This window comes from Neovison vison, chromosome X, assembly GCF_020171115.1.
Source record: "Neovison vison isolate M4711 chromosome X, ASM_NN_V1, whole genome shotgun sequence".
NCBI classification, from domain to species: Eukaryota; Metazoa; Chordata; class Mammalia; order Carnivora; family Mustelidae; genus Neogale; species Neogale vison.
Window position 1 is genome coordinate 651,425 of NC_058105.1, and position 285,476 is coordinate 936,900.

The 285,476-nt window shown below is 45.9% G+C and overlaps 7 protein-coding genes, 3 non-coding genes and 1 pseudogene across 12 annotated transcripts; 5 read left to right on the forward strand and 6 right to left on the reverse strand.

Moving 5' to 3' along the window:
• Positions 1–2,950: 2,950 nt before the first annotated feature.
• On the reverse strand, positions 2,951–17,959 carry FUNDC2 (FUN14 domain containing 2). Its single transcript, XM_044235155.1, has 5 exons — positions 17,812–17,959; positions 13,997–14,147; positions 7,530–7,605; positions 5,828–5,959; positions 2,951–3,126 (listed from the first exon to the last, which is right to left on the reverse strand). The coding sequence occupies exons 1-5, from the start codon at positions 17,942–17,944 to the stop codon at positions 3,049–3,051; spliced, it is 570 nt and encodes a 189-aa protein (XP_044091090.1). The 5' UTR covers positions 17,945–17,959; the 3' UTR covers positions 2,951–3,048.
• A 2,247-nt stretch (positions 17,960–20,206) lies between these two features.
• Positions 20,207–134,944, forward strand: F8 (coagulation factor VIII). 3 transcript variants are annotated; one of them, XM_044235010.1, is made up of 26 exons: positions 20,207–20,542; positions 36,029–36,150; positions 40,026–40,148; positions 41,949–42,161; positions 48,818–48,886; positions 50,863–50,967; positions 53,110–53,331; positions 55,651–55,909; positions 56,199–56,370; positions 62,250–62,343; positions 71,717–71,931; positions 74,061–74,211; positions 85,494–85,703; positions 91,217–94,280; positions 101,006–101,159; positions 103,191–103,403; positions 103,668–103,896; positions 104,063–104,245; positions 105,635–105,751; positions 106,252–106,323; positions 108,676–108,761; positions 111,113–111,268; positions 127,074–127,218; positions 127,557–127,705; positions 128,581–128,757; positions 134,727–134,944. In XM_044235010.1, the coding sequence occupies exons 1-26, from the start codon at positions 20,397–20,399 to the stop codon at positions 134,880–134,882; spliced, it is 7,002 nt and encodes a 2,333-aa protein (XP_044090945.1). In that variant the 5' UTR covers positions 20,207–20,396; the 3' UTR covers positions 134,883–134,944. The 3 variants fall into 3 exon arrangements, with proteins under 3 accessions (XP_044090945.1, XP_044090946.1, XP_044090947.1); XM_044235011.1 differs by having other exon boundaries at positions 104,066–104,245; XM_044235012.1 differs by lacking the exons at positions 20,207–20,542; positions 36,029–36,150; positions 40,026–40,148; ... (17 more) ...; positions 108,676–108,761; positions 111,113–111,268 and adding an exon at positions 120,891–121,192.
• Positions 122,300–122,641, reverse strand: LOC122896921 (histone H2A-Bbd type 2/3-like). The gene has a single exon (XM_044235013.1). The coding sequence runs from the start codon at positions 122,639–122,641 to the stop codon at positions 122,300–122,302; it is 342 nt and encodes a 113-aa protein (XP_044090948.1).
• Positions 134,945–143,698: 8,754 nt separating the features above from the next.
• On the forward strand, positions 143,699–149,634 carry SMIM9 (small integral membrane protein 9). Its single transcript, XM_044235524.1, has 3 exons — positions 143,699–143,952; positions 145,049–145,178; positions 149,607–149,634. The coding sequence occupies exons 1-3, from the start codon at positions 143,811–143,813 to the stop codon at positions 149,632–149,634; spliced, it is 300 nt and encodes a 99-aa protein (XP_044091459.1). The 5' UTR covers positions 143,699–143,810.
• A 6,417-nt stretch (positions 149,635–156,051) lies between these two features.
• MPP1 (MAGUK p55 scaffold protein 1) lies at positions 156,052–178,158 on the forward strand. Its single transcript, XM_044234649.1, has 12 exons — positions 156,052–156,240; positions 166,185–166,328; positions 166,561–166,639; positions 167,223–167,308; positions 169,132–169,200; positions 170,723–170,919; positions 172,241–172,347; positions 173,122–173,202; positions 173,997–174,077; positions 175,795–175,997; positions 176,182–176,256; positions 177,547–178,158. The coding sequence occupies exons 1-12, from the start codon at positions 156,139–156,141 to the stop codon at positions 177,721–177,723; spliced, it is 1,401 nt and encodes a 466-aa protein (XP_044090584.1). The 5' UTR covers positions 156,052–156,138; the 3' UTR covers positions 177,724–178,158.
• Positions 178,159–179,014: 856 nt separating this feature from the next.
• DKC1 (dyskerin pseudouridine synthase 1) lies at positions 179,015–191,086 on the reverse strand. Its single transcript, XM_044234847.1, has 15 exons — positions 190,975–191,086; positions 190,135–190,202; positions 189,392–189,478; positions 188,048–188,139; positions 187,548–187,732; positions 186,859–186,923; positions 186,379–186,505; positions 186,028–186,158; positions 185,489–185,632; positions 183,727–183,847; positions 182,120–182,238; positions 181,368–181,471; positions 180,772–180,880; positions 180,082–180,201; positions 179,015–179,773 (listed from the first exon to the last, which is right to left on the reverse strand). The coding sequence occupies exons 1-15, from the start codon at positions 190,988–190,990 to the stop codon at positions 179,708–179,710; spliced, it is 1,554 nt and encodes a 517-aa protein (XP_044090782.1). The 5' UTR covers positions 190,991–191,086; the 3' UTR covers positions 179,015–179,707.
• On the reverse strand, positions 180,953–181,081 carry LOC122897861. The gene has a single exon (XR_006382690.1). It is a non-coding gene; the product is annotated as a small nucleolar RNA SNORA56 (small nucleolar RNA).
• Positions 185,796–185,932, reverse strand: LOC122897859. The gene has a single exon (XR_006382688.1). It is a non-coding gene; the product is annotated as a small nucleolar RNA SNORA36 family (small nucleolar RNA).
• A 41,416-nt stretch (positions 191,087–232,502) lies between the features above and the next one.
• On the forward strand, positions 232,503–277,667 carry GAB3 (GRB2 associated binding protein 3). The gene is made up of 12 exons (XM_044235754.1): positions 232,503–232,577; positions 236,182–236,236; positions 237,702–237,808; positions 241,956–242,259; positions 244,313–244,529; positions 244,903–245,378; positions 259,244–259,299; positions 259,639–259,858; positions 262,290–262,371; positions 263,470–263,572; positions 273,559–273,672; positions 274,584–277,667. Exons 1-12 carry the CDS (start codon positions 232,503–232,505, stop codon positions 274,698–274,700), a joined length of 1,926 nt encoding a protein of 641 aa, XP_044091689.1. The 3' UTR covers positions 274,701–277,667.
• On the forward strand, positions 250,432–250,534 carry LOC122897843. Its single transcript, XR_006382675.1, has one exon. It is a non-coding gene; the product is annotated as a U6 spliceosomal RNA (small nuclear RNA).
• LOC122897095 lies at positions 252,464–253,572 on the reverse strand (annotated as a pseudogene).
• Positions 277,668–285,476: the final 7,809 nt, after the last annotated feature.

Consider the following 285,476-nt stretch of genomic DNA (forward strand, 5'->3'; position numbering starts at 1 on the left):
GAGCCACCCTTTGATGAACTGTTGCTGCCGTGATGGGACTGCGCAGGCCTGAGGCACGTTCACAGCAGTTTGTCCTATCTGCGCCAAACTGCAGGTAGGGAGGCCCCGAGTATGGTGTTACCACGTCGCTGCCAGCAGGGGGCACCAAACTCCCAAACACGCTGGCTTCCTCTGTCATTCGCAGAAAATCGAGTTTCTTCAGAGAAGCCCAGCACATTATTGGACTCTGGGTTCTGGAGAAAAGTATGTGTCTCACTAATAAAAAAAATGATATCATCATGTGTGCGACTGCCTGGTCCCGGTATCTCGGTTTTGTGCGATGGCTTGGCTGCTAGTTGTTCTTTGGGGACAGATCTTACCTTCCCCGTCATCACCTCAAAGCTCTGGCAACAGGGCCTCCCTTCGGAAGCTCCCTAAACGCCTGCTGAAATCCAACACATACGCCAGAGCACCCCGCACTGGCACAAGCGGTGGCCCTACTTGGTGGACAGAACTCAGGGCCATTCTCATCGCGGCAGCAGGAGGCCCACCTGCAACCCTGACCTTCACTTCAGGGTCCCAGGACGCTCGGAAGAAACTTCCAAAGGAACTTACAGGTTTTACTTTGGTGTTCTCTATTACAAGCTGATGAAAGGTTAGAATGACCTACTGTCCTCACCAATAGTCACAGGAAAATACAGATGGACATAAGGCAACGCCCATCCCACTAGAGAGGCCGTCAGTGGCCACTCTTCCTATCATGCAACCCAAAGGAGCAGGCACAGGAGTTAGGGTTTACCGTCACCATTCTATTGGTCTGGGTGATGACGTGGGTCAAGTCATCGAAGAGCTACAGCCTTGACTGCCGTAGAGGACCTAACCCAGGGACCCTGCATCAGAAGCAGAGTGTAGAAAACTAAGGAGCAAACGACTCAGTGTCTTCAGTAACTATACTGCAGGCCAAAAAAAAAAAGAAGAAAAAGAACATAAAGATTAAAAGAGACGTAAGAGATCATCTGAATGCAATGTGGGTAACCGTACATGAATTTTGATTCAAATAACCAAATGCAAAACTCTAAGAGACAGGACATTTTGAAAACTGGCCAGATATTTGATGATATTAAGGAATTATTATTACGTTTTTGGTATGAGAGTAGAATACTATATTTATGATTTTAGAAACAGTTCTTACCTTTTAGAGATACACACTAAAATATAATGTTTTATAATTGTTTCCAAAACAACTGATAAAGCAATTTGACGATCATTGCAGGTGGGTGATCAATATATGAGGGTCACTGTACTTTTTCTCTTAAATATGTTTGGAAGCTTCCATAATAAAAAGTGAAAACCTTTTTTTAAGTTCTTACACAAAAATATGCAATACAGAGGCTCATACCATTATGATTGGGGGACGGTTCATACATATTGTAAGCAAAATAGCTTCTGTTGCCTTAAAATGAGGAGAGAAAAATGCAGATGGATGAATTCTAAAAAGTTCCACGCATCCACTGGTAGCTACAATTTCCAAATTCAATCCATTTTTCCCAAGATAAGTTAAAAGGCAAACATATTAAAAGAAGGCCTTAAAAAAACATACATTTTGCAGAGATCACCTACAAGTGTAAGAATTAATTGTTCTCCTCATTCTCAGAACTCACAGTCTCAAATAATTCTTTGGATCAGTCCCTTTTCTGGATACATTTATAATCATGAGGTCATTATTCAGCTACTCAATCAACCCTGGATCCCTAGTAAGTGCTCGGTTCCATGGGCTGTAGTGGTGAAGACACAGCCGTCCCCTCCACAAGTGGACATTCCAGCTGAGGTTGCAGACAAACTGTGCTAAGATTCTACACACATCTATGTGTGTCTATAAACTTTTACTTTAAAGAATAATTCTAAGAGTTGGGGCCATTGTGAGACAGCAGGACGTGTGATGATGGAAGTAATTTACTTCACACACGCCATTGCTACTGTTCTCCATTCTGAACGCCTGCTGAAATGTGAGGTATTTCATACCAATTAGATAAAGAAACAGAATTGGCACAAATGAGCTATGGCTACCCCTAATGTTTTAACAAGAGGTAAATAATACTTCACCTTTCAAAGCTTAAAACCTTTTCTGTGAAGTAAAAATCCAAGAGCTTCTTCCCTTTCCTAACTATAGTCACTTATTTTACCATGAAAAAACCGTTTGGAAATGGCTGTGAGTGCTTTATGGTGGAAAACATCCCCGGATAGTATCTTAATGTCCCTAAATGATTCACTAAATTTGACCATCAGATGATGTATCTGTTAGTTGGTTTTCCACTGAACACAATACCTTTAGCTCAGAATATATATATATATATATATCAGAATATATATATATAATATATATATATATCTCTGAATATATATATATAATATATATATATATCTCTCTCCAAATATGGAATGAACTTGTGCTATATATATAGATATCTAATATATATAGATATCTATATATATAGCACAAGTTCATTCCATATTTGGATTTTTCAATTATAGTGCTTATACTGCCATTTTTGTCAGGATAATTATAGCAGGTATATAAATAGCTCTCTTTCTGTAATCTAAAACCAACTAAAAAGAAAGTAGACACCAGATACCAAGTCTTTCATGCTTAAAGGCAAATGTATTCAGTTCCTTTCAATGCAGCACATAAGGTATCTCTATGCTTGTGATTTCTTTTCCAAATCACGTTTGGGACAATCTTTGAGGATCCACCCAACCTCCAAGGTGAGCTGTCTCATATACCATGGTCTGTTAAGTATCTTACATGGGCTAAGGGGAAGGAACATTTCTGCTGACCTACAGATTAGTCAAGTGGGGAGAAGAGCTAATGTCTATGGTCTCTTCCGCTGCCATCAAGTTCATAATAGGGCTGTATCAACTTGCACCGACAGATGCCTACAGAAGCCATTCGGATACGCCACAGCAGGGAGGAAGTCACGGAAGAAGTAGGACAAACTTGATGTCCTATGATGGAGTGAAGAGGCTGCTGGCTGGAAAAAAACAGGAGTAACAGAAGTGAAGTTGTCGTCCTTAGGATGCCATGCCAAGCAGAAAGCCTCCAAAAAATCCCCCAGTCACTAGAACGTTCTTCTTCACAAATGACACTACCTAGGAACAGAAGATAGCAAAAGTGGGTTATTTTGCTAGGGATATTCTTAGGAATCAGATCTCTACTACCTGTGCGATCTTAACAATGTCAACCCCTTCACCACTGGGTCTCTAGGTCAAGAGGGCAGCAGGGAACTCGGAGCGGGGGACAAACCATGAGAGGCAAACTGAGGGTTTTGGGGAGGAGGGGGGTTGGGGGCACGGGGGAGCCTGGTGGTGGGTGTTACAGAGGACACCGATTGCATGGAGCACTGGGTGTGGTGCATAAACAATGAATTCTGGAACACTGAAAAAATTAAATTACATTTTACAAAATGGTAGGAGGGATGTTAATGTGAAATGATACCATTCAAGAGATGTTTCTGAAATGGGACTTTGATCGGATGACTGGCCGTGTGAGGGATGAGGAGGAGAAGCCAAAGGCAACTCCTCGGAATCTGTCTTCAGTTATGTCTGTTCGAGAGCTAAGAAATCTGCCCGAGAGTTCACTGAGGAACAGGGAAGGACAGAGTTCATCATGGGGGAAATTATGGGGAAAGAAGAAAAGCTGTATTTAATAAACTGGTTACAGAGGCAATTCACAGGTGTCAATAACGTTACTTTCCATTCAAGCCTGCTCATTCTGAAGTCTCTCCTCCAGATTTTTCTATCCGTCCATCCTGTCCATCCCTCAGTCCGTGTGTCCATCTACCCCACCCATCCCCCTCTGAGGCCTCCTCCTGAGTAGAAGCTATGTATTTGCATTCTCACACCTCACCACTCGGGATGACTAAAACAAGGATATCTTAAATTCACAGAACTTCCACCTCTTCCTGTCCATTCACCTGTACCTGAGAACACGTACTCAGCACCCTGTGGCTCCATGCTCTATCAATTTTCATTTCAGAGAGAACTTTGGTTAAGTGGGCCAGACTCCCTCTTTTTCCCAAGTACAACCACCTGAGACACTGTTCACTGGGACAACATACCCGGTACCCTGGCCTCATCATTTCTTGAACTCAAGTGCAGTGACTTCATGTCCCAACCATTTAAGCCACTCATACCCCGACCTGCTCCACTCAACTTCCCAGTCCCCCTGCGACTCCTGAGCATCCTCACTCCCACTACACCTATGACTTCCTATGTCCCTTTCACTGGCTCTCTGACTTGACTTGACTGGACCCCACATTTCCCTACCTGAGGTACTGTCTTTTGCCATCTACCATTCTTAGGGGGAATGAAAAAAAATCACACAAATTCCTAAAATGATTGTTTTTCATTCATTATCTTTACTGTCTTACTTCCTACTCATTCCTCAACTTGCTACAGTTTGGCCAGAACTGTTGTCACTGAAGTCACTGAAGTCACTGATGACTTGACTGCTGAACACTGAATTTATGACCCTCATTCCCTGGCTTCCCAAGTAACAACATGGGCTATAAGGGGGGGAAACCAGCCACTATCCCTGGAGCCTGTGACAGTACCAGGCCACAAATAGGAATACAAATATTTGTGGAATGAACTAATTCCAAACCTTCTGGATAGTTTATAACAAGTTCCCTCTGTGGCTCAACACTTTATTACATTACTTCCCATGTCACTGAAGAAGTTTTCAACAATCACGTATTACTTTTGTTATTATGTGAATAGTCACGTTCTGGCAAAATGAAAAAACTGTCACTTTTATAACCCTGAGCTTGAGGCAGGGGAAGAGAAGTGGGAAGGAGTATCTGCACTCCTGGGCGCCCACAGATGCCCTAACCCACCACCACACAGCGACTGCCATTCCGTACCTGGCAAGGTGGACCAGTATTTACCACTCACCGACCTGTTTTCCAACTTCTAGAAACTTGCTGACATTTCTGGTCTTCTGGTATTTTTCTCCTGTTCTCTTGGTCTTTGTGGGTTTAACCTGTTTTATTTTGTTGCCATCACTCGGCAACATTTCAAGGCCTGTTTCAATTTCCGCCTAAATCCCTCTTCTGCACTTATTCCATCTCTTTTCTGTGAACCCAGAACCTTCCTGACACCTTGACCCAGGTTTATCTCTCCCCACTTCAGAACACTTATTTCTTCGGCACATTTAACATATTTCCAAAGGTAATAAAGTAGCAAAATTCTTTTCAAAAGGAAGGACTTCTCCTGTCCCTCCCACGTGCCCGCCAGTATAACCTCACCTGGTTTCATGTGTTGGAGCAGAGGCGAGTGAACGACATCGCCTCTGCACCAAATGCTGCCCATTTTTATTTTATTTATTTATTTTATAAATTAATTTATTTATTTTCAGAAAAACAGTATTCATCATTTTTTAAATGAAGCTTCACTGCAACACCGGAGCTCAGGAGTTGTGTCAGAGACCGCAGGGTCTACAAAGCTGGAAATATTTATCACCCAGCCCTTCACAAAGAACAGGCTGCCGACCTCTGAAGGTCGAAGCTCCTGCTGGTTACGTGAGCACGTCCAGGGCACACATTTCAGAGGAGCGCGCGCACGGAGACAAAGTGTGATGCAAAACCGTCTGCATCCCACTTGCTGCAAAACGAATTCAAGGCACGACCAAACCACACACATAAATGGTCATTTCGCATTCGCACTCCCTGACAGAAGTCACCGGCACGTGAATTACCAGCTCTAAGCACGCGCCAAGGGTTGGAGTGTGAGCGCTGAGCTCTGCCCCGCTGTCCACATCCCTCACGCTGCAGGCGAACGAAGCAGGCCTCACCTCCTCCGCTTTGCTTCTGACCTCCGTGGACAGCTGGTTGCTCTTACGGATCTTCAGCTGCTCCTTGGCTTTCTTCATGTCCTTCTCTACTCGCTGCCAGTCAACCTTGATGTACCCAGTATGGTTCGCAAGCTTTCGTTTCGATAATGACGGCAAAGAACAAGAAACACAGGCTTGTTATTTCTGTTCATTACGATGGAGTCACTGAAGTACGTTACCAAAAACCCTTCTGACTCTACGTTTCTTGAGACGTTTCTGCGTCTAATTCATGAATTAATGCATGACAATGACATTCACTCCACATCTACTCGGTATCCACCCACCATGCAAGGCCCTAACCCTAACCCTGTGCCTGATCCACATCAACAGGCCGACCTCCAACTGCTCCTTTTACCCTTATTGATACTCTTCTCCCTCTCTACAAACTTGTAAGTTAGCTTAAAAATATAAAATGGTAAGAAGAAAATCAGAATTGAAAGTCAAGATGTAAGGTGAAGAAACCTTACAGACCTCAGCCAACATAATCGCTATCAGCTCAGAAAGAAATCGAGTGTGTGGCCCCACAGAGGTCCCTCCAGAGCAACTTCATGTCAGTGGTACTGAGGGAACCACATCTAAATACTGCACAGAATCCGCCTGCTTCCCTGAGTGAAGACAGCAGGCACAAACACTAAAGCTCAGAGAAAACACCTTCACTGAGAATGTGTGAATAGGATAGAAGTGACTGCAACGTTACAGCCCGTCAACCTTCCATCCGGGCCACTTCTCTCCACCAAAGTTTTGGGAAGTCATAGCTATCTGAACTCTCTAGTCTCCTCTGGCATTGTTGCTCTTCCTCTCCACGATCAAGATCCATGCGGGATGTCAGGGACATGGGGTCATTCTGGGCCACTTCAGCAGGGGCTCCAAAGGCATGTTCCATAGGGTCCTCCAAGGTCTAGTGGGGCTAAAAATGGAGGAAAAGGACCAAGACGGAGGCCGTGAACTGACAGCTCAGGGACAGAGGGACCTGGACAGAATTGCTAGACAGGTGGCAGCTGCCAACAAGAAGCATTAGAACAGGGGCGCCTGGGTGGCTCAGTGGGGTAAGCCGCTGCCTTCAGCTCAGGTCATGATCTCAGGGTCCTGGGATCGAGCCCCGCATCGGGCTCTCTGCTCGGCAGGGAGCCTGCTTCCACCTCTCTCTCTGCCTCTCTGCCTACTTGTGATCTCTGCCTGTCAAATAAATAAACAAAATCTTTAAAAAAAAAAATAAAAAAAATAAAACTCCTTAGGTAATTCCAACATGGAGTCAAGTTTGCAAACCAATACCTCGTAGTTCTGAAATAAACTCTGGCTCATCTGACTGCTCTGGAATCAGTGTTCCCTGTGTAAAATAAACCCTACCACAGGGCCCTGCATAATACTTCATATTTCTGAAATCACATTTATTTAATATTTCAAGTGGTCTTAAAAACCCTACAAGGGAGCTATGATATGGAATATATCCTATGTCCCCATGTCACAGATTCCGAAACAAAGTGTGACTACTAACTGGTGAAATTTGATTCAAATGGTCACTAGCATTTCAAATAGTATGCTGAAAATAAGTGCAAGGGCTATTCTAGAATAATATACCCAAGACTATGTGACAGCTCCTCATACCGCATTCCTCATGGGCAAGGGGGATTTCCAAACATCTGGGGACATTTCACATACAGACCTGAAGGAGAAAAAATCCACCTCCTACGGCTGTAGCAGCCAACTTTCCAACCTTCTGGAATATGAAACCCGTGCACCTACAAAAACCAAAGCAACGTCAGACAAGTGGACATGCACGTCTAACAATGTTCAGATCTTACTTACCTTGGGATGATCCAGCTCCTTCCCACTCTTACGCTGTATCAGCAGAGAGCAGAGGCTCTGAGCTCACCAAGACCCTGATTCAAATCCTACCTACCTACCACTTACTAATTTTGTGGTCTTGAGCAAGTCTAAACATTTATGTATTTATTTATCTGAGAGAGAGCACTGGCAGGTGGAGGGGCAGATGGAGAAGCAGACTCCCTGCCCAGCAGGGATCCTGGGCCTCCGGGATCATGACCTGAGCTGAAGGCAGACAGTGAATCAACTCAGCCACCCAGGCGCCCCTGGGTTGCACTTTAAAAGATGGCTCTGGCTACACTGTGGAGAAGGAATTCTAGGGTGAAACCATGAAGGCAAATATCGTCCCAGGAAATTAACAAACCTGAGGGGACCCCCAAGCTCTGCATATGAGTCAGTGACTTTGGCGAGACTGCAGTATAAAAGAGCCGTATACAAAACCCAACTGCGTTTCTATATACAAGCAATGAACAGTCAGAAGTTGAAATTTTAAAATACCATTTATAATAATATCAAAAAATAAGATGTGCAAGACCTACAAAGCATTGCTAAGAGAAACTGAAAGAAACCTAAACACGGGGGTGCCTGGGTGGCTCAGTGGGTTAAGCTGCTGCCTTCGGCTCGGGTCATGATCTCGGGGTCCTGGGATCGAGCCCCGCATGGGGCTCTCTGCTCAGTGTGGAGCCTGCTTCCTCCTCCCTCTCTGCCTGCCTCTCTGCCTGCTTGTGATCTCTCTCTCTCTCTCTGTCAAATAAATTAAAAAAAAAAAAGAAAAGAAACCTAAACACGATTTATGGATCAATGCAATCCCAGTCAAAATCTCATCAGATTTTTCGCAGAAACTGGAAGCAAGCTTATTCTAAAATTCATATGAAAATGCTGTGTACCCAGAAGTGTCCTATCAACTTAAAAAAAGTACAAAGTTGTAAGATTTACCTGATTTCATGACTTATAAAGTTACAGTGATAAAAACAGTGTGATAAAAGTTAAAGTTACTAGCACAAAGATTGACAAAACCCCTTAACAAAGAGTCCAGGGGGCGCCACGGTGTCTCAGTGAGTTAAGCATCTGACTCTTGATCTCAGCTCAGGTCTTGATCTCATGGTTGTGGGTTTAAGCCCCACAACTGGGCTCCATACTTCAAAACTAAAACTGAAACTAAAAATACTTTAAAAACAACAACAACAGCAACAACAACAACAAAGAGTTCAGAAACAGAGGCACCTGGCTGGCTCAGTCAGAACTCATGAGTTCGGGCCCCACATCGGGGATAGAGATTACCTAAAAACAAAATCTTAAAAAAAAGAGTTCAGAAACAGACATCTAGTCAATTGATCTTTTTTTCTATTAAGTGTGCTTTTTTTTTTTAGTCAATTGATTTTTGACAAAAGTACAAAAGCAATTCAGTATAGAGAAGTATAGTCTTTTCATCAAAACAATTAGGTACCATATGCAAATAAAGAACTTAGAATCCTACCTTGCAACATATTCAAAAAGTAAAACAAAATCAATCATGGGCCTAATGAAAAATCTAAACCTATTTATTGTCTAGAAGAACATACAGAAGAAAATCTTAGTGATCCTAGATTAGGAAAATATTCTCAGACATGACGTCAAAAGCTAGAGCTACAGGGGCGCCTGGGGGGCTCAGTGGGTTGAGCCGCTGCCTTTGGCTCAGGTCCTGATCTCAAAGTCCTGGGATCGAGCCCCGCATGGGGATCTCCGCTCTGTGGGGAGCCTGCTTCCCCCTCCCTCTCTGCCTGCCTCTCTGCCCACTTGTGATGTCTCTTTCTCTGTCAAATAAATTTTTAAAAAAAAGCTAGAGCTACAAAAAAAAAAAAAAAGTTGATAAATCACATTTCAAAGTTCAGAACTTCCATTCTTTACTGTTAGGAGAATAAAAAGCTAAAAAGTAGAAGAATATATTTGCAAATCACATATCTGATATAAAAGCTGTATCTGGAATATGTAAAGAACACTTGTAACTCTGTAATGAGAAAACCAACATCCCAATAAAAATATGGAGAAAAGATCTGAACAGATACCTCATTGAAGATAGATGGATGGCAAAAACAAGGCCATGAAAAGATGCTAATATCATTAATCATTAGGGAAATACAACTTAAACCTACAGTGAGATACCACTTGATGGTTGTAATCAAAAAGGCATAATGCCCAAGAGCTAGTGAAGACATGGAAAGACCGGAACTGTCCTACGTTGCTGGCAGAGGTATAAGACAGTACGGGCATTTCACAAAAGTGTATGCCAGGTTCTTAAGAAGTTAAGGCATTCCACTTACAACCCCCAGCCATGCTATTCCTAGGTACTGACCCAAAAGAAAGAAAAGCGTATGTTCATGCAGACTCGCACACAAATGTTCATAGCAGTTTTGGCCCCGAAGTGGAAACAAACCAATATCCACCAAAGGTAAAGGATAAACAAAATGGTTCTTCCTCACAACAGACTACTACTTACCAAGGAAAAGAACTGAACTACTGATTTAAAAGAAACAGCACAGATGAACCTCAAAATTAGTACGCTAACCAGAAGAAAGCAGCCAGACAAAAAAAGAACACATACTGTGTAATTCCATTTATATATAATTCTTAGAAGATGCAAAGTAATCTACAGTGATAGAATGCAGATCAGAGGTTAGTGGGGGCATGAAAGGGATTAGGCAGAGGTACAAAGAAACTTCTAGAGTGATGGATGTGATCATTACCTTGACTGTGGCTATGATTTATGTGTATGTATAAATCATATAAATCCATCAAACTGTATACTTTATAAGATGTTATTTATTTATTTGACAGAGAGAGAGAGAGAGAGAGTACAAGCAGGGGGAGAGGCAGAGAGGGAGGGAGAAGGGAGCCAGATTGGGGGCTCGATCCCAGAACCCTGGGATCATGACCTGAGCCAAAGGCAGACACGTCCCCAGCTGAACCACGCAGGCGCCCCTCAAACTGTAAACTTGTTTAAATTGTACTTTTAAACAGTTAAAGAAAGTTAGTTAAAAAGTAAGTTAAATTGTACTTTTAAACAATTGTATACTTGTTTATACTTCTGACTTGGCAATTTATTTACTAAACTGTTTAAAAAAATAAAGAATAGCCAAAAAGTTCCTGGGAAACAAAATGGCAGTTACACACTGAGAGAGTGCGGCAGAGTAATGGGGGAAGGATAACTGACTTGGGACAACTGGGTATTCCACATGAAAAAAAAGAAAGAGGAATCTACCACAAACCAAACACAAAAAACAATTCCAGGTGGATTTAAAAATGTAAATGTGAAAGGTAAAGAAATAAAGTTCTAGCATATGGGGTAGGCAAAGATTACTTCAACAGGACACAAAAATTACTAACCATTAAGGTAAAGATCAGTAAAACTGACCATATTAAAAATACGATGAGTGCATCAAAAGATACCAAAAGGCAAATGAAAAGACAATCACAGAATGCAGAATGAGTAAAAATACCTGTAAAACATACAACCAACAAAGGACACCTATTCAGAATATATAAAGAACTGTTGTAACTCTGGAAGAAAAAGAATGACAACTTAACAGAAAAATTACAAAAGATTAAAAATGAGACTTTATCAAAGAAGAGATCCAAAATGGTCAAGAACAATACACAGAGGTTAGTCAATGTCGCCACTACTTAGCAAAGTATAAATGAAAAACATGTGAGATACAACTATCAGACCAGTAAAAATTTAAGTCTGGCAAAATCAAGTGCTCACACGAATGGAGAGCATCAGTAACACTCAATCCTTGTTGCTGGGAGGGTAAACGGTTAATACTACTTTTGGAAAGTAGTTTGACTTATCCAGCAAAGCCAGATACTTATGTCCCATAACCTAGCAATTCAACTCCTGGGTACAGACCATACAAAAATGTGCATATATACACACCAGGAAATTAACTGTACAGAGTTCCTATCAGCATTGTTTAAATTAGCCAAAAACTGGGGGCACCTGGGTGGCTCAGTCATTAAGCCTCTACCCTCAGCTCAGGTCATGATCTCAGGGTCCTGGGATGGAGCCCCGCGTCGGGCTCCCTGCTCAGCGGGGAGTCTGCCTCTCCCTCTCCCTCTGCCTATGCCCCTGCTGTGCTCTCTAACTCACTGTCAGATAAATAAATAAAATCTATTAAAAAATTAGCCAAAAATGGAATCAACTCAAGTGTCAGTCATCACCTGGATAAAAACAGTACGGTATAACATGCAGTGAAATTCTATATACAAATGAAAACAAAGAAACTACAACTACACACAAAACAAACTGAGCAAAATTGCATTTACTTCAAGTTCAAAAGCAGGTTAACTATACTTTATTAGTTACTGATAGAATTGGTGTTACAACTACGAAGAAAAAACTACATAATTATCAGTACAGCATTTATCTCTAGAGTTTTTGGAGTGCCAGTTACATTTTTTTACCTGTGTGGTGGTTACATAGGTGTCTGCTCTATATGTCTTCATTAAAGTGTACACATACTATTAAAGGTACTATTCTGTACTTACATGATCTTGTACAATATTCTGTACTTACATTATCTTGTACAATATCTTGTACAATCTTGTACAATAACGTTTTCAAATGTAAAAAGTAGAGATGAGATTGATGCATTATATATGCCTTGAATTTGTTACAAATGAAGCCATAAGCTGTGTCACAACTGAGGAAGTTATTGGCTGGCTCCTAATTATACCGCTTTCTATCCATATGGCCCTGGGCCTTTTAAGCCTTAGTTCCTACAAAATGAGCAGAATTACAATACCAATGTCAGAGTTGGTGTGAGAAGGAAATGAAGTATCTATATAAATACTAAAATATTTGTGTATGTTTGTGTTCTCTACTTCTTGGTGTAGAGAAAAGTGAATTTTTGTATACTGTTAGTGGAACTGTAAATTGGTACAGCCATTGTGAAAAACAATATGGACGATTCTCAAAAAATCAAAAATAGGGCGCCCGTGTGGCTCAGTCAGTGAAGCATCTGCCATTGGCTCTGGTCGCGATCCCGGGGTCCTGGGATCCAACTGTACATCGGGCTCCCTGTTCAGCTCCCTCTCCCTCTGCCATTCCCCTGCTTGTGCTCTCTCTCTCTCTGACAAATTAATAAAATCTTTTAAAAAACTAAAAATAGAACTATCACAGGATCCAGCAATTCCACTTCGGGAAATTTATCTAAAGGAAATAACTCTAACCCGACTCAAAAAGCTATCTGCCACCCCCCGTTCACGGCAGCACTGTTTACAATAGCCAAGTCATGGAAACAACCTGAGATACATCAGTGGGTGAACGGATAAACGTGATATACACACATGCCCCACATACACCACGGCGTATTATGCCGCCATCCAAAAACGAAATCCTACCATTTGTGAGAACACGGACTGACCCTGAGGACGTTATGCTGAGTGAGAAGTCAGACAATGGCAGACAAATACTGTATGACCCCTGTTATATATGCAATTTCAAACAAACACACACAAAACTCATAGGAAAAGTGATCAAATCTGTGGTTACCAGAGGCAGGGGGCTGGGGGAGGGGGAATGAGATGAAGGTGGTCAAAAGTTACCAACTCCCACTTAGAAGGAAGTATTAGGGAGGTAATGTACAACGTGAGGACTACAGCTACCACTGCTGTATGGTGTACAAGAAACAGTTAAGAGAGTAGATTCTGAGGGCGCCTGGGTGGCTCAGTGGGTTAAGCCGCTGCCTTCGGCTCAGGCCATGATCTCAGGGTCCTGGGATCGAGCCCCGCATCGGGCTCTCTGCTCAGCGGGGAGTCTGCTTCCCTCTCTCTCTCTCTCTGCCTGCCTCTCTGCCTACTTGTGATTTCTCTCTGTCAAATGAATAAATAAAATCTTTAAAAAAAAAAGAGAGTAGATTCTGAGAGCTTTCGTCTCAGGAAGAAAATTTTTTCTTCTCTTTTTATTCTATGTGTATGAGATGATGAATGTTCACTAACCCCGTTGTGGTAATCATTTCACAGTAGATGTAAACCAAACCTTAAACTTAAATAAAGTGATGTTTGATGTTATTTCCCAATAAAACTGGAAGAAAAATGAGGACAGACAATGCAGTACCAATTTCAGATTTGTTGTGAGAAGGAAATGAAATATTTAAGTACTCAAAACAGTGCCTGGCGTGTATTAACTATTATGTTTACATGAATGCTACACACTAAGTGATCAATGTCACAAAAGTCAATGCGCTTTCATTAGTTAAGGAGAAGGTTCGTGTAACTGCAAAGCTAAATCATGCAAAAAAGACACTGGACATCGTTCTCATCACTTACCATCCCGTAACGCCTCCAATTAGCAGCTGGGTTGCCACGCTGTACTTTTCAGCCGAGGGCCCCGACTCCTGCCCAAACAGCTTGCGCCACCATGGCTGCTTTTTAGCAAATTCTGCAAGGTCCAGTGACTCAAAATTTCCCTCAAAGTTTCCTACAAGAATTAAGATACTGAATAAGAAAATATTTACTTTTACAATAAATCACAATTCTCAACTAGATTTAAGAGATTTTTAAGGAAGTGGGTATTGTAGTAAAAACCTGCAAATATTCTATTTTACATGGCAAATTAACTCTGAAATTGTAGCTAGTGTCTTGAAAATCAGACTAAAATCAACAAATAATGATCTGTCTTAGAGGAAAAAATGACTAGACAATTTAGAATTAGTAGCCTGGTTTTTCCTCTCAAATTTAAAAACAACCAATGGCTGTACAAAACCTGATAGTAATTATAATTATCCTAAATAGTAATAATAATTATCCTAAATAAAATGGATTTTCCTCACTTGCCTCTCCTTTTCAAGAATACACTATTTATTTAGCCCACAAATTCACAAATTTTTACCACTATATGGATCTCCATTGATAATAAAAATAAAAGGTAATGTTCAATTGAGCTGTTACTATTCACCAAGCAATGTGCTAAACAATAAACACATATACCTAATTAAATCCACAGAACACAGTAGGTACAAAACAAGTTAGTATTTATTACCCTGCTTTAAAATTAAGAAACAGAAGCTCAGAGGTTAAGTGATTTGCCCAAGAAAGGAAAAAGTGAACAAAACGTCTAATTCCGTTTTCTGTGGTTATATAATGCAGGGATAAATTTAATGAACGAGACACAAGACCTCTAGAGACACTATAAAGAACAAGACACTGCAGAGAGCAAGTGAAGATGAAGGAAACTGACGCAATACTTTGTTTTGCAAAAGGCCAGACTGTTAAGATGCTCCCTCTCTCCAGACTCCATGCCAACCCAGTCGAAGAGTACATTTTTACCTAGAAGAGGACAAGCTGGTTCTAAAATCTACATGGAGATGAAAGCACTCACCTGGAGTAGTGTTCCAGGTCCTGTGCCAAATTACCCCAAAACTTCATGGAGCTAAACAATAATGTATTATGCTCTTAGATTCTGCGGGTCAGGATTCAGACAGGATAGGGCATTACAGTCCACTCCTATTCTGTGATGTCTGAGGAGTCAGCTGGAAGACTTACAGTCAGAAGGTCTGGAATCATCTCTCACACTCACACACACAGGCTGCCTCTCTATGTGGGTTCATCTGGACGTCCTTACAGCATGGTGCCTGGGCTCAAGGGTACACTCCAAGGGAGGCAGTGAGAGAGCAGGGAGGCAGCTTGAAGGCTAAGCAGAAGCTGTTAACTATTTAAGACCTGGCTCCGGAAGCCATGCAGTGTTACTTCCACCACTTTCTGTAGAAACAGTCACAAACCCACACAGATTCAAGAGGGAATATGTAGATCCCATCACTGAGTGGGAGAAGCGTCAAAGTCACACTAAGATCAGGTGGAATGAAAGATACTGTTGGAATCATTTAGGAAAATACAACGTGCCACAAGTGGTCAAAACTGATTTTGGGGGGAAAGAACAGTTTGGGGCACCTGGGTGGCCCATTCAGTTAAGCCTCTCCTCTTGGTTTCAGCTCAAGTCAAGAGAGGAGCCAGCTTGGGATTCTCTCCCCATCTACCCCTCTCCCCTGCTCTTTCCCCCCTCCCCACCTGCTCACGTGCTCTCTCTCTCAAATAAGTCAATCTTTGACAACAAAAAAAGAACAACCTTCAAGGAATTTCAAGACTTCTTACAAAGCTACAGTGGAATACAGCTACCTAAGGTCAAGACTTACAAAGCTATCATATTGACAGTGTGGAACCAACACACAAATATGAATGGAAGAGAAAACAGAGTCCACAAGCAGATGTACACATACCCATTCGATTTTCAAGAACATGTCACCAAGGCAATTTAACAGGGAAAGAGTGTTTTAACAAATTGTGTTAGAAGTACTGGGTATCTGTACTAAAAAAAAAATGGAATCACTACCTTACATCATATACAAAATATAGTTCAACACGGATCATAGATCCCAATTTAAAAGAACCAAAATATGGATGTTTGAGGAGCTAGGTATTACATGGGTTTACAAACAGTTACACAAAAATTATTTTTCTAATGTAACAACATTAGACACCAGTACAAAAGAACAGTAAAACATTACTATGTTGAAGAAACTCTCTCCCTGTGTTAAACAATATCACTGAAAACAAGAATGAAAAAAAAAGGGGGGCACCTGGGTGGCTCAGTGGGTTAAGCCTCTGCCTTTGGCTCGGGTCATGATCTCACTGTCCTGGGATCGAGCCCCGTGTCTGGCTCCTGAGCGGAGAGCCTGCTTCCTCCCCTCTCTCTGTCTGCCTCTCTGCCTACTGGTGATCTCTGTCTGTCAAATAAATAAAATCTTAAAAAAAAAACAAGGCCCACCAAGAATGAGTTTTGAGAGTTTTTTTTTTTTCAAGATTTCTTTTAGAGATGGTGAGGGGCAGAGGGAGGGGGAGAGAATCTCAGGCAAACTCCCTGCTGAGCACAGAGCCCCATGGGGGGCTCGATTTCACCACCCTGAAATCTCGACCTGAGCTGAAACCAAGAGTCTGACTCAACCTACAGCGTCATCTGGGTGCCCCTGAGTTTTCTTTTAATATAATTTTGGAGGCTCCAGTGAAAAGGGGGATCAAATCAGAGACGTTTAGTTCCTGCAGCTTCACTCAGTTATTCAACGAACACTCTTAACCAGTATGTAGACAAAAGTCATTTAGCCTTGTTTATGGGTCACGGAAAAGAATTACATTGTGCATTTCAACCCCTTGGTCACATAAATGCGGTAGGGTTTTGGTTAATGTTTAACAACCGGCTGGGTGTGATCTCTAGGGTGTATCAATTTCCACGAGATACTCACTCTCCGTGAGTGTGACATCATGGAACTGTGACATAACTGAACGCAGGGTTGGAAAGATATGTGCACAGTAGCATCTCATACTGTCATTTCCATCACACAGCATAGATGTAAATAACATCAAGAGTGTAGTTAAGTGCATAGCATAGCAGATAATTAAAAAGCTATGAATTCTGCGTATCTTCACTGCCTTTGTTTTCAATATAATTTATGTAATTTTAGGTTTATATAGTTGGGTTTTCGAAGATGGCCGTGTTTCGCAATGGGATCTTGTGATCCAGTACCGAAATGAATATGACGTGAAGCAAGGTAATTAATTAGTAGGGAAAGAGGCGTGAGTTAAAGCCGTGCTCCTCCGTGTATTTTATTATAGAGAATCTTCTTTGAGTACACGGACTAAATTAAAAAAAAAAAAACGATTTCCAAGTACAACCCCACGGGCACTACTCTTTCCAAACCATCAACAGCGCAAGAGGAGGCTCCTTTGCACACAGAAAGAGGTCTGCCAAGTGTCTGAACGGGCCGGCAAAGGGACAAGTCCGTCGCCGCAGGCTGAAAGTGCCGGGGCGCGTCCGAGAACGGGGACAGAACGTCTCCGGGGCGGCGCCGGACGGCTGACTGAGCCCAACTCGACCACACCCCGGGGCACTTCGGTCCCAGCCTGGCGCCTGACCTTGGCCGGACCCTGGGAGCAGCCGGGTCAGGGGCGAGCCCGGGACGCCCTCGCGGTCCGCGCGCTGCCAGAACTCCCGGGGGAGCTCCGCCGGGACCCGCGAGCGCGCAGCCCTTCCCCTTCCGGAGCCGAGAAAGGCGGCTCCCCGCGGCGCCGGCGCGACGCGCGCCCGCCCCTACCTTGACTGGCCGCGGCCATTTCGGCGAGCTCGTCTCGCGAGGACACCCGCAGGGTTTCGGCGCGGCAGGGCGCGGAGTGGCGCGCCGTCATCGCCGCAAGCTGACTTCCGGCACGTGGGGCAGATGTTTCCATTCCCACGGCGGCGGCGGAAGAGGGCGGGCCGGGCGCCCGACGGGCACTTCCCACCCCCGGGCACGGCGGCGTCACAAGGCTCCGCGGCCCCGCCCAGCAGCTGCGCCGAGACGCGCGTGCGCGAGAGCCGGCCCTGAGCGAGGCGCTTGCCGGGCTGCTGCCTGAGACCGGGCCGTCGCCTCGGCGTCCCCAGCAAAGCCTATTTCACCCGTAATTTTCTTAAAAGTAAAGCTGACTAGTGTCGACGTTGAGCACGTATTTGTCAGTGCTTGTATGTGCCCGACTTTGTTCCAGTAGACAAAGACGCTTAAAAAACCGTGGCAATGAGACGCCTGCGGTGCCTGCGAAGCCGTCGTCTCGCTCTCGCGCCGTCCCAATGAATGGCAAGTTCACAATTCCAAAAACTTTGGTCTTAATTTTGAACGCCTCTCTCAATGCCCCATAGATACTGTTTCACAGGGAATCCAGCAGTTTCTCACCCTCCAGTGCTATCGTCTTAGCCCAACGTACAGTTATTTCTTGCCCGAAGTGAATAGGTCGCCCTGCTCCTAACCTTGTCTGCCTCAAGTCTGTTCTCTCCCCGCCAGAAAGACCAGTCTAAAAGCTAACTCTGATCACAGCCCTCCTCTACTCAGAAGCCTACCAGGTCTCCCTGTTGCCCTTAGTAGAGAAGCCAAACTCCTTTCGATGAACTGTAACCTCCTCACTGAGATTTCCCACGACCATCCTCGTTAAAATTGTAACCTTGTACATCCTTCCTTACCCTGCTAGCTTTCCTTTTGTTCACAGCACTTATTTAAACTCACAACATACTGTATGACGGACTTACGTTCGGTAAGTATTAATTATATCAGCTGCTTATATATTTCAATGCTGTGTACCTCGCACTTAGAAGTATAGCGTAGGAGTCTGGACCATTGAGTATGGAGTTGGATTACAGGGGTTGGAACGCTACTGATTGCAAACCTTGTAATCTTGGCCAAGTTGCTGAACCTCTCTGTGCTTCACTTTCATCACTTTACAAATAAAGACAAGAATAGCAGCTGAACTAAAGTACCTTACACCAGTTCCTAATCAGTACATGCCAGCTATCATCTCTGTATCCAGGTACCTGCCGGAGAGAAGGCTTCTGCAAATGTTTACCAAAGGGATTTCTTCCTGCTTGTTTCCAAGCTGTACAACCCCTCACCAGCTGCTCTCAGTCACATTCATACTGTACAAAACTGTACTCTCGGGGATAACATTTCTTATAGCAACACTGATCAAGTTTCTTTTTTTTTTCTCCTATACTTTGAGGCCCTCACTCCCCCTGATAAACATTAATCTGGGTAGGGGCTCTGCTTGAGCTCAGGAGGGTTACGTATTGAATTAAGGAGATAGAGCCTGTACCTGGAACAAATGCAAAGGACCTTAAGCGTCACACAACAGCAATGCTATATAAAAAAATACATGACTACTGCATAGTTATGAGTGCTACATAGACAAATGAAGCCAGGATGGACATCAGTAGTGTCAGTGGGGGTACAGAACTTGCAGTGTAAATGCGGTAGTCCACATTTAAGCTCCTTGAGAAGGCAAGACCTGAGCCAAGACTCGAAGGAGATGTGGAAGTGGAAATGTGTGGCGATCTAGGGGAAAGATGTTTCGAGTACAAGGGATAGCAAGGGCTAAGGTCCAGGTGCAAGAGTGTGCTTGGTACTTTAAGGAAGAGCAAGAAGGCCAGGAGCCATAGTGACATGAGACCACAGAGGCCTGGAGGAAAGGGACATGCAGATCATGGGAAATGCTCCACACCATGGGAAATCCAGCATGGTAAAGACTTAGGATTTTACTCTGAGTGAAGTCCAAACCAGTGGAGGGTTCTGAGTGAAGGAGTGGCACGATCTGCTTTATAGTTTTAAAGTCACTCAATGGTAGCTGTGTGAGGGGCAAAGGTAGACACAGGGAGACTATTAAAATACTAGTTACTCTCGTTTGTGCAAGCGGATTCCAGAATTTCCAACAACATCCAGAGCTGCCGTTCCTGCTGCTTCTACTAAGGAAGAGGTTGGAATAGGCTAGGAATATGATACACGTCAAAGCTCCTCTTCACCCTGACCTCTCCGTCTCACTCTTCCTTTCCTTAAAGGTTCTGATTAAAGCAGCATTCTCAGGACCGAGTACTCTCAAAAGTGAATGGGTTAAGATTCAGCTCCGCCCCTCTTTTCCTATTCAGTTCTTCCTGTGGCTGCTTCCCGCTGCTAAAAAGGAAACAATCTTATCTGTTACTGCTTACTGCTATGCTGCTGTACCATCCAGCACGTAAAGTTCCCTAAAATTCCCAGCAAAAATTTGGGGACTTTTCATCAAATCGTAGAAAATTTACCTTTTTTCTCCTGGGACCTGAAAATATTTTACAGAAGAATTCGTCTTTTGTTTCTCCCCAGTTAAACATTTTCTAGCAGTGCAAGCCATGCAAATAGAACTCTCCACCTGCTTCTTTCTGTGCCTTTTGCCGCTCAGCTTTAGTGCCACCAGAAGATACTACCTGGGTGCGGTGGAACTGTCCTGGGACTATATGCAAAGTGAGCCGCTCAGCGCCCTGCACGTGCACGCAAGGTAAAGGCACGTTCCGTACGGTCCTGTTGGCATTGTGAGCACGTGACTGCTTGGAGGCAGGTGCAGGCTTCCGGCTAGGTGGGTTGTGGTGGTGCTTAGCACTGGGAAAGCACTGGGAAAGGTAAGGTGCGCGTGCTTATGGCCAATCCGGTTCACAGATCGCAACCATTTGTTGATGCTATTATGTTTTGTCCATTGCTTCTCTCAGTCAAGGACCCTGAGAGAAAACAAAACTTTCCTCCACCTACCTCCATGCTTCCCTAAAGAGAGGCAGAACAATGAGATCCCATCAGTATTATGTACAACTTTAGTGTGTAGTTCTCCTGTATGCATGTGGTGTGGTTTGGGTACCTCTGCCCAGTTTCAGTTTAAGACATACAAATGGCCAAACCGTGGAAAGAGCCAAGATGCCCTTCAACGGATGAATGGATAAGGAAGATGTGGTCCATATACACTATGGAGTATGATGCCTCCATCAGAAAGGACGAATACCCAACTTTTGTAGCAACATGGACGGGACTGGAAGAGATGATGCTGAGTGAAATAAGTCAAGCAGAGAGAGTCAATTATCATATGGTTTCACTCATTTGTGGAGCATAACCAATAGCATGGAGGACAATGGGCGTTAGGGAGGAGAAGGGAATTTGGGTAAATTGGAAGGGGAGGTGAACCGTGAGAGACTATGGACTCTGAAAAACAATCTGAGGGGTTTGAAGTGGCGGGGGGTGGGAGGTTGGGGTACCAGGTGGTGGGTATTATAGAGGGCACGGCTTGCATGGAGCACTGGGTGTGGTGAAAAAATAATGAATACTGTTTTTCTGAAAATAAATAAATTGGGAAAAAAAAAAGAATAGTATTAGCCCTGAGTTCAGAAGCTTTTCATCTTTTTGGGTTCCAGTGCATTTGGGGACACTAGTATTAAGTGATGTTTTCAATATTATCTACGATCATCAATTTATTTGGATTTTTCTGCCTCTTCTTCAGTCAAATTTGGTTATATATTTTTCTCTGCAAAGCAATCTAGATTTTTCTGGATTTAAGAATCCATTGGTATCTGGGGATGCCTGGGTGGCTCAGTGGGTTAAGCCACTGCCTTCGGCTCAGGTCATGATCCCAGGGTCATGGGATCGCATCCCGCATCCCCCATCGGGCTCCTTGCTCGGCAGGGAGCCTGCTTCTCTCGCTGCCTCTGCTTGCCTCTCTGCCTGCTTGTGTGTACTCGCTTGTTCTCTCTCTCTCTCTCTCTCTGGCAAATAAATAAAATCTTTAAAAAAAAAAAGAATCCATTGGTATCAAGTCATATACTAATCTTTTGATGTTGTTCAGCTATTCTGTGTCTGTAGTGATATTTCCTTTTTCGTTCTTATATTGTGTATGTCCTCTTTCACTCTCTTACAATAATGTTTCTAGGAAGTTTCTCAATTTTGTTAATCTTGTCAGGAAACGTCTTTTGTTTCTATCAATTTCTGCTTTTTCTTTCATTAATTCATTCCTTCTTCCTGATTTCCTTTGGTTCATTTTGCTGATCTAATTTTGCTTATTGAATTGAATGCTGAAATCATTTATTTTAAATTTTGTTTTGTTTTCTTTACATGTATATTATACAGATCTATCCCCAGTACATATATGATGGCAATATTAGTATTAAATACGATCATGTCATACATTACAGTCTTTTTTTGTTCTTTCTGTTTGGCTCCCCATCTGCCTTCGACATTAGCCCCCTTCTTGCTTATCCCGAAACAAATAACCCTAGTATAGTTATATATCCTGATGCACACACACACATATATATGCACATAAAGGTTTTCTTGGTCATTGCTTGTTTTACAAAAATGGGATATTACACACACGTTTCTCTCTCATTAGCACCTAGCGGGATTTTGTCTAAGTCAGTTAGCATAGCTTCAGTTCACTTTTATTTTTATTTTAGAGAGGGACAGGAGGGGAGGGGAGAGGAGGGAGAAGCTCTCAAGCAGGTGCCATGCCTGGTGTCCACTCTGAGATGGCCTAAGCCTAAATCAAGGGTTGATCACTCAACTGAGCCACTGAGCTAGGCGCCCCAATTCATTGATTTTAATGGCTACATAAGATTCTGTATCAGTTCCACTTTTTGGTCATTGTATGCTGTATCATTACGTACGGGGGCTTTATTCTTATGGGACAGATTCTCAAGAGGGATGTCACTGGAATGAAGGGAATATTTTCTATTTGGTTTTAATTGCCAGAAGGGCAAGAGCGCTTCTAACATTTCTACTATCAATGTATGCGAGTGCCCTTCTTCCTGCTCCCATGTCAATAACTTTTATCTTGTTCTAATTTTTGCCAGCTTAGTTATAGAGTATCATCATAATAATATGATAATTGATAATGCATTTAATTGCATTCCTTTTATTTCTTAGGTGGAACATCTTTTCAAATGCCTATTGGCTATTGCATTTATATTTTGAGATTTGACTATTCATAGGTTTTGCCCATTTTTCATTGCGCTCTTTCATTTTTTTATTACAAAACCCTTTTATTATCACAAATGTTAACTATTTGTTATACTGCATTAACATACTAATGTATAGTGTGATTCCCCCCAAGATCTATTGTCTACTGACTTTAGTAACTTTTACTAAAGTTTTAAAAAATTTTTATAGTCAAATGTATCTATCTTTTCTTTCATATCTTCAGAGTGGCCAGTGTTGGCTAAAAATGTTTTCCGCATATCAGTGTTGTATGTGTATTTCCCAGATTTTCTTGCAAGATTTTTATTGTTTTTGCTTCTTTCATTTGTCATCAATTCATCTGATAATTATTTTTGTATATGGTATAGAAATGGGATCTGGGTCGTTTTATTTCTGTCTAGATCAGTAGCCTATGGCAATGGTACCATTTATGAAATAATACATCTTTTACCACTGATTTGAATAAACCCATTCATCATATAAAATTTTCATGCGTACTACTATGTATTTCTGGATGCATTATGCTTCTTCATTGAACTGCTTTTGTCTTGTTGTGTCAATACCATACTGATTTGATTACAATGGGTCTATTTTATCTTCTGTTATCTGGTAAGTGAAATCAGTCCTCACTGCTCTTTTTTTTTTTTTAAACTTTCTTAGCATTTCTTTTTTTTCCCCTAAGATTTTTATTTGTTCATTTGAGAGAGAGCATGTGCACAAAAGCTGGGGGGTGGAGGGAAGGCTGAAGGAGGGGGGAGAAGCAGACTCCCTGTTGAGCAGAGATCCCAATGTGGGGCTCGACCCCAGGACCCTGGGAACATGACCTGAACCAAAGGCAGAGGCTTAACCTACTGAGCCACCCAGGCGCCCCTAAGTTTTACTTTTAATGTGTTGATTGACAGATGGATTATGTTTATAGATTTCCTGACACTGAATACCCTTACATTCTTGGACTACAATCTGTACTATAATTTGGTTATTGCTGGGTTCTATGTACTAATATTTCTTTGAATGCTGTATGCCTTCATATCACCCTTTGGCAGCTCAGCTGGTAGAGCAGAGGACAGTCGAGGTATAAACACTGTGTGCCTTTGTTATGTGAGATTGGTCTATAGCTCTACTTTTTTTTTTCCAATTTATTTATTTTCAGAAAAACAGTATTCATTATTTTCCACCACACCCAGTGCTCCATGCAAGCTGTGCCCTCTATAATACCCACCACCTGGTACCCCAACCTCCCACCCCCCCCGCCACTTCAAACCCCTCAGACTGTTTTTCAGAGTCCATAGTCTCTCATGGTTCATCTCCCCTTCCAATTTACCCAAAAGCACATACCCTCCCCAATGTCCATAACCTTCCCCCCTTCTCCCAACCCCCCTCCCCCCAGCAACCCACAGTTTGTTTTGTGAGATTAAGAGTCACTTATGGTTTGTCTCCCTCCCTATCCCATCTTGTTTCATGGATTCTTCTCCTACCCACTTAAGCCCCCAATATAGCTCTACTTTTTACTATTACTAGATTTTGGTATTAAAGTTTTACTGCTTGTATCAAATGAATCATTGAGTGCTCCATCTTTTTCTTTTATAGCTCAAATGACATTAGAATTGCCTATTGTTTAAAAGATAAAGCTCATTTATGAGTTTGTTTGCTCCAGGTGACATTTGCAATATTTTTAATCATCTCTTCAGGCTCTTCTGTGAAAATTACTCAAATCAAGTTTCAACTTTTTTTGAAGTCAGTTTTAATACTTTTATATCTGTGCAGATAATCACTTTATTTTTTCAATTCTGTTGCCACATTATCTAAGATTTGTGCCCTTTCTTTTTCTTAAATTCCTGTGTATTTGGTATTTATCTTTTATCCACAAACAGGTTTGCAAGGGATTTGTCTATTTTATAGTTGGTGATGCTCTTTTCAAACAATGGGCTTCTAAGTTTCTTTGTTTTGCCCAGTTTTTTTTTTAAGGTTTATTTATTTATTTGAGAGCACAAGCAGGAGGGGCAGAAGGAGAGGGAGAGAGAATCTGCAGCAGACTCAGTGCTGATCGCTGAGCCCAACGTGGGACTTGATCTCATGACCCTGAGCTCATGACCCAAGCTGAAACCAAGAGTTGGACACTCAAACAACTGCCACACTGTGCCACCCACCCCAGTTATTTTGTAATGTTTATTTTTAGGTTTTATCTTTGTCAACGATCTCTTAGTTTCTTTTGGCTTACTGTGCTGCATTTTTTTCTTTTTTAAAAGATTTTATTTATTTATTTGATAAAGAGAGATCACAAGTAGGCAGAGAGGCAGGCAGAGAGAAAGAGAGGAGGAAACAGGCTCCCCACAGAGCGGAGAGCCCAATGCGGGGCTCGATCCCAGGACCCTGGGATCATGACCTGAGCCAAAGGCAGAGGCTTAACCCACTGAGCCACCCAGGCGCCCCATTTTTTTCTAATACCTTAGGAAAAGTGATGTAATTTTTCCTTTGGCCTTTGTTTTTAATAGTGAAGGCATTTAAAGTTGTATGTTTTTCTCCGAGAACAATGTTTGCATGTCACACAGGTTATGATATGAAGTTTTCATTATTTACAGTAGTTTATAATATTGTCTTGGGTTTCATTTAGAAACATAATTTTTTTCTTTATTTTTCTGAAGTTTTTATTTAAATCCCAGTTACTAACAGTTCAGTTAGGGTTACTTCGTTTTAGGTGTACAGTACAGTGATGCAACACTTCATTCAACACCTGGTGCTCGGCCTTAATCTCCAAGTGCTCTCCTCAACCCTAACCCATGTTCCTCTCCTCTGGTAAACATCAGTTTGTTCTCTTAAGAGTCTATTTTGTGGTTTATCTCTCTTCTTCTTTGCTTGTTTTGTTTCTTAAATTACACATATGAGTGAAGTCATATGGTACTTCTCTTTCTCTGACTGACTTAACTTAGCATCATACTCTCTGGCTCCGTTCATGCCATTGCAAATGGCAAGAGTTCATTCTTTTTGATGGCTCAGTAATGTATATATATGTACACCCCACATCTTATCAGTCAGTGACTCTTGGGCTGGTTCCATAATCTGGCTACTGTAGATAATGCTGCTATAAACATTGGGGTGCGTGTATCCCTCTGAATTAGTCTTTTTGTATTTGGGTAAATAACTAGTAGTGTGGTTGCTAGGTTGTACATTGGTTCTGTGTTTAACTTTTTGAGGACCCTCCGTACTGTTTTCTAGAGTGGCTGCACCAGTTTGCATTCCCACCAACAGGGTAATAGATTGAATTTGCAAGTTTTGCTTCCTTTTCCGTTTTTTTCCACCTGTGTCTTGTGTTGTTGAGTTTAGCTATGCTGACTAGTGTGAGATGGGATCTCATTGTTTTGATCTGCATCTTCCTGATGATCAGTGATGTTGAGCATCTTTTCATGTGTCTGTTGGACAACTGGATGTCCTCTTTGGAGAAATGTCTGCTCATGTCTTCTGCCCATTTTTTAATTGAATGATTCATTCTTTGGGTGTTGAGTTTTATAAGTTCTAACTTTTACTAACCTTTTATCAGCTATGTTATTTGCAATTATTTTCTATTTTGTAGGTTGCCTTTTAGTAGTGTTCCATGATTCATTGTTTGCTTATAATACCCATTGCTCATTGCAATACGTGCCTTCAATAGCCATCACCAGGCTATCCCATCCACCCACCCCTCTCCCCTCTGAAACCCTCAGATTGTTTCCTGGAGTACGGAGTCCATAGTCTCTTACAATCATCTCCCCCTCTGATTTCCCCCGCTTCAGTTTTCCCTTCCTTCCCCTAATGTCCTCCATGCTATAGACATTTTTAACAATGTTTGTTCTTCCAATCCATGAGCATAGAGTTTTGTTTTTGGTTGTTTTTTGTTGTGGTTGTTGTTGTTTTTTTACATCTCTTTGTGTCCTCTTCAGTTTCTTTCATCTGTATTTTATAGTTTTCACAGTACAGGTCTTTCAACTTCTTTGGTTAGGTTTATTCCTAGGTATCTTGTTATTTTTATCTTATTATTATCTTCTTTTCATCTTATTATCTTATTATTTTTGGTACTTATTATTTTGATTGTAAATAAAATTGATTCCTTAATTTCTCTTTCTGCTGTTTTATTATCGTTGTATAGAAGTGTAGCAGATTCCTGCATGTTTTATATCCTGCGACTTTACTGAATTTGTGTGTCAGTTCTAGTAGGTTTTTTGGTGGACTCTTTCAGGCTTTCTACATACAGTAGCATGTCATCTACAAATAGTTGAAGTTTGATTTCTTCCTTGTGGATTTGGATGCTTTTTATTTCTTTGTGTTGTCAAATTGCTGTGTGTAGGACCTCCAGTACTATGTTGAACAAAAGTGGTGAGACTGGACATCCCTGTTATGCTCCCTGAACTTAGGAGAAAAACTCTCAGTTTTTCCCCATTGAGGATGTTGTTAGCTGTGGGTTTTTCATAGGTGGACTTTATTATGTTGAGGTATGTTCCCTCTAAACCTACTTTGTTGAGGGTTTTTATCATGAATAGATGTTGTACTTTTTCAGATGCTTTTTTTGCATCTACTGAAATGATCATATGGTTCTTGTCCTTTCTTGTATTAATGTGTATCACATTGATTGATTGAATATTGAACCACCCTTGCAACCCAGGAATAAATCCACTCAGTCATGGTGAATGATTATTTTAATGTACTGTTGGATTTGGTTGGCTGGTATTTTACTGAGAATTTTTACATCATTGTTCATTGGGGTTGTTGGCCTGTTGTTCTCTTTTTTAGCGGGGTCTTCATCTCATTTGGGAACAGGGTAATAGATTGAATTTGCAAGTTTTGCTTCCTTTTCCGTTTTTTGGAATAGTTTGAGAAGAATAGGTATTAACTCTTCTTTAAATGTTTGGTACAATTCTCCTGGGAAGCCATCTGGTCCTGGAGTTTTGTTTGTTGGGAGATTTTTTTATTACTGATTCAATATCTTTACTGGTTATGAATCTGTTCAAGTTTTCTATTTTTTCCTGTTTTAGTTTTTGTAGTTTATGTGTTTCTAGTCTGTATCCATATCTTCTAGGTTGTCCAATTTGTTGGCGTGTAGTTTTCAATAACATTCACTTACAATTGTTTGTATTTCTGTGGTGTTGGTTGTGATTTCTCCCCTCTCATTTGTGATTTTATGTATTTGGATCTTTTTTCTTTTTAATAAGTGTGGCTAGAGCTTTATCAATTTCATTAATTTTTCCAAAGAACCAGCTTTACATTTAGGAGCATGAATTTTAATAGCATTTTTGTTTGTCAGTTATTTCTTAGTATTTGGTTCAACTTTGAGTATTATAATAGTTTTTTCTCGCTGTGTAACACATTACCTCAAACTTTACAGCTTTCAACAACACCCAGATATTTATTACGATTTTAGTGGCTCAGAAGCCAGGCGGGCTGGCCTGAGCACCCTACTCAGGGTCATACAAGACCAAAATCAAATTGTTGACAAGGCTGCCATTGTTACTGGAATTCATCTCCTTCTCTGAAGTTCCACGTAGGGCCCTTCATCCTCAGACTAGTCTCTCTCAAGCTTTAAATCATTCTGACTTCAACTTCTACCTCATCTCTCTGAACTTTTCTGCCTTCCTGTTGCACTTTTAAGAACTTTTAAGATTACTTTGGGTCTACCCAGATATATCAGGATAATCTCTCCTTCTCCAGACCAGCTAATTAGCAACTTTAATTCCACCCACAAAGTTTCTTTAGCTGTGTAAGATAACGTATTCATGAGCATAACACCAAAGGGGAGAGGCAAAGAGAAGCAAAATTTTTCCTACCACAGGTATAATTTACATACAGTGAAACACACAGATTTTTAAGATGCAGTTTGGTAAGTTTCGACAATGGGTACAAGTTACATCACCACCACTTTAATCAATACACAGAACATTTATATCAGTCCTTCTGCAACTTTCCAGTGAGCCTCCCTATCCTGACCTGGCCCTTGGCAACAGGCTGCTTTCTGGATTCATTTTTGACTGTTTAAGATTTATATATCATTAGAATCATACAGTATGCACTCTTCAGTGTCTGGCTTTTTATGTTTACCATCAGGATTTAGAAATTCATCCAGATTGTAGCACAAAGTAGTTTTATTCCTTGTGTTGCTGATTGCTGCTTCATTATGGGAATATATCACAATAGGTGTGTCCATTCACTGCCACATGACATTTGGATTGTTTCCAGTTTGGGGGCTAATAGAAAAACACCTGCTGTGAGCAGTCCTGTACAAGCTTTTGTGTGGACATCTGTTTTCATTTATCTCAATCAGATGTCTAAGAATGAAATTGCTGGATGATACGGGAAATGCATGTTTAACTATAAGAACCGCCAACTCCCAATATAACCATGTTATATTCCCACCAACTGCACATGACAGTGCCAGTTGCAACACATCCTGGACAATGCTTGATGTTGCCAGTATTTAAGTTAGTTATTTTAATGACTCTGTGGTGGTATCTCACTGTGGGTTTAATTTGCATTTCTCTGATGACTAAAGATTCTGAGCACCTTTACATGTGTAACTGGCTGTTCCTGTATGTCCTTTTTTTTAAAGATTTTATTTATTTATTTGACAGAGAGAGATCACAAGCAGGTAGAGAGGCAGGCAGAGAGAGAGGAAGAAGCAGGTTCCCCGCTGAGCAGAGAGCCTGATGCGGGACTCGATCCCAGGACCCTGAGATCATGACCTGAGCTGAAGGCAGTGGCTTACCCCACTGAGCCACCCAGGTGCCCCCCTGTATGTCCTTTGATGAACTGTCTGTTCAGAGTTTGGCCCATTTTGAAATTGCATTGTTGGGCTTGTTATTTTTGAGAATTTTGTATATATTCTGGATGTGTTTTCAGATGTACTCATTTTAAATATTCTATCCTAGCACCGAGTTTTTCATTTTGATGAAGTCCAGTTTATCTATTTTTTCCCCTTTGGTTCCTTGTGCTTTTGATGTCTTGTCTAAGGAACTGTTGCCAAATCCAGGGTCACACAGAATTATGCCTATATTTGCACCCACAAGTTTTATAGTATTAGCTCTTATATTTAGGCCTTGGACATGCTGAATTAATTTTTATTAGTATGAGGAATGGATTCAAGTTCCTTCTATAGTCTATATACCCTGCAGTTGTTAATGACCCTAAAGTAGAGGCCCAGATGGTCAGTAGCCTGATCTCTAACTGAACAATCAGCCACTTATCCATTAACATAGGTCTTGTTAAAAATTATTAAAATAATTGTACTTACTACATTGTATTTTGTACTGTAGCTTCCATCTAGCATACAGTCTGTGCTATAGTGAATTCAATGGAGAAAATGATTTATTTGTTATCTGGCTTTCTGTTGTTGTGTGAGCGGTCACATGTATTTTTACCGGGAAGAAGTTGATAGAATTTTTATTTTGATGATACCATTTTATAGCCTGGATTATTTTGATACTGATTAACGGGATAAGCTGACTCTGGACACATCCTGACAACCTCTGCCAAGTTTTGAAATAAACATCTGGGGAAATTCAGTTTTATATTATCTGTTCCTGCAGCTGCTCAACTTCTTCTAAGCAAAGGTCAGGGATTATAATAGGTTTTCCGATTCTTTTTAGGTAAAATGTGAAAGAACAGTTCATGTGAAGGACATTGTTGCTAAATAGATTGGCAAGATTTAAATTTCAAATCCCAAGGGAAATGCATAAACAAAAATCCCACCGAAGTTAGGAAGGAGTAAAACCCATGAACCCTGGAACATTTTGTCATTTACCATGCAGATTACTGTGAAACTGACTCAGGCACATACATCACGTGTTTCTGCACCAGTGGAAACTCTTCACTCTAACAGAAAAGGTCCTAAATATGCACATCTCAGAACTGAATCAGAGACCCAGGTGGTGCTGATGCTCTTAGGAATGGCCCCTTGAATAGCGCCTAGTCTTTCTGTTTCTCTGTCCCGCAAGCTTATTTCTTTTGCCTCTGATTTGCCTCTTTCCTTAGAGGGAGAAAAGAAGTGTTTCTGTGTGCTCTGGATCCTGTTCCCTCTAGTAAACATTCTGTGTGTCTTACATTTTCAGTTTAGTCAGAAATATTAAAGTGGAAGTACAGTACTATTGGACATCAAAATACCTGTCTCTTGACATGGGTCTCAGTTTTGTTAGAAAGTGGTGGAAGCTTTGGAAAAACTGGGTGGAGTAGACTCTGCAGAACCAAGGAGACAAAATGGGAAAAGGGGTGAGTTGATGAGTGTGGAGGGGCATAGTTCTCAAAGTGGCTGGGAGATGGGACAAGTGGACTGAACAGAGGGGTTCAATTGATGATATGGGCACCAGATATTGTTCAGTGACTACAAGCCATGTAGGTTTATGCCAAGGCTAGTGCCATGGGAAGTTTTAGAGATGGATGAAATTAGAGCACATTTAAATATGAATTAATATGGGGTTGGGCTCCCTGGAACTGGACCATGAGGGTTAGATGGCCCTGCGGGGAGTTTGTTGAGAGCGCTCAGAGGACCCGCACCCGGGAAGGGGAGGACAGGGAAGAAGCGGGGGTGGGCCCAGGGAGAAGCTGGGCTGTGGTGCAGGCTGACCCCGTAGGGAGCTCTGGAGAAGGAGTGACCTTCTGAGTCGTCCCAAGTCGGGCTGGCTGTGGTGGGCCTTGTCCGTCTCCATCCTGATCCGTCTTGAAGCACCACTTACCTCACATTTTGCCAACACTGGGGTGGCCCATACAGAGGCTGGCTGATGTTAATTGCCAGTCATCTTGTCCAAGGTCGATGCTCTCTGGTGGCATTAATGTACAACGTGAAGATTCATACCTCTACTTCAGATTACACCCAGGGTCGCGTAGGGGAGCCCTGATGACCAGCCGCTAGTGGAGGAAAAAACCTGAGCTTTATTTACAGATGGGTCAGCTTGATACACAGGTGCAAGGGTGCTTTTGGTGGCTGGAGGGTCACCCTGTGTCTCTCCAAAGAGGTCTCCGGGCTCCTAGCTGCGCTTCCACTGGGAAGCACCTGGCATGTCCTAAGTTCCCGGGAGTCCCCTGCGGTGTCGTGATGACGTCGTCCGCTGACCTCAGGCGGCGGCTTTGTCACAGACTCACAGCTGCCGCAGAATGTCCAAATACAATGCAGATAAAAAACATTCTTTCCAGCAAACATTGTTCAAATAATGAGAACATCTGTGCTTCCTTGAGTGATTTTGTAGCTTTTAAAGCACACAAATGAAAAAAAAAAAAAAAAGAAAGAAAAGGATGTCTGCTTTTTTTCTCTTTGTGCGTGTGTGCAGGCACGCAGGAAGTTTATTGGTACTTATCGAGGCTCGCTAATATCTGAATTGTTTCCTTGGGCTGTTGTGACGTATCGGGGGCTCAGTGCTGATCTCTGTGGCTGTCAAGGTGGACACTCCAGCAGCAGTCGCTGGAGCAGCTTTGGTGAGTCTGTGATGTCACGTCCACGAGCAGGCTCCACCGTGGCTCCTCCATTCTGGCAGGGTTGGAGTTGCAGTGACTGAGGCTTGGTGCCTTTTTTTTTTCCACCACAAAAAAAGGTCCACTTTTTCATTCTTTGCTGCTCTTCCTTTCTTTATGTAGATCCAAGTTCTTAATTTTAATTTCCCTCTCTCTGTGTAGTTTGTTGTAATATTTCTTGTAAGGCAGCTCTACTGGCAGAAAATTCCCTCCATTTTTGTCTGTGTGGGAGTTGTTATTTCTCCATCACTGTTGAAAGATAATTTTGCAGGGTAGAGAATTCAAGGTTGGTTGTTGTTTTTCTTCCTCACAACACTTTAGATATGCAACACCCTACTCTCTTCTTGCTTGCATGGTTTCTGAGGAGAAGTTGCATGTAATTCTTTTCTTTGTTCCTCTTTGGGTAAGGTGTTTACCCTGTGGTTTCTTTCAAGATGTTTTATTTACCTATGATTTTCTGAAGTTTGGATATGATTTGCCTAGAAATAAATAGTTTTGGGTTAGGGTTAGGTATTTGTCCTGCATGGTGTCCTCTGAGCTTCCTAGATCTGTGTGTCAGTGAATGACATTAATTTGGGGAAATTCTCATCATTGCTTCAAATACTACTTCTGTTCCTTCCTTTCTTTCTTTTTCTTCTGCTATTCTATTATATGTATTACAACTTTTGTAGTTGTCCCACAGTGTTTGGATATTCTAATCTGGTTTTCATCGCTCTGTTTTTTTCTCTTCGCTTTTAAGTTTAAAAGCTCCTGTGGTCATAGTTTCAAGCTCAGAGATTCCTTCCTTAGCCATATCCAGGCTACTCATGAGTCTGTCAAAGGGACTCTTGGGGTTCCTGGGTGGCTTAGTTGGTTGAGCATCTGATTCTTGATTTCAGCTCAAGTCATGATCTCAGGGTCGTGAGACTGACATTGGTCTTCATGCTCAGCAGAAAGTCTGCTTGAAGATTCTCTCCCTCTACCCCTTTCCCCATTTATTTAAAAAAAAAACAAGTTTGTTATTTATATAATAAATAAAATCTTTTTTAATTTTTATTTTTTTATTGAAATCTCTTTTAAAATACTAAGAGATTAATATCCAAAATACACATTTCCCCCACTATCTGAAAGTTTGCTTTACAATGCTTTGCTTTTACAAACTACGTACTTTAGTATCTGTTTTCACTAACTAAAAAAAAAAATCTGAAGAGGATTGTGCCTTTTACAGAATGGAAGTTGCTTCTTAGTTTTCTGCAATTTCAGTTTACAAAAGGTTTCATAGGCATGTTCTACTTTTGAATAGCAGGGGAAACCTATATATGGAGAACTCCTTAAAAGTCCATAAGGAAGGGGTGCCTGGCTGGCTCAATCAGTGGAGCATGGGACTCTTGGTCTCAGGGCTGTGAGTTCAAGCCCCATGTTGGGAGTAGAGATCACTTAAAAAACAAAATCTTAAAAAGAAAAAGTAAGCAAACAACCTAATTCAGAAATGGACAAAACGGACTTGAATAGACATTTCTCCAAAGAATGTATACAAATGGCCAATAAGCACATGAAAAGATGCTCAAACTCACCTAGGGAAATACAAATTAAAACCACAAAGAGATAGAATCTCTCACCCATTAGAATGGCTATTATACAAAGAAAACCAGAAAATAAGTGTTGGTGAGGATGTAGACGCATTGCCCCTGTGAAAAAGAGGATAGTGACTCTTAAAAACTTTTTGAAAATTACCATATAACCCATTAATTCCATTTCTGGGTATTTACTCAAAATAATTGAAAGCAGGATCTTGAAGAGATACGTGTCTAACCATGTTCACAGCAGCATTATTCTCAATAGCTAAAACACAGAAGCAACCCAAGTGTCTGTCTATGGACGAACGGATAAACAACATGTGCTCTATTCATCCAATGCAATGTTATTCAGCCTTAGAAAGGAAGAGAATTTTGACACCTGCTACAACATGGATCAATCTTAAGGACATTAAACCCGTCACAAAAAGACAAATACCTTATAATCCCACTTATATGAGGTCCCTAGAATGGTCAAAATCATGGCAATAGAAAACAGAATGGTGGTTTCAGAGGCTGAGGGGAGCGGGGAAGGACAAGTTGTTGTTTAATGGGTATTGAGTTTCAGTTTTGCAAGGTAAGAGTTAGTACTTAGTACCACTGAGCTCTACACTTCAACATGTTGGAGAGTGAATTTTATGTTTTATGTGTTTTACACACTAATTAGAGCCCCTCTGACACCTTCACCCCGAGCTGAGCTCTGAAGTGAGCGCACTAGGCTTCAGGGGAGTGACAGATGAAAACTGCCCTCGTTGGAATTACAACCGCGTCTACAAATGTTGAGAGGAAATGTTCTCTTCCATGAAATGAAAACCTAATTGTTTCTGACATTAGTCAGACTGAAAAAGCATTGGTTCGCAGACCCAAAATTTATGCCGAGGACCAGGAAATGGGTTTGACACCAAGTAGTAAGGGTGGGGGTCCCTGTCTGGCCATTCATCCAGGTTCCTGGAACCTTGTCCTTATCCAGAAACTGGAAGGGGCTGGCTGGGTGGTGCCTGAGCTTGCTGTCCACTGTCAGATTCTAGACCCTGACACTTGGCAGTAACCAGGCAGAGAATGTACAGGGTTACTGGCTCAGCAGTTCAGACCACCTGGGGCACTGAACTGCATCCGTGTGTCTTTTTATAACGAGGCCCTCTACTCTCTTCTTACCTGTTTCTATCCTATTTACCAAAACAAACGTTGCCATACAAACCACGATGTAAGGAGAACCCACCCACTAGGTGGTTTCCCCCATCCTGCTCTGAAGGACCAGCCGCTCTTTCCTTCCTGGTGTTACTTCAAAGCAAGGGTTGGATTTTAAATGGAGAATGACAGGGGGATCAGTTGAACTTGCATGCATGATTCGTGACTTATTTTATCATATGGCACTTAATGTATCAGTGTTTTCATCTTAGCACAGTCTGTGGTAGGTCTTAGCATGACCTAAACCAACCTACACCAGTTTCACTGTAGGGTTAATTTGCATTTCTCTGACGACTAAAGATTCTGAGCATCTTTGCATGTGTAACTGGCTGTTCCTGTATTTCCTTTGATGAACTGTCTGTTCAGAGTTTGCCCATTTTGAAATTGCACTGTTTGTCTTGTTATTTTTGAGAATTCAGTATATATTCTGGATGTGTTTTCAGATGTACTCATTTTAAATATTCTGTCCTAGCACAGAGTTTTTCATTTTGAAGGTGAGTCTAGTGTCCTCCTGTTCTGTCATCTCAGGGGTAAAGGAAAATTGAATGCAAAGTCTCACAGCTAGTGACGGGTATACTCAGGATTCAAACCTGGGCCAGCAGCAGGGACATTGACAGGATGAGAAGCCATGTTCTTAAGTATAATGACCACTTGTCGGGTAGAGAAAGGGGAAAATGTTGGGAACCCGTCTATAGTAGGGATTTATAGAGTTTCCAGTTTGCCTTGTTAACAGTAGAGGAAGGTGGGATGGAAGCTTTACTTCCAGCTGCTGAAAAGTGGGTTCAAAGAAGGTCCACCAAAATGAATGACTTTTCCTTTTCTTCACACAGGTTTTCTCCTAGGATGCCGAATTCTTTGCCATTCAACACGTCAGTCATGTACAAAAAGACTGTGTTTGTAGAGTTTACAGATGACCTTTTCAACATTGCCAAACCCAGGCCACCGTGGATGGGTAATATAAACAATATTGACTGTTTATTATGGAACTGAGTATCTGATGCTCTAGCAAGGATCCCCCAGGCCTCCCTTACTACCACCTGTTGGTAGTCTCAGTCTCTTTGCCGGGCTTTCCTCCTCTGCTTGTTCTCTGGACGTTGGAGTGCTCTGGGTCTTGGACCTGGGTTTGTTCTGTCTTCTCTTGACCTTCGATCACTAGCTGATCTCACCCAGTCTCACAATTTTAAGACCTCTCTATGCCAGTCACTCCCAGGTTTAGATCTTCAGTGCAGACTTGATACGTCCTCTCAGATGTCAAATAAGCATATGACAGGATATCAGAATGAGACATCTCCTACCTGAGAATTATTTTGGAGAATTATAGGTGACAAATATCCCCAAATTCTAAAGAGAGACTGGGAGCAGCTAGCTGGCTCAGTTGGTAAAGCATGTGACTCTTGATCCTGGGGTTGTGAGTTCAAGGCCTATGTTTGGTGTAGAGATTATTTTAAAATATTATAAAAGGTTAGTTTTACCCACTTTGAAATTTTGGAGTAAGAAAAAGGAAGTAAATTTTATTGAGGTGGAAACAAACCATGAGAGACTTTTAACAATAGAGAACAGGCTAGGTTGGTGGTGGGAATTAAAAAGGACACATGTGGGGCGCCGGGGTGGCGCAGTGGGTTAAGCCGCTGCCTTCGACTCGGGTCATGATCTCAGGGTCCTGGGATCGAGCCCCACATCGGGCTCTGCTCAGCGGGGAGCCTGCTTCCTCCTCTCTCTCTGCCTGCCTCTCGGTCTACTTGTGGTCTCTTAAATAAATAAATAAAATCTTAGGAAAAAAAAAAGAAGAACACATGTTATGATGAGCACTGGATATTGTATAGAAGTGACGAATCACTGAATGCTACTCCTGAAACTAGTATATGTATGTATGTACGTGTGTGTGTATATATATACATACATACATACATACATATATATACATACACACACGTACATACATACATATACTGGTATGTGTATATATATATACATATACTGTGTGTGTGTATATATATATATATATACATACACACATATTTTTATAAATGTACATATGTGTGTATATATATGTATTTAGAGAGAGAGAAGGAGGAAGTAGAGCAGAGAGACTCCCAGGCTCCACACCCAAAACAGAGCCTGATGCAGGGCTTAATCTCAAGACCCTGAGACCGTGGCGTAAACAGACCTCAAGAGTCATACGCTTAACCAAGCAACCCACCCAGGTGCCCCTACTCCGGAAACAAATATTCTACTGTATGTTAACTAACTAGAATCTGAATTAAAATTTGTTCAGGTGGTGGCCCAAAATTGGTCCTGCAACCCTCAGCCCATCTTGTACCTCAAGCCTAAGTAAAAGGTGGCTAGGCACTTATGAAGTAATTTAGATTTGAGGATTTCTTTGTTAACCATATTTGGTGATTTGTATGTTTGCCTCCCCATAGTGGGAGGGAGTTTTCAGTCTCATGCCAAGCTGTAGTGAGGGAAGCTTTAGGAGAACCTTGTAGAAGTTTTGACATAAGACCTGTGGAGCTCATAAGACTCTGACTACTTTCTGCTTTTTATCTGAAAAAACATTCAAGGTCAGAGAATTGGAGGAACTTCCCCTGATGGCATAATAAGGATAGTAGGTTATAGAAGTGTGAGATGAGGAAGTTATAGAACAAGATTTGTCTCAAGAAGACCCTGTCTAATGGGGCGCCTGGGTGGCTCAGTGGGTTAAAGCCTCTGCCTTCCACTCAGGTCATGGTCTCAGGGTGCTGGCATCAAGCCCCGCATGAGGCTCTCTGCTCAGCAGGGAGCCTGCTCCCCACCCCCCCCGCCACTCTGCCTGCCTCTCTGCCTACTTGTGATCTTTGTCTGTATAATAATAAATGAAATTTTAAAAAAGAAAAAGAAGAAGATCCTGTCTGAGAGGTCTTCCTGCCAGGGCTAGGTGACCCCAATAGAAAACGTCTCTGATTGTATTGCCAGAAGCAGAAAGTGGTAAGAGAGAGACAAGGGACAGCTGGAGAAGGGAAGGTTGGGAAGGGTTGGGAAGGGGAGAGTCTCCAAAGAACTCATACAAGTTCCCTAAGAAAGAAAGAGACAGAATTTTGGCACATCCCACAACCAGGCACTAACAAAGCCACATTATCACTCTTCTTTCCAAGAAACATCTTGTCATCGTGCCTCTTTCTGTGATCCTTTTCTCACTAGCTCCAAGCTTCAAAGGCCAGGAGGCAGTAAGGTGAGTGGGGGAGGTGGACTAGGACAAGAAGATGAGAAAGCTGGAGGAGGGAGTGACCCTTAAATTTCAGGACACACCAAACGTTTGATATTAAGTTAGACTAGTACCACTGGACTGATATGATACAGCTAATATGTGGTGGTTACTGGAAAAAATTTGGGATTGTTCAAAGTGCAAGCGGGGAAACTCCACTTAACACAGGGTTTTTTTTTTTAGGATTTTATTTATTGGGGCACCTGGGTGGCTCAGTGGGTTAAAGCATCTGCCTTCAGCTCAGGTCATGATCCCAGGGTCCTGGGATTAGGCCCCACATTTGGGCTCTGTGCTCCGTGGGGAGCCTGCTTCCTCCTCCTCTCTCTCTCTCTGGCTGCCTCTCTGCCTGCTTGTGATCTCTGTCTGTCAAATAAATAAATAAAATCTTTAAATATCCATATATAAAGATTTTATTTAAATTAAAATATTTTATTTGACACGAAGAGAGAGAGTACAAACAGGGGGCAGTGCAGAGGGAGAGGGAGAAGCAGACTCCCCGCTGAGTGGAGAGCCCAATGCAGGCTTCGATCCCAGGACCCTGAGATCATCACCTGAGCCAGAGGCAGACATTTAACTGACTGAGCCACCCAGGTGCCCCTCCACATAACACAGTTAGAATCTATGAAAAATAAATCTCTTTCATATTTTTGTCCCTTTGAATCTACTTCATTCAATAAATTATTTGTAGGCATCTTATACTTAACATGTCTGTAAGCCAGAAGTTTTAATTTTCTTACTTTTCTGAATCGTGGCCTGAGTACCACCCAGTTGCACAAACCCAAACTGCAGGAATTCTTCCTGGCTGCTCTCTAACTCCCAGTCCATCAGCAAGTCTTGTTGACTCTTCATCTAAAATGAGTCCCAAGTCTGCTTTCTTCTTGTAAGTTCCAAATGCAAGCAAACTCCTGTGGCTTACAAAGTCCTACATGTTATGTTCCCTGCCTGCCTTTATAACCTTATTTTCTGCTATTCCCCTGCTCATTCACATGTTACTCAACTATGTCAAGATTATTCCTGTCTCAGTACTTTTCCATTTATTTTATCTGCTTTGGATGTTATTCTACTAGGTATTTATAAATCTTGCTTCTTTTCAATTAGTCCGATCACTGCTCAAACGCCACCTCCTCAAAGATGCCCTTCCTGACCACTATGTTTAAAGGATTCTGTCTCCTGCTTCATAACTTTCTAGCACACCACCATCTTTTACAGCGTTTACAACAATCAGAATATTTCTTGTTTATTTCTTTATGTGCTTCATTACATTCTCTAGAATGTAATTTCCATGATCTGTCTTGTTCACTACTGCATCTCCAGTGCCTAGGGCAATTCCTAGAATATAGTAGGAACTCAACTATGAGTTGAATGAATGAATGCATTGAGTGAATTACCAGAAATCTATCCTCACAACAACCATGACACTGAGGTGGTGATAGCAGTTTATGCATTTATTCGGTCCATTACTGCTTTTTATCAGTAATCACAGGTGCATGTTTTTCCACTGTGACTTTGGCCATCACTTTCATAATAGCAGGTTTTCTGGAGTACCACTCTCAAAGTAACCTTTAGGGGGCATCTCATCCTCACAGGTCTGCTGGGTCCTACCATCCGGGCTGAGGTTTATGACACAGTGGTCGTCATACTTAAGAACATGGCTTCTCATCCTGTCAGTCTTCATGCTGTTGGTGTATCCTATTGGAAAGCTTCTGAAGGTGAGTCAAATGCCCTCCTATTCTCCTATATCTCAGGGATAAAGGTCTTACAGCTAGTGAATGGTGCACTCACTAAGTTCATAATACATCACCTCAGTGCTACCTGGCCATCCTCACCCCAAGACAGCTTTACACATTGTTGGCCTCTTATCAGACCTCCCACACCTCTTTCCAGATACTACCATTAGGAAAAAGGATATTCATTTCTTAATGAAATGCTTCAAACAAAGAAAGGTACAGAAAATAATATAGCACACAAACACGTAACCATCACCTCATTTTGCCAAATCTTGTTTTTTTCTTTAAAGATTTGTTTATTTATTAGAGAGAGAGCACAGAGCCCATTGTAGGACTCAATCCCATGGTCCTGAGATCATGACCTGAGCCAAAACCAAGAGTTGGACACTTAACCAACTGCACCACCCAGGTGCCCATCACTTTGCCAAATCTTAAAATTTTGCCATCTTTGCTTTAAGAAATTAAACATTATATAGTTGAATCCCGTTATGTAACCCTTCAGGCTCCCTTCCTCTCTATCCAAATGTATCTGCTCTCTAGAATTTACTATCAGCCCATGATCACACAGGCACCTTAACCACATACTCCATCCCCAGGGGCCAACTCAGGTTTTTAAAAATGTCTTCAACTCTCTGGCAAGTGCAGCTGTTGGTCTGATGTTGCTTCTAGATGAAGCCAGTAGTGTCTTGGGCACACTAAAGAGGGTATCCCTATACGCCGGAGAGGCTCACTTTAGAGTGGGGACTACCAACCTGTACTTTGGAGGTGGCCTTTGGCTGCTGAAAGTCTGTAATAAAAGTAAAGGCAGAATAGGGGCAGTGCAGGGGTCTCTTGTACTGCTCTGTTGGTGAGGTCCTGCTCTCAGATGTATAGATGTGATGGGATAACATAAGGTATAAACAAAGAGCCCTCTCAGTGCTTTGGGCTGCTCTGCAACTCCAGAGACCATTATGAACCCAGGAAGTTATGGTGAAGTTGCTAGAAGTGTTTCAGTAGAAGCATAAGGCATTATGTCAGTTTCTTTAAATATTCTCTACTTCTGTCCACTGAAATGACCTAGAAGCAAAGACACTTCATTAACGGTGAACCCAGATAGTGCTCAATTTAGAATCGAGGTATCAAACTAATCCATGGGTTAATTTTAACATTACTAAGCATGAGACAGCCAGAAAATATCTGCCCCTGATGTGATCTCCTCCTCCAGAGAAGAGCCAAGTTAAAAACATTTCTAAAAATGGCCACTTGGGTCACTCAGTTGGTTAAGTGTCAGACTCTACATTTTGGCTCAGGTCATGATCTCAAGATCGTGAGACGGAGCCCCATGTCAGCCTCTGTGTGGGGTGTGGAGTCTGCTTAAGATTCTCTTTTTCCTAGTCCCTCTGCCCTCATTCCCCTTCCCCTCTCTAAAAAATACTTTTGAAAATCTCTGTATCTCATCTTTCTGTAACCTTCACCAGTGCTCATTAAAGAGTTGGGGACAAAGTACATAACCAATGTATGTCTGTTGAGTTGAATTGATATGAACTAGGTAAAAAGATGCAATGATAGAAGTAGTATTATTGGTTAGAACCTGGAGGTCACAGCAAGAAGCACCCAACCCCTCACGTTTGCATTAGTGGTCTACAACTTCTGCGGGATATATGAGGCTGCTTGATGGTCTTCCAAATTAAGTTGCAGAAAGTCTCTTTCTTGTGTAGGATCTACTGGTAACAATAAACTTGCTATATTTCCTTGAGTGAACAATGCATATGGAAAGGACAGTGTTATCTCTTCTTGCTTTAGGTGCTGGATATGAGGATCAGACCAGCCAAAAGGAGAAGGAAGATGATAAAGTCATTCCTGGTGAAAGCCATACCTATGTCTGGCAAGTCCTTAAAGAGAACGCGCCAATGGCCTCTGATCCGCCATGTCTCACCTACTCATATTTTTCTCATGTGGACCTGGTGAAAGACCTGAATTCAGGCCTCATTGGAGCCCTGCTGGTTTGCAAAGAAGGTAAGTGTGAGAGAGGGTAGGACTCAGACGAAATAAGCAGGGAAGGGTCAATTATTAAAGCATCTGTGTTTTCATCTAAAAGAGGTTTCTTTTCCTTAGCAACATGCCCATGGAAAGAAAATATTACATTCTATGGACTGTCTCAGTAGTTCCATTTGTATATTTTGTGTTAAGTTCCCTGAAAGCTTTCTGGAGATAAACACATCCATCTGTGTCATTTGTATCCCCAAAGCATTTAAAACTTGTAAAAAAGCAGGGCGCCTGGGTGGCTCAGTCAGTTAAGTCCAACTGTTGATTTCAGCTCAGGTCTGAATCTCAGAGTTGTGAATTCAAGCCCCACACCGAGCTCTGCACTGGGCTCTGTGCTGGGTGTGGAGCCTACTTAAAAAAAAAAAAAATCGGAGAAGAGTAAACATTTGTAACTTGTTGTTCTAAAAATCATCTTTTTTTAAAAAAAAGATTTTATTTATTTATTTGACAGAGAGAGATCACAAGTAGGCAGAGAGGCAGGCAGAGAGACAGAGGAGGAATCAGGCTCCCCGCTGAGCAGAGAGCCTGATTCGGGGCTCGATCTCAGGACCCTGGGATCATGACCTGAGCCAAAGGCAGCGGCTTAACCCACTGAGCCACCCAGGCGCCCCTGTTCTAAAAATCATCTTAAATTTAATTAACCCTCGAGCACCTGGGTGGCTCAGTCAGTTAAGCGTCTGCCTTCAACTCAGGTCATGATCCTGGGGTCCTAGGATGGAGCCCCACATTGGGCTCCCTGCTCAGTGTGGAGACTGCTTCTCCCTCTGCCTCTGCCTCTCCTTATGCTCAGGCTGTCTCTCTCTCTATCAAATAAATAAAATCTTTTTTATAAGGTTTTATTTATTTATTTGACAGACAGAGATCACAAGTAGGCAGAGAGGCAGGCAGAGAGAGAGAGGGAGAGAGAGAGGGAAGCAGACTCCCTTGCCGAGCAGAGAGCCTGATTCGGGGCTCGATCTCAGGACCCTGGGATCATGACCTGAGCCGAAGGCAGAGGCTTTAACCCACTGAGCCACCCAGGTGCCCCTAAATAAAATCTTTAAAAATTTTTTTCATTAAACTTGTTTTTATTTTATAGTTTAAGAGTATACACTAATTTAGGAAAGTAAACATTGCAGAATTTTCTTTAATTCTAAGTTTTTAACAGTGAAATCAGTTTCATGGGACTTTTGTTTCTCCTTTAACTATCAGTGCATGTCATCGCAATTTAATGGCTAAAAATTACAATCATCATTTATCATTTCTCATGGTTTTTGTGGGTCTCTCATGGAATTTGGGAGTATGTTTATTTGGTGGTCTATCTCAGGATTTTTTTTAATGCTCTAGCCAGTTATTTATTTATTTGTTTGTGTATTTATTTATTGAAGAGAGAGAACAGGCATACGCACGCATGTGGAGGGAGGGGCAGAGGGAGAAGGGGAGAATCTTCAAGCAGACTCCATGCTGAGCACAGAGCCCAGCTCAGTGCTTGATCCCAGGACCCAAGAGTTGGACACTTCAGCAACTGAGTCCCCCACGTGCCCCAAAATGCCCTAGCCCTTTAGACTCTTCCCAAGACTTTCTAGTCCCTGCCTTGAAGACTTGGCTTTGGAAGAGGAAGAGAAGAGCAGGATGAGGCACCAGAACCCTGGCCAGACTGGAGACTCTGCATGAGCTGCTCTACCTCTCAGAATGGCAGCCGGGTGTGCAGTGCTCTTGTCTGAGGATTTCTGATGAGGCTGTAGTCAGATAGAGCTGGAGCCAAGGTCATCCTGAATGAACCTTTATTCACATGTCTGGCACCTAGGCTTGGAAAACTCAAATAGTTGGAGTTTTCCACAGGGTCTTTTCAGCATGGGAGCTAGAGGGTACCCAGAAATCTTTTTCCTTTTAAATGGACTTTGGTTTAGAGTAGTTTTTAGAATAGTAGTTTTTAGAGTAGTTTCAGGTTTGCAGGAAAACTGGGCAGAAAGTAGAGAATTCTCAAATACCACCCACAGCCTTCCCCACTGTCAGCATCCTGCGCCAGAGCGCTGCTATAACTGGTGAGCCCACAGAGACGTAGTGTTACCGCCCGAAGTCCTACTGTGCACAAGGGTTCACTCTTGTTGGTTTACAGGCTACAGGTTTGGACAAATGTAGAATGACACATATCTACCATTGTAGTATCATACAGAATAGTTTCCCTATTCTAAAAATCCTCTGTGTCTCACCTCTTCATTCTTTCCTGCCCCACTCCCTAGCAACCACTGAGTTTTTAAATTATCTTATCAATAGTTTTGCCTCTTCCAGAGTGTCAGATAGTTGAAATTATACAGTACATAGCCTTTTCATAGTGATTTCTTCCACTTAGTAATGCATTTAGGCTTTCTCCATGTCTCTTCATGGCCTGATAGTGTTTTTCTTTTTAGCACTGAGTAATGTTCTGTTGTCTGAATGGACCACAGTTTATCCATGCACAGTGAAGGACATCTCAGTTGCTTCCAAGTTTTAAACAGTTATGAATAAATCTTCTGTAAATATCCATGTGCAGGTTTGTATGCACACATAGTTCTCAGGCTCTTTGGGTAAATGCCAAGGAACACAACTGCTGGATCGTATGGCAAGAGTATGCTTTCTTTTGCAAGAAACCGCCAACCTCTTTTCCAAGGTAGCTCTATCATTTCCCATGAATGAGACTTCCTGCTGTTCCTCACCCTCACCAGCTTTTGGTATTGCCAGTGATTTGGAATTTGGCCATTCTCATAGGTATGTAGTGGTATCAAATTGCCTTAATTTGCATTTCCATGGTAATATGTGATGTGTGAAGCATGTTTTTATTTAAAAGATTTTATTTGTTTTTTTGAGAGAGAGAGAGCACAAACAGGGGGAGGGGCAGAGGGAGAGGGAGAAGCCGGCTCCCTGCTAAGCAGAGAGCCCAGCGTGGGGCTCGATCCCAGGACCCGGGGATCATGACCTGAGCCGAAGGCAGAGGCTTCACTGACTGAGCCTCCCAGACGCCCCAAGCATCCAACTCTTGATCTCAGCTTGGGTCTTGATCTCAGGGTCATGAGGTCAAGCCCCATGTTGGGCTCCACACTGGACGTGGGGTGAGTGAGTGAGTAAATAAATAAATAATCAAAACATGTTTACATATAAAATATAAACAAATAAATTTAAAATCAAAAGAATTAATTGGCAGAAAATTGACTTAAAAATTCAACAGAGAGGCACCTGGCTGGCTCAGGCAGTGGAGCATGCAACTCTTGGTCTTGGGGTTCTAAGTTTGAGCCCCACATTGGCTATAAAGGTTACTTAAAAATCAAATCCTTATTAAAAAAATAAAATAAATAAAATCAATTTTTTAAAAAGTAAAATCTTTGAAAAAGTCAACAGATACTCTAGTCTGGATAAGATGAAAGAAACATAATGCCTTTATCTCCCATTGAGCAACTATAGGACCTTGACAAAATGCATAGCCCAGCCATTTGAGAATCCTAAAAATCAAATAGAACAAACAGGTCAGGAAAGGCATCAGAATTTAAAATACCACCAAACTGGCAGGGAATTTCTGTTTTTATTGCCCTTCAGTATTCCCCAAATGGGCAAAGGATGTAAATAGATATTTCGGGTGGGGGGGAAAGATATAGAAATGATGAACAACTATATCAAAAGGTGCTCAGCATCACTCAGCATCAGGGAAATACAAGTCAAAACCACAAAGAGAAACCACCTCACACCTGTCAGAATGGCCAAAAGTAACAACACAGGAAACAACAGGTGTTGGTGAGGATGTGGAGAAAGGGGGACCTTCTTGCACTGTTCTTGGGAATGCAGACTGGTGCAGCCACTCTGGAAAACAGGGTGGAAGGTCCTCAAGAAGTTAAAACATAGAACTACCCTGAGACCCAGCAATTGCACTACTGGGTATTTACCCAAAGGATACAAAAATACAGATTCAAAGACATACATGGATCCCAGTGTTTATAGCAGCGCTATCTACTATAATAAAATTATGGGAAGGGGCCATCCATCCATTGACTGATGAATGTATAAAAAAGTTGTGATGTGGGGTGTGTGTGTGTGTGTGTGTGTGTGTAGGAATATTATTATATGATGGAATATTACTCAGCCATAAAAAAGAATGAACTCTTGCTATTTTCAATGACAGTGATGGTACTAGAGGGTATAATGCTAAGTGAAATAAGTCAGAGAAAGACAAATACCATATGATTTCACTCATGAAACTTAAGAAACAAAAAAAAATGAGCAAATGAGCAAAAAAAAAAAAAGAAAGAAAGAAAGAAAGAAACAGAGAGGTAAACGAAGAAACAGACTCTTAACTATAGAGAACTCAGTGATGGTTACCAGAGGGGAGGTTCGGTGGGAGAATGTTACATAGGTGGTGGGGATGAAGGAGGACACTTGTGGTGAGCACTGGGTGCAGTATGGAACTGCTGAATCGCTCTGCTGTACACCTGAAACTAATATTACACTAGATGTTAACTAACTGGAATGGAAATAAAAAAATTTTAAATGTGTATTTTACATACTGTCAATGAATAACTGGAAACCAGAATGTAAGAACGAATGTTTACAATAGCTCCAAAAATTGAAAGTTTAGGTATCTAACAAAACATGTACATTGTCTGTTTGTGTGCTGTAAGATTCAACATAGTAAAGATCTCAGTTCTCCCCAGTCTGTAGATTTTCAGGAAGCTTTTTCTGTGGTCACAAACAAGCTGATTCTGAAATTTATATGAGAAGGCAAAAGTACTAGATTTGCTAAAATGATTTTGCAAAAGAATAAATTTGGAATAATAATCTTACTCAATTTTACAATTTACTACAAAGCTGCAGTAATCATAGCATGTGTTAACAGAATAGACCTATAGATCAGTGAAATAGAATAAAAGTCCAGAAATAGATCCCCACAAATAAGCCCAATTGATCTGGTGCAAAAATAACTCAAAGGAGGCATCTTGTCAACAAATAGTGCAATGATCGTAGACCTTATAGTTATACAAAGAGTAACTCAAAATTAGTTATAGCTCTAAATGTGATATATACATTTACAGGTTAAAATGTGGGAATCTACACCATCTCTGGGTAGATAGTTTCTGAATTAAGTTAAATTGTAGGGTACCCAGCTGACGTCACAGAATTGCTTGGTGGTAGGGAAAAACCCATATACACTGGAATTGGTGTCACAATTACGGGCCATTTCTTATAAAGGTAAATATACACTTAATTTCCATTCCTGAGTATTTGCCCTAGACAAATGAAAACTTAATATTCACATAAAAGTCTGTATGTACATTAATGTTCACAGCAGCTTTATTTGTAATGGCTGAGAATTGGAAACAAGCTAAATGTTTTCCAACAAGTGAATGTTGAAACTGTGGTATATCCATACCATGAAGTACTCCTCATCAATAAAACAGAGTGAAATACTGATACAGACAACAAAATGGATGAATCTCTAAGGCACTATACTAAGTAAACAAGCCAGTCTCAAAAGGGTATATATTGAATGGTTCCATTTATATGACAATCTCAAAAATACAAATATATTGCAATGGGAAACAGATCCGTGGTTGCCACGGGTTACGGTTAGGGATGTTGGAACTGTCCTGTGTCCTGATGGTTGGTGGTTTCGTGTTAAGACCCATAGGATTGGGATGCCTGGGTGGCTCAGTGGGTTCAGACTCTGCCTTCGGCTCAGGTCCTGATCTCAGGGTCCTGGGGTCAAGCCCCACATCAGGATCTCTGCTCAGCAGGGAGCCTGCTTCCCTTCCTCTCTCTTTGCCTGCTTCTCTGCCTACTTGTGATCTCTGTCAAATAAATAAATAAAATCTTTTTTTTAAAAAAAAAAGACCCATAGGCTCACACGCCAAAAGTAAAAGTCAGTTTCACTATTTGGTGATTTTAAAAATAAAAAGAATCCAAATGTTTTCAGACAGCTTTTCCTGTAATTTAAATTTGTATAGGTGAGTTACTTTCTTCAGCCAATCAAAGATTTACTTTCAAGTGTCAAGAGTACAAGAAAAAAGGAGAACATAAACAAAAATCTTCCTGCTTAAAGTAAGCCTGCAAAGAAAATTTCCCAATCAAATGAAGACAACCAACAACTTCAATAATTAAAGCATGTTGGTATACATGGTGTTCACTTAAAGTGTGATTATAGGTGTTTAATATTGATTATTGTTATTTTGGTCATAATACTTTGCAAAAGTAAAAAAAGTTAAAAGCATAATAGAAATTTTCTATATTTAATTGCCTATATACATACTTTCCTTGAACAGTATTTACAGTTTTTGTAATCTTTCTCTTTTATATTTGTTCTGAACACATGCATATATATATATGACATATGATTATATGAGCTTGTATTTTGCATGTTTCTTTAATTTCATTTTCTGAGTGATTCATTTTTCTTATATTTTATATAAGTACCGGTCTGCAACAAATCTGAAGTGAAAAGAAGTCATTTACCCCCAATAGTTTTAGAAGAACTGGTATAGGACACCTGACACCAAAGAAGCAAGTTAACAGGGTTAAGGTTAACTCAAGAGACAAAGCAGTACGTAAAGTGATGTCTTCTCCTAGTGTCGATTTCCCATGAGAGGGTTCTCAAAAGAAGGTGAATGTTCTCACTTCTTTTTCAGGGAGTCTGGCCAGAGAAAGGACACAGGACTTGCCTGAATTTGTACTGCTTTTTGCTGTGTTTGATGAAGGTTAGTGACCAGCAGTCTGAACTTGGGGCTCCTGAAAAAGTAGGATATGTTAATTATGTTAATTTAATCTGGTGTTTGAGAATAAGGGCTGCTGTTATCCAGAGGAAGTGATTATAAAGAAAGATCATAAACTACTGTTCAGGAATAAAGGAGATGGGGATGAAACTGAGTTTCAAGAAAAAGTACAGCCTGAGTTCCATTGGGAGCTATCCGGTAAGAAGATGGAGGAGCTGAATAACAGGCTGGGCTCATGCCCTTCATTATATTTATCTGTCTGCCTGTTGATGGACGCTCGGGCTGCATCTGTGTCTTGGCTTTTGTAGGTAATGCTGCAGTAAACACAAAGTGCTGATATCCCGTCAAATTAGTGGGTTTATATTTGGGGGCTAAATACCTGGAAGCAGAATTACTGGATTACAGTAATTTTCAGCTCCTTGAGGAGCCTCCACTCTGTTTTCCAGAGTGGCTGCACCAGCTTGCATTCCCGCCAACAGTGCAGGAGGGTTCCCCTTTCTATGCATACTCGCCAACACCTGTCATTTCCTGACTGGTTAGTTTTAGCCTTTCTGGCAGGTATGAGGTGGGATCTTACTGGAACTGGCTCATCTTGAAATGGAAAGTTTGGGAGCACCTGAGGGGTGCAGCTGGTCGAGCATCCACTCTTGGCTTTGTCGTGATCTCAGGGTCTCGGGATCGAGCCCCGTGTCAGGCTCCGTGCTCAGCAGGGAGTCTGCTTGAGGATTCTTTCTCTCCCTCTGTCTCTGCCCCTCCCCCCTCTAAAATTTTAAATAAGTCTTTTAAAAAGTACTGAAATTGTATCTTCTTTAGACCGCAATTTCCCATTTCCTCCACCCCTCTGCTCCTGGCAGGCAGCATTGCACTGTGTCACTTAAACCTCACATTGAAAACTGTAATAATAGTCCTTTCTTCGTAGCACAGTGGTGGGGATTAATTGATTTAAGTTAAGTAACTTAGAATATGATGTGGTGCAGAGCTTCTGCCACCTACTCCTGTCCCATCTTTTCCTCCCACATTGCCTCTTTGGAAGAGGCGTCTTCCCTCTCCTGATGAGTCCCCCTGTCTTTTTGTGTCCTGATGACCTGTCCCGCCTCCCTGTGCTGCTCTCCCTGCCTCACCTGGGGCACAGTTTGCGTCACACTGAAATATGCTGTGCGCTGCTTGTCCATGCTGTTACCTCTGCCTAGAAAGTGAAGTGTTCCCTTCTCTTTCCAGTCTGGGTTAGAAGCCTCTTTATATGTTCCCATAGCACCTGGAGTTTCCTCCTTATCACACAAAACCATCACTGCCTGCTTGTTTGATTTTTTATCCCTTTCTCTTCAAGTAAAGTGAAGTCCCTTCCCCTTTCTGTGTCTGTATTAGCCCGTTCTAATCTCTGTTACATGATTCTTCACTCTGTTATAATTGTCAGTTTCTCTATCAAGCTAAATTGTAAGCAGAGAAGACATAGTCTCTGTCCTCGGTGCCTAGCACTCAGTAGTGCTCAGTAAATGTGTCTAGCTGGGTGCTTCAGAAACCTTCAGGGAGGAGGTTGGAAAGCTTTCATGTTCTTGAGTTTTCATTACTACAACCTGAGTGAAGCAATTAGGACAGGGACTGAGAGCCCTTTTCTAAGATGATTTTCATTTGACTCCGTGAATGAATAGAATGAAGTCCTCATGGCACCAACTAACCAATATTCTCATTATTGTTTGCCACCATCCCTTCCCATCTACTGTCGTGGACAAATATAGGGAGAGATAATCAGTTTGAGCAAGAAATGTCTGCCTTTTGGTAATTGTCTTCTGCCTTTCTCTTACTGACTTGGAGCGCAAGTCATCAATGCTAACCCTAGCCCTACTGTGCTAACAAAAATGCTTAAGCTGTGAGCAGTCTTTGCCCCATGGGAGGGAAGCAGAGAGGGAGGGTGACTCATTGACTCACTTAACTGGCCCTGTCTTTGCCTCCTCTCTCATCAGGGAAAAGCTGGCACTCAGAAACAAATGAGTCTTCGGATCTGGCATCTGCTCAGGCCCGGCGTGAAATGCATACAGTCAATGGCTACATAAACAGGTCTCTGCCAGGTACGTACTCACCTGCTCCAGAATCTGCAGGGTCAGGGCGTCTGGGTGACACTGTCGGTGAAGCATGTGACTCTTGGTTTCAGCTCAGGTCATGATCTCAGGGTCATGGGATGGAGCCCTGCGTTGTGCGCCACCCTCAAGAGTGAGTCTACTTGAAGTCCTTTCCCACCCCCCACCCTTTCCTCCACACATGCTCTCTTGCCCTCTCTCTGAAATAAATAAAATCTTTTAAAAAAATCTGCATTTACGACAACAACTTTCTTCTTTGCGTCTCTTCAGACAACTCTGTGTCCCAGAGGAAAGCCCGCTGAATTCGGGCGTCTGGTGGGGTCTTAAACTGAAGTGGCAGATTTCTCTTCTAGTCACCTAAACACAAAGGTCTGCCCATGTACATAGAGCTCACAGATTTCTCTTACTTAAATATATGTGGACAGGCAAGGCTGTACAAATACTTAGGGGAAACCTGAAAAATAACAGGGATATGCAAAGATAAACAAAAAATAATAATAATCCCAGAAGAAAACAAGAAATACTTATAAGAGAACTTGTCGAAAGGTCTACTTAGTATTTTCATCAAGATTCAAGAAGATACTACATCAATCAAGTAATAATTTGATTCTGTAAAAAAGAATCAAATCAACAGTGTGCTCACAAAAGTTAGGAATATGATTGTCAAGATACAAACTCAAGGGATACCTGGGTGGCTCAGTGGGTTTAAGCCTCTGCCTTCAGCTCAGGTCATGATCTCAGGGTCCTGAGATTGAGCCCTGGGTCAGGCTCTGTGCTCAGCAGGGAGCCTGCTCCCCCCCCCCGCCTGCCTCTCTGCCTACTTGTGATCTCTGTCTGTCAAATAAATAAATAAAATATTTTTAAAAAGATACAAACTCAATAGAAGGTAGTTAGAATAGAGAAAATCTCCCAGAAAGTAAAATAAGATTTCCAATATGCTTTTTTTAAGATTTCATTTATTTATTTGACAGAGAGAGGGAGATCACTAGGCAGAGAGGCAGAGAGAGAGGGAGAAGTAGGCTCCCTGCTGAGCAGAGAGCCCGATGCGGGGCTTGATCCCAGGACCCCAAGATCATGACCTGAGCTGAAGGCAGAGGCTTAACCCACGAGCCACCCAGGCACCCTTGGAATACACTTTAAAACAGATTTTAAAAACCAAAGAAATGAGAGAAGTGTTAAGGATGAAAATATTTGAGTCTTCATATTCAAATTTCCCAGCAGGATAAATAAAAAAAGATCCCCACACAGAATTATGATTGTGGAATTTCAGAGAACAAAGAGAAGATGTTAAAGCTTCCATTGGAAGAAACAGGTCCCATACAAAGGCATGAGAATTCAAATGGCTATACCATTCAGGGATTTCTAGGCCTTACTAGAGAGTTTGGACTTGAGACAGACAACAGATAATGGTAGCTAGTTTGAATTAAGATGGTGCGGGTAGAAATGATGGTGAAAAATATGTATATTTGAAAGCATCAGGAGCCAAAATATGAGACAGCTGTGCCCTAATATTTAACAGGGTGAGATCTAAACATATAGCTGCTTGGGTTCCAATTTAAGAAAGTTAACTAACCTCTCCAGGCATCAGTTTCCTCTCCTGATAACAATAGTTTCTACATTCATGTGGTTATTGGAAATGAATGAGTTAGAAAGTTAAAACTTATAAAATCATTTGAACAGTGCTTGATCTAAAGCAAGTGCTCAGTAAATATTAGTATTAATTATATTGCTGTAATTAGTATCAGACTGGACTTAAGAAGTGAGAATGGTGAGAAGAATAACTCTCACTTGCATAATTTTGATATTGTTCAAAGAGAAAATATTTATTAATGAGAATAAGCCTTGGGCTGAGTCCTAGTTGATCCATTACTTGATGAAAGGTCAGGAAAGGAGGCAAAAGAAGGAGCTATCCAAACAATAGGGGGAAAAACCCAGAGAGGTGTTCGCACAGAGGCCAAGGGCAAAAGACCTTGGCAAGAGCTTTAGTTGGGCAGCACCCTAGCATCCTTGGAAAGTTGGGTTCCAGTCAGTAATAAAATTTGAAGGTCAATTTGTCCATCCTATCCTAGAGACGTGTTTTCCATTTCAAGTTCTCTACTTCTTGACCATAACTGTCTTATTCCTATGTTATAGGTCTGACTGGATGTCACAAAAGATCAATTTATTGGCATGTGATTGGAATGGGCACCACCCCCGAAGTGCACTCAATTTTTCTTGAAGGTCACACATTTCTTGTGAGAAACCATCGCCAGGCCTCCTTGGAGATCTCACCAATAACTTTCCTGACTGCTCAGACATTCCTGATGGACCTTGGCCAGTTTCTGCTGTTTTGTCATATCCCTTCCCACCAACATGGTAATATCTGTTGATCTTGAAAATGAGTATTATAAATATTCAGCTCTTCTTTTACTGTCTATTGTACCTTGAATGTAAGAGGGTTTGAGTGTTAGTAGTACTGGGGAATTTTTAGTTTAGTGATGGTAGTGATGCCCAGAGCGATGAATAGCAAAGACAAGAGGATATTGCAGCATGGTGAAACTCCAGACTACAGGTGAACACGGAGGCACCCCAGCACTACCTGGAAGGAGGTGAGAGACATTGGAAATACAGAGCCTGTCAGGGATAGCGGACCCTGGGAGAAGCAGTGTGGGAGTGGAAGTTGGTGAGCATATGTGAAACACCCTGTGAGGACTTTGCACAGGGTTAGAGGGCTTGTCTAAGCAAGTTGGGGCAACAATACAGTTTCAAACTGTTGTTAATGTGACCTCATTTGTAGCTACAGACTGAAAATTCATGTAACACGATCACCCCACCCCCGTTTTCCTTCTTGTGTATTTACTCTGATAACTCTTTATGTTGGCTCCTTCTAACACCCCTCTTCATCTTCTCCTCTGTGGTGGCCCATGAGGGTTGTTGGAGGAAAATGTCGTGTGTAACAGCACTTGTTTGTTCTAGCAGTCTTCAAATTCCTTGCCTTGGAAAAGAGATTTGATCTGGCTCTGTCTCCACGATTTTCCCCTTACGGTCTATGAGCAACGTTTATAGTTCCCCATAGTAATGAAGAGTAGGGCCTCTTTCCTTATCTGTTGTATAATATTTATGAAGATTTTGACAAGATGTTAGAGGACAAAGGAAGTTGATCCTAAAGTCGCAGAGGAATAACTCATTTACTTGGATGCAGGTTGGTCATTACCTAGTTTGAGGAGTTTACTTAATGTTTTATTATTTTGACTTTTTCCCACTGATTTTAATCTTCATTTTTCAGAAAAATGTTTTATCTTATTGGACCACAGACATTTTTAGATCTAGAATGAATGATGTTTAAAGCCACATGAACCCCAGACTAGTTGCTTGCCCCTCCTGAAATCTACCATATTCCCCATCATCTAGTAAGGTCTGCATTAGTATCGATTTTCAAAATAGCCCTATAGCATAGCTTGGGTGGGAATTATTAATCTTCACATAATACAAAGTCAAAGGTGAAATTGAGTGTTCAGTAGACTTGTTGTAGGGCTTGCAACTGGTCCCAGGCACACATGCTCTTAAAATATATAACATATGGGGTGCCTGGGTGGCTCAGTTGGTTAAGCAACTGCCATCGGCTCAGTTCATGATCCTGGACTAACCTTAACCCTCTGACTTTCGCCTCTCTCATGCTCTCTCTCACCGTCCTTCTCTCAAAAGATAAAATCTTTCAAAATACATATATATATGTTTTATATATATGAAAGATTTTATCTTTCAAAATACATATATATATATAAAACATATATATATATGTATTTTGAAAGATTTTATTTATTTATTTATTTGACAGAGAGAGAGATCACAAGTCAGTGGAAAGGCAGGCAGGGATAGAGGGGGAAGCAGGCTCCTTGCTGAGCAGAGAACCTGATGCGGGGCTCGATCCCAGAACCCCGAGACCATGACCTGACCCGAAGGCAGAGGCTTTAACTGAGCCACCCAGGTACTGCCTAAAACATATATTTCCTTAACTGTTAAGTTGTACCTTTTCATGTTTTTATGAGCTTGGAATGTCTTAAAATTTATATGTACAATGACATTTTTCCTAATAAACCTATTAAACCAATGGTTTGCATCATAGTTCAGTGGAGTACATACAGAAATCATTAAGCAACTGGCAGAATAGGAAGCGGGTCTGACCTAGGCATCCAAATGCTGAAAATACACAGTTTCTCAAATTATAATTAGGGAACTGAAAGGTGATAGGTTCAGAGACAATTCTAGAAGGAATATATTCATACATATTATAAGAGCAAATGAGTCTTAAAAAAGGGATAAAACATAGAATGGAGGAGAATCAGGCAGAAGGGAAGTGATGAGTGCAAAGATCATAACCCAAAAGAAGCAGCTATGGGAGAGTGGCAAGATAAGGGTTAGGGTTAGGGTTAGGGGGTTAGGGTTAGGGTTAGGGTTAGGGGTTAGGGTTAGGGTTAGGGGGTTAGGGTTAGGGGTTAGGGGTTAGGGGTTAGGGTTAGGGCTTAGGGTTAGGGATTGGGTTAGGGTTAGGGGTTAGCGTTAGGATTATGGTTCGAGTGTAGGGAAGGGAACACTTAGGAGAGGGTGCTGAAGGCCCGGTGAGAGACAACAAAGTTGTAGAAGTTAAGGTAAGTCTTCTTGGAATCTGACATTGTTGGGTTTGTCTGATCCCAGGTGGTATGGAAGCTTATGTCAAAGTAGATAGCTGCCCGGAGGAGCCCCAACTACGGATGAAAAATAAGGAAGAAGAAAATTATGATGAATATCTTTATGACTCTGACATGGACGTGATTAGCTTTGACGATGACAACTCCTCTCCTCTCTTGCAAATCCGCTCAGTTGCCAAGAAGCACCCCAAAACTTGGGTGCACTATATTGCTGCCGAAGAGGAGGACTGGGACTACGCTCCCTCAGACCCCACTCCTAGCGATGGGTAAGTGCCTCTTAACACTTGGTATGAACTCGTCCTCATTTTTATAAGGTTATTTCCAATTATTCAAAACAACCAATCTTCAAGCTGTGTTTAGGGTTAGGGTTAGGGTTAGATGTGGGGTCAAAGAAGACAGCCTTACTAACGTCGCTAAGCGTCAGGCATACTTGTATTTTTCTCATGCCTTTCCACTGATTAAATCATTTCAGCTCTTTTAGAGCTGGATTTTAGCCACTTGTCCTCTACTTAGAGTTCTCCATCCCAACATCTCATCTGTTTGTGTCTCATGCAGAAGTTATAAAAATCTGTATTTGAACAATGGTCCTCAGCGGATTGGTAGGAAGTACAAAAAAGTCCGATTTATGGCATACACAGATGAAACATTTAAGACTCGTGAAGCTGTTCAGTATGAATCAGGAATACTGGGACCTTTACTTTATGGAGAAGTTGGAGACACACTGGTGGTAAGTTGAAGAGAAATAAGGTTGGGTAATTATGAAGACAAAGTCTGGAGAATTCTGAGTTTCTAAAAGCTTCATAATTGAGCCTTGTGTTTCAATGGATATGATCTTCTAAAAATTATAAATGTTATACAAACAAATACAGATTATAAATTTGTTTTAAAAATAGGAGTATGTAGGAGTGCCTGGGTGACTCAGTGGGTTAAAAATAGGAGTATGTAGAATACAAATGTAATGCCACCCATTAAACATGTCACCCCTTTGAAACAGTACTTGGTCTTTGATACATATCCTTGTATAATTATTTCCCACTAATCATGTAGTACAGGAATCAGCAGACTATGGACTATGAGCCTAATTTGGCTCATAGTATGCTTTTGGATAACCTGTGAATGTAGGTTTTACTTTTCTATTTTGTTTAAAGATTTTCTTTATTTATTTGAGAGAGTGAGCAAATGAGAGGGGAGCAGAGGGGTGAGGAGAAGCAGCCTCCCTGCTGAGCAGGAAACCCAACACAGGGCTCGATCCCTGAATGGATCCCAGGACTCTGGGATCATGACCTGAGCTGAAGGCAGACACTTCGCCCACTGAGCTGCCTACATGCCCTGGATTTTACCTTTTTAAAGAGTTGTAAAGAATAGTAAGAATAAGACAAACATGTGACAGAGACTAGATATGGCTCATGAAATCTGGAAAATCCAGAAAATGTCTGCTGACCCCTGATACAAGGTATTAAGAAGGCTTATGCTGCAAAGAACAGGAAACTCAATAAGCCTTGGTTTAAAAAAAAACAGAGGTTTATTTTTTCACAATCATTTTGGAGATAGAGGGTTGTTTGTGTCAACTCAGCCGCTCCGAAATGTTGTGAAGGACGCTGATCATTATACATGGAGTGTTGAGCAGAACACCGTGAAACTATTACCAGTGCTGGAAGAGAAATCCAAACACTCTGCCCACAGCATCTTGGTAACAGGTATCCCTCAGCAGCCAGCGAAGGGCAGTTGGCCTCTGTGTAGCCCTCTTATGCTGAGACAGAAGGATCCCAACTCCTCCCCCAGGGAGTCTGAAATACGGAAATACTGAAAGCTGAGGGCCTGCCTGTGGGCCACTGATGCCTGTGCCTAAGCAGAACAAAGAAGTACTACTCCCTGAGACTGATCCGGCAGGGTGATAAGCGGGCCGTAGGCCATGGGGGCTCAAGTCAGGGCCTGGTAAGGAGGTGTCCCAGGCCCAGGCCCATTCTTACACGGCCAACCAGGGGTCCAAAGACTGTGCACAAGGACAGCCTTTCCCAGTGTGGAGTTTTGTTGGATACTACCAAAGTGCCTTCAGCAGTTCTGCCGCAATTTATACCTCCACCAATAGTGTCTTACTGTGCTTTCCCTATATCATTGACAGTATCTATTATAAGCCTTCAGAAAATTTTCCAATTTGTTGATGTATTTATATATTGTCTTCATTTGCATTTCTCTGCTTAGTAGTGAAATTGCATATTGTTTCATGTTTATTTGTTTGTTGACTATTTACATGACACCCTCTGCAAATTGCCTGAAATTTTGTCTAGTTTTCCATTAGAATGGTTGTCTCTTGCTTACATGTTTGTAAAAGGCTTTATACAACGTGGATATTGGCACAATGTTATTTTTTTTTAAAGATTTTATTTATTTATTTGACAGAGAGAAATCACAAGTAGATGGAGAGGCAGGCAGAGAGAGAGAGAGAGAGAGAGAGAAGCAGGCTCCCTGCTGAGCAGAGAGCCCGATGCAGGACTCGATCCCAGGACCCTGAGATCATGACCTGAGCCGAAGGCAGCGGCTTAACCCACTGAGCCACCCAGGGGCCAAGGCACAATGTTATTTTTCAAATATTTTTCTCAGTATGTCCCTTGCACTATTGTCCTACAAAGATTTTTAGTCTTTATACAGTCAAGATCTTCTTTTTTTAAGATTTTATTTATTTATTTATTTGACAGAGAGAGAGCGCGCGCACACGCATGAGCAGAGGCAAGAAGCACGGGGAGAGGGAGAAGCAGACTCCCCTCTGAGCAGGGAACCTGAGGTGGGACTTGATCTCACAACCCAGGGATCATGACCTGAGCTGAAGACAGGAACTCAACTGACTGAGCCACCCAGGGGCCCCTATAGTAGTCAAGATCTTTTATCAGTCTTTTTATTTATAATATTCTGGGTATTTTTCATTTATGATTTCTGCCTTGGAATGCCTTAATCACCTCCAGATTATAAAAATAGTCTATTTTATTCTTTATACTTATAGGTTATTCATAACCCTATCCAAAAGCAGACGCTTAACGACTGAGCCACCCAGGTGCCCCAGCAAGTCTCAAAATTCTAAAGAAAACTATAATGCAATATCCCTCATGAATAGAGATGCAACAATCTTGCACAATACATTAGTATGCCGAATCTAGCAACAATTTTACAAGAATATATGCCATGATCAAGTGGGATTTATTCCACAATAATACAGGACGGTTCAATATACAAATACTAAGGCAATATACCATATTAATCAAATAAAGAGTACATGATCATGTAATAGGTGAAGAAAAACAGTTTGACAAAATCCACTACCCACTCAAGATGAAAAATGTCCCAGTGAACTAGCAACAGAAGGCAGGGTCCTTAATTTGATGAAGAACATTTAAAAAAATTTATTATATGATGAAAGATTGTTTTTCCCCCAAGACTGGGGAAAAAAATTAATGGTCTACTCTTGTCACTTCTATTTAATGTTATATTGGTTATAACAATATAATAATATATTATATAATAATTATATAACATATAATATAACCAATAAATATAACCAGTAAGCCAAAAACAAAACAACAGCAACAACAACAACAACAACAAAAACAGGAATTAGGGGCATTTGGATTGGAGAGGAAGAAATATACTGTCTTTATTTGCAGATGACATGATCTTATATGTAGAAAATTATTAATACATAATAAAAAATCATAAGAAATTGGGATTGCAAGGGACATCCTTATCCTAATAAAGATGTACGGAAAACCTATAGTCACCATCATACTTGGTAGTGAAACTCAGAAATCCTACTCTTTTTTAAATTTAATTTCTTTTCAGTGTTCCAAGATTCATTGTTTATGCACCATACCCAGTGTTCCATGCAATAGTGCCCTCCTTAAAACCCACCACCACGCTCCCCAACCCCCAACTCCATCCCCTCCAAAACCTTCAGTTTGTTTCTCAGAGTCCACAGTCTCTTATGGTTCATCTCCTCCTCCAATCTCCCCCAACTCACTTTTCCTCTCCTTCTCCTAATGTCCTCCATGTTATTCCTTATGCTCCACAAGTAAGTGAGACCATATAATAAGACTTTCTCTGCTTGACTTACTTCACTCAGCATAATCTCTTCCAGTTCCGTCCATGTTGCTACAAAAGTTGGGTATTCATCCTTTCTGATGGAGGCATAATACTCCACAGTGTATATGGACCACATCTTCCTTATCCATTCATCCGTTGAAGGGCATCTTGGTTCTTTCCACAGTTTGACAACCGTGGCCACTGGCTGCTATAAACATTGGGGTACAGATGGCCCTTCTTTTCACTGCATCTGTATCTTTGGGGTAAATACTTCTGTTAAAGATCAGGATAGAACACATCTCTATTTGATATTTTAATAGAAATCCTAGCCAGTGTTCTCAGGAGAAAAAATAGTTTTCAGATTGGAAAGAAATAGACAAAACTGTTACTATTTGAAGATTAAGTAAATGGATGATGCTTGGTGGGAGTCAGATTTCTCATTACTGAAAAGGGTAATAATAAAATAAGACTAGAGCGCCTGGGTGGCTCAGTGGGTTAAGCCTCTGCCTTTGGCTCAGGTGATGATCCTAGGGTCCTGGGATCAAGCCCCTCATCGGGCTCTCTGCTCAGTGGGGAGCCTGATCCCCCACCAGCCCACCTCTCTGCCTGCCTCTCTGCCTGCTTGTGATCTCTCTCTCTCTCTGTCAAATAAATAAATAAAAATAAAATATTAAAAATCATAAAATCAGACTAGAATAAATCATGTGATTCTGGGTTAGAGTTGGAGACATCAGTATAATTCTGAGTATAAAAAGAAAGTACTCGGGCGCCTGGGTGGCTCAGTGGGTTAAGCCGCTGCCTTTGGCTCAGGTCATGATCTCGGGGTCCTGGGATTGAGTCCCACATAGGGCTCTCTGCTCAGCTGGGGGCCTGTTTCCCTTCCTCTCTCTCTGCCTGCCTCTCTGCCTACTTGTGATCTCTCTCTGTCAAATAAATAAATAAAATATTAAAAAAAAAAGTACTCAAAAAATAAGGGGTGCCGGGTGGCTCAGCAGGTTAAACATCTGCCTTCAGCTCAGGTCATGATCTTAGCGTCCTGGGATCAAAACCCGCTTCGGGCTCTCTGCTCGGCAGGGAGCCTGCTTCCCTCTCTCTCTGCCCGCCTCTCTGCCTACTTGTGATCTCTCTCTCTGTCAAATAAATAAATAAAATGTTTTTTTTTAAAAAGTACTCAAAAATAAAAGAATAGGACAATGTCAAAGGACACAGGAGTCAACTTACAAAGTTTCTAATGGCCAAGGTGGAAGAATTTGAACAATAAAATAAAGTAGTATTGGATTAAACCCCAAAGTATAAAATAAATATCCATGAATCATTACTAATATTAGTAAATGGTTAAACAGGCAAATAAATGGGGAAGTAGAGACAGCTCACATTCAGAAGAGTTCTTAAAAAATTATGTAGGTATGTAATTATTTGGGTTTAATTTTTGTAAAAGGTGTAAGGTCTATGTCTAGTTTCTTTTTCTCTCTCTTTTTTCTTTTTCTTTCTTTCTTTTTTTTTTTTTTTTTTTGCATGTGGGTGTCATTTGACTGTATTTGTATGGATCTGTTTCTGGGCTCTATATTTTGTTCAAAGGGAAGTTCTTAAAATGGAAGATGCTCCAACTTTATTGCACGAAAAAGGAGATGCTGGCATTAGGAGTTGATTCCCACATGCATATAGGTGGATTGATTTGATGGTAGGAGGACAAGGAATTTCCTTTCTCAGTGAAAACAGAAGCATCCAAGAGTGAGAATCTGAAACCAAATATTAATCAACTAAGGAAGTGGGAAGATGAATTTCTAGGAAACCCTAACAGGATACCTCAGTAACTTGAGTGATCATTCGACGTTTGTGATCATGAATTTTATAAGGCTGATTGCAGAGCTGCGTGATTTTTCTTCTAAATCATTCTGCTGCCTAACTGCAGGCAAGGAATCAGCTCTTTAATAGGTTTTACCAAGTGAGTGCGTTTTAAGATAAGAATGCAGTTGGAAGTTGGTTTTTCATCCTCGTATTGTACCCAGCCTCAGATCTAGGGACTGCGCTGATGTGTCCAGTGTTCTGAATCGCTGCTCCAGGGTTCCTACTCTTCCGGCATTCCTCCCATTTAAAGCTCATGCAATCAGATAACGCTGACTGCCAGCTATCCTTAAACATGTAATCCTGGTCATGCCTGCCAGTTCAGTGAAGATTTTATCACCTGAGTCACTGTTTTCCTCTTCACTCTTGGGGAATTTAGTACCCAAATGGTGGAATAAGACTGAGGGGAAGCGGTGCCCTCAGCAGACATTCAAATTTCAGTTAGTTTGAGAATGTGCAAGGGATACTTCCTGAAACAATTGAAATAACTTTAAGGAAATGGAAATGGGCCTCTAGTGAAACACCTAACAAGTAGCTGTCTGAGCAATGTTATGGAAATTCTCTCTAGGCTCAAACCCCTATAATCTGGATATAAAGTTGCTTTTGTCTTCCAAAGATAGATAATCTACACTTTTCCTGTCAGTCCTAGTTGCTTAAGGACTTGATCATGTATTTCATTTATACTTTCAGATAATATTTAAGAATCAAGCAAGCCGGCCTTATAACATCTACCCTCATGGGATCACTGATGTCAGTCCTTTGCACTCAGGGAGATTGCCAAAAGGTAAGCGGTAGATCAGTTTTATTAAGTCCTACTGACTTGTAGATATATATGAGGTCACGGTCTCAAGAGCACTAAAGTTATACTGGGCCTTGCCACAGTTGGTGTGTACTGGATGGTCACTGTCCTTGGTGCTGATACTTTACAATACACACAAGAAAATGCTATAATTTTTGCTTTAAACCGTGACATAATTTTAGAAAATTATGGGGGAAAATACTCCTTCATATTTACTGAGTTATTTATGATTACCAGTGCTTTCTATGCCTACCTAACGATCCAGATTTCCATCCAGCATCACTTCTCTTCAATCTAAAGAATTCCTTTAGCATCCCTTGTAGTGCAAGTATGCTTAGACATAGATTCTCTTAGTTTTATTGTATTTGGAGGTGTCTATTTTGTCTTCACTTTTGAAGGCTAATTTTGCTAGATGGAGAATTCTAGGTTGAGAGGGCTTTTTATTCCTTTGAGCACTTTGAAAAATCTTATTTTACTATCTTCTGGCCTTCATAATGGCTAAATTTAGATTTCATTGAATTATTCTTCCCCTGTATGTTATTGTTTTCTGACTGTGATTTTCTTCATATTTATCCAATTGCGGTTTACTGATCTTCCTGGATCCATAAAGTTATATTTTTACAAACTTGGAAAGATCATAGTCATTATTTCTTCAAAAAAAAAAAAAAATTCTACCCTGTTCTCTGTCTCCTTTCCTGGGTCTCTAATTACATGAATGGTATTTTGGTATTGTCCCATAGGCCTGAATATTTTCACCATATTTTTTTCTTTCTCGATCTTATCTACAAAATGGATATTTCCTGTTGACCTATCTTCAGGTTCACTGACTTCAAACTGGAATTTCTGAGTCACGGTGTATGTATTTCCGTGTTTAATAGAAAGCCACACTTTTGTCCCCAAATGAAGTTATAATTCTCCTACTACTCATATATGAAAGTATAATTTCCCATATTATTGATATCTAGACATTGATAGTTTTTTTAAAAGATTATTTATTTATTTATTTGACAGAGACTCAGAGAACACAAGCAGGGAAAGCTGCAAAGGGAGAAGGAGAAGCAGACTCCCTGCTGAGCAGAGAGCCCAACTCAGGGCTTGACCCCAGGACCCTGGGATCATGACCTGAGCTGAAAGCAGACACTTAACCAACTGAGCCACACAGGTGTCCCTAGACATTGACAGTTTTTAAAAATCCTGCCTATCTGGTGGGTGAAAAGTGGTGTCTCAATGCTGTTTTAATTTTATTTTTTATTATTTCCTAATTTTAATTCCAATATAGTTAACATACAGTGTTATATTAGTTTCAAATGTATGATGTGGCGATTCAGTACTTCCATACAACACCCAGTGCTCATCAGGACAAGTGCCCTCCTTCATCCCCATCATCTATCTCACTCATCCCCCACCTACATCTTATCTGGTAACCTCAGTGTGCTCCGTAGTTAAGAGTCTGTCTTGGTTTGCCTCTCTTTTTCCCTTCGCTTGTTTGTTTTGTTTCTTAAATTCCACATATGAGTGAAATCCTGTGGCATTTGTCTTTCTCTGACTGATTTGGCTTAGCATAGTACTCTCGAGCTCCATCTATGTCATTGCAAATGGCAAGATTTCATCCTTGTTGATGGCTGAGTAATATTCCATATGTGTACGTATATACACACACACACACACACACACACACACACCCTACATATGCTGATGGACATCTGGGCTTGCTCCATAGTTTGGCTATTGTGGACATTGCTGCTATGAACATTGGAGTGTAGGTGTCCCTTCAGATCACTACATTTGTATCTTTGGAGTAAATACCTAATAGTGCAATTGCTGGGTCATAGGGTAGCTCTATTTTTATTTTTGAGGAACCTCCATATGGTTTCCCAGGGTGACTGCATCAGTTTGCATTCCCACCATTGTAAGAGGGTTCCTCTTTCTCCACAACTTTGCCAATACTCGCTGTCTCTTGTGTTGTTGATTTTAAAGTATAAGGTCATCTCTTGTTGTAGCTTTGATTTGCATTTCCCTGATGATGAGTGATGATGAGCACCTTTTCATATGTCTATTGGCCATCTGGATGTCTTATTTGGAAAATATCTGTTCAGGTCTTCTGCCCATTTTTTAATTGGATGATTCATTTTTGGGATGTTGAGTTTTATATGTTCTTTCTATCTATTGGATACTAACCCTTTGTCAGATATGTCATTTGCAAATATCTTCTCCCATTCAGTAGGTTCTCTTTTAGTTTTGTCGTTTCCTTTGCTATACAAAAGCTTTTTATCTTTTTAAAAACATTTTAAAGTTTAAATTCAATTAATTAACATATAATGTATTATTGGTTTCAGAGGTACAGACCTGTGATTCATGTCTTACATAATACCCAGCTGTATTACATCATATGCCCTCCTTAATGTCTATTATCCAGTTACCAGTCCCTCCATACCCCTTCCCCTCCAGCAACCCTCAGTTTGTTTCCTATGATTAAGACTCTCTTATGGTTTGTCTACCTGATTTCCTCTTGTTTTATTTTTCACTCTTTCCACCTATGATCCTCTCTCTTTTGTTTTTTAAATTTCACTTATCTCAAAATCCACCTGTGATCATTGTCTTTTTCTGATTGACTTATTTCACTTAACTACCCTCTAGTTCCATCCATGTTATTGCAAATAGCAAGATTTCATTTTGTATGGCTGTCTAATATTCTATTGCTCACTTGTGCGCACACACACACTCTCTCTCTCTCTCTCTCTCACACACACACACACACACACACACCCCACATCTTCTTTATCCATTTGTCTGTCAATGGGCATCTGGGCTCGTAACAGAATTTGGCTCTTGTGGGCATTGCTCCTATAAACATTGGGTTGCACCTATCCTTCAGATCACTACATTTGTATCTTTGAGGCAAATACCTAATAGCACAATTGCTAGGTCATTGGGTAGCTCTATTTTAACTTTTCAAGGAACGTCCATACAGTTTTCCAGAGTGCCTGCACCAGCTTGTATTCCCACCAACAGTGTAGGAGGGTTCCCCTTTCTCTGAATCCTCGCCAACATCTGTTGTTTCCTGACTTGTTAATTTTACCCATTCTGACTGGTGTGAGGTGGTATCTCATTGCGGTTTTGATTTGTATTTCCCTGATGCCGAGTGATCTTGAGTATTTTTTCATGTGTCTGTTGGCCTTCTGGATGTCTTCTTTGCAGAAATGTCTGTTCATGTCTTCTGCCCATTTCTTGATTGGATTATTTGCTCTTTGGGTGTTGAGTTTGATAAGTTCTTTGTGGATCTTGGATACTAGTCCTTTATCTGATATGTCATTTGCAAATATCTTCTCCCATTCTGTTGGTTGTCTTTTGGTTTTGTTGACTATTTCCTTTGCTGTATAAAAGCTTTTTACCAGTAGTTCATGTGTCTGGGTTTTTTGGTTTGTTTGTTTTTGCTTTTCATATATGGCTTTTATGATATTGAGGTATGTTCCCCCTATCCCTATACTATGGAGAGTTTTAATCAAGAAAGGATGCTGTACTAGGGGCGCCTGGGTGGCTCAGTGGGTTAAGCCACTGCCTTCGGCTCAGGTCATGATCTCAGGGTCCTGGGATCGAGTCCCGCATCGGGCTCTCTGCTCAGCAGGGAGCCTGCTTCCTCCTCTCTCTCTCTCTGCCTGCCTCTCTACCTACTTGTGATCTCTCTCTGTCAAATAAATAAATAAAATCTTAAAAAAAAAGAAAGAAAGGATGCTGTACTTCGTCAAGTGCTTTTACTACATCTATTGAGAGGATCACATGGTTTTTGTCCTTTCTTTTATTTATGTAATGTATCACAATGATTGATTCTGGATGTTGAACCAGCCTTGCAGCCCAAATCCCACTTGGTCATGGTGTATAATCCTTTGAATATGCTATTGGATCCTGTTGGCTAGTATTTTAGTGAGAATTTTTGTATCCATGTTCATCAGGGATATTGGTCTGTAATTCTCTTTTTTGGTGGGGTCTTTGTCTGCTTTTGGGATCAAGGTAATGCTGACCTCATAGAGTCTGAAAGTTTTCCTTCTATTTCTGTTTTTTGAAACAACTTCAGAAGAATAGGTATTAGTTCTTCTTTAGAAGTCCAATGCGCTATGCATTGCACCACAGAGCCTATTAGCTCTTCTTTAAATGTTTGATAGAATTGCCTGGGAAGCCTTCTGGCCCTGGGCTCTTATTTACTGGGATATTTTTGATTACTGCTTCGATTTCCTTTCTAGTTCTGGGTCTGTTCAGATTTTCTGTGTCTTCCTGTTTCCGTTTTGGTAGTTTGTATGTTTCTGGGGATGTATCCATTTCTTCCATATTGCCTAACTTGTTGGCATATAGTTGCTCATAATATGTTCTTAAAATTATTTGTTTTTCTTTGGGGTTGGTTATGATCTTTCCTCTTTCATTCATGATTTTATTAATTTTGGGTCCTTTCTCTTTTCCTTTTGGTAAGTCTGGCCAGGGGCTTATCAATCTTATTAATTCTTTCAAAGAACCAGCTCTTAGTTTCATTGATCTGTCTACTGTTCTTTGGTTTCTATTTCATTGATTTCTGTTCTAATCTTTATTATTTCTCTTCTTCTGCTGGGTTTAGGCTTTATTCGCTGTTCTTTCCTTAGCTCTTTTAGGTGTTTGTTTAGCTTGTATATTTGAGGTCTTTCTTATTTTTTTGAGAAAGGCTTCTATTGCTATATCATTCCTTCTTAGGACCAACTTTGCTATATCCTGAAGGTTTTGAACAGTTACGTTTTCATTTTCATTTGTTTCCATGATTTTTTAAAATTCTTCCTTAATTTCCTGATTGACCTATTCATTCTTTAGTGGGATTCTCTTTAGCCTCCATGTATTTGAACTCTTTCCAAAGTTCCTCTTGTGATTGAGTTCAAGTTTCAAAGCACTGTGGCCTGAAAATATGCAGGGAATGATCCCAGACTTTTGGTACCAGTTGAGACCTGATTTGTGACCCAGTATGTGATCTGTTCTGGAGAATGTTCCATCTACACTTGAGAAGACTGTATTCTGTTGCTTTAGGATGGAATGCTCTGAATGTGTCTATGAAGTCCATCTGGTCCAGTGTGTCATTGAAAGCCCTTATTTCCTTATTGATCTTCTGGTTAAATTATCTGTCCATTTCAGTGAATGGGATGTTAAAGTCCCCTACTATTATTGTATTATTATCATTGTGTTTCTTTAATTTTGTTATTAATTAGTTTATATAGTTGGCTGCTCCCATATTAGGGGCATATTTACGACTGTTAGGTCTTCTTGTTGGATAGACCATTTAATTATGATATAATAGCCTTCATCATCTCTTATTACAGTCTTTGGTTTAAGTAGAAGAATAGCTTTCCAGCTTCCTTTTGATGTCCATTAGCATGATAAATGGTTCTCTACCCCCTCACTCTCAATCTGGAGGTGTCTTTGGATCTAAAATGAGTCTCTTACCAACACCATATGGATGGGTCTTGCTTTTTTATCCAATCTGATACCTTTGTATTTTGATTGGCTCATTTACATTCAGAGTAACTATTGAAAGATATGAATTTAGTGCCATTGTATTACCTATAAAGTCACTGTTTCTGTATAGTGTCTCTGTTCCTTTCTGGTCTGTGTTGTTTTGGGGCTCTCTTTTTGCTTATAGGATCCCTTTTTTACTTCTTGTGGGGCTGGTTTAATGATCACAAGTTTTTTAAGTTTCTTTTTGTCCTGGAAGATCTTTATCTTTCCTTCTATTCTGAATGGCAGCCTTTCTGGGTAAAGTATTCTTGGCTGCTTATTTTTCTCATTTGGGACCCTGAATATATCCTGCCAGTCCTTTCTGGCCTGCCAGGTCTCTATGGATTGCTCTGCTGCCAATATAATGTTTCTACCATTGTAGGTTAGGGACCTCTTGTCCTGGGGCACCTGAGTGGTGCAGTTGTTAGGCGTCTGCCTTTGGCTCAGGTCATGATCCCAGGGTCCTGGGATCGAGCCCTGCATTGGGCTCCCTGCTCAGCGGGAGACCTGCTTCTTCTTTTCCCACTGCCCCTGCTTGTATTCCCTCTCTGGCTGTCTCTCTCTGTGTCACGTAAATAAAATCCTTTTTTTTAAGATTTTATTTATGTATTTGACAGAGATTACAAGTAGGCAGAGAGGCAGGTAGAGAGAGAGGGGGAAAGCAGGCTCCCTGCTGAGCAGAGAGCCCGATGCGGGGCTCGATCCCAGGACCCTGGGATCATGACCTGAGCCGAAGGCAGAGGCTTTAACCCACTGAGCCACCCAGGCGCCCCTAAATAAAATCTTTTAAAAAAATAAAAGGACCTCCTGTCCCAAGCTGCTTTCAAGATTTTCTGTCTCTGAGATTTTTAGGTTTCACTATTATCTGTCAGAGCATTGACCTATTTTCATTGATTTTGAATAGGATTCTCTGTCTTCTGGATTTTAATGCATGTTTCCTTTCTCAGATTAGGAAAGTTCCCTGCTATAATTTGCTCCAAATATACCTTCTGTCCCTGCTCTCTTTCCTCTTCTTCTGGGATCTCAAATATTCTAATATTTTTTCACTTTATGGTATCACTTATTTCTTGAATTCTCCCCCTGTGATCCAGTAGTTGTCTCTATTTTTCTCAGCCTCTTTTTTCTCCATCATTTGGTCTTCTATATCACTAATTCTCTCTTCTGCCTCATTTATCCTAGAAGTTAGAGCCTCCATTTTTTATTGCATCTCATTTATAGCCTTTTTAATTTTGATCTGATTATGTTTTCATTCTTTTATTTCTCCAGGGAGGGATTCTCTAGTGTCTTCTATGCTTTTTTCAAGCCCAGCTAGTATCTTTATAACCATTATTCTGAACTGTAGTTCTGACATCTTACTTATATCCTTACTGATTAGGTCCCTGGCAGTCCATACTGCCTCTTGTTCTTTTTCTGAGGTGAGTTTTTTCATCTTGTCATTCTATCCAGAGAAGAATAGATGAGCAATAGAACAAAATACTAAAATGGCAACAACAACCCCGGAGAAATATACACTAAACAAATCAGAAGAGACCTGAAACTGAAATAAAAAAGAGGGAGAGAAAGAGAGGAATATAATTAGACAGGTGAACAGAATAGAGCAATATCTCAGACCCTGTGTGTATTTTGGTCTATTTGTTAGAAAACTAGATCCCAAAACTATAAAGAAAGAAAATCTTATATATGTATAAAAAGAGAGTTAAATACAATGAAAGGATAGAATATAACTGTAAAAATGGAAATTAAAAGATAAGAAAAAAAAACCCAACAACCAAAAAGGAAGCATTATAAGAGCAGAGCAGAGCAATACACTATCTCCTGAGTATATTTTGTCAGTTTGTTAGAAGAAACTACATCCCAAAATCATAAAGAAAGAAAAATTTATACATATTAAAATAAAATTAAACACATTGAAAGGACAGACTATGACTATAAAGATGAAAATTTAAAAAGACTTTAACAAAACAGAAAAAAGATGCAGAAAAAGAAAAAAAACAACAACAAAAAGCAGAATATGACCAGACAGATGAATAGAACAGAGCCATATACTAGATTTTAGGTATATTTTGGTCTGTTAGAAGAAACTGCATCTCAAAATTGTAAAGAAAGAAAAACTTTTACATACACACACACACACACACACACATATATGTACAAAAAAATAAGATTAAATACAATGAAGGGATAAAATGTAACTGTAAAAATGAAAATTAAAAAAGATTTTAAAAGGAGTTGATAAGATAAGAAATTGGCTCAAAAAGGAAAGAAAATAAATTAACTTTGAAAGACTAAAGAATCATGGAGGGAAAAGTCATGAATTCTAGGTGCTGTATTCCCATAGTTCTGAAGTTTTGCAGTTCTCATCAGTCAGTACACTTGTTCTTGGCTGGATGTTCTTGCTGATCTTCTGGGGGAGGGGCCTGTTGTTGATTCTCAAATGTCTTTGCCTGGGGCCAGGCTGAGTACTCTGCGCAGGTTCGCTTTAGGTAGTTTTTTTCTCTGAACGCTTTCCGTACAGCTTTGGAGGACGGGAATGAAGATGGCGGCCTCCTAATCACTGGCACTGGAGTTGAGAGCTCAGGGCCCCACTCCTCAAGGTGCCCTCACAGAAAAGCAATCAATCCTCATTTGTGTCTCCCTGGCCTCTGTCCACACTCTGTGCTCACTAGGCCTGTGACCGGGCATTTCTACCTGTGGCACATGACCCCATTTGGAGTCTCCAAACCCAGCAAACTCCTGCAGCCCACTCCTCAGCTCCATCTCTGTAGCCAGCTTCCCCGGTCCAATACCTGGGAGCTCTGCCACACTCAGGCACCCCTGGTCGTCCTGTGAGCCTGCAGGGGTCACACATCTCTCAGTGGAGCACACTTCTAAAAGTTCTGATTTTGTCCTCCACTGGTCTATCACTTGCCAGGAGCTGGTTGACAGAGGCTCCCTGCCTGCACCCCACACCCCTACAGTCGGTCTTCCTAAATATTATCTCGGATTCAGTTCTCTGCACCTCCTACTTGCAGAAAGTGGTTGCTCTTCTGTTTGTAGAGTTGCAGCTGTTCTTTCCCTCGCTCTCGGGTTGAGTTCACGGGTGTTCAGAAAGGTTTGATAGCTATCTAGTTGAATTCCTGGGACCAGACGAAATTGAGGACTCCTACGTCTCCACCATCTTGGACTTTTCTCTTCTGCAAAAGCTTTTTATCTTGATGAAGTCCTAATGGTTCATTTTGCCTTTGTTTCCCTTGCCTTTGGAGATGTATATAACCAGAAGTTGCTGCAGCTGAGGTCCAAGAGGTTGCTGCCTGTGTTCTCCTCTAGGATTTTGATGGATTCCTGTCTCACACTGAGGTCTTTCATCCATTTTGAGTCTATTTTTGTGTGTGGTGTAAGAAAGTGGTCCAGTCTCATCCTTCTGCGTGCTTGCCGTCCAGTTTTCTCAACACTGTTTGTTGAAGGGACTGCCTTTTTCCCATTGCATATTCTTTCCTGCTTTGTCGAAGATTAGCTGACCATAGAGATGAGGGTTCATTTCTGGGCTCTCTATTCTGTTCCATTGATTTATGTATCTGTTTTTATGCTGGAACCATACTGTTTTGATCACTACAGCTTTGTAATACAACTTGAAGTCCTCGACACACTTTAACTGCAAAACAATGTGGGAATCTTCAACTTATAATAGGTGCAAATTTAGTTTCAATTTATTGAGAAGCCTCACATGTACATATAAATTTGTAAAGCCCTTGAAATAACAACATGACTTAGCAATATGTGGCTTGTTACACTCTAATCTACCAATTTATCTAATTTACCAATATGTGGCTTGTTACACTTGAATCATGGTGTTTTGTGGTTTGGGCGTGGGTAGGTGTGAAACATTTGAAAGATATGCCAATTCTGCCAGGAGAGATATTCAAGTATAAATGGACAGTGACTGTAGAAGATGGGCCAACGAAATCGGATCCTCGGTGCCTGACCCGGTATTACTCAAGCTTCATTAATCTGGAGAGAGATCTAGCTTCAGGACTCATTGGCCCTCTCCTCATCTGCTACAAAGAATCTGTAGATCAAAGAGGAAACCAGGTGGGTTCTTGTCTTATCAAGGGGTTTGATGGACTGATGACGCATATGAACTTCCAGCTATTTCCTATACTTTCTCAGTGTAATGCCCTTCTGTGGTCTGCAGAAAATTTAGTAGTCTGCAGTATTGGCCAATAAAAGAAACGAACTGGGTTTCTCACAGCTGTTTCTGAATTTAGTTAGGTTTAATAAACTTGCCTGCTGGATAGAAAGGGGAGGCTGTCCTATTATATTTCTATAATACTCATTTACAGTCTAAAATTTCACTTTCTGGGGTGCCTGGCTGGCTCAGTTGGAGGAGCATGTGACTCTTGATCTTGAGGTCATGAGTGCAAGCCCCTCATTGGATGTAGCAATTACTTATAACTAAAACTTAAAAAATTTAAAATTCCACTTTCTGTAACTGATCTTGCTTGTTTTTACATGGTGAACTACTACTCATTTTTAGATGACCCATGCATCTGTGTCAGAGTCTAGCCTTCTCCCCTGATGTCCCATGATGGGTGACTCAGAGACACCTCAGAATGAACATATCTGTAGCATCCAGCACAGTGCTTGGCATGTAGTGGGAATTCAATAAGGATTCGTTGAGAAAAATACAGGGAAAGATATAAAATATTTCAGAAATGTTTAAAGAATTTAGACCACTTATGCTGCTTTGAGAAAAGAAAGCTAAGTTCTCTGCATAAGGAAAGCCTGGGTGGTTAAGCATCCAACTCTTGACTTTGGTTCAGGTCATGATTTCAGGGTTGTGAGATCAATCCCCATGTCAGGCTCTGTGCTTCATGGACAAATTGACATGTAGTCCAGCCTCAGCAATACAGCCATGAGTCATTCTGATCTAAGCAATGAGCTTCTGCAAAGCAGTAGGCTTCTTCCTTCTTTAAAAAAAGATTTTGTTTTTTTGTTTTGATGGGGGAATGGCAGAGAGAGAAGGAGAGAGAGAGTCCATGACCACATGTCAGTTTGGTTATTTATTACATAGGATCTTTACTAGTCTGAGAACATTTCCTTGGGTTAGAGAGTAAAGCATGTGAATTTTAAAACTTGTCACATGCAAACCCAAAAAGCATAAACTTGGGAAAGTACCTTTCCTGACAAATTTTTCCTAATTATAGTTTTGCCACCAATTTTGTGGAAGAGGACTGAAATGTAACTCTATATTTTTTAATGTTCTCTCTTCAACATTTTGGTTTCTGTACTGCCAGGTTATGCAAACTGAAATTTATGCATATTAGTGAAGCTTATACATTAAGTCTTAACAGAATCAATTAGCAAGTAACTAACTCATAACTTTGGTTCATGCATAAACTTCTCTTTTAAAAAGAACTTTAAGGGTGCCTGGGTGGCTCAGTGGGTTAAGCCGCTGCCTTCGGCTCAGGTCATGATCTCAGGGTCCTGGGATCGAGTCCCGCATCGGGCTCTCTGCTCAGCAGGGAGCCTGCTTCCTCCTCTCTCTCTCTCTCTGTCTGCCTCTCTGCCTACTTGTGATCTCTCTCTGTCAAATAAATAAATAAAATCTTAAAAAAATTTAAAAAAATAAAAAGAACTTTAAACTTTTTTAACAGAAAACTTTAGATATTAGTGTTAGTTAACATTTCATGGCCCATCTTAACTTGTTATTTGATTTCTGTTTTCCATTTTTAATTTTTTATAGATTGGGAGCTATAGGATAGGAAGCTATAGATAGGAAGGGCTCTTGCTAGATCGAAGTTTAGGAAAGGCATTAATCTTACTTGACTAACTTGTTCAAGAAAAACACTGAGTAATCACTTGGATCTTTAAAGAATGAAAGTCCTGTAATCTGAACATGGAGGGAATGAGGCTACAGAGTGTACCAGAAAATCCGCCAGCATATGGTGTTGGATCCAGAAGAAACTATGTTTAGTGGGTCCAGTCACCCTCTTGCCCTGAGGCCACGTTTGCTCTAAAGGGTTAGTCACTGCTGGTAGCAGCCACGCCTACACCCCGCCCCATTACGTGTGTAACAGTGGCGCAACGGGGAAATTGGACTCGAACTGAGGGATTCAGTATGGATGTATCACGTGCGTGCCATCGTTTCCACGCAGACTACTAATTCTTAGGCAACAATACTGATAGCATTTCTTTCTTTCAATATGTGCCATTAACAGATGATGTCAGACAAGAGAAATGTCATCCTGTTTTCTGTATTTGATGAGAATCGGAGCTGGTACCTCACAGAGAATATGCAGCGTTTCCTCCCCAGCACAGACGCTGCACGGCGCCGTGACCCAGACTTCCAGGTCTCTAACATCATGCACAGTAAGTAAAGCCGAGCTCGACTGCAGGTGACGCATTAACTCACATGCTGCGCGACAGTCCTATTTCCTTAAAAACTGTTACCTGCGGACGCCTGCGTGGCGAAGTCAGTTAAGCATCTGACTCTTGGTTTCCAGCTAGGTCACGGGATCGGGTCCTGTGTCCGGCTCCATGCTCAGCAGGGTCTGTGCTTGAGATTCTCTCTCCCTCTGCCTCTGCCCCTTCCCTGTACACAAGCTCTCTCTCTCACTCTCTCTCAAATAAATAAATCTTTTAAAAATTAGGGGCACCTGGGTGGCTCAGTCATTGGGCGTCTGCCTTTGGCTCGGGTCACGATCCCAGGCTCCTGGGATCAAGCCCCACATTGGTCTCCCTGCTCAGCGAGGCACCTGCTTCTCCCTCTCCCACTCCCCCTTCTTGTGTTCCCTCTCTCTCTCTGTCAAATAAATAAATAAAATCATTTTTTAAAATAAATAAAAATTGATATATATGAATGTGTACAGTTTTATTTAAAGGCTTAAATATGGGACGCCTGGGTGGCGCAGTTGGTTGGACGACTGCCTCCGGCTCAGGTCGTGATCCTAGAGTCCCGGGATCGAGTCCCACATCAGGCTCCCAGCTCCATGGGGAGTCTGCTTCGCTCTCTGACCTTCTCCTCGCTCATGCTCTCTCTCACTGTCTCTCTCTCTCAAATAAATAAATAAAATCTTTAAAAAAATAAATAAATAAATAAATAAATAAATAAAGGCTTAAATATAATCATACACTGCATATATTTTTTTTTCTTTTAGAAGGCATTTCAAAGGGTAAATAAAATGAGACACAACTTTCATTTACCCAAATACGCATAGTCCATCCCTGATATAAAATGCATTCGGGGTTCCTAGCTGGCTTAGTTGGTAAACTCATAGTTGTAAGGTTGAACCGCTTGTTGGGTGTTCAACTAAAATCTTTTTAAAAATGCTTTTAAGGGACTCCTGGGTGGTTCAGTAGATTAAAGCCTCTGCCTTCAGCTCAGGTGATGATCCCAGGGTCCTGGGATCGAGCACCACATGGGGCTCTGCTCAGCAGGGAGCCTGCTTCCCTTCCTCTCTCTCTGCCTGCCTCTCTGCCTGCTTGTGATCTCTGTTTGTCAGATAAATAAATAAAATCTTTTAAAAAAATAAATAAAAATAAAAAATGCTTTTAGGTGCACTCAATTGGTAAGTTACACATAAAATACAAAGGGAATGCAATTTTACACATATAAACCAATTGCCAACTATAGCAACTCAAGCCAAATTAATCAACACACTGTACATTAAAAAAACACCTTTTCCCCAGCTTTACTGACAAATAAAAATTGTATATATTTAAGGTGTACAACATGATTTTTTTGTGTCTACTTGGCTGCCTCCTCCCTTTTATCTCTCTTTCCTTCCATGTTACACCTTCCACTAACCTTTTCATGTCCAGTGTTAACCCATGTTAAAATTTTCTACATGATTATATAATCATAAACACACACACACGTGTGCGTGCACACGCACACACACATACACACACACACATATGTAGTCTTAGTCTGCTAGGCCTGCCATAACATAGTATCAAACAATGGGTGGCTTCAACAGCAGAGATTTACTTCCTCACAGTTCTGGAAGCTAAAAGTCTGAGATCAAGATTCAGCAGGATTGGTCTCCTCTGAGGCCTCTTTCGTTGGCTTATAGATAGCCACTTTCTGTGTCCTCACATGGTCTTTCCTCTGTGCAAGTACATGTCTGGGTATAAATTTCATATGCTTTACTTAAGTTTAAATTCAATTCAGCAACATAGAGTACCTCATTGGTTTCAGACATAGTGCTCAGCAATTCAGATAATACCCAGTGTTCATGACGTCCCGCACCCTCCTTCATGCCCACCATCGTTACCTCTCCTCTCCCCCCTCCCTTCCACCAACCCTGTTTCTTTCCTGTGATTAAGAGTCTCTTATGGTTTGTAACCCTCTCTAACGAGTTCCAGTTCAGTTTTCCCTCCCTTCCCCTATGCTTTGCACTGCTTCTTACTGTTTATAGTCCACATATGAGCGAAGCCATATGATAATTGTCTTTCTCTGCTTGACTCATTTCACTCAGCATAATACCCTCTAGTTCCATCTGTGTCGGTGCAAATGGCAAGAGTTCATTTTCTGATGGCTGAGTAGCTCTATTTTCAACTTTCTGAGGAACCTCTGTACTGTTTTCCAGAGTGGCTGCTCCAGCTTGCATTCCCACCAATAGTGTAAGAAAAAACAATGGAAATTTTTAAACTGAAAGATAAAGGTATAATGAGAATAAACCTCAAATTCTGTGTACTGTTCTCCCCTGGCACTGGAGTTTTGCAGTCCTATGTGCTCTGTGAACTTGGTGTTGCCTGTTGTTCCAGCTGGTCTTCTAGGGGAGGGGCCTGTTGTGCTGATTCTCTGGTGTCCTTGCCTGGGTGGGGTTGCACCACCCTTGTCAGCGCTCAGTGTGAGCTGCTCCAGATTGCTCTATGTGCCTTTTGTTCCCTGAAGGCTTTCTGTGCCTCTTTAGAGGATAAATGTAAAAATGGCCGCTTCCTGATCTCCAGCCCCAGACCTGAAAAATCGTGGTCCCCTCTCATCAGTAAACCCTCAGGAATAAGCAGTCTTCACTTCTGTGTGCCAAAGTCTACAGACTCCTGCAGTGTGCACCTGCACAAACCCTCCCAGGGAAAGGCAGAGGGTGGCAGGGTTTCTGCCCTTTGCAAGTCCTGCACACAGAGGCCAATCACCAGATCCTACAGTGGTTCATGGTTTATGGCGACCCAAGCATTGGCCGTAACTGGTTGCCTGCTGCAATGCTTGGGAACTCTGCCAGCTCAGGCAACCCTGTTCTTTCTGTGACAACTGGGATCCTGAGACCACACAGTCCCACCTAGGATTCTGCCCCACTTTACCACCTGAGTGCCTTTCAGGCAGGGAAGTCCCTCACCGGAGCAGACCTCTAAAGGTTCTGATTTTGCAGTCCACTGCTGGATCACTTTTCGGTAGCTGGCTGATGGAGGCTCCCTCCTGCCCCGGGGTTTATTTTTCGGTATGTTGGCTCAGATTCACTTCTCCACACCCCCTACCTTGCAAAAACTGGTTGGTTTTCTATTGGTAGAATTCCAGCAATTCTTTTCTTATATCTCAGATTGAATTCATAGGTGTTCAGAATGATTTGATAGTTACCTAGCTAAATTCAAGGGACCAGATGAAATGAGATTCCCTGCTCTTCTGCCATCTTGCTTCCCCTCCACAAATTCATATATATATATATATATATATATATATATATATATATATATAGACACACCAGTCGTAGGGGCACCTGGGTGTCTCAGTCTCAGCTGAGCATCCAAGTCTTGATTTCAGCTCAGGTCATGATCTCAGGGTCATGAGATGAAGCTCTGCATCGGGCTCTGTGTTAGGTGTGGAGCCTGGGCTCAGTACACAGTCTGCCCCTTCTTCCCACCCCTAACTTAACGATATAAATCTTTTCAAAAATTTTCAATCTCACTACAGTACCATGCTACTGGATAACTAGTACAGCATTTTGAAACCAGTATGATTGAAACCATTAAAATTAAAAATAATATGTCTTTTGAAGTTCTGGTTCTGGTTAAGATGGAATAAGCACATGTTACCCTGTCTATCCCACCGAATGCCTAAAAATTTCTAACAGAACACATGAAGTAGCTATCTGAGAACCCTGAAAACTAGTTGCCAGCAGGTAAATTGGGGAAGGAAGGTAGAAAGTTTTAAAAAGCATTCATACTAAAGTGAAATGAAACCAAATATGACATGTTTATTGCATAGAAAATCTCAAGAACTCGACAAGAAAATTCGTAGAACTAATAAGTGAGTTTAACTTCATTGCAGAATACAAGGTGAACATACAAAAGTCCATCATATTTCTATACTCCAACAACAAGCTATTGAAAACACAATTATGAAAATACCAATTGTAATAGCTAAAATAGGCATAAATCTAACAAAATGTACAAAATTTGCACACGAAAAATTGTAAAACATTGTTGCAAGAAAATTTAAGACATAATGTGGAGAGATATAATGATCACAGATTGGAAGTTAGAAGATAGAAGTAGAGTGAAGGTGTCAGCTATAAATTTAATGCAATTCTTAGTAAAATCTCAGCAAGTAAAATCTTAGTAAATTTTTTTTAAGATTTATTTATTTATTTGACACAGAGAGAGAAATCACAAGTAGGCAGAGAGGCAGGCAGAGAGAGAGGAGGAAGCAGGCTCCCGGCTGAGCAGAGAGCCCGATGCGGGGCTTGATCCCAGGACCCTGAGATCATGACCTGAGCCGAAGGCAGAGGCTTTAACCCACTGAGCCACCCAGGCACCCCAATCTTAGTAAAATTTGATAGAGAAAGCATATTATAAGATTTATATGGAAAGGCAGAGAAACTAGAATAAGCCAAAACAATTTTGAAAAAGAAAAATTAAGTTGGAGGACTCTTACTACCTGATTTTAAGACTGTCTATAAAGCTACAGCAATCAAGATAGCATTATATTGACAAAGATCAAGGACACAGAATAGTGTAGCGATAGACCCACAGGTACATGGCTGCTTCGTTTTTGGCAAATATGGAAACACAATTCAATAGAGAAAGGATAGCCTTTTCAACAAATAGTTTTAAAATAATTGGTCATCCATATGAAAAAAAAATGAACCTTGACTTAAATCTTACACCTTAGCAAAGATTAACTGAAAATGGATCATAGATCTAAGTGTACAATGTAAAACCATGACCTAGAGCTAGAAGAAGACTTCTGATTAATGACATCAAAATCAAAATCCATGGAAAGAAAATATTGATAAATTGAATTTCATCAAAATTTAAAACTTACTGTACAAAAGATAAAGAGAATGAAAGGTTAAAGAGAATGAAAAGTCCCAGATGAGTAGAAAATATTTGCAAATCTCATATCTGAATGCTCAGGCTCAGCAGTTAAAAAAAAAAAAAAACTAAAAATGGGCAAAAGATTTGAACAGACACATCACCAAAGAAGATATATGGAAGGCAAAGAAGTACTGAAAGGGTTAAAAACATAAGGAATTGCTTGAGGGGACACCTGGGTGGCTCAGTCAGTTAACATCTGACTCTTGATCTCCACTCGGGTCTTAATCTCAAGGTTGTGAGTTCAAGCCCCACGCTGGGTTCCACACCTGGCTTAAAAAGCCTCAGTGAGATGTCCCTCCATGCCTATTTTAATAGCTGAGATAAAACGTCTAAATTAAATATGCAGTAGGAGCCTTCCCAGTGCTGGTGGGAGACAGTTAAACATATACTTAACGTACGATCCGGCAGGACCACTCCTGGATATTTTCCCGAGAAAAATGAAAACTTACATCCACACAAAAACCTGCCTGGGAAGGTTTATGGACGCTCTATCCATCATTGCTAAAACTTGGAAACAGACAACTTGAGCCTTGAGCCGGGGGTACCCCAGAAGCACTCACCCATGGTCATGCAGCCTGCCCTTGGAGCACTGCCTGGAGGGGAGAAATGCCTCAAGGATGAAGTGACCAGCCGGGACGAGCCGGAGGCAGACCCTGTGAGAGCAGCATATGCTTGTTGCCAAGGGTGAGGTCCTCTTCTTCATTTGCCACTTCTGAGGTTCGGCCCTCTGCACCCAGCTCCAGTGATGAGGAAGTCCTTGAACTCTTTGTCCAGGAGCTGAGTAAGCAGCGCTCCTTCTGACCACAGGGCCCCAGAAGATCCAGTCTCTCCTTTCCACACACTGCACTCATCCCCCTGTTTTCCTTGTCCTGACTTGACTTGAAATTGACTGAAGACTACACGAGAATGCCTCTTACCCACTTCCCATCCCAACTGGAAAATTCCAAGTGATGTGTCCTCACTGGCATCATGCCCACATCTGCTGCTTGGCTGCTGGTCGACTTGGGGGACATCCCCATCCTTTGCTCCTTTGTGTCCTTTTCCTCTGCCATCCCCTTGGGGCAGGTTCCTCTGCTGGACTTGTACCAGTTAACCCCACAGTAAGAGAGGAGCAGGAGGGAACTTCACAATCCCTTGTTCTAGATTCACTTTAAAGCTTAATGTCTTTGAATTTTTGTTTGCTTTGTAAGAAAGAACAAATACATATATGTATGCATGTGTTTGTGTTTTGTGAGGTGGGGGAGAAATTTTTTGGTTTCGATAAAACTGGGTGTGAGGAGGTTTTGAATGCTCTAGCCCCAAGCTTCTTCCCTTTGGGCCAGCCATTTGACGTGGGGGGGTGTCCCACCAAACTAGGGGAGTCTCCCCCCAAACCAGGGACTTCCTTCCCACAAGTTCCTTCCCCTCTTTCTCTTTCAAGATTTTGTTTATTTATTTGAGAGAGAGTGAGCAAATGAGCAATGTCGAAGGGCAGGGGGCAGAGAGAGAGAGAGAAAGAAGCAGGCTCCCTACTGAGCAGCAAGTCCGACGTGGGGCTCGATCCCAGGACCTGGATATCATGACCTGAGCCGAAGGCAGATGCTTACCTGACTGAGCCAACCAGGCGCCCCACCCTCCCCTTTCTATGAGGAATTAAGAAACCATAACTTTTTGGAAACTCAGTTTTGGGGGGATTTATTTGGGTAAGTTTTGAGGTCCATGCCATTTTTATCCCCTGGGGAAAATACAATGAGGGAGAAAGGAAAAAAGGAAACCTATCCTTTCCCACCTTTACCTTTAGCTTCCAGTCTCAAAAGGTGACATACTGTATTATTTCATTTACAAGGCATTCTGGGGAAGGCAATGTAGAGGCATGGAAAACTAGAACAGTGGCTATCAGGAGTTTTCTATATCGAATGAGATGTTCTGTATCCTGACTGTGCTTGTGGTTACACACATTGACATATGTGCTAAAGCTCATAAAACTGTGCACCAAATAAGAATCAATTTTACTTCTTAAACTTCTATTTTTATTTTTTAAAGTAATGTCTACACCCAACATGGGGCTTGAACTCACAGCCCTGAGATCAAGTCACATGCTTCTCCAAGGAAGCCGGCCAGGTACCCCTGCTATGTAAATTTTTAGAATTAAATATATATACTTTTTAAAAAAGATTTTATTTATTTGAGAGAGAAAGTGTGAGAAAGAGCCCGAGAGGGGAGAAGGTCAGAGGGAGAAGCAGACTCCCCGCAGAGCCGGGAGCCCACTGCAGGACTTGATTGCAGAACTCCAGGATCACGACCTGAGCCAAAGGCAGTGGCTTAACCAACTGAGCCACCCAGGCGCCCCAGCAAACCTATATATACCTTTGATCCAACATTCCTACCTGCCTCTCCCTCTCCCTCTGCTGTTCCCCCTGCTTGTGTGTGCACTCTCTCTCTCTCTCTGTGTCAAATAAATAAAATCCTCTTTAAAAAAGAATGAATTAGAGCAGCTACTTAAAGCAATTTCTGTGAAGTATTATTGAATAATGTATTGTAGGTGCAGAAAAAGTGTATGTAATATTATCTCATTTTTGTAAAATAAACAATGACCACAAAAGGGAAACCATAGGTACATATATATGTCTCTGTAGAGAGTGATATGGTTTCAAGACAGAGTGGTATGTTCTGATTACTCTGGATTAGGGGTCTTTCCTCAGTATTTCTAATCACATCTGTAGCACTTTACTCCCACATTGTTTCTAAAACAAAATTATGGGGCGCCTGGTGGTTCAGGTTCCCTGCTCCTTGGGGAGCCTGCTTCTCCCTCTGCCCCCCCTTGCCCCCCACCATCTCTCTGTCTCGCAAGAATAAATAAAATCTTTTTTTTAAAAGAACAAAATTATGTAAATTATATCAAAAAAGAGTATGGCAGTATGAGTCTAGAGAAGAGGAGATTTTCTGTTTTTTCAAATCCACTTGACCATCTCTCTCTCAAGAGGGGCATTTAGCCCATCTGCATGGCATGTATGGTCTGATCTTATTTTGTGTTTCCTATTTTTTCTGAACTTTTCTATTTCATTTTGAAGATGATTGTTCTTGAAATATTGCCATTCACACCAAGTCTGTTGTTGTTATTGGTTTTGTACGGTCCAGAATTACGGAAATAGAGTCGTCACATAACATTGTGTAGGTTTAAGTTGTTGATTTGATACACATATTTTGCAAAATGATTACCACCATAGTGTTAGCGGCCACTTTCACTATGTCACATCATTACCATCTCTTTTTTCTAGTGATAAATTTCAGATCTACTCTCTTAGCAACTTTCAACTGTGTAATACGATATTATTAACCATAATCACCATGCTGTACATTAGATCCCAAGAATTTATTCATCTTCTCACTAGAAGTTTGTATCCTTTAACCAACATCTGCCCATTTCTCCTATCCCCCGCCCCTGGTAACCACCCATTATACTCTCTGGTTCTCTGAGTTAGCTTTTTTAGATCCCACATATACGTGGAATCCTATAGTATTTGACTTTCTTTATCTGATTTATTTCCCTAACCCTAACCTTTTCATGTACCTCTTGAGCAATTATATGTTTTCTTTGGAAAAAATTCTATTCAGTTCCTCCACCCTTTTTCAAAACCAGATCTGTGGTTGTTGAGTTGTAAGAGTTCTTTATATATTTTGGATATTAACCCCTTATCGGATAAATGATGTGCAGGTATTTTCTCCTATTCCTTAGGTTCCTTTACATTCTGTTGATTGTTTCTTTTTCCTGTGCAGAAGCTTTTTAGTTTGCTATGACCCCACTTATTAATTTTTCCTTTGTTGCTTGTGCTTTTGGTGTCATATTCAAAAAAATCATTGCCAGAACCAATGTCAGGGAGCTTTTCCCCTATGTTTTCTAGGAGTTTTACAGTTTCAGGCCTTATGTTTAAGTCTTTAATCCATTTCAAGTTAATTTTGTTTGTGGTGTAATGTAAGGGTTCAATTTCATTCTTCTCCATGTGGTTATCCAGTTTTCCCAACTCCATTTATTGAAGACACTACCCTTTCCTCACTGAGTATTCTTCTTTCTTTCTTTCTTTTCATTTAATTTCTTTTCAGTGTAACAGAATTCACTGTTTATGCTCCACACCCAGTGCTCCATGCAATCCGTGCCCTCTCTAATACCCACCACCTGGTACCCCAACCTCCCACCCACCTGCCAATTCAAACCCCTCAGATTGTTTTTTAGAGTCCATAGTCTCTCATGGTTCACCTCCCCTTCCAATTTCCCCCAACTCCCTTCTCCTCTCTAACTCCCCATGTCCTCCATGCTATTTGTTATGCTCCACAAATCAGTGAAACCATATGATAATTGACTCTCTCTGCTTGACTTATTTCACTCAGCATAATCTCTTCCAGTCCCGTCCATGTTGCTACAAAAGTTGGGTATTCGTCCTTTCTGATGGAAGCATCATACTCCATAGTGTATATGGACCACATCTTCCTTATCCATTCGTCCGTTGAAGGGCATCTTGATTCTTTCCACAGTTTGGTGACCGTGGTCATTGCTGCTATAAACATTGGGGTACAGATGGCCCTTCTTTTCACTACATCTCTATCTTGGGTTAGGGTTAGGGTTAGGGTTAGGGTTAGGGTTAGCCAATTACATAAGAAAACTGTTAATCAAGATAAAGGGTCATATTGATATGAATAAATAAATAGTAGGAGATCTTTATTTTAAATTTATTTTTTATTTTCAGCATAACAGTATTCATTATTTTTTCACCACACCCAGTGCTCCATGCAATCTGTGCCCTCTATAATACCCACCACCTGGTACCCCAACCTCCCACACCCCCGCCCCTTCAAACCCCTCAGATTGTTTTTCAGAGTCCATAGTCTCTCATGATTCACCTCTCCTTCCAATTTACCCCAACTCCCTTCTCCTCTCTAACACCCCTTGTCCTCCATGCTATTTGTTATGCTCTGCAAATAAGTGAAACCATATGATAATTGACTCTCTCTGCTTGACTTATTTCACTCAGCATAATCTCTTCCAGTCCTATCCATGTTGATACAAAACTTATTCTAAACATTTTTTAAGATTTTATTTATTTATTTATTTGAGAGACAGAGAGCATGAGGTGGGGGCAAGAAAGGGAGAAACAAAATCCCCGCTGAGCAGGCCCCTGGGATCATGACCTGAGCTAAAGGCAGATGCTTAACCCACTGAGCCACACAGGCCCTCCCCCACTGAGCATTCTCGACTACATCATCAAATATTAGTTGACCATGTGTTTAAGGATTTATTTCCGGGCTCTGGATTCTGTTCCTTTAGTCTATGTGTCTGTTTTCATGCCATGTCTGTGATTACTACAGCTTTGTTCTTTCTCCGGATGCTTTGGCTGTTAGAGGTCTTTTGTGGTTCCATATGAATAACCATCTTTTCCATTAGCATTTACCAGTAGCTCATTCTCTTTTGCTGCCTGTTTGAAATGCTGCCTTTACCATCATATATTAAATTCCCATATTTATCTACATCTGTATTCTGATTGGTATCATCTATACCTGCATATTACCACAGATTTAATTACAATAGATTTATAATATCTTGTAGTGCTTTGTAAGGCAAGAAAATTTGATTCTCAGTTAGTTGCACTAAGCTAGAGTTAGAGCATTGCTTACTTGATTTGTGGACCACCGCCCTACAAAATAGAGAAATGTTTATTGAATAGATGAATGGATAGATGTAGGGTAGAGGCTTTCAGAAACAATTCCCTTTATAGACTGAAGTCAAAGTTACTTTTGTTTTCCTTTTTATTTAGAAATAGCTTCAAACTTTCAGAAGTTCTGCAAGAATAGGATAGTGAGCTCCCTTTACCCTTTACCCAGATTCACTAATTTTTAATATTTTTCTATATTTGTTTTATCTTTCTCTTTTCTCTATATACTTACTTTTATTACTTATTTTCTAATTGAGAACAGGTTGTGCTTTTATCTCTTAGTACTTCATTGTCCATTTATTATGAATGCAGATATTCCCTTACAAAACCAAAGTGGAGTTATGAAATTGAGAAAATTTAACATTTATCTAATTGGCAGCCGACATTCCAGTTGTATAAATCAATCAATGCCATGTTTCGTAGGATTTCTTCCCTCTAGTTCATGAAGAGTCAAGGTCTATGATTCCTCTCACTTTGGTTTGGGACCTGATCAAGAATTAATAATCTACTTTTTTTTGAAAGCATAATGCTATGTCTTCTTGGGAATCAGGTAATGGGCATAACATGTAATTATTTCTAATCCTCTCATGACAGCTTCAAGTAGTAAATCTGGATACTGCTAAAACCTCTTGTCCCCTGTTTCTTCTGCAGGCATCAATGGCTATGTTTTTGACAATTTGCAGCTGTCAGTTTGTTTGCATGAGGTGGCATACTGGTACATTCTAAGTGTTGGAGCACAGACTGACTTCCTGTCTGTCTTCTTCTCTGGATATACCTTCAAACACAAAATGGTCTATGAAGACACACTTACCCTATTCCCATTCTCAGGAGAAACTGTCTTCATGTCGATGGAAAACCCAGGTTAGTTATTTATATTATTCTTTTTAAAGTTTTTATATATTTACTTGAGAAATAGAGAGCTAGCAGTGGGGAGGGGCAGACAGAGAAGGAGAAGGAGTCCTAAGCAGATTCTGCACTGAGCGCAGAGCCCAACGTGGGGCTTGGTCCCAGGACCCTGAGATCAGGGCCTAAGCTGAAACCAAGAGTTATTGATATTATTCTTTTACTAACAGCTGTGATCACTTCACTAGTCATGCGTATGCTCATATGTGTGCAAATACTGAATGGTCCAAGTGATCTTAGCATTGCAAAGCATTTTCATGATAATACTTTGTCAGGTATTTAACTTTAAAGTCTTTCCTCTAAAAAGTCCTTTTACTTACCATTGGCCTAAATTATAAGTGTGTTTATTAACCTATAGTGGTGAGTATACTTTTTTTTAAAGATTTTTTAACTTGTTTATTTGACAGACAGATCACAAGCAGGCAGAGAGGCAGGCAGGGGTGGGGGGGGAGCAGGCTCCCCACTGAGCAGAGAGCCCGATGTGGGGCTCGATCCCAGGACCCTGGGATCATGACACAGTCAACATGTAGAACTAAGTATGTGCTTTGTGAACATTGAATAAATACCACAGAAGACTTTGGGAGTGCAGTGCCACCTCTCTTCGTACACACCCTCACACTGCTGGGAACCCTTCAGGACGAATGTGACTGGCAGTTTCCATCTTCCCTCTTCCTTCATAAGCAGTGCAAGGCTTGTCAAAGCACCAGCCCTGTGATCAGGAGGAACAGTGGCCTGGCCTAAATCCAACACAGATTGTTGCTTCCTTACTACCATTTATCAACAAGTGCCAGCCCACTCCACACCCCGGTCGCTCCCACCTCCGTCATCTGCAGAGGATAGCACACGAAACTACCGCATGTTCTAGTCACTCTCTTGCACGGAAGGCTTTTCTGGAGATAAACTGTCATGGGAGAGTTTCTAAACGATAAAAGCCAGTCTCATATACAAACATACCCAGAAAGTTATCTTACTTCAAGTAGTGTACTTTTGTGGGAAGTGACTAAAGAAGAACCTGACAGAACTCCAAAAACATCTCTGAAAGTAGCTTCTATATTCATGTGTCTGTCTTTGTTATCTGTTTTATATCTGATTTGCAAACTCTCTGAGAACAGAGACCTCATTTATCTTATTCATCACCATATCTCTGAAGTTTCTAGTTCCTGGCCTATAGTAGGTGCTTAATAAATATTTTTCCCACTAATGAATGAACCAAGTACAAAAAGATGAAAGATTATGAAGCAGTATGTATAGTATGTTGTAATTGTCAAAATCTAGATCAAAGAGAAAATGTCTGTATGTGCATGAGTGTATAAATGGGGAAAAATATTTTAAATATCAACATTTTGAAAAGCTTCTAGATTATTTTGGTGATCACTTAAATTCTAAAGATAAATTAAAACTCTGCTTTATGTGTCTTGAGGAAAAAATTTTAATAGAGCATCACTAATTACAAAGCTGAAACTGAAGCCCCTAGAGAAGATCTCCTGTGTTCAATGTGGTCAAGTCTGATCCTTTTTGTTTATTTTTTGGGGATAAAATTCACCATTTTTACCATTTAAAAGTACACAATTCAGTGGCTTGTAGCATATTCACCGTGTTTTACAACTATTACTATTATCTAATTGAGAATATAGCACCCGCCAGCCTCAGAGCTTGAGTAGCTAATGTCGCCCTGCTTCTCAGGGCCTGAGGCACCCCTACAGCCCCCCATCATCCCTGGGGCCCAAGCACCAAGCCACCAGGTCACCCCACCCACCAGGGCCTAGGTATGGATGATCTGTGCCTATGGCCACTGCCACCAGCACAGCAGACATCGTTGCCACTCTGCGTGTCTGCACTCTGAAACCCAGCACTGCCGCTACTGCCCACACCCCTCTGGCCCAGAACACTCACATGCTAGACCCGGCTCCAGGATGTTCCCGGCTCCAGGACGGGTGAAAAGGACAACAAGAGGACCCCAGCAGCCTCCATCACCTGGGAGTCCAACCGCTCTAACGACCACTGCTACCAGACACAGCTCTGGCCACCAAGGACCCCCCGCCCCTCCATTTTTCACCAACACTGACCTCAGCTGACAGAGCTGCATAGAAATGATGCTGCTGTGCCTTCCCTGAACCTGGAGCTGCTGAACCCCAGACAGCACACACGGAGGTGTGAAAGTCACCCACAGGTGAAAGTCATTCCCAATCAAGTCAGTCCATTCGGACTGGAGGAGGTGATTGCTCCCTCAGATGTGCAGACATCAGTGCAGGGCCGCAAGAGAGCCTGATGCGACCAGAGGAACACAGTAATTTTCCAACGACTGATCCCAAAGACATGGAAATCTACAAGTTGCCTGTGAAGGAACTCAGACTTACTCTTTAAAGAAAGCTCAGCAAGATACAAGAGAACACAAGCAGGCGATTCAATAAAACTAGGAAAATAGTACATTAACGAAATAAGCTCAAAAAAGAGAAATCATTTAAGAAATTCTGGAACTAAAAAATACAATGAGTGAAATCATATGGTATTTTTCTTCCTCTGACTTAATCAAACAGAAGAAAGTGAAATAACTCAGAAAAAGGATCTATGAACCTAAGGGATACCATTAAATTTTTCCCAAGAAGACATACAGATAGCCAATAGGTATATGGAAAGGTGTTCAACATCACTCATTATAAAGAAATGTAAATCTAAATCAAAACCAAAATGAGATATGGCCTCACATCTGTTAGGATTCCTATTAAAAAAAGACAAGAGTGGGGCACCTGGGTGGCTCAGTGGGTTAATCCTCTGCCTTCGGCTCAGGTCATGATCTCAGGGTCCTGGGATCAAGCCCCACATCAGGCTCTCTGCTCGACAGGAGGTCTGCTTCCTCCTCTCTGCCTGTGTCTCTGCCTACTTGTGATCTCTGTCTGTCAAATAAATAAATAAAATTTAAAAAAAAGACAAGAGATAACAAATGCTGGTGAAGATGTAGAGGAAAGGGAACGCTGATGCATTATTGACAGAATGTAAACTGGTGCAGCCACTCTGGAAAACAATATGAGGTTCCTCACAAATTAAAAATAGAATGATCCAGCAATCCCGTGTCTGAGTATGTAGCCAGAGGAAATGAACTCAATAATGAGTTTTTTGCAATTATCCATAATGCACTGTAGCTCCGTCCACGTCATTGTGAATGGTAAGATTTCATTCTTTTTGACGGCTAAGCCATAGTGCATTATATATACACCCAGTCTTTATCCATTTGTCAGTCAGTGGACATGTGGGCTCTGTCCATCATTTAGCTACCGTTGATAATACTGCTGTGAAGATCAGGGTACATGTAGCCCCTTGAATTTGTATTCTTGTGTCCTGTGACCTAACATTGTTTTACACCATCAAAAATATCCTTTAAATGTCATGAAATTAGGCTCCCAATCCACAAACTTGCATTCACTATGGAATGAAATAAGATTTCATTTCTTATTGTTATGACTTGTTTTATAGAAACTTCTACTTGTTTTACGGTTCTTATTATGTTTTCCCTTTAGTTACTCTCTTTTTGTTCCCAAGAGTTTTATCATACAATGTATTTATTTTACTTAGAATCTGACCTCCTAGACCCATGCATCCTCCTTCTGTCTGGGCTGGTTCTTTTTAGAATTGACTATCAATTATTAACTTGGAACTTTTCTTCATCCTTCTTCAGGAAAGGTGTCCATTTCCTGGACCCCATGTCATCCTGTTTTTTTAATATACAGTACACTCCTTTGTATAATATATTATATTATACACTCCTTTATTCTGGTAGAAAACATACCCTCATCACTTCCTGACAGTGGTTGCTTTCAAGGTAGATGTTCTAAATCTCTGACGATAGAAAATGTCTTTTCATTTCCCACTTGATTGGTTATCTGGCAGCACATAGAGTGCAATATTCCAAAATGCATTTGACCAGAAAAACCTTTTCTGTCGGCATCCCATTATCTTACAGGTCTCTGGGGAAATATACTGGGGGTAGGGGGAGTTTTCCCTTAGAGGGAAAGCTGGATTCGGTTAAGATTTTGCTTGCAAATGTCATGCAAGATGATGAGACTGTGAAGGTACCTGATGTGTATTTTTTTTTTACTTATGTTTATGCATCTACTGAAATTCCTTCACTTGAATACTCCTGTTCATAGTAGAAATTAATATTGCTAGCCTTGCAGTGTAATTTTATATTATGTATTTCCTAACCCTAAGTCCTACTCCCTGGTGCTTACTTATCCTGAAATTGATGACAGTGGAAGCTACTCATGTGTAATATGATTTGAATACTTTATATGATAGCATAGATACTTTTAGCATCATTTATAAATTAGAAAACTGGAGCTCAGAGAGCTTAGTTGACTTGCTCAAAGTCACACAGCTGGTAAATGGTAGAGCTAGAATTTGAACCCAGGCAACCCAACTCTGAGAACCTGTGCAATTATGTTATATAGCAATAATAGCTAAGCTGCATAAAGTTTTATGAATTAAGTCATTATCATCATCAAAGAGTTCTGTGTGGGGGACACCTGCTGGCTCAGTCAGTTAAGCATCCTACTCTTGGTTTCAGCTCAGGTCATGATCTCAGGGTGTATGATTGAGCCCCATGTTGGACCCTGCATTCCGCACCAAGTCTCCTTGAGATTCCTTCCCCTTCCCTCTCCCTCCTCCTCTGCTTCTGCCTCCAGTTCACATGACCTCTTTCTCTCTATCTCTCTAAAATAAAAAACAAAATAAGTCTTTTAAAAAAGATTTCTAGGGGCGCCTGGGTGGCTCAGTGGGTTAAGCCACTACCTTCGGCTCAGGTCATGATCTCGGCTCCCGGGATCGAGTCCCACATCGGGCTCTCTGCTCAACGGGGAGCCTGCTTCCTCTCTCTCTCTCTCTGTGCCTGCCTCTCTGCCTACTTGTGATCTCTGTCAAATAAATAAATAAAATCTTTTTTTAAAATAAATTAATTAATTAATTAAATAAAAAAGATTTCTATGTGACTATTAAGACTCTCCACTATTGGGGGCCCATGGGTGGCTCGGTCAGTTACACATCTCAGGTCATGGTCTCAGGGTCCTGGGATTGAGCCCTGCATCAGGCTCCCTGCCCATCAGGAAGCCTGCTTCTCTTTCCCACTCCCCCTGCCTGTGTTCCCTCTCTCACTGCCTCTTTCTCTCTTTTAAAAAGACTCTCCACTATTGTGTGTGCTAATTACATTTCTCCATTTTTATCCTGATATCTATTAACTTTTAATCACAGACCTTTCTTGTGATTACAGACAGATATACCACAATAGTGGCAGTGTAAAAACCAATTTCACTACCATTGTTGGACTGTTTATGTGCCAGGGATTTAACCTGATGACCTGTAATACAATGGTACTGACTAGTATTTTTTCATTATCTGGGAATAGAAGAGAACAACTAATACATAACTTGCTTGGGACCTGGGTTGTAAATAACCAGAGTCTTATTCTTCCTCATCTCCAGGTCTGTGGGTTCTGGGGTGCCACAATTCAGACTTTCGAAACAGAGGCATGACAGCCTTACTGAAGGTTTCTAGTTGTAAGGGGAACACTGGTGATTATTATGAGGACACATATGAAGATATTCCAACTTCCTTGCTGAATGAAAACAACATCATTGGACCCAGAAGCTTCTCCCAGAATTCAAGGCACCCTAACACTAAGCAGAAGCAATTCAAAGCCACCACAAGCCCAGAAAATGACATAGGGAAGATGGAGCCTCAGTCTGCAGAAAGAATGCAGCTGCTTAAAGCACAAAGTGTCTCCTCTAGTGATCTGTTGATGCTGTTGGGACAGAACACTTCTCCACATTTATTCTTACCTGATTTCCAGGAAGCCACACATGAAGCTGAGGATCATTTACTTGGAGCAAGAGAAGGAAACAAGGGCGCATCTGAAGTGGCAAGTCTGAGACCAGAGCTCCATCACAGTGGGGACGGAGTATTTACTCCTAAGCCAGAACTGCAGTTAAGATTAAATGTGAATTTGGAGACACCTGCAACAGTAGAGGTGAATAAACTTGATTTAAAAATTTCTAGTTCATCAGACAGTCTAATGACTTCACCAACAATTTCATCAGAGAAGTTGGCAGCAGGTACTGAAAAGACAAGTTCCTTAGAACCTCCAAATATGTCAGTTCACTTTAATAGTCATTTAAGCACCATTGTAAATTCATCTCACCTTATTCAGTCCAGTATACCTTTGGGCTTAAGTGAAGGAGATAATGATTCCAGGTTGTTAGAAGCAGCTTTAATGAATAGTCAAGAAAGTTCACTGGGGGAAAATGTATTATCAATGGAGAGTAATAGGTTATTTAAAGAAGAAAGAGTTCGTGGACCTGCTTCATTAGTCAAAGATAATGCTTTATTCAAAGTTAATATCTCCTTGGTAAAGATGAACAAGACATCAATTAACTCAACAACTAATGGAAAGACTCATGTTGATGTCTCAACACTATTTATTGAGAACAGTACATCAGTCTGGCAAGACACTATATTAGAAAGTAATACTGAGTTTCAAAAAGTGATTTCTTTGGTTCATAATGAAACATTTATGGAGAGAAATATTACAGCTTTGGGGCTAAATCATGTGTCAAACAAAACTACTTCATCAAAAAATGTGGAAATGGCCCACCAAAAACAAGAGGGCCCTATGCCACTAGGTATGGAAAATCCAGATCTATCATTCTTCAAGATACCATTCTTGCCAGATTCAGCAAATTGGATAAAAGAGACTCATGGCAAGAACTCCTTAAGCTCTGAGCAAAGGCCCAGTCCAAAGCAGTTAACATCTTTAGGATCAGAAGAATCTGTGAAAGATCAGAATTTTTTGTCAGAGGAGAAGGTGGTAATAGGAGAGGATGAATTTACAAAGGACACTGGACTCAAAGAGATGATTTTTCCAAAGAACAAGAGCATATTTTTTACTAACTTGGCTAATGTCCAAGAAAATGATACATACAATCAAGAAAAGAAATCTCAGGAAGAGATAGAAAGAAAGGAAAAATTAACCCAAGAGAATGTGGCATTGCCTCAGGTATATACAGTGATCGGCACTAAGAATTTCCTGAAAAATCTTTTCTCACTAAACACAAAGCAAAATGTAGAAAGTTCACATGAGCAGCCACATACTCCAGCACTTCAAGACACCAGGTCATTAAATGACTCCGCACATAGAGAAGGGAGTCACATGGCCAATTTCTCAAAATTAAGGGAAGAAGCAAACTTGGAAGGTCTGGGAAATCAAACAAATCAAATGGTAGAGAGGTTTCCAATCCCTATAAGGATGTCTCCTAATCCAGGTCAACATCTTATTACTCATCGTGGTAAGCGGGCTTTGAAACAACCCAAACTCTCACTAGAAGAAATAAAGTTTGAAAGGAGGGTAACTTTGAATGACACCTCAACACAGTGGTCCAAAAACATGACCTATTTGACCCAGGGCACCCTCACACAGATAGAGTACAATGAGAAAGAAAAAAGAGCCATCACTCAGTCCCTTCTATCAGATTGTTCTATGAGAAATCATGGCCTCATGCAAATGAATGACTCTGCGTTACCTTTTGCAAGAGTATCAGCATTTCCATCAATTAGACATACAGATCTGACCAAGATCTCATCCCAAGACAACTCCTCTCATCTTCCAGCATCAGCCTATAATTATACCTTTAGGGAGAGGAGTTCTGGGGTCCAAGAAAGCAGTCATTTCTTACAAGAAGCCAGAAGAAATAACCTTTCTTTAGCCTTCCTAACCTTAGAAATGATTAGAGGTCAAGGGAAGTTCAGCTCCATGGGGAAAAGTGCCGCAAACCAACCCACATACAAGAAAATTGAAAGCCCTGTTCTCTTAAAACCAGACTTGTATAAAACATCTGGCAAAGTTGAATTACTTCCTAAAATTTATGTTCATCAAGACTCTTTGGCTACAAAAACCAGCAATGATTCTCCTGGCCACCTGGATCTCATGGAAAAGATCTTTCTTCAGAAAACCCAGAGACCTGTTAAATTGAATAAAACAAACAGACCTGGAAAAGTGCCCTTTCTGAAATCAACAGAAAGCTCTGAGAAGATTCCCTCCCAGCTGCTGGGTCCCCTTGCTTGGGAGGACCACTCTGCTACCCAGATACCAAGAGAAGAGTGGATATCCCAAAAGAAGCCACAGAAAAACACAGCTTTTAGGAGAAAGGACACCATTTTGTCCCTGGGCCCTTGTGAAAATAATCATTCAAAAGAAGAAATAAATGAAGGACAAGATAAGCCCCAAAGAGAAGCCACCTGGGCACAGCAAGGAGGGACTAGAAGGTTGTGCTCTCAAAACCCACCAGTCTCAAAACGCCATCAAAGGGAAATACCCGTTAGTACTCCTCAGCCAGAGGAAGACAAATTTGAGTATGATGACACCTTCTCGATTGAAATGAAGAGAGAAGATTTTGATATCTATGGCGAAGATGAAAATCAGGGCCTCCGCAGCTTTCAGAAGAGAACACGACACTATTTCATTGCTGCAGTGGAGCGTCTCTGGGATTATGGGTGAGTAGATCTCCCCGAGTACTAAGAAATAGGTATGGGTGCATTGATTATTCCTCTAGCCTGCTATTGCAACATTTGACTTTCCCAGGTGCTGAAATAATGAAAAAGGCACAGATTATCTGCAGGAATGAGACTCCAAAGATTGCTTATAAAGGAAGGGAGAACCCTGAGATCCAGGTAGCAAAGTCTAGAGGAAGCCAAGGAGTAAAGAGATGATGATACCCACAATAAGAGTTAGAGGATAACACATCCAGAAGGTATGAAACTCTTACTCTAGTGAGATGGAGGAGAAAAGAGGCTTACAAAAAGGTATAGGAATCAGGGTCAGGAAGCATCAGTGGGGAGCAAGTAGAAAGTCAACCTTATGAGCTGGAGGAATCGTCTTGGTCTTGTGCAAAGGTTCTGAGAGAGGCAAGAGGAAGAAGTGAAGTGTGAGGTGAAGAGGTTGAGGATGCTGGGACCTAAATGATGATAAGAGGATGATGGAGCTCTGAGAGATGTTTCCAGGCAGAGAGAATAGGAAAGGCAAAGGCCCTGTGAATGGAACAAACCTGAGGAATGAAAAAGAACACTTTCTACCTCAAATGGGCCCTTCTTTCTGTATAGCAACTATAGAGTGCTGCCCTAGTGGGCTGACTTTCCCACTGTCCTGGACCCCTGTCTTGCATTTTCTACTTTTTCCTTAAATCTCCAGCCCCTTTTATCCATTCTCCAACAGCCCTTCTCATTCATAGCTAATGCTTGTGCAGTGAACCTCCAGACTTCCAACACATTTATTGACATCTGTAACCATATGCTGCACTATGCACCGAAGGCTGACCTCTCCAGTTTCCTAGTCATCCATCTCCAGCTTTCCATTACAGTTCATTTTCATCTTACCCAATACTCAGTTCATAGTCAAATTCTGGTTGTTGTTGTTGTTGTTGTTTTTTAAATGAAACCAATTGAATTATTTGATGGAGAGGTGTGGCTGTGAGAGAAAAAGATGAATTAGGAATAACTTCAGTGTTTGGAGTCTGAGGAACTAAAAAGAAGTCAATTTTCCATGGTCATTGACTGCCATGGAAAAGGCTGGACAAACAGCAGGTTTTTGGAAGGGACAGAAATTAAGAGACTAATTTTGTTCCTGGTAAGGTAGGGAGTTTATATGTGAATCTCAAGTTCAAGGAAGGTATCTGAGATGGAGATATACAACTGGATTTTATCTGCATAAGAATAGACCATCATGAGAATGAGTGTAAACAAAAGGTAGGAGAGTTTAAAGAACTGATGCCGAGAGTATCTAACATTTAAAGGTCAGGGACATGAAGAACCAGAAAAATGAAGGAAAATTGGTGTCAGAGAGACTAGCCAAGCACCCACAGCAAGGATGGAGTCATCCACTATCAAATACTGAGAATTAGTAATGTAAAGACCAACAGTGACCATGAATATGTAGTTTTTATGGAATAATGGAAATAAAAAACCTTTTCGAGTGGTTTAAAGAAAGAATATGTGGAAAAGAGTCTAGCTACTTCTCGCCATTTCAGTGGCTACCAATCCAGTCTAAACCATCCTCAACTCTCATGCAAATTATTGAACTAGACTTGCAGCCTCCAGCATAGCAGCTAAAACACATTTTCAAATTGTAATTCTGATTCTCATTCTCTGCTCCAAACGTCCCAGGGGATTTCCATCTCCCCCTTAGTAAATTCCAAAGCCCTCACCATGGCCTTCAAGTTTCAGAGATTTAACCCTCTGAAACCTCTGACCTCATCTCATACCATTATTTCCTGCTCACCATGTTCCAGCCACACTGGCTTCATTGCTCTTCCTCAGATGCAACAAATGTATACCTCTCTGTAGGCCTGTGTACTTTGTGTCTCATCCTCTGGTATCCTACTGTTGTAGGGAAGCAAGAGCAGGTCTTTTATGTATGTCTGAGCTCCAGAGAGTACCAACTAAATGGTAACACAAGTTCCATGGGCAAGAATAGAGGCAGGGAGACCAGTTAAGACAGTTATTAAAACACTTATACATCATGTAGAAAGAATTGGTGAACTAGTAGGTAAATAAAATGAAGTAGTGTGGAATGAAGCATGCAGAGATTTTTTTAATGGAAAATATAAAAGAGATAATAAAAGACTATGGTCAACTGTATTTTCCACAAGTGTGTGTGCCAATATGTTCTGTCCTATGTGCTCTTGTACAATATGACCTTGACATTCTCCCATTCAAGAGGTAAAATGTAATCCCCCTCCTCTTGGTCTGGTCTGGCATTAGGACTCATTTGTGACCAAAAGAATATAACAGAAATTTGTGACCTATAGATGTGGTGGAAGTGATGCTGGTTCAGAAAATACCATATAGCTGACATCTAGTTCTCCTGGGATGTCCTGTGTAAGAAATCTAATTACCCTGGTGCTGTCATGCTGGAAATGTCACATGTAGGCCTTCTGGTCATGAGTCTCAGCAAGTCTAGGTTTCCATTATTCTCCACCATTGTATCAGGCACATGAGTGAAGCCATTTTGGACCCTCCAGACCAGGCTGGATGTCAATTGACCCAGCCAAGCACTGCTGGAATTCTGACTTAGCAAAATTGACAAGTATCATAAAGTGGTTGTTGTTTTAAGACACTAGGGTTTTAAAGTAGTTTGTGATACAGCAACAGATAACCAGAGGAGACTTAAAGGATAGAGTGTGAAGGATTTACTTCTTTTTAATTGAAATATCAGAAGGAAAGGAAAGTGATTAAAGAAGAAACTAAATATTAAAAATTTTTAAAAGTCATCAATGCACAGATTGAGGAAGCTCAACAAATCCCAAACAGGATGAACTTAAAAAATCAACACCTAGGCATGTTTCATCAAAGTGAAACTTCAGAAAACCCAAAAGTCTTAAAAGCAGGCAAAGAAAAGAGACAGCATACACTTAAACAAGATACAGAAAGGTGATTTTTCAGTAGTGCTAATTAAACATAGAAAACGGGAATGATATCTAGAAGACACTGAAATGCAATAACTGCCCATCAAAAATATGAATAAAAAAGGCAAAATAGAACATTTTCCAACAAACAGAAACAGAAACTTCACCCTAGCAAAAACCCACTAAAACTATTCTAATGGTGTACTTGAAACAGTAGGAAAATGATACTGAATGAAAGAGGTGAAAGGCAAGAAGGACTAAAAAAGTAAAGAAAGGGTAAATATATGGGTAAATATAAATATAAATATTGTTTGTATAAACTGGCAAAATGTTTTATGAGTTCTAAGATATAAAAAACACAGGTGAAAACACAGGTGTCATGAAAACCACCCCTATTTTAGAAAGGAAAACCACCTCTTAATTGGAAATATCAACACTATCATCATTGGGCACATAAATTTGGGCCAATCCTCCACTCCTGGCCATCTGATCTATAAATGTGGTGGGATCGACCTAAGAGCCATTGAAAAGGAGGCTGCTGAGATGGCAAAGAGCTCCTTCAAGTATGCCAGGGTGTCAGACAAATGGCCAAGAGTGAATGTGGTGGTTTTTGGTATCTCCCCTTAGAAACTGGAGAACAGCAAGTATTATGTGAGTATCATTGATGTCCCAAAACACAGAGCGTTCATCAATAATGTGAGTACAGGCACATCTCAGGCTGACTGATTATTGCTGCTCTTGTTGGTGAACTTGAAGCAGGCATCTCCAAAAATGGGCAGACCCATGAGCATGACCCTTCTGGCTGACACACTGGGTGTGAAACAGCTAATGGTTTACAAAATGGATTCCACTGAGCCACCTGCTGCCAGAAGAGACACAAGGAATACGTTAAGGAAGCCAGCACATATATTAAGAAATTTGGCTACAACCCCAGCACAGTAGTATTTGTGCCAGTTTCTGGCTGGAGTGATGACAAAATGCTAACAAGAAATGAGACATCGCCCACAAAGATAGCTTTGTAAGACTGCTGAATCCCAGACCTGGACCCCTGAAAAAATAATACATTAGATGTTCATTAAATAATATAAATAAATAGATGGCTATGCCAGTGGAACTGCTTGAAACTCTAGATGGCCTCCTGTCAGCAGATCATCCAACTGACAAGGCCTTTTGTCTGCCCCACGAGGACGTGCACAAACTTGGTGGTACTCCCTGTGAGCCGAGTGGAGGTGTGTCCTCAAAGCTTTGCTCCAGTACGGTCCGTGTTACAACTGAAGTCTGTTGAAATGCGCCATGAAGCTTTGAGTTAAGCTTTGCCTGGGAACAGTGTGGGCTTTGATATTAAGAATGTATCTGTCAGAGGTGCCTGGCTCAGTCAGTGGAACAGGTGACTCTTGATCTTGAGGTTGTGGATTCCAGCCCCACGTTGAGTACAGATATTACTTAAAAATAAAATCTTAAAATAAAGAATGTATCTGTTGGGGCACCTGGGTGGCTCAGTGGGTTAAATCCTCTGCCTTCGGCTCGGGTCATGGTCCCAGGGTCCTGGGATGGAGCCCCGCGTCAGGCTCTTAGCTCAGTGGGAAGCCTGCTTCCCTTCCCCTCTCTCTGCCTGCCTCTCTGCCTGCTTGTGATCTCTGTCTGTCTGTCACATACATAAATAAAATCTTTTAAAAAAGAAGATTTAAAAATTTTTAAGAAAGGAATGTATCTGTTAAAGATGTTTGTTGTAGCAGTATGGCTGGTGACAGCAAAAATGACCCGCCGGTGAAAGTAGCTGGTGAACCCTGAACCGTCTGGGCCGAATCATTGCTGGCTATGCATGCGCGCTGGATTGTTACACACCTCACAATGCAAGTTTGCTGAGCTGAAGAAGATTGATCAGTGTCCTGGGAAGAAGTTGGAAGATGACCCTGAATTCCAGTTCCTACCAAGTGCATATGTACTGGGTGCTTCTTTGGATATCCTCCTCTGGGCCATTTCGCTCTTCACAAAATGAGACAGACCATTGCTGTGGGTGTCTCAAAGACTTCTGTGGCTAGTAGGGTCACCAAGTCTGCTCAAAAAGTTAAATGAATGTAATCCCTAATAACGGCGACCTCGGTCTTAATCAGTGGTGGAAAAACTATCTCAGAACAATCTCGATTGGCTATTTAAGCTTAATAGTAAAAGACTGCTGGGGCACCTGGGTGGCTCAGTCGGTTGGGTGTCTGCTTTGGGCTTAGGTCATGATCCCAGGGTCCTGGGATCGAGACCCTCATCGGACCCCCTGCTTGGTGGGAACCCTGCAGAACATATGAATGCTCAGCAGCTCGATTCTTAGATATGTGCCCTGCAGAAATGCATGCATGCATTCACCAGAAGATGTGTATAAGAAGGTTCACAGCTGGGGGAAAAAAGATTCATAGCAGGAGCAGGACTACGTGTAAGCAGCAAAAATTAGAAATGAATGTTCATAATTTTGGTATATTTGCACAACAGAATACAAACTATAGCACATAACCAGAAACAAAAGAACATATACAACATGGTTTGCCAAAATGGATAAAACCCAACTGTGTTCTTTAGGGAAGTATATATACATAGTGGTAAAATTATAAAGAAAAGCAAAGAGATAACCTTCATAAATATCACAATGGGGGTTAGGGTTAGGAAGAATGTCATTGGAAAGGCACAGGCCATGAGCCTTCTGTGTTGCTGGTAATGTTCTTGATCTGGATAGTGGTTGCATTTTTATACCAAAAGCACTTTGGTTTTATGTACTTTGTTATATAATTTTAGTTCACAGTTCCAGCAGATTTTTTAAAAGATTTTATTTGACAGAGAGAAAAAGAGATAGCAAGAGAGAGCACAAGCAGGGGGAGTGGGAGAGGGAGAAGCAGGCCTCCCTATGAGTAAAGAGCCCAATGCACGGCTCGATCCCAGGACCCTGGCATCATGACTGGAGCCCAAGACAGATGCTTAATGACTGAACCACCCTGGTGCCCCCTAACAGATGTTTTAACTTTTTTAAAGTTTGTTTTTGTTTGTTTATGTAATCTCTACACCCAATGTGGGGTTTAAACTCACAACTCCGAGATCAACAGTCACTGGCTCTACTTACTAAGCCACTCAGGCACCCCCAGATTTCTTTTTAAGTAAAGGGAAGAAGTCCAAGGATTGAAACCTGGGGGCTGTTTAATATTCAGAATTTGTTTATAAGTCCTACATGAATTTAACATTCAACAAATACTTTTTGACCACCTACAATGTGCCAGGCACTTGTTCCAGCTGCTGGGAATACAGCAGTGGACAAAACAGACAAAACCCCTGCTTTCGAGGAACTTCTACACTAGTGAAGCCTGGAGAGAGAGTATGTCAGGAAGATGGAATGGTTACCTATGCAACATGTTGCTTGCTTGTCCAATAAGATGAGGACATAACAAAATTGATTATCAGCTGTAATAAGCCACTCACATGGTCTGGATAGTGTCTCAATTTTGCATGATCTTCATTTAGATCTCTTTTATAAGCTCTCAACCTCTGTATTTGTCAATTTAATTTACATAGATGTCCCGTGTGTTTAAAACTCTATACCCCCACCTACTTCTCCAGGATTGCTGCATCACTGTCCAGCCACTTGCGCAAATCAGAAACCTGAAGGGTTAGGGTTAGGGTTCGGGTTACGGTTAGTCTGTACTAACCCCTTGCTCCCCTCTTCGCTCCAGCTCACCATCAGCTCTATGGAAGTGTCTCCAGTACAGGGAGGGCAAGAATGTCAAGTGTTTCTACCTACCTGACCCATGAAGATACTGTTTTTTCTCTGCTTCTTTCCCCCAGGGCTCAAGGTAGGGATGTCCCTCAGTTCAAGAAGGTGGTTTTCCAGGAATTTACTGATGGGTCTTTTACTCAGCCCTTATACCGTGGAGAACTAAACGAACACTTGGGACTCTTGGGGCCATATATAAGAGCGGAAGTTGAAGACAATATCATGGTGAGTTTAGAACAATGAAGCTATAAGAAAATTAATCCTGTATATATATTTTTGTCTCTATTTATAAAAATAATGTATTTTCACTTTCCAAGAACTTTAAAGTATAGAAAATCAAAAATTTGAAAAATAATCCCATAACTACCATTTTGGTGTATGTTCTCTTTGTCCTATGTATTATTTTCTTTATGTGCTCAAAATTATGCAACGTGTAATTTTACCTCTTCTTTAAAAAAAAGATTTATTTATATTAGGAAGAAAGAAAGAGAGAGCAAGAGTGGGAGGGGCAGAGGGAGGAGAAAGAATCCAAATGTGAGGCTGAATCCCACAACCCCAAGATCACAGCTCTTCGTTTTGGACTAAATAGCATATTGTCAATATTTCTTCTTTTTTAAGATTTTATTTATTTATTTGACAGAGGTCACAAGTAGGCAGAGAGGCAGGCAGAGAGAGAGGGGGAAGCAGGCTCCCCGCTGAGCAGAGAGCCCGATGCAGGACTCGATCCCAGGACCCTGAGACCATGACCTGAGCCGAAGGCAGAAGCTTAACCCACTGAGCCACCCAGGCGCCCCATATTGTCAATATTTCTTGTGTCATTAGAAATACTTTCTAAATATCTTGTTTTAATGATGGCATAATAGTCTATTATGTGAATTTATGGTCTACTTAACCATTTACTTTGAACAACCTTTTAAATAGTTTGCTATGTTTTCACTAGTTCAATAATGTTGCAGTCACACCCTTTTCCTTGGGTAAAATTCCAGAAGTACAATATACATGAGCATTTTAAGACTTTCTCTAAAGAATTATCTGTTAATGTCCTTTGCACATTTGACCTTTTGAGGGAGAACTTTTCTTATCAGTTTATATTACCCTATATTTTCCCAAGTTTGTCATCTTTTAATTTTATTTATAATGATTTTTGAAATAAAACAGGTTTGAATTACTGATAGTAATCCATAAATCTTTCTTTTGTGACACACAGCTTTTATGTTTATAAAAATCCTTTCCTATAAAAGATTTTTTTCTTGGGACGCCTGGGTGGCTCAGTTGGTTAAGCAGCTGCCTTTGGCTCAGGTCATGATCCCAGCGTCCTGGGATCGAGTCCCACATCGGGCTCCTTGCTTGGCAGGGAGCCTGCTTCTCCCTCTGCCTCGGCCTGCCACTCTGTCTGCCTATGCTTGCTCTCGCTTCTCTCTCTATGACAAATAAATAAATAAAATCTTTAAAAAAAAAGATTTTTTTCTTAAAATCACTTATACATTCAACTTTGTTTTTTACAGTTTAATTGCTTCACATTTAACCTTTTATTTTATTTATTTGTTTATTTTTTAACACTTAACCTTTTAACCCATAAATAATTCCTGTAGACTACAAGTTATTTTGGTGCATTGTGTGAGCCAAAAATTCCTGGAATTTGTCATAAGAACCACACATGTTGGGGCGCCTTGGTGGCTCAGTGGGTTAAAGCCTCTGCCTTCAGCTCAGGTCATGATCCCGGGGTCCTGGGATCGAGCCCTGCATCGGGCTCTCTGCTCAGCGGGGAGCCTGCTTCCTCCTCCCTCTCTGCCTGCCTCTCTGCCTATTTGTAATCTCTGTCAAATAAATAAATAAAATCTTTAAAAAATAAAATAAAATAAAAGTGACTTACTTAAACTGAAAAAAAAAAAAAAAAAGAACCATACATGTTGATTCTTGGGCTTACGGTCTCTGAAAACCCTGGGGTGATATTTTCCCTTTTACTTTTGAACAGCTTTTCAGTATTTAGGAATTTTCTCTTTTGCAACTTTGAGCTCATGCTTTAAAGATTTTAGAGTTCAAAAATACCTCAGTTTCCTCCATAGATAGAGCGTGAGGTTTGGGTCCTGATAACACCCATCCTCTGTACCACTTCCTCCGGGCATTAAGAACTTGGATAAACCCCAAATAGGCATTGCTGTTAGGGATATAAACCTTAAGCTAAGGACTTTATATGATCCTAAAACATGATACTCAAATTCTTTTTTAAATTTTGTATTTACTTTTTCTCTGCAGGTAACTTTCAAAAACCAGGCCTCTCGTCCCTACTCCTTCTATTCTAGCCTTATTTCTTATGAGGAAGATCAGAGGCAAGGAGCAGAACCTAGAAGAAAGTTTGTCAACCCTAATGAAACCAGAATTTACTTTTGGACAGTGCAGCAGCATATGGCACCCACTAAAGATGAGTTTGACTGCAAAGCCTGGGCTTATTTTTCTGATGTTGATCTGGTAAGCAGATGGACATTGCACGGGCCACTTACTGGTTTAGAAGAAATGGACTTCATGTTATCTGCTGAGAATTTTTCTATTTACTGTAAGCTTAATGGGAAGCTTCCAATAGGGGAGGTGTCATCATATTTGTGTTTGAGAATGATCATTCTGGAACCTACCAGATCAGGATTGGTTTGGAGTGGCATGGAAGTTGATAAGAGATCTATCTTGGTTCATAGGCGAGGGCATTCATGTTCATAAGATTGATGTCTTCTCTCTCAGGAGAAGGATGTGCACTCAGGCTTGATTGGACCCCTTCTGATCTGCCGCAGCGATACACTGAACCCTTCTCACGGGCGACAAGTGACAGTGCAGGAATTCGCTCTGTTTTTCACTATTTTTGATGAGACTAAGAGCTGGTACTTCACTGAAAACCTGGAAAGGAACTGCAGAGCTCCCTGCAATATCCAGAAGGAGGATCCCACTCTTAAAGAAAATTACCGTTTCCATGGTAACACACCCCACCCCCAGTTATTACTCAGGCTGAGGCTTGGACAGTGAATTGAGAGTGTGTGTATAGGAGTGGAATCCTTGTAGGAATCAATATTTTTTACTGGAGGAGAGGGACAGAAACTTGTGTAATGGATTGCAATAGCCTTCTCTGTGTTCTCCTCTAGCAGTCAATGGCTATGTGATGGACACACTGCCTGGCCTAGTAATGGCTCAGGACCAAAAGATTCGATGGTATCTGCTCAGCATGGGCAGCAGTGAAAACATCCATTCTATTCATTTCAGTGGACACGTGTTCACTGTACGGAAGAAAGAGGAGTATAAAATGGCAGTCTACAACCTCTACCCAGGTATGAGCTAATTTCTGCCCTTTTTGTCTACCTGCTGTATGTACTGAGTACTTACTTTGCATGGTGCAGGCACTGGGAAGCAATCCATGAACAAAGCCAAGAAACTCCCTGATCTCAGGTAACTTACTTTTTCAAGTAACATAATAAATAAATTAGCCCAGAGGGGTGCCTGGGTGGCTCAGTGGGTTAAGCCTCTGCCTTTGGCTCAGGTCATGATCTCGGGGTCTTGGGATGGAGCCCTGCATCAGGCTCTCTGCTCAGCGGGGAGCCTGCTTACCCCCCACCCGCCTACTTGTGATCTCTCTCTCTGTCAAATAAATAAATAAAATCTTTTAAAATAAATAAATAAGCCCATAAACAGGATAATTTCAGATACAGATAACGTGCTATAAAGGAAATAGAACAGAATAAATGAATAATTAAAGTTGTAGCACTTTCCTGGGTTATTATGAATAATTAATAATTAACTTTTCCTGGGTTAGGGTTAGGGTTTCCACCGTCTCAAATGCACCAGTAGTTCTCCATGGGGTGAACTGTTTATGTCCATAACCAATATAAGCACGACTCACAGTGCTGATCAAAACACAGCTTTATTCTAGGTCTCCACCAGCCCCCTTTAAAACAGGTTTAATAGTGGGAGCAAACTTTCCCTGTTTCTGTGTTAAAATTCCAAGAATTTCAGTGACTTTCCTGCTCACTCTTCAGTAATAAGCTCTCCTGCGGCCGCTTCATGTCACACATACGCCTCCAGCCCCCAACTGCCGGGTGCGCTCCGAAAGGGAAGGAAGGTGTGGTTGAGCTTTCTCTTCCTCTGCCTTACGTTTATTGTGTGTCCTCCCCAACCCCTTCGTGGCTGCTGCTTTGACCTCCAGCATGGAAATGGTAAAGGTTAAATGCTAGGACAGTTCTTACCTACTTACGATGGACACCTTTATTCTAGGGAGTCACTTGTGACTCGTGCCTCAGCCCCTCGGTACCCCCTCTAGCTTCTTACTGCTGGGTTGTGTTAGCCCTCAAGGCAGCCCTAGTGGCCTAGGTCCACGAGGACCTCACCCTCACTTCCCTGACCCAGGGAGCTCACATCTGGTTGATGGGGGGGGGGGCAAAAAAAAACACAATAACCTTTGGCACTCTGCGAGTGCAGTGGCCCTCGCCTGTTCCCCCACCAGCCCGTTTCTCCCATTTCCCAGGAGTGGGGGCTATCAGAGCTCAATCTTCAGTACCTCCAAATTGGCGGGGTCACATAGCAAAGCACTTCGGCTTTGAGGGGGCCAAGAGTGGTAGAACTGACTTACGTGGCTCTCCTTGGGTGTTCTGCATAAACCAATGTATCTCGTGCTCATTTTTTAGTAAAAAGAAATAATTTTTGTTCCTTCTGCTTTTGAAAAGGTGTTTTTGAGACTGTGGAAATGCTACCATCCAAAGTTGGAATTTGGCGGATAGAATGCCTTATTGGCGAGCACCTACAAGCGGGGATGAGCACTCTTTTTCTGGTGTACAGCAAGAGTAAGTAGCTTTCCTCCTTCCTAGGATGGTTGCTTTTATCAAGAAATAAATACAAGCTCACAGTCATTAACAAATCTACAATGAACATTGCTGGTAGAAATTATCAGAGTCCTCAGGGAAGAGCAAATACGTGCGAACCTGAAGCTCTAAGTATTTAACAAACTGGTGCTAAAAATAACTTCGTTCTCTCAACTTTGTGAAGCTCCAGCATCTCCAAGAGCAAAATTTGAAACTGAATTTTGGTTCGGTTGCCAAAGATAACTTACAAATATGGCTTGGAAGAATTCAAGATTCAACCATAAACAAGTCAGAGAACCATTGGTCTACTTAGTTCCGCAGCTGCAGAATGTGGATGGTTCTATTAGAGCGAATTAAATGACATGGTAAACGGTAGAAACTATTGACCATTGCTTGGTATTTGCCCATTCTCACCGGCTTGCCTTTGTGAAGGCTGAATTTTAGGTGCCGCTAGTTGTCACGCCCCTCTCCTTTGATTTCAGAGTGTCAGACTCCGCTGGGGATGACTTCTGGATACATCCGAGATTTTCAGATTACAGCTTCAGGACAATATGGTAAATATCAGTATTTTGTCTCCCAAGAACTGGGCTGACTGTATCTTTTTCATTTCTGTTGGATTTAGATAACCCATCCATCTCCATCCTTCTATTACGTCTACTCCACAAGTGCATCTTAAATCCATTTTCTCTCCTCTGATTGCCACTGTTCAAGCTACTATCACTTCTCATGACCACCTCCTTACATGTCCTACCTGCATTCCCTGGTGCTCCCCTTGAGTCCATTGTTTTCACTCTGCTACGAGCAGCGACAGGAAAGCTTGAGCAGGATCTGTAGACAACTCCCAGATACTGTTTCAGAGCAACAGTAAGCAAACTATGGCCTAAAGGCAAAATCCAGCCCACCAATTTTTTATTTTTTTATTTTTTATTAACATATAATATATTATTAGCCCCAGGGGGTACAGGTCTGTGAATTTTCAGGCTTGCACAGTTCACAGCACTCACCATAACACATACCCTCCCCAGTGTCCATAATCCCACCCCCTCTCCCAACCCCCAACACCACCACTTATTTTTATGTAGACTTCAAACTAAGAATTATTTTTCTAGTTTTAAATGATTGGGGGGAAAAAGAAGAAGAATGTCTCATGACATGTGAAAATTATGTGAAATTTGTATTTCAGCGTCTGTACCTAGAATCTTGTACTGACACATACAGTCAGCCCCACTGACCTACAGTTGTCTGTGGCTGCTTTCACTCTACCACAACAGTTAAGTAGCTGAAACCAAATGATCGGCAGAGCCTAAATTATTTATTATCTGGCTGTTTACAAAAGAAGGTTTGTCAACCCTGTTTTACAGGGAACAAAGTGCCATTTGAAAACAAGGCCTGATGAGACACCCAGGTAGCTCAGTTGGTTAGGCATCTGCCCTTGGCTCAGGTCATGACCCCAGGGTCTTGGAATCCAGAACCTGGAATCCCGGGAGCCTGCTTCTCCCTCTCCCTCTGCCCCTTCCCCTGCGTGTGCACTCTCACTCACTCTCTCTCTAGCAGATAAATCCCAGACCTGTAGTACTCACTCTTCTTATTTATTTATTTATTATTAACATAAAATGTATTACTTGTTTCAGGGGCACAGGTCTGTGAATCCTCAGGCTTACACAGTTCACAGCACTCAGCATAGCACATCCCCTCCCCAGTGTCCATGCCCCAACCACCCCATCCCCCCTACACCCCTCCACTCCAGCAACCCTCAGTTTGTTTCCTGAGATTAACAGTCTCTCTCTCTCTCTCCTTTTTTTTTTTTTTTGAGATTAACAGTCTCTTATGGTTTGTCTCCCTCTCTGGTTTTGTCTTGTTTCATTTTCCCTCCCTTCCCCTATGATCCTCTGTCTTGTTTCTCCAATTCCTCATATCAGTAAGATCGTATGATAATTGTCTTTCTCTGATTGACTTATTTCGCTCAGCACAATACCCTCTAGTTCCATCCACATCATTGAAAATGGCAAGATTTCATTTCTTTTGATGACTGCATGGTATTCTATTGTATATATATATATACACCACATCTTCTTTATCTATTCACCTGTTCATGGACATCTAGGTTCTTTCCATAGTTTGGCTATTGATAAAATCTTTAAGGAGAAGAAAACGAAGCTTGAGAGTTATTTACCAAAATAATATTATTTGTACGCAAAAGAATGATTTTTTTAAAAGATTCTATTTATTTATTTGACAGAGAGAGAGACAGAGATCACAAGTACACAGAGAGGCAGGCAGAGAGAGGAGGAAGCAAGCTCCCCGCTGAGCAGAGAGCCTGATGCAGGGCTTGATCCCGGGACCCTGAGATCATGACCTGACCTGATCATGACCACTGAGCCACCCAGGCACCCCAAAAGGATGATTTTTTTAACTTTCATTTTTACTTACGTTTTATTTCTCATTAACTAACTTTTCTAGAAGGAACATACATTATGTAATAAAGAAGTAATGATAGCATTTTATAATACTTGTAATGCATTCCAGTACCACCTAATTAGAGGTGCTAAGAATAAACAAAATTATTAAGTTTAAAAAATTAAATACTACTGCGTTTTTTGCCTTTATCTTCTCCTCAGCTACGTTTAACCTTTCTCAAGAGATCAAATTTAGGGGCACCATGGTGGCCCAGTCTGTTAACTGGCTCTTGATTTCAGCTCAGGTCATGATCTCAGGGTCTTGGGATAGAGTGCCTGTGAGTCTGCTTGTCCCTCTCCGTCTGCCCCTCCCCTACCCCTATTTCCCCTACTCCTGCACCTCCCAAATAAATAAATACAATCTTAAAAGAAAAGAGAAAGCAATTTTATTCCTAAGTATCTAGGACCAACACAGCTGAATCTAATCTCTTTTTCCTTTCTTGGGCAAAGGACAGTGGGCCCCAAAGTTGGCCAGACTTCATTATTCCGGATCGGTCAATGCCTGGAGCACCAAGGATCCCTTCTCCTGGATCAAGGTTAGAAAGTGCATCACACTCAGTCATGTCATGATTCCTCTTGCAAGCTCAAAACAAAAGTTATTTTTATCAAACTCCAGGTAACCAACAGAGAGAACAGAGTGGCTTCTGCTTGTTTTTTGTCTTTAAGGTTACTCAGTTTCTTTTCTAAATGACTAGATCTTTCAAATTTTCTCATTTTCCCATTTCCTCTAGAGAAGCACTGTCCAATATGATAATTATAATCTGAACCACAAATGCAAACCACATGTGTAATTTTATATTTCCTAATAGCCACATTTAAAAAGAAACATGTGAAATTCATTTTAATAATATATTATATTTCATCCAACATATCCAAAGATTTTATCCAGTGAACATGGGTTCATTCACGGCTCTGACCCCTTCAAGGATAAACATACAGGGACTTGCTACATGAGGCCTCACCGTGACAGTCAGTTCCCTCTAGAGCCCGAGCGTGCCCCCCGCCTCTGGTACTCACTGCCCAAAGACTGCTAGTTATGACTCAGTTTGAACTGACTGCTCACGAATTCCTGAGAATTTTTGTTTCTTAGGAAGCTGCCCAACCCCATTTTCTGACCTTGCATTTCTTTCGACCTTACGTATATCCCTGGGTCATGGACACTGTCATCTCTTTGTGTGTCCTGCCTCTGCTGTTCCATTGATTTATTTATTGTGATAGCATTGTCATTTCCACTTGGGGAATTATATGTCCTTCATTGTCTACAACCTAATGAGACTAGTAAATAGAGTGCCTTTTCTGCGCCCAGCCAAAGAACCCGAGTCGTACACCATGTTCAGTTCCCACACACTAGATTTGGCCCATTGTTCCAGCTTGTCAAGCTTCTGTCTCCCAAAGAATTTCTTAGTCTTCCCAGTTTCACTGAATTTACTGCTTGATCAGTATACGTTTTTATACGTTAGCCAATTCACGATAAATATATTGAAGAAGACAGGGCTTCCTTACTGTGTGCTTCAAACAAGTCCAAGTATTTTTAACAAATCCTCACCACACTGTTACTGTCACCCTCATTTCAGATAAGAAAGCTGAAGCAAAGAAAGGTCACTTGCCCCAAGTCATACAGCCAATGAGTGGTTGAGACGAAATTCAAACCGTGATCGTGATCGTTGGGGTCCAGAGGCCTCATTTGTAATTGTTATACTCTGCTGTTTCTAGAACCCCCTTTACGTTGATAATCATCTACTAACGACCAGTTTGCTTATGGTAATTGAACCAGTTACAAATCCACCTAATTGTATTATCAGCCAATCTGTATTAAATCTCCTCATTCTCAAGGAGCTTTTTTTTTTTTTTTTTAACCATCTGTCCTACTAAAGCCCAGGTATATGTTTTCTTGTTCTGGTAACTTTATAAAATAAATACCCCAGAGAAATAAAGAATTATAATGACTTACCAAAAAAAAAAAAAAAAAGCAAGCAATGGCTCCAGGGAGCCAGGGAGGCGATCAGAGCAGTGCAGCTGTAGCACTTCCGCTGGCGCACGAAGCAACTCTCACCACTTTGCTTACTTCCCTGTGCAGAGCCTGGGTGGCTCAGTGGGTTAAGCCTCTGCCTTCAGCTCGGGTCATGATCTCAGGGTCCTGGGATCGAGTCCCGCATGGGGCTCTCTGCTCAGTGGGGAGCCTGCTTCCTCCTCTCTCTGTCTGCCTCTCTGCCTACTAGTGATCTCTCTCTGTCAAATACATAAATAAAATATTTCTTAAAAAAAAGACCTCATACTGTATGAGGACATAGTACAAGTCAGTTCAACAAGCCACAGAACTGGTGTACCTGGTACTTCCATTGCCTGCACCACAACACCATGAGCAAAAATGAAGTTTCTTCATTTGGCCGTAGCATGTAATGGGCTGAGATGTGCTGTAGCTTCTGAAGACCTTGCCGCTCTCTGTCCTCTTCCTGCTTGACTGTGTACACAAAGGGAAGCAGAAGCATAGAGAAAGCAGCACTTAATTTGTCTGGGTGAGTCAGAAAAGAGTTTCTGAACTCACACGTGAAGGAGGGACAGCAGTTTATAGTGCTGATAGGGAAGGGGACTGGCCTGGGGAGGGGAGAGGAGAAGAAATGGGCTCTGACTTGGCTGAGGCTGAAGTGTGGGCAGAGCACTAGGTTATGTGGCTCCATGTGCAGCACATTGACTTGAAAGTGGTCTGCTTTGTCAGGAAGTGGCCTGGGGGTTACTTGTTACTTGTTCCCATTGTTTATCTCACCACTTCACACAGATCCAAGGTACTACTGAGCATATCTGTATTGGTGTGGCCCCTTCTTAAGCCAATAATTAATTCCAGAAGGTGGTACACACATTTAAAATAAAGTGTTGTTTTAACTGGCAGGTGGATCTGTTGGTGCCAATGATTATTCACAGCATCATGACCCAGGGTGCCCGTCAGAAGTTCTCCAGCCTCTACATCTCTCAGTTTATCATCATGTATAGTCTTGATGGAAAGAAGTGGCAGAGTTATCGAGGGAATTCTACCGGGACCTTAATGGTATGTAATTAGTTCCTCCAAGACAATGCACGAATCTTTTAAAGAGCTTTTGACAAAGATTGCAGATATGGGACAAACACTCCTAGCTTCTACGAACATAATTCCAAAAAAGATTTTTCAACTTATGGGCAAAGGAGTGATTATGGACATAGGGAGGAAAAGTAGTAGCATCAGGGGCGCCTGGGGCTCAGCCAGGTGAGCGTCTGTCTTCAGCTCAGGTCCTGATCCAGGGGTCCCTGGAATCGAGCCCCACGTCAAGTTCCTGGCTGGGTGGGAAGTCAGCTTTTGCCTCTCCCCCTGCTAATTCTCTCTCTCTCTCTCTATCTCTGTGCCTCAAATAAATAAACCAAACCTTAAAAATTTGTTAAAAAAATAGCACCAAAGATCTCATAGATAATAGAAATGAAGAGATGTTCTGTTGACAGAAATCTGTGGTCACGACTGAGTGGATTGATAACATTATGAGTTGTGCTCGCTTCGGCAGCACATATACTGATAACATTATGAGTTTGCTTATGGATATTTTGAATTTGAGATGATAGCAGGGAAATTAGGTCGAACTCCAGCAGGCACGAGATTTAAGACTTGTGTTTAGGGGGGCAGAACCACGAATGGACGTGAAGATTTGTCTTTTCCACATAAAAGAATGGGTGAAACTTGGGAAATGATCACGAGACCCTAAGTTAAACAGGCTTGAAACGTTATTATCATTGTCTACTCCTCCCTTATTTCATGCCTCCTGATGCGCAGGTCCACAAGTCCAGCAGTTCTTTCTTTGTAATTCCTCTCGAAGGGCTTCTCCTGCATTTATTCAGCTGCCACTGCTGCCTGAGTCCCCCTCACCTCCCTCTGCGTCTGTTACACTACATTCCTAACTAGTCGCCTCTGGCTCTAGTCTCTCCTCTGATAAAAGCTGCACATCGTTTTTTTGGGTAATCATTTTATCAGTCCCCTGCCTAAAACCTTGCAGTGTTTTCCTCTTCTCTTCAGAATTAAGTTCAAAGTCCTCAGATGGCCCGGGGCAAGATAACTCCTGTGTTGCCCATTAGATCCACGGTCCTGCTTCTCTACCCTGCTTCTTGGTCTTCCGTCTGACATGTGTGGAGTACAGCAGCAGGCTACCTTATCCTCTAGCTTTTGGAAAGTGCTGGCAAGAGAGCAGAGGAAGGAAGTAGAGAAAGATCAAAACATTTATTCTTGGGGCACCTGTCTGGCTCAGTTGATCTCGGGGCTGTGTGTTCAAGCCCCACATTGGGCATTGAGTTTACTTTAAAAAAAAAATATATATATATATATATATGATATTTATATATCATATATATGAGATATTTATTGATATGACATTTATTTATATATGATATTGATATTGATTTATATGATATGATATCATATACATATGATATTTATTCTCCTGGTGCCCTGCTTTGTAGAGGGTTTGGCTGTTTCTCTCCACTGAAGGTCACTGCTGCCTTCAGAGTGACTTTCTTTCCCTGGTCCGGTTACTATCACTGAGTACCAAACCACCCCGAAACCTAATGTCCTAAAAACAACCCTTCTCTTTGGTTCAGGGATTCTATGGGTCAGGACTTCTAGCGCAGTAGAGGTTGTTGGCTGTGCTCCGCAATAACCAGGGCCTCAGCTGGGGGCTGGAAGCATCTAGAAGCATCTTCACCTGCATGTCTGGTAGTTGGTGCAGATCAGCCTTAGCCAGGACAGCATCTGGGGCTGTCCCATGCCAATTCCATATGGCCTTTCCATGAGGTCTGAGCGTCGCACAGCATGAGGGTTTCACATCCACCCAGATTCAAGGGAAAGGGACAGAGACCCCACTTCTCAGTGGGAGGAATGTAAGGAATCTGTAGTCATTTTTATAAAGCACTTGAAGAATCTCCTGTAAGAATCTCCTCCCACCAGGCCTAGGGATGGCAATACCCTGTCCCCACCTACCTACTGGGTACCGTTATCAAACTTCTCTCAAATTATTATAATTGGAGTAGTTCCTTATTTCTTGTTCAAACTCTGTCTTATACAGTAATTAATGCCAGAATCAGCCCTAAGGAAATACCTTCAAAATGGAATTCTGGATTATGTTGCTAATATATTCAAGGAATACAGGTGTGATTTCCTTCCTTGGGGAGAAGATTGCATGTGGTGGTATCACAGTTTCTCAGAGCATCACCGGTGATACTACGGGATGAGTTACAGATGGTGAGAAAGACAAGGGGAGACTCAACTGACAGGGGCAGTTAGTCACTGTGGTGAGAACTATGGCATCAGCTGATTGCAGAGTGACCTGTCAACCTGTTATAACCCTTCTTTTTATGGCATACATAGGGGAAAATAAATTACACAGTATGCACAAGAACACCCGTGAACATACATGAATATACATGAACGTACATGAACGTATATGGAGAATCAGGACACGTCCACGGTGTTCTAGAGGAGTCTTCTGTATCCTGTGCTTGTAGACAAATACTTAGACTTAAGACCAGGTCTAAGGGCTGAATCTATGAACCGCAGACTTGCAGTGACAATTAAATGGCCCAATAGTTTCATCAGGTCTGTTACGCTCAGGTGAGGAGGGTTACTGGTGGAAAGAAGTGGAGATCTGACACCTGGATGAGGCTGAGAACCACCAGTCTCTGAGGCGGTCATCTTTTCTCTGCACTGAAAAGTGACTCTGCACATTCAGTGACTGCACCGGGAATAGTTTCTTCACCAGCCAGGCTCTAACCTCCTGAGAGCCCCTGTTCAGCCACTTTAAGAGACAGATGAGTCATGAAGAAATGACAGACACCACAAATGTAGTCAGCTGTGATAACAAGAACTTTTCAATTCCAGATGCGGTCTCTTCTCTGGCGCAAATTAGCATAGCCCTAGGCACCTGGTACAGATGGAAAACCGACCTAGAGAATGCTTTTTCCTTCATTCCCATTGATAAGCAAAATCAGAATAGATTTGCATTTACAAGGTGGGAACAAGAGTGATCCCTTTACCTTTCATGTCTCTGGACAATGCCAGCTCCCTTGTTCTTTATTGTAATGTGGACCCCTGGGGGCTCCAAACACCGTGACATCCCCCAGAATACCATACTGGTTCATGCTGGCAGAACCTGGTAAACAGGAAAGAGCAGTCACTCTAAATGCTTTTGTGATTAATATGCAGAAACACACACACACACACACAGAGACCCACGTATAAAACAAAGAAGCCTATGTTTTCTTGACTTCACTGTGAATTGATCCCATATTTTACTCTTTAATGTTCACTGTTAGTTTTAAACAAACACTTTTTATCACATTTACAAAGTGAGTAGATTTCCCAGTGCTTTGCTGCGGCTGTCTAGTAGCATTCCATGACATTCCATCAGCAGCTTGAAATCAGGTCTGATGGGAGTCTTTACATCATGGAAGGTCATCTTTGGTAGTATCACACTCAGAGTGTACCGATCATTAACAACCTAGCTGGATTCATTTTGCTTACATTTTATTTAGAATTTTTCATCTATACTAATCAGTAAAACTGGTTTACCTCTTCCAGGAACTCTATTTACAAGGTTTGGGCATGAGAGTGATATTAAACTTGAAAATAAAGTAGGAAAGTTTCCATCTTTCGCTGTTAACTTGCGGGTCTAGACTGGCTTCATTAGTGTAGTAATCATGCGTTTAATCAAAGCTAGGTAGAAATGCCACTAAGCTTTGTCTTTCTGGGTGCTAGATATTTAGCTATCTTCTCCATTCCTTATCTGAACATCAGTATTCTCGTTTTCTATTACCCGTAGCTAATGTGAATGCATACATTTGAGTTGTGTCTCCCCACGTGTGTCATAGAGCATTATCTACATACACACATATTTCTCTCTTTCTCCCTTCACTAGAGTGGGTGAGTGTTTGTTTATTCTATTGGATTTTCAAAGAATCAACTCTTGGTCTTAAAATCAAACATAGATTTGAAGCTGTTGGTTTTTTAAAGATTTTCTTTTTATTGTTTTGAGAGAGAACATGAGCAGGAAGGACAGGTTTTTAAAATTTATTTATTTATTTGAGAGGTAGTACAGGGAGGGGCAGAGGGAGAGAATCCTCAAGCAGACTCCCTGCTAAGTGTGGAACCCAATATGGGTCTCAATCCCATGACCCCGAGATCATGACCTGAGCTGAAACCAAGAGTTGGGTGCTTAACCAACTGAGCTACCCAGGGGCCCCTGAGGTTGTGTTCTAATTCATTAATTTCCCTTTAAAAACTTCAACAATTCTTTTACTTTCTTTTGGTTTTATTTTTTGTTTCTGGGAACCTGGAGTTTAATGACTAGTTCATTTATTTTCAGTCTTTCTCATTCAATGTGGTAGAAGCGTTAATAATTACTCTCATGGAGGTCATTCATTTACAAACTGCTACTGAGTAACTGCTGTGTTCTAGGTTCTAGTAAAGGGATGGGTAAGCTAGAGCCCATCCATGGATTTGGACTACCACCGGCTTCTTATGGACTGTGAGTTAAGAAGGGTTTTTATAGGTTTAAAGTTGCAAAACAAAGATTATGCAATAGAGATCACTTGTGGCCTCAAAAGACTAAAATATTTCCATCTGATCCTTTACAGAAAAAGTTTGCAGACTGTCAGGGCTAGCTGAAGATTAGTCTAATGACACGAGGAACACCTAGGCAGTTACCATTAACCAGACCACTTTCATTGCAGAGTTTGCCCAACGTGGACACTTCAGTCTTAGTCGTCAACTTCCAGTGTAGTGGTCCTCAAATGTTCTTATATCTCTGTTTCGTTCACATACAGAATATGTTTCATTGGCAATATTTCTCATCACAGATGTCCCACATAAAGAGGGAGGGGGAACGTTTAAGGACCACTGCTTCACTGCCCCCATTCTCAATAGTCTATAATGTAAATGTTAATTTTGATTTATCAGTGAACATTTCAGTGATGTGGCTCTTTCCTTCTGGTTTTCAGGTTAAAAAGAAAACTATTTTTAATGTGCTTTAAAAATACTTATTTTGGGGTCGTGTTAGAAATCAGTGTTGTTTTGACATTAAGTTGATAATTAGCAAGTGATTTTGTCAAAGTCTGTGAAAATCACTGAAATCTGGCCTTGTCCCAGCTGTCTATGCTGTAAAGTTTCTGAGGGACATCTGTAATGATTTTCAATGGAAAATGAAAAACAACCTTCATGTTGTTACCAAGCTCTCTGGTAATCCCACCCATCCCACCTCCTCAATACAGGGAGTTTAGACCCAAGGCCTAAGGAGGCTTTTCCTTAAGCCCAAATCCAAATACTTTCACAGTTATGTATCATAACTCCTAAACGTTCTTGTCATAATGATGTAGTTTGAGGTGCAGTTCGGTAGCCTATGGCCAAGAAAGAATTCTTGAGACTTTTTCAGTGCAGAAAAGGGTATTTTTTTTATTATAGCACAGGGACAGAACCTGTGGGCAGAAAGACCTGCCCTGCCGTTGTGAGGAATGACAGATAATGTCAGATTTTCTATTCTATGAAGGGGAGGGTGACATGAGGGTCCCAGGGAATTGAGTCTATAGGTTTCTAGAGGTTCTGGCTATAGATGAGATTGCTTTTTTTCATTTTTTATTTTAAGTACCTTATTTATTTATTTATTTGAGAGAGAGAGAGAGAGAGAGAGAAAGAGCACGCAAGCAGGGGCAGTGGCAGGCAGAGGGAGAAGCAGATTCCCCACTGAGCCAGATGCTCTATTCCAGGACCGTGGGATCATGACCTGAGCTGAAGGCAGACACTTCACCCACTGAGCCACCCAGGCGCCCCAAGATTGCTTTTTTTCTTATGAGTCATTTAGACAGTTGCAAAACTGATGGGAGATTCATGTCGTGCATGACTATGATCTCTATCAGTTACTCATTTATTTTTCCTCTTCCTTTGCTCTTGGGCAGCCAGGAGTGCCTGAGGAATGTCACACCTTTCCCTCCTCTAGGGAACCCAACGGGCACCCTGCCTGCAGGGGCTTAGCTTGTGCTTTGTCCTCAGCATGCCTTCTGCTCCCTCATCAAAAAGACAGTAAGGCAGCCGGCCAGGCCTGTAGCCCAGGGTGACAGGCGTATACTAAGAAAAAGCAAAACCGGAAAGGACCATGCACCCTAACCACTTTTTTTAAACTACTTTCTTTTTTAATTCCAGTATAAATAATGAACAGTGTTATATTAGTTTCAGGTGTACAGTGTAGTGACTCATCAACTCTGTACATTACTCACAGGGCTCACCACTGTAAGTTTTAATCCCCATCACCCAGTTCACCCATCCCACACCTACCTCCCCTCTGGTAACCACCAGTTTGTTTTCTCTATTTAGGATTGTGGTTTTTAGTTTGTCTCTTCTTTTTTCTTTCAAATCCTTTGTTTCTTAAACTCCACGGGAGTGAAATCATATACTGTCTTTCTCTGACTTATTTCACATAGCATTATAACTTCTAGATACATCCATGTTGCAAATGGCAAGATTTCTTTCTTATGGTTCAGAAATATTCCAATCTGTGTGTCTTCTTTATCCACTCATCTATGGATGGGTATTTGGGCTGCTTCCATAATTTGGCTGTTGTAAATAATGCAATAAACATAGGGGTGCATATATCAATTTGAATTAGTGTTTTCATTTTCTTTGGGTAAATACCCAGTAGTGGAATTACTTGACCAGATGGTAGCTCTATTTTTAACTTTCTGAGGAATCTCCATAGTGTTTTCCACAGCAGCTACACCAGAGGACATTCTACCAACTGTGCCAGAGGGTCCCTTTTTCTCCACATTCTCACCAACACTTGTTTCCTGTGTTTCTGATTTTAGAATTTCTGACAGTGAGGGGATATCTCATTGTGGTTTTGACTTGCATTTCCCTGATGATGAATGATGTTGAGCCTCTTTTCATGTTTCTAACACCCTACCCACTTTTGCAGTAAGTTAGACTAGGCTTCAAGGGCTCCGAAAGACCCTTCCAGGCAGCCAAGTGAGAGCATGGGAATGGTAGCTGATTCTGTCTCAGATGGGCCTCTCTTGTATTCCCTTAACTATTGCTTCCACATTGTTGAAGTAGAGGTAGTAAAGGTTACCCTGAAAGTCCCACCCATTTTGAGGCACTTAAGGCATGGTAACAACCCTCAACATATCCACCTCCCCCCCGCAAACACACACACTGAAGGCAAGACAGAAATCTGCCAAACCGTGTCCTTAAATGGCACCCCAAAAGATTAGTACTGTATACAGCTTCAGCCTAGAGGATGCATTTTCCCAAAGCTGAATGACTGGAGAGGGAGATTATATTCTGAAGAGTTCTCGTGATCTCTCACAACAGCAAAGAGGAAAAGACTGAATTTAAAAACACCCAGTTTGTAACATTTGCATGTAACGTGCGGACCAAGAATCTTTGTAAATGTAGTACTTTGAAATGGGTTGCTGTCCTGCTCTTGGGAAATAAAGACGCAGTCCGGCATAGGCACGACCACGTGACACGAAAGAACCATGCTGATTTTACACATTTGTGTTAAGGCAGAGTTGCAGAGAGATCCCTACTACAAATGAAAGTCGTCCCGTGGGCTAGGCATACCTCCGGGGGCTAGAACCTAGAACCGGAACGGTGAATTCCAAGGCACATCGGGCCCATCTGTGTTAGAACGCGCCCCCGCCCCTTGCACGGGACCCAGCGGCCTTGCAGCTGAGAGGTCCAAGTGGCAGAGGGTCTCTGTAGACTCCTGGCCTGGCACAGCCTGAGGACTAGGCACACTGTCTGTGTCAAAGGGATGACTAGCTCATGGACCTGAAAGACAGCCATCTGTTTTTCTCCTTTTTGCTTCCTGATTATGTGGAGAAGCTGTTCCCATGTTACAGATGGAAGGAAAGCTAAACCCCACGCTAGGAGCATCCGAAGGGCTTTCTTATGGACCTGGGGCCGTAGCCACAACAGCTTAGGTCGTCAAATCATCGCGACGAATAGCTGTGGGGCAGACGAAACAAAGAACTTGGTTGGCCACTTGGATAGACACTGATCTGTGCTAAGAAATCAAATCACGATTTCTAAAAAAAAAAAAAAAAAATCCTATAGCTTACGTACTGGGCGCTTTGCAAAATCCAGTCCTCACTTTGCAACAAAGATGTAGGGGGCGGGGCGTCAGGTGGAAGAAGAGGTAAGGGATAAAGGGGGTTCTTACTTGGTTTTGGTTTGGGGGGGTTGTTTGTTTTTTGGTAAAGATTTTGTTTATTTGCTTGAGCGAGAGAGAGAGCGTGCGCGCATGAGAGGGGAGAAGGTCAGAGGGCGAAGCAGACTCCCGGCAGAGGTGGGAGCCGGATGCGGGGCTCGATCCCGGGATCACGACCCGAGCCGAAGGCAGTCGCCTAAGCAACTGAGCCACCCAGGCGCCCCAGGGGGTTCTTATTTGTCTGTGGGCAGTCTGGGGGAAGAGAGCCATGTCCTCCATGGATCCTATCTTCTTGTTTCCCTCCCACCGTCTCGGCAGTAAGTTCTGGGACCGCAGGTACCTTGTAGTCAATGTAATGCCTCAGGAGGCAAGAGGAGTAAGAGCAAGGCAGAACTGCGAGGATTCCTGTCTTTTATTCGGAGCCCCTGCCCTTCCCCGCCGCCGCCCGCCCGCACCCCCCACCCCGCCCCTCGGCCCAAAGGCCAGGGCAGATGCACGAAGTTCTGCCACGAGCCCAAAGTCACTTGGTCGAAGTGATTCATCAGATGCCCTGTCCCGAGGGGGAGACGGCTTCTTGCAGGACGAGGTGAAGGAGGTGATTCTGCTCAGCAGTCAAGAGCGGCCACATCTCCACCTGCAGCGACTTGACGGCCTCCGTGTCCTTTTCGTGGGTAGCCATGACCAAGGACTGGAGCAGCAGGAACAGCTCCTCGGGAAGCTGGCCCCCGCTCTCCTGCCCGTGGCTGTCGAAAGCCTCCCAGGAGTACTTCTCCAGGGTGTGGGCATGCTCCGGCAGCAGCTTGGCGGGCGGCGGTTGCAGGAGCAGCAGCAGCAGCACGCGGGACACCTCGCAGCGGACCAACACGTCCGCGAAGGCTCCGAGCGTGGCGGGAGAGGAAGCGCCGGGCGCGGAGGCGGCGCTGGGAGGGAGCAGCGCGGCGGGCACGGCCGGGGCGGCGCCGGGGCCCGCCTGCTGCCCCGGGGGCGGCGGCGGCGGCGGCGGCGGCGGCGGCGGCTGCTGCTGCACGGGGTGGCTGCCGTGCTCCCGCGCCCGGCGCTGCATGCGCGTGAAGACGGCCAGGGCGCCGTTGTAGTCGCGCGCCAGCAGCTGGCAGGAGGCGGCGTCGCCGAGCGCCTGCAGCGCGGCCAGGGGCAGCTGCGGGAGCTGCAGCTGGGCGGCGCGCTGGAAGTGGCCCGCGGCGGCGGCCGGCTGGCCCAGGTCGCGCAGGGCGGCGGCCAGCTCGAGGCAGAGGGCGGCGGCGGCGGCCGGCTGGCCCAGCTCGAGGTGCAGGCGCACGGCGGCGCCCAGAGCGCTGGCTGCGGCCTGCAGCGGCTCCCCGTAGGCGGCCGGGCAGACGAGCCGCTGGCGCGCGTCGCGCTCCTGCCGCAGAAAGAGTCGGGCGGCCTCGGTCAGCGCCAGCGCCTCCCCGGGCCCGTGGAAGAGCGCCTGCTGGCAGCGCGCCACGGCCAGCTGGCACCAGGCCGCGTAGGGCAGGCACTCCTGGGCACGCAGCTCGCGGCCCAACTGGCCAAACTGCTCGCCCGCCTCCGCCACGTTCGGCTTCCGCAGGAACCGCTTCTTCAGCTTGTTGGACACCTGGCGGTAGCGGGCCAGGAAGTCGCCAGCCTCGGGCCCGGGGCCCGCGCCGCCTCCCAGGCCGGCCGCGGACGCCGCCATGTTCGTCGCCTGCGCTCTGACGCAGTCGGTGGGGCGCGGCGGCGCCTGGAGGCGACGTGCCGTCCGACCCGCTCGCTCGGCGGAGGTGAGGCGGGGGGTGGGGGGTGGGGGGATGGGGGAGGAGGCCGCACTACCGCGCGTGCGCGCGCGCCCTGCCGCGCCTGCGCTAGGAAAAGCGCGGGATCCGCGGCCAGAGGCCTCACTGGGGGGGGGGGGGGGAGGGGCGTTGTCTATGCAAATCGTCGGTCCTGGGGCGGGGCCTGGCCAGGGGCCGGCTGTTGCCAGGCGACAGCCTGCTGGCCCGGGTTGCTAGTACAGGCGTCCCCTAGCGTCCCTAAACGGAAGCCGAGCCGAACTCAAGCCGCGGCGCCACGTGGCCCTAAGGCCAAGTCCGCATGGTTCGCGAGGGCCGAGTCCCTGCTCGCCGCCCGCCGCCCCAAGTGTGTCCACCCCGCCAAGTCTGCACGTTTCACGGTGGCCAACCCACCCCCTCCCCGCCCGCCACCCCTACACCGTCCCTCCTCAACCTTCCGGACCAAGTCCCTGCCCTACCAGAGTCCACGCCGACAGGTGTGTCCACCCTTCGGTCCCATCCCCGGGGGGTCGCCCTGGCACGTTGTCCCGTCCACGACGCCGCCGTCCTGGTCTTGAGCTGCGGCCCCAGGAACCCCGTCCTTCCCGGGATGGTCCCGGGCTCTGGCTTGCTCGGCACTCATGGGGGGGGTCTCGGGGGCGCCGGCGCCCCCCCCCCCGCACCCCCATCCAGCCTGTCCTACCCGGGGCCACGCCCGTGCACCGTCCCTGAGAGCGAAGGCTTTGCGGTGCCCCCAGCCCCACCCCCATCCGCCGTGTCCCACCCGGAGCCACCCCCGTGCCCCGTCCCCGAGAGAAACGGCTCTTCCGAACCCCCCCACCCCCCAGCCAGACCCTGCCTGGGGGTCTGTCCTTCGGGGGACATCCCCGAAGCCCGTGGCCCCCCGAGTGACCGAAGCGCCCGCACGCGCGAAAACACACACAGGCGCGCGGGTTTCTTTCCTGGGCTTTTATTGCTTGGACACACGGGTTTCTCGAGCCCCTCGTGGGGACTTCGAGGCACTGGGCCCGAGGCCCCAGCCCGCCCCGGGCCGCCGCAGCGGGGAGCAGGCCCGGCTGGGGCGGGCGGGCCGAGCGGCCGGGTGGCGTGGGGCGGCCGCTAGTCGTGGGGCGGGGCCACCTGGGAGATGGTGGTGGACTCGAAGAAGCGGCTGAGCAGCGCGTTGTTGTGGACCGCCATGTCCACGAGCTCCGGGGTGATGCGCGTCCTGCCGCAGTTCCGGGCCTCGTTGCCCGCCAGCTCCAGGACGGTGGCCGTCAGGTACTGGATGACGGCCGCTAGGAAGACCGGCGCGGACGAGCCCAGGCGCCGGGCGTAGCGGCCCTCGCGCAGGAGGCGCTCCACGAGGCTCACGGAGAACGACAGCTCGGCTCGGGCGGTGCGGGAGCGGGCCTGCCTCTGGCCTCCGGACGACCCTCGACGGCTCCTCTTGGCCGGCATGCTGGGCCTCGGCTGCGCTCGGGCTCGGCGACGGGCCTAGGTGGGCGGTGCTCTGCGGGGTTCGGCGGGGCTCTGCGGGGTTCGGCGGGGCTCTGCGGGGTTCGGCGGGGCTCTGCGGGCTCGGCGGGGCTCAGCGGCTTCGGCGGGGCTCGGCGGCTTCGGCGGGGCTCGGCGGGGCTCAGCGGCTTCGGCGGGGCTCGGCGGCGCTCGGCGGAGATCGGCGGGGCTCAGCGGGGCTCGGCGGGGCTCAGCGGGGCTCAGCGGGGCTCAGCGGGTCCCAACTTCTCCAACCACCCGGTTGGGACTCGTGACTCGGGCCCTTACGCCGCCGTCTCCTAGCGACCACCGACCGACCCCCGTCATTGGTCCGGGGCCACACACTTCGGGACACGTAGATCCGGTGAGGTCACCGCTTTCCCATCGGCCCCTGCCGGGAGCTCGGGCCCGCCGAGAAATGGCGCGAGTGGGAGCCTGCCCCCCCAGCCCCTCCCCCCCCGCGGCCCCCCACGACGCCTCGCGGAGGAGATGGAGGCTCACCTTCCGCCCCACTGGGACGGCCTACCCAAGAGACCCCAGACCAGGGAGGACCTCGTGGCCCCAAGCAGACCCTCGACGTGAGGGGCGACCGTCACCCCTATCTCGCTCCACAGCGTGGGCCCCGCCCCCAAAAGGAAGCCCCGCACCTGGCGGACAGACGCTCCCCACGGCACCCCCTCCCTCCCCCACTTGGTGTCTTCTGATGGCTGTGGACAGGAGGCCACAGCACGGAGAGACCACGAGTCGTGGACTCCGGTCCTCAGGGGACAGGCCTCGCGGTGATGTCCACCTCCGGGCCCATGGGAACTGCGCCGCAGTGGACGGTCGCCTGCACGGTTCTGTCTGAGCCCCTGTTTCCCGTGCCTTGCCCTGTGGAGCTAGGAGCGGGCTCGCGGGGTCCTAGGGTCATTCCCTGGCTACCTTCCCGAGGAGCCACCCGGGTGGCTCCCGCCGCAGCCGGACCACTCCCCCATCCCAGGAGCAGTGGGCCAGGGTCCCAGTTCTTCGACATCCTCGCCCAGACTGGTCATTTCCCGCTTGGTTGGTCTTTCTGGGGCCTAGAAGAGCCGTCCTACTGGGGGGCGAAGTGGCATCTCACGGCGACTTCGCCCCCCCCCCCGCCCTCTTAGAGAGGGAGCGGAGGAGGGGCAGAGGGCGACAGAGAGAGGGAGAAGCTGAAGCAGGCTCCATGCCCGGCGCAGAGCCCACCGTGGAGCCTGACGCGGGCCTGGGTCTCACAACCCAGAGAACAGGCCTGGCCTGAGCCGAGGTCCAGAGTCCAGACGCTCCTCCCGCGGAGCCACCCAGGCGCCCCTCCCAGGGCTTTGGACGTGCACGTCCCCAATGGCCAACGATGGGCAGTGGCTTTCCATGGGCCTCCTGGACGCTTGCACGCGCGCTTCGGAGGAACGTCTGTCGGCTCCGTGCTCGGCCCGGCTCTGTCCGCCTCTTTGTGGCTGAGTTCAAAGTGTTCTTTAGGCGTCCGGAAGAAGACACCCTTGTCGCCTAGGTGCCTGCAAATGCTTCTCCCGTGCTGGGCAGGGGTTTCGGCCTTTCCCGGACTACACTGTTCCTCCTTCTCCCCCTCCCCAAGTCCTCCTCCTTCCTCCTTCTCCCCCTCCCCAAGTCCTCCACCTTCCTCCTCCTCCTCCTCCTCCTCTTCCTCCTCCCTTCCCCTCCTCCTCCTGCTTCTTGTGTGCCTATGCTTTTCCTACCCCATTTAAGAAACTCTTGCGTAATAGTTTCTAGAAACAGACAGTTTCTAGACAGAGCCCTCTGGTGCACAAATAGTTTTGGTTTGGTTGGGGTACAACTTATCCTTTGTTTTTCTCCTCCCGCTCCTCCCCCTCCTCCCACCCCTCCTCCTCCTCCTCCTCCCTCCCTCTTCTCTTCTGTTCCTCCTCCTCCTTTTTTTGTGGCTGTGCTTTGGCTGCCACCGTGTTTAAGGAACCTCGCATAACCAAAGCCACCGGGTTTTACAGCTGGTTTTACACCAAGGGTTTCATAGTTTTCTGTTTACATTCAGAAATGTGAATGCTGTGAGCCATCTGGGGGGTTCAATTTCGGTTTTACCCTGGACTCCACATTCTTTCTCGTGTCTGCGGATATTCAGTTTTCCCAGCACCACCCCTGGAAGACCTTGCTCATTCCTACATTGAATGGCCTGGGCACCCTTGTTCGGTACCAACTAGTCATAAACCCATGGGTTTGTGTCTCACTCTAAGTTCCTAATCGTTGACCTATATGTCTACCATTGTTTCAGTACCACACTTTCTGGGATCGCTCGCTGGAGCTCAGAAATACGTTTGGAAATTGGAAAGTGCGAGTCCTCCAACTTTGTTCTTCTTCCGGATAGATGGTTTTGGCTATCTGTGTCCCTCGCAGGGACACATGCATTTACGATTGGCTCTAACATTTCTGCAAAACAACTCTTGGAGATTTTGATACGGGTTGTATTCAATCTCTGTATTGCCTTGGGGATTACGGCCATTGTACCAATATTACCTGCTCGGTTTACTGAGGCAGGATGTCTTCCCGTTTATTTGCGTCCTCTTGAATTTCTTTCAGCAATACTTTCCTTTCAGCAAATACAACTCTTGCACGTCTTTTGTTAAATTTATTCCTGTGTATTTAATTCCATTTGATGCTATTTTAAATAGAATTGTTGGGACACCTGGGTGGCTCAGTGGGTTAAGCCTCTGCCTTCAGCTCAGGTCATGATCCCAGGGTCCTGGGATCGAGTCCCACATCGGGCTCCTTGCTCGGCAGGGAGCCTGCTTCACCCTCTGCCCCTCCTCCATGCTGCTCCTCACTCACAGGCTCCCTCTATCTCTCTCTCTCTCTTTCTGTCAAATAAATTAAATCTTTAAAAAATAGAATTGTCAATTTCATTTTAGATTTTTTTCATTGCTCCTATATAGAGACACAACTGATTTTTGTGTGTTGATCTCATATCTTGATATTTTATTGAAATCACTTACTAACTTTATGTGCTTTCTATATTTAAGATTTTTTATATATAAGATTATGTCATCTGACAATAGAGATAGTTTTCCTTTTACCTTTCCAATATAGATGCCTTTTATTTCTTTTTCTTGTGTCATTGCTCCGACTAGGATTTCTCTTACAATCTTGAATAGAAACAGTGAAAACAGACATTCTTGTCTTGTTCCCTATGTCTCTTATTACCCTAACCCTCACAGCATACATGAAAATGAACTCCTTTTTTTTTTGAAAGATTTTATATATTTATTTGGCAGACAGAGGTCACAAGTAGGCAGAGAGGCAGGCAGTGAGAGAGGGGGAAGCAGGCTCCCTGCTGAGCAGAGAGCCTAACGCGGGGCTTGATCCCAGGACCCTGGGATCATGACCCAAGCCAAGGGTAGAGGCTTTAACCCACTGAGCCATCCAGGTGGCCCCATATTCTTCTTTTAGAGATTTTTTTTATTTTTTATTTGAGAGAGAGAGAGAATGAGTGAGGGGGCAGAGTGAGAGGAAGAAGCAGATTCCCCACTGAATAAGGAGCCCATTGTGGGGCTCGATCCCAGGATTCTATGATCATGATCTGAGCTGAAGGCAGACACTTACCCACCTGAGCCACCCAGGTACCCCAGAAAACAATTTCTTAGAAAATTCCCCATAATACTATAACTCTGATGTGTGATTATATAACAGACACATTAATTCCTGTTTTAGTATATTCAAGCAGATACAAATCGCAAATGTTTTGTAAAAGATAATTTTCAAGTTTCCTTATACTGTATGCCATGGTTTAAATCTAAGCCGTTTGAATAGGCATCGCTATCATGTTTCTCAAACCGTGTTCCTTTTCCTTTAAATATGCACTTTCCTCTGGAACCTAGACCTGTCAAGGTCTTAAACCCCACATGTTGGATGTTAACATGTGTCTCAAGAATTCATATACAATGAATTATTAATTAAAGCCTGACAGTTCATGCAGAAACACACACACACACACACACACACACACCACATTCCTGGAAGGTCGCTCAGAGGCTGTGGGGCAGGGTGCTGACTCTGCCCTGAGCTACTGATTCAGTCGCCGTGGACCAGAGCCCAGATGCAGGATTTCTAGCTGCTCCCAGGTGATGTTCAGACTGCCGGGTTAGCAGAGCCCTAAATGACATCTTCAACCTTGCTGAGCCTTTTACAGGACCCCAGAGCAGAAGAGCACTTCACCGGCCCTGACTTCTTCCAGGGGTTTCTCTCCTTCTTGTATTCCACTCTAACATCCCGTCTAGCCAGAAGGGTATTACTTGAGTGTTGAATGCTGTTAAGAAACATGCAAAACAAAATGGGAAGGAAGATGTGATTGGGAGGAATTGCTTTGTACTGTCTCCACTTTCCATGTACCTGTGCTAACCCCTCCCTACAGGTCTTCTTTGGCAATGTGGATTCATCCGGGATAAAACACAATATTTTTAACCCGCCCATCATTGCTCGGTACATCCGCTTGCACCCAACACATTACAGCATCCGCAGCACGCTTCGCATGGAGCTGATGGGCTGTGATTTAAACAGTAAGTGCCAAGCCATCATGGATCCTCCCCTCTCCCAACCCCGGGGAGGATGAGTCACTTCCTGGCATTCTCAAGAGTAGGGGGGTTTCCCGGGACACAAAATGGTTAATGCCAAAACCAGTGCAGTCCTGACCAAACCAAGGACTTGGTCACTGTAAGCCTAGGGTTCAGACAGACCTAGGAAGAGCTGACTCAGAAATGAGGGGCTTGTTAGGCTAACAGTAACAGAATCGATGCAGAAATTAATGCCTGGGAAGTGACATCCTGATGATGGTCGCCCTGGAGCGTTAGTGGACGCAGGCATCTACTGACGACTACAGTCCTTCCGTTTCTCTGAGGTTGCAGCATGCCACTGGGAATGGAGAATAAAGCGATAGCCGATGCCCAGATTACTGCCTCATCCTACCTGATCGGCATGTTCGCCACTTGGTCTCCGTCCCAAGCCCGACTACACCTGCAGGGGAGAGCTAACGCCTGGAGGCCTCAGGTAAGAGGTGGCGGATCTGCCATCTAACTGACGCAGAGGAGGGGTGCAGGTTGGGAAAGAACAGAGAAGGTCCTTGACTGTTTCTTTAAAGGCATTTCTGTCACCTGATTGTTCCCAAAGGTGCCAGGGTGGTTGTGTCTGGGCTGGGGGAGAAATGCGCACAGCATTTGTTGGGGGGAAGTGATCCCTAACTGAGCCTCCGGGCTGCAGAATCTCTAGCGATACTGGGCTGATGTCTGTGATGGATTCGTGGTAGCCGAAGTCGGTCTGGCAGACCCGTATCAACAACTGGCCCTCTTCGCACATTTCTTGGTGCCTCAAACGAAAGTGGCCATCGTGTACAGTTTGCTGGGCACAGTTGTTTTCCCAGAACCACTGAATTTGTGATTTTTCAGTCCCTGAATAGCTCTTATAAGTCCGTCTGTATAGGACCTGTATATTCACTCAGCAAACACTTACTGGGCTCCTATTAAATGGCAGACCCTGAGGGCACAGGGATGAATCATGAAAAATTGCAGCAGTAAGACTGCTTAGAGTCTAAGAAGGGAGACTGACAAAGAGACCGTTAAAATGCAGAGTGAGGGGCGCCTGGGTGGCTCACTGGGTTAAACCTCTGCCTTCAGCTCAGGTCATGATCTCAGGGTCCTGGGACTGAGCCCCGCATCAGGCTCTCTGCTCAGCAGGGAGCCTGCTTCTCTTCCTCTCTCTCTGCCTGCCTCTCTGCCTGCTTGTGATCTCTGTCAAATAAATAAATAAAATCTTTTTAAAAAAATGCAGAGTGATGCCTGCTCTGACATGGTAGGGAAGAAAGGATGTGGGGATTGCTGGGAGCAAATAGTAACCAACAGGTTACTAGTCTAACTGACTTTCCCCAGGCAAATAATCCAAAAGAGTGGCTGCAAGTGGACTTCCAGAAGACAATGAAAGTCACAGGAGTCATCACGCAGGGGGTGAGGTCTCTCCTCACCGACATGTATGTGAAGGAGTTCCTCATCGCCGGCAGTCAGGATGGCCGCAGCTGGACTCTTGTTCTTCAGAATGGCCAAGTAAAGGTATGCCGGTCTCATGGGAGAGGCCCAAAATCTCTCCTAGGGCTGGACCTTTAGAAACATAACAAGGTTGATATAGGATCAAACTTTGAGGACATATTTTATTGAGTATCTGTAGTAATAGGACACCATGAAAGGCATTTGGGGAGGATACGGTGACTCCAAGCAAGGATGTACAATCCCAGGAAAGAGGAGAGGAGAGCCAAAAGTTGATTATCCTGTGGATGTTGATGTCATCCAGGATGATGGCGAGAAGCAGGGGGTGAAGAACTCCTTTTTCTTGGCTGATTCTTTAAGTCTCAGATAAACACCATCTCCAGGAGGAATTCCCTGGTCCTCCAATGCTGCCTTAGACTTCCACTTCTGGTGGCTCAGTGGACCAGGATATAGATAATCTATATTCCAGAAGACATTCCCATTGTTAAAAGGGTTTATCTCTGATACATGCTACCATATAGATGAACCTTGAACACATTATGTTAAATGAAGTAGGCCACACCCCACAATGGGTCATGGGGCATGTGGCAAACTGAAATAAGCCAGACATAAAAGGACAAGTGTTGTATGAGTCCATTTCCATGACTGTACTAGTGAGCCTTCTCCAGAGAAACAGAACTGATAGAGTGTGTGTGTATGTATGTCTGTGTATAAAGAGATAATTGTAAGGAATTGGCTCATGGTTATGAAGGCTGACGAGTCCCAAGATCTTCAGGTTGAACCAGCAAGATGGAGACCCAGGAGTACCAATGGTCGAGTTCTGTCTGAGTCCAAGAGCCTGAGAACCAAGATGGGTGACAGTGTAAATTCCAGGCTGAAGGCCAGCAGGCTCAAGACAGGAAGAGTAATTCAGTTTGAGCTCCAAAGCTAGGAAAGCCAATGTCCGGGTTAAAGGCAGTCAGGCAGGAAGAGTTCTCTTGTATTTAAAGGAAGCTCAGCCTTTTTGTTCTATTCAGGCTTTCAAACAATTGGAGGGCAATCTGCTTTCTTCATTCTACCATTTGAAGGTTAATCTCATCCAAAAACATCCTCAATAACACACCCAGAATAGTTTGACCAAATATCCAGGCACCTCCTACCTAGCCAAGTTGACACACAAAATTAACAATTACAGAGGCGCCTGAGTGGCTCAGTGGGTTAAGCTGCTGCCTTTGGCTCAGGTCGTGATTCCAGGCTCCTGGGATCAAGTCCTACTCTGGCTCCTTGCTCAGCGGGGAGCCTGCTTCTCTCTCTGCCTCTCCCTGCCACTCTGCCTGCTCGCGTGCTCTCTCTCTGACAAATAAGTAAATAAAATCTTTTTAAAAATTAACAATTATAATGAGGTAGCTGGAAGGGCAAGTTCATGGACACTGAAAGGAGAACAGAGAGGTTACCGAACATTTGGGGGAGAGGATAATGGAGAGTTACTGTGTAATGCCTTGAGTTTCAGTTTTACAAGATGAAGAATTCTGGAGATGGACGGTGGTGATGCTTGTACAACATCGTGAATCTATTCAATGCCACAGAATTGTACAGTTAAAACTGGACAGAATGGTAAATCCTATGTTATATATATATTACCACAATAAAAAGACTATCTCACTTACAGTACATATTTCTTTTTTTAAAAAAAAATATTTTATTCTTTTATTTGAGAGGGAGAGAGAGCACAAGCAAGAGCATAAGAACCGGCAGAGGCAGAATCGGTCTTCCCGCAGGGCAGGGAGCCTGACGTGGGACTCAATCCCAGGACCCCAGGATCATGGCCCGAGCTGAAGGCTGAGCCACCCAGACACCCTATAGCACACACTTCTTAATGCATTGTTAAACTTGGCAAGGAAAGGGGTCCTCACCAATGAGAACAACAACAAAAACACATGAGCTTTGATTTGAAAATAATGAGCTGAAATCAGAGCAAAGAGAGGTAAAATATGAGAAAATGTAAAATGGATGAACTTTCCCAAAGGAAAATACTGATATTACTTATTAGGACTTATATTGTTATTAGGACTAAGCTTTGAGCAAATTGCCAGGAGAACTGAATGCATTAGGTAATGAACTCCAGAAGGGATAAAGTAGTTGTGGGTTAGTAGCAGCTCCAGGCCTTGGGCAGAACTGTGCTCAAGTCCGCTCAGAAGAAAGCACTCCCAGTGTAAGTCTCTCATGATTCCCACATCCTAAAATGATAAGATAATAAATACTAGCAAACACGCAAGACAACAAACCAACTTGACCACAAGTGAGCCCCTCTGGCTGGCTCAGTCAGTGGAGCATATGACTCTTGATCTCAGAGGCACGAGGTCAAACCCCCAAGCTGGGTGTGGAGCCTACTTTTTAGGAAATTTTTATTTATTTGTGAGAGAAAGAGAGAGAGAGAGCGCACACAAGCAGGGGGAGGGGTAGAGGGAAAAGGAGAAACAGACTCTCCACTGAGCAGAGACCCTGACACTGGTGTTCAATCTCTGGAACCCCGGATCATGACCTGAGCCAAAAGCAGATGCTCAACCGACTGAGCCACCCAGGTGCCCCAGATGTAGAGCCAACATTCAATTCTTTTTTTAATATTAATATTTTATTAATATTTATTAATATTAATATTAATATTTTTAATATTTGAAATTTTTAATTAAATTTTAAAAAAACAAGTAAGCAGAAACAATCAATACATAAATGCATACATACATAATACCTAATACATAAACAATCCACAAACATCAGATATTGATGGACTATGAAAACCTAAGAATAAATGACAAACTATCCAAAATTATTAGGTTGTTTTGGAAAAAACCAAAGTACTTTTAGAAATGAAGAACACAGGGGCGCCTGGGTGGCTCAGTCGGTTGAGTGTCTGCCTTTGGCTTGGGTCACGGTCGGGGTGTCCTGCCCCTGGGATTGAGTCCTGCATCCGACTCCTTGCTCAGCAGGGGAGCCTGCTTCTCCCTCTCCCTCTGCCTGCCGCTCCCTCTGCTTGTGCTCTCTCATTCTCTCTCTCTCTTGCTCTCTCTCTGTCAAATAAGTAAATAAAATCTTTTAAAAAAATGAAAAACACAGTTGCTGAAGCTTGAAAATCGAAGAAAAATTTAACAGCAGATTAGACATAACCAAAGAGAATTTAGTCAATTGGAAGATATAGCTGAAGAAATTACCTAGGACGGAGCACAAAGACATGTAATAGGACATTACATAACTGTGATCCCAGAGTGAAAGGGACAATATAGTGGAGAAATGGCCAAATGTTAACTTTAAAAAGAAAACTGCCAGTTATTTTATCTGCAAAAATTGATTATTTTGGAATAGCAGAGAATCCCAGTCTGGAACAGGGCAGAACCATAGATAAGTCTGCGGCACAGAAGAGAGGCACACCCTTTTATACAGAAAGGGGGAAGCTGGGATAAACCGGAAGTTGGAAGTGTAGTGGTTTCTCATTGGCTGAGTTGTGACTGTCTCCTGTGGACTGGGCTGCTGCCAGGATGAGGGTGGACGAGAGGTGAACCTTCCTTCCGTCCTTCTCTGGTAGGAAAGTCGTAAAGAAAGCCATCTCTTCCTGTGGGATTTTCAGTTGAGGACGAGTGGTAAGGTGTGCAAGCTCACCCTGCTGGCCTCCTGACTCCATTCTAAAGGGGTCTCCTTTTATTAATTTTCACAAAACAAACAAGGACAACCACTTTTGCCACTTGTATTCAACATTTTACTGGAAGTTATAACCAGAGAAATTAGTCAAGAGAAAGAAATAAAAGGCATCTAAATTGGAAAGGAAGAAATGAATCTCTCTTCACCGATGCTATGAATATGTATTTTTAATTGCATAAAACCACCCGTAACTCTTCTACAGAATAGCGAGAATACAAAGAATCCTGTGAGTTTCTGTTTAGAAGGAAGTAGAGAATAAACCAGCAAAACCAGCTGAGCTAGCTCCCGAGTGCACTCTGGAGCATCTAGGAGAGACTGTTCAAAAAACAGAAATGCTGAGTGGTAGGAAACAAATAAAATCACTCTGGCGAGAGAAATTCCCACACAGAGTGAGGAAATGTTAACATTCAAGACCTATGGGTCAGAGCATTGGCTTCTGGAACTGAAAGGAAAAGTATTGAGAGTATGTGGGACTAGAGGTGACACCATTCCTGGTGAAGGGGGATATGCCTGCCGGAGGCCTGGGGATGATCAGCTGGTGGAGATCAAGTGACCTATGAAAGCAAAAGCAAACCCTGTCGCAGACGCCGGCCCCTTTTCCGCCCACCTGCTAAAGATATTGCACTTCACTTTGCTAACAGTAGAGGGTGCTCTTGAACTAACGAACCTACTGCTCCATCCTACAGAAGACCACCTGTTACTGCTGGAACAAGAAATTAGAATTTCTAAACGAACAGAAAACAGCAGATGAGATAAAAGGTATTATTGTTCTGGATTGTTCACTGCCCACTTTCTTGAAAACTCCATTGACTTTGGGCTTGGCAGCAGTCCTCATTTTGACCAATAGAATGTAAGTCCAAACAGAAACTTGACATGTGTGTGTCCGACTCAGTCTCTTGTGCCTCTGCCATGAGATAACAGTGTCCAATGTGAGATGACACACTGAACAGGAGCCTCGGCCTGGGGCAGAGCTTTGTCTCTAGGTCCCATTTCCCAGTCAGAGGAAGCTGGGGTGCTTAGAAAGCTTACTGATTCCAAAGCTGGAGCAGAGAAACTGCCAGGTACCTGCAGAACATCTTGACGCTCGAATGCATGGACGCTGATGCAGTCTTACGAGGAGGACACAAGAGGTGGGTGGAAAGGGTTCCTGCTGGCCAAATTTGAGATAATTTGAGCATCAGAAAGAATAATGATGCTAACATTATAATACATACAAGAAAGCAGGAATCCAGGAGTCCAGAATCATAGTTACAAATATAAAGGGGGAGGAGGAGTTTTTCTCCACTGAATTCCAGCTACTAAATGTAGAAGAAATGACAAAATTAGGAAATCAATTTGCAGTCATCAATATAGTATTCATACTGAATGGTGAAACCATGGGATGAAAGTTTGCTGGGGAATCTTTACATGGTCTAGAAGTATCATTCTACAGATGGTTAGAGAAGGGAAATGATCACCTCCGTAACAAAGTGCTCTGGTGGGCCACCTTTCCCCCGTGATCAAACTTCGCATCCTCAATTTATGCGCCAAACTAACATCACGTGTCCCCTGATGTGATATAAGGGGAAGGACACATCATACACTGGGTTTTCTCACTAAAAATGTTTAACCAAGGGGCACCTGGTAGCGCAGTTGGTTAAGCTTCAGACTCTTGGTAGAGGCTGAGGTTTCTATCTCAGGGTCGTGATATTCCCTCTGCCCCTCCTGCTTGGGCTCTCTCTGTTTTTCTCTGTCTCTAAAAGAAAGGAAGAAATGTTAAAAAAATATTTAATCAAAATCTAATGAGAAAACAGTCACACAAATTTAGAATGTGGTCCATTCTACAACACAATAGTCCTAGACACCTAAACATGTCGGTGTCAGGAAGGAAAAAAAAGTCCAGAAACTAGGAGTCTGTTCTGGATTAAAGGTGATTTACAGAGATGATAAGTAAATGTGATGTGTGATTTTTATTAGATTCTGGATTGGAAAAATTGTGTAAGGGATATCGTATTGGTAACTGGAAATTTTTAAACATTAGGCTCTATTATATCAACGTGACATTTGGCGGACATGATAATGTTATTCTGTGATTACAAACACCCTTATTCTCAGGTAGTTCAGAAGACGTGTGCGTGCCTGTGTGTGTGTGGAAGCGCCTGTGGAAAAATGGAGACATTCGTGGGCGCAGGTGAAGGACCTGCGCGTTCGCGGCATCATTCCGTCGGGGACAGGTGCCGAGGCGGGTGCGGGCCGCGCTGCGGACGCGGGGAGTGGCCCGCGGCTGCCACAGTCGGAGGCCCGGGGGCCCGCCGCGGCAGGGGCCAAGCGTCGTAACGTCCTTCCCGTCGGACAAGCAATAACTGCCGTCCTCCTTCTTGCAGGCGTTTCGGGGAAATCAAGACTCCTTCACCCCCGTGGTGAACCCTCTGGACCCGCCGCTCCTGACGCGCTACCTTCGAATTTACCCGCAGAGCTGGGCACGCCACATCGCCCTGCGGCTGGAGGTGCTGGGCTGTGAGGCAGAGCAGCAACCCTGACCACCCGGGCCCCGCCCCCGGCTTCCGGTTTCCGAGCCCCGCCCCCGGCCTCCGGTTTTCGAGTCCCGCCCCCGGGTTTCCGGTCCCGAGCCCCGCCCCCGGCTTCCGGTTCTGCGTGTGTGAACGGCGCGGTCCCAGCAGGCGTGCGGCGTCGGTCAGCTCCCCGCGTCGCGAGGAAAGGAGGGAGCCGTCTGGAAAGCGGCCTCCTCCTGACAAATCAGGCCGCCCGCGGCAACCCCTTCCTCTTTTATGGGAAAACAGGCTGTTAAAGTTGGCAGGAGATCTCGTGATGTAAGCATCTCAGATTAGGCTTCGTACGTTTCAAATAAAACTCCTGTGTTCCTTCTCCTGGTGAGGCCGGGAGCAAAACACGTCTGGGGGGCACGTCGCCGCCGCCGGGAGGCCAGACGCAAGTCATTTCAACAAGCAGCAAACCACATAAGGTTAGAACCAGCACCAAAAGTCGCTTCTGCCTCCTCACAGCTGTGGGTATGGACGGCTGTGATTACCTCCGTCGGTCTGTCTGGTCTGTCGGACTCGCGCCTCAAACAGAGGCGTGGGTGGGCGTACGAGCGCGGGTCCCCGCCGGTCCCTGCCGGTCCCTGCCAGGTTGCAGACCGCATAGGCCTGATGCCCGCATAGGCCCATGCCCGCTTTGCTGACCAGCGCATCCACAGATCAGAGTTTTAAAGGGGCGGATGGCTTTGAAGAGTTCAAGTTAACCTCAGAAAGATGTACAAGTGGAGCCATTTGGCCTCAATTCTAGCCAACAGGTAAAGCAGTAGGTTAAGATCCCATGTGTAAAATGACAGCATCCCCTTGAAATTTGTGGTGACTGGGAAAGCTGATACTCAGGGCTGTGAAGGGCAAGTATCCCCACAGAGAAACGAGGGGCACCCATGGGCGTCTCGAGAGGAGCCTTCACCTTGCCCCAGGCCTCCCTCCGGGAGCTTCTCCCACCAGCATATCCCAGACGGTGGCGGCTAGAGGCAAGGACAGGCCATGAAGCGGCGGCAGGAAGCAGCCACGGTTGGCAATTTGCAAACAGGTTTAACCCTGTTTGGAGGAGAAAAATGTGTTACAAACTCAGAAGAAGTAAGAAAATAGATTCTTTCTTCCAAGCTCAAGCGTTTTCTAACAATCCTGCTGGACGCTGACGTGACCTTCCGGGGAGCACAGCGTAGCTGTCGCGGTGTGATCACAGACCACGACCCACGAGGGTACAAAGGGTTTTAATTCTGTAAGACTGTAACGTTAGAGGTTATTGCAGAAATCAATACATTGTTTTCCTTAACAGCCTGGTAGAGAAGTGAACCCCACAGGTGATTCGCTTTTATTTCTTGGGAGCGGGTTAGCGCCCTTGTTGTGGCCATCTATCCCTACCGACTGGGTGCGTCTCTGGTTCTCCAATGCTCCTGCACCCAAGCCTTTTGTCTTCCTGCTGGTTTCCTCAATAACTACTTAAATAAAACCTTGGCACATACAAACAGATGGTTTCGAGAGCTGTATTTTTACCCTGGAAATAAAAATGTGGACACTGACTTACGGAGGGCACCAGCTGCAATGAGCACGTGCTATGACAGGCAACAAGGAATCATGGAACACTGCACCAAAAATTGACAAAGGACGGTATGGTGATCATGGAACATTATTAAAAAACAGCAGACACATGGAATAGCAGGACGGACTTCCGAAAACCAAATTAGTGAGTTAAAAATCAGATTAAATTGAGGTCAGGGTAGAAAGTGAAATTTATGAGAGGTACAATAAAATTTTAAAAATTAGAAATGGAGCCTTGATCCAGGAGAACTTTATAGAGAGACTGAAAAAGAAATGGGCGTTCCAAGGTGAGTAAGTTCTAGAGCTGTGCAGTACAATATTGTATATTGTGTATGTATTAGACACTTCAACATTTCACAGGATAAGCTATGTTAAGTGTTCGTAGCACAATAAAAAATGAAAGTTCCTGAAAGATCCGATTGGATATGGTCAAATAAAACAATAGGAAAAAATTCTTTGGGATAAAATAACAATAATCATCAGACAAACTTGAATCTTCGGATCCAAGTCTTGTACTGCAAAGAAAATTAAAGAAACACCAAAACAAAACACAGCCTGGGGCTTTGCTAGATTCCAGGGGTAATGTAGAAGAATGAGAATGTGCATTGTTTACTGGCATAAACCTAGTCAAGTAGCAAAACAGACACTATCGCTAGCACCAGAAAACCCACACTATGTTATAATGCTGATTGAGTTACTTACAAAAGCACTGAGATCATAGCAAGGTAATTATCAGAAGATCGGGAAACAAATTCACTCTCCTATGACAAATATAGTCTCTAACTCTGAACAAATATAATTTTCTGTCACAAACATTTTATCAAACATAATCTCAAGGTTACAAGCCAACAATCTTTGGAAGATACATATTAAAACAAGTCTGTCTTCCAATGTTCTAAACAAGTTTAGGCCTGCCTCGGTGGCTCAGTCGACTGGGAGTCTGCCTTCACCTTGGGTCATGATCTGGGGTCCTGGGATCCAGCCCCAAGTTGAGCCCTGTATCAGGCTCCCAGGGAGTTTGCTTCTCCCCACTCCCTCTGCCTGCTGCTCCCCCCACTCATGCTCTCTCTGCATCTATCTCTCTCAAATAAATAAATCTTTTTTTAAAAGAGAAGTTTAGTGAAAAGACTATATAGAAATGCAGCTTTATGATGACAAGATACAGATTCAGACTTAACTTTATTGTTTATAAAATAACTGTAACTGTAATAAAGTAATTTCTACCCTTCTTCCTTGACCAGAGTGATGACTGACAGTGCTCCTAGAAACTTTGTGGGTACAATTTTATCTGTATTGCTAACCAAGACTGAGACTATTTATAAAATTTTATTGAGAGATATCTTTTTTAAAAGATTTTATTTATTTGACAGAGAGAGAGAGAGAGATCATAATTAGAGAGGCAGGCAGTGGTGGGGGAGCAAGCTTCCTGCTGAGCAGGGAGCCTGATGTGACACTTGATCCCAGGAAGCTGAGATCATGACCTGAGCCAAAGGCAAAGGCTTAACCCACTGAGCCACCCAGGAGCCTCTACTGAGAGATATCTTAAAAGACCTAAATAATTGGAATTAGAAGACTCAATGTTACAAAAATGCCAGTTCTTCACAGAGAGATCTCTAGATTCAACACAATCTCAATCTAAATTTCAGCATTTTCTCATTGTGGAATCAAGCATGGGGAAATGTAAAAGACCAAGAATAGCCAAAATATTCCTGATATAAGATATCAGATATTTTATTTTATTTATAAAGATTTCGTTTATTTATTCATGAGAGACAGAGAGAGAGGGAGAGGGAGAAGCAGATTCTCTGCTCGAGCAGGGAGCCCGATGCGGGACTTGATCCCAGGACCCTGGTACCATGACCTCGGCTGAAGGCAGACACTTAACCAATTGAGCCACTCAGGCACCCTATTTTATTTCATTTTCTAATATTTTTAATTTATTTTTAAGTAAGCTCTATACCCAGCATGGGGCTTAAACTCACAACTCTGAGATCAAGAGTCACATGCTCTACTGACTGAGCCAGGCAAATGCCCCAGAAACATTTATTTTAAAGCCATAGTAATTGGGGAGCCTGGGTGGTTCAGTCATTAAGTGTCTACCTTCGGCTCAGGTCATGATCCCAGGGTCCTGGGATGGAGCCCTGCATCAGGCCCCCTGCTAGGTGGGAAGCCTGCTTCTCCCTCTCCCTCTCCCCCTGCTTGTGTTCCTTCCCTCGCTGTGTCTCTCTCTGTCAAATAAATAAATAAAATCTTTTAAAAAACAAAGTCACAGTAATTAAGACAATGTGCTATTGACACAAGGACAGATCAATAGACTAGTGGAACATATTAGAATCCAGAAGTAGACCCACATTATATATGGACACTTGATTTATGATAAAATAGCTCTCCAGAACAGTAGTACCAGGTCAATCGGAATCCATGTGAAAAATTGAAATTTGAGGCACATGGCCGGCTCCGTCAGTAGAGAATGTGACTCTTGATCTCAGAGTCGTGCACGTTGAGGGTAGTGATTACTAAAAATAAGTTAATCAATGAACTTAAAAAAGCTATTTTTTAAGAAATAAAATTTGACCCCTTCCTTGCTCTATATGAAAATAAAGTCAGTTTTAGGTTAATTAAACCTCTATGAGCAGCAAACAATGAAATTTCTAGGAGGGTCATAGATAAGTTTCTTAACTTATTTATGTTAATTTATCTAAGCATCCCCAAAACCACTAACCATGAAGGAAAAGATTGATCAATTTGACCACATTTAAATTCGGAGCTTCTGTTCATTCACAGAGTGGGAGGAAATATTTACAGTATGTGCAATTGACGAATGCATATGGAGCAGGTGGCACTCTCTTCTGCTGTTTATTTATTTCAGGAGATAATCTGGCATAATCTACTGAAGTCGGGCATGTAAATGCCCTACGATGATTCTCTCGGATAATGACCTAGGAGTAGAATTGCCATGTGAACCAGGAGACAGCTCCAAACTGGAAACTGGCCTTATTGCATATGTTTCCTAGTGGCTCTGTTTTTTAAAAGATTTTATTTATTTATTTGACAGAAAGAGAGAAAGCACACAAGCAGGGGGAGTGGCAGGCAGAGGGAAAGGGAGAAGTAGTCTTCCCACTGAGCAGAGAGCCTGATGCGGGGCTTGATCCCAGGAAGCTGGGGACATGACCCGAGCCAAAGGCAGACACTTAATGACTGAGCCACCCAGGCACCTCTTTAGTGGCTCATTTTATTTATTTTTTATTTTTTAAGATTTTATTTTATGTATTTGACAGAGAGATCACAAGTAGGCAGAGCAGCAGGCAGAAAGAGAGGGAAAAGCAGGCTCTCTGCTTAGCAGAGAGCCTGATACGGTGCTCAATCCCAGGACCCTGGGATCACGACCCAAGCTGAAGGCAGAAGTTTAACCCACTGAGCCACCCAGGCACCGCAAATGGCTCATTTTAATTGTTGTATGCTCTTCCATTATATAGTATATATCACAATTTATCCACTGCTTTTCTGATAGAATTCTAATACATCATTTATGCAGGTTCTTCTATGGAGGTGATCATCTTTTCTTAAAAATTAACTTGTAAGATGGGGTACCTCAGTGGCTCAGTCGGTTGAACATCCAGCTCTTGGTTTCAGCTCAGGACATGGTCTCAGGGGTCATGGGATTAAGCCCCAGGTGGGGTTCTGCACTCAGTAGGGAGTCTGCTTGAGGATTGCCCCTCCCCACACTCATTCACCCACATGCTCACTCTCTCTGTCTGTCTTTCTCTATAATAAATAAATAAATACTAAAAAACATTAACTCGTGGGGCGCCTGAGTGGCTCAGTTGTTAAGCATCTGCCTTCAGCTCAGGTGATGATCCCAGGGTGCTGGGATGGATCTCCACATCGGGCTCCCTGCTTAGTGGGGATCCTGCTTCCTCCTTTCTCTCTGCCCTGCCAGCTCATGTTCTTTATCTCTGAAAATAAATAAATAAAATATTTTAAAAACAAAACAAAACAAAAAAGCATTAACTTGTAACACTTCTCTGTGTGTTGAGGATCTTAACCTATTTGTCATATATGCTATGAAATGTATTACCTAATTTGTCATTCATCAGTTATATTTCTTTACAATATTTTGTTTTATGAAAGGTTTACATTTTTATGCAATAAATTTATCATCAGTACTTTCTTTTTATTTATTTTACTTTCTTTTTATTTATTTATTGATTTATTTGACAGACAGAAATCACAAGTAGGCAGAGAGGCAGAGAGAGAGGGGGAAGCAGGCTCCCCACTGAGTGGAAAGCCCAATGTGGGGCTGGATCCCAGGACCCTGGGATCATGACCTGAGCCGAAGGCAGAGGTTTTAACCCACTGAGCCACCCAGGTGCCCCTATCATCATTACTTTCAATTATGGTTTGGGGTTTTATGACATGCTTAAAGTAGCTTTTTCCACACCAAGATTATAAAAACATTAACCCATATTTTATTCCAATATGTATATGGTTTTTTTTTTGTTTAGTCCTTGATCCATCTAGAAGTTATTGGTTTTCATGTGTAGGGCCTTTCCTTCCATGCATCCAAATGAATAGTCCATCATCATATTAAGCCATCTCTCTTTTCCCCACTAATATGAAATGTCATTTTGATCATTCAAGTCATGTGTACACTGTTGTAAGGTACAGTAGACACCATGGGGCAAATAAAATACCTGAGAATTTTTTGAGCCTAAAAGGAAACACAGGTGTTTGCACATAGGCAGAAAGAGATGCTCTGTGTTTAGCTGTCAGAGAGAGGTAGGGGGAGGGTCGTATGCATAGATGATGTCATAAGGAGCAGGGGAGTTCTAGTTGGAATTTTAGAGACTTTAGGGGGAGACTCTGACCAGTGTCTTCCACAGACCACGGCACTCTGAAGACTGAAGCCTAATTCACTGACTTTTTTGGTTCCCTTGTCCCTAAGTCAATTTTCAGGTAAGCAGATTCCCACCTAACATGGGTCTCTTTAAGTCCTGTCAAACAGTAGATGAATGTATTAGTTATAAATGTCTTAAGTAATAGAAAGTCCAAATTAGGGGGCACCTTGGTGGCTCAGTTGGTGAAGCATTTGCCTTCAGCTAAGGTCATGATCCTGGAGTCCCGGGTTCGAGCCCCAGGATCGAGCCCCGTGTCCAGCTCCCTGCTTGGCAGAGAGTCTGCTTCTCCCTCTGCCTCTCACCCTGCTTGTTCTCTCTCTGTCTCTCAAATAAATAAATAAATCCTTAAAAAAAGAGAGTCCAAATTAGAATGGCTCAAATAGGGGTTATTTTTCTCATACCAAGCAGCCTAGAGGTGGGCAGATGGAGGTGTTTGTTTAGTGACTTGAAACTGTCAGAGTCAAAATAGATGTCATTATCTTGGCCTTTCCTTCATGTACATTGCCTTGTGGTCACAGATGGCTGCTCCAACTAAAGGGAATCCTTAAACAATGTTCAAGGAGCACAAAGAGAAAATGGTCGCACCATCTCTTCTATCAAGATGGCAAAAAGTCTTCCCAGATGCTACCCAACAGATTTCTGTTAGTCTTCATTGTCCAGAACTATGTTTTTATCTTTTCTTCTATTTTATTTTATTTTTTATCGTGTTATGTTAGTCACCATAGAGTACATCATGAGTTTTTGATGCAGTGTTCCAAGACTCATTGTTTAAGTATAATACCCAGTGCTCCATGCCATCCATGCCCTCCCTAATACCCACCACCGGGCTCTCCCAAACCCCAACCCCTCCCCTGCAAAACCCTCAGTTTGTTTCTCGGAGTCCACAGTGTCTCATGGTTCATCTCGCCCTCCGAGTTCCCCCAACTCACTTCTCTCCATCTCCCCATGTCCTCCGTGTTATTCCTTGTGCTCCACAAGTAAGCAATCCATATGATAATTGACTCTCTCTGCTTGACTAATTTCACTCAGCATAATCTCCTCCAGTCCCATCCATGTTGATACAAAAGTTGGGTATTCATTCTTTCTGATGGAGGCATCATACTCCATAGTGTATATGGACCACATCTTCCTTATCCATTCGTCCGTTGAAGGGCATCTTGGTTCTTTCCACAGTTTGGCGACTGTGGCCATTGCTGCTATGAACATTGGGGTACAGACGGCCCTTCTTTTTACTACATCTGTGTCTTTGGGGTAAATACCCAGTAAATACCCAGTAGTGCAATAGCAGGGTCATAGGGAAGCTCTATTTGTAATTTCTTAAGGAATCTCCACACTGTTTCCCAAAGTGGCTGCACCAACTTGCATTCCCACCAGCAGTGTAGGAGGGTTCCCCTTTCTCCACATCCTCTTCAACACTTGTTGTTTCCTGCCTTGTTAATTTTGGCCACTCTAACTAGTGTAAGGTGGTATTTCAATGTGGTTTTGATATTAATCTCCCTGATGGCTAATGATATTGAGCATTTTTTCATGTCTGTTAGCCATTTGTATGTCTTCTTTGGAGAAGTGTCTGATCATGGCTTCTGCCCATTTTTGATGTTACTGTTTGTTTTTTGGGGTTGAGTTTGAGGAGTTCTTCACAGATCTTGGATATCAGCCCTTAGTAGTGTCATTTATAAATGTCTTCTCCCATTCCGTGGGTTGCCTCTTTGTTTTGTTGACTATTTCCTTTGCTGTGCAGAAGCTTTTGATCTTGATGAAGTCCCAAAAGTTCATTTTCGCTTTTGTTTCCTTTGCCATTGGAGACGTGTCTTGAAAGAAGTTGTTGTGGCCGATGTCAAAGAGGTTGCTGCCTGTGCTCTCCCCTAGGATTTTGATGGCTTCCTGTCTCATGTTGAGGTCTTTCATCCATTTAGAGTTCATCTTTGTGTGTGGTGTAGTAGAATGGTCCAGTTGCATTCTTCTGTATATAGCTGTCCAGTTTCTCAGCACCATTTATTGGAGAGACTATCTTTTTTTCCATTGGGTAGTCATTCCTGATTTGTCAAAGATTGGTTGACCATAGAATTAAGGCTCCATATCTGGGCTCTCTATTCTGTTCCATTGGTGTATGTGTCTGTTTTTGTGCCAGTCCATGCTGTCTTGGTGATCCCAAGCTTGAAATCAGGCAACATGATGCCCCCATAAGTATCCAACTCTTAATATCAGATCAGGTCATGATCTGAGGGTCGTGAGACAGAGCCTCACGTTGGGCTCTGCACTCACTGTGGAGTCTGCTTGAGATCTCTCTCTCTCTCTCTTTCCCTCTCTCTTTGCCCCTCCCCTGCTGCTCACTCTCTCTAAAAAACAAAAACAAAACCCCACCATTTTCTAACTTTTCAGACAAAGCTGCTTTGGAAAGAGCCAAGGAAAAGGACATCTCTCCTTGGCTGGATGAGCTAGGAGTACAGCTGAGTGGCTCTACAGAGAATTCATGGAGCCCTGGAAGGTGCTGAACATTGTGTTTCTGCTGAGTTCCTTGAGCTGCATGTTGGTGGAGACTGCTGCTTCCTCGACACCACTTTCATCTGCTGTTGGGATGCAAGACAAAGCAGGGTCAAAACCACGCTCAAGAGGTTTGTTTGCTGTTAGGATCAATGTTCCTATTATCTTTGTCAGACATAAGACTCAGGTCTCAGGTCAGAAAAAGCTGATTTTGTATTGGTGAAAAATTAGTGTTCACAGGGGCTCCTGGGTTCATCAGGCAGTTACATGGCTGACTCTTGATTTTGGCTCAGGTCATGATCTCAGGGTCCTGGCATCAAGCCCCTCATTGGGCTCCATGCTTGGTGGGGAGTCTGCTTGGGATTCTCTCTCTCTGCCTCTGCCCTTCCCTCCAGTTCATGCTGTCTCTCATTCTCTCTCAAATAAATCAATAAAATCTTTATTTTTCAAAAGATTTTATTGATTTATTTGACAGGGTGAGAGAGCACAAGCAGGAGGAGGGGCCAAGGGAGAGGGAGAAGCAGGCTCTCCGCTGAGCAGGGAGCCCCACATGGGCTCCATCCCAGGACCCCGGAATTGTGACCTGAGCCAAAGGCAGATGCTTTACTGACTGAGCCCCCCAGGCATCCCAATACATAAATCTTTAAAAACAGCCAAGAAAAGAAAAGATAAATAGAGTTCATAGTAAAGCAGATTATTCTGGTTTGGTCAATTTAGATCAATAAGCCCTAACCCAGCAACTGCTTCACAGAAGGATGTTGAGTAGGAGTTCACAGATGGCCAAACCCAGAGACACTGGTCTTCTGTGAGATATGACAAAGCCTCCCTGAGGACAAAGGGATAATTCCAGTTGTTTGGGAGGAGGGGTATCGTACTTAGAGGCATCACCACAAAGTAGTTAAGAGTATAGGCTCTGGGGGTGCCTGGGTGGCTCAGTCGGTTGGGCATCTGCCTTTGGCTTGTGTCATGATCCCAGGGTCCTGGGATCCAGTCCCACATCGGGCTCCCTGCTTGGCGGGAAGCCTGCTTCTCTCTCCCTCTGCTGCTCCCCCTGCTTGTGCTCTCCCTCTCTGTGTCAGATAAAGAAAGAAAGAAAGAATATGGGCTCTGGGCAACTATAAGAGCATGATAGCTGGGAAAATGACTTGCACTTGGATCAGGGTTCCCATCACAGCCTTCTCAAGTACTTAATCTCTCCTCATTGGACATCCGTGCTTTTTTCTGCAGAACACCACAGGTTCTGGCTTAGCAACTTCAGAGATTACTTGTGGGATCGCATCAGGAGCTCTGTGCCTCCAGCTGCTGTTTTTGCTTTTCTTCCTGCCATAGCCGTCATGGGGGTCCTCTGCTGCCTCACGTAAGCTGCTGCGGGATGAGGAGAGGGAGGGAGAGGGGACCCTGAGGGAGAGACAGAACAATCAAGCTCCCCACCATCCTATACATCTATAATTAAGGGTAAGTTTTAAGGAATGTCATGGTTGTTTTATCCAGCCCACTCCATCCATTAGCAACAACTTACAGGTGACATTCAATAACCAGTGTTTCCAACTGATCTGTTTTTTGTTTTTTTTTACTAACTTCATTTACTCCTAACTATCTTTCCCGTTGGTTTAGGAATTATACATGGAAAATATACAATTAACTATGTTTTCCAGGGCCATAAATTCAAAATTTGTCACAATATTTATATAAATCATATGAAATCTAAGACATCCTTGAAATAGTTAACAAAATAAAGATAAGTAGAAAAACCTTAATTTTATTAATCCAATCAGAATTTACTGAGAGATGACTACTTGCCTATCTCTGCCCTGGTTGCTAGTGAGACAGAGGAATGAGACAACAGAAGAACTGTCTGGTGAGTCAGTGTTAGGGTGGGAGACAGAGTCCGAGTGGGGAACCCATGGAAGTATGCTCAAGGGTTGTTAGAACTGCACAGCCTAATGAAGTGACTGAGGGCAAAGATCAGCTAAGGGTGTGGCATCCCCACCTAAGACTCCTGATAATCTCAGATGATCATGGGACCAAGAACCTCATCTAGGAAACGACCTTGGGTATGGTTGCTGACCCACAGAACTGGTCCGAGCCAAACAGATGTCAGGTGAGTTTTTGAGAGAAGCTTCTTACCTAAGAAACCATGAGCCAGAATTAAATGAGTCTTAAAACAAGATTTGGACCTCTGGTCTTACATGAGAAGGATATAGGCCTCGAAGTTTCCTAGGATGGCATCTTCCAGGCCCAGAGAATAATGGCTGGGAAGAACCTTCCAGAAGGTGGGCAGCAGGCCACAGAGCTTCTCCTACAAAGCGGCTCAGGCCTAATCAGTATGTGTGCCCCGCAGGGCTACAGAAGCACTTACAGAGCAAACGGCTGCTGTGTGTCTCCCATATTCCTTTCTCCAAATGGGACTGTTCATGGCGGGTATACTCCTCCTGCTCTGTCCTTGTACTGGGTGGGTGGAGAGCCGCAGATAACTTCTTTTACTTAATACATTACTCAGACCAAGAGCAGCTGCACCCAGGTTGGAGAGAAGCAAGCCTCACCCAGGTACTCTGGACTTTGAGCTGGGTACAGTGATAAATAGGATTTTAGTCTCGTGATAAAGTCGTGCCTGAGTCCACCGTTGTGAGACGGAAGTGCTGTGTTCAGGGTACTGTCAGGGGCCAACACCTGGGGAGCGTAGTGACAGGAAGGGAAAGGTCACACTGTTTTGCAAGCCCAGCAAAGCCTGGTTGACCCCATCAGAGCTGTCCCCGTTTGCCTGAAAAGGGTAAAAAAAAATTTTTTTTGGGGGGAGCGAGCACACGAGAACAGGGGAGGGCAGGGCAGCAGGAGAGGGAGAGCAAGAGAAACTCAAGCAGGCTCCACACCCAGCACGGAGCCCGATGCGGGGGCTCCATCCCAGGGCCCTGAGCTCACGACCTGAGCCGAAATCGAGAATCGGACACTTCACCAACTGAGCCCCCCACGTGCTCCTGAAATGGCTGCCACTTGCTAGAGGCTGGGTGTGGACGCCACTCCCAGCAGCCAGAGAAATCAGGCTGCTCTCAAGGGGGAGCCTGAGTGGTGAGTGTCCGTGTGCCCTACAGGGTGGCTGAACCCCACACAGGGCAGGCAAAATGAAGCAGGTATCAAAGAAAGGCCACATTGCCCGACGAGAGAAGGCGGGACACAAGTGGAGAGCTATCTGATTCTGAATCTCTCCTTGCTGTGACTCAAACTCCCGCCTCAGAAGCCTCAGGAGGACTTCAGGGGAGATAAAACCCACAACACGCCCAAGGAAAGACTTCCTTCTTTGAAGTCGATGCCTCAACCTGGGGAGAAGAGCCATGACAGCCCTTGCTGGAGACAAGCAAGCTAGGTGGGGAAAGAAACACCAGTGACGACAGTGAGGGCAAGAAGAAAGGCAAGATGGAGTAAAATGAAAGAAGGCGTGGATGAAAAAATACGAAAGGAGATAGGGAAGACAGGATTTAGAAAGCCAACACCATTAAATAGACTTAATTTATTTAAAAACCTTATTTAGTTATTAAAAATACCTTGGGGAAAGTGCTATTAAAGGGAAAACTGATAGATGCAGGGGGCACGAAATAACCACTTTGTAGAAGAGACCGAAATTGCACAACAGGAAAAGAACACTTCAAGGTATAATTTTTAAGTGTTACAGTAATAAAGGCGGGTCTGAGTCTATAGTCATAAAGGGCACATAAAGTCCCAGGAAAAATTGGCACTTGATACTGGGCACATAGCAGACTCTCAATAATACTGGATTTTTTATCTTAAAGATTTTTTATTTATTTGACAGACAGAGATCACAAGTAGGCAGAGAGGCAGGCAGAGAGAGGGGGAAGCAGGCTCCCCGCTGAGCAGAGAGCCCGATGCGGGACTCGATCCCAGGACCCTGAGATCATGACCTGAGCCGAAGGCAGAGGCTTTAACCCACTGAGCCACCCAGGCGCCCCAATACTGGATTTTTTTAACGATTTTATTTTTAAGTAATCTGTACCCCCAATGTGGGGTTTAAAGTCACAACCCCGAGATCAGGAGTTGCATGTCCCACCAACTGAGCCAGGCTGGTGCCCCAATAATACTGATTTAAAAACACATTTCAGTGGGGTGCCTGGGTGGTTCAGTTGTGAAGTGTCTGCCTTTGGCTCAGGTCATGATCTCGAGGTCCTGAGAGCAAGTCCCGAATCCGGCTCCCTGCTCAGCCTCTGCCACTGTCCCTCCCCACTACTCGTGCTCTCTCTGTCTCAGATAAAGAGAATCATTTAAAAAAATACATTTCACTGTATTGACTGGGAGGAGTTTCTCTGTGCCTCTTACCCTCTCTCCGCGCTGATACAGCACTAGCTGCTTTGTTGCCTGAGGAAATGAACATGGAAGCCTTCTTCATCTCCCAGAGTGCAGCTAACAAGTATGCAAAGAAACGTGTATAAGGAGTTTTTAGTATGGTTTATAATATTGAAAAAATACATAAAACTTATTCGGTCACTGGCTAGTTAACGAAAGCACCGAATGTTCATACAATGAGTACTATATGGTCACCAAAAAGTTGTTGTAGAGGATAATTCCATGGAATCCTGTTCATGAAATACTGAGTGGGAAAATGCAGATTATAAGAGAGGATATACAACTGAAACTAATGTGTTACTAGAAACTAGAGTCACCTGGTTAGCTCAGTCCGCTAAGCATCAGACTGTTGATGTCAGTCTGGGTCTGCATCTCTGGGGAGTGAGCTCAAGCCCCGTCTCCACTAGCATGGAGCCTACTTAAAATCAAACAAAAAAACTAATTTAAAAAAAACTACATGTAGGGGCGCCTGGGTGGCTCAGTGGGTTAAGCCACTGCCTTCAGCTCAGGTCATGATCTCAGGGTCCTGGGATCGAGCCCTGCATTGGGCTCTCTGCTCAGCGGGGAGCCTGCTTCCTCCTCTCTCTCTCTCTCTGCCTGCCTCTCTGCCTGCTTGTGATCTCTGTCCAATAAATAAATAAAATCTTTTTAAAAAACTATATGTACAGGCTAAAAAGCTTTTAAGGACCTAACCAAAGTATTAGACATTGGTTATCTCCTTGTGGTGGTAAATGGGCGGTTGTAATTATTATTACTATTGTCTTTATTGATTTTCATCTAACTGTGCTTCCCAATCTTTTCAGAACAAACTGTGTTGTTTGGTTATTAAGTTTTTAAGCAAATACTTGATTTTCCTAAAAGATGTGTTTATTTGAGAGAGAGTGCAAGTGGAGGGGCAGAGGGAAAGGGAGAGAGAGAATGTTCAAGCAGACTCTGAGCATGGGGCCCAATGTGGGGCTCAATCCCACAACCCATGAGATCGTGACCTGAGCCAAAACCAAGAGTCAGACACTTAACTGACTGAGCCACCCAGGTGTCCCCAAAAGATACTGTAAAAACAAAAGAAGAGGGGCGCCTGGGTGGCTTAGCCAATGGACCATGTGACCCTTGATCTTGGGGTCATGAGTTCAAGCCCCATGTTGGGTGTATAGATTGCTTAAAATAAATTTTAAAATATTAATCACTCAATAAAAACAAAAGAAGAAAAGCTACCTAACCATAGTTCTACATCTACCTCCAATCCCAACTATACAATGCTAGAAACATTCATACTCTTATTTTCTCAAGTCATCAAAGCATTTTGTCTGAATGAAATCACATGGTTCATATTAAGAGGAGATGTTGTCTAAAATCATATGTTGGAAAAGGGAACTACAAAGTACCTCGATGCAATCCAGACCACTTAGTTCATCAATTTTGCTTCTTTTCCCAGTATTCTCGTAGGTGACCCAGGCCAGTGAAGTTCCGGAAGATTCAGCTGGGCAGAATACGCTATTTGCTTACAATGAGGAAGTACCCATGAATTAAAATTAAATTATCTTCCATGTTAAACTATCTTTGCCTTTATTTTCACCTTTAAAACATGTAGTCAAAAAATGGGAATAGCCTTATTACTGTTTTGATTATAAGAGTATTACGTATTTATTACAAAAAAATTTTCACAAAATACTGAAAGAAGAAAAAGTACCTGTAATCCTAGTACACAAAAATAAACATTGCTTTGTTTAAGATTTTATTTGTCAGGGAGAGAGAGCATAAGCGGGGGAGCAGTAGGCAGAGAGAACAGCAGGCTCCCCATGGAGCAAGTTGAGAATATAGGGGAGCAGGGACAGGGGCTGGAGGCTAGTCAGGTGACAACTTCGCTTGGACCCGGCGGGGAGCAGCCGATTCTGGAGTCATTGTGACGAGAGAGCCTGGCAGGATCTGATTCTAAGTTGGATGAGTGTGGGGGAGAGTAAGACTTAAAGGATGCCTCACAGGCCTGTGGCCCGAGCCAGTGAAGGGAGGGAGTCATCATTTACTGAGCTGAGGCAAACTACTGGAAGGTAGGAATTTGCTACATGGAAAATGCAAAGAGAAAGAAAGACCAAAATGCTATTCTAATTGATGCTGAGATGAGATCTAGGGAGCTGTGGGCCTGCAGCCACACCGCAGGCCAGAGGGGAACTTGGGTAAGACCAACAGGCTGCTGAGAGCATGATCAGACCCAAAGACCATGGGCTGCCCTAGAGGCCAATGGGGAACAAGTGGACCAAGTGAACAAATCTGTAGTCCCCCTCCCCCCACCCCAGGGCAAACCCTGTCCCACCTTCTAACACCAGAGCCTTGCTTGTTTCTAAACTTTATAAAACCTTAGTCATATGTATGTGTTCTGTGGTTTTCTTTCTTTACTTGCTTTGTGTCCTGAGATCCTCCCAGCTTGATACTTGGAAAGCATTCTCCTTATTCAGACCATCAAGTGTACAAAGACATTTCTACTGTTTCCTGGTTGGTTGGTTGGTTTTCTCTTCTCCATAAAGCCTCTATTGGCATTATTGCCTGTCTCACGGTGCACACGAACGAGAGCTTCCCTACAGACTGTGCCCTGGGATTGACTTGCTGGGTCAAGGGGTAAGTGCACGCCCCACCCCAAGGTCAGTGCTGGCTTCCCTCAAGTGACTGCACAGATTTGCACTCCTCCCACCAGGAGGGAGGAACGCCCCAGTGTCCCGCCCACTTGAGAACAGGAAACGTCTTAGGTCTTTTCATTGCTTGCCAGTCTGGCCCATGAGAATTTACACCCTGTTGTTTTCTTTGTATTTCCCTGAAAATCCATGAGACCGAAGACCTTTTCATGTGGTTTTTTTTTTTTTTGGTCATTTGTCTTTCTCTTCTATGAAATTCCTATGAATGAATTTTGCCCACTTTTCTAATGTGTAGTTTTATTCATTCTTCTGTAGGAATTCTTTACATATTCTGTATACCATTGTTTTGAACACTATTGATGTGGAAAATACCTTCTTCCAGTTCAAGGATTGCATTTTCACTCTTGATAAGATGTATTTTGAAGAAGAGACATACTTACTTTAAAGTGGTCAAATTTGGCAATCACTTTTTTCTAAGAAATCCTTTTTTACCACAGTGTCATAAAAGAAGTCTCCTACTAAGTCTCCTTCTAAAAGTTTTGTGCTTTTACCTTTCACTTTTAAGTCCTTACGCTATTCAAACTAAGTTTTATATGGTGTGAGGTAGAGTCCAATTGTATTTTATTTTATTTATTTTTTAAGGTTTTATTTATTTGACAGAGAGAGAGAGCATAAGCAGCGGGAGCATCAGGCAGAGGCAGAGGGAGAAGCAGGCTCCTCGTTGAAGACAGAGCTCCACGCAGGGCTTGATCCCAGGACCCCGGGATCATGACTTGAGCTGAAGACAGACGCTTAACCCACTGAGCCACCCAAGCGGCCCCAATTTCATTTTTTTAACATTGTGTGAAGCTATACTTTTCCATTCATGAACTTTGACCTGGAATTCTGTGCCTAAAGGCAGTTCTAGGAACTGAGAAAAACAGGTAATTGCAATAAATTCCAAGAAGCAATAGATTCCAAGGAGCAAAACCAGATTCTGAGCAATGAGCACCCTGAACTAGAATGGGCCACCCAGGAAAAGACTGTGTGACCATCCCTTCTCTGTGCCCGCTAGAGGCCAATGGGGAACAAGTGGGGTACTTTTCCACCCTGAGCTATGCCTCGATAACAACTTTAGCTAAATTTTGCTCAAGGGGTCACTCTCTCTGAAGGTCTTCTGAGAGCAGTAGTTTGGATAAAGTGTTTGCCTTCACTTCTAACCGGCCTCAGCTTCTATTTTGGTAAGATCCATTTCCAGTACGGCCAGTGCCACAGAATCAATCCATAGGCCGGCTGAGTCTTCCAAACCATGACCATGACTTACCTTTATTTCTGAGCTCTTCTGTAGTGGATTCCAACGGAATGTTATAATTCTGTCTCCACAGTATATAGAGTCACATTTATTTCTAAGTATTTTATTGTTTTAGATGTTACACTGAATGGTATCTTTGAAAAATTGTATTCTCTGTGTGTTGTTGGTATGTAGAAATATAATCAATTTCGGTATTTAAAAAGCTATCAGGGGGCGCCTGGGTGGCTCAGTGGGTGAAGTGTCTGCCTTCGGCTCAGGTCATGATCCCAGGACCTGGGATCCAGCCCCGAATCATCGGGCTCTCTGCTCAGCGGGGAGCCTGCTTATCCCTCTGGGGTCTCCCTCTCTCTTTCTCTCAAATAAATAAATAAAATCTTTTTTAAAATAAAAAAATAAAAAAAAGATTATATCAATAGACTTACACTTAGCACTTTTTGATTTTAATAAGTTATTGATAGATTTTTTAGTCTACAAAGATAATATAATATCTGCTGATAGTGACAATTTTGTTTCTTCTTTTCCAATATTTGTACCTTTATAATAATTTTACTTTTACCTTACCTTATACAGGTGCTCACGCTCTCTCGCTCTCTCTCTTTCTGTCAAATAAAATCTTTGAAAAAAATTAAATATTTTTCATCTATTGAGATAATAGGATTTTCCCATTAATATGTTAATGCAGTTAATTTGGATTAATGCATTTTCTTTTTTCTTTTTCTTTTTTAACATATTTTTTATTTATTTACTTGAGAGAGAGAGAGAGCATAAGCAGGGGGAGCAACTCAGGGGCTGGATCCCTGGACCCTGGGATTATCACCTGAGCTGAAGGCACGTAATCCACTGAGCCGCTCAGGAGCCCCCAAATTTTCTTTTTTTAAAAAGATTTTATTTCTTTAGACAGAGAGAAGGGGGCAGGGCAGAAGGAGAGGGACTCTCTGGCTTGAGCCAAAATCAAGACTCGGACACCCAACCACTGAACCACCCAGGCGCTCCTGGATTAATAAATTTTCTAACACTAAGCTAATCTTGAATTCAAATATCTGAAGGTTTTGGTCCAATTTGGTTATCTGTCGTTCTGCTGGATCTCACCCTTGGGTGCTTGTTTTTTGATTTTATGTAGTATTTTATTTTTTTTTTTTTATTTTACTGTGAGCTGCAAGAGCTGAACTATGCTTATCAATTCTCAAGGGAGAATTTGTGTTGAGCCCTTTGTGGTAGACTCAGTTAGTCCTGCAGAAAATGGGTGAGTGCTTGCCAGGGGCTAAAGACCACAGGACTGGGCAGGGACTTGAAATGATGGCTTCATCTTCATTTGGAGTGATGACAGTGTTCTGGAATGAGAGCGGCGATGGCCGTACAAGTCTGTGATTATGCTAAAAGTCATTGAATTGTTCACTTTTTAAAAAGATTTTATTTTTATTTATTTATTTGCGAGAGAGGGAAGAAGACCATGAGCAGGAGAGGGAGGCAGAGGGAGAGGGAGAGGGAGAGGGAGAAGCAGGCTCCCTGCTGAGCAAGGAGGCTGACTGGGGACTTGATCCCAGGACCACGGGATCATGACCCAAGCCCAAGGCAGACGCTCCACCAACTGAGCCACCCAGGCCTCCCTGAATTGTTCACTCTAAGTGGGTGAATTTTATCTTGTCTTGGGCCAGCCCTCAGAGGAGGCCTGCTTCATGGGGAATGGGGAAAAAGGAAGAATGGTTTGGCTCAGAAGAAGCAAGGCCATGTGTTCTGCGGTTTCTGTACCTAGACTGTAGTTCTGAATACATTTCTCTGCGCACAGAGGAAGGTCTGCAAAGTGGGTAAGGCTGTTCCCTCTGCGTGTTGGGAAGGGGAGTAGGAGGGATTTTTCTGTACTTTATATATTTGTGTATTTCTGATTTGTTTTCTTCTTAGCTCATTCATACTGCATTGTGTGAGTATGCCATGGTTGATGGGCATTTGAGTTGTTCACAGGCTTTTGCTATGAACAAAACCATTTTCATGAGCATTGTTGTCCACATTCTTTGTTGTACATATTCAAGAATTTCTCTTGGATATATATATGTAGGAGTAGAATGGCTGGCTAGGAGGGTAGATGTGTGAACTCATATGGACTCACATGGTCTCTCACAGTTGATATTTTAAGTCTTTTTAAATTTTGATAATTGGGTGGGTATATAGTAGTATTTCATTGTGGTCTTGATTTGCATTTCCCTGGTCGCTAATGAAGTTGAACATCTGTTCCTTTGTTTATTTCTCCATATGTGAGAGATTTAGTCATGTTTTTTACCCATTTCTCTACTGGACTTTTAAAATTTAGTAATTTATAATCCTTTGTATATTTATAACAGGAATCCTTTGTCATTTGTGTATGTTCAGAATATTTTCTCCCAACGCACGTGTGTTGTTGTTGTGTTTTTTTTTTTTTTGCTTTTGACTTTGTGTTTTGGTAAGTAAGATTTCCTAATGTTAACAAAGCCAACTTTATCAATATTCCATATACTCGGTGGTTTTCCTGCATTGTTTTGTAAAGAAGACATTTTCTTTTTTTAAAAAAGATTTTATTTATTTGACAGAGAGACACCTAGAGAGGGAACAGAAGCAGGCGGAGTGGAAGAGGGAGAAGCAGGCTCCCTGCTCAGCAAGGAGCCCCATGTGGGGCTCGATCCCAGGACCCTGGGATCATGACCTGAGCAGAAGGCAGATGCTTAAGGACTGAGCCACCCAGGTGCCCCAAGGAATCTTTTTCTATCTCCCAAAGTAAAAGTGGTGCATAAACAATGAATTTTGGAACACTGAAAAAAAAAGTTGTTTGCTGGTGTTTTCTTTCAAGAGCTTTTTGACATTTAAGTGTATTTTTGACATTTAAGTTCTTAATCCATGTGGAATAGATGGGGTTTGTTTTGGTTTTTTGTTTTTTTTGTTTTTTTGCATATGGCAGGGAAAGGTTTCGTATTTTATCTCTTTCAAAATAAGCAAGCATTTTCCAGCTTCACTTAATGAAAGTCTTTGTAGAGTCACCTACCATCCTGGCTGTATCACGTAGCAGTTCTGCACCTGTACGGTGTGCTTCCGTGTTCTGTACTCTGTTCTACTGCTCACTTAACACGTCCCTGTGCCGGGGTCAGACTCTTCATTTTGACAGCTCTCGCTTCTTTCCTTTTCTGCTGTGTCTCTGTCTCTCTCAGCTTTCTACGGTGCCTTTGGGCTCATCGTGGGGGAGGGCGCCATCGATCATGGGATCTCAGCCTCTTCTCGGAGAAAACAGGGTGATGCGACTCTAACTCTTGCCCTCGGACTTTTTCCTTTTGGCTATGAGTTGCTGGAAGGTCCAAAGATTATATGTGGAGGAACAAAGTGCTGATAACACTGTGAGGTTCTAGCTCGCGGTAGAGGAGGCCGGGTTTTCATCAGATGTGTGCGGGGGGGGGGGGGGGGACAGCTGGAGCCTTGTAAGCGCCTAAGGGTTTGTTTTGTTCTGAAACCCTTCCCTCAACAGGACTCCTGCTCTACCACCACCAAGGCATTAGGGTGCTAAGGAATGTAGGTTCCCTTGGCTTCCCCTGTTCCCTCAAAATTTTTGTGGCATTAGCAGTAGGAGATGTGGCCCGAGACAAGGAGAAAAGAGCTTGCCGTTGGGAGCAATCAGGCCTTTCATCACTGACTCGCTGACAGCAACGTAAATCACAGGGTACCTGCAGCCCAAAGAGCCTTAAAGGCATTTTCGCAACGTTCGGGGCCCGCAGAGATTTCTGGGTAAAGCCTGCGGTTGAAGGGACATCTTACTGCTGCCCCACGCAGTAGGCCGCGAGTATGGGCCGAGCTGGGGAACCCTCCGCCCTGCGAGCGCGCTTTTCTTTACACCCCTGAACCCTTCTGGGTCAGCCTCAGGGTCAGGGCGGGCCGAGGGGCGGGGCCGAGGGGCGGGGTGAGGGCGGTGCTCCGCCTCCGCCCCGCCCCGCGCGCCGCCTCCGCCGCCTCCACCGCCCCGCAGGCCTCGGTTCTCGCACTCCCGGCTCCGCACTGCTCGCGGCTCGGCGGCCCCGCGTTCAGCCTCCGGCCGGATGACGCTCAAGGCGAGCGAGGGCGAGGGCGGGGGCAGCATGCGCACGGCGCTCTCCGACCTCTACCTGGAGCACTTGCTGCAGAAGCGCGGCCGGCCAGAGGTGAGAGGGCTCCGCGGTTCCCCGGGCGCGGGGTGAGGGGCCAGGGCAGGGCTGCAGGCCGCGCCGCCCGCCGCGGGACCTGCGGGACTCCCTGGCCCGGGCCCCGGGGTGGGGGGTGGGGGGCGTCCTCGGAGGAGAGGCCGAGGCGGCTGCCGGGGTCGACGTGGACGGCCGCAAGTGCGGGGGGTCGTTTTCCCCAAGAGCCCCTTGGATGTAGAAGTTAGGAGAGGCCGCGGCCTGTGCAGAGTGCTGGTTAAGGTCAAGGAAAACTTCTTCGTGGACGGAAGTCAGGGTGAGAGAAAGACTTTTAGGAACAGATCCCACAAGAGGAAACTGCCTGCTTGTTGTCGCCGGCGGTGTCGGGGTCGACAGAAAGGGCCGTTAAAATCCAGGTCTGCCTCCAAAGCGCTCACTCAGCGTCCCTCTGCATTTCGGGAAGGCCCCTTGTGCTGCCTCTGTGTATTGTCCAGTGGACAGGCACTCCCCAGATTCCAGAGGTGATTCCTGGAATGGGTGGTAGATAGCTGTTAACCTCCATCACCCAGGATGCCCGGAAAGGATGTTGACCGTTTTTGCATTCTCTCTCGCAGTTCCGAGTGTGGATTTCACCCCTCAAAATAAGGTGGTCTCGTAGACAGGCGTGCATCATCAACACCTTCCCTGGGTGACTCCTAACCCAGAATATAGGCCCAGCAGCCCCTCCGCGTAGCCTGGCCTTCCTCATGGGCTGGTGGTCAGGCACTATGAGTAAATGTCCACAGACAGAAAGAGAGACACAGAGAGCGAGAGCCAGGCGTCAGCTGCACTGTCCACTGGACCAAGGCCCAGAAGTCAGACTGAGTCTCCTTCCTAGACTGCAGGATGGTTCAGGACACAGCTATTTCTGCTCACTGTTTTTATTTTAAATGTCTAATAAATAGGTCCTCAGAAATGTCTGTGAATCAATAAATGACTGAAGAGGTGGACATTAGAGATTTAGCGTAAGCTTCCACTTGCACAGATGAGGACACTGAAGACCCACAGGTAAAGCAAACACAGGAGAACAATAGACTGGGCCAGTAGCTCAAGGGAACAGGTGATAGGCATCGGCATGCTGTTCACACCTGCGTGTGCTTTCCAGCCATGATGGCGGGATTCTAGGCTTGACTGACTGCCGGTGTGAGCGGGTGGGGAACACAGAACTAGAAGGTCCGCCGTGAAGTGTGCACTGGGAGCGAATCAGGAGCTAAAATCACCTGGCTCCTCAGAGGCATTCTCTATAATCACTTCACTTGGCTGAGCCTTGACTTTTTAATAAAATCTCTTTATGAAATTGACTTCTAGCAGCTTTACTGAGGTGTGACCAACATACATGTAATTCATAAATTTATGCAGTCTGTTCAGTAAGACTTCGCAAATGCATACAGTCATGTAACCATTACCCAAGTCATGAAAGAGAACATTTTCACCTTTCAGAAAGTTCCCTGCTGGTCCCTTATAGTCATTACCCCACCCCCAGAAACCTGGAAATCACCCTGGCAACAGGCTGAATTTTGACATGAGCATTTGGCCTTTCTCGGACTGCCTTATAAATGGACTCAAACTGTATGCAGTCTTTTTTTCTATCAGGCCCCCTCCACTCAGCACAGCCAGAACCCCACATACAGCTAAATGACCAGGCGTTGTATAAACTGGCCTGCTTTTGGGGATGGGCTTGAGAGACTGCCTGCCCTGTGGAAGAGAGGCCTGGCCCTTGAAGGCTCTGTCGTGGTGCACACCCTTAGCATCTGTGGGTTGGTGGCACTGTCGAGTTCCTCGTCAGTTACTGAGCACGGGCTGCTGGCTGGCCAGTTTGGTGTTCGTAAGGATCTGAAGAAGATGAAAGAAAGTGTGCTAAATCCTTCAGCAGAGTAGCATCTAGATCGGCCACAGTGCGGACGTTGGAGGGAGAGTCTCCAGTGATTTCTTGAGGTTCACCTTTCTTCTCAGACTCTTATCTTTGCTGCCACCACGGGCTCTGCCTCTCGCTGTGTATCAGGCAAGCTTCTGGGCTCTTTGTGCCCAAGATTTCTCTTCTCTGTCAGATGTACCTCTTTGGAGATTTGTGCGTATGGTGACGGGAGATAATGCTTGTCCAACACTTGGACTTCCCTGGTACATTCAAGATCTCACTAACAGCTGCCTGTCCCAGAGCATCAGCACATTTTGCTGTCTCGGAAAACCTGTGATGGAAAATGATGAAGCTGAAGACTTCATTTAAGGGGAATGCTTTTTGTGAAAGTTTTAAAGACTCAAAACCCAGTTTCACTTTTTTAAAAAAGATTTTATTTATTTATGTATTTACTGGGGGGAGAGAGAAAGAGCACAAGAAGAGGCAACAAGAAGAGGGTGAAAAGCAGGATCCTCGTGGAGCAGGGAGCCTGATGCAGGCCTCTATCCCAGGACTCTGGGATCATGATCTGAGTTGAAGGCAGATGCTTCACCAACTGAATCACGCAGGTGTCCCCGAAAGTTTCACTTCTGACTATAGTTTACATTTAATATTGAAAATGTATGGGGGCGCCTGGGTGCTTCAGTCCGTAAGGGTAGTTGAGTACCTGCCTTGGGCTCAGGTCCTGATCCTCGCCCAGCAGCGAGTTTGCTTTGTGCTATCTCTCACTGTGTCTCTGAAATAAATAACATCCTTTAAAAATCGTTTTTGTAGCAGAGGAAGTATAGTCCATCTCCCATATTTAAGTATATTTCTTTTATTTGAGAAACTCAGAAGCCATCTCTGGCCTTATTCTTTGCAAATACATTTAGCTTGTGGAAGTCCTCCTACACCCTGCTCAAAACAGCACTTTCCCATGCGGTAGTGCATTGAGAGTCTCTCAACATTCCCTTGGGCCTGTCCCCCATTGGGAAAGGACATAATAAAAACAGGCCGTAGGAAGCGTCAGCTCGCAGCCAGCTGTAGGTGCTTGGGCAGTCTCCCGTGGCCCGTCACGTGGGCGGTGGGCTGTCGTGCGCAGGCTCACTGCTGGCCCACTGTGCGCAGGCGCAGGCGTAGCGAGCCTTTGGTCTGCGGACCCGGCGTCCGGCCGACTCCCGGGCGGCACTGGGGAATGGCGTTCCCGGCCGGTCCAGCTGCATGTGTGAAGCCGTGGAGGTTCTTGTGGACTGTGGCCCTGAGTGTGATCATTCTTCGTGGTGGAAAGTAACACACTCCTCCCCAGTCGTGACAGTCAAAACATGTCTTGAGATACGGTCAAATGTTCCCCGGGCTTGACATTTCTTTGGTGTAGACATTTCACCCGTAAGCGGGGAATTACTCAAACCTTTCAGTGTTGCTCAAAATGGAGGCCCTGGGTGTAGAGCGTAGGAAGGCAAGAGTGAGTCTGCGGAGAGGGGGCCCTGAGGGTGAGAAATGGGAAGAAAACCTCTGAATTAGGGAACCAGAATTTTTTTGTCTGATTCTTCCCTTTTTCCTCTTCCTTCACATAGAAGCAATACACGTACCTGCATACGTACCTACATACGCAGGTTTTTGCTCAAAGTCACTTTCCCTGCAGGAGAAGGAGCCTTTGCCTCTGAACACTTGGTAAATAGCGCGTTGGAAGAGGGTCTGCAGAGACTTGACCTTTGCCGCGTGTTGGCAACGGATGTAGTGCGTCCAGTTAACGTTCAGTTGTAAGGCCGTTCTGGCCGGAGACTCCTGTCCCCGGCGCTTCCCGGCTCTTGTCATCTGCTGGGCAGGCGCTCGCGTGTTCCTTTCGGTTTTCCCTCGGTTTTCCGCGGTTCTATCCAGAGTCCGACGCGGGCGCCGCCGGCGCCGTGAGCCCCCTGCCGGCCGGCCTTGCGCAGCGCGGCGGCGGCCGGTCCCCGGCAGGTCGAGCAAATGTTTGTTCCCGCCTACGCGCGCCGTCGCTGGCCCTGAATCCGGGCTTTATTCCCCCCAAGCCCGTCCGCCCGCCCCCGCCCCGCCCCGCCCCGCCGAGTTTGTTTTTCGAGTCTTTGTAAATCCAGCTTCCTGTGAGCCGCGGCCTCTGCCCTGGGAGCCCGGGCGCAGCTGTTTCCTCGGACGGGGCTCTTGGAGCCGCCGCGCGTTTCCTCCCCGGTGCCTCCTCTTCGACCAGAGCCCCCCTGCCTCCACCAGGGCTCGGGGGCCTCCGGGCCCCCCGGAGAGGAGGGCAGCGGTTTTCAAGTTTGAAGCGAACTCTAGGCCGGCCTTTACTACTTACTCAGTCACGTGGCGCTGGTGGCGATGGCGGCTGTGACTCAGAGTGACTGTAGCTCCTGTCCTACGTGCCTGTGCGGGACTTACACGTTCCAGCTCAAGGGGACAAACGGGACGGGATGAACAATCCCCAAGGGGAATGCATCGCCAGCTGTGCAAACAGACAAGTTAGGGCAGATCAGGGACCAGGACAGATGCCTGCTCTGCGGTCAGTCCGAAGATGGGCAAGTTGAGAGTCCCCAGCAGGAGGCAAGCGCCTTCCCCTTGCTCCTAGGCGCGCGTTGTGGCCCGCTGCGTAGCAAGAAGCCCGGGATGCAAGGTCCTGAGGCAAAACTGGGCTCTGAATCCCAACTCTTTGCCCTTCTGTCCACCTCTCCTCTTCGTTCCCTGGCAGCTGCCACCCTCCTCACCGGTCAGGAAGCCTTTGCGGAGCTCCATTTGCCAGTTCTGAGGAAAGCTGAAAACCCTGTTGCGTGCCCTTTGAGCACTTACGATCTGAGATTACCTTAAACTTGATGGACACTATCTTTCCCATTTATCATTTATGTTGCATGAATGAATGAAGGAATTAATGACTTCCCCTTACAGCAATGAGCTGCCAAAGGGGAGACTGCAGCGCATTACTCTGTGAGGACGTCCTGCGCTTCATGTGGTCACAGACCCACAGATCGGAGCAGGGAATCACCTTGGCTGTGTGTGTGTGTGTGTGTGTGTGCGTGTGTGGACACAGACGTCAAGGGTCAGTATACACGTGTGTAACCTTGACCCCACAGTCGTCTGTCATGAGGAGATATGGCAGGCGCGTTGGAGGCATTTGCCCCGTGAGATTGAGGAACCCTGAAGCCCGCCAGACCCTGGGGAGTGCGCACTGGCCCAGTAAGATGGGGCTGCTCAGAGCCAAGTTGGCTTTCAGAAGCCTTGCTATGGCCAGTGAGTTCTTGAGTCAGCGCTTTGGACATTTCCATTTCTCTTACTCATCGTTCGCAGCTGCTGGGTGAGTGTCCCGGTGACTCCGTCACCACGGGGAGCACCTTGACGGGTCAGCACATTCGAAAGACCAACCTTGGGGATAGCAGCTCTTGAACTTTGCCAACCGGAATGTGTCCTGCCTCTGCTGAGCTTTGCTGAGTCCTTACTTTAAAGGCTGACGTGGTAAAAACAGTCTTCGCGGTACAGCCGAGGAAGAGGAACAGGGGGTGAGCGCGGCCATTATCTGCCTGTTCCAAGTTCACTCTCGCGTACGCTTCTTCCCCTTCCAAGGGTCAGTTTGTGCTCTGTGGACTGAGACTTTCTCATCTCTCACTGTGGGCCACATGCGGCGGGGGCCCGCCAAGGCTGGAAGCTGGGGAGAATCGTCAGCGGCTTATCGCCGGAGCCTTACAGGGTGGGGGGAGGAATGCAGCGGCGGGGCCGACTCGGTGGTACCGGGCATAGCGCACGACCGCCAGGGCAGTGCCTCCGGCGCAGGCGGGGCGCGCAGCTGTCTCGGCCCCACAGTTGCTGGTGGTGAGACATTCGTAAATGAGGGTCCGGGACAGTCCCGAGTTGCGTTTCCTGCTCCGAGGCCAGAAATGTGACACCTGACACCCATCGTCTTGGGGCAGCAGTCACGGTCGGTGTCCCCGGAGTCCTCCTTCCAGAACACATGCAGATGGACGGTCAGAGCGCCCGGAGCGCGCAGCCGGCCAGTTTGAGAGGAGGGCGCCTCCGCTGCAGCGGGACTCTGCCTGTCCTGTGCTTTCCGGAGCCTGTTCACGGGAAGTGCACAAGCTCACGCCCCGCAGCTGCTCCGCTGTGACGAGCGTCAGCCACGTGGTCGTGGGGCAGCGGGGGCTGTGCTTTCAAGAACTGTTTGGTCGCCGCGTGCCGCGGCCTCTTACTTTCCCGGAGGCCGAGCCGTCCAGCGTGTCTTGTTGGCAGCACGCCGTCTGGGCCGGAGCTGGGCTGCAGGCGACGGCGGCTTTCGGCCGCGCCGCCGGGTGTGCTTTGCAGACAAGTTCAGTTGAGTTTATTGACTTATCTGTCGGAGAGAGCGAGAGCGTGCGCTCAAGCAGGGGGAAGGGGAGCGGAGGGGCAGAGAGCAGCGGGCCCTGGAGGACCTCGGCCTCCTTCTCTGCCTCTGCCTCTGCCTCTCTCTCTCCCATGAGTAACTAAAATCCTTAGGAAGAAGGAAAGAATGAAGGAACGGACCTAACTCTCTTCCCACATGGCCATGCCATTTCCCATTCCCTCCAGGAAGCCTGAGAGACTCATTTCTGCACGTCCTCATGTGCATTTAGGGTTGTCGCTGGTTTTCTCTTCACTGTCGTGATGCGCTCGTGGTGGGACCTCACTGGGCGTATAGTTCACATTCCCCCCGATAGCCAGCCTTCCTTCCTTGTCGTCTTCAGTGAGATACCTGTTCCTGTCTTTTGCCCATTTAAAAAAAAAAAGACTTATTTATTCATTAGAGAGAGAGAGCGTGTGCGTATGGGGAAGGGCAGAGGGAGAGAGAGTATCCCAAGCAGGCTCTACCTCCAGTGCGGAGCCCTGTGTGCGCAGATCCCAGGACCCTGAGACTGTGACCTGAGCCGAGATTAAGAACCTGATGTCCAACCCACTGAGCCAGCCCAGGCTTCTGGGCTTTTGCCCATTTTTTAATTAGATGGTTTTTATTTTTTAATTAATTATTAATTTATTTTTAATATTTAATTTATATTTGTATTATATTTTATTTATATATTTATATTATAATTTTTTAAAAAAGATTTTATTTATTTATTTGACAGAGAGAGATCACAAGTAGGCAGAGAGGCAGGCAGAGAGAGAGGAAGGGAAGCAGGCCCCCTGCTGAGCAGAGAGCCCGACGCGGGACTCGATCCCAGGACCCTGAGATCATGACCTGAGCTGAAGGCAGCGGCTTAACCCACTGAGCCACCCAGACGCCCCTATAAATTTATTTTATTTTATTTTACTTTATTTATTTGAGAGAGACAGAGATAATGAGAGAGAGAGCATGAGCAGGAAGGTTGGGCAGAAGCAGACTTCACGCCCAACAGAGAGCCCAATGCAGTACTCGATCCCAGGACCCCAAGACCATGACCTGAGCTGAAGGCAGACACATAACCCACTGAGCCACCCAGGCGCCCCAGTATTTTATTTATGTATTTGTTGGAGAGAGAGAGAGAGAGAGAGTACAAGTAGGGACAGAAGCAGAGGGAGAAGCGGACTCCCCGTGAAGCAGGGAGCCCGATGCAGGACTCCATCCCAGGACCCCTGGATCATGATCTGAGCTGTGCCGTGCACTTCTGGCCGAGGACACATGAATCAGTGTCCGATGGCCTGGCCCTTCTTCCTGCCTTGAAAGCGGGGAGCCAAGGGCCAGATGGGCAGCATTTGGGGAGCTCTTTTCACCTCAGGCCTCATCTCTTCCATTTCCTGCGCAGGGACTCCTGAGCCCCAGGCCACTGTGCTCTGCTGACGGCAGAGTCCTCCGAGGCTGGTTCTTCCGGGAGCGGGTTCCTGGCTTTGCTGTCCTAACTTTGTGAAATCTCTCATCCCTAATGCCTTCCTGTTTTCTTTTTCTGTTTCCCTCCCCTCTTTCCCCCTTTCTTTCATTTACACAGGCTGCCAACTTGAACCTGAATCACAATTACTTAGGACGCATTTTATCTTGCCTGAGCAGAAAGCACTGTGCTTTGTAGCGCTTTGGAGAATACAGGTTTTCATTTGCCGGTAGAGAAATTAATTAAAAATGAAGGGATACACGATATTTTGAACGCTGCCCTTTTTCTACAGCCGTGGTTAAGGGTGACCTGTTACTCTCCTCATTTTGCAGATGGGGAACCAAAACACAGAGAGGTCAGGAAACTTGCCCAGAGTTAGCCAGGTGTAGTGGAAAGAGTCAGCGGCTCAAACCTGGCCTGCGTATAGCTCCGTACGGAGGTTCGCTGCGTGGTGCGCATGTGCAGATACGGCGGTTACCATGTCCCTAGAGCATTTCCTGTACTCCCAGGTGCCCCACGTCTGCTAAATACAATACAGTTCTATTTTCATAGCAAATTCTGCAGGACTCATGTGACATATGTGTCATGTGAGTTTTTTTAAGCTTTAGTTGCTACACAAGGCCCTTTCTCCACACTTCCCTCTTTTGAGGCCACCCAATAACTAACACTCCTTCAAACGTCACAGCTTATCAGAGTTTCTGATGACCTCTTAGAAAGGGTGCAGTCAATTACAATTAAAATTAAAATTGAAATATCATTTTCTATTACTTCATAAGGCGCACCCCTATCTTACAAGATGCGTGTCTGTCTGCAGGCCTCTACCCTCTGCTCTTCCAGTGCTTTCCCCCTCCAGGCCCTTGGCTACTAGATTCACTCATTCAGTCACTTCTAGTTCTAGGTAGACACACTCACACCTGGGGATATTCCCACGGCCCTTTCCTTAACACTTGCTGCATCCCTAGTGGGAAGATCTTCCTTCCCCCTTGTTTCTGAGGCCCCCACCCCGGGTATGGCTGGAGTTTAGTTGCCATCCATTTTGAGCATCTCTTCCATAAACCAAGCTCAGGCCTGTTCTGCCTCCTCTGGTTGGCCATATTGTTTGTGACTTACTGTTTTATCTGGGGTGCGTGATGGACGCAGTCAGAGATTTCCACTTGACCTTCCCCACTGTGCTAGCTCTTACCACAAGCTCTGGGCTACTTCCACATTAATGGACTAGAAACAGGAAGAACCAGCAAAGGAGACAGAGACAACATCACTTCTGTGGGCTTCCTACCAAAAATGTACAACCTCAACCTAATCATGAGAAAACATGGGGCAAACCCAAATTGAGAATCTATAAAATAGCAGGCCCATCCTCTTAAAAATGTCAAGGTCATGAAAGACAAAGGCTGAGGAGATTTTCCAGATTAAGGGAGGCTAAAGAGATGTGAAAACTGAATGCATTGCATGATCCTGGATGCTGGTCTGGGAAAGAATATATATAGCTAGAAAGGATGTTATTGGGATACTTGATAAAATTTGTAGAGAAACTGGGGACCAGATATAGTATTGTATCAATGCTAAATTTGGGGGGCACCTGGGTGGCTCAGTCGCTTGGGCGTCTGCCTTCAGCTCAGGTTGTGATCCCAGGGTCCTGGGTTAGAGTCCTGAATCTAGCTCCCTGCTTGGTGGGGAGTCTGCTTCTCCCTCTCCCTCAGCCTGCCACTGTGCCTGTTTGTGCTCTGTCTTTATCTCTGTTACATAAATAAATAGAATCTTCTAAAAAAATGCTAAATTTTCATCTTTGAGAAACTTTTTGTTCTTAGAAAACACACGGAAACATTTATGGTTTAAGGAGCATGACGTCTTCAGATTATGTTCAAATGGTTCCAATTATTAAATTTCGTAGTATTTTCTTCTACAACATAGTGCTGTGATGACATCCGTGTCCACATCTTTTGGTGCACATGGCACGTGGCTGTGCATGTCTGTGGAAGGTTGGGAGAAAAGGGTCCTGGTGGAGAGGTCATCTTGGGCTAGGATCGGGGTTCAGTGGTATTGTCATCATTCTGGGCCAGGGCTGATCCTACATGCCTAATTCTCTTCCCGTTTGTAGCGAACTGGATAGACACGTTGGATGATAACATTTAATAAGTAGCTCCCATTGGTTTAGATGCCAGACTTGTGAAATAAGCTTTGGTTTTCCGAGCCTTCTAGATTGCAGACTGATGGCAGGCCTCTGCTGCTCCCTTACCCGTTGCTTTGTTGTTCGGACCTGCCAGGCTGTGGCGCACCAGGCAAATGCGGTGACCGAGGACATGTACACCAATGGCTCCGCTGCCCCAGGTAGCCCGACCCAGGCCAAAGGGCAGGAGGTACGGAAGGTGCGACTCATACAGTTCGAGAAGGTCACGGAAGAGCCCATGGTAATCCCTTTTCATGCCCTACCGCCCCGCTTCTTCACACGCCCGAGTCCCCGTGTCCCCAGGCTCCCAGCCCTCCCCTGGCGCGCTCCTCCTGGCAGCTCTCATGCCTCCTCCCGTTGCGAACCCCAAGTACCCATGAAAAGTCTTTCTCTGAAGAAACCCCTTCAGCCGTCCTGAAGATGACCCAAGAAGGAGCTGAAACTCACGTGTGCCGTGCTTTGTCCTCGCGCAGGGCATCACGCTGAAGCTGAACGAGAAGCAGTCGTGCACCGTGGCGCGGATCCTTCACGGTGGCATGATCCACAGACAAGGTATCCGGGGCTCCGGGGCTGGGCCTCCCCCGATGGCCCCGTCGAGTGGCGCGGGACGCGAGCGTCGCCCTCGTGACCAGGGCATCTCTGTGCGCTGGGGGTCAGGCCAAAAACAAAGCATTACAAGTACCTTGTCTCTCCTTCACACGAAGGGGCCGTCGCTTTTCGATGCATCGTTTGGTAAAAGCTCTGTGTGATGGGGCGGGGGGGGGATATGTCTCAGTGGCCGCGGTCGTCGCTGCTTGCATCCCGACTCATGCCGGCCTCTGAGCCCTGCCCTCTTCCAGTCCGGACTTTGTTTTCTACCCAGGGCGACGCAGATACTGGTAACTGCTCCGCACATAGACTCGAACCGTTGGTCAATGTGACCATTAGGTGGCAGTTGTGGGTTTTAGCTAAATGACAAAGCAACATGACACTTGGCAAGGACACGGTGCTTTTGTCAAGTGCTTGCCTTGGCACATCCCTCAGGGGCTCAGAAGAGCCATCCCCTCCCCCCGCGGTCGTGTAACGTGCTCTGGGTCATGCCCACTTCCCTGTGGTATCTTGTGCTCTTTGCGGACGGAGTCTTCATTTCGTGCAGGCTCCCTTCACGTCGGGGATGAGATCCTGGAGATCAACGGCACCAATGTGACTAACCACTCAGTCGATCAGCTGCAGAAGGCGATGGTGGGTATTTTCTGTTTTTGTGTTTGTGAGGTGTGGATGCACATTGGTGTCAGTGGGCATTGTTTTCCCATCAAGTCTTTGTACCTCACCAAGGGGACTCTTCCCGCCGCTAATCTCTGTTCTGTGCAGGAAGTGGCCGTTCTCTACTTTCATCTAGTACATTTCTCAAACAAGGCAAATGGCCCACAGTATCTCCCTAGGACGGACACTGGACTGGGTGTCAGAAAGCGTTGGTCTTTATTGGCAGCTCTGAAACCCGGCCGTCCTTGGGTCTAGCCTTACAAACAGGTGAAGTCATTTCTCTGTCATCTGCGAACCGCAGGTAGAAGTCCCTCTGCACAGATCGGTTATGGAGAGTGGACGGGAGATTATAAATGCAAAGGGGAGGGCTGGCTGGCTGGCTCAGTCAGAAGAGCCATGACTCTTGATCTGGGGGTTGTGAGTTGGAGCCCCATGCTGAGCAAGAGCTTACTTCAGACAACCGAAGCAGACCCCACCTGGGGCGGTCGGGTGTGGTTGGCCACGGCCGGTGGGAGACGCCCATCAGGCACTCAGCAGTGACCAGGGCTGTTGAACCAGAGAGCTGGGATCTGCTCTCATGAAAAGGCCTCATGTGGTACCTGGCCGGCTCCATGGGAGGAGCGGGTGACTTAATCTCGGACTAGGGAGTCTGAGCCCCACGTTGGGTGCACAGTCTACCTAAAAGAACAATGGACAACAACGGCAACTAAATGAGGTGACACGGGCCACATTTATCTTTAGAAACATCTGCCTTCATCCCAGATCATGATCTCGGGGTCCTGGGATTGAGCCCCCCATCATGCTCCCTGTCTAGCGGGGAGTCTGCTTCTCCCTCGGGATTTTTGTACAGAAACCCCGAAGTCCTGTACATCGTGTACCCAAGGACAGAGCCTCAAAAGACTTGAGGCAAAAACCGTAGGGAGGAAAAAAAGAAATCCCCTATTCTCGTCCAGGGTTTCAGTATCTCTTCCTCACTGATCAGAGGAAGCACCCGGGTATGTTTTGAACCTGATGCAAGCACACGGTATCAAAGCCCGTGCCTGCAGCCTCCTGGGCTGATGAGCTCACTGCTGGGGCGCTGCGGGGCTCAGGTCATGATCCCAGGGGCTTGAGCTGCCTGCTCAGCAGGGAATCTGCTTCTCCCTCTCCTGCTCCCCCTGCTTGTGTGATCTTGCTGTCTCTCACATAAATAAAATCTTAAAAAATTCTGAACATCCATGTGCCTAATGACAGAGCTTCAAATAAATAAATAATTAAAATCTTAAAAAAAAAAAGATGCCTGTTGCAGCAGATAGTGAAAACAAGCTGGCCACCACCAACATGCCCAGTAACGGGGAGTAGAGCTGAACCGACCGCGTGTTACAGAATGCTCTACAGAGTATAATCCCCTTTTTGTTAAAAAAATTATTTTTGAAAAATAAATACATATGAGTATGGACCTATGTACAAACATTTGCAAATGTTTTCTTTGGCATGGAGAAAAGTATGGGTATATGTGGGCCAGATTCATTTTAGTTTGTCTGGAAACCTGTTAGGGTTAGTATGGGGAGGAGGCAAAGTCATTCGCTTTTTCTTCATTACTCTTTGTGCATCTCCAAGTTGTCCCATTGGCTTATGGGGGCACATGAGACTTTGATATTGGAGAAGGAATTGTCCTACAAAGTTTCAAGGTGTACGGTAAAGATGGGTGTTGGGAAAAAAAAAACGCCTTTTGGGGATCTTCAGGGCGAAAATAAGACTTTATGAAACCCCAGATCATCTATTATATATCCATTATAATTTTATTTCTCCTTTCTCAATAGAAAGAAACCAAAGGAATGATCTCATTAAAAGTAATTCCCAACCAGCAAAGTCGTCTTCCAGCACTGCAGGTAGGTGATGCCATTTATTGAGATTTGACTGAAATGACATGATTCTCATTTTAAGTTCTCAGTATAGCATAAGTGTAGCTGCCTGGGGCTCTCTGAATGCAGGTGCAAACAGGCAGACCTTCCTTCTGTAAGGAGTAACCGATGTGAAAGGAAGAAGGGAAATGGGCAAAGCAAATGAAGACATAATTCGCAGGAGGAAAAATACAAATGGACATTGAACGTATGGAAAAATGGCCAGTTTTACCAGTCAGCAGAGAGACATAAAATGTGTGCAGTATCATTTTACGCCAAGCAAATTGGCAGATATTTTCTAAGATTTTATTTATTAGAGAGAGAGAGAGCATGAGTTGGGAGGGAGCAGAGGGAGAAGCAGACTCCCCGCTAGACAGGGAGCATGACGGTGGGCTCAATCCCAGGACCCCGAGATCATGATCTGGGATGAAGGCAGACATTTCACCGACTGAGCCACCCATGTGCCCTGCAAACTGGCAAATATTTTTAAAAACAGTAATAAATTAGAGGCGCCTGGGTGGCTCAGTGGGTTGAGGCCTCTGCCTTCGGCTCAGGTCATGATCTCAGGGTCCTGGGATCGAGCCCCGCATCGGGCTCTCTGCTCAGTGGGGAGCCTGCTTCCTCCTCTCTCTCTCTGCCTGCCTCTCTGTCTGCTTGTGATCTCTCGGTCTCTGTCAGGTAAATGGATGGAATCTTAAAAAACAAAAAACCAAACAAAAACAAACAAACACACACACAAAAAACAGTAATAAATAGCCCAGGCACTGATAATGCCAGCGGAAGCAAAGAGTCTTAAGGGCACTTACTCAAAATTCGTGGAGACTCTACCTCATACACATCGCTCTGCGAGCAATTGGAGGTGACATACAGAGCAGTGGGTCCACACCCTTCTGCAGACAGCTCGGCCTTGGTGGAGGAGAGTGTGTGGATTGGCCGTTGGCAGAGGGATGTGTGTGAAAGCCGCCACGGTGAGGACAGATTCCCTTTACATTCCAGTGGGGCCTGTGTGTTTGGGTTAGAGGAGGGTGGTGTTCCGTAACAGCGCTCGGTGCTTTCTCGTGGAGATAGGTCAGGCTCATATTTTCAGTTTCTTGTGTCGCTTTTGGGAAATTGTGTTTCGTAAAGGATCTGTCAAGTGTATTCATGTGAAATTGTTCACAATATCTCCTTGGAACCTTTTAAACATCTTTAGGATGTCTACATATCTTTTACACAGTGATTTTTATAGTTGGCCTGGTAATATCAGTAGACAGCTGTACTTAGGTAAGTCCTTATTCTTGGAAAATTATCTTGACTCCCATGTTGTAGTCTTGTAAATAATGCTGTAGTGAACTTGCTTTTCCATACATTGTAACTGACAACTTGTGCTTAGAAGGGCATCGTGGAGACAAAGGGTATCCATATTTTAAGACCTTTGACACATTCGTAATTGTTTATTTAACATACCATGAAAAGATTTCCCAAGGAAACATGCATTTCCTGTAGTAGCTGCTTTGTCCTTACTTTTCAGATGTTCATGAGAGCCCAGTTTGACTATGACCCCAAAAAGGACCATCTGATCCCTTGCAAGGAGGCGGGACTGAAGTTTGTTACTGGGGACATCATCAAGATAATCAACAAAGATGACAGTAACTGGTGGCAGGGGCGGGTGGAAGGTTCCTCCAAGGAATCCGCAGGATTGATCCCTTCTCCTGAGCTGCAGGAATGGTGAGCCGCTTTCGTAAGGGTGAAGTGGGCCAGTGCGGGGGCCCCAGGCTCGCCACACGTGGTCACCTAGCTGCACTACCCTGTTTCTTGGCTGAGCCAGCCTCCGGCCTTACCTGGCGTGACGGCTGTGGGGGCTGCAGCAAGCCTATGGGCTTGGCTCACAAGCCAGTACAGGTAAAGGACCCTGAATTCTGGTTGACCTCATCTCTGGGGCTGACCCTGTGCGAGTCATCCAAACCACAGCCAGTGTCCTACAGAAGGAAACTCTTCCAATTAGAGGAACAAAGGAAGGGCATCCGGCTGGCCCAGTTGGTAGAGTGTGTGGCTCCTGGTCTCGGGGTTGTGAGTTCGAGCCCCACATTCAGGGTGGAGAGGATCTAGAAATAAACTCTTAAATTTGGAATCAGAGCAAAAATGAAATATAGTGCCAGCCCTGCGTGCTCATGGTGACAGACCCAAATAGGTTGGCTGTGGCTTCTGGGCCATTTTCAGAGGCAACACGTGTGAAGAACACTACGGGCAGGAGGCTGAGGAGGGCCTGGCAGTGGCCGCTGTAGCCGTCGCTATCGTAAGTGGGGTCTGCTGAGGCCTGCCTGTCTGTGGGCAGCACACGCCTCATCGCGCCCCAGACGGTCCGTGAGGCACTTTCACAGACAGTCTCTGCAGCTCCCATAGTGGCTCTGCAGACACGCCTCCCATGCCTTTCTGGAGAGTTCATCCAAACACTTGGCGTTGGAAATGCGTCCAGGATGAAGTGACCCCCTCCCACCATCACATCCTTCTCAGTGCAGCCTGATGGTTCGAGCTGGGCTCCTCCGTGCTGGTCTAAACCATGCTCATTGCAGACCCAGAGCCTTCTACTCCCAGGGAAGGGGTGGGGTGGGAGGGGGGCGGGAGAGAGGGCAGCCGAGGCTGTACCAGCAGAGACACCGAGAGCAGGAGACTGGGGGGGCGCGTATGAGAGAGACACAGACACTGGGGAGAGGCTGAGAAACAGACACGGAGAGACAGCGGGGAAGGGAGAAGGCCAGGCTGAGAGCCAGGAGGGGCCCCTCAGAGTGGGGGGGGCCGGGATAAGACACCCGCCGAGGGCTGTAAGACATGGGAGGGTCAAAGACGTTTTGGCAGATCGGTCTGGAGGTTGTTCAGTTTGCAAGATTTTATTATTAAGTGATCTCACCTCCTAACCTGGGGCTCGAACTCCCGGAGCTGACATCTGGCCCCGCGGGCGTCCCTGGTCCGGAGGGCTCGGGCGCAGGTGGGCGGCCCGGGCTTTTGCGCTGAGGCTCCCCTGACGTTCTGGGTCATCTTGTCTTGCCAGGCGGGTGGCAAGTGTGGCTCAGTCCGCGCCCAGTGAAGCCCCCAGCTGCAGCCCGTTCGGGAAGAAGAAGAAGTACAAAGACAAGTATCTGGCCAAGCACAGCTCGAGTAAGCTTCCCGGGCATCCCCTCTGCTGCATGGCGGTTCGGGGGACAGTGTCGCGTGAGGGGGACCGTCGCTGCGGAGAGTAGGCTGTGTCCTCTGCTTTCCTTTCATGACAACATTCGTCTTCCCAGTACACGGGAAGGAAAGCTACTGGTCTGCTCCCAGCCGCGCACTCCTCACTCCTCAGGTAGCCAGCCAAACAGCCTTCCAGAATTTTCTCAGGGTGTCCATCAGCACGACCAGCTCATGATCCGAGCAGCCGCAGAGAAAGGCGTGTTTTCCCAAGAACTAAGAGTGATTTGGTTCTATTACCTACCGTGGTAGGTAATAGAAATACACGGCTTTCCTCCTGTGGCTGTGTCCGCCGGGCGGGTCAGGGACACAGGCCGGGCAGCCGCACGGGGGGCTCCAGAGCGTCCGAGGGGTGAGCGTCCAAGGAATCCCCAGACGGTCGTACGCGGCGGCAGGACGTGGGAGGAGCCGGGCCGGAGCCGGGGGAGCGTGTGCGGCGTGTAAGCATGTGTTCAACCGGCCCGGCCACCGTCTTGTCCCTGCCGACGGCGGCCGTGCAGCAGTGTCCCAGCGGTCCCCTCCATCCCCCGGCTAGCTTACATGAAGACAGTGGGGGTCACTTAAGGCTCTTGTAGCTGTCGCCTACCAGAGGTTGCCTTCTGACACCGAGATCCAGCCAGGTCACCGCGAGTCCAGGCCCACGTGCCCCTGCCTCGACCTTCCTGGCTGTGCCTGGGCACATCGCTTGGCCTTCTTTGTCCACAGTTTTTGACCAGCTGGATGTTGTTTCCTATGAGGAGGTTGTCCGGCTCCCTGCGTTCAAGAGGAAGACCCTGGTGCTGATTGGTAACTTCTCCGGCTGTCGCGTGGCTGGTTCGGTCCGCTCATCCGGGAAGGCGGGGAGGATGCAAAGAGGGAAAGGGGGTCCAGTCTCGGGGGCTCTGAGTCCTCACAGCTGTGCCTTCGGGATTTAGCCTCCCAAGTGGTGCGGCAGCTGAGTAGTTGCGGTGGGTTTAACCCCCTCCCCAGCTTGCAACATTAGTTGCTTCGAGGAACTCCGTTACAGCTCCGGAGAAATTCCCAGGAAAAACGCTCCTTTAAATTCAGTTCCACTGGGATGTCTGGGGGGCTTAGTCGGTGCAGCGTCTGGCTTCAGCTCAGGTCATGGTCCCGGGGTCCTGGGATCGAGTCCCGCATCGGGCTCCTCATTCAGCGGGGAGCCTGCTTCTCCCTCTGCCTGCTGCTCCCCCTGCTTGTGCCTTCTCTCTCTCTCGGTCAAATAAATGAAATCTTCCCAAAAAATCAGTTCCACTAATTTCAGAGAGTTCAGTAAAGCAAGTATCTTGAGAAAAGAGACAGAAAATCCCATGTGTTAGCTGCTGCTCTGGAAACAACAGTTACGTTCTGAGTCCTGATCCTCGGCCCTTAGAGCCTCCTCTCCTAACTGGGACCAAGGGCTTGGAGCCCCAGACCGTGCTGGCCCCTCCCTGACCTCAGTCTGGAAGCCACACCAGCTCACTGTCACCCACGTTTTGTTTCGAAGGCTGTCCCTGCCTTTGTCTCTGGGGAAAGAAATGGAAGCCTTGATGACAACAGTAGCCCGGTTCCCGTCTTCAAGCCTTTCTTTTCTCCGTCCACAGGAGCCAGTGGCGTCGGCCGCAGCCACATTAAGAATGCCCTACTCAGCCAGAACCCAGACAAGTTCGCGTACCCTGCCCCATGTGAGTACCGCTGGGGTCCTCCGAGTGCCCTTATCTGTGTGCGACTTTATCATACATGTTTGATGATAAAAACAGAACACAGTTGGGAAGGATGCAAGTGTGTGTACGTAACTGCTGTGTTGCTGTTCTCTGTGCTCTTCGCCTGCGTAGCAGAGGCTGGTGAAGATGCTGGGCTGCCCGGCCGGCTCTGGGTCTGTGGGTTGCAGGTTCAAGACCTTTGTTGGGTGCAGACATTCCTTACAGATACAATCTTTAAAAAGTTCTTACTTTGTTCATGTTACTTTATATTACCAACATTTTCTCATGTGCCTAAATCCTAGTCCTCTGAGTGGCTACAGCTATCCACCACTGCTTGACATCTGGGCTGCCTCTGATTTTCCAGAAATGTCTTCTGAATCACAGCAGCGCTCAGGAAAGGCACAGTCTGGGCAGTCGTCCTCAATAGAACAATCAGGCCAGTGGTCAGGTTAGGGTTAGAGGTTAGGGTTAGGAATCCGAGGCCTTGCATTCCCAGAGTCCGCATAGTCTGATTGTGCTTATCAGAGTAGGAAACGGGATTCTGTGTTTGTTTGTTTTTAAGATTTTATATATTTATTTGAGAGAGAGTGTGTGTGTGTGAGAGAGAGAGAGATCACGAACGGGGAAGGGGTAGAGAGAGAAGCCGACTCCCGGCTGAGCAGGAGCCCGATGTGGGGCTCAAACCCAGGCCCCTGGGATCATGACCTGAGCCGAAGGCAGACACTTAACCAACTCACTGAGCCACCCAGGCTGAAAACTAAATTCCGAATCTGCTATTAGTATTTTTTTACTCCTCGTTTCTGTATTTTGCCTTTAGGGATAAGTGACACGCCACGGGCAGAAAGCAGACGGCCCTGGGTGGAGGAATGAGTGGGAAAGTTTGAAAGTAGAAACAGCCAGTAAAGAAGAGTTGTTGTTTTCGAAGGTGGGAAGAGAGAGGCCTGAGCACTTGTGGATTGAGAGACGAGCAGAGGCTCATGATCATGCAGGAGAGGGCCACTGGAGACGGGTGCTGGGGTTGTGTTGCAAGCCATGATACGTGGAGCACGTCTTAGAGGACAATCTATATGAATAATAGTAAATGCTATGACTTACGAATGTTCCAACATTTAACAAAATGAGTTTGAACCAAACCAAAGTACTCTTCTTTCCACGCTATAAAAAGGAAATTTTACATACGCTTTCAAGAAATCCTAACCATAGCCCATAGATATGCTTTAAATATATAATCAGGGGCACCTGGGTGGCTCAGTCAGTTGGGGGCCTGCCTTCAGCTCGGGTCATAATCCCAGGGTCCTGGGATCCAGTCCCATGTCAGGCTCCCTGCTCAGGGGGGAGCCTGCTTCTCCCTCTCTCTCTGCCTGCCGCTCCCTGGCTTGTGCACTCTCGCTCTAACAAATAAATAAAATATTTTAAAATATATATAATCAGCTGTCCTTTCTCTAGTTCTGAGCTCTCATATTCCTGGGGTTGGTGGTTTAAGAGGTATGTAACTTCATATAGGAAAAGGGATAGGAATTTTGTACATTGGGCTTTGCCGCTTGCAGGTCCAGTACCTTCTAGATAGACAGGGCGTTTCCTGCTCTGCGGGATCCTGTGCACGGAAGGCAGCTGGGATTCATGGACAGAAGCCATGGGCCAAGGCCCTAGGGGACGGTGAGGACCCCCAGTCTCATCAGGCATTTGGCTTCTTGTGTAGACACGACACGGCCGCCCAAGAAGAATGAGGAAGACGGGAAGGAATACCACTTCATCTCTGCCGAAGAGATGGCCAGGAGCATCTCCGCCAATGCGTTCCTGGAGTTCGGCAGCTACCAGGGCAACATGTTTGGCACCAAATTTGAAACCGTGCACCAGATTCACGAGCAGGACAAGATCGCCATCCTTGACATTGAACCCCAGGTGGGGAGGCCTGGCAAGGCGGGCACGGATGAGGTTTGGTGCACGTGGTTTTGGTGGAATTCTCTAAAACCAGAACAGTTGAACCGGGAAGGATGGGAATAGCAGTGGGCTTGGTGATGCTCAGAGATGTGTAACGGAAGGAAGTCATCGGGGTGGCTAACTCTGGCCCTTCCTCTTCTTCTAGACCCTGAAGATCGTCCGCACGGCGGAGCTTTCACCGTTCATTGTGTTCGTGGCGCCTACTGACCAGGGCGCTCAGGTGGGAAGCCAGGGTTCCGCAGGGCGGGTGGAGGTTCATTCTCCGGGTTCGTCAGGACTGGGACATCAGTCCAGAGCTCAGCCTGTGACCAGACCTCCCCTGAGCCTCCGGGCTATTGCTGCCCTTCTTCCTGCAAGACCAGGAAGCCACAGGGCCTGGGGCGCATTTGCTTTACTTGGCAGACACTTCCTAAACCGCGCGGAAGGCCGGCCTCCGTGCCAGCTCATGGACAGAATAAATCAGGAACAGTCCGAGGTCCACAGGTGCTGGGGGTCCAGGGGCAGAAACGGGCACTTTGGCAGATCCTGACGCTGGTGCAACGTGGGCTTCGGTGGGAAGAACAGAGATGGCACTGAAGCCACCAGGAGACCCGAGATGTACGGAGAGGGCCGCCCCTGCTCAGCACGCCTTGGAGTTCCTGTCCCCACTGTTGTCGAACACAGTGGAGCGCTCCGTATCTGTGTGGTTGAGCCGCTTCAGCCTTCGTGGCCACGTGGCATCCCCTGGGCACACGTGGCAGGACCGTTCTGTGTCACCGGTCCCGCCCGGCCGTCCCGGATACTGTTGTACTCGGTGGCCAGTGCGTGCGGCAGGGTTGCCAGGTGCTTGCGATGGGGACTGAGAGCTCGCTGGGAGGGCGCTTCCTCGTGACCCCGTGCGGGAGCGTGTTACTGGTTACCGGTGGGACTGGTCTGGGGAAACGGAGCCTCACTACTCTGTCGCCGCTAAGGGCTTGCGTGTCCTCCCGACTGCTGAGGGCCGTTTGTATCTCTCCTGCCAACTGCCTGGTCCTGTCCTTAGCTCGTTTTGCTCTTGGCTCATTAGCCTTTCTCCCACCGCTTTCCGGGAACTCGGATTTGGCTGTCGCCCTCCGTGACGGGCATAAGCATTGCTCCCCATTCAACACAGCGTGGGGCACTTCTTGCGATGTAGACGTTTTTATGGAGTTCTGTCTTTTCCTGGCCAGTCGTTCAGGGTTCTAGAAAGAGGGCTGGGGTCGTAAGTCACCCTGCCCTCGTCCTAGGATGGCCGCCGCGGTGGCAGCAGCAATGGCAAGACGCTGCTCGAGTCCCTGCTGGGCTCCGGTCCGGCCTCGTTCGAGAGCCCGTAGGGACTGCGGTGTTCTGCTCTCTCCGGCCCGCTGGTAGCCGCTCTCAGCGGAGGCCTCCGGGGCTGGAGTCGTGAGGCCTGGGACTCCGAGCCAGGCAGGGGTCCCCACAAGCGACGTCCCGCACAGCCCATCCACAGCCTGTGGGGCCCGCTCCAGCCCCGCGTGTCGTGTCTTTGCAGACGGAAGCGCTGCAGCAGCTGCAGAAGGACTCGGAAGCCATCCGCGGCCGGTACGCGCACTACTTCGACCTCTCGCTGGTCAACAACGGCGTTGACGAGACCCTCAAGAAACTGCAAGAAGCCTTTGACCAGGCGTGCACGTCTCCGCAGTGGGTGCCCGTCTCCTGGGTTTACTAAGCTCGCGGGAAAGGGGCACCTGCTCCGTGCCCGTCCCTAGCGGTCTGCTCCACTCTCCCTGCTTTCAGGCAAGCAGGGACTCTGCACCTGCTTTGTCCGTTCCCAGCACTCTGCAGTTGTCCTCCCTAGGCCGGCGGGGGTCAGTGTTGCTCAAGTTTCTTGGCTGGGCTCTGATTTTCCTGAGAGACGGAGCCCCACTGACCGGGCTTCCAGGAATCTGAAGCCCATAGTACTATCAAAGCGCAGCTGCTAATCAGAGAGGGAAGGGCCTCATTCCTTAAAGCCTCTGCTCCTCCACCTGCAATTGCACTGGGCCTCTCCCGTCTCAGCATCTGTAACCTCAACTTTCTAACACGCCAAACTGCAGTGGCTGTGCAGTAGGTTGTCTGCTCTAGGGAAACCCTCCAAAGCAATAAAAACGTTGCTGTGTTAAAATGCCAAGACTTTGTCAATCTCTGGGTCCCTGGAGAGGTAAAGGGCACCACCCGCGAGCCCCCCAGGACGGCATCCACTAGTTGCCTCTCCTGGATTTGGAAGTCGCCCTCAAGCACACAGAGGCCAAGGCACCCCGAGCTCCTGTGAGGGCGCATGCAGGGCAGGGCGCCATGTGGTGCTGCGTGTGGACCAGAGACAGACCTGTGACCTGTCACACAAGGTGGCTGGCAAAGGTGTGATCAGCCCATTCTTCTCCTGGCAGCCATTCCTTAGTTTTCTCTTCATTCTCCAGACACGGTTTCCAGAGCAGCCCCATGACCAGCGGCTCAAATGAATCTGGACGCAGGGGGAAATGGCTCCACTCCACCCCTCACCCGGCAGCCGGCTGCCGAGACACAAACCTGTGCCCTCCTGACGCTAGCGCCCAGACAGGCACACACACAGCCTCCTGCTTTGACCTGCCACTGGCTTTCATCCTGACCTTTCCGGTGAGGGAAACCCAGCCTCAGGCCTAGGCTCGGAATCCCTCCCCACACACACTGGCACCTCCCAGCAGACCCTGGACGTTCCTCCTAGCGCCCTCCTCGCGACTGTTCGGGGAGATCACTGGATTGGGGGTGATGCCCCCTTTTATCCATTATCTAGCCAGTGTCCTTAATGAAGATTCCGGAGTATTTGGTCCCGTGCCAGATAAAAGGCCCCAGGATCAATGTTGTGAGATACAGAACCAGAGAAAGTAACCAAAGGAAAAGCATCACGTTTCAAATAGAACAAACTTCCCTAGATTTTTAATTAAAATAGTTTATATTTGTTTTACTAGTTTGACATCCCCAACAATTAGAAAACCCAACAGAAATACTTAAAAACAAGGAAACTTTAATAAGTAAAAAGTACAACCTTCTCCCAGCAATGAGTGACTGCATCCTTTGAGAGTAAAGGAGAGTTAGAGGAGGAAATAAGGACGGTTCTTTCGCTTCTGACACGAACACAAGCAGGCCAACAGGGGCAGGTGCGTGAAGCCGGACCCCCAGGCTCCGGAGGAGCACGCACGGGACCACTGAGCCAGAGATAGCCCGCATGTGGCCAGAACAGACTGCTGTCCTCACAGGACATGGGGGAACAATGTGGTTCGGGTCTATTCCTTTATGTGCTATACACCATTTCACTGAGGAACATTTAGAAACTTTAAAAAAATGGGTTGGGGGATGGTGCAAAGCAGGAGCGCTATCACATTGAAAGAACAATCGACAGCAGCCGCCGACAGTTCTGGGCTGTGCCAGATCTGAAGGAGACGATCCCCAACTCTCCCAAGCAGGGAAAGGGGTGGCATCAAAGCTGCTTCCTTCACCTGCGTCCTTAAAACAGGACAGGATGGGGCGAGCACAGCAGGTGACGTCACCCGAGTTCTCGGGGAGCAGCTAAAATGTGCCAGAACGCTCCACCCGTCCTGGGGCCTGTGGCGCATTCCCTCAAGAACGAAAGGAATTCTGTTTTCCCAGTAAGGCTTTAATTCCTCCTGCCAGCTGGCCCCGCACTCCAGTGCCATCCACTACTCAGAAACCGCTTCCGCTTTGATCTTCTTCTTTTTCTTCTTCTTCTTGGTACCGTCACTGTCCTGGGAAAAAGAGAAAGCCTCACTCACAGCACCTGTTAACAAGCAAACCAGGGACATCCCAAAAGCCCAATAAGCCTTCGCAGGATGTGGGAGGACATTGCAGAGAAAACCAGCTTTGCACAGAACACCAGGTCCTGAGCTCCCCAGTGACACTGCAGCGGGCTCTCACACACCCCGCCCTTGTCACCAGCAGCGCCGCAAGCGCGCGGCTGACTACCAAATGGTGGCACCAAGGGCACGGGAACTGTCGCCGACAGGAGGCTGCTGCTCCCTTCCGCCCCGAGCGTCCTGACCGGGTGTGGACGTACCCCGTCTCCCGGATCGCCCACACTCTCTAGAGCAGCTTTGGCCTTTTTGTCCTTCTTCTTCTTCTTTTCCTTCTTGACCAGCTGTGGGGAGGTCTCATCGCTTTCACTCTCTCGTTTCCGCTAAGGTGGACACAAGAGATCAAATGTCCGATTTGGGGCAACAGTGGATGAGAAACGTTCAGTAAGAAGGCGGGGACCACCAGAACAGCCCCTGACTACAGGAGGAAGCTTTCTAATGACAAAGCCCAAGAACCACAACTTCGAGAATTCAAGCACGGCCTCACGTCCCGCGGCCGGGAAGCCAGGGCCACAGCACGCCTGCGAAGGAGTGCGGACAGGCCCCAGGCAGCTCGTCCCAGGCCCCTCGGCGCACCCATTCTGTACTCCGATGTCAGGGTGCCCCCCGGACCCTGAGAAGCTGAGGTGGTAGCACGTACTTCCCTGGACCACATCTAAGGCTGTGCTAATGCGATCGAGGGCGGTCAGCTTCAGGCGAGTCCGCCCCAAGGAGGGGCCAGAATAACGCCTTCCTCCACCAAGAGCCAGTGGCGCCACGTCGACGAGCTGGGAGCCGCGGCCAGTCTGATTTCTGAGCCCCCCATGCCCCCAGCGGACACGACAGGGAACGGGAACCGGAGCCCACACAGTCCAGAGGAGTACGCCACGTACTGCTTGCAGCCCGTTCCTTACCTTTGGGGTTTTTACTGCTTCAGCAACTACCTTGGGGGCTTTTACCACTTCGGCAACTTCCTGTGGGGCTTGTACTCCCTTGGCCCCCACCTCTCTCTTCGCAGACTCACTGAAAGACAGGCACCAAGCGGGGAGATGTGCTGAGCAGCCACCGGGGAGGTCCTGCCGCGTCCCCAACCAGTGATATCCGGCAAGTCTGAAGCCACCATCAAAATACTGACGACAGACGGAAGAACTCACCACTTACTGTTGCAGACGGACTCCCTCTAGAGTCCCATGAGCCAGACTAGAAAGGGAGAACTGTCTGCTGGGCAGGCCCGAGCCCCTACCTGGCCCAGGCGCTCGAGAGTAAGTCCCTCCAGCCCCCGAGGCCTCGTCAGCACCACGCTGTCGCCGCGCTCCTCGGACACTACATCTGCCCCGCTGTTCCCCACACCTGGGCTCCATGACTTCCTGTCCCGGCTCCCCTAGGCAAGCACCGAGCAGTACTGCACCCACCCCTCCGGGTTCTGCGGCCTCCCCTGCTCCCCTGGAGCATCCAGGGGGCAAGTGCACTGTCTCTGCCTGCCCGGGGCTCCCAAGCGCCCTGCCCTCACCTGTAGTCCACATACTCCTGCATCCAAGTGGCAGGCGTGCTGTCTGTGGGCTTGCCGTGCTTATCCAGAAGACCCTGCTTGATCATCAGCTTCTTCTGACTTGCCTGGTGGACCGTCAGGGTTTCAAGGTCAGAATGGTGGGACACATGAAGCAGGTACTATGGCGGCTTGGTGAAGACCCCTCCCTTGGGCCTCACACTTCTCTACAAAGCACTCTGAACTCACTCTCTCCAACAGGAGCGAACATGGGACTTGTCGAAAGTCACAAAGCCTACTTTTATCAGTGACAGCCTCCGAAACATCCTTTGGTGGCACCTGCCTCCAGCCCATTCTCCCACCACAGGGCCTTTGCAGCACGTGCTCTTCTGGCTTCCCCAGACCCTCCCGCCCTTCTTCACCAATAGACGTCCTTTATGCTGGCTGGCATGGCTGGCAAAGATCCCTTACCCAGAACCCCCAACCAGGACGAGCCCCTCATGCCGCACTCCCGAGGAGCCAGGCACCTCCCGGTGCTGGTCAGCCTGCAGTGTGGCTTTGGTCGTGCAGTATGAGCGAAAGCCATTCGCTTCCCCCATTAGACTGACACCTCTAAGGTCTGAGATGGTCTCACACACCTACCCACCAGCACTCCCCAGAGCCCAGTGCAAGGCAAGCTGTGGTGGCAGGGACACAGCCAAGGACTGCCCACATGAGTATTCAACAACGCAAAACTGCAGTTACCCACAGCAGGGCGCACACCCAATCCCACTTACCTTTGGACCTAAACCCCACTTCCGAGGGTAAGTGTCTCTCTCCATGATGACTCTCTTGATCTTGGCTACAATACCGTGGTCACAGGTAGAGATCACTGCTGTGGTCATCAATGCAATGGCTGCAGATGTTGGAATGAGATTAAAGAATGACTTGGAAGGGAGAAACTTCCTATACTCTGAGCCCTAATGCCACTGTCTTATATAAATTTTAAAACCCCATTTTTGGGGCACCTGGGTGGCTTAGTCGGTTAAGTATCCAACTCCTGATTTCAGCTCAAGTCATGATCTCAAGGTCATGAGATCGAGCCCTGTGTCGAGCTCCACAGTCAGTGTGGAGCCTGCTCAAGATTTTCTCCCCCTCTGCCCCTCCCCCTGCTTGTATGTGTCTTTGCATGATCGCTCTCAAAATAAGATCTTAAAAAACAAAACAAAACAGGGGCGCCTGGGTGGCTCAGTGGGTTAAGCCGCTGCCTTCGGCTCAGGTCATGATCTCAGGGTCCTGGGATCGAGTCCCGCATCGGGCTCTCTGCTCAGCAGGGAGCCTGCTTCCTCCTCTCTCTCTGCCTGCCTCTCTGCCTACTTGTAATCTCTCTCTGTCAAATAAATAAATAAAATCTTTAAAACAAAACAAAACAAAAAAACCCACCAAAACCAAAACAAACAAACCAAAAAGACCCAAACATTTAAGGGGCACCTGGGTGGCTCAGTCGGTTAAGCGTCTGCCTTTGGCTCAGGTCATGATCCCGGAGTTCCGGGATCGAGCCCTGCATCGGGCTCCCTGCTCAGCGCAGAGTCTGCTTCTCCCTGTGCCCCTCACCCTGCTTGTGCTCTCTCTTTTTCAAATAAATAAATAAATAAAACCTTTACAAAGAAAAAAACATTTAAAATTCGAAACTCTACTGCCTTGAGGTTTCCTTTGCTGAGGATGTTCATATGGAGAAAACTCCACCACTATGGGAAAAAAGCTCTGAAACCACATTAAAATTGTCAGTTAAAAAAATATTTACACTAACCACATAAAAATCGACGTTTCCTAGATCCTCAGGAGACCTCTTAATAAGGAAATCAGAGCTATCCATTTACCGTGCCTAATTTGCACCAGAAAGAAAGCACACCATGAAAGTCCCTTCTCAGCGGCAGGCAGCCAGAGGAGGGGATACCTCTAGTAAGACACCCTAAAGATACACTCACCAAGCTTGGGGCTCAGGCAGAGCCCCTTGAGGGCAATGGAACATTTGAAGTTGTAAAGCAGTTCAAAGCTCCCAAGTTAACTGCTACCAGCAGACATGGAACGGACTGAACTTTTCATCTCAATTACCGCAGACACTTGTTCCTTTCATTAAGGGTCTTCCCTCTCCCCACTGGAGCCAGGTTGCTGCCACATGGCCTCCAGCAGCCAGCTGGGACAAGGGAAGCCGCACTGACCTCATCTCTTTGCCCATCTAGCACTTAGTAAGTAACTTACAAAGCACATCTAACATCTTTGACTCCCACTCCACGCCCCAGACAACACAAGGGTTAGATGAACCCAAGGAGCCAGGACTTTGGGTCCTGCTTAGTAAGCCTGGCTACGACGGTCCAGAAAGAACCAGGATAACTTCTCTTACCCATGCAGATCGCCTCCCCTTTGGTGGTGATGACCACAATCTCCTGATTGACTTCGATGCCGTCCTCGTATCGGAGAACACCCGGAAGCATGATTTTTGCCCCATAGCAGATGGCATTCACCTGCAGAGACGGCACCTCACGTCAGAGCCCCAGCTGCCGCTCGAGCCGCTGCCCACCGCCCCAGCCCTCACCAGCACAGAGAACACCTCCGGGCGGGGCTGCAAAATGCGAGCGAATGGCCCCGACGGCCACGGTCGCCCCGGGCGAGGCGCCTCAAAACACACGGATGCAGAAATGTTAAAGAGGAATTTAAATACCTACTCCTCGGGGCGCCTGGGTGGCTCAGGCGGTTGAGCATCTGTCTTTGGCTCAGGTCACGATCCCGAGGTTCTGGGATCGAGCCCCGTGCTGCGCCCCCTCCTCAACAGAGAGCCTGCTTCCCCCCCCCTCCCCCCACCTCATGCTCTCCCTCAAACCATTTCTTAAATAAGTGAATAAATAATATTTATAAAAAAATAAATACCTATTCCTCATTTCTCCACTTCACTTAAGGATATTTTCATCTTAAACCAAAACCCAGCCTTGGTTTTCCTTATTTACTCTTCTCTCTTTTTTAATTATTGAAGAGGGAAACCCTAACAGAAGCAGGAGACCTTTTTGCTTTTTGGGGAGATCTGGCCTCTAAAAGGCCTCCAAAATAATCAGCCAGCAAGATCACTGAGGCCTGCTGAACCAGTCACATGCAAGTTCAGAGTTCAGTGGCTTGTGCCATCTGGTCTTCACTTACCTGGATCTCTTTTCCGGACCACATTTCACCTCTCCCCTGAATTCACCCAGAGGGCACCAGTCTGACCCCAGCATAAGGAGGCTCTATCACATTTATATCGTGTTTCACGTGATTAGATTTTTTTTCACTATTACAACGGCATAGTTTACTATACCTCCGTAAATTTTTTTCTATTATAAAGCAAGATGTACAAAAAAATGCATCAAACACCTTCAACTCAACTATCCTTTGTCCCTGATATAATTACATTGTTAAGAAACTACTTGTGGGGCACCTGGCTGGCTTAGTCGGTGGAGCATGCAACTCTTGATTTCAGAGCTGTGAGTTCGGGCCCCATGCTGGGTACAGAAATTACTTAAAATCTTAAAAAGAACTACTTTCAACGTTATTTAGTAAATGTGCTAAAAAAAAAAAAAAGCTTGCTAAGTTCACTGATGTTTAGGTTTTATAGCCTCAAACTAAGATTTAAAGGGAAAAAAGCTTTACTGAAATTCCTAAGGACATAGCTTAAAATATCTCTGAAATGCTCATCTTAACTTTCAATCCCAATTAAAAAAATCTTTTCTGGCAACAACTTAAAAATATATCAAGGTTTCTTAGGCACACACAGAACTAGCAGGTTACAGGAAGGCAAATTTGATGTACCACTGATAGTTTACTTTGGAAAAATTCAAAGTAAATGTTTACACAATCTGCCTTATTTTGATATGGAATTATGTCTAGCATTAAATTTTCCACTCTAATTCAGTATATGTGGCTTTGATTTAGTAAAAAACAATTATAAATGCTTATTAACAAAGAATCCAGAGCTCAACTTACAAAACCAGAAGAAAAAAAAACAAGCCCAATGGAAAACAGTGAAGTTCCCATCATGTCACACCTCTTCACACGGAATGTGGATTTCAGAACAGACGGCATCTCATCCTTGTGGAGTCACATTTTGTGCAAACGTGAACTTGTAACCCAGAACTTACTGCACTGTCTTTCATAACCAGCCTTTTATGAGAAGTCAACAGCTTTTCCAAAGGGTAAACAACTCGCCGCAGGTAACTGTCATCCTTGTGGTTGTCGTACAGCCACTGGGCATCAAGCACATCATGCATCGTCACCATGTGGTCCTGCAAAGCAGCCAGGTATGAAAACTATTCAGTGTCACTGTCCCTGTAATAGTACAACCGTGCCCAAACTTCCAAACCCTGAATGAATTTAGTCCAAACTCACTGGTCTTCATTCTCTTCTACACTTCTGTAACTACCGCTTTACTGAGATCTAAGCAGGCACTTCTGTAGGCTGAGAGGCAGCAAAGGAACAGAGTAATGTTCTCTATCCAATCATCTCCCACAGCCCAGGTTTCAATGTTCCAAAGTTTAATTAACAGAACAGGGAAGCTGCCCTGAGCTGAACTCAACACTTTGGAAACCGCCTCTTCCAGGCTGTGAGGCAGGCGGGATTGCAGCAAAGGTGGAAGGTGTTAAGTACGAGCTCTAAAACTTCTAGCCCCGTAACGGTGTACCTTTTCACTCATGACTCCAGAGCGAACCCTCCGAAGTTCCTGCATCTGACCGCCAACTCCCAGTAACAAGCCAAGGTGCACACACAGCGTCCGAATATAGGTGCCGGCCTCACAACTCACCCAAAAGATACCTACGACACACACAGACACACACAGACTTGAGTACATCACTGGCTAACAGGCACAGACCTACTCTCCGAGCCAGCGAGACTACATGCCATAGAAAACAGGCTCTGACCACACCATATACTAAGGGCATCTACTCCTAACCAGAAAATGTCACTGCCAAGAATGCGCTCCTGTCCACACGTGGTCAATGTCAACTCAGTTCCCCACAGGCCCATTACCCACCTAATCTTCTTTCGGGGTCATACTCGATCATCTTGCTCTCATATATGGTCCGCACTCGGAGCTGCCTCTTCACTGCAGCAATCAGTGGGGGTCGCTGGAATAAGGCACCTGTCAGAGTTTCTAGGGCCTGAGAATAAGCACAAACCAAAACAAAGACTCACTGCATAGACTCTGACATAGGAGCAAGCAGTCTACTGTGGCAGTTTGAGAACACCAACGAGAAAGTTCTTTTCAATCATTTAAGACCTCAAATGTCCTTTCCCTTTTTGCTTCTTTATTCAACGACACAGGGATGACTCATGCTTATCGGAGCCCTCTTCTCAGAAGGGACACATCCAGAAGCGCCCCTATCAATGCACAGTACCCGTCCAGGCTGGCCTGAGCAGCCCACTGAAAAGGGCACAAGACGGGACAGCCAGCCTGTCTGCCACAGGTGTCCACGGGCTCAGATACCCAGGCTGCTGGTAATCACAAACTTACCCTAGAAAGCTGAGTCCCCCCTTCAATAGCACTGTGTAGCCGGACAATTCCCACATACTCTTTGCCTAAAAAATGACAAAAGAGTAGTCAGGTGTGGCCACTGAGTTTTCTGTATTTCTAAATGGTCACAGTCCCACCTTGTGCAGCAAAAAAAAAAGCATGCAGTTTGATGACCTCTTTCTGTCAAATTTCCACCAAGACAGATTTCATGGTTTGGACATGGGAAAGGAATGAAGACGCTTCTTCTCGTTGGGAGTTTCGGCTTCCAGTGTGCTGACAGGGCCAGCTGCAATGTGCAGCACAGAGCCAGCTGAGAACAAAGCCTTGCGAGGTCATGTAGGAGTTCCCCTGATGAAAATGAAGGAAGGGCACTTTCGGCAGAAGCAGCAGTGAAGAGTCTGAGGAGCCTGGAGCGACAACCCTAGAGCCGGACTCAGACACAGCCCCGTCTCAGTCCCAGGGTCAGACTCCGTCAACCTGATGTGCGCATGGCCAGTACGTGGAACTCCAAAAAAGGCAGATGGACTAGGATCTCGCAAGGGACAGAAGGTCTACAACCAGAGCATCTCTGCTTAGAATTTGTTTTTAAACTAGTGGAGAAACCATTACCAAAGGCCAAAATGTAGAAGGAAAGGAAACCTAGAAAGCCTTCCAGTAGTAAAGGACATACCTCTTTTACTTCCACATACCTGCACTCTGTTGCGACTTCACCAAGCGAGTGGCTCGTTCTATGCACACGATTAAACAGCCAGTCACCTTGGGGTCCAGAGTACCACTGTGTCCCGTCTTCTCCACCCGAAGTATCCGTCGAATCCAGGCTACCACCTCATGGGAAGAGGGGTTGGAAGGCTTGTCAAGATTAATGAAACCTGTCCTAAAATGGAAAAGACATCACTGTGCCATCATCTCCGGCCCTCTGATAAAAGCTGCATCTGAAGAGTACAAGTTCGCCACAGGTACGGGTTATGTATTTACACCAATTCTAGGCCATTCAAAAATGCCACTACCACCTTGAACAACTGATGTGAAAAGTCACTTTTTCAAGCAAACTCTATGACCAATGTGGGTTCAAATTCATGACCCCAAGATCAAGTCCCATGCTCCACCAACTGAGCCAGCCAGGTGCCCCTGAAAAGGTCATTTTGAAAAGAAAAGAAGTCTGAGCAGTACATGCTCCCAACACACTTACCTGATATAGTCCCCAATCTCCCTCTTGAGAGGATTTGAACCACAGGGAAGAGGTGTATAGTGTGCTGTCCTCACATTTAGCTTATCAAAGTTCTGGAAAGCAATGATACAACACAAAACTCAATCAACCATTAACGTATATGAGAGTCAGCACCAATATCAGCCATGTTATGGTTAACCTGCAAGTTTACGAACCTGGATTCTGCTATGTTTTCATTCTCTAGTGTGACAGACTGTTAAGCCTCTTTACATACTGGAAAAATTACCCACGTGAGTAGAATTAAAACAAATTTGATCACTCCTCTAGAAAGATTTCTTGGGGTCTTAGGCCTGGCAACGTTCCCCAAATGCAACCATCCTGTTCCTGCTCTGCCAGGCCTCCTCCTCTTCGCTCTCCTCTCTCAGGCCTAACTGACCGCAGACGGGACAGTTGCCTCGTTTAGCTTCAGTACAGTACTTGACATAAATAGCGATTTTTAAAACCTATCTCCCACCCCTAGATTTTAAATTCCAAGACAGTAGGGACTTTGGCCTACCCAGTTCACAAGCATCTCCCCAGAGCCTACCACAGAAAAGCAGCTGTAATCGGCAGACCTATCTGGCCAAGCAGAAGCTCAACTCTGTTGAATTATATAAGCAAATCTCATTCATTTACTTCATATATACTGGTTTATTATTAACACTCGGTCAAGATGTGTCTCAGTAACTTTCTGTGCCCTAGCCTTCTCTCCTCATACCCGGTGCCCAGTAAGTTCCTCGTGAGGCTTGTAATTCAACTCATTACTGGGCCACTCTAAAACCCAACACAACAGTCAGCAATTTCTAGAGGACCTGTTGCATGCTAGGCACTTTGGCTAAATACATTTCATGGATTACCTCCTACAACCCTCAGCCTAAGAGAAGATACAATAAGCAAATACCTTCAGAGGTTAAATAACCAGCCCAAACTCACACACTCCCTGACTGAAATTGGTGTGGCTCCAAAGCCCATGTCCTCAAGCACTAAAGCAGTCCTACTGCAAAGTGTGGCCCACAGACTAGTACAAGTCTGTATGGTGTGAGTTAAATACAGAAACCAAGAACTAATTATTTATACACCTTTATGGCAGTATGACACTGTTCTGACATTTTAAGTTTTTTACTATAGCACCGGGTGCACTGGAAATGAAAAATGAAACAAAACTCGGTCCTTCTTGTCAGACACCTGAAGAAAACAGCTTTAGACTGTAACATCTGGCATTTCCCAAGTCAAAGATGGTAGTGTTAATCACTCTTAATGAAGTGCTTAACACTTAAATAATGTAAAAGCTAGGTCTTGATCTGATACATAATCCTAACCACATACCTTGAGCAACAGGGGCCACTGAGATGTGTCCAACTGAGCCACCTTGGACTCAGGTTTGATAAGAAATTCTTCAGCGTGCTGTATCTCCTTACACAGGACAGAAACGCACTGTTAGACATCCCATCTGATTCCGAACAATTCCATTACTACCACTTTAAGTCAAAGCCTCTTAAATAGAAAACAAGGTACTCTTTATGCCTCTTCACTGGGACTTCCAAGTGAAAAAGAAATGAACCACGATCTCAGAAGGACAATGAACTGCCACCAAGATGGGGACAGCTAGGAGCACCTGGGTGGCTCTATCCATTAAGTGTCTTGATATCCGCTTAGGTTATGATCTCAGAGTCCTGAGATGGAGACCTGCGTCCCGGCTGTTATCATGGGGATGGAGTCTCCTTGAGATGCTCTGTCCCCCTTGTCCTCTGAGTTCTTCCCGTGTGCACACACACTCTCAAGAAAGAAGTAAAAAGAAACAGGAACAGCTACTTAAAGAGAGGGACAGTGGGCTTGTGGGTGGGATAAAAAAGAATTTCAGGGAGAGCTGCTGGTGTGGTCAACACTACTTGGCAAACTATTATTTGACAGGAGAGATTTAGGTGGCTGGGTTTGTGAGGCTTACAACACAACCACTACCAAGTCCAACCCATTCCTTCGAAACTTTTAAAAACATTTCTTGCATGTCATGTATTATCTAAGTAATCTTTCCCTTTAGTTAAAGCAAAGTATAACATATTCCTACTCACTGCTACATCTTCTTCTGGTAATGACTTCCGCTCCTTTTTCTTCTTATGTTTCTTTGGCAAAATAAATACTAAAACATAAAGACAAGAGATTTGGGGGTTTTTCCCAAAAACATGGGTAACAAAGCTTAAAATAGAGAATGAAATCAGAGCAAGCAGAGAATGGACGTTTTGTGTAGAATTAATGGGGAAAACAAAGTGTGTAAGACCAAACGCGTAGGTTGCAGCGCGGCTGGGTCACCGACCACAAGCAGTCGCACGTGTCGGCTTCCATTCGGGTTCACCACGTGGCCACGGCCAGGCTCAAACCTGTCGCAGAACTGTTCTGCCCACGGGCCACAAAGTTCCCTAACTGATCACTGAACTGCCCCGTACCTGGTCTGCGGCCCACAGAACTTTCCTTTGACTTGGAGCCACGCGGATGTCGGAGCCCCTCGGCCCTTATTCTTCCCCGCCTGTTCCCACCGCCCTTCCGCGTGGTGCTGACCGCGTAGTCTAGGCTGGCGGCGGTACAAGTACCGCCAGGTCTCCCGTCACGGCGGCATTGCCGCCGCGGCGGCCGACGCCTTTCAGCGGCGACCCGGGCTCTAAGGAGGCTGTGCCTCAGCGGGAGGCCCGGGCCTTGCGGAACCACGTCACTGCGAGCACCCCTCCATCCTTTGCCCTCACTGTAGACCCAAGGCCAACAAGCAAGGCCAGCAGGAGGCCCGACAGCCTCGGGACCCGCCTGGCGGCAGAGCAGCGGACACCTCGGCCCCCGACACCGCCACCCTCCCACCCTCAGCTCTCCGAGGCGGTGGAGCTGGTACTTAGCCCGGCCAACCACGAGGACACGACTCTTACCTGCCGCGTCCGCCATGTTGCCCCGTACAGCGTGCGAGCCGCGTGGGCCACCGCCGAGGGAGCGAGCACAGACTCCCGCCGGCCTCGGGCCGCGCCACTAAAACCCGCCCACCTGAGCGACGCCCGGTGCGTGCTGCGCCGCGGGGATGGGGGGCGGGGCCAGGCTCCGGGAGCGGAGCCCCAGGCGCGCGCGGGCCGCCTGCGCAATTCCATTGGCTGGCTGGCTCGCCCACCCCACCCCGCCCCGCCCCGCGGTTCCGCGTCTGCGCGTGCGCTTTGGAACTCGCCCAGTCCTAGGTTGCGTTGGAAACGCATGCGCAGCCCGCCCCAGCGGCTCTCAGCCTGTGGGCGTAGCCCGGACCGTGGTTTTCTGACCTTCGCTGGGTTTGATGGGGGCTTGGATACCCGGTTATTCCGCGAGCACTCTGTTAACAGCAGCTCTCTGCTTCCTCTCGCCGAGCCTTTAAGGTTGGTATCGGTTCAGTCCTGATTGGAAAATGAAGACCTTGAGGCACAGAGAGGTTGAAAACCCTTTGCTGCTTGCAATTCCCATCTAGCTAGAGCCAATAGGAATATAGTGCGAGCCACTTGTGCATTTTTAAATTTCCCAGCAGCCACATGGCCAAAAAAAAAGGTGAAATTGATTTTAATAACGAATTTTGTTTAACCCATTAATCCAAAATATTATCATTTCAACATATAAGCGATACACTTTATGAGTGGAATACTCCACATTTGTGTTTGTGTGTGAGGGGTAGTATAAAAAATAATTACAGGGAGAATCTCCAGTGTGTCTTATACAATTACACCGCACCTCGATTTGAATTCCATGGAGAGAGTGCTCCATGTTAAGTGCTCTATAGTCACAGGTCGCTTAATGGCTGCATTATCTGACAGCAGGAAGTAGCAAATCCTGGTTCAAATCCCTTCCATCCCTGGTGTTCGTCTCACTCTTCGGTCTCTCAAGTGGGGGGTTTTAATCTAACGTCTGGGGATTTGGCTGAACTCTTTATTTAATTCCTTATTGCGGTTGTAAATGAAATCTTTTCCGATCACCTTTTCTGATGAGTTGCTACTTTTTTTCCATTTCTCCTCTGCCATATGAAGATTTTATTTTGCTGTGGCTTAAAAAACAGCTGATGATTGGTTTTTCCGCACTTTTTATTCCTTCAAAAATTTACTTAGGTGTGTGCCAAGGTAATAATAATAACGATGTAAATTGACTTTTTAATAGATATCCAAAGTCCCTATAATCAGCCAATCCATGAGTAGTTCACTACTTCCCCCCTTATTTTATAATGCTTCGTTGGTAAATATTTCACTGAATAACTTTTTAAGGTATTCATTGCTGGTACTGCTGTGGGCTGTATCTTTCTCCAAAATTTTGCATCCAGTCTGCTAGGAAACCTCTCAGTGCTTTGCCATCACCTCCTCTATCTTTCCAATGGGCTCCTATGGCCCCCCTGCTTCGACATTTTCCAATTATACTCTTTTAACATAGCAGCTGGCAAGTGTCTTTAAACTGTAAATCAGTCCATATCCCTCCTCTGCTCAAAACCCAGTGACTTCCCATCTGTAGTGGGATGAAGACCCCCCCCCCACCCTCTAAATGTCACCTTATTTAGAAAAAGGGTCTTTGTAGATAGAACTAAGTTAAGAATCTCAAGATGAGATCATGCTGCATTATTCAGGTGGACCCCAAATCCAATGACAAGTACCTTAGAAGAGAAGGGAGGGCACACTGGGGGGCTCAGTCCGTGAGGCTTCTGGCTTCAGCTCAGGTCGTGATCCCAGGATCCTGGAATCAAGCTCCACATCAGGCTCCTTTCTCATAGGAGAGCCTGTTCCTCCCTCTCCCTCTGCCACTCCCCCTGCTTGTTCTGTCTCCCTCTCTTTCTCAGATAAATAAATAAAATCTTATTTAAAAAAAAGCCAAAGTGTTGGCTGCTTCCCATTCTGTTTCTGAGGCCACTCCTTCCACCCTCACTCACCCCGCTCCTGGCACACGGCCTCTTGACTACGCAGGACTACTCCAGGCTCACTCCGGGCTCACTCCCCCTTCCAGCGTCTTTTGCACCTGCTCTCCCCCCTGCCTGAAATGAATCTAGTTTCGTGTCTCTCTTCACTAGAATGTTGGCCTTACAGAACCAGGAGAAGTTTGTCTGTGTTGTTCACTGCTATATATTCAGCTCCTAGAAGATGCTCAGTAAGTATTTTTGCTTACTGTGTCTGTCTTGAGCCCAGAAACCCCATGGACCTTCTCTTACCAGTAGAAGCAGTTCCTCCCGCCCTGTCTGGTGAGGCTGATCCTGGCTTTCTTGGAGATCTTGTGATGAAATCACCTTGTTAGCTCCTGAGCAAGAGAATGCCAGTACTCCTTGTGCCCCAGCTCCTCACATCCCGCATTGTCTCCAATCCTAACATTGGAGATGTTGGAATGAAGTTGTCATGTGCAACCTACTGGCTAACCCTTAACTGCATCCCCTGAGAGAGCTCAAAGGACGCTCCTTTCACCAAAACATTGAGAAATACTTTGGTGAAGGTTCTGGGAAACTAATCTAGGAAAAGAGGTGAGAGGTGTTGCCATGAAAACAGGGATCCGGGAGCCGCAGAGGCCAAGTAGTGGTACTACATCACATAGAACAGGGTGGGTATCATGACAGGCAACAGGACTGGCAGCTGGAACCAGAATGGTTTATCCCCAAGGATCTTTGATGGTGGCTAATTGGTCATGATGTCCTATTAATAATAAGCCACCCAGGGTGCCTGGGTGGCTCAGTCGGTTGAGTGTCTGCCCTCAGCTCAGGTCATGATCCCGGGGTCCTGGGATCGACCCCCACATCATCTTCCTGCTCAGCGGGGAGTCTGCTTCTCCCTCTGCCTCTGCTGCTCCCCCTGCTTATGCTCTCTCTTTTTCTCTCTCTCTGTCAAATAAATAAATAAAATATTTTTTAAAAGTAAGCCACCTATATATAGTAGGCCATGATCTATACACCCCACCAAGAGAAACTCTAGGTCCGGTGAATGGTAGTCGGCCTTGTATTGCCGCAGTGGAAAATGTGGCCCCTCACCTAATCCCCGGACCCAGCTGCCCACAGGCTCAGAGCCACCAAGTGAAGACAAGGCATGGTACACATAACACTAGCGTGTGCTTCAAACCTTCATCCTTCCTTCCCTGGGGACAGAGAATGCCACTGTAGTCCACTGGTCCGAAATGAAGACTTAGTCTGGGTGCCCTCTCACTGCATAATTGGAACAATCCGCAGCTGAAACAATTCCCACAGGGGAATTTTGACTCAAGGGCTGAGGGCAGTTATGGAAAGAAAACTCAAAAGGAAGCCCCTGGAACTGTCCCTTCAATTCTCTGGTGTTATCATTGTAATTAAGTCCCCAGGGACCAACTCGATCATGTGGCTATCCACCAAGACATCGTGCTGGTCCATTACATGAATGGCATCCTGCCAACTGGGCTTGAAAAAATAGTTCATCACAGGGTGAGAGATAAGCCCCTGGAAAATTTAGGGGCCTGCCACCTCCATGAGGCATATCGAGATGGTTCCCCAAAGTGCAAACCAAATTGCCTGACCTCAAGCCCACTGCCACTGAGAAAGAAGCACTGTGCTTGGTGGGCAGCTTTCTGGAGGTGGCATCCCCCACTAGGATGTTACACAGCCTTTTCTGAGCCTTGGTAAGAGAATCACAGTTCAGGCCTCTGGAATTTGGGATAAGAGTAAAGCTCGGACTGGCCACGTGGCTGGTTAGCTCAGTTGGGTAGCATGTGACCTGACAACACCAATATTGTGGGTTGGATTCCCCAAACAGGCCAAGAAAGGCATTAGTTTTCATGTTTAATAAAGACTAAAACTGAAAAAGAAAATAAAGCTAGCACCTACACATGCACCAATCTGCTGGGAGGCAAAGGCAGCAACTTTCTTTAGTCCTTGGTTGAAAGCGAATGACTGTGTGATCTTAGACCTGAGCTGCACGTTGTGAACCGAGTGTTATTTGACCAAACGAGCCGTGAAGTTGGGCATGAGCAGCCACTGGGGCGAACAGTCCGCAGTTCCTCAAAAGGTTGAACACAGAGTTGCCGTGTGACTCAGCAATTCCATTCCTATGTGTATATACCCAAGAGCCTTGGAAACAGATGTTTAAACAGATGCTTGTGCAAGTATGTTCATAGCAGCATTATTCACAATAGCCTAAAGGTTGACGAAACTCAAATGTCCATCTACAGATGACAGGATAGACAAAATGTGGTCTATCCATATGACGGAATATTATTCAGTCATAAAAAAGGAGCGAAGTGCTTTTATGTCCTACAACATGGATGAACCTTGAAAGCATGAACCTAGGGGGCACTTGGCTGGCTCAGCCAATAGAGCATGTGACTCTTGATCTCAGGGTCATGAGTTTGAACCCCACGTTGGGGGTAGAGATTACTTAAAAATAAAATCTTAAAAAAGAAAAGAAAGAATGGGAGCCTGGGTGGCTCAGTGGGTTGAGCCTCCACCTTCGGCTCAGGTCATAATCTCAAGGTCCTGGGATCAAGCCCCACATCGGGCTCTCTGCTCGGTGAGGAGTCTGCTTCTCCCTCTGCCCCTCGTCCTACTTGTTCTTTGTCTCTCAAATAAATAAATAACATCTTTTTTTTTTTTTTAAAGATGGGCGCCTTGTGGCTCAGTGGGTTAAGCCTCTGCCCTTGGCTCAGGTCACAGTCTCAGGGGCCTGGGATCGAGCCCCGCATCGGACTCTCTGCTCAGCAGGGAGCCTGTTCCCCCCCCCCACACACACTGCCTGCCTCTCTGCCTACTTGTGATCTCTCTCTCTCTCTCTCTGTCAAATAAATAAATAAAAATTAAAAAAAAAGAAAGAAGAAAACATGCTAAAGGAAGTAAGCGTAGAGGGACAAGTATGATATGACCCCACTTGGGCAAAATAGCCAGAACAGGCACCCTAACACAGGTAATAGTCATGTGAGAGAGGAGGTTTCAGGAGATTATAGCCTCCAGCCATCTGGTCACCCCCAGCCATTAAGTCATCTCAGCTGAGGCCCCACATGTTCGGGAGCAGGGAGAAGACATAATATGTCAGCAGGATAGCAAGTCATCCCAAAGCTTCGTGTCATTAAGCATGTTGCTATGCTGACAGAGCACGCGTATGGTGAGAAGTCAGCCGCAAGGCCGAGTGGAACTGGGACGGGAACAGGAGTCTGTCCCTGTGGCTTGGACTTCCTTATAGCATGGCAACCTCAGAGCAGTCAGACTCTGGACTCAGTGGCTCAGGTCTCCCAAAGCAGGTGCTGGAGTAAGCATAAAACTGTCAGAATAACCTTTTGTAACTTGGTCTTGGGAGTCCCGTCAAATCATTCCTGCTGTGTTGTATGATTCAAGCAGTCACAAGCTTATCTAAGTTCAAGGGGAGAAGGCATCAACCCCACCTCAATGAGAGGAGGGTCAAAGAATTTTGGAGCCCTAGTTTAAAACTGCCACATTCATAGGGGCGCCTGGGTGGCTCAGTGAGTTAAAGCCTCTGCTTTCGGCTCAGGTCATGATCCCAGGGTCTTGGGATCGAGCCCCGCATCGGGCTCTCTGCTCCGCGGGGAGCCTGCTTCCCCCTCTCTCCCTGCCTGCCTCTTTGCCTACTTGTGATCTCTCTCTCTGTCAAATAAATAGATAAAATCTTGAAAAAAAAACCTGCCACATTCACGAAGATTAACTAGCTGCTGCACAAAGCTAAACAGTGAATTAAATGGGGATATGGTAGGAATTTCCATCCCTGTGTTTCTCCAGTCTTTGAACTAACTTCTGACATTGTCCCCTAAGTATTCGTTATTTCTTTTGACTTACACTTTGGTAGAAATGCAAAGCCCTGGAGGTTTCCACGTGGGCCCTTCTGCCGTGATTGCCTCATTCCATGGGTCAAGAACCAGCGTGGCAATTCTGCTAATGATGTTGACCATCTTTCCATAGGCTCGTTTGCCATTGTCTGGAGAGCCTCCTCAGTGAATTGTCTCTTCATATCTTTTACCTATTTTTGGATTGGATTATGAGTGGTTTGGGGTTTATTATTGAGTTTTGAGGGTTCTTTACATATTCTTTTTTTTTTAAAGTTTTATTTATTTATTTGTCAGAGAGAGAGGGAGAGAGAGCGAGCACAGGCAGACAGAGAGGCAGGCAGAGGCAGAGGGAGAAGCAGGCTCCCTGCTGAGCAAGGAGCCGGATGTGGGACTCGATCCCAGGACTCTGGGATCATGACCTGAGCCGAAGGCAGCTGCTTAACCCACTGAGCCACCCAGGCGTCCCTCTTTACATATTCTTGGTATGAGTCCTTTGGCAGATATGTGCTTTGTAAATATTTTCTTCCAGTCTGCAGCTTGTCTTTTTTTTCCCCCCCTAAAGATTTTATTTATTGAGAGAGAGAGAAAGGGAGGGAGCATGAGCAGGAGAGAGAGGCAGAGGAAGAGGGAGAAGCAGACTCCCCACTGAGTAGGGAGCCCAGCAGCCCCAGGGATCATGACCTGAGCCAAAGGCAGGCACTTAACCGACTGAGCCACCCAGGCGCCCCTTTAGCTTGTCTTTTTATACTCTTAACAAAAGTGTTGATTTTGATGAAATCTCATTTATCAATTTTTTCTTTCATGGATTGAGTCTAAGAATATTTTCTCCTATGTTGTCTTCTAAAAGTTTTATAGCTTTATGTTTTACGTATAAATACATGATTCATTGTGAGTTAATTTTTATATAAGGTGTGAGGTTTTGGCTAAACTTGCCGATGGATGTCCAATTTCTCCAGCACTGTTTGTTGAAAAGACTATCCTTCCTCCATTGAATTGCTTTTGTACGTTTGTCAAAAACCAGTTGGGCAGATTTATGTGGATCTGTGTGTCTCTTTCTCTGCCAAGAGCACACAGTCTTGATTACAGAGCTACTATATAATAAACCTCAAACTCATGTAAAGAGATTTGTGTGTTGATCTTGTACACTGCAACCTTAAAACTCAATTATGGGAGTTTTTTCTGTAGATATCTTGGGGGTTTCCATGAAGACAATTATATCATCTGCAGATTGAGACAGTTTTATTTCCTCCTTCTCAATCTGTATACCTTTTGTTTCTAGAAGTTTCAACACTATGTTGGATAAGAAGAGTGAGAGCAGATATTCTTTTTTTTAATCAACATATAATGTATTATTTACCCCAGGGGTACAGGTCTGGGAATTGTCAGGCTTACACACTTCACAGCACTCACATAACACATGTCCTCCCCAGTGTCCATAACCCAACCACCCTCTCCTTACCCCTATCCCCCCCAGCAACCCTCAGTTTGTTTTGTGAAATTAAGAGTCTCTTATGGTTTGTCTCCCTCCCGATCCCATCTTATTTCATTTTTTCCTTTCTTATCCCCCAAGCCCCCCACTTTGCCTCTCAAATTCCTCATGTCAGGGAGATCATATGATAATTGTCTTTCTCTGACTTATTTTACTCAGCATAATACCCTCTAGTTCCATCCACGTCATCGCAAATGGCAAGATTTCGTTTCTTTTGATGGCTGCATAGTATTCCACTGTGTCTATAGACCACATCTTCTTTATCAGTTCATCTGTTGATGGACATCTAGGCTCTTCCCATAGTTTGGCTATTGTGGAAATTGCTGCTATAAACATTCGGGTGCAAGTGCCCCTACGGATCACGACATTTGTATCTTTAGGGTAAATATCTATAGTGCAATTGCTGGGTGGTAGGGCAGTTCTATTTTCAACTTTTTGAGGAACCTCCATGCTGTTCTTCAGAGTGGCTGCACCAGCTTGCATTCCCACCAACAGTGTAGGAGGGTTCCCCTTTCTCCGCATCCTCGCCAGCATCTGTCATTTCCTGACCGGTTAATTTTAGCCATTCTGACTGGTGTGAGGTGATATCTCATTGTGATTTTGATCTGTATTTCCCTGATGCCGAGTGATGTTGAGCACTTTTTCATGTGTCTGTTGGCCATCTGGATGTCTTCTTTGCTGAAATGTCTGCTCATGTCTTCGGCCCCTTTCTTGATTGGATTATTTGTTCTTTGGGTGTTGAGTTTGAGAAGTTCTTTATAGATTTTGGCTACAAGCCCTTTATCTGATATGTCATTTGCACATATCTTCTCCCATTCTGTCAGTTGTCTTTTGGTTTTGTTGACTGTTTCCTTTGCTGTGCAAAAGCTTTTGATCTTGATGAAGTCCCAACAGTTCATTTTGCCCTTGCTTTCCTTGCCTTCAGTGATGTTCCTAGGAAGATGTTGCTGTGGCTGAGGTTGAAGACGTTGCTGCCTGTGTTCGCCTCAAGGATTTTGATGGATTCCTGTCTCACATTGAGGTCTTTCATCCATTTGGAGTCTATTTTTGTGTGTGGTGTAAAGAAATGGTCCAGTTTCATTTCTCTGCATGTGGCTGTCCAGTTTTCCCAACACCCTTTGTTGAAGAGACTCTCTTTTTCCATTGGGCATTCTTTCCTGCTTTGTCAAAGATTAGTAGACCATAGAGTTGAGGGTCTATTTCTGGGCTCTCTATTCTGTTCCATTGATCTCTGAGTCTGTTTTTGTGCCAGTGCCATGTTGTCTTGATGATGACAGCTTTGTAATAGAGCTTGAAGTCTGGAAATGTGATGCCACCAACTTTGGCTTTCCTTTTCAACATTCCTCTGGCTATTTTTTATAAGATTTTATTTATTTATTTGACAGAGAGAGATCACAAGTAGGCAGAGAGGCTGGCAGAGAGAGAGGGGGGAGGCAGGCTCCCCGCTGAGCAGAGAGCCCAATGCGGGGCTCGATCCCAGGACGCTGGGATCATGACCTGAGCTGAAGGCTGAGGCTTTAACCCACTGAGCCACCCAGGCACCCCTCCTCTGGCTATTTGAGGTTTTTCTGGTTCCGTATAAATTTTAGGATTATTTGTTCCATTTCTTTGAGAAAAATTGATGGTACTTTGATAGGGATTGCCTTAAACATGTAGATTGCTTTAGGCAACATAGACATTTTCACAGTATTTGTTCTTCCAATCCAGGAGTGTGGGAGAGCAGATATTCTTGCCTTGTTTCCAATCTTAAGAGAAAAGTGTCTGGTTTTTTTTTTTTGTTTGTTTGGTTTTTGTTTGTTTGTTTGTTTGTTTGTTTTAAGCGCCTGGTTTTTAACTAGTACATCTTCTGTGCGCGTTCTTCAACAAGTTGCAGAAGCTCTCCTACCATTCCTAGCTTTTTGAGAGTGTCTGTCATGGCTTGGTGCTGGGTTTTGTCAAATGCTTGTTCTGCATCAATCAATACAAGTGTATGACTTTTCTTTAGATTGTTAACATGGTGGATTGCATTGATTTCTTTTCTGTTCGTATAAGTACCTGCTGCCCCCCAGCACGGGGCTTGAACTCAATAACCCGAGGTCAAGATTCACACACTCCACCAAGGGAGCCAGCCAGGTGCCCCTGATCGACTTTCATGTATCGAAGGAGCCTTGCGTCTCTGGAGTAAACCCCACCTAGTCATGGTGTATAATCTTTTTGCGTAAAAAAGTGAATTCTACTTGCCAGTATTTTGCTGAGGGCTTGTACATCTAGATTCATGAGGCATAATGGTCAGTAGTTTTTATTTTTCTTTTTTTGTTTTACTGCCTTTTTCTGGTTTTGGTATCAGAGTAACACTGTCCTCATAGAATGAGTTCCCATGTGTTTGATTTGGACTTGTGATGATAATTTCATACTATTTTATTTATTTAATTTTTTTAAAGATTTTATTTATTTGTTTGACAGAGAAAGAGAGAGCACAAGCAGGCGGAGGTTGGGGGGGAAGCAGGTTCCCTGCTGAGCAAAGAGCCAGATGTGGGCCTATATTCCAGGACCCTGGGATCATGACCGGAGCTGAAGGCAGAGGCTTAACCCACTGAGCCACCCAGGCGCCCCTTATTTTATTTTTAAAGATCTCATTTATTTATTTATTTGACAGGGAGAGAGGGAGCACAGGCAGGGGGAGGAGGATCAGAGACCGAGGGAGAAGCAGGCTCCCTGATGAGCAGGGAGCCAGAGCCGGATGTGGGGTTCCATCCCAGGATCCTGGAATCATGACCTGAGCCAAAGGCAAATGCTTCACCAACTGAGCCACCCAGGCGCCCCTAAAATAAAGCTCTTAATAGTAGATATTTATGTTTGCAAATCCTTCTAGTCCTAAGGTTTATGGGACTCAATGAAAGGCCAAGCCAAACCTGTTTTAAAATAATAATAAGCGGGGAAGCTGTGGTAGGGAATTCAGGTGCTGAAAACCACTTGTTATTCAAATGGGTCTCCTCTCCTGGGCTGGAAGGCAGAGAAGCTAGGAAGGGGCTTGCTGAAAGGGAAATAAAAGTTGCAGTACAAACAGGTCATCTCTCCCTAGAAATTTAGGAGGAGTAACCCTGCAGAAGCAATTTGGATTCGTCTGGAAGAGAGAGCGGTGCCCCCTGGAAGCTGCCAGAAAGACTGCCCATATCACATCCTTATTTAACTGACACGGTTAGCCTGGAGACAAATAGTGGGTAACTGTAAAATTAATCAGGTTGTGACTTGAATTGAAGTTGCTGTTCCAGATGCTGTTGCTTTTCTGGAGTAAATTAACGCAGCCCCTGGTACCTGGCAAGTGGCTATTTGCCTGACAAAGTCTCTCTTCTCTATCGGAAGCAGCTCGCCTTTGGCTGGCTGGACCAGAAGTACAGCTTTAGTGTCTGGCTTGCAGGCTATGTCTCTCTGGCTCCGTGTCATAATCTGGGGTGAATGGAACTTGATTTTTGCCACGGTTATGGGGAATATCATGCTGGTCCATTATACTGAAGACCTTATGCTTACTGGACCTGGTGATCAAGAGGTAGTTATTTTATTAATAAACATGTATGCCAGAGGACAGGAGATAAAGCCCGGGGACACTCACAAGCCTGACCCTCAAGAAACATCTTGAGACAGGTGGGACCACGTTGGGTGTTCAATGGGTCGCTGCCCCTCATGCCCCCTCCCGCTCAGAAAGGGACGCCATGGCAGGTGCAGGTCCTTGGATTCTGTTGGCAGTCTGGACCGCATCTAATTACTGCACACCTGGGGCACTGGCTGGCTCCGGCAGAGCGCGACTCCATCCCAGGGGCGTGATTCGGGCCTCAGGTTGGGGGTAGTATTTGTTTAAAAAACACAAAAAGTTCCAATTTTAGTATATGTGCTGCCGAAGCGAGCACAAAAAGTGCACAATTGCTGCACACCCACGCATTCAACAAGTCATCTGTGAGGCTGCGTGTTTTCAGCAGCACCGAGGGTCAGAAGAGGTTCCGTGGCGGTTCCAGGAACAGTAGTTCCTCACCTTTGCAATCGTGTAGATCCAAGATGAGCAGAGCCTGACACACCGGCAGGCGACACGGAGCCTCTGGCCGGTCCTAATAGGAGAAACAAGAAAGTTGTCGGAGTGAGCGGCTCCCGTCTCTGTTGCGCCCTACTGCTGCACGGCCTCCTTTCCCTTGACTCGCCCCTATAACCTTAGAGGGAGTTCTCTGTGACTAGGTATGTGGGTCAAAGTCTCAGAGGGAAGCAAATGGTAAAAGGTTAAGGGAATCTGCCACAAGTCGTGAGGCTCCTAGGGACTGTGGGACCAGTCCCAGCTGGTGTGGTCACTGCCACTGCTATGGACTCAACTTGCCCACAGGAGTGACAGCCCCCAATCAGGCAGCACTGCTGGGGTGACCAGCCAACTACATGGTGGCAGAATGAGATTACATCCATCTCGAAGGGGTAGCAATTTGCCCCACTTGAATAGGTACTTACTGTAAGCCACACTTCACCAGCGTTTGCTTCTGCCCACAGACTGACTGCACTTGACCCACTTTTGTAGGATCTCACGTAAGAAAATCAGTCAAAGACAGAAGTACCTGGCTGGCTCAGTCAGTAGAGCATTTGACTCTTGATCTTGAGGTTGTGAGTTTGAGTCCCTTGTTAGGGGTAGAGTTTACTTTATAAAAATTTATTTGAGAGCGTGCGGGAGCACATGAGTGGGGGGAGGGGCAGAGGTCGAGGGAGAAACAGACTCCCCTCTGAGCAGGGACTTGGGTCTTGATCCCAGGACCTGGAGATGCTGACCTGAGCTGAAGGTAGATGCTTAACTGACTGAGCCACCCAGGTGCCCTGGGGATAGAATTTTCAGAAAGGAAGGAAGGAAGGGAGGGATGGAGGGAGGGAAAAATCGTAAAACACAAAAGGCACACACTAGTGTGCTTGTGCTGAGGGACTGCACTACTCCTAGTAGGATCTCATTGCCCTGCAGCACCTGGCCTGCTGGGAGGGTTGCCGTGTTGACGACTGTGTTATTGCACGGGTTGGGGGAAAATGTGCTGAAAGGTGGAGGACCTGTCTTAGAGGATCAGGGAAGTACCTTGAACTGGTGAGCGAGCAATCTGCACAGCTACAGTCCTCTGGGGCCCGTCCCATTGCAGCCATGCTAGGCAGGGCCGCTGAGGATTCAGATCAGGTGGGGACAGAGGTTCGTGTCACTCATGCAATAACGAATTCTGAGCACCTGAGTTCTTGGCTGGAGAACAAAGGGAGGACAGGGCGGGCAGTAGAAGGAAGAAGATCGTAAAGCAGTTACAGAACTAAGGATTGTAGTCACTGTGTGTTACATACAAAGTTTTTCAATTTTCTGTTTATATTTTATGCATATCAAATAAATGCTGGCAGAGGTTAGCTTTCTAGTGTTTTCCTTTAGGCTGCAGGATATTGAGGTGGGGTGATGTTGGAACTAGAAGAGCAATGACTGTTTCCCAGAGATGGCTGCACTGACCAAGGGCACTTTTGGTTTCCTGTTTCAAGGAGAGCTTGTCAGTTGGGAGGAGGGACAGCGCGTTGTTTTGGTGGGAGCAGCGGTTGTTCCTTCAGTGAGTTTGTTTTCCGCGCAGGGTGTGCATAGATACTGAGTAGTTAGGGGGTGGGCTGTGGTGCATATGCGGGTCTCCTGTTTGAAAAGGTAGGAGAGCTAAAAAAAATTTAAAAGATATTTACCGTTCTCCCTTGAGTCGAGGTTTCTAGATGCGAATTAGGTTTGGCCGGCGAGCTACAGGTCTGTGAGGTTTGGAAAGCAGGTGGGAAGTCGCGGACTGCGGTGGTGGTCTGGGGGACGTGGGTTCGGAGAGGCGTGAGCGCTGGCGGTAGCCGGAGTCCACGTGTGAGAAGGTAATAGTGCGTGGGTGGTGGGGCCTCAGTGCCGAGAAGTCTCTTCGTAAGTCGCAGAAATGATATGTATTCGTCTTGCAAGTGTCAGTTTCGCGGGACAGGCACGACACCACGGGGGACGCAGTATGGGTCAGGGTGCCGTGCAGGGGATAACGACCTCAGGGAGATGCTGCGCGGGGGCGGGGGGCGGGGTGCTGATTTCAGGGCGATCGTCAGTCTGTACACACAGTCCGTTGGCCCCGGCCGGCCCGTCTCTCCCAACGTTAGCTCAGGGCCGCGAGCGCGCGTGGCGGCGGCTGGTTGTGGTTCTCGGTGTCGTGGAAAGTGCTCGGCGCACGCCGCGGCCCGGCCGTTCAGAGACTCAGCCCTGGAAGCCCCGGGGGCCGCGAGGCCGCGGATGGCACCTCCGGGACGTACAGTTTCTGAAGCTCGGGGTCCTGGAGGACGTTTGAGAACCTCGGCCGCCGGGCTCGGCGCCGCGGGACGGTGATTCCCGGGGGAGGGGCGTGCGAGAGCCCCTCCGCGGCCGCTCACGGCGGGGGGGGGGGGGGGGACGGGGACGTCGGAGGGGAGCCCCGCTTTCCCGCCTCCCTGGCCCTGGCGCTCGCAGGTGCGGGTCCCCGGCTTCGGCTCGCCGCCGTGATCCCGGGGCCCGGAGTTCCGCACGAGGGGGCTCGCCCGGCCCCACTAGCCCCCGGCCGCCCCGCCGCCTCCCTCCCCGCGCCGTCTGGGCCGCGGCGGTGGCGCCGTCCCTCCCCGCCTCGCCTCGGCCCGCCTCCGCCCCCGGGGAGCGCAGCGGCCGGGGGTGGGGGGGCGGGGGTCGCGGCGGGGGCTCGGGGCGGTGCCGGGCGGGCGGCGCTGGGCCCGCCCCGCCGGCATCCCCGGCCCGACTTCCTCCTCCTGCCGCGGCGACCCAGCTGGAGGAAGCGGCGGCGGCGGCGGCGGCGGCCACGATGAGTGCGGGCGACGCCGTGTGCACGGGCTGGCTCGTCAAGTCGCCCCCCGAGAGGAAGCTGCAGCGCTACGTGAGTGGGGGGCGTCCTCGGGCCGCGCGGCCGCACACGCACGTCGAGTGCCGGCGGCCGCGGGGCCGGACCGGGAGGCTCCGCGGCGCCGCCGAGCTCAAGCGGGCGGGGAGGGCGGGTGGCGGGAGGCGGCCCCGGGGCAGAGCCCGCGGGCTACGCGGCGGGTGGAGGCCGGCGCGGGACGGAGAGGGGCGGCGGGGCTCGGGGCTCCCGCGGCGCCGTCTGCGGCGCTCTCTCGAGGGGCTGTCGGCGGACTCGCGTCTTCGGGAGCCTTTCCCGGGGACACTCGTGGTTTCGCTCGTTGTCGCTTCTCTGCTCTTTCTGCTGACACCGCGCTTTCCGAGCACCGGCCGGAGCCGAGGACTCGTGCCGGGGGGGAGCCGGGGCGCTGGGGAGAGCGCATCGTCCTGCGCGCGGCCGTGCCAGGTTCCGTGTGGCGCCGTCGCGCCGGGCGCAAGGCAGGGAAACGGGCCGCCTCGGAGCACCTGATTGTTACTGAGAGCAAGACGCGCTCGAGCCCTCGGGGACTGCCTGTAACTAGATGCTGGGGCTGCTTGCCCTGTTTAGCAGTAGTTGGTTGGATCCATGTTGCTCAGGATTCGTACCTTCTCTGCAGCTGCAGAGCCCCGGGCTCAGGACAAACACGCCTGCTCCGGAGGCGCCGTTCCTGTGTAGACCGCGCTGCCATCCCGGGATGCCCGTAGCCGCCAAGTTGCACCTCCGTTTTTCTTCTCACGTTGACGAGGCACCTACCGTGTGAACCGGGAGGAGGTGCAGTTCTAATGACAGGACCCATTTTGCCGACATGACTCGGCCACTTTCCCCATTGACCCTAAACTACACAGTGTTCCTCTCTCAGGAGTTGTTGAGAAGTTTCTGTTGTTCAGTCTGCGGAGCAACATTCTAACAATATATTTTTTAAAGATTTATTTATTTTATTTATTTTTAATTTTTAAAAGATTTTTTTGTAAAGTAATCTGTACATCCAACGTGGGGCTGGAACTTCCAACCCCAAGATCAAGAGTTGCACGCGGTACTGACAGGGCCAGCCAGACACCTCAGTGCTGAGCAACAGTTTAGAGGAATATTGTTCAACTTACCAAGCAGATGTCTGCCCTTTCATTATTCTCTCTGAGTCCCCTACTCCATAAACACAAGGTCCGGTACTTCTCAGACGGTTACTACGCAGCTTCTCCCTTAACGATGAAGATACTTGAAGGACAAGTAAACCTGCACCCTGAGCTCTGCAGGGGCAGGGGACAGGCACAAAGACTATTAATAAAGCCAACTCAGGGTGGCTTTCCTTGTAGCCCTTTGACATGTGAGGCTTCTTCCAGGTTCACTACCTAGTTTTACAGTGGTGCTCACTCTCACGATGATTTCTGATGATTCAGAAAAAGATGGTGCACCTGGAGGGCAACGTTTATGGAAGATTTTCTTTTTCTGGTCTTCTTTTCTCTCTGGTCCCGACCAGACTGTCTCAGGAAAGATGATTAGTATTTCATCAGTTTTGGGAAAGCGTGCATGTACATACCTAATACCATATGCGTTTCGTTTTTTTCGGTGGGGGTGGAGGTACGGCAAGGTGGACTTTGCCCACAGCTTGTAGATGAGGGAGGCATGTGACGGTAGGATGCTGATGGAGGACACTTAAAACAGGAGTGCCTAGAGCTCCTCTCGCCAGCAGTCCCGACACATAAACCAAGACCGTTTCCTGGATGCTGGTCAACTTTTTCTGAGGGCCCTTTGGCTCCGCAGTGCTGTTGTGTTAAAAGGCATCCCAGAACACAGAGTGGTTTCTCCTGATCTCCGGCTTTCGCGGAAATCCCTATGGCCGCTAGATGGCGAGCACGTGTCAGTTCAGCGGGGCGCGGACCGGGCTGTCCTAGCGGCCACCTTTAATTCCGACATTGTCACGAGGACTTGTCTTTATTTCAGTTGCCCGCCAACTCTGAATCAGGCCCTGTGTCGGGCGGCCACAGAGACAGGGCAAAGACACCGATCCCTGTCTCCAAAAAGTCCACAGTCCAACGTTTGTAACACAATAACATAACAAAACTGCTTAGTGGCCCAGCAGCGGCAATGACTCAGTTCTCTGCGCTGCAGGCCAACGGGCAGCGCTCCGCGAATGGAAGCCGAGTCTATTTTTAGGTAAATATTTCAGTCCAAGGTAAGCTCGTGCTTCATCCTCTTGAATCCATGAGCCAAGGCAATCAAAAAGTTATTTTTATCACTGCTCTTTTAAAAGATAGTAGTTGACTCTTTTGTGCTTTTTGTTTCAAAAATATATGAACATATTCTAGAAACAATTCAAACAGTCCAGGAATAAGTAGACTAAAAACTGAAAGACCCCCGTTCTCTGAACCCCACCTCATTCCACAACCCTCCCTAGGGATAACAACTGTTAGCAGTTTGGTGAATATCATTCTAGAAAAATTTCTTCAAAACATATTTTATTTTTACACAAGTGAGATCATACTATACAAATTGTCCTACAGTTTACTTTTTTCACAATAATTTTGGACATCTTTCCAAATTAGTACATATAAATTTACTTCATACTTCTAAACCATTGCCTAATATTTCTTGTAATAGATGTAACATAATTTAATAATTGTTCTATTGATGAACATTTGTCTTTTATTTTCTCAGTTTTTCTATTGATGAACATTTATCTTTTATTTTCTCAATTAAAAAAAATTTTTTTAATAAACATATAATATATTTTTATCCTCAGGGGTACACGTCTGTGAATCACCAGGTTATTTTCTCAATTTTAAAGAATTCTGTAACAACAATGATTATAAATCATAAGAATTTACATTAATTTTTTTTACATTTTATTTATTTATCTGGCAAAGAGAGAACAAAAGTGGGGACAGGGGAGGGGACGAAACTGAAAGAAAAGCAGGCTTCCCACTGAGCAGGGAACCTTATGTAGAGCTGGATCCCAGGACCCTGAGATCATAATCTGAGCCGAAGGCAGAGGCTTTAACCCACTGAGCCACCCAGATGCCCCGATTTTATATTTTATATTTGGATCAGTGATCCATTCAAATTAAATTCTGTCAAAGGTATATTTATGATGTGGATTATTTTCTTGCGATCTTACTGCTTTTCTTGCAATACCATTTATGGAATAGGCTGTCTGTACCCCATTGAATTACTTTCGCAACTTTAAGAATGAATTGGTTGTGATTTGTGGGTTATTTCTGTATTCTGTAGTCTGTTCTATTGATTTCGTTGTTTATCTTTATGCAAATACCATGCTGTTTTGATGACAATAGTTTTATCATAATTCTTGAAATCAGGCAGTTTTAGCCCTCCAACTTCGTTTTTCTTTTCAGAGTTGTTTCAGCTATGCTGGGTCCTTTGCTTTTCCACATCAGCTTCAGAATCAGATTGTCAACTGGTTTCTCTATATTGACCTTGTATTCTGCAACCTTGCTAAACTCACATACTGAGTTCTGGTAGCCTTGTTTATACTTAGAACCTGTGGTACTGCCAGTATTGCAGAGAAGTCATGAGAGCAGATATCCTCAACTTTTTTTTCCGATCCTAGGGGGAAAGCATTTAGTCTTTTACCTTTTCAGCATGGCAGCCGTAAGCTTTTTGTAGTTGCCTTTTATCAAGTCAGGGAAGTTCCCTCGAACTGCTAGTTTGCTGAGACTTTTTTTTATGACTTGGATTTTCATAAATGTTTGCCTTTACTGCATCTACGAAAATAATAGTATACTTTTTCCTTTTTTTGTCTGTTACTATGGCGAATTATTCTGATGATTGATTTCTGCATGTTGAGCCAGACTTGAGCTTTTGGGATAAGCTTCACTTGGTTGTAATATATTACTCTTTTCATATATTGCTTGATTTAAATTCCTTTTATTTTGCTGAGGATATTTGCTTTGTCTGTGAAGGATATTGGTCTGTAGTTTTCCTTTTTTGTACTATCTTTGTCTGGCTTTGATGTCAGCATAATGCTGCCTCATAAAATGATTTGGGAAGTGTCCCGCCCCCCACCCTTTCTAATTTTCTGAAAGATATTGTGTAGTATTGCTGTTCTCTTTTCCTTAAGTGGTAAAATTCACTGAAGAAACCATCTGGACCTGAAATTTTCTTTGTGGAATGGTTATTAACTACAAATATAATTTCTTTTTAACAGGTAATAGGACTCGGCCCCTGGGTGGCTCAGATGATTAAGCGTCTGCCTTCAGCTCAGGTGTGATCCAGAGGTCCTGGGATTGAGTCCCACCTTGGGCTCCCTGCTCCATAGGGAGCCTGCTTCTCCCTCTGCCTCTGCCTCCCTCTCTTTCTCTGTCTGTCTCCCATGAATAAATAAATAAAATCTTTTTAAAAAACCAGGTAACAGAACTATATAGATTACTTGTATCTTGTTGAATGAGCTTTGGTAGTTAATGTTTTTCAAGGATTTTCTCTAGTTCATCTAAGTACTTGAATTAATTGTCATAAAGTTGTTTGTTATATTCACTTATCCTTTTAATATCTATAGGATCTATAGTGATGCTTTCTCTTTCATTTATGATACTGCAGTTTCTTTCTTGTCTATTTTTTTCCTGATCGGTCTCGGTAAGTTTTATTAGTTTTACTGATGTTTTCTAAGAACCAACCTATAGTTGCATTGATCTCTACTTTTCTGCTTTCCATTTCATGGATTTATCCTCTTATCTTTACTATTTACTATCTTCTGATTGCTTTGGATTTAACTTTATCTTTACTTTCTTAAGGTGGAAACTTAAATTACTAATTTGAGTAATTAGTAACTAAATTACTTCTGTTTCCTAATATAAGAATTTAATAAATTTACCTCTAAGCATTGCTTTAGGTGCATTCCGTAAAATTTGATGTGTTTTCTTTTCTTAAGATTTATTTATTTATTTTAGAAGAGAGAATGTGGGGGGAAGGGCAGAGGGAGAGGAAGTGATAGTATGCAGCAGACTCCACACGGAGCAGGGAGCCTGATGTGGGGCTTAATAGCATAACCCTGACTGAGATCTGGACCTGAGCCAAAACCAAGAGACACCTAACCAACTGTGTCCCCCAGGTGCCTCTGATATGTTGTATTTTCATTTTCATTTATTTTAAAATATTACTTAATATTCTTCTGAAACTTACTCTTTTTTTTAAAGATTTTATTCATTTGAGACAGAGAGAGCACAAGCAGGGGAAGAGGGAGAGGGAGAAGCAGACTCCCCGCTGAGCAGAGAGCCCAATGTGGGACTTCATCCCAGGACCCTGGGATCATGACCTGAGCTGAAGGCAGACGGTTAACCATCTGAGCCACCCAGGCACCCCTGAAATTTCCTCTTTGACCCAAGGGTTGCTTAGAGAGTTTGTTTAATTTCCACATATTGGGAGATTTTCTAGATATCTTTCTATTCTTAATTTCTACTGCATTCCATTATGATCTATGAACAAACTCTGTATGACTTCTGTTCTTACAAATTTGTTATTTATATTGGGGCCCACAGTAAAGTTTTATTTGGTGAATATTATGTGTGCACATGAAAAAAAGCATGCATTCTTCTCTTGTGCAGAATGTTCTGTAAATGCCAGTTAGGTCAGGTTGGTTGATACTGTTCTTCTGTTCTATATCCTTACTGTTTTTTGCTTACTTTTACAGTCAAGTACTGAGAAAGGAGTGTAAAAGTTTCCATCTCTAACTGGATTTGTACATTTCTTGTTCTAGTTCTATTTGCTTTTTTTTAAAGATTTTATTTATTTATTTGACGGAGAGAGATCACAAGTAGGCAGAGAGGCAGGCAGAGAGAGAGAGAGGAGGAAGCAGGCGCCCCGCTGAGCAGAGAGCCCGATGCAGGACTCGATCCAGGGACCCTGAGATCATGACCAGAGCCGAAGGCAGCGGCTTAACCCAATGAGCCACCCAGGTGCCCCTGCTTTTAATTCATATATTTCAATGCTCTGTTTTTATTTGAACACATTTAGAATTATTATGTTTTCTTGTAGAATGTATCCCTTTGTCATTATTTAATGTTTCTCTTTATCCATGATGCCATTTCTTGTCTGAAATCTATTTTTCTTATATAAATGTAAGTATCCCATCTTTCTTTTGATACATGCTTGTGTGTTACATCTTTTTCCATTCTTTTACTTCTGACTTATCTGTCTCTTCTTTAAATTTTATTTATTTATTTGTTTGTTTGTTTACTTATTTGTTTTTAACTAATCTCTGTGCCCACTGTGGGCCTCAAAGTCACAACCCCAAGATCAAGAGTTGTGTGCTCTACAGGCTGAGCCAGCCAGGTGCCCCAAGTGTCTTTATATTTAACACGAGTTTCTTATACACAGCATATAGCTGGATTTTGCCTTTTTAAATGCAATCCTAGCCTCTTCATTTTAATTGGGATATTTAGTTTATTCACATAAAATATGATTATTGAAATGTTTCAAATAAAATCTGCAATCTTTCTAGCTGTTTTCCATTTGTTCTGTCTGTTCTTTGTTTCCTTTGTCTTATGTTTCTGCTTTCTCTTGGGTTAATCAAGCCTTTTCTGTTACTCGATTTTATCTTCATATTAACTTGACAATCATAACCTTTTAATTTTTACTAGTTACCCTATAGTGTAAAATATACATCTTTATTTTTTTTTTAAGATTTTATGTGTTCATTTGACAGAGAGAGATCACAAGCAGGCAGAGGCAGGCAGAGAGAGAGAGGAGGAAGCAGGCTCCCCGCTGAGCAGAGAGCCCCATGCGGGGCTCGATCCCAGGACCCTGGAACCATGACCCGGGCTAAAGGCAAAGGCTTTAACCCCCTGAGCCACCCAGGCACCCCTAAAATATACATTTTTAACTAATTGGAGTCTTTCTTTAAATAATAATACACAACTTCATGTATTAGTGTAAGGACCTTATAACAGTATATTCCCAATTCTGACCTTGTATTCTTTATGCTATTGTTGTCATGCATTTTGCTTTATCTAGCTATCTATTTATTTATTTTTAAATATTTTATCGGCGCCCGTGGGACGGAAGAACGGCTCGTTGGCGCTGCCTGAAGTGAGCGTCAGGAGGAGCCGCGCTGCCGGGCCGTGCTCGGTGCAGTGCGAGCGGGGCTTGGGCTGTGCGTCGCGGGCACGGAGCGCTCTGGGCGCCACGCTGCGCACGCGGGCCACCGCCAGCCGCGCGCGCCACTTCCTCGTTCCCGCGCTGCGAGCCGGAGCCGCGCGCCGCGCGCGCCTGTTTGCGGTTCCGCCAGCCCCTCCCTCTGGCAACACCAGTTGGTTCCCTGTACTGAGGCAGTCCAAGGCTCTACCACTGAGCTCTACCCTGTTCTCTGTAGTTACGGTTCCGTGTCTGCTTTCGTTTGTCCATCCGTTTGTCTTATTTTTTGATTCCACATATGAGTGAGGTCACATGATAATTGTCTTTCTCTGACGGACTTATTTCACTCAGCATAAGACCCTCGAGGTCCCTCCATGTTGTAGCACGTGGCAAGATTTCCACCTCTTTATGGCTGTGCCCACGGACCACATCTTTCTTACCCATTGGTTTATCAGTGGACACTTAGTTGTTTCCATAACGCTGCAGTGGATGTAGTGGTTCCGACATCTTTTCAAATTAGGGTTTTCATTTTCTTCAGATAAATACCGAGAAGTAGAAATGCTGGATCGTGTGGTAGTTCTATGTTTTCTAGTTTTCTGTGGAACTCCATATTGTTTTCTTCAGAACCCACACCTTGTCTTTTAATATAGACATTCAGCCCTGTGAATTTCTCTGTTGGGACTTCTTTAGGGGCATTCCAGAAATTCTGGTATGTTGTGTTTTTTTTGTATTCAAGATATTTTCTAGTTTTTCCTGTTATTTCTTCTGTGACCTCTGTATTTAATTTGTAGACATAGTTCTGTTGTTGATTTCTTTTTTTTTAAAGATCTTACTTATTTATTTGACAGATCACAAGTAGGCAGAGAGGCAGGCAGAGAGAGAGGAGGGAAGCAGGCTCCCCGCTGAGCAGAGAGTCCAACGTGGGACTCGATCCCAGGACCCTGGGATCATGACCTGAGCCGAAGGCAGCAGCTTAACCCACTGAGCCACCCAGGCACCCCTGTTGTTGATTTCTAATTTCATTTCATTGTAGTTAGAATACCTAGTTTGTATGATTGGAATCCTTGTAAATTTGTTGAGACTTGATCTAATATATGGTTTATCTTCGTAAATGTTCTGTGTGCACTTGAAAAGAATGTGCGTGTTATTGTTGGGTGGAGTGTTCTATAAATATCAATTAGGTCAAGTTGGTGAATAGTGTTGCTCAGTTCTGCATCTTTGTTGATTTTCTGTCTTCTTGTTTTACCAATTCAAAGAGGGGTGTTGAAATCTCAGACTATAATTGGGGGTTTGTCTGTTTCTCCTTGAAGTTTTATCACTTTTTCCCTCATATTTTGAACCTGTGTTATGAGTTGAATACGCGTTTAGGATTGTTACTTTATCTTGATGAATTAACCCATCGTTATGAAACTACCTTTTTTATTCTTGGTATCATTCTTTGCTCTGAATCTACTTTGTCTGTAGTTCAAGGTCATTGTAAGAGCTTATTTCCTAGGACTACTTCTGGTAATAAACACTATCAGTCAGGCTGTCGATGGGAAAACAGAAGCCACACGAGGTACTCAACAGAGACGATGCCGTCCGTATAGGCTGTGGTTTACGTGGATCTCAGAAGGCTAGAAGATCAAAAAGGAGGCACTCAGATATTAGTAAGTATAGAAAGCAGTTACTGCTGAACGAACTGGCACATAAAGGTGATGTTTGGCAGGAGCACAAGCTGAGAGCCTGCAGGAGGGGAGCCTGCAGCCGTGCATCTCTTGCTCGGACTCTGGGGTGGGGGTGTGCTAATGCAGTCGGTGCTCGTGCCTCAGAAGTGGCTCGAGGAAGCTGGCAGCTGGAGCTGGGGCTGCCTTCTGCCACTGGGCAGATGCTGATGGCTGCCGAGAGTCCTGTCTCCCTCCTCCCTACCTTGCATTCTTCCACCAGTGGTTCCCATTAGCAGAACCCAGCAGGGAGACATCCAGAAAAGGGGTCTGAGAAATATGGTTGGTAGATCTACTCTCCAGATATGTCCCAACCTTTCTCTCGTACTTACTATCGCTCTGTCCTTTTGTGCTCAGTGTTCTGATGGACTCAAGGCAAGCCTTTAGCTCAGTGATTATGGGTCAGTTGTAAACTTCCTGCTGTTCAGCCCATTGATTGGCAGTCATGTTTTTAATTTCTAAGAACTGTTTCCTCTTCACATCAGCATTCGCATCTTTTCTGGGTATCTTATCTTGTGAGAATTTTCCCTAGCATATTTATTATATCCTGGCTTTATCCCTCACATCCATACAGATATTTACGGGAACACATTTCTAGAAAGAGGGAACAGGAAGTGCAAAGGCCCTGCAGAAGAATATATTTGAAGAAAAGCTTTTTGAATTCATTTCATCTTCAAATGCCTGGTGATTCTTGGTTTTCTGCTTATGGTTGTATTTGAGGGTCTAGATCAATAGTTTCACTGAGGGTTAGGTTTCCCCCCGCCAGATAAGGATACCATATTTAGCAAAAATAAAAAGTTAAATTTCAGATGATAAAAACAAGTAATTTTTTAGATTTATATATTTATTTGGGGGGATGGATGGGCAGAGGGAACGAGAATCCTGAAGCAGACTTCCCAGTGAGTGCAGAGCCTGATACAGGATTCGATCCCAGGACCCTGAGATCATGACCTGAGCCGAAATCAAGAGTTGGACGCTTAACCAACTGAGCCACCCTGGTGCGCTAACGAGTTTTTTTTTTTTTTTTTTTTTTTTTTTTTTTTTTAGTAAAAGTAGGTCAGCCCTATCCCCAGGAGACATTTGGCATCACCTGGAGACATTTTTGTGCTGAGCGCTCATAGGGAGGGTGCTCCTGGCAGCTGGAGGGTAGAGACCAGGGATGCTGCTGAGTGTCCTGCATGCACATTGGGCCCCAGTGTCTGTAGTCCAGGAGGGAGAAATTCTGTTGCAGGTTGAACAGTCACCTCAGCTGAAATGAGAATCCTGTTGACGAATATCTGTTTGTTGTTTTGTTCTGTTTTAAAGATTTTATTTATTTATTTTTGAGAGAGAGAGAGAGAGAGAGAGAGAAAGCTAGTGCACGAGCTGGGGCAAGGGGCAGAAGGAGAAGCAAACTCCCCGCCGAGCAGAGAGCCTGATGTGGGGCTCTATCACAGGACTCCGGGATCATTACCTGAGCTGGCGGCAGGCGCTTCACTGACTGAGCCCCCTAGGGCGCCCCCAAATATCTGTTTTAATTGCAGGAACCTGTTTCTTGTTATGGTGAAGAGGAAGGCCAGTACCTGGGCTTGTGTTCCAGGCTGAGGGCTTCAAGAGTGCCTGGAAGTTTGTATGTTTAGTCTCACCACCAAGGAGGCTTGCTGCCTGAGTCACTTCTACCCTGGGGCTTTGTGACCTCAGCTCCTGATGAGCTCAAGGAAATAAAGATTCTGTATTCTGTTCGGTGTTTCTTGTCAGAGTAGAAGGGATATTCCCTGCAACTTTCTGCATCTTAGGCAGAAACGGAAACCCTGGGGCGCCTGGGTGGCTCAGTGGGTTGAGCCTCTGCCTTTGGCTCAGGTCATGATCTCAGGGTCCTGGGATCAAGTCCTGCATCGGGCTCTCTGCTCAGCGGGGATCCTGCTCCCCCCTGCCACCCCCCACTCTGCCTGCCTCTCTGCCTACTTGTGGTCTCTGCCTGTCAAATAAATAAATAAATAAAAAAGAAAGAAACGGAAACCCTTTCTGTTTCTCTTCTGAATTTAATCAACTCTTGTATTATTATTTTATTTCTTCTTGGTGTTTATTAATTTCTGTTCTTAGCTTTTTGCATTTGGGTGACCTCAGCCTCTGGCTTGTGTTCAGAGGACACATCGAAAGTTTCAGATTTACATGGTCATCATCACCTCGGGTGGTTTCATTTTTTTCAACTTTTGATTTCTCTAGCTCAGTTGGTATCTATATTAGTGTAAGATGAGGGTATGACTTTATTTTACAAACTTAATCAACTTATCCAACACCATTTGTTGAGTAGCCTTTCCTCTATACATATCTTCCTTTTTTTTTAAAAAAAAAAAAGTAAGCTCTCCACCCAGCAGTGGCTTGAACTCATGACCCTGAGATCAAGAGTTACACGTTCCACGGACTGAGCCAGCCAGGCACCCCCGTACATTCTTCTCTTTTTGTTGCCAGAGAGTGTATTTTTAAGGAATATATGCACTTGATATAAAAGCAAAGCATATTCAAGTGAGTTTCCCTCCTTCCTCTTTGTGCCAGCCCCTTGGTTTCCCCGCCAGCTTCTTCCTTGCAGAAGTGTATTCCGCGCGTGTATAAGCGTGTTTGGGGCATAGATGGCTGCGCACCATACTCGCCCTTTGCTGGCGGTGTATATTGGGGATTGTTTGCTTTCAGCACATACAGACATCTCTCATTGTTTTTGACGGTTTCGCAGTCACTGTGTGGAGGTACCATGACAGACTTTTTCTTGTTTGTAGGCTCCATGCTACTGCATTACAGAGCTGCAGTGAGTATCTTTGTACATCGGTCTTTGTGGTTATGTGCAATTATGCTTGTGAAGAAAACTCTTAGAAGTGGAATTGCTGAGTCAAAGCGTATGTGACTATAGAATGCTAGTCTGTGTCAGTTTCCCCGCCCAGTACTGTCGCCCTGTAGCCCCTCCAGCGGAGTGTGCTATGAAATGTTTGGATCTTTGCAAAGTCAATAGCTGATGAATGGTGTCGTGTATTAATTTAATTTATCAGTGAGGTTGAGCATCATCGCCTGTGTAAAAGCTCTGTGTATTTTTGTGCCTATGATGTAAGGGGCGGTTTTGCTTGGTTAATCTTACTGTCTTCCTTACGCTTTTGCCTTGGCTTTTAAGCTGCTATTGGATAGGTAATAATATGTTTACATGTTTCAAAAGTGAAAAGTATATTTAAAATATACATTGAGAAACCTCATCCACACCTCTGTCTTCATCTAGATCACCCTTATCCTGGAAGTAAACATTTTTAGTAGTTAGGGTTAGGGTTAGGGTTAGGGTTTTTTCCTTCATCCTCCCAGTATTTTTCTTTTCTTAAGAATCTTTAATTTTAATTTTTTTTAAAGATGTTATTCATTTATTTGACAGAGACAGCGAGAGAGGGAACACAGGCCAGGGGAGTGGGAGAGGGAGAAGCAGGCTTCCCGCCGAGCAGGGAGCCCGATTCAGGTCTCCATCCCAGGACCCTGGGATCATGACCTGAGCCGAAGGCAGATGCTTAATGACTGAACCACCCAGTCTCCCCTAAAAAGATTTTCCTATTTATTTGAGAAAGAGAGAGTATGAGTGTGAGCAGGAATGGGGGGGGGGGCAGAGGGAGAGGGAGAGTCTCAGAGAGATGCCCTGCTAGTGGCAGAGCCCACATGGGGTTTGATCTCACGCCCCTGAGATCCCAATCTGAGCTGAAACCCAGAGGCAGATGCTCAACCAACTGAGCCCCCCAGGCACCCCCTTCCAGTATTTCTTTATATAAATACAAGAAAATGTGCATTTGCTTTGTTATTCTTCCCTTTTTTACACAAAGGTAGCTTACTCTGTATACCACTGTGCATCATGGTCTGTTGGTTCCAGAATATGCACAGACAGCCAACAGACACGCGAGAATGTGCTCGACAGCACTGACCACCAAGGAGATTCAAATCAAAACCATAGTCTGAGGTCACTTCACACCTGTCAGGATGATCAGTGCCCAAAAGATAAGCAACAGTAAGTGTTGGCCAGGATGTGGAGAAAGGGAGCCATTGTGCACTGTTGGTGGGAAAGCCAGCTGGTGCGACCACCATGGAAAACAGCATGGAGGGGCCTCGAAAGTTGAAAACAGAGCTACCTTAGGACCCAGCAATTTTACCTCTGGGAATAAATCCAAAGGAAATAAAAATATTAACTCGAAAAGGTATTTGCACGCCCACATTGATTGCAGCATTACTTGGAGTAGCCAAGACATGGGAACAACCCACATGTCTGTTGGTGGATGAAAGATAAAGAAACTGCGGGGCACCTGGCTGGCTCAGTGGGTTAAAGCCTCTACCTTTGGCTCAGGTCATGATCTCAGGGTCCTGCAATCAAGCCCCACATCTGGTTCTCTGCTCAGCGGGGAGCCTGCTTCCCTTCCTCTCTCTGCCTGCCTCTCTGCCTACTTGGGATCTGTCAAATAAGTAAATAAAATCTTTAAAAAATATATTTTAAAAAAAGATGAAGAAACTGCGGTGTGCATGCACAGTGGAATATAATGCCGCCACAGTGAAGGAAATCCTGCCATTTGCAACAACGTGCACCAACCTTGAAGGCATTGTGCAAAACAAAGTGAGGCAGAGTAAGATAGATACCGGGTGATCTCACTTATGTGGGGAATCCAAAAACAAAAGCAAAACAGAAAGCCCTGAATTCATACACACAGAGGGCAGATGGGCGGTTGCTAGAGGCTCGGGGCAGAGTGGGGAAAATGTGTGCAGGTAGTCATTTCTAGTTATAAAATAAATTAGTTCTGAAGATGTACTGTACAGCATGGGGACTAGTTAATGCTACTGAACTGTATGTTTGAAAGTTGCTAAGATCTTAAAAGTTCTCAAAGTAATTTAAAGTTTTCTCCACATCAATGACCAGAGTTCTTCACTGTTTTTCTTTAACACTCTTATAAAACGTTTATTGTAAGTAATCTCTACTCACGATGTGGGGCTCGCGCTCATGACGCTGAGGGATCTAATCACTGTCTAATCCTCTGTTTTGACCAGTTCCTTATTTTGCACATCTGGGTGGTTTTCACTCTGACTGCAACTATTGCCACAACTAATAAAGTTTTGTGTATGTGACATTTTGTATTTGTGCAGTTATCGGTATGATTCCCAGAACTGGGATTGCTGGGTCGGTGAATCTATAAGTTTAGTAAATATTACCACATGTCCCATTTTGCATTCCTACTTGCAAAGTAAAATAGGGCCTTGCCAAAAGAATATGTTGTCAAATTGTGGGACTTTTGCCATCTCATAGGTGAAAAATTGTATTTTTGTGTAGTTTTCATTTGCAGTTCTTTGATTCAGAGGGAGGCTGATGTTTGTTCATTTTCTTGTGACCAATGTGCTCTTCCTCCACCATTGGTCTTTTAGTGTCAATTTCTGGAAGCTGAGAAGTCCTTTGTGAGAAAACCTGTTACAGTTTTCCCCAGTTTGCCATTTGTATTTTTTTTTAAAGATTTTGTTTATTTTATTTGACAGGGAGAGAGATCACAAGTAGGCAGAGAGGCAGGCATAGGGAGAGGGGGAAGCAGACTCCCCGCTGAGCAGAGAGCCCGATGTGGGGCTTGATCCCAGGACCCTGAGATCATGATCCGAGCCAAAGGCAACGGCTCAATCCGCTGAGCCACCCAGGCGCCCCATGCCATTTGTATTTTGTGTGTACATGTATGCAAAAAAAAAATTATATCTAGTAAAATGTGTCGATATTTTCTATACCATTGTCCCAACACGACTTATTAAATAGTTCATCTGGGCCACCTGGGTGGCTCAGATGGTTAAGCATCTGCCTTTGGCTCAGGTCTTGATCTCCAGGTCTGGGGATCGAGCCACATGGCTGGCTCCCAGCTCAGTAGGGAGTCTGCTTCTCCCTTTCCCTCTGCCTCTCCCCCTGCTCATGCTTTCTCTCTCTCAAATGAATAAACAGAATGTTTAAAAAAAAAGGTTCATCTGGGGTGCCTGGGTGGCTTAATCAGTTAAGTGTCTCCCTTCTGCTCAGGTCATGATCCTGGAGTTCTGGGATCAAGCCCCATGTCTGGCTCCCTGCTCTGCAGGGAGTCTGCTTCTCCTTCTGACCTTTCCCCTCTCGTGCTCTCTCTCTCTCTCTCATAAATAAATAAAAATAAAATCTTAGGGAAAAAAGTTCATCTGTACCCCCACTGATTCTAGATACTGCCCTTCCTCATCATAGATGACATTCTTGTCTATTTCTGGGCTTTCTGTTCTCTTCCATCAGCCTGTTCGTGAGCCGCTCTTACACCGTTAAGGACTGCTTGTCCTTCTTTATTCTTCTTTAGGGTTTTCCTGGTTTGTTTTTGATTTCTGTTTTTGCATGTGAACTATAGAATCAACTTGCTTAGTTTCAAAAGAAAACCAGTTAGTATTGGGGCAGGGATTATGCTGGATTTCTAAATTAACTTCTTTTAAAAGATTTATTTATTTGAGAGAGAGAGAGCATGCACGTGGGCGGGGAAGGGCAGAGGGAGTGAATCTTCAGGCAGACTCCACATTGAGTCCAGAGCCCAGCTCGGGGCTCGATCTCACAACCCCTGAGATCACGGTCTCGGCAGAAACCAGAAGTCAGAGGCTTAAGTGACTGGGCCACCCAGGTGCCCCTAAATTAACTTTTTAAGGCTGAGTGATATTCTGTGGAATATACATGGATATTAGCATATTTTCTTTATTTATCCTTTGATGAACACTTAAATTGTTGTAATATCTTGACTATTGTGAATATGCCATAACGAACGCGGGAGCGCAGATCTGAGACACTGAGTTCAGTTCTCCCGAGTATGTACCCTGAAGTGGGTATGAAGTTTCAGTTACGCAAGATGTGTGCGTTCTAAAGACCTGCTGTATAGCCTAACGCCTATAGTGAACAAGCCAGTATTGCACACTTGAAAATTTGTTGTGTGGGTCATCTGTAATAAGTGCTTTTACCATACGCAGAGACACAAGGAAACTTCTGAAGGTCATAGGTATGTCTGTTACCTTGGTTGTGCTGATGGTTTCATGGGTGTCTGCATCTGTTCAAATTCACATTAATTATGTGGAGTTCTGTGTATTTCACTTCTATTTCAATAAAGCTACCTTGTTTGTTTTTTAAAGGCAGTGGTTTTGAGGCTAGGAGAATTTTTTTTTCATGCTAGTAACATTCCACTAAGTCCTGTATTACTGTTTTTCTCATCAAAAATCATTGTTAAATTTTAAAAAAATTTTTTCAGCATTGCTTGTGATCATATGATTTTTTTTCATTGAATCTAGCAAAGCAGTTAATCCTCCTAATAAATTATGTAATATTGAACCATCTTTACATTTCTGAAATAAACCCCAGCTGGACAGGGTCCTTTTTTTATTGTGTTGCTGGATTAGGCAGGCTATTTTCCACTGGATTTTTGTATCAGTATTCATAAGTGAAATTGGTTTTCGGTTTTAAATTTGGCTTCATTATTTCTGTAAAATCATAGCAGATTTTGACAAAAAGGTCATACTTGGTCCATACAGAAGTTCGGAAGCTTGTCACATTAAAAAAAGTGTTTTTTAAACAGGCTCCATGCCCAGTGTGGGGCTTGAACTCATGAGCCTGGGAACAAGAGTTAAATGCTCTGTACATTAAGCCAGCCAGGCACCTCCTACTCTCGAATATTTTAAGTAGAGTTGGAATGAACAGCATTTTAAAATTTTGGCAGCATTTCCTTCTAAACTATATCTGATATATCTGTGTATTTGAATCTTTCTCCCTGTTTCTTCTGTGGATTTGTCTGTTTAGTCTGTATCCCCCCAAGTCAGTTTTGTAAATTCTACTTTTCTTGGATAGGTCTGTTTCATTCTGGCTATCAAATTCATCTATGTATAATCTTACAAAATGGTTCCTATATTATTAGGTTTATTTTTCCTATTTCCAGAGCTCTTTCTTCCTTGTCATTGTAAAGTTCGTCTCTCTCCCCTTTTCCCCTTTTGTTTAGGTTAAGCTCATGGTTTTTCTAGTTCATTGATTTTCATTTTTTGCTGTGAACCAGCTTTTTGGTTTTTCTACTTTTTAATTTTTCTAACTCTTTAATTACTCCTTTTCTATTGATTATTTTCTCCTTTTGGCTTGGTGTATTTTAGAGATGGGGAAATGCCATATAGACATCCCAGGTTGTAATTTGCAACAGAAGCTGACCCTGGCTCATTTAAGCAGAAGGAGAGCTTATCAAAATGATACTGGGTGGCTCATAGAAATGTTGAAAGGGCTGGAGAAGCAGCTTTGAGGTTAAACAGCCAGGAAAAAACAACCCAAACCACAACTCAGAACTGGTTTTGGCGAGAAATTGGCTGCCAGTGCTGCCGACCTGTTGACTATTATTGTCAAGGTCATTGCCATCAACACATTCAAGTAAAATGAAGAAAGAAAGAGAAAATTAGTGAAGTGTGATAGCAAGGCAGAGCGTCTGCATGGTTCCTGGAGTCCTTGGTTCCTGTTTCCCTTTTGCTCAGGGATCTTCACCTGGTGAGGTGCCCTGAACCTTTATTCCTGAGGAGTCTGCGTCCTTGGTGGTACACACCACCAGTCTATTTTGGATGGTAGGAGCTTCAGGGACTCAGAATCCTCCAGAGGCCCTTAGATGTTTCCATGCCATTTGTCACGTTCCCAGTCTCACCTGTTTGTTTCTTTATTATTTATTTATAGTTATTTCTCCACGTGCCGGGGCTTGAACTCATGACTCCAAGATTGAGTCACACTTCACCCACTGAGCCTGCCTGGTGCCACTGCCCACCCGGATTTTCCTGGAATAATTTGGTGTCTTGCACTATTAAACTGAGATTTGTTTTGAGCTACGTCAGCCTGTGGGTTAAGAGATAAGAGATTCTGTTCACACTTTCCTAGAAAGGCAGGTGTTTCTGCCGTGTTTTGGGCCAAGAGTTTAGGTCTTTGAGCTCATCATCCCTTTTCCTTCGCATCTGCAGCGCGTTTGGAAGCAGATGCCTCATGCCCTTTTCCACTGTTCTGGGGTATGGTGCACAGAGCTCTGTCTCCCCATCCCACTGCCAGAAAGCCCTTCTCTTCAACGAGTGGAGTTCACGGCTGGTCGCTGGTTATTTAATGAGGTGGCTGAAAAGCTGTTGTGGGGTCTCCGCGGGGATGTACAGAAGGGGCGAGAGTGGGACATGTTGACGGTGAAGGCATAGCCGTGGGCATCTCATGAAATGCTGGCCGCGTGGTGACCAGTCATTTGTTACCTGGACACGGTGACAGGAAGCTGGTTACGTAACGTGCTTTGCAGATGATCATGTGACTGTGAGTGGCCGGGGCTGAAGTTCCATCCCACTGGGCCTTGAAAGCCTGCAGAGTGCCCGACCTGCCCCCTGTGCCTCATTGACCGGACCGGGCCCTACCTGGCGGGTCTCGTGGGGCGGGGGGGGGGGGGAGGGCGGCAGCTGGAGATGCCATCAGCTTTGTTCTGGCCGCAGTGCGGGTGACTCAGCCTGCACTTCCTGTCGAGGTACTGCATTTTCCTCTGTGCTTTTCTCCCGTCTGTTCTTGTGCTTTCAGGCTTTCATCTGTCCTTTATGGTTTTTTTTTGAAAATATTTTATTTATTTATTTGACAGAGATCACAAGTAGACAGAGAGGCAGGCAGAGAGAGGAGGAAGCAGGCTCCCTGCTGAGCAGAGAGCCCAATGCGGGACTCGATCCCAGAACCCTGAGATCATGACCCGAGCCAAAGGCAGAGGCTTGAACCCACTGAGCCACCCAGGTGCCCTCCTTTATATTTTTCTAATTGAAGTGACCTTCACGGACAACATTTACACATGTGAAATGCCACTCGAAGTCGAGGTACCACGCGTGGTCCTGCAAAGTCGCACATCTGTTTCTGCTGTGAGTGAACAGTTACTTTCTCAGCAGCTTTCAAATGCGTGCCTCACCCCTGCTGGCTTCCGTACCTGCTGCTGTAGCTCAGGTCCCAGGACTACTCTTGTGTCTTCTTTAACTGCAGGAACTGGCCTTAACATGTATTCCTGTGAAATTTCACTTTTCTCTGCAATTGGTCTTCATGCCGGCCTGTGAGGATCTTGCTGGGTTTGACTCTGATTTTGTCATCTAGGCCCTGGGAGAAGAGACCAGAATTCGGGGCTGAGTCCTCGTAGCTGCCACACTCAGGTTAGGGCACGCTGTGTTTGACATGACCTTGAGACATGTAGCAGCCGTTCGGGTAGCTTTGTGCAGAGCTCAGGGGTGGTCTCTGGGCTACAGAAGTCATGGGAATGGACGAGATGATTCAAAGAGAACGTGATGAGTAAAAGGAGAAGGGCTGTAGGGTGGAACTCCGCAAGGTCCCAGTGAAGCTTGGGGACGTGAGAGCGGAGCGCTGGCAGGACACTGCCAGCCAGCCCCCCCCGCCTCGCCTCCCGAGGCCCCAGCAGGTGAGGACACAAGCCGCAGTGGAGACCACCAGAGTGCGGCTTCCTGCTCTTTCTGCTGATGCGGATTCCCAGCAATCCGAAAGCACTTGGGGAAGAAATGGGCAGGGAGGACAGGAGAAGTGTGGTGCGGAAAGGCGAGAGACAGGAGATGCCAGTGGGAAGCAAAGGAGAGGGAAGCAGTCTGTGCCGGCACAGCTGCCTGTAGATGCTCCCAGTCAACAGCAAATGTGGGACTTCCTGAGAGACTGATGGAGTGAGTCGGTCACCCACTCAGTGGAACTCATGCCGTCTGTACATGGAGTTCTTGTTCTTCTGTCAAGAGGGAAATCATTCCTGCTTGTCTGTTGTTTTCAGTTCATTTGTGTATTCTTGGAAAGACTTGCTTATTCACTTGAGAGACAGACAGGTGGCGCACACACATGCCAGTAGGGAGAGGGACAGAGAGAGAGCCCGGCGGCAGACTCCCCACTGAACGCGGAGCTCAGTGTGCGGCGTGATCCCACAACCCATGAGATCATGACCTGAGTTGAAACTAAGACCTGGATGTTCAACTGACTGCACCACCCAGGCACCCCTTACTTACTTGCTTTTGAGTAATGTCTGCACCGAAAATGGAGCCCAAAGTCACAACCCGAGATCAAGGGTGGTGTGTTCTTCGGACCCAGCCAGCCAGGCGCCCCCTTGTCTCTGTGCTTGTAGCAGTCGCACATGCTCATTGCCTCACGCGATGGCTTCATTAGGGACCCTAAATAGTGATGCTCTGTCTCTCATTCACTCTTAGAGACTTCATCAGTGGTCAGTGAATGTTACCAGTTAGTATCTTACAACCACCCCTGTTAGGACTCATACCACAGACTGATACTGGAGGTCGTGCCCCTGTCCAGCCCCCAGGGGCCCTTGGCTTCCTGCTTGTGGGATTGCTCTTGTCGTAGTAGAGACCTTTTGGGTTGGACTGGGGAGAGCTTAAAGTGCCTGGGAATCTGCACAGCACACTCCTTACACCGGGGGCCGCGAGCGAGCTCAGCTGGGGCCCCGGCGAGGGAATCCGGGCACCTGCGCTCTGAGAGGACAGGAGGGCCTGGGGCCTGCAGCACGGCCTTTAACTTTTCCTGAGACAGTAGAAGGAAGACTGGAGGACTCTGAGCACAGAAATGACATGATTCCTCATGACCTCTAACGGGGTCACCTGGACAGCTGCCCCAAGAGTAGATTGGGGCAAGGGCTGCAACCAGAGAGTGGGTGAGCCATGACTGCGGTGACCCAGGTGACAGGGAGGGGGCAGTGCAAGGAGGTGTACGCTGAAGGTAGAGCCAGCGGGCGGTTCGGACGGACTGGTTCTCCGTGACAAGAAGAAAGCAGTCAAGAATTCCAGGGCATTTTGGTCTCTAGCATTTGGACGGTGCAGTTGCCATGTACTGAGACCTGGAAGCCCGTGGAAGGAACAGATTGGGGGACCCAAAGTGCCAGAAGGTTACATTATCAAGAGACGGCTTATGAAAAGCCGCCTTGAAATTTTCTTGAAATTTTGCTTCTCTTTTAGACATAGGAACTTTATACTTCATTTCATTCAGACGTGTAAGTGGGATAAGGAAATTGGAACCCGAAGAATGACGACAAAGGAGCGGAGGGGTTAGGTATGGCTTGTGTATCAATAGTACAATTTAGTCACTCTTTTCATGGATATTTAGTTTCTTTCTGATTTTTAGACATTACAAATAACCATAATAACCATAAGATAACAATAAGAAGCTATGGATACACAGCATCATGCACATTTGAAAATTCATGTCAATCTGATGGGCAAAGGTATCCTATTTTTATTTTTTGAAAGGTTTTACTTATTTTTTTGAGAGAGAGAGTGCAAGTGCACAAGCAGGGGGCGGGGCGGGGGGGGAGTGAGAGAAGAACGTCAAACACACTCCCCACGCACGTGCCCCGAGATATCACGTCTTTAGTTAACGGTGTTTGGATGTATGATTTCTGGCTATCTGTGCCTTCTGTGAAATGCTTATTCATGTGTTTTGCCAAGTCTTCTTATTAGTCATTTATATTTATCTTAGTATTTCATAGAAGCTCTTTGTGTGTTTTGTTTATTAAACTGTACCTGACTCTATGTTCATTATCTCAACTGTGCTCAAGGGTCTTTCACTGTGTTGGTATTTGGGGTGTTTTGTAAGCAGATCTGTAGCTCTGTTCTCTTAGAGTTTCTGTGAGTTGTCCAGCATCTCACAGTTATATTCCTGTAATAATGAAACATAAAAGATTAACAGAAATTACAGAAAAAAATTTTTTTAACAATCATGAATTGGGAAAGGCTCCCAACTTATGTCAGACTGGATGTGCCCAGAGACCCTGTGTAAGGTGGCCCCAAAGCTAGGGCGACCCCACACCTGCTGGCTCAGGAGTGGGGCAGGCCCGTGTTGGGGTAGAAATAGATCAAAGTCGGTTTCCTTCCTCTGCCCCTCTGTTTACTTGCCTGTCTGAGCCCCTGAGCAGATTTGCTCGCTGTTCTCTCCCCAAGTGCCTAGAGTGAGTGACATGAAGTCGGGGTCCCTTCCCTCGCTGGTCGGGGCCCCATGCCTGACCGTGCCCTGTCTTCCTGCCAAAGGGAACATCTTTGGCTGGTCCCACTGGCCGTGCCTGTCTTGTGCGTGCTGTGTGATGGTGGGTTACTTGTCTGACTCACTTGCGTCTGTGTGCACAGTGCTTGTTAGCGAAGCCTTTCACTGCAGACTTTATTCTGTTCTGGAAACTCTGCTTAGTTTGCATTCTTCACAGGTAAGAATTTTTCCTTGCTTCCCACAGAGAAAAATCCCTTGCCGTTGCTCACTGAAGGGTGGCAGCAGCGACATGCTGCCTGGGTCCCCCAACGGGCTGCTTTGTGGCCCCTCCCGGTTGTTTCGGTTCGTCTCCACCAGGTCCTGTTTCACAAGAAGCAAGTCTGTTAACACTGTGGCTTTCGGTGCTGGCAAGAAACCAGTGGTTTGGGGTGTTGGCAGTGAGAACCATGTAATTAGAAATTAATCTGAAGTTGAAGTGGTCATTCAGCCTCACCCAAATTCTCACCCCGAATGAGAATTCTAACGTTGCCTTGCCGAAATCAGAGAGCCTGCAGGGTCATCCTGTTCTGTACCGTAACTCTGAAAGGAGTGAAATGTGTTGTCAGGTTATTGCCTCCAAGACAGACGCCTGACTCAGGAGGTTTGTGTGGCTGAGTTCTTTCAGTCTTGAGAGCACAGGTGACTTGCATACGGTTTAAACCAGTTGGGCACAGAAAAAGCCATAAACTTCTTCCATAACCCTGACACCAAGGTAGGGCAGGAGATTCAGTAGAAAGAAAGAAAATTCTAGCTCAATCCCATGTACTACAGATATGAGAAACTCATTGCAGACGTATTGTATTTGAACGTAAGAAAATGACAAAATTTCTGGAAGAGAAGGTTGTAGAATGTCAGTGTGATCTTGAGACAAAGCTTGTGTTTATTCCACTATCCATTCAGTCAGTTCATCTCCTAAATGTTGCCACGCACTATTTTAGGCCTTACGTACTTCAAAAACAATATAAACTTCCAAGGCAGATGACGAACTGTGAAACATTTTTGTATCATGTGTGGCAAGCCAAGAGTTCATATCCTTTACCTCCATTAATAACATTTTCAATCATTAGCAAAAGATCAGCATCCCAGTAGAAAAATGGGCAAAGTATACAAAGAGCTGTTTACAGAAGGACAGACAGGCGGACATGACACATAAGAAATGACATGCAACCTCATTACCCAAATCTAAACAACCAGATACTCATTTGCTTTGGTCTGTGCGACTGCCACCGTCTTCAAAGAGGTTTCTTAGAAAGTTGGCAGAAAGCAGGAACATATTTCTGAGTACATGTTTGTGCATGAAGCTCATTGAAAAGAGTGAAAAGAACCCAAAATAGAAACGGAAGAGCCAGCCAAGTCCTGGAAAGACCCTAGGTCACTTGTACCTCTCCTCAGCCCCTTTGGAGGGCATGGTTTTGACAAAATAGGGAAGTGATTTCTCAAAGATTCCAGTGAAAAATTCTCAACTCGGTCCATTCCAGACCCTCAGAAGTCACAAGTGCAGCAGGACAGTGATGGGCAGAGGTGGCTCTAAGGCGAGCGTAGATGGGGAGGCTGAGGCGGGGGCAGTGCCACGATGACCTGCCAGCACCGAGGACCCCCTTGAGCTGAGCACACTCGGGCTCATACGTTCGTCATACATCTGGGGAAGCTGAGGTGCACGAGCTAACACGTGGCAGAAGTGGGCTTTGAACCCCGACCACCTACCCCAGGAGCCCGGCTGGTGTCGTCCGTCACGGCGCATCTCTTCGGGACCGTCCCCAGCAGTTCGCGCAGCCGCATTTCGGAACCCTGACTCGCACCTGTGTTCCTGGCGGGTTAGGGTCAGCGGCGAGGAGGCCGAGGGGCTCTGCCTTAACTGTGAACAGTAAAGGTTCCTCCTCGCGCCTGATGGACGTGTCTTGAGCCAAGCAAGTGATGAAACCGACTTGGAATCGGGGACGCTCTTTCCCTCTCCAGGGCAGGTCGACGGGCTGGCCCTTGGGGTCTTCGCTGCCCCCGGCTAGCAGCGGCTTGGCCAAACACGGGCGCCCTGCTGGGGCATTTTAAAAAGATAATTCTTGGGACGCTGGGGTGGCTCAGTTGGCTAGGCGACTGCCTTCGGCTCAGATCATGATCCTGGAGTCCCGGAATCGAGTGCCACATGGGGCTCCCAGCTCCACGGGGAGTCTGCTTCTCCCTCGGACCTCCCCTCTCGTGCTCTCTCACTCTGCCTCTCTCTCACTCAAATAAATAAATTAAATCTTTTAAAAAGATTATTTTCAGCATTAAACCTCAGATACCTTACATCTAATAACCCAAGAGACCCAGTTTTCCAAATTCCTGTATTTGAGGAAAACAAGAAAATCTCTTGGTAGACTGAGCTCATCTTTATAAAAATAAAAAAATAATAATTGTGGGACTTTCTCCCACAACCCCCACGCCAGCTCTCCTCCCTGCTCTCATTCTCCGGGAGCACTGCCCGCCATCCTCATGCAGGCCAGTCTGCTCGGTGAGCACTCGCCTCCCTTCTTCCTGACTCACTCTGGGGGCGTCCTAAGCTCTTTGACCTCACGCTGCAGTCGGGCAGAGCAGCTTCTGGTCTCAGTGGAGCACACTGTTGAGACCCAGGCTCCTGAGGTAGGTGGTCGGGGTTCAAAGCCCACTTCTGCCACGTGTTAGCTCGTGCACCTCAGCTTCCCCATATGTATGACGAACGTGTACCTCACAGCATCCAAGCGAAGGTTGAATGATTTAATCCAGTCCATCCAAAGCACTGAGTATGGTTCCTGGGACATCTCTGTGAACTATTACTGTTATATTTTGGGTGAAATCTGTCTGACTTAAGATCTTCATCTTGCTCTGGTACTGATGTCGTCTCATTGTTAGTGGGCTCCTTTGGAGACAGTCCCAGGAGCCCTCGTAGCTGTGCATTCACCATGAGCAATGGGGAATGTCCCTAGAGGACACACAGCCATGGATGTGAAAGCCCTGTTTTATCATTTTTTTAATTGTAGTAAAATATACACAATGTGATGTTGATTATTTTAATCATTTGTAAGTATAAAGGTCAGTGGCATTAAAGACATTAAGGGGGCGCCTGGGTGGCTCAGTTGGTTAAGCGTGGGACCCCTGATTTCTGCTTAAGTCGTGATCTCCCAGTTGAGAGATCGAGACCCGAGTGAGGCTCCACACTCAGCAGGGAGTCTGCTTGCAGATTGTCTCTCTCCTTCTCCCCCTGCCCCTCCCCGTGCTCTTGTACTTGCTCTCTCTTTCTCTAAAATAAGTACATAATTCTTAAAAAATACATAAATACATTTGCAGTGTTGTGTAACCATCACCATTATCTGTACCCAGCACTTCGGGATCAGGATGATTTTTAAAAGTTTCTTCTCCTCCGTTCATGCCTTAAAAGATTTCCCCACCAGCCAGTTCAGTTGTCAAGTTGTCACCTCAAATGTTCCTTCAGACTTGTCGCCTCCTTTGTATTTCGGTTCTACCTCAACCTCTTAATCTATCACAGAAACTAATGACTAATTTCAAATAGCTGTTTGTTCCGGAGTTGGTTTGGGCCCATTGTTCCCACCCATCATTCTGCATCCTGAGCCTGATACCTAATGGACTGGTGACCCTCCCAGGTTCACACACCTGCAAAGTTGATTAGCTGGTCTTAATGACCGCCGAGAATCTGCCATGTAAAAATTAATGAGAAACTAGGCAGGACACTCCGTGGTGCTCAGACTGACAATGCATGAGGAAGGTCAAGTCCATGTCATGTAGTGTGGCACACTTATCTCTGCTGAACATTCCTCCTCGGGATTCCTCCTTCCAAGGTCCACCACTCTGCAGAGATACGGGACTTTTCTGTGTCTGTTGACAGCCGTGGAAGCTGATTCTGTGGGCCAGGCCATCTCCAGGACAATCACAGGAAGTTATTCCATGCCTGGGACAAGTCCTAGCTCTATCTGGCAGCGAACAGAAGGTTACAGGCCATCAGGCTGAAGGGTCACCAGTAATCCCAGGGCTGGTGGCACTGAGCCAGGACAAAGAGGAGCAATATAATGTGCTCCTGGAAATTCCCGACCTGCTGCCCTTGGGGCCCATGGCTTTTGCGGCCCCCCTTGGCAAGGAAGTAGAAGGTGGAGAGAAAGTAGAACATTATCCAGAATTCTGTTTCTTTGATGATTTTCACCTTTTGCAACCTATAAACACACCCCAAACTTCCTGAGCATTTTCATGGCAAAACCACTGGGAAGAGAATGGGAGCTCCAAGTCATTACCAAATCTCGTGTTCTGGGACCACGTTCACGATTCCTGGGAGCCTCACAAATGGCAAGCGGTGACCGAGTTGTTAGATTTTCTAAACGCTAACTAGCACTGGCTAAGTCTACTTCAGTAGCAGCAACCAACAAGAAAAACCCGATGGGGGAAACCTGCTTGTAGAGGAACAGTGATGAGGAAGGTTGTAAGAGGAAATGAAAAGTGAGTAAATAGGGCAAGGCTAAGTCTTATTTCTCTTTTCCTTTCTTCCTCTGTGTCTCCTGGACTCTGGAGAAGAATGTATGTAAAGGGCCAGAAATAGTCCACTTTGGGAGATCAATCGGCGGAAGTGGTTCTGAGAGTTCTGTGGGCACAGAACACGCAGTCTTTGCTGAAAGGGCTCTAATGAGTGACTGCGAGGGTAACGCTCCGTCACTGCTTCCCCCCCACACGCTTCCCAGTAAATGCAGGAATGGCAGGAGCAACCAGCTGGAAAACCTGCCTGCTGACATTTCCAGACACCTTGCTGGGTCACCAACCAACCCCCACTGTTTTCTTTCTCCTTTAATTTCAATTAAATTTTAAAGAAGATTTTATTTATTTATTCATTTATTTATTTCACACACACACACACACACACAGATGGAGAAGCACTGAGCAGGGAGCCTGACATGGGACTCTATCTCAGAACCCTGAACTGAAGGCAGATGCCCAACCACTTGGGCCACTGAGGCGCCCCTAATTTCAACTAATTTGTATTCAACTTCTTAAGTTTAAGAATGTTCTTGAACACTGAAAGGGGAGCTGTGAAACAGATTAATAAACAAGACCCTTCATGTCTCTGAGGACCAGCTTCCTTTTCTGGAAGATTAGCCCGTGTAGGCTATCCTCTGTCCACGCGGCATCTTTTGTCGCAGCGCTTGGCCCACGAGGGCTCAGCGGGCATCACGGGGATCCGCTCTTCACGGGTCCAGCCAGTGAATGTCCTTTCACCAGAGCGTCGAGTCCGTCTGCCTTTAATGCACATGTCTGTGCGCTTGGGCTGAAATCAAGCATCTTGTTGGTGCCTTCTGTTTGCCCCGCCCTTGGAGATTTCCTTAGCGGTGCCTTCCTGGTTTCTTGCGGATCCAGGCTCTGTCTGTAACTTGTTTAACTAGAGCCCCAAGCGGCCAGCGGCCTTTTCTCATTCCCTTATTGTCACTTTCTTGCACAAGCAGCCAGTGACATGGGCGCATCACGTGTCGCACACGCACTCATGGTGGCACACATGGTGGCTGTGGCACGTGCCAAGACCGTGAAAGCTGCTGGAGACACTTTGGGGACCCGGCAGGTGAGGTTCGCGCCGTCCCCGGGCACACGGGCAGGATCAGAACAGGCCTGAGCGGAGGTGTCCCCTGCGGCGGCGGCGATTGGGCCAGCAGCCGCGGAAGCGCCCAGAGCCGTGGGAGTCAGAGGCGCCGACTCTGCCGCCCTGGCTGCTCTTGGCCCGGAGAGAGCGAGCCCAGAGGCCCGCACAGGCCCTCTAACGGGTTAAGTCCGAAACTGCCGAGGCACGGCGCCCTGCTCCTTCGGCCGAGTGGGAGCTCCTGGCTCCGAGGTAGCTCGCGGCCCCGTCCTGTGTGGAGGAAATGATTTCACAGCTTTGGGATTTCACCGCTGCAGAGGGGGAAGGGGGCCAACTCTGCTGGAATGAAGGGACAGGAATCACCCTGGCCAGAGAAGCAGTTTAACCCCGAGGTGTCTCTTTACAGCCTCAGAGACTTTCAGGATGTTTCTCAGTTCATTTCAGTGTCTCTCAACAATGGACACAATCCAGTCGGGCCACTTTAGTTTTACTGGAGTGAATTCTGGAGCCCAAACTTGCTCGAACCCAGCCAGGTATATGTCACTGTGCAAGTGCAATTGAGTGCACAAATAAAGTGCTCCAATTTCAGCTTTGATTATCTTAGTAACCAATAAAAGCTCATCATACATGTGCTTAGCTGATCCTTCTCACACTCCACTTTCTTCCTGGTTGATTTGAAAGCCCGGGACCACAGTGCCTGAGGGGTCTAGTCAGTGGAGCATCTGCCTTTGGCTGAGGTCATGATCCTAGGATCCTGAGATCGAGGCCCACATAGGGCTCCCTGCTCCTTGGGGACTCTCCTTCCCTCTCTCCCACTGCCTGCCGCTCCCCCTGCTCATGCACTCTCTCTCTGTCAAATAAATAAATAAAATATTTTTTAAAACTTTTTAAAAAAGATTTTATTTATTTATTTGACACACCAAGAGATCACAAGTAGGCACAGCGGCAGGCATGGGATGGAGAGCAGGCTCCCTGCTGAGCAGAGAGCCCAATGCAGGGCTTGATCCCAGGACCCTGAGATCATGACCTGAGCCGAGGGCAGGGACTTAACCCACTGAGCCACCCAGGTGCCCCAATATATAAAATCTTTGAAAAAAAAAAAAACAAATAAAGGTCCAGTACCAAGCCTTGCCTAACTACCTGAGGTCCAGCTCAGAGATCATGTCTGCCTCGTTCTGCATCACATCCCCAGTTCGTGGCACAATCCCAGTGATTAGGTTTCTTATGAACCCACAGAGCTAGTCCTGTTGCTCAGGAACGGTATTTTAAACCTCGGTCTGTGATACCATGAAATTGTATGGAATCCATTCACTCAAGAAGCATCAGCCCACAGAATAAAGCCATGACCCACACACAAGGCCTCTGCTGGGTGCAGTGGGGCATGGGGGGGGCAGGGGAACAGACAGCAAATCTCAAGCGACAAGAAAAATGCCAGAGATTAGAAGTGGCATAGAGGGAATTAAGCTAGGGTGATGTGGTGGGGAAGGCATGTGGCTGGCCCCTTGAAGTTAAATGAGCAGAAAAGGTTTCTGAAGTTGAAGCCTCAGTGACAGGAACATCAAAAAAAAAAAAACACCAGTTCATATGGGATTTCCTAGGCCGTATTAGACTTTGGATTTTACTGTTAAAGCATCAGGAAACCTCCAGAAGGGGCTAATGAATGGAACAACATGATCTGATTTCGGTTACTTAGAGGTCACTGACTTCTCTGTTGAGAACGAATTTATTGCGGGTGTTGAGAGTGGATGTGGGTGACTCGGGCCAGGGTGGTTGTAGGGGCTGCGGACAGAGAAGTGGGTTGATTTGGAATGTTTTGAAAGCAGAGTTCACAGGACTTGTTAATGCTTTGGATGTGCAAGGTGGAAGCAAAGATCACGGCATGGTTTGGATTTAGAAGATGGATGCGTGGGGGTAGCATTTCCTGAGAGACTGAGGGCCATGAAGTTGAGAGCTTAGTTTGGGCATGTTAAGTTTAAGAGACAGATATGTAAGTGTAAATATCTGATTGTTGGTTACATGGGTCTGAAGTTCCTGGGAAAAATCCAGGTTGGAAGAATACTTTTGTGAATCATCATCAAATACATAGTAGTCAACGGGTATGAAAGTCCAAGAGGCCACTAAAGGAGAGTGTTGTGTAGCTTGATAAGGGAAGGCAGTCCAGAAGGGACGGTGGAGGCGGGGGGTGTGGGAGAGAGAGTGAGAGCGAGAGAGAGAAGGACAGAGCGGGCGCATGCACATTTCTCATGAGAGAAGGTCCGTGCGTTTCTTCATGTCTCTAAGGGGCTCATAAGCCATAAAACGTGAGGAATTAATTCTCTGCTGAAATGGTCCCCTTGAGACTGTGGTTCGGAGACAGATGGATTCTGCTTGTCTTCACAGGGCTCTGAGCTATAAGCAGATCGTTTGGAGAAGTTTCATGAAGCTGCCTTGCATTTCTGTTGGGCCTGAGGCTCCAGACCAAACACTGCTGTCCAGAATGCCCTTCCCCTTCAGGGGAGGTTTTGTGTGTACGATGTCTCTTGACTTCCTCTTTTCTTCTCAACTCTAGTCGCTTACCTCTAGAAAGGGGGGCTGCTGACCGGCTCCCTGGAGGGGAGGCCCAGGAAAGGGTGTTGTCAGCAGCTGCCCGGGTGTTTCTGTTCGTTTTTCTCCCCACTCTGTGTTTCACATTCACTGGTCACTCAGGAGACTCCGTTTGCTTCTTGTCGATTTTTCCTCTCATGATCTACATGTTTTCCTTTAAACCTCAGACATTATAACTTCTAAATTCTTGTCTGCTTTTTCTGTCATCTCTGTGATTTTTAGGCCTCTGTGCATTAACTGATCTTTTTTCCTGATGACGAGCCCCATTCTCCTGGCTCCTTCCATATTTTAGTAGTTTGGGGGCGATTATTTACACTGTAAATGTTATAGTGTAGACTATCTGGATTTTGTTGTCTTCCTTTACAAAGTGTTGAACTTTGTTTGGCAGGCAATTCAGTAACTGGAAGATCGGCTTGATCGGTCCAAGGCTGCTGCTGCTTCTTTGTTTTGTTTTTTTAAAGATTGATTGATTGATTGATTGATTGATTGATTGATGAGGGCATGGAACAGAGAGAGGAGGAAGCAGGCTCCCCGCTGAGGGCAGAGCCCAGAACAGGGCTCCATCCCAGGACCCTGGGATCATGACCTGAGCTGAAGGCAGACGCTCAACCGACTGAGCCACCCTGCCCCGCCCCTCCCAGGCTTATTTTTAAGCTTTCTTAGGGCAAGTCTGGAGGGGTTACACTCCAGGGCCAGTTTGGCCTCTTTCCAACTCTAAGCTGTGTCCTTTCTAGAATTTTTACCAAACGTCTCTGGCTCTTCCTCTGCAGCTGACCAGCGCCCCGACGCATCCCAGCATTGTGCACGCCCTGTGGGTGGTTCAGTCTGTGTCTCTCTCTGGTAGCTGTCACCAGATTCCGCTCACGGAGCTGACCCCACACGTGCTTGCTAGGTTCCGCTGAGTTACGGGGAATTCCTGTGTGGATTTCTGCAACCCCTTCCTCACCCGGCTCCCTCCTCTCTGCTACTCCCCCCCACCCCGCTCCACGAACTTCTGTCGCCTCAGCCATCCGGGGTTCTGCAAGGCTGCTACACCCTGCGTGGGGCCCCCTGCCTGCAGTGTAGGCTAGAAATGCACCCACAGGCTGTGAAAGCCAGGGCGCTACTTTTGTTTCTCTTCTCATCCAGGTCGCGGTCCTGTGCTGACTGTCATCCAGTATCTAAAAGCAGTTGGTGCATATACTTGGTCTAGTTTTCTAGTTGGTTTTGTGGTTAGGAGATAGGTAAGTCCAGTGCCAGGGACACCAACGGTTTTAGAAGCTAGAAGTCTGATGGGGCGCCTGGGTGGCTCAGTGGGTCAAGCCTCTGCCTTCAGCTCCGGTCCTGATCCCAGGGTCCTGGGATGGAGCCCCGCATCGGGTTTCCTGCTTGGCGGGAAGCCTGCTTCTCCCTCTCCCTCTCCCCCTGCTTGTGTTCCCTCTCTCGCTATGTCTCTCTCTGTCAAATAAATAAAATCTTAAAAAAAAAAAAGAAAAGAAGAAGCTAGAAGTCTGAGGCCCAGAGGTCGGCAGGGCTGATTCGTTCTGAGAGCTGAGATGGATCTCTCCCAGGCCTCTCTCCTTGCCTTGTCGATAGCCATCTCCTCCGTCTGCGTCTTCATGACACATTCCTTCGTGCATGCGTCCCTATGAACCAGGGGCGGGGCGACACAGTTCAACCTATCACAGTGAAGTTCAGACTCAAGTCTCACTTGTACGTTGGTACAGACCAGGAGGTGTTTGTAGATTATGAAGGCAGCAAGTTAGGTTGCTTTAAGAGGAGAACAACACACAGCTTTTACTCTTAGAAGGATGAGATACAGTTATTCTGCTAATGTTTCCATAAAAATGCAGAGACCTGTGATCTAGACATGCCTTCCGGGAGGAGCTCAGTGGTAGCACAAACACTTTTCCACAAGGTTACAGGATGTTGCAGGTTCTGTTGTTAGAGATGATACTGGTGGGGAGGTAATGAGTCAGCTTGGTGGCTGTGGCAGGAAAGGCTGATGGGAAACAGATCTCTGATTGTCAGAGCTGGACGAGCCCTCACAACCCATTAGTGCGTGGTGGGGTTTATGGTTCCAGAAGCGGAGAAGCAGTTTCCCCAGGGCAAGCAGTGCCTTGTGCCCTGGTGAAAACCAGGCCCATCCTCATTTTATAAGTTTCTTTCTTTCTTTTTTTTTTTTATAAGTTACTTTCAGACTGAGAATGTTTCGCTGTCTGTTTCTCATTGCTTCCCCGTGGTGACAGCAGATGGGAGGCAGGCCAGGGCACAGCATTTCCATTGGCAGATGCTGAGCTTTCCAGCAGTGGAGCTAACTGCTCAAGGTCACCCAGAAAGTCAGGAGTAGAATCAGAATTCAAATGCAGGTCCTGACTTTTACTTCAGCCCCTCCCCATTTTTGCAGTCCGTTTCTCTGAGTCAGAATTTCGGCTGATTGTTTGCGTGGTGGTTTTGCTTTCTAGATCCTCTCGGTGCAGGACACGCTCATCTTCACGGTCTACCCTGAACTGTTGACTTCCCCCTTTTCCATCTTGGCTTCCTGAGTTGCTCGTGACCTGCCCAGCAGAGGAGGTCCGAGGAGAGAGAAGGTGGAGACCCGTGCAGCCACAGAACCCGGCCATCCCGCACTTTCACACGTCAGCAGCTCCCAAGTGAGAAGAGACAGCAGCCCTCGGGCCTCTCGTCCTCTCTGGGTCTAGAACTTCTCTGACAAACCTTCCCTTTGTGCACAGGGCCTGGCATGTGGTCGGCACTTAGCAACTGTTTATCCAATGGATCCGTGAACATGGCCTCCAGAGGAATTGTTTTCAAATCCTTTTTATCGGGGCGCCTGGGGGACTCAGTTGGTTAGGTGTTAAGCATCTGCCTTTAGCTCGGGTCATGGTCCCAGGGTTCTGGGATGGAGCCCTGCGTCGGACTCCCTGCTCAGAGGGGAGTCCGCTTCTCCCTCTCCTCTGCCCCTCTTCCTGCTCATGCTTGCTTGCTCTCTCTCAAATAAATAAAATCTTTATTTTTAAAAAAACATTTTATTTATTTGTCAGAGAGAGGAAACACAAGCAGGGGGAGTGGGAGAAGGAGAAGCAGGCTCCCCGCTGAACAGGGAGCCTGATGTGGGGCTCCATCCCAGGACCCTAGGATCATAACCTGAGCCGAAGGCAGATGCTCACTACCTGAGCCACCCAGCCATCCCTAAATAAAATCTTTTAAAAAAATTAAGTTTTGAGGCACCTGGGTAGCTAGGATGGTTAAGTGTCTACCTTCAGCTCAGGTTATCATCTCCAGGTCTTGGGATCAAGTCCCACATCAGGCTCCCTGCTCAGCAGGGAGCCTGCTTCTCCCTCTGCCTCTGTCTCTGCCCCCAGCTCCTGCGTTCTTTCTCTCTCTCTCTCTTTGTCTGAAATGAGTAAATAAAATCTTTAAAAATAAATAAAGTTTTGATCTCATAGACAGCATTCCTCTCATCCTTTTATTTTTCTTATCGTTGATCTGGGGAAGAACCTGGGCCTTTGAGATGCCAAATTTCCCACAGCCCATGCCAGGCTCCTGAAGGCACAGAACGTCTGCATGTTTTGCTTCCTGAGCTAGCAATTGTTGATGCTTAAAATGCATCCTTACTAATTCGCCAGGGACAGCAAAATCCTGGTACTCTAATTCTATCATTTATTTTCCTTTATGAGTCAGAATACATTTATAAAAACATGTTTCCCTTCATCTTCCCGGTGGATGATCAGGTGATGATCTTCTCTTTTTTAAAAATTTTATTTATTTTTTTGAAGATTTTATTTATTTATTTGACAGACAGAGATCACTTCACTTCAGAAGTGGGTGTCTGGGGGATGCAAAGCCTGACTGGGACACTTGCATTACAGGAAGGCACGAGGGAGCCACCGTGGAAGCCCTCGCTCCAGAGCTTGCGCTGGCCGGGCGCCGCGCCTGTGCCCCGTGCGCCTGCCTCCCCGCGGTCCCCATGCTGTCGCGAGCTACAGGAGGCCATCAGGAGGCGGCTGGGGAGAAATGTGTGACCCCAGACACGGCCGTGTCTTTCTGCTCTGTGCTCCCGCTGCTCCCGGCCAACCCCTCCGCGGGCCGTCGCGACGCTCGGTCGGACTCTCCCCGTTTCTATTCCTGCCCCGTCGCCATCGCGGCCGCGGCAGCCTCGGCTCCGGACCGGCTCGCCGCGGCTTCCCTGGGGTCGCCGTCTGCCGGGACGCGTGCTGGCTCTCGGTATGCCTCCCCCTGAACTGCGTCGAAGAAGAGAACGCTGTTCCCAGAAAACCGGGACTTTTCAGTTGAAGCTTGTTTCCACCCTCAGCCTGCGTTCCTGTTTTACACAATTCCTCTTCACAGCTCCCGACCGAAGTCGCCTTTGGAAAGTTCGGGGTACCCAGAGTCCTCGTGAAGGCTTTCCTTAGCAGGTGCACTGGGTGTTCCCAAATCCTCTGGACCCTTTGCTGGGCCTGCACCGTCTCAGGGGACCAGGGATTCGCTTTCGTGTCCCTGTTTGCCCAGTTCCCATCCCCCCACGTCCCAAAGCCTGCAGCGATGCCCGTCCGAGGTCATGTGTCTGCGACAAGAATTTATGGACTCAGCCGCTTTTCTGTCCCTCCTGGATCATGGGCACACAAACGTGCTGTTCTTTCTCCTGTCTTAAAAACAAGGACTTAATCACATGCTCTGTGCGTCTTCTGAGTGGCCCGACCTGTCCTCAGATGTTCACAGTGTCCATAAAGGCAGAACCGGCCGGGGCTCACCTGCCAGGCACCGATTCCCCTCCTTGTCCTGACCCAGCATGAAGCGGCACCTTTGCCTTCTCCTGGCTGCTCCTTGCCACAGCCTCAGAAGGATATTCTGGTCTGAGGTGTAACAGCCAGCCGTTGGACTGAGTGGCCTTCCGCCTGTCAGGGCCTGACCAGCTTCTCTGCTGTGCTGGAGCTCATGTGCCCTGGGCAGGGAGGGCGTCGCGAACGCTCCAGACGGGGGCTTTCCCTTTCCCCCTGGCCTCTTGGTCGGTGGGCTTTTAAATGTGTCAGGCACCTGTGAAGCTCGAGATACGAAACACTTCCTGTCCCGGTGGCCATCCAGCCTCCTGGCAGAAGCCCACGCTTCCTGCTGTCGCACCTGCTGCTCGGAAGAGCTGCGCACAGACCTGTAAATATCTGCACTTGCCCTTGGCGGCTGCAATGGTGAGGAGCTCCCACGGAGAAGAGCTGGCAGCGGCCGGCAGCCCATGACCCTTGTCTGTGCCCTGCTCTCCCCAGCAGAGAGCGAGGTGTCTAGTGTGGGGAAATGGGGAACCTGAGGAAGGTCTCCTCCAGGAGATGGTGGGAAGTTTACAGATACCAAGGACTCCTTACAACAGCGGGGCTGCGGCCAGTTGCAAATTCACGTCTTTTCCTAGCGCAGGACGGAGCTCCTCTAGGTCGGGGGACCTGAGTGTCTGCGGAGCCATGTCTTGGTGCTGGTTTCTTTGGAACATCATTGTCTTTTCTGAGCATGGACGAAGGTTTCCCTGATCATTTTACCTCGGCACTTGGCTCTTTCTGAGGTCCCGTGGCTTGGAGCAAGTTCCCTTTACCTGTTACAGCGTTTCTCCGCAGGGCCCGACAGTCACCCCCTCCACCCTTGGCCCTCACGATACGCAAAACACACCTCTTTTCAGATGCCCCCTGGGGCGTCCCAATCCCTGATGAGGAAACACTGATTTAGGATGTGAATGCCTAAGTGTTTTTCATCTAAAAAAGAAAGAAATCCTCGGGCGCCTGGGTGGCTCAGGTCTGCGTTAGGCTCAGGTCATGGTCCCCGGGGCCTGGGATGGAGTCTTGTAACAGGCTCCCTGCTCAGAGGGGAGCCTGCTTCTCCTTCTTCCTCTGCCTCTACCCCTGCTTGTGTGTGCTGTTCCTCTCTGAGAAATAAATAAATAAAATCTTTCAGAAAACATACCTTGGGGATGCCTAGGTGACTTGGTTGGTTGAGTGACTTGGTTTTGGCTTGGAGGTTGTCTCAGAGGGGTGGGACTGAGCCCCGAGTCAGGCTCTGTGCTCAGCGTGTCATCTGTTGAAAATTCTCTCTCCCTCTCCTTCGGCCCCTTGTAGTGCTTGTTTCGTTCTGTTAAAAAAAAATCCTTTGGCCTAGAGGTGTTCCAGTCTATAGTCACACACTCATGAAGAGTTAGCCACAGAGCCCGCTCTCCTATTTTTACCTCACGCTTACTACAGCTCCTTCTGTGCTCACTTGAGTTCACATCCCTTCCTTAGGGATTAGCCTTAGTTCATTTTTCCAAACCTCAATGTTCTCATACGGAAAACGGACATCAAAATAGTGACTTCTCCCAAGCATAGCTTGGAGACTAAACGGGTTATTGTGAAGCCCTTGGGGCTTTACAGCAAGACTGTCATCTCCTTCAAATGGCGATGACTCTGTCTGTCAAACGTGTGTGAGTCTTCTCTTGCAAGGCAGTTGTGTAGAGGTGTGCTAGAGGGTTCTGGCAGTCCTCAGTTGTGTCTGATTTGAGAGTCTGATCTTGGCTTTTGGACCGAGATGGAGGGTGGTAAACCAGCTGTCTCCTCACTGGTCACCAGGGGCTTTAGTGGGCGCATGTGTCCATTTCTATCATGTCCCTGTGCTGCGGGCACAGTCATGTCCTTGCAGCCACTGGCTAGAGCCAGCTTGAAGGTGGTGCCTGCCGCGTTTCAGCCAAGGCCGGTGGCCTTGGCCCGATTTCACTGCGGTGACCTGGTGAGTTCTCCGCTGTCCTCGTCAGGATGGTAAGTAAGTCCCTGTCGCCTTGCCTCTCCGCAGGCCTGGCGCCGGCGCTGGTTCGTGCTCCGGCGGGGCCGCATGAGCGGCAGCCCGGACGTGCTGGAATACTATCGCAGCAAGCGCGCGAACAAGCCCATCCGCGCCATCGACCTGAGCGAGTGCGCCGTCTGGAGGCACGTGGGCCCTGGCTTCCTGCGCAAGGAGTTTCAGAATAATTTTGTGTTCATCGTCAAAACGACTTCGCGTACCTTTTATCTGGTGGCCAAGACTGAGGTGGAGATGCTGGTGTGGGTGTACAGCATCAGTCAGGTCTGCAATCTGGGCCAGCTGGAGGAGGGTGCAGGTGAGAGGGGGAGGGGTTCGGGGTGGGGGAGAGGTGGCCACGTGGGGGTGGGGGGACCAGTGGCGATGCTGCCCACCACTGCTTCCAGTGTGTGTGGACAGGCTCCACGGCAGCCTCAGCCACATTCTGCCTTTACTGCATCTGCCCTGCGGCGTGTTTGGGTGGCACATTTACCTGGTTCGAATGTGCCACAGGAGAGGTGCAGTAATGGTAGAACGTGGCTGCTGCTGATTTCCTGGAAAGTATTAAGTATCAGCGTTTTTTATTAATTCATGGAACCCCAGGTTTTCTGTTGTCGATTGGGTTTTTCAGCAGTGGGCGGTAGAAAGCCAGAACTCTCATATCTCATATCTCCCATCGGCTTGAGGTTTGTGCAAAGCAAATTAGCTCTGAGGTTGCTGTGGGCTCTTCCTCCTGTTCTCTTCCTCTCCCCTTTGCTTGCTTTCTCTTGCTCTCGCTTACTCTCACTCTTGCTCTCTTGCATCCACATGTACTCCTGTGTTGTTACCGAAGTTACACTTTGCGATCTTGAATCTGATCTCTTTTCGCATCAGTTCTAAACTGCAGTCGCCAACCCCGTCAACATCGTGCTTCTCACCGCCCCCCCCCAAACACATCGAACGGTAGGTGGCGCTGCAGCGTGTTTCCTGGGAAACTTCAGTCCCATCACTGAGCTTCCGGAGCACTGGAATAAAAGGAAACGATGCGATGGCAAAGCCCTTTATACTTGCTACAAGGGCTGAAGCTTCCTTGTGAAGCCACAATGAGTCCTTCCTGACCAGAGTCCAGTCGGTGCAAAGAAGGCGAGCATCCCTGACTGGCTCTTCCAGGCTTCCTGCTCACTCCCAGCCACCGTAGTCCCCACCTTCAGCCCAACACTTCTGTGTCCATGTGCCAAGATGTGTGTCCCCTCTGTTGCTTGCCTCATGCGGGAGTTATTGTAAAACAATTATTCCACGTATTTCCCAGTATTCAAAGAAGAACAGGAATGAGTCTGGCAATGAACCTTGCAGAAAACAGGCAGGTCTGGTAAGAATTTGGAAGAAGCCAGAATCATTGCCTGTAGTCCCCACTCGTCAGCTCTTAGGAGGATGTAAGAGCATAGTCCAGGCCGTTTCTTGTGGCTTTTCACATGAAGTGTTTGGTCCTGTATCCAGCAGCCCTAGCTGGTCACCGCCTCGGGTGTACTTTGGCCGGGAGCTCTGCTAAATGCTCTCGTGCATGAGCTCATCTTGTCCCCAGACCAAGTTTGTGGCCTACGTGCTATTAGCATCTCCGCCTTACAGAGAAGCAAACCGGCAGCAGGTCGGTAGCTAACCCACAGTTCCAACAGCAAATAGCACACCCTGGACTTGAACTCAGGCAATTCTGTACCAGTGGGGTGCAGGAATCCCAAACTCGCGCCAGTGGGGTTCAAAGGGGAGATAAAAGCAGGCTTTTCGCCGGGCGGATCTGAGTGTCATGCTTCTTGAGAAATGGCGGCTTACCCGGCCATCGCACACTATTTCCTTCTTTCCTTTTCCTTACACATCATTACCATTTATTTATGTTTCACTTGTCTGTCTCCTCCAGCGGCCTGTAGAATCCAGGGAGGCCAGAGTGTCTCCAAGCCGACTTGAAACAGTGCTGCGCGCACAGTGCGTGCACTGGGATATCATATCCAGGCAGGCATAGACACGCACGTCTGTGCGCATGTGCATGGACGATGCACGCACACCTTCTGTGGAACATACGTGTGTGTTGAGTGAATAAACAGTCACGCGGGGCTACGGCCAAGAGCCATGAAGAAGCTGTGAGTAGACTACGTTAGTGCAGACTTCGAAGCCAAGAATGCTTCGCTTTTTTTACTCTTAACTGATTAAACACTTTAGTCTTGGAACACAGGCCTTCTTCCCCAGACATTGTTTATAGCTCGGGGAAACGGTCGCCTCCATCTTGGCAAACACCAGCTGTGATTTGCATCTTCTGTTTGGCCTTGTAGATGCTGCCGGAGCACGGATGAGTACTAACCCTAACCCTTCGCTGTTAACCCGGGCAACGCTTTCTCCCGCAGATCCGGCTGAGAGCTGCTCTCGTGGGCCCCCCGCCCTCCAGCCCCCGCCCTGCAGCTGCCTTCCCAGCGGCCGCGCCTCCAGCGCCTCCAGGCCGAGAGGTGACCTAAGCACAGGTTTCGTGGCGGCTGAGGACAGCAGAAGCGAGTCAGAGTTTCTGCCCCTTCCGGACTATCTGATTCTGTCCAACTGTGAGACTGGACGACCGCGACAGGCCAGGTACGCTTCCGTGCTCGTCTGTGTCCGCCGAATCTCTGCTGCCTCCTGGGCACTGCCATGGGCCGGATCCGCTTAGCCGTGGCATCTTGGAGAGGGTGCATCCCCCTCACCTCTTCCTGCCGCAGTCGAGGTGGGGACAGAGCACCGTCAGCCCCGGGGGTGACTCATGCATGTGGCTTTCGTGTCTGACCTTGTGTCACCATACGTGTCTGAGCCTGATGTCCTACACCCAGGGATTGGTGGGGGTGGGGGCAACGGTGGCAGCGTGGGAAAGAGGCCAGCTCGGCTTCAGTGGCACAGAGGTGGCTTTCATGTTCTGACTTCCACCGAGGACGTGCTGGGTTCGGTCACATGTCCTGCTTTCTTCCCGCAGTCTGCCCAGCAGGTATGACAGCTGCTCGACCTCGGAGCGCTCGCTGGAGCAGGCGTCATCCGACGACGTCTTTGTCGACTGCCCGCCACCCACGGTCCCCACTGGCTCGGGCCGCCTTTTGCGCCACGGGAGCGGCTCCCAGAAGGTGCCTTCCCTGCGGCCGCAGGCCACCCTGACGCGGAGCAGAGACAGCACTGGGCTGGCCAGGGATTGCTGCTCTTCACCGCTGCCAGAAACGCCCTTAAATGCCACCATTCAGGTCGACAAGAACCAAGGTCGCCTGCCCTACGAGGCCGCAGAACGCGACCTGGCATCCTGCACGCCGCCGCCGCGCCCCCCGAAGCCGAGCCACCTCTCCGAGCGGCGCCAGGAGCAGCCGCTGGCCGGCAGTGTGCGCCCCGTCGGGAGGCCAGAAAGTGCTGCGGCGCCGAGAAGGGTCTCTCTCTCCGGCTTAGATAACGTGAGCACCTGGAAAGGTAAGTGTCGGACTCCAGCTCGGACCTCGAAGCCTGCCTCCTCTGTCCTTGCATCTGTGCGCGGACGTCACCAGCGCCCCCCGCCCAGCCGCTGCGCTTGCCCCGCATGGCCGGGCCACCCGATGCTCACAGCTCGCCTTCCAAGTCAGGCCACCGGTACAGATAGGAGGGTCCCTGGGACTGCTGAAGGAAGAGCCCTTGTCCCTTACCTTGCCCCCGTCCGGGATGGGCTCCCCACCCGGGCCTAAGCTCCTGGGCTTAGTTTGGAGTCACTTAGAGCCCCACTGGTACAGGCTCAGCCAGGTTGCAGTCTTCGGCTGACACGGGCACAGTGAGAAGAGAGATGGTAGACCTTAGTGCTTTTCTTTTCCAACTATCCCATTGGCCCTGTTCATCGCCCCATGCCATACTGGTCTCTCCAGGTTGAGCTGACTGTCCACTAGGGGTATAGCTTTTCACCGGGCTGTCACCATCAATGTAATTCTCACCCAGCCCTATCACTGAGGTCTGTTGCCATGCCCTCCTAGAGCCCTCTTTTCCCTTTTTCTATAAAGCAGTCTATTCTGATGGGGTTGCCTTGCTGCCTCCCTCCCTCTCTCTCTCCCTCTCTCTGCACCCCTGAGCCCCCAACCACTGTCCCAACCAACGATGATCACTCCAGCACTGCTACCTCTAAGGTCATATCTTAAAGGAATTCTGCAAGTTTAAGGAACACAAACTCATACTGACTGTGGTGCTACCTCACTCTGGCAAAGGTCTCCCCCAGTGTCCCTAGTGATGCGACCTTTACATGTTACTTTCTGCCAGCCTCAGTGAGACAAGCATATGCTGAGTGCACAAAGGGTCTTAATGTGCTAAAGTGTGAACAGTGGCCAAAATGGGAAACTGAAGGACTGAAGGACTGTGTAAGCAGATTCTGGAAAGCAAAATGACTACACCAGTAGAATGATGGACTGTGAAATTGGATCAGAAGTCTCAAACTGAAAGGGTGTCTGGACAGCTCAGTCTGTAGAGCACATGACTCTTGACCTTGGGGTTGTAAGTTCAAGCCCCACATAAGGTGTAGAGAGTACTTCAAAAGTAAAATCTTTTTAAAAAGATATCAAACAACAAAAAAATTGAAATAATTCAAAACTTTAAGACAGACCTAAAACAATTGTATTCTTTTACATGAAGGCAACAAAGTCTCATCAAAATAAAACTCATTAGAACAGAGGTTTTGACCATGAAACGAAGACCCAAAGCAACAGTGATGGACAGAAGCAACATTGGTCCAATAAAGCAGAAGGAATATGTCAGATTGATCATTCTGCCTTCCCCACTAAGGTCGACCTGGACTTGATGATGCTTGCGTGTGACCACAGAGTAGACGCAAGATTCATTATTTTCCACATAGATCGCCATCCAGTGACCCAGCACCCCTGACGGCAAAGGCCCTCGATCCTGACATCATGACCCAAGCCAAAGGCAGGGACTTAACCCACTGAGCTACCCAGGCACCCCTCTTTACTCTATTTTAATAGACTATTCAGATTATCTATATTTTTCAAGCAATCTGTTTATTTCTCCTCATTTTTCAAATTTACTGTCATAAAATTGATTATAATAGCCTCTTGCTATCTGTAGGGTCTTATTATAGACCCTGTTATAGCTTCTTTTCATTCCTGGTATTGATAATGCTGGTCTTCATCTGTTTTTCTTAGTCAGTCTTGCTGGCAGTTTATCAGTTTACTAGTTATTTTGTTTTAAGTAAGCTCTACACCCAAAATGGGGCTTGTACTCATAACCCCGAGATCAAGAGTCATGTGCTCTACCCACTGAGCCAGCCAGGTGCCCCTGTTTTGCTTTGCTTTTTGTTTCCTTTTCTTTTGTTTGTTTGTTTTTGTTCGTTTGTTTGTTTAATCAGAGTACAAGTTTGGGTTTTGTTGAATTTTTTTCCAGGTGTATATTTGTTTTCCATTGCATTAATTTTTGCTCATACCTTTATACTTTTCCTTCCTTCAAACTGTGGCCTATGGGCCAAATGTGACCAGCAGCCTGTTCCTTACAGCCCACCAAGAATGGGGTTTTAAAAAAAATACTCTCTGGTTCTTTTGACCCCTGTTGTACTTCCTTGGAGGTAATTTGCATATTTTCCTAAATTCTTTTAATTGATGGGTGGCTTATTGAATTTCTGCCTTTGTTTTTTTACCTAACGTACATGTTTAAGGCTACAGATTTTCAGCCTTATAGCCCTACAGCCACATCCCACACTTTCTGAGATATCATATTTTCACTTTCATTCTGTTCAAAATATTTTCTAGTTTTCATTGTAGCCTCTTCTTTGCCCCATGCATTATTTAAAACTGCATTTCTTCATTTCCAAACCTGAGAAATTTCTAGTGATTTTTCTCATCGATTATATTCTGGTTCAAGAACATCCTCTAGTTCAGCCCTTGGGAATCTGAGATTTCTTTTGCAGCAGAGCACACAAGTATTTCTGTGAATAATCAGAATGTACCAGAAAGTGTGCAGGGTACCCTAGTCAGGTTTTTCAGTGGTCGTGTCATTCATCCCTCCTCTGTCTGCACTGATTTTCTGTTTCCTTGTTGTATAACAGTTACCGAGAGCTGTATTCAAGTCTGCCCCTGTGAAGAGTGTCTCCCTCTCCTTTATAATTCTGTCAGGTATTTCTGTATATAATTTACAGCTATGTCATTAGTTATATACCTCTTTTTTTAAAAAGATTTTGTCTATTATTTGAGAGAGAGAGAGCACGCAAGCACGAGAGGGAAGAGGTCAGCAGGGAGCCCGATGTGGGACTCGATCCCGGGACTCCAGGATCATGACCTGAGCCGAAGGCAGGTCCAACTGAGCCACCCAGGCGCCCTAGTTACATACCTCTTATAATTTTGTATTTTCCTAGTGAATTGAAACTTTTATCGATTTGTCATGACTCTCTAGTAATGTTTTTGTCTTAAAGTCTGTTTTATGATACTGACATACTATGCCTGTGTTAAGTACTAAATACTACTAAGTACTAACCAGCATTCTGTTGGTTAGTATTGGCATGGTGCATGTTTTCTCATTATTTGGCTTTCATCTATTCTGTGACTAACTTTTAGATAGGTTTCTTATAAAAACATAGAGCTATTTTGTGTACTGTTATTTCAATTTTCATCTATTCTGACAGTCTTTCTCTTTTCTTTTTTTTTGATTTTTTAAAAGATTTTATTTATTTATTTGTCAGAGAGAGAGAGCGCACAAGCAGGGGGAGCAGCAGGCAGAGGGAGAAGCAGACTCCCCGCTGAGCAAGGAGTGCGATGTGGGGCTCCATTCCAGGACCCGGGATCATGACCCAAGCCAAAGACAGATGCTTAACACTGGAAAGGTTAACCTATGTACATTATTTTAGATTCATTTTTACCATTTTATTTTGTGGTTTCTGTTTTTCCTGTTTGTACAAAATTTCTTACATGTAATCTCATTCCTTGCTTTCTTCTGAATTGAGTTTGCTACCTCTTTTCAGTTTTGTTTTTTTACCTGTTTTCACTTTTATTTTTTATTCTTTTTCTTTTTTTTTTTTTTTAAAGATTTTATTTATTTATTTGACAGACAGAGATCACAAGTAGGCAGAAAGGCAGGCAGAGAGAGAGGGAGGGAAGCAGATTCCCTGCTGAGCAGAGAGCCCGAGATGGGGCTTGATCCCAGGACCCTGGGATCATGACCTGAGCCGAAAGCAGAGGCTTTAACCCACTGAGCCACCCAGGCGCCCCTATTTTTTTATTTTTTAAAAAAGATTTTATTTATTTATTTGACAGACAGAGATCACAAGTAGGCGGGGTGGGGGGCAGGGAAGCAGGCTCCCCGCTAAGCAGAGAGCCCAATGTGGGGCTCAATCCCAGAACCCCGGGATCATGACCCAAGGTGAAGGCAGAGGCATAACCCACTGAGCCACCCAGGTGCTCCTGTTTTCACTTTTAATCTCTACTAATTTAGAAGTTATACATTCCCTTTCTATTTGTAGTGATTACCTTCTACTTTTTTTTATCCTGCGTACTTAACTTAGTATCTGAAATTTATCAATATCCTTACTCTTCTCCCAACGTGATGCAATGTTAGAATATTAACACCATGGGGGCGCCTGGGTGGCTCAGTGGGTTAAAGCCTCTGCCTTCAGCTCAGGTCATGATCTCAGGGTCCTGGGATCGAGCCCCACATCAGGCTCTCTGCTCAGCAGGGAGCCTGCTTCCTTCTCTCTCTCTCTGCCTGCCTCTCTGCCTACTTGTGATCTCCATCTGACAAATAAAAAGTCAAATATTTTTTAAAAATAAGTATTTAAAAAAAAGAATACTAACACCATGTACTATTTTACTTCTGTCTTGGTTTTTTAAATCCCATAGGGTAAACATTGGTATTATTTTATACAGTCATTTTTTTGAAGTTTCACTTACATTAAGTATTTTTCTAGTTTATCATTACTTCTAGCATCTCCTAAATTCACTCTGGGATGATTTTAATTCTTTTTGTGGCTTATGGATTCACAGTTACTATATTCAAATATTGCCTCTCCATTGTCCTGAGTTTTTCAAATATTGCCTATCCATATTCCCTGTTTTCCTCTGGGGGCCAAATTACGTGTATTCTAGATTTCACACTCTGTCTTTTGTGTGTTTCTTGAATTCTTTTTTTTTTAAGATTTTATTGATTTATTTGAGAGAGAGCAAGCAAGAGTGAGAACGACAGAGAGCATGAGTAGGGGGGAGGGACAGAGGGAGAGGGAAAGGAGGCTCTTTGCTGAGCAAGGAGCCCGACATGGGGCTTGATCCCGGGACGCTTGAATCATGACCTGAGCTGAAGGCAGACTCTTAATGACTGGGCCACACAGGTGCCCCTTGAATTCTTTTTTACATATTTCATCTCTTTGTACTGAATTCTAGTAATTTCAGTTTTTGAAGTCTCTCTTCAGTTTTGCCTAATCTGTTGTTTAACTCATATTTTGAGTCCAAATTTCATAATTTGATTTTTAAAGGAATATTTACATTTCAAAATCGTTATTAGAAGAAGATACATAGTGCTTACTTCAGCAGTGCATACGGTAAAACTGGAATGATACAGTGAAGATCTAATCCCTGCACCAGAATGCCAGGCAAATCCGTGGAATACTCCCTGGTTTGCTTTCCTCTTCTACTATTTGTGGGTGAGAAACGGGCTCTGCTAAGTGACTACCTTACTGAGGGCGCTTCTGGTTTCAAATCATGCCCCCAACTCTTCCTCCTCCAAGAAGAAAAAGGGACAGACAATGAAGAGTCTCCTGTTTGCTCTTTCCATATCACCCATATCCTTCTTGAGAATTTTCTGGATATTCAAGAGAATATGCATATATAATCTTCTACTTTTTAATGCAAATAGTACCATTCTTACACTTTACTGTATCCATTGATTGGCCTTTCAGGAATATATCTTGGATATTATTCAGCCATAAAAAAGAATGAGGGGAGGGGACTCCTGGGTGGCTCAGTTGGTTAAGTGACTGCCTTCGAAAAAGAATGAGGGGTGCCTGGCTAGCTCAGTCAGTAGAGCATGTGACTCTTGATCTTGTAATTATGAGTTCAAGCCCTACATTGGGTGTAGAGATTACTTAAAAATAAAGTCTTTAAAAAAAGAGTGAATTCTTGCCATTTGCAATGACATGGAGGGAGCTAGAAACTATAATGCTAAATTATAGTAAGTAAATAAGTCAGTCATTTTTTTATATGAGCAAAGGGAATAGCATATGAGCAAAGGGAAAAAGAGAGAGAGGCAAACCAAAAAACAGACTCTTAACTGTAGAGAACACACTGGTGGTCACCAGAGAGTAGGGGGGTGAGGGGATTGGGGAAACAGCTGGTGTGGGTGAAGGAGGACACCTGTGATGGGCATCAGATGGTTAAAATAAAAATTTTGTATATTTTTAAAAGATTTTGTTTATTTATTTATTTGAGGGAGAGAAAGAGAGTGAGCAGAAGCAGGAAGACCAGGACAGGGAGAAGCAGGCTCCCCACGGAGCAGAGAGCCCAATGCGGGGCTCCATCCCAGGACCCTGGGATCATGACCTGAGCCGAAGTCAGAGGCTTAACCCACTGAGCCACCCAGCCGCCCCCCAAAAAAGTCCTTTTTCTTAGGAGATACACACTGAAATATTTTGGAGTGAAAGTTTTTGATTACTGCAACTTACTTTGAAATGGCTTGGGAAAATATATTTATATACACATATATGCACAAAGAGAAAATGTATTTCTAGAAACTTTAAAAACATATTTTATTTATTTATTTATTTATTTGAGAGAGGAGAGAGAACAGGAACAGGGGGAGAGGCAGATGGAGAGAGAGAGAACAGACTCCCCGTTAAGCAGGCAACCTGACTCGGGAATTGATCCCGGGCCCCTGGGATCATAACCCAAGCCGAAGGCAGATGCATAACTGACTGAGCCCCCCAGGTGCCCCTGTAGAATATTTTATTTTAAGCCATGAATTTGTCATTTCTAGTGCTCTTTATTTCTTCCCATACCTTTGAGTTATAACCTGTTGTCACTACCTGGCTCCTTTGGGCTGTCGTCCTCAAATATGTTCTATCTTCATGCTTTATAGATCACCACAAAAATTTTTTTTTTACTTTTATAGTTTAATTTGCAAACAGAATTTTTATAACAAATTATTTTTACCCTATCATATCTTGAAAACTGTTTATATAGAAAACCCAGGGAATAAAGTGAGCTGTTCATTGTGGGAGGCCTTAAATTACGTTATTACAGTAGAAAGAAATCACATTATTATAGGAGGCAGAAGATACCTGAAACAATTAATGCAGCATTAGATTCAAATCTGTAGGTCCTATAGCAACTTACAGCAGGGTTTTGGAAACTAAACCCGTGGCACTAAACTAAGTGCCATGAAAGCCCTTACATGGTACTTGATATAGGGAGGTAGGGAGGTTTGAGAACTGGGCCGCATGAGGCATGACATTTGATCGGCAATGGTTTGCTCTGCTGAGGGTGTAGTCAGCCGAAACTGTCTCCTCCTTCAGCTTCAGCCTCCAATTCTCCTTCAGGACTTTGGAGCCACTCTCAACAGCAAACTTCCTGTTGGCTCAAGGAAGATACCTCCCCCCTTTGTGACATGGGCTCCTCACTCAGGACTTCAGCTTGATGAAAAAGCACCGCTGTTTTCTAGAAGGCATTCATGAAATGAATGTTGCCATAGCAATCCTCCTGAATCTTCCAGAACAGAGTCAGCTCAGACTGAGCTTGAGTGGGAAAGGCAGCAAGTAGAGGGCTATATTACCTTAAGTGCCTGATGGCTTGTTCTGCTACAGGCTCTTCCTTCTGGTTCCATTCCATGCTGCTCATTTCACTGGACCAGACCGTTCCAATGACAGCGGGTTCTGGCATGGTGGTTGTTTTTTGTTTGTTTGTTTGTTTTTCCCATCTCCTCTTTAACGTACGGAATTATATCCTGAGATGGATCACGACGGGACATCTGTTCTTCAAGTTCTTTCTGGAGTTCCTTTCGAGATCCTATGGTTTCCTGATTCTGAACATATTCCGAAACTTCTTTCAAGCCTGGCTCAGTGAATCCCTGGTGAAGTGTTCAGCGCTTTGTCGATCGGGAGGAAAAGTCTCCCCAGTGCATCATCTGCGCTGACTTGCCAAAGACCTGCAGCTACTGGATCCACTCTCTCGTGGATCCACGGTTTAAAGAGCTTTAAGGGAAAGCTGCCGAGACCTCTTCTTTAACCAAATTCACGTGATAAATAAAGTCTCTTAGGAATGGATGTGTTAGGTGTCCCATTAGCCAGAAGAACGCCAGTCCCCAAAGCCAGCTAGTTCCTCTCCGACTCGGAAAAACCCTTTAAGAACAGCAGCTGCATGCTCACTTAATCCTTTGAACCTCTCTCCAGGTCTTTGTAGCGCCAGATTGACTTGTTGGAAACCTGAGCTCACGTGCTCTCTGGGTCTTCTGGTACAGCCGGCACAGAGACACCTGTGTGCATCATGTTATCAAGTTTTGCTGCAGAAGCATCAAGAAACTGCTACTGCTTCCAGATCAATACCAGTTTCAGTGAAGCCTTGAATAATACAGTCTTAAAACTGAGTAGGGTCAAACTTGTCTTTTTCCTCTCTTTTTGAAAACACTGCCCTGATAGTGTTGACTTTTGCTGCTTTTCATTATTCATAAAAGACACCTGAATTTAAGTCAGAAATCCCCAATGTGGCAGCAACTGCAGTGGTGTCTCTTCTCCCCAAGTAAGTTTTTGATTGTTGTGTTTTTCCTTTATCATTACTTGCCAGGAGGATCTGCAGTAAGTTCTCTTGATCTTTCTTTCTCTGGGGATGTTTTTATTTCTCCTTCATTTTTGAAATACAGTTGTGCTGGATGTAGAATTCTCACCTGACAAGATTTTTTTTTCTTTCAGCATTTTGAATTTGTAATTCTACTACCACTGGCTTTCCATAGTTTCCGATGAATAGTCTGCTGTTAATCTTACTGTGATTCTCTTGTACCTACAGAGCTGCTTTTCTTTTACTGCATTTGAGATTTTCTCCTTGTCTGTGATTTTCAGCAACTTGACTGTGATGTGTCTAGGTATTGAGGTGTTTGTGTTTAGCTTCCTTGGAGTTCTTTGAGCTTCTTAGATGTAGAGTTCTTCGTCAAAGCTGGGAAGTTTTCTGCCATTGTTTCTTCAAAAAAACTTCCTTCTTTTTTTTTTCCCTCTCTCCTCTCCTTGTAGGACTCTAATTACATGTATGTTAGTATGTTTGGTGGTGACAAGTCTTTGAGACTCTGTTCATTTTTCTTCATTCTTATTATTTCTTTTTCGTACTGGACAATTTATATTGATCTATTTGGAGTTCATTGATTTTTCTATCAGTTCAAATCTTCTCTTGAGAGCTTCTTGTGAATTTACTTTTTAGTTATTGTACTTTTGAACTCCAAAATTCCATTTGCTTCTTTCTAATTTCTTTTTATTGATGACCCATGGTTGTGTTATCTTATAATTTTTTAAAGATTTATTGATTTTTTAAAATATTTATTTATTTGAGAGAGAGAGACAGAGAGATAGATAGCAAAAGAGAGCATGAAGAGGGTGGAGGGGCAGAGGGAGAGAAAGAAGCAGGCTCCCGCTGAGCAGGGAGCCAGGCATGGGGCTCAATCCCAGGACCCTGGAACCATGATCCAAGCCAAAGGCAGATGCTTAATGACTGAGCCACCCAGGAGTCCCTAAGGATTTACTTATTTATTTTGGGGGTAGGTGGGGAGAGGGAGAGAGAAAAAAAAATAACAGCAGTCTTTTCTGCTAATTTTAATTTTTAGAATCCGTTTTTATTGACTGATTGTTTTCCCCATGTATGGATCATTATTTCGCCCCCTCTTTGTGTCTGCTGAGCAGAGCCAGTCTGGCACCCCTAAAAACTGGCGCTTTTAGATACTGTACCGTAGCAAGTGCATTCCGATTCCCCTAGGAATTGTTATTCTGGTGTATGTTGGTTTAGTGACTTGGTCAGACTAATTTTCTTTTCTCAAATTTTTAAAAAAGATTTTATTTATTTATTTGACAAGGGTCACAAGTAGGCAGAGAGACAGGCAGAGAGAGGTGACAGGGGTGGGAAGAAGCAGGCTCCCCGCTGAGCAGAGAGCCCGATGCGGGACTTGATCCCAGAACCCTGAGATCATGACCGGAGCCGAAGGCAGACACTCAACCAACTGAGCCACCCAGGCGCCCCAGACTAATGTTCTAGAGTCTTGCTCCGCACACGATGTACAGCTGCTGCGATATCTGCTTAGTTTTTGTCTTTCATATCCCTTACTTTTACTTTTCATCCTGGCTTCCTAGAGGTCTGGGTCAGCCTAGTTTATCGGTCAGCCGGCGGTCGGTCAGAGAACACACTGCAACCCTTGAGGCCCTGAGGCTTCCAGCCTTTGGCAACTCTTGCTTTCTCTGTGGGCACGGCCCCATGCTGTGCTAGGGATAGGTCAGCAGCTTGGGCCCTCTTTGACCTCTTCTAAATGAGGGTAACTCGTGTGTTCATGCAGTTTTCCAGACCTGCCAGGGATGTGTGAGAGTTCATCAAGGCACACTTTGGCCAACCCCTTCCCTAGATCATCTTGCCGTATTTCTGGCTGGTCTGCCTGCTTGCTGCTTACCGTGATCGTTGCTGGTCACCACTGCTTTTGGTGACACCTAGAGGGTGGGGTGGTTATATGCTTGATCCAAGTCAAATGAGTCCCCTTGGACAACAGAGCTGCTGGGCTTCAGGAGGGGGCTGGAAGCTCCCCCAGCCCAGATCTTCTTACCTGGTGTCCAGGAGTTCTTGCTGAATGAATGCTTTCCAATGTGTTGTGTGCTTTTGGCTAATATGAAGAATCCCAAAATAATTGTTTTTTTATAGTTAGATGCGATTTTACCATTGCCTTTTGGGACATGGCTGTGCTGAGCTCTTTCTGCAGCCACTTTAATAGCCCTCCCTTCCTCAGCTAACAGTTTATTTAGGATTTTTGCACTGATAATCACAGGTGATACTAATCCACAATTTTCTGATTTGCTTTATCAGGTTGAGCTACCAAAGTTAGATATTATAAAAAGAATTAGAAATATGTTTTTATTTTTCTATGCTTCGGAACAATTTGTGTAGCACTGGTCTTTGAAAGGTTGGTAAAAATTCGCTGCAGAAATCATGTGGTCCTGCTGCTTTGGGAAGGTGACCCCATTGTGATTTTTTTTATCCTGTGGTAATTTATATGTGTAAGGTTTCCTATTTCGGTCACTTTCAGTATACTTTATTTTCCTAGGAAATGATCCATTTCATTTAGATTTTAAACTTTGTGTAGAAATTAGTGGAGAATTCTCATTTCTTTAAATTTCTTGTGCTTCAGTAGTCATTTCCTCCTTTTCAGTTCTTATTTTTTGTTTGTTTTGTTTTGTTTTTAAGGATTTTATTTATTTATTTGACAGAGAGAAATATCACAGGTAGGCAGAGAGGCCGGCAGAGAGAGGAGGAAGCAGGCTCCCCGGTGAGCAGAGAACCCAATGCGGGATTCAATCTTAGGACCCCGGGGTCATGACTTGAGCTGAAGGCAGAGGCTTCACCCTCTGAGCTGCCCGGGCACTCTTCAGTTCTTATTTTGTAGATTTGTGCTAACCCCTACCCACTGATTAGATTGGCTAGTTGGTTGCCTTTTGGTTATTTTTCTCCCCCCAGAAAACAAATATCTTGATTTTTTAAAGATTTGATTGTTAAGCAATCTCTGTACCTAGCGTGGGGCCTGAAATCACAACCTTGAGATCAAGAGTCCCACGCTCCATGGGCTGAGCCAGCCGGATGCCCCATAGAGTCTGTTTTTTCCTAAAATTAAGTCTACTCTTTCTCTGTACTGTACCATTGTCTGCTTTTATCTTTATTCTGTAATATCTTTGGGTTTTCTCTGTTCTTTCTCTAGCTTTGAACCAGCTATTTATCTGTTTTCATTCTGTCATTTTATCAGTATCATCGTTGTAGGACAATTTACCATCCAGGTGGTTGGTGGGCCCTTTCAGTATGTAGAGTCCACAATTACTTGTGGACTTTTTCTTGCATTACAGTGTTTAATATTAGTACTACACCACTGTTTGGTTTTCCTTCTTTGAGGAATCCAATAATAAATACGTCTATTGCATCTTCTTTGCCTGGCTCCTATTTCAACCATTTTTTGTGTGATTCTTTTTCTTTCTCTTTTATTTTCTTTCTTGTTTTCTGGCATTGATTCAATGGCACTTATTTAATTTTCAGTTGAACTCTTTTTCCCTGGGAATCTTGTAACTAAGGCTTCATTTCTGAGCCTGGTTTTATCTTTCTCTTCACTTTTTTCCCTAAGTACAGACATTCAATTCTTATTTCATTTATGTCCATTTTTCTACCATTTCTGTCCTTTGTTTTAAAGATTAATTTACTTCTCTGAGAGAGAGAGCACGAGTGGGGAAGCAGCAGAGGGAGAGGGAGAAGCAGGGAGCCCCATGCAGGACTAGATCTGAGAAGCCTGAGATATTGACCTGAGCCGAAATCGAGAGTTGGCTGCTTAACCAACTGAGCCACCCAGGTGCCCCGTTCTTTTTGTTTTAAAACAAAGTGTTGTAAATAAAATTGATATCTAATAATAGAGGAATACTCAAATTATGACCCATCTGTAGAATGAAATACAATGCCAGTGAGTAAAAGAATGAAGAAGCTCTTGGTTGTGTTTCTCTGCCCTGATATCCAAGATATTAAGTGAAAAAATCAGTTTGCAGAACAGGGAGTATAATATACTACCATTTGTGTTAAAAAGGAATATATAAAGAGATAAAGATATATGTGTATACAGATGGTCCCTGCCTTATGGTAGTTTGATTTAGGATTTTTTTAAAGATTTATTTATTTATTTGAGAGAGAGAGAGAGAGAGTGCTTGTATGTGCATGAGCAGGGGGAGCGGCACAGGCAGAGGGAGAGAGTGGGGGCAGGAGTGGGTGATGTGGGTATCGATCCCAGGACCCTGAGTTCAGGACCTGAGCTGAAATTAGGAGTTGGACACTTAACTAACTGAGCCCCCCCAGGTCACCCCCAATTTATTTATTTATTTTATTTTATTACAAGATAGGCTTCTGTCTTAGTTGATGCTGCCCACCTATAGGTGAATATTGGTGTTCTGAGCCCGTTCAAGGCAAGCTAGACTAAGCTATAATGTTTGGTCATAAAGACATTCTTCATTTAGAATATCTTTGATTTAGGGTGGCTTTATCAGGACATCACCGACAAAAGAAGTCTGTACATGATGCACAGTATCCATCACATCTTCTGAGCTGGGAATTATTCTCTCACTTTAAGAGGACGTTGACTCTTGGGGCACCTGGGTGGCTCAGTTAAGCATTCCATTCCTGGTTTCAGCTCAGGTTATGATGGCAGGGTCATAAGATCAAGCCCACTTGCTGGACATGGAGCCTAAGATTCTCCCTCTCCCTCTGCCTCTGCCCCCCCAAAACATGATGTTGACTCTTCAGTATATTTGCCCAAGGCAACCTGACTCTCCGTGTCTCCAGGTTCTTGAGGAAGAGCTCCGTGGTAGCCATGTGCTAAGAACACGTACCGGACTTTCCTCATGCTTCTGTGAAGACTGGATCCTCTAGGATTTTGTAGTTAAACTGCTCTTAATACTTGCAACGGAGACGCATCTACTCCTAGGGTTTTGACTGCCATCTCTAAGCTGCTAATTCCCAAAAACTACGTCTCGTTTGAGTTGAGGTCCACTTACCCTACTGCTCTGCCTTTTGGACATGTCCAACCCTTATTCTGGCCACACTGTTCATCACATCCCTCCGACAAGCTTCTAGTCCTCGATTAGCCTGACTTTCCTCTTTTCTCCGTGCCCGTGCCTGCACAGCTGCTGTTGCTCCAGAAAGCTGTGGTCACAGGCCTCCAGCACCCTATGCACTGCTCTGGGTGCTGTCCCTCGTCTGCTCGTCACCCGGGGTCTGTTAGACCTTCTCCCTTCTGACCTCCGGCTCTCCTCTCTCCTCTCGATGCTCAGGACATTCCTGTGGTACGTGCCAAGGGCATGTGCTAAGTGTTTGCCGTGTGTCCTCCGAATTCACAGAGAGACCTGAAGCTGTGATACGGAGTCTTCCAGATCCGGTCTGGTCTCCGTCTGTTGGGGACTGTGTCCCGACGCGCGGCCAGACAGGATCAGATGGAGGAGCAAGGCTGCGCACACAAATGTGTCCGCTTCTCTTCCTCCCTGGAGCCGAGCGGAGGGCCCTGCGGTGCACAGGGCCATGGAACCTGGTCACAGTGGACACTGTCGTGCATTTCTCACCACCCTGGCTTGTTTCTTGCAGCTGACGTAGAAGGCCAGTCGTTAAGGCACCGAGACAAGCGGCTTAGTTTAAATTTGGTAAGTGTGGCACTTGAGTTCCTTTAAGCCTCAGCCTTACCACAGGTGGCCTGCCCAACATGTGCTCCCTCGGAGTCTTTTGAGACTCAGCACTGAGCCTCTGGGGACCCTTCAGTGTCCCCTAAGGCTTGCATTGTCTGGGAACTACTGGACTTCTAGTGTTCTGTAAGGACACTGCCAGTTCGAGCTGTCCAGGCCCTTGTCGGACTCATCACGACCTACAGCATCTCCTCCAACCTTGAGCATCTGCGCGCGCTCCCCGCCCGCTGTGTTCTAGCATCACCCTCGGGAGCGCGCCTCAGCCGTTGCCATGACGGTTCTGTGCCTGTTCTCTTGCAGCCGTGCGGCTTCTCCCCCGTGTACCCCATGGCTCCAGCTGGGGCCGAGGACGGCTACGTGCCTATGGGCCCCCAGGCGGCCGGCTCCAGTCTCCGAACCCCCTGCGGCCACGACGACTACATCCCAATGAGCCCAGGAAGCCTCTCGAGCCCACTGCCCGAGCTGCCGGCAGACCTGGAGCCTCCCCCAGTGAACAGAGATCTCAAGCCTCAGAGGAAACGTAAGCCACCTGACCAGGCACGCCATGCGGGAGCGGGGGGACGGGTCCTTGAGGCCACGTGGAAAAGTGTCCTTCTTGACCGTCCCTGGGAAGGAAGCCCTAGAGGAAGCATCTTACAGGGTTGGGAAGTATAAGGGCGTGGAGCAGTGGCTGGGACTGAAAGGGAAGGGCTGGGAAAGCTTGCCACCCTGGACACCAAGAAGGAGGCGTGGGACTTAAGGCACTGTGGCCCTGCAAACATCCTGCAAAGCCAAGATCATTCCGGAGGCTCATCTTTGCTGCTTCCCTACCAGAGGCCCCAGAACTAAGTGACGTTGATGAAACCCACCTGGCATGTCTTCGTTTAAACAGACTGGAATGTAATCACAGTGAGGTTAGGGTTAGTCAAGAATGACTTTGGACACGGATTCCTGAGTGGGAGACCTGGTCATAGACAACTTCCCACTCACAGCCCTGCACGTGCCCAGCCGCAGAGGTGTCTGGGGGCAATGAGCAGTCTGGATCCTCTGGGCCCAGAGCTCCTCGAAGCTTCTGCATTGTTCCCACGCAGCTTCTCTGGTCTGCGAACAGCATGGACAGAGAGGGAGCAAGAAGAGGGAAAAGAAAAGCAGGTCAGGGTAACTTGCTAAATTCCTTCGTGCCCCTTGCCGCCTGCCCGGTACCCATCTGTGATTTGCGGGAGCCCTTCGGCACAATGACGGCGATCTCTGGTCGGTTCCCACCTCTGTTCACGCTTTGGAAAATCTGCTGCTTCACGCAGCCTTGCCCCAAATTGGGAGCCAGGGCCCTGCCCAGGCCGGCCGTTCTAGTCCCCCGACATTCAGTTCGAGTGAGCGCTCATTTCCAGCACGTCTGCTGTGTGTGCTGCTGGGCTGGGCGCCGGGTGGGACAGAAAGAGGAGAACCTGCAGGTTCTTCAGTGGGAGGTGGAGGAAGACGGGTAAGAAGCAGCTGGAAGACGGAGGATGATCAAGTCAGTTACGGTTAGGGTTAGGGTTAGGGGTTAGGGTTAGAGTTAGGGTAAGATCATCCTCTCTCTTACCGCGTAAGAGAATGAGCCCTGTCTGAGGCAGTTCAGAGAGAACAGTCCCTCATTCTGGTCAGGAGCAACTTCACCGGGATGTGTGACTTCGAGGTCGCTCTTTATTTCGCTCAGTTGATTTTCTCTAGCAATGCTGTCCAACAGAACTTCCTGTGACGATAGGAATGTGGCTCCTGGACACTTGCAGTGTGGCTAGTACAACTGAAAAACAGTTTTTTTGACTGTATGCCCCATGCTGTACCTTTCATGCTCATGACTGAACTCTCCATTTTATTTAATGTGAAGAGATATAAATTGAAATAGCCATGTGTGGCTAGTGGCTGCGTCGGCCATTGCAGCTCTGTGAGGCCTGGCGCTCAGAGGCATGAGCGTGTTGGATGGACCCAGGGCTGGGGATTCACTGGGTAGGTGTGAAGGGGGACACCTGGGCCAGGAGGATGGGCGCTGACAGGGGTGGCTACAGGGGTGGAGCCTGGGGCCCAACGGGAGAGGGCAGGTAGAGAAGCCACGAGTTGGCTGGTCGGTGAGGCCAATGCCAGACTGTACTGCCACCAGGAGAGACTTTCTCCCCAGGGACTGTGTGACTCACATGGCCTTTCTAGCTCAGTACCTCCCCCAGCTCGGAGGCTTCTGGGAAACTGACTGAGCAGTGACAGTCACTGTCCGAGGCTCTGATGGTGTAGACTCAAGTAGTCTCTACCCATGTGGTCTCGTGGACGGAACAAAAGGAACCTGGTCAGGGCCCTGGTAGAGGGACACAGGCATGACCTACTCAACGAGGTGGACCACTGAGGTATGGAGTAAGGGTCAGGTGCCAAGAACTGCTCTCCGTGCCAAGGCTACTGCCGGGAATGAGCCAAACAAATCCCCGTCCTCCCAGAGCACAGTCTAGACCAGAATCAGATCATCGCAGATGAATAGATCATTGCCAACTGCAAGGTAGATGCAAGAACTCACGAGAGCCCACGCTGTGGGGCCTGACCTTGTCTGGAGGTCAGAGAAGGCCTTCCTAGGCAGGAGACCTTGAGCTGAGATCTGAAGATGACCAACCAGGCAGAGAGATGGTGAAGAATGTTCTGGTCTTCCCCCTTACACTTCATTGTCCATCTTAGACATGCCAGGCTCACACTGTCCCTTCCAACACCCAGAACCATGCCTGGTGCACAGTGAGTTTTCAAATGCCTGTTGACTCAGCGTATTGCCATTGGTGCGTCAGGCAGGTAAGGTGACCGGTGCGGTAGGGAAGGGTGAGTCAGTGAGTTTGCAGCCATCATCACTGCACTTGCTTGTCGATTTGGACTCGACATGCTAGTAAGTAAATAGAATGTCATAATTTTCATCTTGAACTCCCAAGAACTCACCACCCTGGGTATCATGGATTGTCTTGTAGCACGGCCTCCTCCCCTGGACCTGAGAAACCTCTCCACCATCCGGGAACACGCGTGTGTAACCAGGACCTGCACCGTCCCTTGGTACGTCTTTGCTCACGGGGCCCTCATCTGGCAGGGGCACTCCTGGGTTTAGTTCAGACTCTGAGGAGATGTAGCTAGAGTCAAAGGAGGGGTGGGGTTTGTTATCATGAGCCAGAAATACCTTGTCGATCACGAAGGAAAAGGTGTAACTGGATGTCCCAGGATGCTGGAGTCAGGAACGAGCTGTTGGGAACCCAGGGAACTCTCCACCTCCCATGTCGCCTTCTGTCTTCATGTGTACCATAAATCCCGAGCTTACGTACATGCCCCAGGCCCAGTACCAGCAGAAACAGGCTCCATCTCAACCCCAACTCACATTTCCTGGGAGAGGGAATTGTTCTGCCCCAGCCTCTGGGCCACAGGTGACTCTGCTCAGGGGGATGGGCCAGGAGGGCCAACATGGCTTCCAGAAGCCCAGGCTTGTGAGCAGAGTAGGAGAAGGGAGTCCGCAGAGAAAGAGGGACACTGCATGGACTTGGCAGACAGGCCCCCAGATGTGTCTGCACTCTCATCTCATCCTTTAGAAGTTGTGTTTTCAGAGTCTTGGGCCTGGCCCCAGAGTTTCTGGCTTCTCTCCATGCCGCAGGATACAGTCAGTCACTTTGCAAAGCGGACCTCTGCAAAGAGCTCTGTTTCCAGCCATGACTGCAGAGAGATGCGGCCTGTGCTTCTGACTTGGGAGGAGGGTGAAATGAATTTGCCGTCTTGTTCTCATCCCGCCAGAGGAATGGCCACACCTCGTTACGTTGGCCAGTTACTTTGAACGGAAACAAGAGAGCCCCAAAGGAGCTGTGTGTGTGTGTGTGTGTGTGTGTTTTCCTAGATGATATGAGGCCTTGGTCTGTTTCTAGAAAGCCTGTGAGCTGTGTCACATGGAGGGTCTGGAAAGAAGTAACCCTTGAGAAGTAGGAGCCCTAAGCCCCAGAACAGGGCAGAAGCTGGGCAGGCCCTGTGGCCTCGGGAAGTGCTCTGGCCAGAAGGAAACTGTATCTGGAAGGGGAGGGCTGAAGAGCCCACGGGGACTGTGTCACTTCCTGGCTGGCTTTCAGAGCAGCTGTTAAGACATTGCTTTGACCTCATCTGTGTTTTTGTTCTCAGCAATCGAACCAGATTTCTCTCTCCAGAAAGAAACGGTATTAATTCTGCAAGATTTTTTGCCAATTCCGTTTCCAGAGAAGAGGAAGAAAGCTACATCCACATGGTAATCGTCTGTTTCACACTCTCATGTGCTCCACCCCAGTGTGCCTTCTGTGAGCTCTTCGTGGAGGACACGTGTGCCCCCGAAAGCCCCCTGCAGTCTGGAAACAGTCACGTGAACGTGCTGCCAGGTTACCCGCAACTAACCGATTCGAAGCTGCTTTTCTCTCCTGCGTTCTGAGGCTGTGGCGGGAGCCCCCAGGGTCAAGGCGTATGGAATGGGGGACGGGAAACATCAGCCGTTCTTTCCACCAGGGCCGTGCTGTCCTGTTTGATCGCAGTGAGTTTGCGGCTCTGTGGCTGTGCAGCGCAAATGCACGTATCCGGGGTGCCCTTCTGCCGGACCACCTGGTGGCCCTGCCCCCATTGCTAATGAGCCTTCTGGGGGGATGAGTCACTTGGGGTCCTGGTGGCGGGGAGTGCAGGGTCCCGGGCTGTGAATGTGACTCAGTGTCTGGAGACTTGGGTTACCGGGTCTTTCTGTAGGTCTGGGCAAATAGAGACCTGACATCTCCATCCTTCAACTAAGTAACTAATCTCCCCCTCCCCCTCTCTGCTCTTCCCTCCATTCCCTTTACGTTGGAGTCTGTTGGTAGCACGGGTCTTGAAGACAGAGGGAATTTTAGCACCTCTAGGAATTATGAGGCGCATTAGCCTGTTCTGAACTTAACTCCAGGGAGAATCTCTGTTTGACCTATGAGGTTTTGAAAAGAGATCATAGAAGACCGATATGCAAGGCACTGTGGCTGTATGCACAGTTCTGGCCCTCCTGTGCATGAGCTTAGTAGGCAAGTAAAAATCTAAACACGGTCATGTCCAGTGAAGCAGTAATTAAATGCTTCATGTTGCCTTTCTTGTTGATAAAAATTAGGCTGTAAGTTCCCTTAACCATATGCAGATGGAAAGTGACTCATATTCAAATCTGCTCTGGTCTTCCCAGTGTTTTTCTCACTTAGTCATGGCCCTTGGGAAACTTCTAGAAGAAAACACTCTTATAAAGGATACTGGCCAGCTGTGCTCTGTCTCCAGAGAACAGAAAAGGGAAGTGAACCTATAACCTGATAGAAGCAAGTGCGGACTCATTCCAGACGCTCGCAGTTCATCCCTGACCTTTGAGGTTATGAGAAAGACTGGTGTTTCATTAACCGCATAGTTACGGCTTGGTTTCTGACCGAGGTGGATAGTCATGAGTTATTGACCGTTTGGGCATTACTAGGCCATATGACAGGGCAGACTGGAGGCAGGTATCTGTGGGGAAAGCACCATGTGTGAGTTACCTTCTTTCTCTCGTTCGCACAACAAAGCCACACGACTCACAGGGTTTGATTTGATCCTGCACGTAATCGTGTATGTTGGTGTTTTTCTCTCTGACAACAAGGTCTGATCTGAATGTAAAAATTGAGGCTAGGGACTGAGATGCAAGTTTTGTTCTGTTACAGTTATGCATCCTCTTTTACTTTCTTTCGCTGTTTGTGAAATTACAGAAAATTTAGAAGAATGAAAATTTTAACTTCTGTGATCTCTTTTCTACAGTATTTCCACATTCTGTAATTTCAGTCATTTTGTAAGATTTTGATAGTAGAATTCTAGACTCGGAATCTCACCTTAAGTGGTTTGTTATGACATTATAATACTTTTTACCTTTTAGATTATCTTACAGTGAAACAGGCTTTCTGACTGTGCATTTTAACGTGGATATAGGTTCACGTGCCCACCGGCACAGTCAGGACACGGCACAACTTCAAGGCTGTCCTCCGAGCTCCGTCTCCATAGTCACACCCTCCCACAACCCGAATCCCTGGCCCTGACGGACGCGTTCTCCATCGCTATACAGAGTTTGCCATCTTGTGAGCCTGGTTTCGTTCACTCAGTGCAATGTCTCGGGGGTTCACCCAAGCTGTAATGCTTGTCAGTCGTTCTTTCTGGTTTACTGCCGAGCACTGTTCAAGTGTGCAAGTGTGCCATGGTTCGTCTCCTTACCCACTGGAGGACATTTGGGTGTTAAGTCTTCCAATCCGTACACATAAATGGAAATGTCTTTCCATTTATTTGTGTCTGCTTTGCTTTCTTTCGGCAATGTTTTGAAGTTGTCATTACAAGTCTTTGGTTAAATTTATTCCCAAATTCTTCATTCATTTTAATATTGTAAATGATACCGTTTTCTTTTTTTAAAAAAGATTATTTATTTATTTAACGGAGAGAGCAAGGCACAGGTAGGCAGAGCAGCAGGCAGAGGGAGACGGAGAAGCAGGCTCCCTGCTCAGCAGGCTCCCTGTGGGACTCGATCCCGGGATTCCAGGATCATGACCTGAGCCGAAGGCAGACGATTCACCAACTGAGCCCCCCAGGCACCGTGATACCATTTTCTTGATTTCCTCTTCTCAGGTGGTTCAGTTAGTGTATAGAAATGCAACTGAATTTTGGGTGTGATCTTTGTATCCTACAAACTTGCTGAGTTTAATTTTTGTTTGTTATTAATTTTTTTGCGAGGAATCTTTAGAGTTTTCCACATATAAGACCATGTTGTCAACAAACAGATTATTTTGCTTATTTTTTCCCAACTTGGCTGCCTTTTTACTTTTTTCTTGCCTAACTGCTCCATATAGCTGGAACTTCCAATACTTTGTTGACTAGAAATTGCAGAAGTGGACCACCTTGCCTTGTTCCTGATCTTGAGGGCCTTTTACAGATTCTGTGTGGGCATCCGTTGGCATTCCCCAAGTTTTCATTTCACTAGAGCAGTGGTTCTCTACCGGGGGTTGATTTCGCCCCCTAAGGGATACTTGGCAATGTCTGGAGACGTTTTCGGTTGCCAGAAGCTCGCGCAGGGGCATGTGGTTCAGGGGGGTTGCTACACGTCCTCCAGTGCAGAGGACAACTCCCCACGACAAAGAATGATCTGACCCTAAAAGTCAAGAATGCCGTTGTTGAAACCTCCTCCTCTAGGATAAGGACCTAGAAGTGAGATTGCTGGGTCATCAGCTAGGTTTAAAGGGTCATCTGTTGTAGGTTTGACTCTGAGAGGTACTGCCCAAGCCTTGCTGTCATGGTCATGGCCACACAAGCTGTCAGCTGTTTGTGAGAGCGCCAGCCACGCCTCGGGAGTGTCCTTGGTCCGCAGTTTTCTTTTTTGTTTTTAACCTAGACCTTCTAATGTGTAGGTAGTGGTATCTCATTGTCATTTTAACACCTATTTCCCTAACAGCAAATGGGGTCAGACTTAATTTTGTGTGTCTGTCAGGCATTTGTGTGTCTTCTTTGGTGGAGTATCTATCTGTTGGACCCTTTTGCCTGAGTTTCAGTTGTGCTGTTTGTTTTCTTACACTGGGTTTTGAGAGCTCTTAACGTATTCTGTGTATGACTCACCCAATGGGTATGTGACTGGCACAAATTTTCTTTTGCATCTGGAACTTGCCTTTTCATTCTCTTCTTTCTTTTGCAGAGCAAAGGTTTTTAATTTGGTTAAGCCAGATTTATTTGGTTTTACTCAAATACCAGTAGAGTCAACATACAGTGCAGTACCAGTTTTTGGTGTGCAATGCAGTGACACCTGCCGCTGGTCACCACAAGTGCCCTCCTTCATGCCCAGCGCCTATTTACCCCTTCCCTCCCCCACCTCTCCTGTGGTGACCATCAGTGTGTTTTCTGGAGTTAAAAGTGTTTCTAGGCTTACCTCTTTTTGTTTTTTCCTTTGCTCATCTGTTTCATTTCTTAAATTCCACATATGAGTAAAATCGTGTGCTGTTTGTCTTTCTCTGACTGGCTTATTTCACTTAGCATGATTCTCTCTAGCTCCATCCATGTTGTAAATGGCAAGGGTTCATTCTTTTTTGATGGCCAAATAATATTCCATGGGTGTGTGGGTGTGGGTGTGGGTGTGTGCGTGTGCGCACACTACATCTTTATTCATTCGTCAGTCCATGGACGCTTGGGTTGCTGCTGTCTTGTGGCCATTGTGACAACACTGCTCTCAATGTGGGGTGCTTGGATCCCTTTGACTTAGTGTTTTCATCTTTTCTGGGGAAATACTCAGCCGTGCAATTACTGGATCCTAGAGTAGTTCTGTGTTTAGCTTTTCGAGGATCCTCCACACTGTTTTGCAGAGTGGTTGCACCAGTTTGCCTTCCCACCAGCAATGCACAAGGGCTCCCTTTTCTCCACATCCTGGCCAACACTTGTTGTTCACTGTGGATTTTTTTTTAAATAGTCTCTGCACCCAGTGTGAGATTTGAACTTACAACCCTGAGATCAAGAGTCACATGCTCTGCTGACTGAGGTAGCCAGGCCTCCCTGTCTTGTGTTGTTGAGTTTAGCCATGCTGACTGGTGTGAGGTGGCATCTCATTGTGGTTTTGGTCTGCATCTCCCTGATGATTGGTGATGATGAGCATCTTTTCATGTGTCTGTTGGCCATCTGGATATCTTCTTTGGAGAAATGTCCGTTATGTCTTCTGCCTGTTTTTTAATTGTATTATTTGTTTTGGGGGTGTTGAGTCATATAAGAAATTCTTTACGTATTTTGCAAATACCTTCTCCCATTCAGTAGGTTGCCTTTTAAGTTTGTTGATTGTTTCTTACGCTGTGCAGAAGCTTTTTATTTTGATGTAGTTCCAATAGTTTATTTTTGTTTTATTTCCCTCGCCTCAGGAGGCATATCTGGGAAAACATTGCTATGGCCAGTGGCAGAGACATTATTGCCTATTGATTGAGCACAATTCATTGAGTTTCTTCTTTTTTTTTTTTTTAAAGATTTATTTATTTATTTATTTGACAGAGATAGAGAGAGAGATGACAAGTAGGCAGAGAGGCAGGCAGAGAGAGAGGGGGAAGCAGGCTCTCCACTGAGCAGAGAGCCTGATGTGGGGCTCAATGCCAGGACCCGGGGATCATGATCTGAGCTGAAGGCAGACGCTTAACTGACTGAGCCCCCCAGGTGCCCCCACCTTTGCCTTTCAATGTAAATTTTGGAATAACTTTTCATTATCTAACAAAATATCCTGATGTGATTTTGACTGGAATTGTGTTAAATCTATGAATAAATTTGAGGAGAACTGACACTTGCTCTAAGCTGATCTTCTAATTCATGAATATAGTGTGTCTCCATTTATTCAGATTTTCTTGATTTCTTTCCTTAGAATGTTATAATTTTAACATATAGATGTTATCATGTTTTCTTAGACTTCTACCTGTGTATTTCACCTTTTGGAGCTATTGTAAATGTCATTTCTGTAATTTCAGCTCTCAGTTGTCCCTTGGCAGTATATACAAATACGATTGTTTGTGGTGTGCTGGCCTTGTATCCTGCAACTTTGCCAAATTCCCTTATTAGATATGGGAGGTTAATTTTCTTTACATTCCCTGGGGTTTTCTGTTTACATGATCATCTCGTCTGTAAATACAGTGTTTTATTCCTTCCTTTTCTGTCTCTGTCCTTCATTCTTTCATTTGCTTTATCACCAGCCTGATGACTTGAGTGCAGTGTTGCATACATGTGGTGAGAGGAATCTCTTTGTTTCCCTTTCGTTCAGTCTCACTATTGAGTATTCATTGGTATGATCATTTCGTTTTCTTCTTTAGACTGTAAATATTGTGGACTATCCTGGTTTATTTATCCTGGTTTATTTTTAATAATATCCTGGTTTATTTTTGAATATTGAGTCAGTCATGAACTCCCCAAATAAAATCCATTTGGTCATGGTGTAGTATTCGTTTTATGTATTGCTGGATTTGATCTGCTGACATTTTGTTGAGGATACTGTATCCATGGTCACAATGGGTATCGATCTGCGGGTTTTTCATAGTGTCTTTGCCTTGTTTTGTTATCAAGGTAATGTTGGGATCCTCAGGAAGTGTTCTCTCCTCCTCTATTTTCTGGAACAGATTATGTAGAATTAGTGTTATTTATTCTTTAAATTTTTTGGCAAATTTAACAGTGAAACATGTAGGTGACTTCAATTTCTTTAATAGTTGAAGGACCATTAACATGATCTATGAAATCTTGGGTAAATTTTGGTTACTTGTCAGAAGCTTTATACTTGTACAATTCATAATGAGGTCTGCAGTGCACCTGGAATTAACTTCTGTGTATGATTGCAGGTGGGAATCAAATTTCTTTTTCCCTCGATATGTTTCTCTAATTGATCTATCACCATTTATCTTAAATTACTATGATTTGCCACTTCTGCAGCGCCATATTTGCCATAAATCAAGCCTTCTTCTGGTCTCTCAGATCTGTTCCATCGGTCTACCTGTCTGTCTTGGACACTAGCACACCGTGCTGGTTACTGCAGCTTGATAGGTCTTGATATGGAGGAAAGTAAGTCCTGCTTGTTGATCTTCCTCAAGGTTTCTTTGGCTATTTTTGGTCCTCTCTTTTCCCATACAGTTTTAGAAACAATTCCTCAGATTCTACCAAAAATGAAATAATACTGTTCTTTGCAGGAAGAGGGGTCAAAGTTATTTAATCCAACATGAGAAATAGAACTTGGTGGGCTCATTTGCTAGAGCATGCTCTAGACCTTGGGTTTGTGAGTTTGAGCCCCACATAAGGTGTAAAGATTACCTAAAAATACAATCTTAAAAAAAAGGAAGTGGAGCTACATTTGTTCTACTTTTTTTAATTTGATAGGACACTTCTGTGTCCATGAAAACTACATACCACCACATAAAATATCTTAAGAGCCCAAAGGTGAAAATAGCCCAAATGTTCATCAGTTGTTGACTCAGTAAATAAAACGTGGTCTAGCCACCCAATGGAACGTTATGCAGTCGTACAATGAAACAACACTAGTGAATCTTGGAAACAGTATGCTGAGTAAAAGAAGCCAGTTATCTCAAAAGACACGTACTATATGACTGCACTGATATGAAATGTCTGGAATAGCAAGTCTATAGAGACAGAAAATAGATTAGTGGTGGTTGTCTAGAGCTTGGGGAGATGGTGAGACTGTGGATGACAGCTAAGGGGTGCAGATTTCTTTTGGGGTGATGAAAATGTCCTAAAATTGACTGAGACAGTGATTGCACAAATATGGACACATGCATTGTCCACTTTAAATGGGAGTATTGTGTGGTCTGGAATTATGGCTCGATGAAGTTGTCAGAAAAGAAGCCCTACAGAAAATTTTAGCAAAATAAATCCAGCACTATGAAAAGCTGAGAATATACGCAAACAAGTTGAATTCATTCCAGGTATACAAAGTGGATTTAACATTCCAGAATCTGTTCATGGACATCTCCGTAAGGATGGCAGATCCACACCAGGCTTCTGTTTTCCGTCCATCCCAAAAGAGCGTCTAAAATTTCAGTACAGGGATTTGGTGAAGGCATAAACCCATAAGGGTATAAAGAATTGGAGAAGATAATAGTAGTGACATTGGAAACTGGAAAGCAGATGGGTGTGTGGTAAATGACTTATCAGACCTAAGAAAGTTAAGTCCTAAATATGCAGGGGGGGTCAGGGAGAGGCAGAAAATATTATAGAGTACCTAAAAGGTTCAGGAATTGTCCATGGTGCATGGTTCTGGAACTAGGGCTGAAGGGAAAGGAAAAGAAGGGCTATTAGTCCAAAGCCTGCCTAAGCAGCAGGTAAATCTTGCAGTGCCTCTCCCTCACTGCGTGGAGGTGGGCCACTAGGACCTCCCGTCTCTACAGAGAAGTTGAAGTGTAGTCTCTAGAGAGAATAAAACAAGGGCTCTCTGAACTGGCGGGGAGAGACATTAGACCCATCTGACCAAGAATACTAAATACTAAGCACGAGGTGATTAGGTAAATATGAGAACCACTCCCAAACCTTTTCCCTAGTGTTGACAATCAGACCTCTGCAACCAAGTCCTGGAGATTGGAAGATAGTGCTGTGGGCTATTTGAGCAGCCCAAGGAAGACCGAGGTCCTGACACTGAGGGTTTACCAAGAAGAGCATCCAGTAGGATCACCCTGCAGTGAACCCCACTGTGGACAAGCACCACCAATGTACTCAAAGCTTCCAGTCGACTTTTGGGACTTTTACTCTTACATACGAGTGGACAGCCAGTGAGTGGACAGCCAGTGTCCTTATCAGACCTTTCAGGATAGCTCTGGCACGAAGGGTAGAGACCAAAACAAAAACTATGCCAGAAGGGGAAACGTTTTTCTATAATCTCTTACTACCTTTTTTTTTTTAAGTTTTAATTTTAATTCCGGTTAGTTAACATACAGTGCTATATTTGTTTCTGGAGTACCATGTAGTGAGCCAGGCTTCCCTATGTTCATCGGGACAAGGGCCTTCCACAGTATTCTCTGAGAGACGAGCTGTAATGACTCTGAATTAAAAGACTCTATTAAGTCAATCAAGCATGTTAATATATTAAAGGAGAAAATGATGTCATTATTTCATTAGATGCAGAGCAAGTATTTGATAGAACTCAACATCTGTTCACATATGAGAACGCAACACGTGACTAGAGTTTGCGTCGCAGAAGACAGGGTGGCTATCCCTGTGGGGTAAAAACAACAAAAAAGGAATGGATTGTATCCCTTTTTCACTACCATAGGTTAAAATCAGCTCAGGCTAGGTTATTACTTAAATGTGAAGGGCAAAAGTTTATCATTCTAGGAGAAAATACAGGGCAACAAGTTTTGACTTCACCATAGGAAGAGTTCCTTAAAATAAAAAAAAAAAACAAGCCACTCAGGAAAATATTACATTAAAAGTTGGAATGACTCTTCATTTAGAAGATACTATAGGGCCACCTGGGGGGCTCAGTTGGTGAAGCATCTGCCTTTGACTCAGGTCATGATCCCGGAGTCCTGGGATCGAGTCCCGTGTCGGGCTCCGTGATTGGTTGGGGGTCTGCTTCTCCTTCTGCCTCTGTGCCTCCCCTTGCTTATCCTCCCCCTCTCTGTCTCTGTCAAATAAATGGATAAAATCTCTTTTGAAAAAGGAGAGAGAATGCCATAAAAAGAAAGAACAACTGTAGACCAAGAAACAATTGCTGTCCAGGATATGTGAGGAAGTACTAAGAAAAATTAGTAAAAAAAAAAAGCAGGGACTTCCATATAAAACTCAGCAAAACAAAAGCAAACCTGAACAGACAATTCACAGCAGAGAGAAAAATCGATGGTCCTTGAACATATGAAAAGGTGGCCAATTAAGCGTCGAGAGCACGGAAGAGCAGAGCACAGGAAGATGCCATTTCCCCCAAATGAGGGAAACTAGAAACGCTGATCTTCCCACGCGGGTTAGGGTAAAGGATGGAGAGTGGAAAGCTCGGAACCTCCTGCCGAGTGTGTCGGGATGGTAATGTCATCTACCCCATCCGGTGGGCCAGGCCTGCCGTTCCCGGACCCACATCCTAGAAACTCCTCGGGGGATGGCTGTGTCTCAGCAGTGGCGAGTGTGGGGCAACATGGGCAGCCCCCCAAAAATACGTACTGTGTGTTTGCATTGATAAAAGCTGAAAACAGGCAAAACTGAGGTGTGTGATGTAAGGGTACTTCCATGATGTCAAAAGTGTATTTAAAAACAGTGGTCAGTGTCAAGGTCAACACAGTGCGTAGTCTCTTGTGAGGAAAAGGAGGTCATAGAAGAGGAACGGGGGTTTCTGAGGCTGAGTGCTGAGTGCATGGGTGTGTCACCCATGTCACAGCGCTAGCGTTGTGTAAAGCGTCTTTGAGTGCATTGGCGTGGCCTTTACTGTAACTTGAGTAAACGTGATCGATCTTTTGCAGATGGGTCTCTGAGGTGCCCTTGGCCTGTCCTATTTTTACAGCAGTTTTCTTCTTGAGGGAGGTTTTGGCCGGCTGTCTCCATGGTGGGTGACAGAACGGCTTGGCAAGAAAGCTGAACCGTCCACATGGTGTCTCGTGCCAGCTGTCCCTCAGACGGGGGCCGCTCCGGGCGGCTGCATCAGCCGCGCCGCGGGGGGCTGGGGCGCAGGTGCTGACCCGCCTCAGGTCCCTCGGCAGCCTGGGCCGACGCCCTTAACCTGCGTCCTGTGCTGTTGGTTTCTAGAATCACAGAGCGGCGCACTCGCTGAGCGGCGGCACCCCGACGTGGGCGAGGAAATCCAGCCTGGATTACCTGGCTCTGGACTTCAACTCGGCGTCGCCGGCGCCCGCGCAGCAGGTAGGAGCAGCCGGGGCCGAGGGCCGCCCGCGGATGCCCTTCCCTTCCGAGCTCCCCGGGGCGTTGGCCGAGTCTTCTCCGAAGGCCCCGGGAAGCATCTGCTTGGGCGGCAGGAATGGCGGTGGTCCGGCTAGACCCTGGGGGGTGGCAACGGGGCCCGCCGGCAAAGGGCCTCCGGTGGCCGGTTTCAGCCGCCGACGCAGTACCGCGGTCCGTACCGCGCGGCTCGGAACTGCCGCGCCTCCGTCGGGGCCCGTCGTGCGGGGGACGTAGCGGCCGCAGGGACATGAAGGAAGGCGCGCCTTGCCGCACGCGGCGGTGGAGGAGAAAAGCAGTTGAACGGAGCAGCGCACGCAGGGAAACCAATCGGGAAGATCTCCCTTTTGCCAGATGAACTCCCGCTTCTCCTTAACCCTCAGTTTCGTTCCCAAAGCCTGAACGGGGTTAGCGTTAGGGTTAGGTTAGGGTTAGGGTTAGGGTTAGGGTTAGGTTAAAGCCGCTCAGAAGGGGGAGAGCAGCAAGTACAGAAGAGCGTCGCCGTCGGGGCTGGCAGGCCCTGCAGTCGCCGCAGACGGACGAGCCGCACACCTCAGTGGCTCATGGTGGCCAAGGCCTCTGCCGCTGTCGCTCGCAGCCCGGGCCGTCTTCCATACAGGGCCCAGGAGAAGCTGCCGCCGGCTGGGGCTCGTGCCGGGGGTCGTGCGCATCGGGGTAGCCCATGTCGCCGGCGCTCAGTGTGGGGTGGGCAGAGCCGGCCGGCCGCAGCGAGGTCCGCGGGAGTCCAGGAGCAGAGGCGTTTCGGGACCCCCAAGTACGCGACATCGGGGCGCTGTGACCTACGCCAGAGGCCTGACGTTTGCCCGCTTTGTTTTCAGTGCACATAATGAAACTCTTTCTGTTCCCCCCTCCAGAAGCTTCTCGTCTCGGAAGAGCACAGGGTCGACTACGTGCAGGTGGACGAGCGGAAGACCCAGGCCCTCCGGAGCACAAGGCAGGAGTGGACGGACGAGCGGCAGTCCAAAGCGTGAGGCGCAGGCCGGGCCGCAAGGGGGCGGGCAAGCTCGGCGCAGGCGCGGGGCTGCTTTGCCAGAATCGCAGCGATGGGCGAAGCCAGTCAAGAGCCAGAGAGAAGCTGTGATTGCCGTGACCTTGCCAAGAAGCTTTGGGAGAGAGGATGGATTTGTACCCACTAAAGGGGAACAAGGGGGTCGTCTCCCAGCTGATCCCGGCAGTGGCCTTCCCCAGCCACGCTGGCCCTCGGCCTCTGGGATGCTCGCAGTTGGCTCCACTGATGAAAGAGGCAGCCATGGAAGATTCCAGAGCCGTGAACTATAATGCAGAAAACTCCATTCAGGCAGGGCAGGAACAATCAAAAACAAGGCTTCGGAGTGTATTTTCTGCAAACTTTGGTTCAGAATCTCTTTGGCGGAACACTTGGAGGGCAGATCAGAGCCATTACTGACACCAGACAGGATGACTTAACCCTCAGGTTTGAAAACTCTGACCCCTCTTCTGTGCTTCCTGTCCAGCCCCTGAAGACCTGGTTAGGAGGATGAAACCCAGAGGTGGTGGCAGCATCTAACCCTCACACATAAATCATTCCTGACCCCAAGAAAGGCAATTCGAATGATGGGGGCAGTCAGCCCCGGGCCCCAGGGGGAGCACATCAGACGCCACTGGCTGGCTGGCTCGGCCATGGCTGCTGCTCTTTCTGGGCACGTCTTCACACGTATCATCTCACCTCTTTCCTAAAACACCTCAGAAACCAGGTTTGGCAGAGACTGTTGCCCCCACTGCAAAGGCAAGAGAACAGAACCAGAAGAAGGAACTCTAACTCGGTCCCTCACGGAGCGAGGCATACAACAGAGTTGGCCAGGCCGCACGTCGTAGGCTCACACCACTGCCTCTGAGAACTGTGATGAAGCCTACGCATTCGGTCACCCTCGGGGACTGAGGAACACGTGCAGACACAAGATGAGACATCATCGCTTCTCCCTTTCCTGTGACTTTGAGCAGATGCTTTCTGACGTGAACGGCATGCGTGTCCAGGCCAGTTTTCTCTGTGTGGTGTTCAGATGGGAAGCTCCTGTTCGAAATACCTCTTTGACATTCACTGTGAAATCCGTTCTTCAATCACGTGGCACCCTTGCACTGTGTTTCCCGTGAGCTGGCGAATGCTGACACAATTTTTTGTCCCCTCGGGAAGGCATGAATCATCCCTGGCTGTCCTGTGCCAGACTCAAGCTTTTGAGCAATAGGTAGTTATGACCAGAAAACAAACACAGCACAACACAGCAGAAGACAATGAGTTCCATTCTCAAATTTCCCGATGAATTTTCCCTTCTGTTTTAGTGATGACTCAGTCCGGAAACCAAACGGTCCCAGTTTGTCGTGAGGGCATCACGTCACCCTTTCCTTGGTGGGGTGCTGGGGCCCAGGGGACCCCGATGAAAGTCTCAGTCAGGCACGGCCCTTGACTCTTCTGAGCACCTGCCGCCGGAAGACAAATTGAGCAACCGGGAATTAAGCAGATCCGGGGCCACCCTTCTTCCTGGCGTGGTGTGTCGTGGGACCATGGACTGGCTAAGCAGGCAGGTAGATGATAGTCAGGGCCGGTCGGAGCTTATAGGCTTTGCTGTAGGGGTTTGGGGTTTTTTACTTTTACTTTTTTACTTTACTTCCCAAAAGTAAGTAAATGCCAGTCTGGGTCTTTCAGACTGTTCGAGTACTTGACATTCAAAGCAGCAGGACCTGGTCACCTCATTTCCTTCCTGGAGGAAAGTGGGGAGAAATTCTTGGCCAGTTTAAATGATATAAGGGCCCCTTAATGAACCTGGACAGAGAAGTGAGAGGGCCCTTATTCCCCGCAGCCACTACCGCGTCCCAACGCACAGGCCAGAGCCGGGAAGCTCCTGTGTGACTTGCAGAGAGTTACAGGGCCTCGGACCGGAAGGCAGGGCTGTTGGTTCTCCTCGATGGTACCTGCCTTGTGCGGTCGCCCAGGTTCAGAGTCTCGGTTTCCCGACCGAAGCCAGGACAAACTCTACGCCCGGGTGCCAGGAATCGCCTAGACTGGAGATCAGAGAAGAGAACAGCTGCACCAGGTCCACCGTGAAACAGCACCCGACCGAGTGCCGCGCAGAGCTCCTGCCTGCAGTGTCCCCTGGAAGCCGTGGCTACACGGAGCAGTACACGCTCGGGTAGCGTGACCTGTTCGGGAGCTATTCGTTTGGGGTTCCTGAAGAAGATGACTTCACCCTCCTTTCCAGGGCACGCAAGACCGCGCCACACTTCAACAAGGCTGCTGCTGCATGGTACCCCGAAAGCGTGCGGACTCGGGGCCACGCAGGGCTGACAGCAGTGGCCGCTCCCGGGAGAGGCACCGGAGGTCACAGCGATGCCGCCAGATCCGGCCTTCCTGCGGAGGGGATGCATGTGCCGTGGGGCTCTGAATCTGACCAGGGCGAGGTCTGGGGCTTTTTAAAAAATGGCAATGGTCTTGGACGACATTCCGAGTCCAGGCGACATGCGTGTGAGTCAGGTGCCGGGACGCCATCCCGGAAGCCAGCAGGACATTGTGGCCCTTGATCCCACATTGTTTTCTTCATCGTTCCTTTCTGCTTTATTTTCTTCCATCTCATTGCGTTAGGAAGCTCCTCCAGGTCGGGGGTCGTGTAGGGCAGGACATCAGGCCTGCAAGTCCCTAAGGCCACAAGGTCAGGCACCTCGGGGTCTAGCTTTCCATGGGGCAGGCGGGGCTCCAAGGCCCAGGGCCATCCTGGAAGGTCCCAGTCCCTCCTCGGTCCCTCTTCGCCGGAGCCAGGAGAGGCAGGACTGTGGCTTCGGATCGGGGCAAGACAGAAGGCTCCTGTCAGGCCTTCCTGGTCTCTGTTAATACCATCCTTGTACCCATAATCATGCCGATGTGTAAAGATTCCTTGTTTTTTAATGTTTCATTTCTAGCATTAATAAAAGTCACATAGGGGGGAATCATACCCCAGTTGTCCCTCACTTGCTGGAAGTGATGACGTTAGATGCAAACGCGGACGTGAGCACTTGAGCACTGCCTCGGCTCAGCCGAACCACACTGACATTTCTTTTCTTCATCAGAAACTAACTCCAGTCCCTGGCCAAGCCAGTGACCCTCCCCGACAACACATGTGACAAGACCTTCGTCATTACTGACCTTAAAAAGCGACAGCCCCAGCCTGCCTCTCCCCAACCCAAGTCTCTCGTGCCACCAACCCCTCTCCGCCACCGAGGCTCCCAGCTGCTCTGGCGGCCAGGTCAGCGGCATCTCCAAGCCACGAAGCGAGGCAGGGACAGCCAGAGTGGTGGGGGCTCAGGTTTGGGGCGACAGGCCAAAGACAGAGAGAGGAGAAAAAGCCACATGATTACTTGCCCCTGAGAAGTATGAGGCTGACCTCATGACTGCTTTTGCCCAGCACATCCCAGCCTAAGCCCCTGGCCCAGAGAAGAGCAGCTTGGCCCACGGAGCTGACCTGGGGAGCGGGGGCCAAGAACCCTAACCTCAAGGGTATTTGAACGCCAGGCCCCTTGTGCTCTGGCCCCTTTACCAGACACCCCACCTCAGTTTCTAGCTTCCTAATTCTCCTGTATTTCTCTTGACCTTACGTTGCATTTAGTGTTATCATTTCCCTACTTGGTGCCATGTGCTTTAGAAACTTGGTTTTTATTTTCTGCACCCGAGGGAGGGTGGCTTTGGTGCAGGCTGGACCGGGGGGCCAAGGGGCGAGAAGGCAGAGCTGAGCCGCAGACCCTCCCCCACCACATGCACAGCACTTCCCTGACGAGACAGGGGACACTGGAGGGCCTTGGGGACACGAGGCCCTTCCCAATTGAGGGTGCGCAGTCACCGGAGGGAGATCCATGTGCACGGTGAGGAACCCTGCCCCCACTTTGCCATCTTCTACAACCCTTGATTCCCGGCAGAGCTCAGTGGAAAAGGCAGAGCAGCCGTGAGACGTGTGGCCCTGCTTACCCAGCCGCCACGGTTGCTCTGGTCTTTGGTTTGTGGTCAAGACCTCTGTCTTAGTGGAATGTCACTTTCATGAGACTTTGCCTTCCCTTGTTTCAGTGGGGGAGGGGCGGGGAGAGGGAATCTCAAGCAAACTCCGCACTGAGTGTGGAGCCAGACTCAGGACTAGGTCCCACGACCCTGAGACCATGACCTGAGCTGACCCCGAGAGCTTGACGCTTACCTGACTGAGCCCCCCCAGGCGCCCTGGAGAGATAATTATTGATTGAAAAGGGACAGAAGAGAGGTGTGGTCGCTCAAGGGGGACCCTGTCCACTTGCTGGCCGTCATGGCGCACCTGCCTGGGGTTTCCTTTCTGCGGAGCCCCTTTCCGGCTGTTCCCAGGGCTGCTTTACTGGTAAGAGCAGAGCTGGAAGGGCCGCAGAGCGGACTGTCCTGCTCAGCCCCCTGAGAGGGACAGCATCCAAAACCTCAGTTCCTTTACCTCATGTTGGGACAAACTTTAAGTAGGAATTCTACCCCCCAGAGTTCCCCAGTGGGATCTGACTGAATTTTCCCAGCCCGCATGGATTCTTCCGGTGCCGCTTTTCAACCCTCCGGGTGTCCAGTGAACTTGTGAAACAGAGCTGCATGGTCACATGATAGGTCTCGCACCCCACTGGCTCCCCCAGAGCCCCGCCCCTGCACCTGCAGAGACGGGGTACGTCCCCACCCCGAGAACCTGGGGAGGCCTGGGCGGTGACCGGCCCCGTGAAGGGCACCACAGAAGCGATGCTAGGACCCCTGAGGCCAGGTCACCGCCCCCCAAGATGGGTGAGAGACAGGAATCGAAAAGAACACGTTTGTACCTTCTACTGTATTTTAGAGGGCACGGAGTGGGGTGGAGAAGAGAGCAGGAAAGGAATTTCATGCGTACGGGTCTGCGGGGGGCGGCTGCTCTGGTAGGGAAGGTGAGAACACGAGCTTCGGGAAGACTTGAAGGCGAGGAGGGCGTCAGCCCAGAGCTGCACAGGACAGAGCACCCAGGGCAGTGAGGACAGGCTGCAGGGCCCTAAGTCGGAGCACCTAGAATGCAGGAGGCACAGCCAAGGAGCGTTGCTGGTCCATGTGAAGACCTGCTGAGGATCTGCGGGAGGACACAGCGAGGGAAGGGAGCAGCGGAGACATGTGACGGCTTCATGTTTGGAAAGCAAGAATCCCTGCAGCTTCTCTGTGAACAGAGTCCAAGAGGGTCAAGACTAGAATCAGGAAGCGCGGCTGGCAGATCCCCACACTCACGTGCCCGCCAGGAAATAGTTGCCTGGACTAGCGGAGGTGCCCACAGAAGGGGGCGAGAGGTCCTATTCTGAACAGTTTCAGTAGAAACAACCTGTGGCTGGATAGGACGGGTGCCGGGAGATGAAGGTCAAGAATGATGCTGGGGTTTCACCTAAGCAACCAGAGTGATGAGGTCAACACCCCAAACAAAAGTTAAACGATGGGGTGGAAAAGTCTCCGAGGGGTCAGGAGCCAGAGACCCAAAGCTTTTCAGAACGACTAAGACCTACCATGGAAAAGCAGAAAGACTTGGGATACCTCATGGCTCAGGAGGTACAGCCTCTGCCCTGAGCTAAGGTCATGGCCATGGTCCTGGAGTCCTGCAATATGGACCACACGGGCTCCCTGCTCAGCGGACATCTGCTCCCTCTTCCCATCTCTGTGATGTCTCAAATAAATCTTTTAAAAAAGAAAAGGAAGTGAAAAAGATTTTGAGTAAGCTCAGATCGCTGTTTGGATGCATGGCAGAGTTGCTGCGACACAGGACTGGACTTTGAAAGGACAAGCCAAGTAGATGTCTGTCTGCAGGTGAGTACAGGAGTCTGGCGAGGGGGAAGTGTCTGGGGTGGAGATGCCAACCTGCGAGCCAGGACCGGGCCCTGAAAGCCTGGAGCCTGCACGAGCTCACCGGGGCGGCCCAGAGCCCGTGTAGAGGGAGATAGAGGGACAAGCGTCCCACACAGCGAGCCCTGGGGCCCTGGGACACTCGGAGGTGGTGGAGAAGAGAGGGAGCGGCCACGGAGACTGAGGCGGGGCGGCCAGAGGGCCGGGAGGGACCCCGAGAGGGCAGGTGCAGGGTGACCTCCCGGTTGGGGAAGGGCCGCCCGTACGCGGGCACCGGGGCAGGGGGAGGTCAGGCAGGAGGGAGCGAGGGGCTCCGCGGGGGCTGCTGCGGGTCAAGGGACAGGACGCCTTCTGGAAACCCGCCCGAGAGAGGTTCGGGTGGGCGTGGGAGTTGCGTGTGCCGAGGGGCTGGGGAGCTCGGGTCAGCCATCCGGGCCGCTCTCGGGAGGGGCTGCCCTCTGGCCCCCGAGAGCAGGGAGCCCGGTTCTGCAGCAGGAGGGGCTCTGGGGCGCAGGAGAAGCTGCCCACCGAGTTGCCGGGGGAGGGGTTGTGCCACCTGCCCCGTGCCCGGGGGCCCCCAGAGAGGACGGGGCGCCCCGAGGCGCCCCCGGCGCCGGGGAGGGAAGAGCTCCAGCTGGGGAGGAGGGCTTTGGCCGGAGGGCACTGGCCCCTCCTCGCCAGCCCCGCTCCGGGGGGACACCCCCCTCCCCCAGGTTCTCACCGCTCTGGACCGAGATGCCTCCTGTCGGAAGCATAAGTTGCGACAAAAACTGGAACAGATCATCAGCCTCGTGTCCAGCAACAGCTAAGGGTGGCGGAACCGGTTGGAGGGGGTGGGGGGGTGGGGGGGGCGACTCGGTCCTGAGCTGTCCTCCGGGCTGGGCCCTAGATCCGGGGGGCGTGGGGGCAGGGCCAGGGGGGTCCCCGGTCCAATATGCCCCTGGCACACCGGGGTGCCCCCTTCATTAGTGCCTTCCTCTGGGCCCTGTGGGGGGGCAGGGGTGACAGGACCAACCCCTGACCCCGGCAGCAGCAATACCCCTGCCCCCTGCCTCCTGCCCAACCACCCTCCTGCCCCCTGCCCTCTCCCACCACCCTCCTGCCTCTGGAGCATACTGCCTACCCCCCAGGGTAGTTCCTGTTTTCAGGCGTGGCTGGACGCAGGATTTGGGTCTCTGAGATGTATGTGCCTTACTGCTTCTGCCTGCCATCTGTCCAGTGTCAGCCTGTTCCCCCACCCCGGCCCCGCAGCCCCCAGAGTGTCACTGGCTTGGATGGGGTCACCATGGCCATAGGAAAGCAGCGCTCTGATGGGCCAGGCCTGAGCCACACGCCCACTCCTGGAATCAGAGGGGAAGCCAACTCTCCCAGAATCCTAACTGCGGAGGGCAAGGAAAACGGGGCCGGGGGGGGGGGGGTCTTCTGGGGGGGAGGGATAAGGATACTTGTACCAGGAGAAGGGGAATGGATGCCGGGTGAGGAAACCCACAGATGTCCTCTACGGTACTGACAGATCCTTCATCAAACTCCAAATCTTTCCCTGACGTTTTAAAAGAATGAGTCCAGGAAAGATTATTTCTTAACTTAATACACAATTATTGTGCAAAAGGAAAATGTTTTTTTAAGAGTTTATTTACTTATTTGAGAGAGAGAGAGGGAGGGAGGAGGCGCAGAGGGAGAGGGACTCTGAGCTGAGTGCAGAGCTCGACGTGGGGCTCCATCCCGGGACCCTGAGATCAGGACCTGAGCGGAAATCAAGAGTTGGATGCTTCCCCAACTGAACCTCCCAGGCGCCCCCGAAATACATACTCGAAGGATATATGGGTTGATTGATTTTTGGATTTTATTTATTTATTTGACAGAGAGAGAGAGAGAGAGAGATCACAAGCAGGCAGAGCAGCAGGCAGAGAGAGAGGGGGAAGCAGGCTCCCTGCCAAGCAGGGAACCTGATGCGGGGCTCGATCCCAGGACCCTGAGATCATGACCTGAGCCAAAGGCAGAGGCTTAACCCACTGAGCCACCCAGGCGCCCCTCGAGGGATGTATTTAAGTAACAAGCAAGTCGGAAATTTAAGGGGTGGACTTTTCCTTCCCTGATGCGCTTGTTAGCGATGAACCTTTTCGGAGTGTAGGCGGCTTGTTCCGGGATGTGACCGTGCATTTCCCCGTGTGTCCCCGTGGCGGGAGCATACTGCAGAGACAGGAATGTGCCCTGTGCACAGGTCCTCGGCCCGTCCTAATCCCTTTCTCGGTGAGTAGCCAGGTATCTCCTTTGCTCTTCAACCGCCACGGGCCGTTCCACCAGGACGGCTGACCCTTGACTTACCGAACCTTTCCCAGTTGATGGCATTTGCCTTCCTTCCGATTTTTCGCTGTGACAAATGATGCTGGGATTAAGTCATGCTCCAAATTGCCTTATTGCATATGCACTCGTTTCTCTATGGCAGATTCCCAAAGTTGGGTCAAGGTATATGCACATCTCTAGTTTTAACAAATACTGTCAAGTAAACTTCCAAGTTGGTTTTACGACTCTCCAAGTGAGTGTGTGTAAGAGACTCTGCTTCCAGCTAAGCCTAACCAAACGCTGACACTGGAGACTGTCGTGTCTAAAACTTCATCAAGTGAGTAGTTTAAAAAAATATATATATATTATATATAATATGTCTGTAAAAATATATATAATATATATTATATAATATATAATACAGACATATTATATAATTTATATATATATATATATATATATTTATTTATTTATTTATTTATTTCAGTTTGCTATGGATAATGTCAGGCATCAGTATTTTTCCCTACCAGTGAGTGGCTAATATCATTTACTATGTTTGCTATATTCTTTATCAATAATGAATAAAATCTCAAAACAATCGAAATATCCCCAGCAACAAAAACGGGATGACTCATGCATGCTAACAACTGGGGGGAAAACACCCAGACCCAAAGGATGCATTCTGCAGGAGTCCATCTATGGGACATTCTGGAAAAAGGTAGAACTGTAGGTAGAGAAATCAGACCGGTGGTGGCCAGGGGCTGGGGGAGAGTTTTGCTACACAGGGAAATGAAGGATCTTTGGGGGCTGATGTAAATATTCTGTATCTCAATTGCGGTGCTAGATATGGGACTGTGTGGTTTCCCCCAGATGTGTAGGAACGCACACACCTAAGAGGAATGAGTACGGTAGTGTCTCAATTATGCCTCCATCAGTGTGACTCAAACAAACAAACAAGGATCTAAACAAAAAGGGGTCCAACAGGAAGAGACAGTAAGAGGAGAGAGGCTCATGCTCCAGGGTAGGAAAAGGTGAGGGGATGTCCAGGGTGAGACCTGCGCCGTCAGCCAGCCAGCCTAGTGAGAAACCAGGCCGGAGAGAAGGAAGAGAGAAGACATTTAGGGAAATGGTTTGTAAATTCAGCATTGTCATCAAGGTGACTTTTAACCTCAGGGGGAAACATACCTGAAATGGGTGGAATGAGGGGGACCTGAGTGGCTCAGTCAGTGAAGCGTCTGCCTTCAGTTCAGGTCACGATCCCAGGGTCCTGGGATCAAGCCCTGCATCGGGCTCTGTGCTCAGCCCGGAGTCTGCCTGTCCCTCTACCCCACCTCTCCCCTTCTCTTGTGCTTGCGCTCTCTCTCTCTCTCTCTCTCTCTCTCTCTCAAGTAAATAAAACTTTAAAAAAATAAAACGAGGGGTGCCTGGGTGGCTCAGTCGTTGGGTGTCTGCCTTCAGCTCAGGTCATGATCCCGGGGCCCGGGGATCGAGCCCCGCATCGGGCTCTGTGCTCAGCCCGGAGTCTGCCTGTCCCTCTACCCCATCCTCAGCCCTGCTCTTGTGCTCTCTCTTTCTCTAAAGCAAATAAAACCTTAAAAAAAAGAAAATGAGGGGCGCCTGGGTGGCTCAGTCATTGGGCATTTGCTTTCAGCTCAGGTCATAATCCCAGGGCTTGGGGATCGAGCCCCGCATCGGGTTCCCTGCTCAGTGGGAAGCCTGCTTCTCCCTCTCCCGCTCCCCTTGCTGTGTTCTTGCTCTCTCTCTCTCTCTCTCTCTCTCTGTCAAATAAACAAGTAAGCTCTTTAAAAAGATAAATGAGTGGAATCAAGAGAGCCACTTTGAGAGCATAAGGTGAAGACATGTAGTACGGAGTGGTGTAAAGGAGCTAAATTTTCATCTCTTGGCCGATAAGCCATGTCCCAAAATGATGGAAGGAAGGAAGGAAGCGAGTGAATGAAAGGAAAACAACAGAAAGGAGGGAGAGAATGAGGGCAAGTCAGAGCGACACAGGAGGAGAGAGACAGAGCCGTGCTCTGGCCGCTGCAGCTGCCACATCCAGTCAGGCCAGATGATCGTTGTGTCCGTTCGCCCCGTTCACGGTCGTCAGCATCACAGCCAGCAGCAACTCTCCCCCTTCGGCCCACACCAGAGACCTTCAGGTTCTGCAAAGGCAAACTCTGTCTGCTCAGGCATATGAAAGAGAAATCCTTGAGCTCCCCCCAAACCCCCGCCCAGGAAACACACGCGAGCGACGGGTAAACAAAGGCCGTGGAGGGGGCCGGTCTGGGAGAAGGCAGAGAAAGGAGAGGAACCGTGCACTGCCGCAGCTTACTGTCCAGAGGGAGTGTCTCCAGAGGGAGCCGAGCAGAGTCCCTGACTGGAGGGGACATGACGGGGAGAGTGCAGGAAATGAGCCGGCAGGGCAGAGGACCCGAGACGAGACCAGAGAGCTGCCGAGGGACAGGGTGCCGGCCGGCCGCAGACGGTCCCGCCAGCGTAAGCAGCAGCCCCCTGACCAGCACCAGCGTGTGCGGAAAGCCGCTGGGGCCGAGGAGAGGACCCCTTGCAAAGACGGAAGGTCAGCAGACCCAGGCTCACGCAGCACAGGGACCAGCGGCCAGAATGGAACTGTCACCGTTCA

What these genes read in the sequence shown, in the direction of transcription:
- F8 (XM_044235010.1), top strand. Translation starts at nt 20,397, where the DNA reads ATGCAAATAGAACTCTCCACCTGCTTCTTTCTGTGCCTTTTGCCGCTC. An exon ending in GATGGGCTGTGATTTAAACA is followed by an intron (nt 127,219 to 127,556) that starts GTAAGTGCCAAG and finishes CGTTTCTCTGAG; the next exon opens with GTTGCAGCATGCCACTGGGA. An exon ending in CTAACGCCTGGAGGCCTCAG is followed by an intron (nt 127,706 to 128,580) that starts GTAAGAGGTGGC and finishes GACTTTCCCCAG; the next exon opens with GCAAATAATCCAAAAGAGTG.
- DKC1 (XM_044234847.1), bottom strand. An exon ending in GAGATTGGGGACTATATCAG is followed by an intron (nt 187,733 to 188,047) that starts GTAAGTGTGTTG and finishes TTTCCATTTTAG; the next exon opens with GACAGGTTTCATTAATCTTG. An exon ending in GAAGTCGCAACAGAGTGCAG is followed by an intron (nt 186,924 to 187,547) that starts GTATGTGGAAGT and finishes GTCATTTTTTAG; the next exon opens with GCAAAGAGTATGTGGGAATT.
- GAB3 (XM_044235754.1), top strand. Translation starts at nt 232,503, where the DNA reads ATGGTGGCACACATGGTGGCTGTGGCACGTGCCAAGACCGTGAAAGCT. An exon ending in AGCGGCTTAGTTTAAATTTG is followed by an intron (nt 259,300 to 259,638) that starts GTAAGTGTGGCA and finishes GTTCTCTTGCAG; the next exon opens with CCGTGCGGCTTCTCCCCCGT. An exon ending in AGGACCTGCACCGTCCCTTG is followed by an intron (nt 262,372 to 263,469) that starts GTACGTCTTTGC and finishes TTTTGTTCTCAG; the next exon opens with CAATCGAACCAGATTTCTCT.
- FUNDC2 (XM_044235155.1), bottom strand. Translation starts at nt 17,944, where the DNA reads ATGGAAACATCTGCCCCACGTGCCGGAAGTCAGCTTGCGGCGATGACG. An exon ending in AATGGCCGCGGCCAGTCAAG is followed by an intron (nt 14,148 to 17,811) that starts GTAGGGGCGGGC and finishes TAATTCTTGTAG; the next exon opens with GAAACTTTGAGGGAAATTTT. An exon ending in GTGGATTTTTTCTCCTTCAG is followed by an intron (nt 5,960 to 7,529) that starts GTCTGTATGTGA and finishes TCGAAACGAAAG; the next exon opens with CTTGCGAACCATACTGGGTA.
- SMIM9 (XM_044235524.1), top strand. Translation starts at nt 143,811, where the DNA reads ATGGAGCCCTGGAAGGTGCTGAACATTGTGTTTCTGCTGAGTTCCTTG. An exon ending in GTCAAAACCACGCTCAAGAG is followed by an intron (nt 143,953 to 145,048) that starts GTTTGTTTGCTG and finishes TTTTTTCTGCAG; the next exon opens with AACACCACAGGTTCTGGCTT. An exon ending in GGGGTCCTCTGCTGCCTCAC is followed by an intron (nt 145,179 to 149,606) that starts GTAAGCTGCTGC and finishes TTCTTTTCCCAG; the next exon opens with TATTCTCGTAGGTGACCCAG.
- LOC122896921 (XM_044235013.1), bottom strand. Translation starts at nt 122,641, where the DNA reads ATGCCGGCCAAGAGGAGCCGTCGAGGGTCGTCCGGAGGCCAGAGGCAG.
- MPP1 (XM_044234649.1), top strand. Translation starts at nt 156,139, where the DNA reads ATGACGCTCAAGGCGAGCGAGGGCGAGGGCGGGGGCAGCATGCGCACG. An exon ending in AGAAGCGCGGCCGGCCAGAG is followed by an intron (nt 156,241 to 166,184) that starts GTGAGAGGGCTC and finishes CGGACCTGCCAG; the next exon opens with GCTGTGGCGCACCAGGCAAA. An exon ending in ATCAGCTGCAGAAGGCGATG is followed by an intron (nt 167,309 to 169,131) that starts GTGGGTATTTTC and finishes CTTTCTCAATAG; the next exon opens with AAAGAAACCAAAGGAATGAT.